Source organism: Arctopsyche grandis, chromosome 2 (genome assembly GCF_051622035.1).
Source record: "Arctopsyche grandis isolate Sample6627 chromosome 2, ASM5162203v2, whole genome shotgun sequence".
In the NCBI taxonomy this organism is placed as follows: domain Eukaryota; kingdom Metazoa; phylum Arthropoda; class Insecta; order Trichoptera; family Hydropsychidae; genus Arctopsyche; species Arctopsyche grandis.
The window spans coordinates 36,385,589-36,673,946 of record NC_135356.1 but is presented as its reverse complement, the minus strand read 5'-3'; the positions used below and the strand labels follow the sequence as shown (position 1 = coordinate 36,673,946).

At 33.6% G+C, this 288,358-nt stretch overlaps 8 protein-coding genes across 14 annotated transcripts; 5 read left to right on the top strand and 3 right to left on the bottom strand.

The window, feature by feature from the left end:
- The first annotated feature begins 80,119 nt into the window (after positions 1 to 80,119).
- Positions 80,120 to 96,053, top strand: gb (solute carrier family 7 member genderblind). Of its 2 annotated transcripts, none has more exons than XM_077446279.1 (11): positions 80,120 to 80,282; positions 84,272 to 84,483; positions 84,572 to 84,674; positions 84,751 to 84,866; positions 88,304 to 88,429; positions 89,629 to 89,728; positions 89,802 to 89,970; positions 90,043 to 90,243; positions 94,607 to 94,756; positions 94,824 to 94,995; positions 95,864 to 96,053. In XM_077446279.1, exons 2-11 carry the CDS (start codon positions 84,279 to 84,281, stop codon positions 95,914 to 95,916), a joined length of 1,395 nt encoding a protein of 464 aa, XP_077302405.1. In that variant the 5' UTR covers positions 80,120 to 80,282; positions 84,272 to 84,278; the 3' UTR covers positions 95,917 to 96,053. The 2 variants fall into 2 exon arrangements, with proteins under 2 accessions (XP_077302405.1, XP_077302406.1); XM_077446280.1 differs by having other exon boundaries at positions 80,149 to 80,334; positions 95,864 to 96,049.
- An 8,884-nt stretch (positions 96,054 to 104,937) lies between these two features.
- On the bottom strand, positions 104,938 to 138,340 carry LOC143922884 (uncharacterized). 4 transcript variants are annotated; one of them, XM_077446277.1, is made up of 24 exons: positions 138,234 to 138,340; positions 127,623 to 127,761; positions 126,132 to 126,211; positions 125,897 to 126,061; positions 125,746 to 125,821; positions 122,150 to 122,271; positions 121,863 to 122,018; positions 121,693 to 121,789; positions 121,562 to 121,618; positions 120,627 to 120,788; positions 119,034 to 119,148; positions 118,786 to 118,960; positions 118,608 to 118,706; positions 117,728 to 117,957; positions 117,561 to 117,651; positions 117,314 to 117,448; positions 116,605 to 116,756; positions 112,553 to 112,842; positions 112,438 to 112,477; positions 112,201 to 112,357; positions 110,413 to 110,557; positions 110,203 to 110,337; positions 109,334 to 109,391; positions 104,938 to 107,928 (listed from the first exon to the last, which is right to left on the bottom strand). In XM_077446277.1, exons 2-24 carry the CDS (start codon positions 127,729 to 127,731, stop codon positions 107,835 to 107,837), a joined length of 2,940 nt encoding a protein of 979 aa, XP_077302403.1. In that variant the 5' UTR covers positions 127,732 to 127,761; positions 138,234 to 138,340; the 3' UTR covers positions 104,938 to 107,834. The 4 variants fall into 4 exon arrangements, with proteins under 4 accessions (XP_077302403.1, XP_077302401.1, XP_077302402.1 ...); XM_077446275.1 differs by having other exon boundaries at positions 121,863 to 122,069; positions 138,234 to 138,333; XM_077446276.1 differs by having other exon boundaries at positions 121,863 to 122,069; positions 138,184 to 138,310.
- A 4,840-nt stretch (positions 138,341 to 143,180) lies between these two features.
- LOC143922543 (protein twisted gastrulation-like) lies at positions 143,181 to 148,126 on the top strand. 3 transcript variants are annotated; one of them, XM_077445811.1, is made up of 7 exons: positions 143,221 to 143,300; positions 143,381 to 143,443; positions 145,237 to 145,474; positions 145,776 to 145,940; positions 146,103 to 146,232; positions 146,305 to 146,373; positions 147,210 to 148,126. In XM_077445811.1, exons 3-7 carry the CDS (start codon positions 145,267 to 145,269, stop codon positions 147,304 to 147,306), a joined length of 669 nt encoding a protein of 222 aa, XP_077301937.1. In that variant the 5' UTR covers positions 143,221 to 143,300; positions 143,381 to 143,443; positions 145,237 to 145,266; the 3' UTR covers positions 147,307 to 148,126. The 3 variants fall into 3 exon arrangements, with proteins under 3 accessions (XP_077301936.1, XP_077301937.1, XP_077301938.1); XM_077445810.1 differs by lacking the exon at positions 143,381 to 143,443 and having other exon boundaries at positions 143,181 to 143,265; XM_077445812.1 differs by lacking the exon at positions 143,381 to 143,443.
- A 1,718-nt stretch (positions 148,127 to 149,844) lies between these two features.
- LOC143922542 (tetratricopeptide repeat protein 39B-like) lies at positions 149,845 to 190,683 on the bottom strand. Its single transcript, XM_077445809.1, has 14 exons — positions 190,631 to 190,683; positions 158,553 to 158,740; positions 157,995 to 158,023; positions 157,814 to 157,915; positions 157,535 to 157,718; positions 157,306 to 157,463; positions 155,838 to 156,003; positions 155,458 to 155,625; positions 154,008 to 154,171; positions 153,756 to 153,917; positions 153,367 to 153,556; positions 153,156 to 153,289; positions 152,870 to 152,989; positions 149,845 to 152,799 (listed from the first exon to the last, which is right to left on the bottom strand). The coding sequence occupies exons 2-14, from the start codon at positions 158,634 to 158,636 to the stop codon at positions 152,715 to 152,717; spliced, it is 1,746 nt and encodes a 581-aa protein (XP_077301935.1). The 5' UTR covers positions 158,637 to 158,740; positions 190,631 to 190,683; the 3' UTR covers positions 149,845 to 152,714.
- A 7,499-nt stretch (positions 190,684 to 198,182) lies between these two features.
- LOC143922620 (sodium/potassium/calcium exchanger 5-like) lies at positions 198,183 to 240,724 on the top strand. Its single transcript, XM_077445949.1, has 10 exons — positions 198,183 to 198,262; positions 202,953 to 203,137; positions 223,098 to 223,301; positions 227,116 to 227,252; positions 231,909 to 232,079; positions 233,763 to 234,000; positions 234,074 to 234,241; positions 236,044 to 236,256; positions 236,347 to 236,448; positions 239,098 to 240,724. Exons 2-10 carry the CDS (start codon positions 203,053 to 203,055, stop codon positions 239,430 to 239,432), a joined length of 1,653 nt encoding a protein of 550 aa, XP_077302075.1. The 5' UTR covers positions 198,183 to 198,262; positions 202,953 to 203,052; the 3' UTR covers positions 239,433 to 240,724.
- Positions 240,725 to 242,082: 1,358 nt separating this feature from the next.
- LOC143922410 (sodium channel protein Nach-like) lies at positions 242,083 to 256,143 on the bottom strand. The gene is made up of 12 exons (XM_077445636.1): positions 255,926 to 256,143; positions 253,698 to 253,794; positions 251,289 to 251,398; positions 250,961 to 251,132; positions 248,710 to 248,855; positions 248,494 to 248,617; positions 247,553 to 247,829; positions 246,187 to 246,240; positions 245,980 to 246,115; positions 245,224 to 245,330; positions 244,892 to 245,133; positions 242,083 to 242,094 (listed from the first exon to the last, which is right to left on the bottom strand). Exons 1-12 carry the CDS (start codon positions 256,141 to 256,143, stop codon positions 242,083 to 242,085), a joined length of 1,695 nt encoding a protein of 564 aa, XP_077301762.1.
- A 4,466-nt stretch (positions 256,144 to 260,609) lies between these two features.
- On the top strand, positions 260,610 to 270,251 carry LOC143922409 (uncharacterized). The gene is made up of 6 exons (XM_077445634.1): positions 260,610 to 260,745; positions 264,023 to 264,175; positions 264,259 to 264,389; positions 267,144 to 267,399; positions 268,521 to 268,889; positions 270,130 to 270,251. The coding sequence occupies exons 1-6, from the start codon at positions 260,610 to 260,612 to the stop codon at positions 270,249 to 270,251; spliced, it is 1,167 nt and encodes a 388-aa protein (XP_077301760.1).
- Positions 270,252 to 272,301: 2,050 nt separating this feature from the next.
- On the top strand, positions 272,302 to 276,342 carry LOC143922408 (uncharacterized). Its single transcript, XM_077445633.1, has 6 exons — positions 272,302 to 272,410; positions 273,740 to 273,892; positions 274,318 to 274,448; positions 274,523 to 274,778; positions 274,862 to 275,233; positions 276,221 to 276,342. The coding sequence occupies exons 1-6, from the start codon at positions 272,302 to 272,304 to the stop codon at positions 276,340 to 276,342; spliced, it is 1,143 nt and encodes a 380-aa protein (XP_077301759.1).
- Positions 276,343 to 288,358: the final 12,016 nt, after the last annotated feature.

Sequence of the window (288,358 nt, the reverse complement as noted above, 5' to 3'; positions counted from 1 at the left end):
ACCTAACGAAGACAGACCACCAAAAGCCTTTAAAGATTTTGTTGATGATCCAATGAGTGAAGCTTATTTTTGCTTCTTGCATTCACAGCTCAATACATTTGAATCTCAAATTAAAAAAATAGAAAAATCAAACATCACAGTCCTGGAAGTAAAGTCTTTATTAGAAGAGACAAAACGACATATGATCGAGAGAAAAAAATCCAATTTTATTGGAATGACGACAAAAAAAATTCGGGTGTGACCAACCCATGACTTTATCTATGTATTTGAGGAATATAAGAAGGTTACAAAACAAAATTCAATATTGAACTGATGACTATGATATTGAACTGATGACCATACAAATTGAGCGCAAATGTATGGAAACTTGCACAAAACAAAAGTTCTACTTGCGGTTGTCTGATTGTCTTCAAATTTTTTTTATTACTAAAAATCACTATCAGTATCATACTCATTAAATATCAAGAAAATAAAAATAATTTTAAAGGTCAAAATAAAATATTGAAATATTGTTTTAAAAAAAATACTACTTCCGGTTTACGAATTCTGACCAAAACCCTACCAGCTCTAAGTTAGTACATAAAGGATAGAAATATAAATTTTCAGCTTAATACGTTCAGGGGTGCGGACAGAGTAGTGGGCACAACATTTTTGACCTTTCTACGAGGAAAAAAATCCCACTTCCGGTTCATTAAATTAAGTATTTTTTTTTTTTTTTTTACTTAAAACCACTATTTTTAGTATACACAATAAATATCAAGAAGCTTAAAAAAATTTAAAAGGTCAAAATAAAATAATGAAAAAATAATGAAATATTGTTTTAAAAAAAAATACTACTTCCGGTTTACGAATTCTGACCAAAACCCTACCAGCTCTAAGTTAGTACATAAAGGATAGAAATATAAATTTTCAGCTTAATACGTTCAGGGGTGTGGACAGAGTAGTGGGCACAACATTTTTGACCTTTCTAAGAGGAAAAAAATCCCACTTCCGGTTTATAAAATTTAATATATTTTTTTTCTTTTCATTATATTGCTACAAGAATTATACTTGAATTTTTTCGTGACGAACACACATGTTTAAGGGGTCGAAAAAAATAGTGGAAGAAAAATCGAACAATAGTAAACTGCCACTTCCGGTTGACAGATGCCTACTAAATTTTATAAATAACTTGGTATTAAGCTTAAACTTTTAGATATGAAATTTCAGTTCAATAAACTAAAAATTTTTTGAGAAAAACATAAAAAACCTCGATTCTCTAGAGTAAAAGTACTACTTCCGGTTCAGATAGAAATATTTAAAAAATTTAAGGTTATAAAAATTATTATTTCTATCATATTTAAAAAAAAATTCATTCTGATTCAGTTAGTAGTTTGGGAGATAATTGAATTAAAAAACTTAAAAAAAAGAGGACACCTATAAGGGGAGGTACCGTTTCCGGTCAACTTAAAAATTTGAAAAAAATTTACGTCGTGTCGATAAGAATTTCAGTAACCGATACTAAGTTTCAGTTCGATAGGACTAACGGTGTTAAAAATATCCCCAAAATACACACCCACACAGACACACACACACATTTTTTCTAGATCATGAAAACGTGATCAGTGATCGATTCTGAGTTCGAATCAGTCAAAATCTCGAGTTCGAATTTTCGCATGATCACAAAACTTCATCTATTGTTACTACGTACATAGATAAAGTAAAAATCTTGAATCTCTGAAAGCTTGATTCTGGAAACAGTGCCAAAGTGGAAACTTTCGAAAAACAGACTGTCGATTTCTTTAACACTGCTGTGGAATACATTGATAAGTGGTCCCAATCATTCAAAAAATTTAATAGAGGGAAATAGAATGAACCGTTGAATATTTGCAAGTAAGGAACATCGATGTTGGAAACAATGAGCTTCTTTTCAACCAGTTCGTATATTTAAAAGATTATTTAAATAAAAATAATACCTACGAAAACTGGGAGACAACGCTGAAATTGAGTATGGAAGAGAAATGGCTGAAGTTTTTTAGAGATACCAAGCATATTGAACAGAAGTCATGTTTAACCTTTCCCTTACGGTGCCAAAAACATCCGCGCGCTCCGATGATATGTATTTTGTACACATAAATTGACGTAATTCGTAATTATATTACGGAGGAATACAAAAATTCTGAACCTCGTATCTATTACATTTCATATCGATATTCCCATTATTAGAGTCGAGTTGTAGTAAATACATATCACAGGGGAGGAAAGGTTAATAAAACTATGTGAATATTTGCCATTCCAGCCCACAATGCCAATGTGGAGAGAATAGTTTCCCTGATGTCAACACAATGGTCGGATGAAAGAAATTAGCTGGCAGTTGAGACAGTTGAGGCAATTTTGGTTTGCCAGTATAATTTTAAAATGACTTGCGCCCAATTTTTTAATCATGTAAAAAAGGAAAACGGTTTAATTAAAAAAGTTAAATCATCGTTAAAATACGATTGGGCTAAAAAAGACTAATTTTTTAAAATAAACTATTACCTACCTACTTTTCCATGTTTTATTTATGTAGCACTTAAATGTCCCGTATCAATGTTTGACAATTATGGCAACCCTAAATATAGTAGCACTAACAAATTATGCGTGAAGGATATTTTATGACCCCGATGGCTTCTTTGTGTTACATATGTAGATAATAAAACTCAATGTTTTTGAAAAAAAAATTGAATAATAATATATGTGTGTATGCATGTTCACATATAAATAAAATACTAAAAGAATTAATATTAAGTTGTCCCCCTTTTGTTTTGAAAAGTGACCCAATTTGCCAGGTATATAATTTACTAATTCCTCGAGGATTGGTTTCGTGAATTCGCTAATCCCAAATTTGTTGGGTACTAATTTGTAGAGATTTAAACCTTATATTGCTGATTCTATGCTTCGTAATGCTCCTCAGGTTTTCTATAGGGTTCAAATCAGGGCTGTTTTCAAGCCAAGTTCACGTAGAATTTCAGAGTTCTTGTAAATAAGTCTTCACATTTGAAAAATTACATAATTCAGATATTACATTATGTTGTTTTAAATATTCTAAATCGTTGTGAAATCGGATGCCGTCACACCGATAAAGGTATTATTCTATTGATGGTATGAGATTGTCTTTTAAATTACATTTATGAACCCTTTAATGAATGCCATATGTACAAATGTATGTATATAAATACAATTTCATTGTAAATAAAATTCGTCAGATTATTAGACTATGAGGATGCTTCGTATTTTTCGGGTGAAATTTTGTCTATAACCTTTTCAATATTTACGCCGTATATTTATACCGTATATACCCATCCGACCAAAAAATATTGAAATTGGATTTATCAGAAAAAATGATTCTCCGCTAATAATATTGTTTTCTGAGAAAACACATTACTCTTACAAAAAAAATGTTTTCAGGAACCCTTTTTATCTTGTGTAATTCGGATGTGACCGAACATCTGAATTTTTTAATATAAGTTCTCAGAAATACAGAATATCAAATTTTAGTCCCCCGTATTTCATATGTATTTCAACGGTCTCCATGACGAGCCAGAATGTTACATAAATTACAGAAAACGCAAATATCGGAAGGCAAAAATCGAAAGTCGAAAGATCTTACATAAGTCGAAATGTAAGATCTTTCTTGGCTCGTAATATGGCATTCATTGAAAATATGTATATTTCTTCAGGTGGAAACACATTCACCGTAACTTGAAATTTGACGGTACCCAGTATATATTCATTGTCCGAATATCTATTATCCACGTACAGATGTGTCGAAAAAAGTGGAAAAGGTATGTAGATGGTCTAATTAAAAAATAGACGTTTTAAATTTTTCACAAATTTATTGAGCCTCGAAAAATATTATACATTTATGTGCAAATATATCATTAAAATGAAGAATGTTTCTTCGAACATAAGGCTCCATATCTCCATGTCTACTGTGCAGCAGGAGGAGTTGTGGGGTGAAGTATAAAACGAGGCCTAGGTGGTGGAGGGCAAGGGAGATCTTCAGTAGTGGGTGGCGGCGGGTCCTTTGCAAGAGAAATAAGACTCTTAATTGACTCTTCGGATCCGAATCTGGTCTTCGTATATATCCCCATCTTTCAGGTAGAGAAGAACACTGCCAAATCTAAAGTAAATACAATAAAATATATTATTAAATGTATATACATATATGTATATAAGTATATTTATTACGAAAGGTATAAGAGAGCTACTCACTTTTTAATTTCCTCAGAGAAGATAGGACTGCTACTTTGGTAATGAATTGATATGACAAGTACTACGCAATTTATAGGGAAAAAATGTCGATTGTTGCAAATTTCACAATATTTTATTTTATTTTATTTTATTTTATTTTATTTTATTAATTGAAAAATCAACAGACAGGATGTACATAGATATGTATAAAACAACAAATAGTAAATAAATAATATATGTAACATCCGAGTCCAATAATAGATTTTTACAAAAATGAAAAAATATAAGGAAAACAAATTAAAAAGTAAAGAATAAAGGCATGACAAAATATGTAGAACATTGCATAATTAAACTATAGTATTAAAATATTGGGAAAAGGTTATAAAATAGAATATAAGAAGAAATTGAAATTTACAAATATAAAACAAATGAAAAAAGTAAATACAAAATAAACAAATGAAAAGGAAAAGAATAAAAGCTATAATATGATTAAATAGCACATTACATAACTGAACTAAAGTATAAAAATATTGGAAATATTGGAAAAATAGAATAGGAGAATAATAGAATATATGGCAAAATATCTACATATGCACTGTCGTATTGTTTTGATCTAAAAAAATGTACCAAAAATGCATTTTGTCAATATTTTGAATTTCAAAATATGAACTTTGTACAAACACAGTTGACGAATTCGGCTTACGAAATGTGAAAATGTGCACGCAAAATATACTTACGAAACGATAAGCCTTGATCTAGGGGGTGGAAAACTGGGCATATGAGCAGGGGTGGCGGAATTAAAGGGGCGACAAATATTGGCATAAAGAAGAAATCTTCAGAGTTCCCGTTTCGCATCCATATAGTCTTCTTCTTTTAGTGCCTTATCCGTTACCGGTCGTCGGCCATCATGTTTCCAATGATGACTTTGTTGGCTGCCACTTGGAACAGTGCAATGGTATGTTGGTTGAACCACAGCCTCAGGTTTTTCAACCAGGACGTCCTTCTTCATCCGGGGCCTCTCCTTTGGCACATCTTTCCTTGGATGAGGAGATGCAGGAGTTGATATGTTTCAGGGTGTCGCATTACGTGAATAAAGTATTCAAGTTTTCTACTCTTGATGCTCTCGGCGATTTCTTTTGTTTTCTTTATTCGAGACAAAACACACTCATTTGTAACCTTATATGTTCAGGTTATCCTTAGCATTCTTCTGTAGATCCACATTTCAACTGTTTCTATTTTTTCATAATACATAGTTTCAGTGAGGGTCCACGCTTCCATATCTACTAAATAATTCTGAGAACAACATTAAATAACCTCGATTCTCTAGAGCAACGTTTCCCTCCCAAGGGAGGCACAAACTAAAATTCTACTTTTTGGGAGGCTTAACGAATTCTAGGGGAGGCATAATCAGAAATAAAATATCGAAAGAAGAGCTTACATGTCCTATTTTTCATCAAACTGAAACTATGTTTTTTGCCAACAAATCCAACGACTTTTGCCTGTCCATAGGCCTGAAACAACAAGTCCATAGGCCTGAAAACCGCTGAAAGGCTTTGTATTTTGAGCATGTACAAAGTGAACAAGAATACTACCCGCTAAACATTTCCAGATATCATTGGAAAAAAATGCATTGAACATAGGTCGTGTAATCCATGTCAAATATTAGTTTAAACCGGGATTTCTGAATTTATAATCATAGTAGAATATCCCAATGGAAATCCCTAGCTGCTGAGTATTTTAGATTGTGGCTTGGCATTTAAATTGTGAACATTACAATGAAGATGAAACTGGTTTTGGAAAAATACATTCATTAGTAGACTTATTTTGTTTATTTTATATTGTTGCAAGATATAATAAAGAGTCTAAAAACATATTTACAAAACTCTAAATCCTCGGCGGTAGTTATCTAGGGTTTGTTTGGATTAGGTACAATTTTTATACCTGCGTTCTATTGGATTTCAAAATAATTCTAGTCGGAAATGTTGGCGAAATTTTCAGCGTGGCAACAGAAAAGACGTCAGCACTCAAAGGGTTAAACCAGCGTTTCCCAACCTTTTTTGACTCACGTACCACTTGGTAGTTCATAACGCTAAATTGTACAACCATATAAAAATGATGTATTTCATGAAATTTGTTTTTGCAAGTGTAATTATTTGTATGGTAAGAAATGTGAAGAAAGGATGCACGCAAAATTTTATGGAAAAAAAAAATTTGCGGAGTCACAATTATAATATGCTCAAAGTTTAATATATTTATCTACTATCTTGTCATACTTCTATTATTGATAGTAAATATATTATTGATTGTTTTAATAAAAACACAAAATTACAAAGTACATATAATATGTTTTCTTTTCATTAAATCTCCTTGCAAAACAAATTTAATGAGATCCTTGTACTTAGTTTTTTTAAATTTGGTTCAAATGATGCGAGATTTACCCTTAAGTCTTGGAGCTGGATTCAATCAATTTCTATATTTGTCTTATTAAAATATATGAAGAGAAAGCTCTCTTTACCAGTTCAGTGCTAGTAAACGGCGACAGAAATTTAGGCGCTATGTCATAGAGCTGTTCATATTCTTCACTAATACCTAGCCAAAAATTAATAACCTTATTTATTCGGAATTCAGTTTTTAAATGCTATAATTTGAAAGTTCAATCAAGTTCTTCTTTTCCTTGGTAGCTGTCCGAAAATGTTCATTATCAAAGGGGTTTGAAATCAAATTGTTTGCTTCTTAAAGTTTGGGGAAGCACTGCGTAAAAGACGATTTCAGTCCTATTAAATATTAAATTATTTTTTCACGTATATCCCGAGACATACGACTCTTGTTTTCAGATAATTATGTAAATTTTCAAATACTTCAGTTTGATCATTTTCGATATATAAATTCCAAAAATCTAATTTTCTAATCATATGTACTTTCAATTTTATCTGCAACATTAAAGATTACTATTGAACTGTTCTCAAGTGTCAAATTCAAGTTATTTATTTATTGGAGCGTGAACGCGGTATATTTAAAAATGCACTCCAAAATCCATGCCAGATCTGAGGAAAACGTATCGATTACCAGATTTTCGATCATCAACTGTACATATTGACGTCAACGATGACTAATTAAGATAATGTTTATTAATTACTAGTTGTTTTACCCGGCTTCGCTCAGTATTTGTAATATAAACAGCTTAAACATGGCGAATTTAATAGTAAATATTCATTTGTTTTTTTATTAAATTTATTTTAATTGAATTGTCGTCATGGAAATTTTATTTTGTTTTCGAAGTTCCCAAACAAAGATACAAACTTACAAAGTCTATTTCGAAATTATATATTAGATATAAAAAATATTTATATGTTGATGATTGTAAATCATTCATTCCTGCATGTCCGCCATTACTGATTTTTTTTCGCGTGCCACCAACCATCAATCGCGTACCACCAAGTGGTACGCGTACCACAGGTTGGGAAACGCTGAGTTAAGCAATTAAAAATAATCACACGCGTAAAACGCAATTTGATTAAAATAAAAAAAACGAGTTCATCATTTGTAGATACAACATTTGTGCCAATGAATATTCAAACACGTGGAGTTTTTTGTTTTGATTTTTAAATGCTTTTTATTATGTATTTCGAAATTATGTTCAGAATACAGCTTATATCTATTATAATAGCTACTGGTCTACTGATCATTTTCTGTTTTACAATTTAATTTAATTTGGTTAGCAATCATAGTATTATATTATTCTAATGTTAATGTACAGCATAATAGGAAAAAGAGCTCAAAAACCTATTTACAACCCTTATAAATGTTCATAATACATCTAATACATAATATTAATTAAAGGCTCTATAAAGTCGATGACCTAAAGCAGATTGTGTTTAGGTAATCTGTGTGTTATACCTGAAGGGTATAGACATTTTGTTGTAATCACCGAGACTCCTCACAAGTGTGTTAGTATGGTTATTAATGATTCTGTCATAGAATCTATTGGTTAGTTTGTTAGTAATGTCTGTAACAGGATTTTGTATTTTGTAAACAATCTACCGGAAAGAAACGAACTTCGTAAATATTGTGCCGATCATCAAATCAAGCTCACCGCGAATTCAAAATCTGATATTATTAGTAATGAACTTTGAGATGAATTTATTGGTTAATAAAAAGTCTATCTTTCAAATAAAATTAAAGGTAATATTAATCCACTCACTCACAAAAAACAAATTTCATAAAACAACATTTACGAGAATTATATCCGAACATTTGGGTTGCTATGCGAGTTTTGTTGACATTGGCTATAACTGCAACAAGTGGTGAACCTAGTTTTTCGATATTTAAATTAATTAAAACTTATCCCCGGTCTACAGTGTCACAAAGTAGACTCCAGTTTGAGAACTCAACCTATTGAAAGTGATTATGATGAAAAATTTCTCTGAAAATTGCTCTGAAAGTGAAAGTAACAATGGGAAACCATGTTATCCACGTTATTGCCGGTCCCAAGCCCGGAAAAAGGAGGATTTTAATCCACTTTTTAATATTTTTTTCTAGGGGCGTTTAGAAAAAATTGTCTGAGGGTGCCATAGGGCTTAAGGTCGGTACTGGTCCTCACAGAGATATTTTGTATTTTCAGTTGACTATCATTTATTGGAACTGGATGTAGGTGTAAGACATTCCCTTCTTTGTTTTTTATCATTGAAATTTTTACTATCCGCTACTATTTTAATGCTTTATTGTTTTTTTATGATTGTGTTAAATGTATTTTTCTCTAATTTCTATAGTTATTTTGTTTCTTTCCCAAGATTCCGGTTGGCAGCCAACAAAGTCATCATTGGAAACATGATGGCCGACGACCGATAACGGGTAAGGCACTAGAAAAAGAAGACTATATGGATGCGAAGCGGGAACTATTTTTGATTTTTTTTTATGCCAATTTTTGCCGCCCCTCAAATCCGCCCCCCCCCCCCCCGTGGGCAAATGCCCAGTTTCCCACCCCCAAGATAAAAGTTGGATGTAGCCGTGATTTATCCCTGCAAGCCCGTATGATTGAGATGATACTTATTCTCAGTTCTCTTATACGGAGTAGAAGCGTGGACCCCCACAATATTTTATGTAATTTAAATTTACTACAACTGCGGATATAGACGATAAAGACCTCTGAATAATCGCGAATCTATACTGCCAACAAAAAGCCTCTGTCAAATTGGACGAGAAAATGACATACAAAGGGAGTGAGACAAGGATGCATACGACTCGTCTCTCGACGCTCCGTGAGAACGGACGTACCGAAGACGTACTCTCTGTGCGAGCGCTCATAAAACAGCGATACGCCATACCGTCAAAAAAACCCACACCTTTTAACATACACAACAAACACCTCCCACAAAACGAACACCAAAAGAACACATGTTGGCACCATGCGAGGATCCAACCTGAAAAAGCGACTGAAGAAGACACTGATAACTACAACCGAAGCTCCTCAGCCAGGCTGCTCTCAGACCGCTCAGATGGAGACCGAGTGGCAGTTTCCAAAACATACGGCAAAGAACGTGAAAGATGTTGCTCCTGAATTTAAAATTCAGGAGAAAAACAAATTTGAAGGGCTCTCGGAAGTTTCCGATGTCCCCAGAAGCGGTGGAAGAATCCCGCCCATCATCATGACAGCTACTGGCACTCACGGCAGCATGATCGAGTCGATCAAGAAGTTTGTAAAAGACTTCACAATGACTTACATTGGTCAAAATAATGTCAAGATACAATGTAAAAGTCTTGAAGACTTTAAAAAACTTCGGGATGGATTGACACCGGACCGACAATTCCATACCTTTTCCAGGAAGGAGGAAAAGGAAATAAAAAGTGTTGTACGTGGCTTGCCGAAATTGCCGGAAGCTGATATTAAAGATGACATCATCAGACAGGGATTCCCAGTAACCAAAGTCATACAGATGAAGACGAAGTAGCCTAGGAGCAACGCCACCGAGCTATACTTGGTGTTCTTCAAGCCATCGGTATCGGCAAAGAAGATTAAAGATATCCGGTACATCTGTTACACAAAAGTCAGTGTCGTTATGTATACTAGTAAATCTCAAAATATTACTCAATGTTTCAGATGCCAAGAATATGGACACGCTGCGAAAAACTGCAATCGGCAGGCCAAGTGCGTCAAATGTGCCGGCGCTCACCTCACCGCACAATGCAATCAAGGAATAGTTACCCCTGCTGTCTGCTCAGGCTGTTCAGGATCTCACCCCGCTAACTTCAAAGACTGTCCAAAAAGACAGAGCTATCTGAAAATGCTGGAATCGAGGAAGAGTCGAGCATCAATTGTCAAAGCCAACCCTTGGAAACTCCCAGTGGTGCAGTCACAAAATATCCCGGTCGTTAACGATTATAACTTCCCAAAGCTACCGACCATTAAAACTAATTCACCAAATATCCCAAATATCCCTAAAAAACCCCACCACCAACCAATCGCAACATTCAACCAACAACAGACCTAACTTCCATGGCGTCTATGACGAAGATGTTGAAGATCCTCCAGGAGATTCGTGCCAAGGCCAGCGGTTGCACCGACAAACTAGAGCTGGCACTCATGCTTGTCGAATATCTCGATGTCTTTGATTAACGGGAGGCGCCTGAACATTCTAGCTTGGAATTCTCGTGGACTTAAGAATAAGATTGACGAACTAGAGTCGGCGATCGGTGAGTACTGGGTTGACATAGTTTTAATCTCCGAGACCTTCTTAAAACCTCATATCCGTATTAACCTACCTAACTTTAACTGCTATCACGAAGACCGAGAACAGCATGGAGGGGGAGTTGCCATTTTTATAAAATCCTCAATTAAACATTGTCGCGTAATAACTCTGCCACTAAAAAATTTAGAACTAACAGCCATCGAACTAACAATTAACAACACCCGTCACATAGTAGCATCCGCTTACAATCCTCCCCAAAAACGATTATTGGCATCCGATCTTAACAAAATATTTAACATTGTTAGTTCTGTACTGGTAGCTGGTGACTTTAATGCCAAACATCCGTTATGGAGTTGCGTAAACACTGACCAACAAGGCACAACTCTTTTTAAATACATTCAACTAACAGATACAATCTTACTTCATCCGGATACATACACACACTATCCCACAAATAACTCACAACCATCCACACTAGATCTTGTCCTCGTCAAGAACTGCCCAAAAATATCGACACCAAATGCCCTTCAAACCCTGTCGTCTGATCATCTCCCGATAATCTTCTCAATCGACGGGAAACCCGAGGAAATCATCAAGCATAGTTGGGATTACGGGAGAGCTAACTGGCGAGAGTTCAAGTCGTACATAAATGACCAAACTATTCTAACTTCTACCACACTCACAGACAAAACAGAAATCGACAGCTCCATAATACACCTGACGGAATCAATAACTCGATCCAAACACCTTCACATACCTAAGACACAATACATTGAACACAAACTAGAGATAACTGACTTTGTTGCAAATCTAATTAAAAGTAAAAATAAACTCCGTAAAATTTGGCAAATATCAAATAATCCAGCATTGAAAACATTAATAAATAAGCTCACATATCAAATTAAAATTAGAATCAAAGAAATCAAAAATGAAGCTTGGTCTAAAAAATTAGAAAAATTAAGCTCAGTTGATGGCTCTCTATGGAAATTAGCTAAAGCGATTCGCAGGACAAAAAACTCGATTCCTCCATTAGATGATGCAGGAATCTCAGTGATGCGTGATTGCGACAAAGCAGAACTATTATCAAAATGTTTCCAAAAACAACACACACTCACACAACATTACAATCACATACCATATCATATGGTCTCCCTATTACCAAACTCACATTGAGCACTTAGAAACAATCCAGAAGCGTTTTTTGCGCCATTTATCCTATAAGACTGGTCTTAAAAAACTGTTACCATCTTATAATGACAGACTTTCTTTTTTCCATATTGCAAGTTTGTCTCAGCGTAGAAGGGTTTCTGATTTGTTAATTTTATATAAGATTGCTAATGGTATTCTTGACACGTCTGTTTTAAGCGAGATTAATTTTAACGTTAATGCCCGATTCACCAGATGCACAAATCTTTTTTATCCACCTATTTGTCAAAGCAACACCTCTTTCAATAGTGCAATCGTTCGTATATGCCGTATTTACGATAGCTTAGATGATTGTCCTGACCTCTTTAGAGACTCTTTTAGTATTTTTAGGACAAAGGTGAAGAAAATAATATGTGGTTGATTTGCTTCTTCACCCTTATAGTCTTTCTTTTTCTTTTTTACTTTATCTGTATCTTTTTCTTTATCTGTTTCTTTTCTTTTTTTTAAAATCTTGATGTTTTTGTAATTTTACTTTTTTATATCACCATGTGGTGCTCACTGTAAATGGAATATTATATTTTTATTTATGTTTATTATTATTTTTTGTCTCATTATACAACTTTCTTTTTATATTTTATTCTGTATGTGTGCCTATTTAAATAAAATAAAAAAAAAATAAATACCAACGCATAATAAAGTCAACTGGTCCATTAAAATCATCACAAAAACTCCCACTAACAGTACTAAAAATATAAAATTGGTGCATCCGTGTGAAATCCAAAATATAATACGTAATTTAAAAAATAAAAAGGCACCTGGGCGAGATTCAATAGATAACATCATAATCAAACAACTTCCGTTTAAAGCTTTAGTCTCACTATCTAAAATATTCAACGCATGTTTACTCACCGGGTATTTCCCAGAATACTGGAAAACAGCCAACGTAATTCCCATACTTAAGCCCGATAAAAGCTCAAAAAACCCGGCCAATTATCGACCCATTAGCTTACTTTGAACCCTTTCAAAAATTCTGGAAAAATTAATCTACACTCGTTTACTTAAAGTCGTAAATAAGAAATTAATAAATGAACAATTTGGATTTCGCACTGGACATTCCACGACCCAACAACTAACAAGACTAACTGAACACGTGACGAAGAACTTTAATATGAAGAGAAGTACCGGAATGGTATGTCTCGACATAGAAAAGGCCTTCGACACGGTTTGGCACGATGGACTCATTCATAAGCTCCTTATTAACAAAATACCAAACTACCTAATTCTGATCATCAAATCGTACTTAACTCGTAAAAAGCTAGTGGTTAGCGTAAATAATGAATTATCGTCTCCAAAAATAATCGCAGCTGGCGTTCCGCAGGGGAGCTTGCTTGGCCCACTCTTGTTCTCCATATATATATAAATGACATACCTATTCCAAAAAACTGTCACATAGCCCTATATGCAGATGATACAGCTTGCTTCACAAGTAGCAAAAAACCAGACACTATTCTTAAAAATCTTGAATTTGCAATTAAAACAATGACTGAACACTTCACTAAGTGGATAATTCAAATTAATCAAACCAAAACAGACGCCATATTCTTTAGTGTTAGAAAGCATAAGCCAAGTTCAGATCTGAAAATCCCATCTGGAGAAAGTCTGAAATGGCAGTCAGTAATAAAATATTTAAGAGTAACGTTTGATAAAAGAATGAGATGGGCACCTCACATTGAGGCAGCGAAATGCAAGGCGATGCGGGGTATATCCTCAATATATCCAATATTTAATCGCCATAGTTCTTTATCAACGCTAAATAAAATAAAATTATATCGCGCGCTCATATTACCATTATTAACCTATGCTTCACCTGTATGGAATAACGCCTCCAATACTAACCTTTCCAAACTCCAAGTAATACAAAATAAATCCCTAAAAATAATTTACAATACACCCATATATACTAACCTGAAAAAACTGCATAACATATATAATATTCCGTTTGTTACAGACATTACTAACAAACTAACCAGTAGATTCTATGACAGAATCACTAATAATCATACTAACACACTTGTGAAGAGTCTCGGTGATTACAACAAAATATCTATACCCTTCAGGTATAAACACAGATTACCTAAACACAATCTGCTTTAGGTCATCGACTTTAGAGAGTCTTTAATTAATATTATGTATTAGATGTAAATAGGATAATAAGGATTGTAAATAGGTTTTTGAGTTCTTTTTCCTATTCTTCTTTAGATTAACATTAGAATAATATTATACTGTGATTACTAACCAAATTAAAATTGTAAAATAGAAAATGATCAGTAGATCAGTAGCTATTAAAATAGATATAAGATGTATTGTGAACATAATTTCGTAATAATAAAAAGCATTTAAAAATCAAAAAAAAGGATGCATACTATCACTAATGATCATCAATCTATACTATGAAAAAATATTTTAAGAAGAATAAGCAAGAGCCGAAGAGGGGATTAAAGTTAGCGGAGTCTCGTTAAATAATTAATCTGCATTATGCAGATGACACTGTACTTATGGCGGACAGTAGAGATGGATTGCAGATACTCATCAACAGAGTGACCAAATGGTGTAATAAATACGGCTTAAAATTAAATATCAAAAAACAAAATTCATTAATATCTGCAAATCTTATGGATTGATAAGCGATATCGAAGGAGTGCCTCTGGAGAGAGTCCACAAGACGGTATATCTGGGTTGTACTGTCGTAAGATGCCAAGTGGGATCATACGACTGAAATAAAATGCCGGATAGAAAAAGCCAGGGTGACTTTTATTCAGCTAAAAAAAGTTGAATGTAGCCGTGATTTATCCCTGACAACCCGTATGGGGATAGTGAGATGCTATGTATTCTCAGTTCTCTGATACGGAGTGGAAGCGTGGACCCTCACTGAAACTATTATGAAAAAATAGAAACAGTTGAAATGTAGATCTACAGAAGAATGCTAATGATAAGCTGAACATATAAGGTTACAAAATTAGTGTGTTTTGTCTGGTATAAAGAAAATAAAAGAAATCGCCAAGAACATCAAGAGTAGAAAACTTGAATTCTTTATTCACGTAATGCGACACCCTGAAACATATCAACTCCAACATTTCATTATCCATGGAAAGATGTGCGAAAGGAGAGGCCCCGGAAGAAGAAGGACATCCTGGCTGAAACATCTGAGGCAGTGGTTCAACCAAAATACCACTTCACTGTTCCAGGCGGCAGTCAACAAAGACATCATTGGAAACATGATTACCAACGTCCGGTGACACATAAGGCACTAGAAGAAGAAGACTACATTGTACATGGATGTGAAACAGGAACTGTGAAGTTTTTTCTTTATGCCAATTTTTGCTACCCCTAGGCATATGCCCAGTTTGCCACCCCCTAGATCAAGGCTTATGTGTCAGTGCATCGTTTCGTAAGTATATTTTGAGGGCACATTTTCACAGTTCGTAAGCCGAATTTGTCAACTGTGTTTGTACAAAGTTCATATTTTGAAATTCAAAATATTGACAAAATGCATTTTTGGTACATTTTTTAGGTCAAAACAATACGACAGTGCATATGTAGATATTTTGCCATATATTGTGAAATTTGGAACAATCGACATTTTTTCCCTATAAATTTCGTATTAATTGTCATGTCAATTCATTACCAAAGTAGCAGTCCTATCGTCTCTGAGGAAATTAAAAAGTGAGTAGCTCTCTTATACCTTTCGTAATAAATATTCTTATATACATATAAATACATTTAATAATATATTTTATTGTATTTACTTTAGATTTGGCAGTGTTCTTCTCTACCTGAAAGATGGGAATATATACGAAGACCAGATTCGGATCCGAAGAGTCAATTAAGAGTCTTATTTCTCTTGCAAAGGACCCGCCGCCACCCACTCACTACTGAAGATCTCCCTCGCCCTCCACCACCTAGGCCTCGTTTTAAAATTCACCCCACAACTTCTCCTGCTGCATAGTAGACATGGAGATATGGAGCCTTTTGTTCGAAGAAACATTCTTCATTTTAATGATATATTTGCATATAAATTTATAAGATTATTCAAGGCTCAATAAATTTGTGAAAAATTTAAATGATCTATTTTTTAATTAGACCATCTACACACCTTTTCCGTCGACATATCTGTACGTGCATGTGTGCATATGTACATACTCCCATATACGTAGATAAAAGATATTCGGACAATGAACATATACAGGGTGCCGTCAAATTCCTAGTTACGGTGTATCTGTTTCCACCAGTGGAAATATACGCATTTTCAATGGTAAAAATATATTTTTGAAGATCTACCTAGAATATTGACGAATCAATCATTGGAAGCAATAATTATATGTAGAAGATACAACTTTAACTTTAAGTCTAGAAGAACAATGCAAACGATTCATCCTTCAAAGCGTCATTCAAAAATATTATTTCAAGTGATTGATGACTTTCGATCATTACAAAGAAAATAAACGAACGAAAAATTAACAGATAATTTAAAAAAATTAAAAAAGCACAATTACAATACGTAAGACCGAAATTCTTCAGTATCTAGTAATTTTGGCTCTAAAAGGAAAACATCCAACATTGTCTATAGATTAGCAGTGTTTTTTTTTAATCTGAATTTTTTATATAATTTAATAAAAAATATCAAAATTTATAACGTATTTGTGAAATACCAATCAATTTCCTTTATTGGGGAATTCTCGAGAATTCTCGAAAATCCCGAGAAACACAATAGATAATCTCGAATTATTGAGATTCAAATGTTCCAAGAAAACGAGATTCTCAAATGTCTAGATTCAAATATCCCGAAAAAGTGAGAATCAAAAGTCGAGAAATCCCAAGCCTTACAGATATATGCAGTGCCGGTTTTAGGGGGGGGGCTGAGTCGGGCGCCAAATAAGTTAGGGCGCCGCTCGATTAACTAAAAGCACTCTAAAATTTAAAATTAGAGCGCCAAAGGCCCTACAATATTTGAGATTAGTGCGCCAAAGGCGCCGTTACTTTCTAAACTCAAACATTTGTACTCGGCAAATTCTATTCTATGAGTGAAAGCGCATTCCCTTCTGTATTATAATTAACGTTTCTCTGTGATTTAAATCTTGTGCTATACGACACTCCGAAATCTTCTGTAGCATTGCAAACTTCTTTCGATATTCTCCAAAGATCGTTTACACTATTTTCAGCTTCAATATATCACTTGAAGATTCTAACTGATTAAGTGCAATTATGATCCTAAAAAAATATCTTACATTCGAACAGTTAAACGAATATTCAAAGATGTGGGGTTTTTTGTATTTTGTAAACAATCTTCAAATTAATCTCAATGCGAATTCAAAATCTGATATTTTAGCAATGAACTTATCAATTTAAAAGCCTTTCTTTCAAATAAAGTTCAAGGTAAAATTAATCCATTCATTGTATTCAATTTTATTAAACAGCTAAATAGAATTATATCCATAACAGCTAAATAGAATTATAACATTTGGTTTGCTATGCTTTTACTGACACTGCCTGAAACTATAGCAAGGTTCGAAGCCCGGAAAAAGGGGATGGTAATAATTTTTTTCTAAGGGTATTTAGAAAAAATTGCCCGAAGGCGCCATTGGGTGTAAGGCTGGCACTGGACATAGATATGTATGAATGTACGTATGTATGTACATATGCACGTATGTAAACAGAGCCGGTTTTAGAGGGGGGCTGGGTCGGGCGACGCCCGAGGGTGCCAAATAAGTTAGGGCGCCACACAAAGCTCTAAAATTTAAAATTGGAGCGCCAAACGCCGTAAAAATTTTTAGATTAGAGCAGGTCTGGGCAAACGTTTTGGATGAAGGGCCACATTAGAAATTAAAAATGACCGGCGGGCCGCAAGTAAAATACTATATAGTATAAAATAATATACATTATTCATTATCGTAAGAGGAATTAAAACATTTTTTTTTTAAATTTCATACACAAGAATAATTTAATTTGATGAATGAAACTGTTTTACATCTTAAACAGTTTTTTTTTAATTTCGGGAGAAAATTTTGTAGTTGAAATTCTTAAAAATGCTTGTAAATTTTCATCTGTGATGCTTGATTGTAAAGAATTTTTATTAATATTCACTATTGAAAATGTTTGTTTACATATGTAGGTTGATCAAAAAACTAAGATTTTCGAATTCTCTAAGTTTGTCGAATTTTTCCGTATTAAGGGCGTTGTAAAATTTTTCAAATTTCTTCATGACGGTGTACTTCCATTAAATCAGCATCCCACTGTAAATATATAATCTTAATTTATATCTCCGTCGATACGCTATCAATATATATATTGCAATTGATTTCGTATAATTGCCAAGCCTATCTCAATTTTTCGGAAGTCGCCAAATGTTCATGGAAACTCACCACTTAAATCGTTGATAATTTCATCATATTCTTCAAATTTATTTTCTGGTATCTTCAGCAATTTCATGGTTGAAAAGTGGTCTACCCGTTTAATAAATAAATGGTGAAGAAACAGTCGTAGCTTTAATTTAAATCCATTCAAACTTTTCACCATATCATGAACATATAAATTTTCCCCTTGGAACACTTTGTTGAAAGTATTTAAATGTGTCACGATGTCCAAAGTAAATTCAAAATCACACAGCCAGTCATTATCAGTTAATGCGGAAAAGTCGATCATTTTATTCATTCTTAAAAATAGAACGATTTCTTCCTTTGTATCCCATACTCGCCGAAGTATTTTTCCTAGGCTAAGCCATCGAATATGATTATTTTATTTTATTTTTATTTTATTTTATTAATTGAAAAATCAACAGACAGGATGTACAGAGATAGGTATAAAAAAAACAAAAAGTAAATAAATAATATATGTAACATCCGAGTCCAATAATAGATTTTTACAAAAATGAAAAAGATAAATATAAGGAAAACAAATTAAAAAGTAAAGAATAAAGGCATGACAAAATATGTAGTACATTGCATAATTAAACTATAGTATTAAAATATTTGGAAAAGGTTATAAGATAGAATATAAGAAGAAATTGAAATTTACAAATATAAAAAACAAATGAAAAAGGTAAATACGATAAATATGATAAATAATATCTGTGAACTCGGATTCAGTGGCGTAGCCAGGATTTTGTCATGGGGGGGGGGGTTTGACAGGAAAAAAGGCAAGATAATTTATATTTAATTAATATATTTAAAATCACAATATATAAAAATAAAGTAAATACGTAATAAACATATGGTATGAACAAAATTCAAATAAAATAAAAATAATGAATACTTTAAAAAAGTACGAAATTCACAGACCCAATCTTCGCGTATTTATCTAATATTTTTTCTGCACTAAAATTTATATCCCTATGAATATCTAATAAAGCAAGTCCATTTAGTCGATTTTCCGACATCGTATTTATTAAATATGTTTTTAGTCATCGTAGTGTGGAGAAGCTCCGTTCACTTGTGGCTGTTGTCACCGGAAGTGTTGCTAGAATTTTTAGAAGTATGTAAATATTGAAGGATTGCAAATTGCAATTGCAGCTAGTGCGTTTTTTGGTCGATTTTCAATAGTACTTATATATTGCCACCACATTTCCAACTCTCCAGTTAGAATGCAAGGCCCACAAAATATATCTTGGTTGTAAATTTCCCCCGAAGTCTTTGTCTTATTTTTTAAAATACTTGATGGTTGAGAGCTTTTTCCATCAGGAAGCAAACATTGGAAATTTTCAAGTATTAGGTTGACGTCCTAAAAATCTGTCATGGATTTGGGATAGAAAACTATCCAAAAATGGTACAAATGATCAATTACGACAGGAGTGGGATATTTTGCCCCCGACTGCACTCCGCCAAGGGGGGGGGTCCAGACCCCCTGGACCCCCCCCCCTTCGCTACGCCACTGCTCGGATTCAATATCTTGAAGAAAAGCAATGAATTGTCTGTGTTTCAAGCCACTCGATCGTATTAAATTTACAAGTTTAATAATATAAGATGTCACATGTTCAACTTTTAACACATTTTTGTACAATACTTGTTGATGTATAATACAATGAATTATAATTAAAATGTAATCAAGACAATTTTCGCAAATTTTATCCTGGATAAAAATTGATCTTTAAGTGATTCCAATGACAAAAGCTCTTCAATAATTTCAAATTTAGAGTTACATCCGCGTATGAAAATTAATTACTGTGCGGTATCTTTTCGATCATTACTTTCGTCGAGAGCTATCGAGTACCTTGTGATCGATTCTAATATTGATGATAATTGCTCATTAAAGTTTGTTATCTAGTTTGGCCCAAATTCGAATCGTATCTTATGTCAGAAACGATAAAACATTTAAAAAAAATCAACAAAAAAAATTTTAGATCAGAAAATAGTAAACTTTTTTGAAATTTGCTCGCGGGCCACACCAAAATACTTGGCGGGCCGCAGTTTCCCCAGGCCTGGATTAGAGCGTTAAAGGCGAAATTTTTTTCTAAGGGTGTTTAGAAAAGATTGGCCGAGGGCGCCATTGGGTGTAAGGCCGGCATTGTATGTATGTAAATACTTACATGTACCATTCATCCTTTGCAATAGTTGATGATGTTGAAGGAGCCACCTCATAATTAGAGGTAGGATAGCCAAGGTGCCACTCATTGTTCCATTATTGTAAATCCTTTTTAAAAAAGGTTCGGCAAACCTTTAACAATGCATTTACAACATTTGAACAATACGCGGCACCCTCTGGGTCCGGGCTTTACTCATAATCATCAAATTTGGAATAGTTTTTCGTTTTCATTTGCTAAAATATATACTTACTTATTTACATATATACTTACTTAAATACATACTTACTTAGTTTCTTTCATTTTCTTTCTCAATCCTTAATCTGAAACAGCGTCCGCTCTTGCTGAACAATGTGTATCGATTATTCTTTTGAAATGTTTAAAACCATCCAGTCAATTATTAAAAAGAAGATTTATTATAACTTTCGGGGTATTTTGCCCCCCCCCTCCCCTCTCCCCACGGATCAGAAGCCCTAGGCGAGAGCCTGTGGAATAATCCGTTACAAATCTTGACAATTCGGATGGATTTGAAACTTTTCGAGGTGCGAAAAATTTATGTTTATGTTTAATAAGCATAGGTTAGGTTAGGTTAACGATCCAGTCAATTATTAAAAAGAAGATTTATTATAACTTTCGGGGTATTTTGCCCCCTCCCCCTCCCCTCCCACCACAGAACAGAAGCCCTAGGCGAGAGCCTGTGGAATAATCCGTTACAAATCTTGACAATTCAGGTGGATTTGAAATTTTCGAGGTGCTAAAAGTTTGTGTTTATGTTTAATAAGCATAGGTTAGGTTAGGTTAGGTTAACCATCCAGTCAATTATTAAAAAGAATATTTATTATTACTTTCGGGGTATTTTGCCCCCTCCCCTCCCCCCACAGACCAGAAGCCCTAGGCGAGAGCCTGTGGAATAATCCGTTACAAATCTTGACAATTCGGGTGGATTTGAAACTTTTCGAGGTGCGAAAAGTTTATGTTTATGTTTAATAAGCATAGGTTAGGTTAGGTTAACCATCCAGTCAATTATTAAAAAGAATATTTATTATAACTTTCGGGGTATTTCCCCCCCCCCTCCCCTCTCCCCACGGATCAGAAGCCCTAGGCGAGAGCCTGTGGAATAATCCGTTACAAATCTTGACAATTCGGGTCGATATGAAACTTTTCGAGGTGCTAAAAGTTTGTGTTTATGTTTAATAAGCATAGTTTAGGTTAGGTTAACCATCCAGTAAATTATTAAAAAGAAGATTTATTATAACTTTCGGGGTATTTCCCCCCCCCTCCCCTCTCCCCACGGATCAGAAGCCCTAGGCGAGAGCCTGTGGAATAATCCGTTACAAATCTTGACAATTCAGGTGGATTTGAAATTTTCGAGGTGCTAAAAGTTTGTGTTTATGTTTAATAAGCATAGGTTAGGTTAGGTTAGGTTAACCATCCAGTCAATTATTAAAAAGAATATTTATTATTACTTTCGGGGTATTTTGCCCCCTCCCCTCCCCCCACAGACCAGAAGCCCTAGGCGAGAGCCTGTGGAATAATCCGTTACAAATCTTGACAATTCGGGTGGATTTGAAACTTTTCGAGGTGCGAAAAGTTTATGTTTATGTTTAATAAGCATAGGTTAGGTTAGGTTAACCATCCAGTCAATTATTAAAAAGAATATTTATTATAACTTTCGGGGTATTTCCCCCCCCCCCTCCCCTCTCCCCACGGATCAGAAGCCCTAGGCGAGAGCCTGTGGAATAATCCGTTACAAATCTTGACAATTCGGGTCGATATGAAACTTTTCGAGGTGCTAAAAGTTTGTGTTTATGTTTAATAAGCATAGTTTAGGTTAGGTTAACCATCCAGTAAATTATTAAAAAGAAGATTTATTATAACTTTCGGGGTATTTCCCCCCCCCCTCCCCTCTCCCCACGGATCAGAAGCCCTAGGCGAGAGCCTGTGGAATAATCCGTTACAAATCTTGACAATTCGGGTCGATATGAAACTTTTCGAGGTGCTAAAAGTTTGTGTTTATGTTTAATAACCATAGTTTAGGTTAGGTTAGGTTAGGTTAACCATCCAGTAAATTATTAAAAAGAAGATTTATTATAACTTTCGGGGTATTTTGCCCCCTCCCCCCACGGATCAGAAGCCCTAGGCGAGAGCCTGTGGAATAATCCGTTACAAATCTTGACAATTCGGGTGGATATGAAACTTTTCGAGGTGCTAAAAGTTTGTGTTTATGTTTAATAAGCATAGGTTAGGTTTCTATATTATATAAAAAAAAAAACCAAATGCAGTATTACGAACATTTATTTAAATTTCAAAAAGTTACATACTTATGTCTAAAAAATAACAATAAATTAAATGTTCACATGTGGTGACAAGTGAATTATAAAATAATATGAATTATAAAATAATATGAATTATAAAATAATATGAATTATAAAATAACACGAATTATATAATAATATGAATTATAAAATAGCACGAATTATAAAATAATACGAATTATAACATAATTCTAACATTATTACCTATGTATAAGTAGATGTGTGTCTGGATACATAGACGCTTGACGTATCGGGTGAACATGAATGGGAATGACTGAATATTTCTTAATAGTAAACTCTGCAGATAAATTATCATTACCTCCTATAAATAATAGCTCTACGCTTTTTATATTATCTTACTTTTGTTTAAAGGTTGCATACAATACCTACATAAATACATACAATAATATACATAACAAATTTTATAAATCCTTATTAGCTATCAACAATGCATTACTGTTATGTAATATAACACGCACATATGTACGTAATAAATAAGAGTACATAAACATAAAATATTTCATATTAAATTATTATAAATATATGTATATTCTGGAATAAAAATTTTACTTTGGATATTTCTTGAATATTTGAATGAGAGCTACGCGTAATCGCAAATAATTGCTGGCTATTTGAATCTACGTCATTTTGCAAACAAAAAGGTTAAAAAGGTAATCAAATAATTATGTATATTAGCAACAAGCCCAGTAGCGTAACAAAAACAATGAGGGCCCGGGTGAAAATATTTAAACCAGGGCCCCGCTTAAATATTTTTATAAACTTAATAAATATTTAATACATAAAATGTGTTTTACAATGATTAGCGGATCGAGACTTTGATTTTGTAATTATTTATTGTTTATATGTAAGTTATATATTCATAATAGATGTTCGGTTTTTTAAGATAGTCACTGATCATTTTATAATCCACGACTTTTTGTTAGTATTTACATATAAAGTAATATCTTATATTATTTACAATCCTTCCTCATGCCATTCAACATTCACCCCAAATTAATCAAAAAATTCAAAACGGTTAAAAAAAAAGCTCCAATTTAATTTAACAAAAAAAATTATAATGCGCAAATTTTTCTCGTTATATTTGAACGTAGTAGAAGCCCAATTTTAAGTTCCAAAATCACTATTTCTGTTTGACTCGATTCACAAATTGCTATCACTTATTTTAATTCGATATTTAACTGGTAGTATTTTTAAATATTGTCAAATCATTATATTTAAAACATTATGTATTAAGAAGCGTTTTGTTTTACAAAAAAAAAAGTTTAATATGAGTGCACTTAAATTTGTCAGTTAAACAATGTTAATTAGAGCGGATTTTAATTTAAAAAATAATAAGTGGATCGTCTTAAAAAAAAAAAATCACACTTGAATGCACTTGAATTTGTCAATAAAAAAAATATCGATTACAGCGGATTTTAATTTTAAAATTTTCTTAAATTCTCAATATATATTTCAATAATTCTAGAACTGCAAAAATAAACACTGCGTGTGAATTGTGAATTTACAACACCATAATTTGAGTAATTTGATTATTTTCGACTTTTGATTTTTTTACCTAAAGGGCTGCCAGGGCTTCAATTGACACGCGACGGAGCACACGGAAAACTCGAAAACGCCCACTACCCGGATCAGAAGGATAAGTTGCCAACTGGAAAATCCAATTGCTGGTTTGTTTGCTTGCAGCAGAGACAGACAGAGAGAGAGAGAGGGGCAGCCAGAGGGTATTTTGCGTCAATTTTAAATGCCAATGTTAGTGTTGGTCCTGTCGATAGATGACACTTGTCGCCGATGCCAGGGCGTGTGAATTACATCAGGTGTGCACAGATATTGTGTATGTCTGTTTCGCCGCCCACCAGAGCTGGTCGATACGAGGTCCGCGGTCCTCATTGGTTGCAGCAGGAAACTTTCCCACGCCTTCATCCCTCCACATCCAAGTGTATCTATAAAATACTACTTTCTGCTCCACCCCCTCGTCAAACTCGTGAGGAATTCTTGCATGGGTCAGAGTCGCTTTTTATTCATCGACTAATGATAGGCTTGATGAACTATGTACAGTCGTGTGAAATTTTTATTCGAATGAACGAGCAACTTCGTAAAAACTTTGCTCGAAAAATGTCTTAAGGACAGAGCATAAATAATTCAATTTTAAATCAGCAGTTTGTCAGTGAAATGATATACGTACATATAATATAATAATAATAAAAAAAAAAAAAACTTAATTAACATAAGTCACCTAACCAGTTTCAATTGCATCCAAAATGTGGACAAAAAAAAAGTAAAAGAATATCAAACAATTTATAAACAACATTCATACATACGAACATCGATAGACAACAATGACTAGACTATTTCACATACCGTTATATCTACAATGTATGCCTTGTGATTATAAGTTACTACCCACTACATTTTATTAAATCTATTATTACTTTTAATACACGTCTCGATTAATATCAATGTATTAATCAAAAAAATTATAAAAGTTTTAAAACTTTTAAAAAAAATAGAATATAATTTGAAAATAAAACCATTCCGATCTTATCTCATTTCTCAGCAGGTATTTTCCAATACGGCCTAAAGCCAAACAAAAACTGACATATATCAAATCTGACTCACACCAATAGCTGATTGTAAAATTACATTTGATTAGAACGATCAACAGAAGGTATATGAGTCCGATTTGCTATACGTTTCCAAAATTACATATAATCATTTTCAATAAATCTCAATTTCTTATATCATACTAAGCTCCTCGTTTTATATATATACTATAATATATTTTATTATATTGTATATATGTAGGTATTATTTACAACACAGCCGTAGCCAGGAAATCGTTGGCGGGGGCAAAATATAGTCACCCCTGCCAAGCATTTTTATCAAAAAAAAAATTTGTTGTTATATTTCATGTGAAGTAAAGTATTATATTTATTTATGTTAATTCAAAGCGTTCAAAGAAATCATTCCGAATCGTGTGATAAATACTCCCCTGGATACGGCCGTGATATTCAACCATTGTGTTGGAAAAAGTTGAAATATCTTTGAATTTACATTCTACTAGATGAACTATAATATATTTTTTTTAATATTGGAAATAAATCGTACATTTTGATTCCGACAATTGATGATTATTTATTTGTACCTTGATATGACCCTTGATTGGCGTTGGACTTTTGAACAGAGCTTGGATTTTCAATGTGTGACAATGGTGAACTAGTTTTTGTTCGAAAAGTGACAATTTTGAACCATTTTTTGGTTCACTATTGTATGATTCACTCTGCAGTCCGCTTGTATAAATTATACCCTCAAATGAGAATTTTCTTTTAAAGAACACAAATGAAAAACCAATTAACCAACTAAGTTCAAAGAAATACAATAATTTATTAAATGAATAATATCAATGTTGCTTACTTTAATAACTTATCAGCTGATTAGCTTTGAAACATCAACTTATTTTCATATCAATCAAATGAATAAAATTGCGAATTTCGGAATTTGGAAGTAGCTTCAGATGGAAAAGACTTTCCAATGCTACCAACTAGTCTTTGAATAAATTAAAAACAATCGATGAAAATTGCTTTAAAACAGGCTTTACGCCGTTTCATACTATTGTATCTCAGATTTTAAGTTCGCAAAGATGAAATTGCCAAAAAACGTAAGTTACGCGCTAAGAAAAAATCAACTGAATTACATTTTTTTTTTATTCAAATTTGAAAAGCTTATATAAAACATCAATCGCTAAAACAGTGCCGGCCTTACACCCAATAGCGCCTTCGCATTTGGCGCTCCAATCTAAAATTTCGTATGGCTTTTGACGCTCTAATTTTAATTTTAAAGCGCCTTCGGCGCATCGAGCGGCGCCCTAACATGTTTGACACTCTCGGGCGCCGCCCGACCCAACAACTCCCTCCCCTCCCTAAACCGGCACTGCGCTAAAACTACAATACACTGATCCATTGTATATGGAATTGATTACAACACAAAGTAACATTCAGTTTACAACATTGAAAAATTCCACGTAAGTGTGGAATTGAGATAGTGTGACAATTATATAATGACATACATAGTACACATATAAGAATATAAAGTTTACCTCTTCCAAAAATAGACCACCAAACTGTAGACCGCATACTTCAAGAATACCAACCCAGCGACTGGTGAAAATTGTGTATGCACAAAATTGCACAATTGTTATGCCGTACTTGAATTTAAAATGAATTTTAAAGTGGTTGTTCAAGTGGAACAGTCGTTCCGTTTAGAAAGGCCTGCCCCCACTCCCCGGAAAAGATTATTCCGCTACTAAACGCTGCTTCTTCGCACCGTTTCCGAAGAGTGGGGGTGGGCCCTCGTAAACGAAATCCCTTTTTTTTTTGTGCATACACTATTTAGACCACGTCGAGGCCCTATACGCACTTGCCATTTTCTGTCGCGCGATCATTTAATCGCAAAGATATATAGAACATGGACACGTATGGAAAATCGCAAGTGCGTATAGGGCCTTAGAGCCGCCGAATTTACTCGGCGAATTTTATAAAAAGTAGATTAATCTCCGGGGAATCGCAGTCAATCTGATGTAGACTGCCCTCCTCTAGGGTCCTCAGGAGTCCAGAGGCGCGCGTACAAGGTACTCCCAGCTGGACGATCGCCTCTTCTGGACCATGACAAGGAGTGTGCATGTAGCGTTCCGACTACAACCGAAAAAAATCATTGCAGAAAATGATTCGGACATGTTGTATAATTATGTGTAACAGGGTCCCGCGTGCATGTGTTCCATTTATTATTTATTGCACACGTGTCCTAATTCAATGTAAAAGCTACGACACTATCAATCAAAGATTGCATGTCGAACGAGGCCGGGATAGGGTCATCAGAGATATGTGTGTGTGTGTGTGTGTGTGTGTGTGTGCATGCAACCTGAAATGTCCCAAGGGGTAAATTTGTTTAAAACCACCCCCCCCCCCCTACATAACCCAACAACTGTCACACTTCACTGAGCGGAAGTGCAACGTTCAATTAAAAACAAAATAAAAACTACATACATACACATATAGGCAATGGTGAATGTAGTGCTAAATAAAAAATAACCAGGTCGGTGATTAATTTGTACGACCCCACCCGCCCTGCTTTTTTCCTTACTAAAAAAAAGTTGTATCCTAATATTGGTAGTTCAATTAGGTTTGGTGCATCCGCTCTAAAATCGCACGATTAACAGAACGGCAGCTTTAAACGTAATTCTCGTTTTCTCGAATGATAGATTGCAAATCAGATGACGAGTAACCTTTCGATGTGCACAGATGCAATTATTAAAATTGAGTTGGATCTTTCTGGCGAGTTTAATAAGGCAAGACTCAGAACTTATTAAACTCGCCTGAAAGATTCAACTCAATTTTAATAATTACCATTTTAATCTCTGATGTGTCATCTGATGTGCAATCTATCATTCGAGAAGATGAGAATTGCATTTAAAGCAGCCGTCCTTTAATCTGTCGTTCAATTTGTCTGGCGATTTTAGAGCGCATCCAGTTCAAATATTTATAAAAAAAATCAAATAATAATTAACAAATATTCTTACTTGTTGAAATTATGATGTATTTTTTTTTTATATTTTATAAATACTTCCATAATGCATCCTCTTCAACATCTGATTGATTTTGCAATACCCGTGTTTGTGTGTCAACAGCAACATTTTCTTCTAACAATACTAAAACCATGTACTTACATATGTATACATATGTCAAAAATTAGCATTTGAATTTAGAGATGATTCTTCATTTAAGCTGAGTTCCCTCATTGTATCTATCCTCAAGTGCGTATGATCAATAGTTTAAAGAATGTTTTCTTTCGAAGTTTTGGGTGGTTTTATATAAAAAAGCCAAAAAATTTCATTAAACGTCTTTTAAGCTTTGAATGTTCTCAGATTACTATTCGATTGTGGTCATCGAGTGTTAGAACGAGAATCTGCTCACAATATTTTGAATACAACATTTTATATGAAATTTTAATCAAAATATTTTTTAATTGTATTCGAAAAACAATGTTTATATCAAACTGTATGTCATATAGGGTATTACTACATATATAGGCGTCCCGGTTAATCGGGATTGTCACCGGTTTTAAGCCTCGTGTCCCAGTGTCCAGAACGAACTTTTCGGGACGCGCAAAAGTCTTAAAGTTTTAAAGTGTTTCTATTATGCATACTTTTTAAGCAATTTCAAAGGGACAAATTGATGGATTTAATAAAGAAGTTGCAAAGTTTTATGAAAAATTTGACTGATTATTTGAAACAATGGACAATACCGTCAAAAACATATTCTGTGTTTTCCTGGATGAGCTTGAATAAAATACCAGAATGGCTAGATATTGAAAGAAAAGTTGAATATTTAAAAACGAAAACTATTATAACAAATGACACATGTTTGTTCAATCAATTTTAGAGAATTACAATCTTCAAATTGCAATGGGAAAATGCTGTAGAAAAATGGGTAGCTAAATTTTTGCAAATAAAAATGGAATTTCCCGAACAATATAAAGATTTATATCGCATGTGCGAGTACATACATTTTCTCCATACAATGGCATAATGGTGACGCGGAGAGAATTTTCTCGTCAATTGAGGTTCAATGGACTGACGACAGAAATAGACTTTTTATAGATGTAGTTGAAAGTATTCTACAGTGCGTTGAAAACTACGATTTCAATTGTTGCCAAATGTACATTTATGATTATGTACTCATAAAGATAAAGTAGTGTTGCAGAAGTCCCAATCTAATGACAAATATACAAATCGATGTTTAAAATTGTTTTTATTCCTATGTAAATATTTTCATTTATTTTTAGCTGTTCTTGTCTTAATTAATAAATAATTAAAGTTAAAATTTGTTGATTTTATTTTCTTAAGTAATATAAATAAAAATTTAAGTAGAAGCTACATGGCAGCCAAAGCGAGCCAAATTGTCGGGGAGAGAAACAAACTAAGTGGTCTAATATTGTTGATTTTTTCGGGTGGGTGGGAGGGGGGTGGGTCCCGGTTTGAATTGGATGAAATCTGGCAACCCTATCTTAATGCAAGCTATTTTATTGAATTTACTCAACAATTTCATGTAAGATTCGCATGATCACAATCAACTTAGAAACAGCTGACAGGTGTTGACAGATTAGTTGCATTTTTGGATTTTCTGGGGGTCCCGGAAGGGGGGGGGGTCCCGGTTTGACTTGGAAGAAACCTGCATACATATATATGTATTTATATGCATGTACAATTTAGAAAAAATATACTTTCAAATTCCTCTTAGAAGGGCTTCGTTTTTACATACCTTTTATACAGTTCACATGGTTTTCGTTTAAGAAGTCATTTTGTATATATCTTTTTTTTATATTCATTTTGCCAACCTTCAAAAACCATTACACCGCCGATCAATTCGACGAGCAGAGACACAATAAAAAACGAACCCCATCCCCCTCGTTTTAAAATAAAATAAGTCTTTACCGAGAAAAAAATGTGGTAAGCTTATCAAAGAAAATATTAATACCTAGCAACATTTTTTGTTGTTTTGATCTGCAATATTTCCCAGAAATTGTTGATCCGCTTGTTCCTTTCCACCTTTCACACACCTGAGTGACGCAGGCTTTCGTTTTGAGTGGAAAAAGTGTCTCCAACTGCTTAAAAATCACAGCAGTCTTAGAATACGTATGTGTACATACATATGTATATATGTATGTACCCGACTTAGCGGTTCTATGTATGTACGTATATTGAAAAATTTAAAATTACATAAGGAACTTCCCTAGCGTTGCTCGCACGATTTTTATAAGAGCTCTTCGATTCGGCACTCTAAGCTTTATGTTATACCATGAGATTAGGTACGAAATTCGGTGACTATACATTCATATATTAAAATTTGTAAAGTTGCACAGAGCATACTTGCTAGGCATTGCTCGGGCGGTTTTTATGAGAATCCTTCAATCCCGGACTCTGAGCCCTTCCAAAACACGTATACAGTCTATTAGAATACTGTGAGATAATATACCTACATACGTATATATGTATGTAACCGATTTGGCGGTTCTATATATACGTAGGTATATTGAAAATTGTTAAATTGCATAGAAGACTTCCCTGGCGTTGCTCGGGTGATTTTTATGAAAGCTCTTCGATTCGGCACTTAAAAGCTTTATGGTAGAGTACCATAAGATTATATACCAAATTCGGTGACTCTACATTCATATATTAAAAGTTGTAAAGTTGCATAGGGCATACTTGCTAGGCATTGCTCGGGCGGTTTTTATGAGAATGGTTCAATCCCGGAATCCGAGCCCTTCCAAAACACGTATACAGTCCATTAGAATACTGTGAGATAATATACCTACATGTGTATGTAGGTATATATGTACTGAATTTGGCTGTTCTATGAATATTGAAAATTGTTAAATTGTATAGAAGACTTCCCTGGCGTTGCTCGGGTGATTTTTATGAAAGCTCTTCGATTCGGCACTTAAAAGCTTTATGGTAGAGTACCATAAGATTATATACCAAATTCGGTGACTCTACATTCATATATTAAAAGTTGTAAAGTTGCATAGGGCATACTTGCTAGGCATTGCTCGGGCGGTTTTTATGAGAATGGTTCAATCCCGGAATCCGAGCCCTTCCAAAACACGTATACAGTCCATTAGAATACTGTGAGATAATATACCTACATGTGTATGTAGGTATATATGTACTGAATTTGGCTGTTCTATGAATATTGAAAATTGTTAAATTGCATAGAAGACTTCCTTGGCGTTGCTCGGGTGATTTTTATGAAAGCTTTTCGATTCGGCACTCCGAGTTCTCTGTTAGAATACCGTGTGATAATATACCAAATTCAGTGTGATTCTATAAAATTGAAAAGTTGCATAGCAGCTTGCCTGGCATTGCTCGAGCGGTTATGAGAACTTTCCCTTCCAAACACTTCTACAGTCTATTAGATTGGCATCAAATAATATACCGGATTTGAATACAAATGAAATATTAGAGCTCTTATCAGAATACCGTAAGATGATATATGTACTAAATTTGGCGGTTTTATGTATGTATGTACATATGAACATATATATTGAAAATTGTAAAATTGCACGGCAGACTTGCCTAGCATTGCTCGGGAATTTTTTATGAGAGTTCTTCAATCTCAAGCTCGAAGCCCTTCAAAAACATGTCTACAGTCTATTAAAGTAACGTGAGTTAATATGTATATTAAATGTGGAATATATTGAATATTTGTAAAATTGTATAGCAGACTTGCCGGGCATTGCTCCGGCGGTTTTTATGAGAACCTTTCAATCTCAAGCTCGAAGCCCTTCAAAAATATGTCTACAGTTTATTATAGTATTGTGAGATAATATGTATATTAAATGTAGAATATATTGAATATTTGTAAAATTGTATAGCAGACTTGCCGGGCATTGCTCGGGTGGTTTTTGTGAAAATCCTTCAATTCTGGGCTTAGACCCCTTGCAAAAGACGTCTCCAGTCTATTGGAGCACCGTGAGGTAACATACTAAATTCTACGTATGTATTATATACGTACATATATTGAAATTTGTGAAATTGCATAGCGGACTTGCTTAGCATTGCTCGGGTGATTTTTTATGACAGCTTTTCGATCCCGCACTCCGAGTTCCATATTAGAGTACCGCGAGATAATATATGTATACCAAATTCGGCGACTCCATATTGAAAATTGTAAAGTTGATTTTAGTGGATTTGCCTAGCATTGCTCTCGTGTTTTTAATGAGAGCTCTTCATTGATGTATAATATATGTACATCAATGGAGCTCTTCGATCCCGAGCTCTTCCAAAAAAACGTCTATAGTCTGTTACCGCGACATAATATACAAAATTTGGCAGTTCTATGTAGGCATATTGAAAATTATCGAATCGTATAATAAACAAACTCACTTAAATGCATTTTTTAATGAGAGCCTTACGATCCCAGACTAGGTTTGCCATACGTCCCAATTTACGGGGACATGTCTCCGGTTTTGAGGTTTGTGTCCCAGTGTCCCTTTCAGAAGGATATTTGACCCTGTTTTCCATAGATATTATTTAAAAATATATCTTTCCGATAGTATATAAGTAGGTTTTTCCCTTACCAGGTTACCTACTTATTAATTTCATAATATAGGTGAAATGGGATACCAAAGATGTACATGATAAATGGTTATGCTTTTTTAAAAACACTAAAGAAACCGAAAGAAAAAGTAACCTACTGAAATTGTGCCAATACCTGTACGCTATCCCAGCACATAATGCACACGTTGAGCGTGTATTTTCATTAATCAATACTCAGTGAACAGATGAACGAAATGAACTTTCAATTGACACAGTAGAAAGCATAATTCAGTGCGCTTTCAATTATTATAAAATGTCATGCATCGAATTTTATAATTATGTAAAAGTGAAAAAGGAACTCCTTCAAAAAGCAAAAAAGTCAGAAAAGTATGATTGGGCAATGAAGAGCAATTAAGATCAAATTCAAGTTGGGGAAGACTGAAGACAAGAGAGAATGAGTAAAATTAAATTAAATTAAATTAAACATGATTCAATTGCAATCTGTTAATATTATAATTAAACTATCAAAAAATATAATAAATTATTTTTATTGGGGGGGGGGGGTGTCCCCGTCTATGGTCCGGCAATTATGGCAACCCTACTTATTGGAACTTCCATTCAGAAATACCAAAGATTCCTTATAAATATTATGAATTAATATCCAGATAGTCAAGAGTACACTGTGTAGGTAGTACTTTTATGGTCCTAGTGAATATATTAATTTTCAATCGTTTAATTAATGGTTGCTCAAACATATACCGATAAATATATATCAAACCAATCATATACCGAGAATATATTTCATTAATTTTATGTCGTGCTGTACACTTTCTACACGTAAGCAATTATTTTTACCCGGTATGAATTTTTAATTTGAAATAAATTGTATAGCAAACTTTCACAAAGAATTTTAAATGAGTAAAAAATACTTTAGAATATTTCACAAACAAAGTGACGACCATTTCCGGGTTCAGAATATATAATTTGTTACAGTCGAAGTGTATTTTCGCTTTATGTGACAATTATGGCAACCGTATCCCAGGCCGAAAGATATTTCACCATGCGACGGAATATTGCGTAAAAATCATTTCAAACGAAGATCGAACCTTTGAATGATATCATTTCTTGATCCAATAGCGGTGGTGGGTAGGTGGGTGGGTAGGTGGGTGGGTGGGTGGGTGGGTGGGTGGGTGGTGGGGGTGGGGGGGGGAATCAAAGAAGCGTGAACGATATGTAATGCAGTTATAATGTAGTGAGTGCATCAGATAACGTGTCGGGGTCGAGTGCACGTGCAACGATTTAGAGGGGCCCTCGATTAGGGCTCTGCCCCTCCACCCCTGCCGCCACCCTATTTTGAGTGTATTTAGTGTGGCAAACAATGAACACTCGCCGAATTGAAATATGTATATTATTGAACAAACATTTACGGAGGGCATCCACGTGCGCCCCCACGGATGCACCCCGTGCGGCGCAATTGACCCTATTTATTTATTTTTGTGATTAAATCCAAATTCTTATATTTCATTGTTCGATTTGAAGAACATTTTAAAATTAAAAATTACTTGTTTAAAATAAAACTACGCGTTTTCAAACTTTCAAAAGGTTTCAAAAATTTTCAAAAGCAAACTCACTACGCGTCTGGTACATAAATCAATGCTGAATTTATAAGATAATAACGGAATCATATATGTGTGTATAATCTTCAATAATGTCAAATAAACATCACATGAGGTAAATACGCCCACTTCGTTGTAATTTAAGACATAAAGATGTTCAGGACGCCGTAAAAGGTTGTCAACATTATTATCTGTCTAGCCTGTTCATTGTCCATGTGACCTTTCTTTCTTTGATTATGATCAATATGTGTATGTGGGATTTGTTATGTACCCTAGAAAAAAATAAGTTATATAAGCTAAGAAACAGGCATATGAAATCGTGCTATGAAATCAAAATTCAATTTGACTACGAAGAAGCTGTACAATTTAAAAACATTTTTTCAGTTTTTTTATTATTGTACCAGTCTCCAGTCAATACTTTCGGTTGAAAATCAATCAGATATAAATGAAAATAATCTTCAAGAAGAATTACGTGATGTATCTCGAATGCTACCATATTCTATGAAACCTTTGGATGTTTTAAATTATTTGTGACAAAACAACTTATGTAATTACTTTGTATCGGAATACCGCTGTAGCTCTGAGAATATCATTAATGACGATCCCCAACCAGGTCAAGTCAGCACTAAGCCCGCTTTAAACATTATTTGAGTATGATTCGCTAATTTATATGTGAACATTTATACAAATTAAATTACATATTTGTAGTTCAAGGGCAACCCCATAACCCAAGGCGACCCTTTGGCCTTTTCCAACGTATAAAAAAAAAATATACAATGTGATCCGCAAAAAAATTATTTTACAAGGGTAAAAGATTCCGAGAAAAAGGGTAGAGAGATTTGTCTATCAACATGCGTATGTTGTAATATTTCCGACTACGAAGAAATACATCCGAGATATGTTTATGCGAAGTATTGTTTTGACTTAATTATATCATGTTTTAAAAAATCTATCGACCCGATTTTTAGCGCATATGAAACATACAATGGAACTACATATATACATATGTAGGTATATTAATGACCGACAATTGCAATTATACATACATATATCGACTTTTCCGACCACCCCTTTGACAAGTGCGTAAAATACACCCCTCGCGAGATATAATAGTTACATACATATATTTCACGTCAGCTGCTTGGAAAGCTTACTGTATCGCTTTGAATCGCTTCGCGTACGCGCTGTACAAAGATGACGCAATTATCATGACCGACGCTATGTATATACCCTAACTGTACTAATCGCGAATTTTCGCTGCTCATTTCATCCGTTGCAAATCACCGTATCGCCAGCTATGAAGTAGTATGAATGACATAATGAGTTTACAATGGAGTCCCGCTGGGAAGGGGAGGTTGATTGCGGTCGGCGAGGGCTGGGGGGAAATCACCCCCTCGCAGCATCCGAATTCCCTCAACGCCGCGGGTAAATTAAAATAAACACCACGACCATAGATTTATATTGCTACACAACACTAAATAATAATATCCAGAGCGTAAGCTCTAATACGTATGTATAATGTGAAGGGTAGGGGTCACAGAGGACAGGTGCATATGGGGTGTGGGGCAACTCAAAGCATCCCACTCTATTATCGACGCATTAATATCGTATTACTTTTTTCTATGTCGAAACCTTTTAGACGATAGCTCCACAAGATCTAATTGCTAAGATTTAAATAAATCAGAGAGATTAGGTATGAAAGTAATTGTCTATATACATATGTATATTAGGCCGAAGGGTTGAATTTGGAATTAAAATCCCATATTACTGTAAGCTTTGCTGTTCATAACATGACGTTGGCAATTACTTTTATCGTATAAAAAATATAAATTTCCATTAATATAAAATGTATACGTATTCCGTATATAAATTAATAATATCACCAACTTACGTATTTTATATTAAAATTTTATTTGTGTAGATAGCATGTACATTTTACGTTAGTCTTATGCTAGACCGATTCGACCATTGTCGAAAGCTTTTGTTATTTCACGTAGTGTATCATGTATCATTAATCGATTTATCTCGACACACATTTCGAAATAGTATAAGAATCTCTTTTTATAAGAATGTTTTAGATTTTTTTATTATTTAAACAAAATAAACGTTTGTTATTCACCTATTGAAGTGTATTTGGGTCGATTATGATAAGTTTTGACCGATTAACGAGAATTCAAAGTCGCAGTTTCGCTCGAAAGTCCCCATACAAAGCGCGTCACGCTCGCAATGGGTGTTTTTATGTGGAAATTGTTATTTTCAGAAAATCTACATTTTTTTTCATTTTCCGGATATTATTTTGAAAATAAAAGTAGTTGAGAGTATCCTTGGATATAAAATCTTTAATTTTAATACAAAGAAAACTCAACAAACTTCCGGATTTTATGAAATATCAGAGGCGAAAATGACGAATCAACATAGGTATTTTTATGCAATTTGTCACGTTTTACTTCAAAGCAGTTAATTTTAGCCTCCCCTCATTTCATGAAATTCTTATTTTTTTTTCAGAATTGTTTGTTTTCAGATTGAAAGTATAAATATACTCAAGAAACCTTTCAATGACTTTTATTTTCGAAATAATTACGGGAACGCTAAAATAACTCTTCCCCCATGCAAACACCCATTACGAACGCGGCGTGTTTTGAAAATATGTCATATAATATTATATATAACAGAATTGCCCGGCATTGCTCGAAAAAAACACAGGGTGGAAGTAAATTACGCGAAATCTCAAATACACAACAGATTAAAATCAGACTAGGCTTGTGAGGCTATTTTAAGAACAAGGAAGTGGAACGATGGAGAGGTCCCCCGTCGTGCCAATTTGATTCCGTGCAATATTTCAGCTTTGCTATTTTCGCTAAAAGTAATAAATGGAACAGTGGTTTCAGTTCAAAAAGTAATAAATGGAACACTTCCAGAAAAGTTTGCACGAAGGTCAAATCTGATATCCGACCCTACCGAAAATCATCTACGCTACAATGAGACCGTGTATCGAATTTGGCGCACCACAGTTCGAAAACTGTAGATCTACACAATGGGAAAAACACATATCGACATGCAAACATTAATCTGTATACACATATATACACTTAGACATATATAGGTGGGTATTTATAGATTGAGCTCTTACCTTTGACGATCACTTTCCTGGATTCTTCACGTTTCAATGCCCTCGGCAAACCCATAACCCCAGTTTCCTTAGAATTCTTGTCAGATCTCACCTGTCGAAGAAGACAATGAATGCCTTGTACACATAACGCCGGGCTTAACGCAATTTCAGCTACAATTCGCAGAGTATGCCATTAGCGGCTACACATTAGCAGAAATCTGATAGTATTATATTATACATGATAATAGATTGTATGTGTGATAAGTAGCCTTGGATATACATATTATATATCATCAGATTGACATATTTTTTTACTCTTCATATTGGGTTAAAGCGACATTATATGTACATATGTTTGATGTGAAACATTTGGCAAGATTAAAATTAAATGTAATATGTTTTTAAAGCAGCTAAGCTCGTTCGTTCCAGCAAATGGTTCTTCTAGCATACTGTTTTAACAGCCTAACAGTAGTAGTTAGCACTTTCGTGATGTAAAATTGCTAGTCGCCTAGCTCAATTAGATTAATTTACAGTGAAATGTTGAAAAATTTTGAAAAGTTCAGCCAGCATCGTGGCTCGGTGGTTGCGTTGATATTAAGCACCGAAAGGTCGCCGGGTTCGATCCCGTGAGCTGACCGCGATTGAAAAGAATTTATACTGAGTGTAATCTTAAATGCTGCTGGTCAGACTTGGATATTTGCGACTCCAAGTCGATCATTTCCTATCAGAGCTTACCAACTTATCTGATTTCATTGTTGAAGCGGTTCCACTACCCACGATGTCAGCACGATTTGAATATGATTTCAAAAAATGTATTATCTATAGCATAGATGTCTTGCTAATTTTCTTATATGTATGTATATAGTATTTGTATTATGCTTATATGTATGTCTGGTCACAGTGACGCGTTAGAGTATTCTCTGATATATGTATAATATACATATATTAAGTTCAAACTGCGACGACTCCTACTTTCGCTGCAAATAGTCCATGATCCAGAAAGTTCGTAATCAAGTAACACCAATTACACAATTTACAGAAATTAGTCATATTCGCACTGAATTAAGTTGTTTTTGGCGAAAAGTGACATACTTATCATTACACATATATCGCACAATCAAGCTTTCCAAGCGACATATTAAGGGGGAGGATAATGAATACGATGACATTTGATAGGAGGAATAAATAGCGACGTATTTTTTTGTAGTGTCCTTGATAATATGTAATGCGCAAAGAAATTCAACTTCGGACAAATATCCGATTAGGAAAGAGAAATTCTACGAAAAAAAGACAAAATATTTTTTTTTTAGGAGAATGTTCAGCTTACAATATAACATTTGATCGGCTTAGAGAATTCTAAAGATTCACATTCATTTGTAAGAAGTATTCGCGACAGATCTGAAAAAAAATCGGAACAACACCGTCTAGGCGCTGGAAAATTTTCGATATTTTCCAATACCCTTGTTACGACACGTGTACATATTTTTTCCACGAAAAATATGTCCCTATGAAGTGGCACGGGTATTATAATACCGAGGATCCTTCCAGATCAATACGACCAGTTTTAGAAAAAATATTAGAATTATTTTCTTCATGACAACTCGGCACCATCAAAGAAAACATCCGACAATTGTACTTTATACACAATATGTGCTCATTAAAAAAAAATTCAATGTACTTTATACACAATATGTGCTCATCAAAACTAGTTTTGCGATCGCGTGAGAATTATAAATCACCATTATTTGTAGATGATAAAAATTCTACAAAGCCCTATTATACTTTAAAATTTTTTAATTTAATTTCGATCGAACAAATATGAAGCTATCGACGAAACAAATCGTTCGGCTATTTATGGTCCACTCTGCATATAAAATGTCATCATATTGCATTATAGGACAAACATTTTCATATTGTATACTTTATCGATTAAACAATATAAAACAACAAACAAAACAAACAAGCAAGTATGGAGCTTTCAATCGCATAGCAAAAGTATCGGGGGAACAAAAAACAAATAAATATCCAGATCGCTTTATGTTCATACTGACCAGATCTCCCAGGAAGTTGATGTAGCCGATGGCCAGCTTTAGAGTGTCCACCTTGGAGAGACGCTTCTCGTACGGCAGAGTTGGTATATGAGCTCGTAGACCTTCGAATGCATCGTTGATGGATTGCATGCGACGTCGTTCACGAAGATTTGCAGCCTGGCGCTGCTGCACCTGCTGCTCGGGACACCTTCCGCGACGCCAGTTCCTGCGAAGGATCAAACTACATATATAAACTACGCAACGTTCAAACCGTCTTTAAACATGTGTTTTATTGAAATTATGATGTATCAGGTCAGTCCATAAGTTCGACATGCACGGGATTCGCGATGACTCATGAAGTCATTACCATAGAAATTGAATGCATAGAATGGTCATTGTTAACAAAAGTATCGTCTAAAAGCGAGCCATCGAAGAGAGAGACGGAAAGTCAGAAGACAGACAGAGAGAGAGAGAGAGAGAGAGAGAGAGAGAGAGAGAGAGAGAGAGAGAGAGAGAGAGAGAGAGAGAGAGAGAGAGAGAGAGAGAGAGAGAGAGAGAGAGAGAGAGAGAGAGAGAGAGAGAGAGAGAGAGAGAGAGAGAGAGAGAGAGAGAGAGAGAGAGAGACGAAGTTAGCAAACAATGAACAAACTCTGCCGCGCAGAGTTTTTGTAGCAACATTTTTGGAGGCTGAGAGCGATTCTATGCATTTTACTCATGCTCATTAAGCCATTACTAAACCAAAAAGATTTCGAACCCGTCAAAATTTGTCATCGCTTGACTAATGTATTAGTCAGTCTGTCACAAATTTTCGTAAACATCGGACGCATATTAGTACCCTTAAAAAATGAATATCGATAATCAATATCAACGTGCTGTTTTCTACTTTGTATTTTCGTGCGGCGAATCTGCCAGATCTGCAGCGACCAGAAATGGTTTAAAATTTTAAAGTTTAAAAAAGCAGCATTTATGTATGATGAACCCCATTCAGGACGTCCTGTTAATTTTGATAACGATGACTTAAAAATATTGTGGAGTCAGAGCCACAATTAACAGTGGATCAGGTCGCAGAACGGATGGATTCATCTCATTCTTCATTTAAACTTTTCTGTCCGTCATTTCACTATTTAAAAATTTCCTGAAAATGCGCACAAACTAATCAACTGACCTGATACATATGTACATATATTATATATATATGATATATGTATATCTAACAATAGAATTAAAAATTCACTTCTGAATGTGAAAAGAGCGAATGATTTGTAAATTAAGTCTCTTTGTCATGTTGTAATACAAAATGTATAAGAATTTGAAATTGACAGCTGTTAGAAGAAATCAGAGGCCTAAACTTGCGCAACATCATTCTTTGAAGTATTATATTTTTAGTGAATTTTTGCATAGCGGTCCAGATATCGAACAATGTACCAAGACTCGTCAACTTTTCGTCTGCTATAATACATTATAGTCTGTACATTGTATAAAAAGATATTCTTTTGTATACATGTATGTAATTAATATCTTTGATATACGAGACATATTGTGGTCGTTCATAGACAGTGGCGTAGCGAAGGGTGGGGTCCAGGGGGTCTGGACCCCCCCCCTTGGCGGAGTGCAGTCGGCGGCAAAATATCCCTCTCCTGACGCAATTAATCGTTTGTACCATTTTTGGATAGTTTTCTATCCCAAATCCATGACAGATTTTTAGGACGTAAACATAAACTTGAAAATTTCCAATGTTTGCTTCCTGATGGAAAAAGCTCTCAACCATCAAGTGTTTTAAAAAATAAGATAAAGACTTTGAGGGAAATTTACAACCAAGATATATTTTGTGGGCCTTGCATTCTAACTGGAGAGTTGGAAATGTGGTGGCAATATATAAGTACTATTGAAAATCGACCAAAAAACGCACTAGCTGCAATTGCAATTTGCAATCCTTCAATTTTTCCATACTTCTAAAAATTCTTTTTTTTTTATACATGACGGCGAATCGAAATATATTTTTTTCGATTGAAATAAATCTAATGAGTAAACAAAGGAATATTTACTATTAGATTCGCCATGTTTAAGCCGTTCGCCGTGTATAATTACGAATACCGAGCGAAGCCGGGCACAAACACTAGTCTAATACATATGTAATTTCGAAAGAGACTTTGTAAGTACGCAATGCTGGTTGGTAACATCGAAAACGAATCAAAGTTTCAGTTTTATACATGACGGCGAATCGAAATATATTTTTTTCGATTGAAATAAATCTAATGAGTAAACAAAGGAATATTTACTATTAGATTCGCCATGTTTAAGCCGTTCGCCGTGTATAATTACGAATACCGAGCAAAGCCGGGCACAAACACTAGTCTAATACATGTGTAATTTCGAAAGAGACTTTGTAAGTACGCAATGCTGGTTGGTTACATCGAAAACGAATCAAAGTTTCAGTTTTATACATGACGGCGAATCGAAATATATTTTTTTCGATTCAAATAAATCTAATGAGTAAACAAAGGAATATTTACTATTAGATTCGCCATGTTTAAGCCGTTCGCCGTGTTTATATTACAAATACCGAGCAAAGCCGGGCACAAACACTAGTCTAATACATGTGTAATTTCGAAAGAGACTTTGTAAGTACGCAATGCTGGTTGGTTACATCGAAAACGAATCAAAGTTTCAGTTTTATACATGACGGCGAATCGAAATATATTTTTTTCGATTGAAATAAATCTAATGAGTAAACAAAGGAATATTTACTATTAGATTCGCCATGTTTAAGCCGTTCGCCGTGTTTATATTACAAATACCGAGCGAAGCCGGGCACAAACACTAGTCTAATACATATGTAATTTCGAAAGAGACTTTGTAAATACGCAATGCTGGTTGGTAACATCGAAAACGAATCAAAGTTTCAGTTTTATACATGACGGCGAATCGAAATATATTTTTTTCGATTGAAATAAATCTAATGAGTAAACAAAGGAATATTTACTATTAGATTCGCCATGTTTAAGCCGTTCGCCGTGTATAATTACGAATACCGAGCGAAGCCGGGCACAAACACTAGTCTAATACATATGTAATTTCGAAAGAGACTTTGTAAGTACGCAATGCTGGTTGGTAACATCGAAAACGAATCAAAGTTTCAGTTTTATACATGACGGCGAATCGAAATATATTTTTTTCGATTGAAATAAATCTAATGAGTAAACAAAGGAATATTTACTATTAGATTCGCCATGTTTAAGCCGTTCGCCGTGTATAATTACGAATACCGAGCAAAGCCGGGCACAAACACTAGTCTAATACATGTGTAATTTCGAAAGAGACTTTGTAAGTACGCAATGCTGGTTGGTTACATCGAAAACGAATCAAAGTTTCAGTTTTATACATGACGGCGAATCGAAATATATTTTTTTCGATTGAAATAAATCTAATGAGTAAACAAAGGAATATTTACTATTAGATTCGCCATGTTTAAGCCGTTCGCCGTGTATAATTACGAATACCGAGCAAAGCCGGGCACAAACACTAGTCTAATACATGTGTAATTTCGAAAGAGACTTTGTAAGTACGCAATGCTGGTTGGTTACATCGAAAACGAATCAAAGTTTCAGTTTTATACATGACGGCGAATCGAAATATATTTTTTTCGATTCAAATAAATCTAATGAGTAAACAAAGGAATATTTACTATTAGATTCGCCATGTTTAAGCCGTTCGCCGTGTATAATTACGAATACCGAGCAAAGCCGGGCACAAACACTAGTCTAATACATGTGTAATTTCGAAAGAGACTTTGTAAGTACGCAATGCTGGTTGGTTACATCGAAAACGAATCAAAGTTTCAGTTTTATACATGACGGCGAATCGAAATATATTTTTTTCGATTCAAATAAATCTAATGAGTAAACAAAGGAATATTTACTATTAGATTCGCCATGTTTAAGCCGTTCGCCGTGTATAATTACGAATACCGAGCAAAGCCGGGCACAAACACTAGTCTAATACATGTGTAATTTCGAAAGAGACTTTGTAAGTACGCAATGCTGGTTGGTTACATCGAAAACGAATCAAAGTTTCAGTTTTATACATGACGGCGAATCGAAATATATTTTTTTCGATTCAAATAAATCTAATGAGTAAACAAAGGAATATTTACTATTAGATTCGCCATGTTTAAGCCGTTCGCCGTGTTTATATTACAAATACCGAGCGAAGCCGGGCACAAACACTAGTCTAATACATGTGTAATTTCGAAAGAGACTTTGTAAGTACGCAATGCTGGTTGGTTACATCGAAAACGAATCAAAGTTTCAGTTTTATACATGACGGCGAATCGAAATATATTTTTTTCGATTCAAATAAATCTAATGAGTAAACAAAGGAATATTTACTATTAGATTCGCCATGTTTAAGCCGTTCGCCGTGTATAATTACGAATACCGAGCAAAGCCGGGCACAAACACTAGTCTAATACATGTGTAATTTCGAAAGAGACTTTGTAAGTACGCAATGCTGGTTGGTTACATCGAAAACGAATCAAAGTTTCAGTTTTATACATGACGGCGAATCGAAATATATTTTTTTCGATTCAAATAAATCTAATGAGTAAACAAAGGAATATTTACTATTAGATTCGCCATGTTTAAGCCGTTCGCCGTGTTTATATTACAAATACCGAGCAAAGCCGGGCACAAACACTAGTCTAATACATGTGTAATTTCGAAAGAGACTTTGTAAGTACGCAATGCTGGTTGGTTACATCGAAAACGAATCAAAGTTTCAGTTTTATACATGACGGCGAATCGAAATATATTTTTTTCGATTGAAATAAATCTAATGAGTAAACAAAGGAATATTTACTATTAGATTCGCCATGTTTAAGCCGTTCGCCGTGTTTATATTACAAATACCGAGCGAAGCCGGGCACAAACACTAGTCTAATACATATGTAATTTCGAAAGAGACTTTGTAAATACGCAATGCTGGTTGGTAACATCGAAAACGAATCAAAGTTTCAGTTTTATACATGACGGCGAATCGAAATATATTTTTTTCGATTGAAATAAATCTAATGAGTAAACAAAGGAATATTTACTATTAGATTCGCCATGTTTAAGCCGTTCGCCGTGTATAATTACGAATACCGAGCGAAGCCGGGCACAAACACTAGTCTAATACATATGTAATTTCGAAAGAGACTTTGTAAGTACGCAATGCTGGTTGGTAACATCGAAAACGAATCAAAGTTTCAGTTTTATACATGACGGCGAATCGAAATATATTTTTTTCGATTCAAATAAATCTAATGAGTAAACAAAGGAATATTTACTATTAGATTCGCCATGTTTAAGCCGTTCGCCGTGTATAATTACGAATACCGAGCAAAGCCGGGCACAAACACTAGTCTAATACATATGTAATTTCGAAAGAGACTTTGTAAGTACGCAATGCTGGTTGGTTACATCGAAAACGAATCAAAGTTTCAGTTTTATACATGACGGCGAATCGAAATATATTTTTTTCGATTCAAATAAATCTAATGAGTAAACAAAGGAATATTTACTATTAGATTCGCCATGTTTAAGCCGTTCGCCGTGTTTATATTACAAATACCGAGCGAAGCCGGGCACAAACACTAGTCTAATACATGTGTAATTTCGAAAGAGACTTTGTAAGTACGCAATGCTGGTTGGTTACATCGAAAACGAATCAAAGTTTCAGTTTTATACATGACGGCGAATCGAAATATATTTTTTTCGATTGAAATAAATCTAATGAGTAAACAAAGGAATATTTACTATTAGATTCGCCATGTTTAAGCCGTTCGCCGTGTTTATATTACAAATACCGAGCGAAGCCGGGCACAAACACTAGTCTAATACATATGAAATTTCGAAACAGATTTTGTAAGTACGTAATGTTGGTCGGTAACATCGAAAACAAACACTGAGCGAAGCCGGGTGAAACAACTAGTATGATAATGAAAATAAATATGTATTGGATTATGAAAGGTCAAGAAAGCATTAAAATTCTGTCAATTTTCCTCACCACAATAAAGCTTCATCTGATTACAATCAGATGAAGCTTTGCTGTGACTTTGTTTGTGGAAAAATAATGAAAAATCTGTCTTTTTTTTATATGAAAATTAGAAAATGTATGAATAAATGTTTTGCAAAAAATGAGGCTTAAGGTGAGTTTTAAAGAAAGAATACTGAACTGTTTGGAAGCGGAGACGTGAATCTGGTTTTCTCTATCACTGCCGTAGAGACTTTCATCTGACGCCGAAGAATCATCGTATAAGAAGGCTTCAGCGCTGGGCGAGGGGCTGGCCGCTGGAAGGGAGGCCGAAGCGGCCCGGGCCCCCACGGCCTGCGCCCCCGGCTGAGGCCCCAAAGCCGCCTCCATCTGCAGGCTGTCCAGGCTAAACATAGCTGATGCCTTCCACGGTTTCCCCTTGGCAATGGAGCTCGCCACTGTACAACGTGTCGCGCGCGCGGAGGTTCTTTGCGAACTGATACCACTCGCGTCTAACCCCTACGACAATGAGTAAAGCTCCCAGACTCTCCCTCCCCACACCCTCGATACAGGTGTTCGCCTTCTCCCCTCCCCCACCCTGAGCACATTTTGTCTACAATTAAACATCGATTCTTATCTGAGTGGTGTTGACCCCTAACTTTGTATCGTCCGTTTATTAACGAGTTTGATTGAAGCGCCCCTTCCCCTCCCCCCCATTGCAAAAGCGAGTACATATTTAAATTAACGGCGTTTGAATTATTTTCAAAACACACACACACACATTAGATCAAAAGAAAGAAAAAATACTATTTCTATATATGTATGTATTAGGTTTTTGAGCTCTTTTTTTACTATTATGCTGTACATTAATATTAGAATAATATAATACTATGATTACTAACCAAATTAAATAAAATTGTAAAATAGAAAATGATCAGTAGATTAGTAGCTATTAAAATAGATATAAGAAGCTTATTTGAATAAATATTTAAAGCTGAAGGGGTCTGTTTGAAGCTGAAGGGGTCTGTTGGGCCTGACGGTGTGCCCCCTGACGTATTAAAGGCATGCTGTAATTCGCTCTTAAAGCCTCTTCAGTTTATTTTTAGCCTTATTCTGGGTTCTGGTAATTATCCTGAAAAATGGAAATTATCTAGAGTCATTCCCATTCATAAAAGTGGCTCTTAAAATGAGGTTTAAAATTACAGACCTATTGCTATCACCTCGGCTATTCCCAAAATTTTCGATAATATCCTTCGCCGTTTGATTCTTTTGCAGTTCAAAAGATTGTTGTGTGATGAGCAGCATGGTTTTTCACCATGTCGTTCCACTACCACTAATCTTGCCTGCTTTTCATATTATACCATGTCTAAAGTTGACCCTGGAAAGCAAGTTGATGTAGCCTACTTTGACTTTCGAAAAGAATTTGATCTTGTCAATAATGACGCTCTTATGATCAGATTAGCTGAAGTGGGCTTTTCTCCACGTTTTCTTAAACTCTTTGTTTCTTATCTTAGTGATAGGAAGCAATTTGTTCGATATTTATTTGTATTTGTCCTTGAGATATCATGTCAACCGTCTCGAAAAAAGTAGTTTCGAGAAAAACGCGTTTAAAGTTAACTTATGTACGTGCCGGTCAGATGCCACGTCACTAAAGCAGATATATCTCCGAAAATAATTTGAATTTTGAAAAATCCTCTTAAGGACATATTCTCAAAGGTTTAAGCTTTGAAAATATGAAAGAAAAAAATCGATTTCTTCAAATTTCTAGACTAGAATACCCCCTTTAATAATAAAAAGCATTTAAAAATCAAATATATGTATGTATGTACTATTCACCGGCCGTATTTAAATTAAACAATTGATTTATTGCAGTTGTGAATATACTAGTGTTGTACCCGATGAAATATTAAGTTATTAAATAAATAAATTAAATTAAAAGAAATGTATCAGTCCTGTGGTCGATCCACACGCGGTCTAATTTTTTCAAATACATTTATATTTAACTAGCTGAACCCGGCATGCGTTGCAATGCCACAATAACGCATGCAATTCCCGTTCCCGTTTCCAGTGATGGTCGGAGCTCAACTCGTGTCTCTTCAAAGCCGTGTCGTCGAAAACCAACTGGTGACGTGGTTACCAACGAACACATTCCCTCGACTATATGTACAATGACGCTTCAAACTTTCGCGTCGGTTAAATCGTATTTACGAATATTATTATTAAAGGGCGGATAGGAAGCGTGCTGTTCCTTTGTTCGCTGTGCTTTGTTCAATTTTATGAAGAACTTTTTTTTTGCACTCTAGCTTTGTAAATAGACCCAAAACGCCCTGATTCCTGGAAAAAGCGCACTTCCTACCCACCCTTTAATTATTATTAAGAGGTTTTTTCACATTAAGCTGCACGGACATGCATACAACAAATAATGAAAGTTCCATCGTAATCGGTGGAGTGGTTTAGGAATCCATACGAGCCAAACAGACGGACAGACACAAAGACATTCAATTTTATACATTGTATATGTATATACATAGATTGTTTAATATGAAAAAAAAATGGTAAAAACTACCTATCTATAAACACATAAACAATATAAAAATTAATTAAATAAATAAATTATCAATAGATAGCAGTAAATGTTCAGAGACTTGCCCAGAGTGAACATTGGTAGCAAACAGTATATGTATATGGAAGTTTTTTCTTTTGCTATTATATTCGTACATTTTATATGTCGAATCGAAACGACTATTAGGGCGAAAACACGTGGCACGTGGTACGTCGACAATTTCTCCAAATATGGGATACACCGTTATCGATCACTGTCAAGGAAGGATAAATACAAGGATACAATTTTACCGAGAACGCTCCAGGGGGTCATTTTGGGACGGTGCGTGCTGGACGTTCTATGAATATTTGCAAGGCACGGCCCATTTTTTTCGCACGTTTAAATTTATCTAAAGAAACCATGCGCCACGTTCATCGCTGTGTGTTTTCGCCCTTATAGTACGGCGAGCGTATCTTACACAGACACACACATACACAGAGAGTAGTGCTATTATATATGTATATGATACCACGTGTTTACTTTTGTAATAGTATTCAAATTAATAGATTAAAGAACTGAAAACAAGAGTTGACATATGTAGATTGAATAAAATCTCAAGTATTTCTATTAGTCTAGACGAAACATTGGTAGCAAACAGTATATTTAGAAGTTTTCTTTGGTTATTATATTCGTACGTTGTTAGTATTGTTTTAGCTGTGATGTACATACATATGTATGTCGAATCGAAACGATTATTATAGTATGGCTAGTTTTATCACAGACAGACACACAGAATAGCGATATTATATATGTACATATATGATGCGTGTACATAAAATATGAAGATTATTTTGTTTTGTAGAAGACATACTATGTATCTTATAATTAAATCTGAGGGATCATCTTCTGAAACTTCAAAAAGTCAAATCCAACAAGATAAACGACATTCGAATAGAGTGATTAAAGCCTGGAATGGTTCAAAAAATCAATTAGTTACTTGAATAACCCAAACCATTGTCTGAATAACATTTCTTTGGGGTTGAAAATTCTTGAAAAGGCTTCCATTTGAAAATGAAATGTGAAAAATACGATATAAAACATTTCAAGCAACTTGCATTTGCATTTCTTAGGGTTTGAAAACTCTTCAAAAGGCTTCCATTGTAAAATGAATTGTGAATTCCCCACCTAAACAAACAATCACAAAATGGCGCCGCTTTCCCGACGAAAAGTGAACACGAACGAGAAGAAGACTTAGAGACGTATAAAACTATTTTTTCTGATATATTGATTATGATTATGCATACTTATATGATCTTGTAAAGGGTCTTGTATTTCTTCTCAATACATCGAAAACAATATAGAAACTTGAAAAAATATTGATCATTTGCAGACTTCATATACGTACAAACGTTTGTATCTAGAAAAAAATTATAGATATTAATAAATAAACAAATTTTAATAACATTTGTATTCGGTGAATCAAAATTATTAAAAATTTAAACTAAAGTACAAAGGAAATTGAAAAATTGTTCTGTGCGAGCACAGCTTTGATAGTTTGAGTAATAAATGATACCAAATTGTGGGAAAGTTTTAATGTATTCAGCGGTTCAAAATTAGTGAGCGTTTTGGATTCACTTTTTCTTCTATACATGATTTTGAATCCTTTTAATGTCAATTATATGAATAAATGAAAGTGTATGGTTGAACAAACAAACTATTATTTATGTGCTTTTATTTATAAAATTTTTGAATTGCAGATTTACAGCTGAAATATTACAAATTTATATAATATTATACGCCTGTTTATCAATTCTATTCATATACACGTAGCAACAACATATTTCCTTTGCGGGGACGGATCAATACATCCATTTATTTTTAAAAATATCTGAGCATCGGAAACTAAAGAACAAATACAAATACATGAACATCTGTAATAAATTATTATAAAGAAAGCTTTGCTCGTCAAGTGCCATCTATTGGAATTTTCCGAATGTTCTTGGAACGAATTTTCTGAATCTAATCTAATCTTAATATATAATTGTATGTATGTATGTATTCTTGGTTCGTTCGTCGTCCGTAGATTGGTGACGTCATCGAACACGTGATTCGATTTATTTATTTTTTCGATTCATAGGCGCCGATTCGATTTTTTTCGATTCAATAGATTTAAAGTCCCCGCGGGGGCGCAAGGGGTGCAGCTCCATGGGGCCCCGCCAGAGGCGACACAGGGGGCGCAGCCTTCTAAGCCCGCTTTAAAGGTCACGGAATTTGACCCTTAAAGCCCTCAACATAAGGCCACCACCCCCTCAACGAATACAGTCCAAGAGACCCTTTCGTCGAAGAACGAGACGGTTGTTCATGAATATCGCACAAGAACAACCGCACATAACTGTTCTACTAAAAAAAACCACACTGTACATAACCAAGTACAAAATTAACAACAACGCACAAAAAGGGCGCATGCGTTAGGAAACAATACCTGAAATGTGCCGTGCGAATGCACGCACACCTTAAGTTAACATAATGTACGCATGATTATGCGTGCAAAAGCACGCACGCACACACACACACACACACACACACACACACACACACACACACACACACACACATATACACACACACACATATACACACACACATATACACACACAAACACACACATAAACCACAAATACATACACTCACCTAAACAGCAAACGCACACTCACACACACACACATTCACAGAATATAAAATATTAAAAAAAAAAAATCAACACAAATACTTTTGCAATTAAGTGGAGTAGTAGCATCCAGGGGAACACACATTCCCAAAGCATTCCGCGAACTTTTCGAAAGCTCTAAACGATGCTTTACTCATTATTAGATCCCCATGAGGTAGGGGGCCAATGAGAGAACCCCTGACGCTGTCCAGCAGAACCCTCCTCTCAGCCTCCATCCCAGGACAGGACCACAAAATATTATCTGCATCCGGCTCCGGAAAAGAACACGGACAAAAGGACTCAGATACCAAGCCCATAGATGCGAGCTTGCCGTTAAAGTGGCCATGACCAGTTAAAAATTGACTGGTCCAAAAACTAAGCGACAGCCAATCACGCTCAAGGCGCGAAGTGACCCTCGGAAAAAACAAATAGGTTTGTCTACCTTTAGAGGAACAATCCCATCTAAGTTGCCAAGCCGAAATAGCACAATTTAAAATAACAGACTTCAAACTTCGCCAGAATCGCAACCGCATGGGGCCCCGAAGGGGGCGCAGCCATATGGGGCTCAGCCGCATGGGGCCCCGAACGGGACGAAGGGTGGCCGGGGGGGGTGCGCAGCCTCATGGGGCGCAGCCGTCATCGAACAAATGTTTCGATTTTTTTTTTTTCGATTCATAGGCACCGATTTGATTTTTTTCGATTCAATGGATTCAAAGTCCCTGCGGGGGCGCAGCTATATGGGGCGCAGCCGCATGCAGCCCCGAAGGGGGCGCAGAGGGGCGAAGCCCTTAACGGCAATTGCTCATGCGGACGCAGGGGAGCGAAGCCCTAAAAGTCATTAGCTAAGAGGGCGCTTGAAGGCGAAGCCCTAAAAGGCAATTGCTCATGGGGGTGCAGAGGGGTGACGCCCTAAAAATAATTAGCTAAGGAGGGCGCAGGGGGGCGAAGCCCTAAACGGCAATTGCTCATGAGGGCGCAGAGAGGCGAAGCCCTAAACGGCAATAGCAAGAGCTAATGGGGCGCAGCCGTATGGGGCCCCGAAGGGGGCGCAGCCATCATCGAACAAATGATTCGATTTATTTTTTTTTCGATTCATAGGCGCTGATTCGATTTATTTTTTACAGGGCCAAGGCTCAGGGAGGCGCCGAGAACGAAGCCCTAGAAGGTAAAGGCTCAGGGGGTGCCGAAGGCGAAGCCCTAGAAGGCAAAGGCTCAGGGGGGCGCCGAGGGCGAAGCCTTAGAAGGCAAAGGCTCAGGGGGGCGCCGAGGGCGAAGCCCTAGGAGGCAGAGGCTCAAGGGGCACCGAGGGCGAAGCCCTAGAAGGCAAAAGGCTCAGGGGGCGCCGAGGGCGAAGCCCTAGAAGGAAAAAAAATTTAAAAGTTTTTTTTTAATAAAATGTTTACTATTAGATTAGTCATGTTTAAGCGGTTTATATTATAAATACTGAGCGAAGCCGGGTAATACAGCTAGTTTAATATAAATTGAAAATTAAATGGAGGCTACATGGCAGCGCGAGCGATCCAATATCTCGGAGGAAGGAAAAATTGAGTGTTCTTGAATTTTTTATTTTTCTCGGGGGGGGGGGGGGGTCCCGTTTTGACTTGCGAGAAATCTGGCAACTCTAACTATATAGTACAACAATGAAAGCTCGCCGAAACTCGTGTAAATGAAGGAAGCTTTTGGATATTCGTTACATTACAGCGATTTCCAAACATGTTCGACAATTCGTTAAGTTAATACCAGTGGCGTAGCTACCATTTCGCGGAGAGATGCAAAGCATCAGGGCCCATGCTCGACAAGGGCCCAAATTATTTAATACTCAATTTGAAAAATATATTATTTTATATCTAAATATATTGAATATTGTAACAGAAAATGACAAAATACTTTCTCACGTATTCCAATATAAGACAAGTAAATACGGATCATATATGATGCCATATATAAGCTAAGCTGCGTATGACACATTTAGTTACATATACACATCTTGGATAAATGCGAGAAAAATAAAATCCAAAACCTCCAACAAGGTAAGTGTGACGATGGATGAAAGCTTAGCTAATAGAAACCTGTATTTAGCTACGTACAATTTAAGAACGTTATCGAGTGAAGGAAGTGTGCTTGCATTAGAGAATGAATTAGAAAATATCAAATGGGATATAGTAGGACTTAGTGAAGTAAAACGGAAACAGCGAAACGAAATAATCCTAAAAAGTTGTAACTGTCTCTACTGGAGAGGGCTACCAAATGGTAGAATAGGAGGAGTTGGGTTTCTTATCAATAAGAAAATAGAAAAAAGTATATTAGAAATAAGCGACATATCGGAACGAATATGATATGTAGTATTAAGAATCTCGAGCAGGTACACTTGTCAAATATTCCAAGTGTACGCCCCCACATCTAGCCCCCACATCGAGGAAATAGAAGACTTCTACGAAAAACTTCAGGGCGCATACGATAAACTGCCGCCACTACTTTAAAATATTCATGGGCGACTTTAACGCAAAAATAGGACAAAAGACAAATACAGAAAGAGCAGTAGGCAATTTTGGTACCGGACAAAGAAACGAAAGAAGCGATCGCCTCATAGAATACGCAGAACTCAACAGGTTCTTTATCACTAATTCATTTTTCAGGAAAAAAACAAACAATAAGTGGACTTAGGAGAGTCCTAAAGGAGACAGAAACTAAATCGATTTCATCCTAACAAATGCCCTGCGCTCCGTTAAAGATGTCAGTGTTTTAAGTAAAGTAGATAAAGGTAGCGATCATAGATTAGTCCGTGCCAGGATGGCCATTAAAAAAAATTGCGAACGTAGGGAATTAATAAAAGGATGCAGTAACTCTTCAGATTTCGCTCAACTAAGGTCTAGGAAAAAGGAATTCGAACTCGAACTTGGAAATAGATACGAGAAATTAAACCCAGAAGCAGACATCGAGGAATTGAACACTGTAATTAGTTTGGTTCTAACCTCAACAGGTAAGAAATTAGGTGGATTCAGGAAACAGATTAAGCTAAGCAAAATTTCAGCGGAAACAAAAAACCTAATTTAGTATAAAAGGAATTTAGATAGGGATAATAATAAGCAAGAATACAATCTAGTAAATAAGGAAATTAAAAAGAGATAATAGTCAGGGATGTCAGGGATTTTAACATTTACCTAATAGAAAATACCATTAAGAATAACCATAGCCTGAAAAAGTGCAAACAGGATCTTTTCTTGGGCAAAAACCAAATGATCGCAATCAGATCAGAGAGCGGAGTAATAATTAGGAATAGAGAAGAGATCATAGACAGAGTTTACACGTTCTATGCAAAACTATACGAGAGCAATAACGATCGATTTCCCGCTCCGGAATCGACACACGGCCAAAGGGTTCCTGCAGTATTGCCTAGAGAAGTAGAGGCCGCGCTAAAAACTGCAAAGAACGGTAAAACCCCAGGGGAAGATAATATTCCCATTGATTACTAAAATGTGGCGGCTCCCCCCTAAATAATATCTTAGCTAGGCTTTTCAGCAAATGTATCCAGAAACAAGCTATACCAGAAGGATGGAATAACGCAACTATCATCTTAATACACAAAAAAGGTGATAAAAGCGATATCAAGAACTACCGACCCATTAATTTACTTTCAGCGGTCTACAAGCTCTTCATGAAGATTATTGCAGAAAGGCTGAAGAATATCCTCGACGAGAACCAACCTATAGAACAGGCAGGGTTTAGGGCAAATTTCAGCACAATGGACCACCTCCAAGTAGTTGGCGAACTAATCGAGCGCGCCAACGAATATCAACGGCCATTGTGCCTAGGTTTCGTCGATTATGAGAAAGCCTTCGATACAGTTAGCCATAATGCAGTACTTAACGCTCTACAAACACAGGGAGTACCGGAACCCTATGTGGGGCTGTTAGCTGCAATATATAAGAATGCCACAGCATCGGTTAAAAATTTTTCAGGTACAGATAGATTTTGGCATAAGAAAAGGAGTAAGACAAGGAGATACAATCTTGCCCAAGTTATTCAATGCGGTGCTTGAGGTAGTTTTCAGGAACTTGGAGTAGGACACAGCCGGAGTAAGCATCAACGGTCGTTTCTTGAGTCACCTTCGGTTCGCAGACGATATAGTTTTAATAGCTCGTGATTCAGCTGACCTAATTAACAGACTAACACAGCTGGACAGGGAAAGTAGAAAAGTAGGATTAAAAATTAACGTAGATAAGACCAAACTAATGTTCAATAGTTATTGCATGCCTGATAGCATCCCATTAGATGATAAACCAGTAGAAGAAGTAAATAATTATTTATATTTAGGTCAAATAATTGACATGTCTGCTAATAAAAATGAAGAGATAAAGAGACGTATGAAATTAGGATGGAGTGCATTTGGACGGATGAACGCTGTTTTTAAAACAAAAATGCCGCTCTGCCTGAAGAAAAAGATCTTTGATCAATGCGTTTTGCCAGTGATGACGTTGGATGTGAAACTTGAACACTGAACGCCAAGATGCTACATAAAATCCAATGCACTCAAAGAAGTATGGAACGCTGTATGCTTGGCATAACGAGGAAAGACAGAAAGCGGAACACGTGGGTGAGAAGTATGACAAGAGTAGTGGACATAGTGGATAGAGTGAAGAGATTGAAATGGCAATGGGCGGGTCACGTAGCTAGGAGGATGGACGAAAGGTGGACAAAAGAAGTGCTTGAATGGTACCCGAGAGAATGCAAAAGGGTAAAAGGAAGACCGCAAGGAAGATGGGTGAACGAAATTAGAAGAATGTGCGGGGTGAGATGGATGAGTGTTGCGCAAAACAGAGACGAGTGGAAGCGTGTTGGAGAGGCCTTCATCCAGTAGTGGATGGCGAATGGCTGTAAATGATGATGATGTATGGTCAATTACAAATGAGGCGTGTAGCCGCTCGAGTACGAAAATATTGCAGAGACGATATCTTAATTTTGACGAAGCCACTTTGGTGTCAAATCGTATATATGAGAATGTTAGTAAATTACGTATTATCAATATGAAGAAATAAAATCAGAAGCAGGAAGTGGGGCTCAAATGATGATTTTGAACACAAACGTCAAAATATCATTAAACGTCATTCTGATGAGTTAACATCCGATTACAGATTCAACAGTGAACTATTCAGACTAAATGTATTTTATAACATTATTAACAAGGTAAACGTTCAACTTAAAAGTCGCTTTCAAGAAATGCAGTCAGTGAAAAACTATTTCAGTTTTCTTGAAAAAAAACTAATTCATCATAATTAAAATATTTTAGAAAATTGTTTAAAATTAAGGAAAAAATATCTAGAAGTTTTCTCAGATCAATTTGATGACTAGTTAATTCAAGTAATTTAATTATTGAAAACGATTTCACTGAAAACATGACCATAAAACAATTTTCATAATAACATATAAAAAAATAACAGCTGTTTGGACAGTAAATTTTCGGAAGCTTATGTCGTATTTATATTATTTTTTACTTTACCAATAACAGTGGCAAGTATTGAAAGATCTTTCAGTAAATTAAAAATGATTAAAAACAACGAAAGAAACTCTATCGGACACTCAAGACAAAATAATCTTGCATTGTTAGGCATTGAACTTAAAATATGCGGCAAAATTATATGTTAAAATGAAATTAGTGATTATGAAAGCAAGAAAGAAAAATTAAAATTGGTGAGACTATTTCATAGAGAAAATATTTTATTATTTTCTCTACTATATTTTAAGGATTATTATTAATTTTAGGATTATTAGGATTATTATTAATATTTCATTTCGTATTTAAAAAAATTATCAATGCGCCCTTGCGTAATATTTGCATTGGGCCCAAAATTTCTAGCTACGCCACTTGTTAATACATTAACAGTATTATGCAGTACTATACATAATTACATAGTAAAAGGTAGTATAAAGCTTCGATGAAATTTTAGAACCATTAATGGAAGAAAAATAAATAAACAAATACATGGCACATAGTTATAAAAGTCAAATTGTAAATCTTGTAAAAAAAAATGCGACAAAATCAAACTATGGAGTATAAAAACAGTTTTCCATGTTTTTACATATGTATAATACATATGTGGCGGTAGCCGTTTATTCTTTTGTCAGTAATTTGCATGGAACTGTGCGTGCAAATTTTGTGTGTGAAATTTTCAATTATTTGTCTCAAATTTTTAATTCTTCAAAATGCTTCCAAGTTAAAATGCAATGTGAAAAATGCGATATAAAGCATTTCAAGCAACTTTTTTTTACACTTTTGATATGGCCATTGCAACGAGATCGATTCCCCACCTTAAGCAAACAATCACAAAATGGCGCCGCTTTTCCGACGAAAACTGAACACGAACGAGAAGTAGGCTTAGAGACGTATAAAAGTATTTTTTCTGATAGTGACTTGATTACGATTATGCATACTTATATGATCTTGTAGAGGGTCTTGTATTTCTTCTCAATATAAAAAAATTTGAAAAAATATTGATCATTTGCAGACTTTAAATACGTACATACGTTTGTATCTAGAAAAAAATATTTATAAATAAACAAATTTCAATGTAACATTTGTATTCGGTGAATCGAAATTATTAAAAATTTAAAATAAAGTACAAAGTAAATTGAAAAATTGTTCAGTGCGAGCACAACTTTGATAGTTTGAGTAATGAATGATTTAAAAATATCATAAATACCAAATTGTAGGAAAGCTTTCAGCGGTTCAAAATTAGTGAGTGTTTTGGATTCACTTTTTTTCTTCTATACATGATTTTGATTCCTTTTAATGTCAATTATATGAATAAATGAAAGTGTATGGTTGAACAATCAAACTATTGTTTATGTGTATTTATTTATAAAACTTTTGAATTGCAGATTTACAACTGAAATATTACAAATTTATATAATAATATACGCCTGTTTATCAATTCTATTCATATACACGTAGCAACCATTTTTTTTGCTTTGTATTTTCTTTGCGAGGACGGATCAATACGTACATTTATTTTTAAAAATACCTTAGCGTGGGTAACTAAAGGACAAATACAAATATATGTACATCTGTAATAAATTATTATAAAGAAAGCTTTGCTCGTCAAGTGCCATCTATTGAAATTTTTCCGAAAATTTTTCAAAAGTTCTTGGACCGAATTTTCTGAATAAATAAAATAAATTAATTTCACCACCCAGATTTAGTCGTAATTTTCCTCACATGTGACTTTTAATATTCTAACATATAAACATACATATATACATAGTATTTCACGGTTTAAATTGAAGATGACAAGTTTGCACCACAATTGGTTCGAGAATTGACTATGGGGAGGGATATATAAAATTGCACATTCAAATGTCCCGTTTTCATTGTTTTTAATTCAAAATTTTTTAGAAGCATTTTCTCCCATTCAATAACAACAATTCACCAGTGACTTCTACGGGTGGTAGCACTCGCGCAAAAATTCTATAAATAAAAGTTCGACAACGAGAATCCGAAGCGACAATAGAGAGGCCGTTTCTAAGAGAGACTTGTGTGACACAAGGAATGTTGAAATTGTTATGAAATTGACGACTCCCAGATGATAACAACTGATTCCCGAGCAGTGCGGTTGCGGTGGTTGGGTGTTTTTCAACTCGGAAAAATCGCCTGAGAGCTTTCCTAGACGCAACGGGAAAGCTCCCTCGCTGACATACTTTATTTACTAACACTTGGTGAGTTTTGTTTTGTTTTTGCTTCTTAAATAATTTTTTTTTATTAGTTTTATCGTAAAAATGCCAAAAAGGAAGAGCAAGTATAACGAAAACTATAGCGTGTCGTACCCGATCATAAAAAAGGTGGAACGGAATACGAAGCGTTTTGCAAACACTGCAATACATATTTAAGTATAAGTCACGGCGGAATTGCCGATATAAAGGAGCATATCAAGAAATCTAAGCATACTTCCAACGTAGCGTCTTCCAGCACGTCCAGAAGTGTCACAGATTATTTAGTACAACGAAATAGCCCCGAAGAAAAACGAATAATCGCAGCAGAATTGTCTTTTGCATACCACACGGTTAAATGGCAGTCAGTAATAAAATATTTAGGAGTAACGTTCGATAAAAGAATGAGATGGGCACCTCACATTGAGGGAGCGAAATGCAAGGCGATGCGGGGTATATCCTCAATATATCCAATATTAATCGCCATAGTTCTAAAACAACTCTAAATTAAATAAAATTATATCGCGCGCTCATATTACCATTATTAACCCATGCTTCACCTGTATGGAATAACGCCTCGAATACTAACCTCTCCAAGCTCCAAGTAATACAAAATAAATCCCTAAAAATAATTTATAATACACCCATATATACTAACTACATGCCATAAATAATATTCCGTTTGTTACAGACATTACTAACAAACTAACCAATAGATTCTATGACAGAATCATTAATAACCATACTAACACACTTGTGAAGAGTCTCGATGATTACAACAAAATGTCTATACCCTTCAGGTATAACACACAGATTACCTAAACACAATCTGCTTTAGGTCATCGACTCTCTAAAGAGTCTTTAATTAATGTTATGTATTAGATGTATTATGAACATTTATAAGAATTGTAAATTGGTTTTTGAGCTCTTTTTCCTATTATGCTGTACATTAACATTAGAATAATGTAATACTATGATTACTAACCAAATTAAATTAAATTGTAAAATAGAAAATGATCAGTAGACCAGTAGCTATTATAATAGATATAAGATGTATTGTGAACATAATTTCGTAATAATAAAAAGCATCTAAAAATCATAAAAAAATAACATACGGTTAAAAAACATCAAGCTTTTGCTTCTACAGACTGCCTTAACAAATTAATTCTTAGGAGTAGAAGGGAGAAAAAAGTCTGTCATCGAGGTTCTTGATGACATTTTTCGATTAAAAATATTTCGATCGAATAATTTTCATTACCTACACAGACGAAATTTATTTTAAATTAATATGAAAATGATGACATACTTTCAAAGGAGCAAGTTTTTTTAGATTTAAGAATGAAGTAGCAAAATTTTATGAAACTATGATCGAGTACCTAAAACAATGGACAATTCCATTGAAAAGCTTTGCTGTGTTTTCTTGGATGAATCTGGAAAAAATAGCAGAATGGTGCGAACTTGAAAACACAGTAGAATATTTAACCACCAAAAATATCATAATAGATGGTGCTGCGCCACAGGGGGCGCAGCCCATGGGGCTCCGAAGGGGGCGCAGCCGCATGGGGCCCCGAAGGGGGCGCAGGCTTATGGGGCTCAGCCGCATGGGGCCCCGAAGGGGGCGTAGGGGGCGCAGCCGTCATCGAACAAATGATTCGACTTATTTTTTTTTTTATTCATAGGCGCCGATTTGATTTTCCGATTTGCCGATTTGAAGTCCCCGCGGGGGCGCAAAGGGTGTAGTTTCATGGGGACCCGCCAGGGGCGCCACTGGGGGCGCAGCCCCATGGGGCCCCGAATGGGGCGTAGCCTTATGGGGCTCAGCCGCATGGGACCCCGAAGGGGGCGCAGGGGGACGCAGCCGTCATCGAACAAATTATTCGACTTATTTTTTTTTCGATTCATAGGCGCCGATTTGATTTTTTTCGATTCGATGGATTCAAAGTCCCCGCGAGGGCGATCACGAGGGCACAGAGGGGCAGAAGCCCTAAACGGCAATAGCAATAGCTAATGGGGCGCAGCCATCATCGAACAAATGATTCGATTTTTTTTTTCGATTCATAGGCGCCGATTCGATTTATTTTTTAAAGGGCAAAGGCTCAGGGGGCGCCGAGGGTGAACCCTAGACGGCAAAGGCTCAGGGGGGCGCCGAGGGCAAAGCCTTAGAAGGCTAAAGGTTCAGGGGGGCGCCGAGGGCGAAGCCCTAGAAGGCAAAAGCTCAGGGGGCGCGGAGGGCGAAGCCCTAGAAGGCAAAGACTCAGGGGGGCGCCTAGGGCGAAGCCCTAGAAGAAAATAATTTTTTTTTTAATAAAATGTATAGAATCTAAATCGCTCTGTAGCAGTAGAGCATCGGAAGAAGATTCAACGCACCTAAAAAGTTTTAGATCATCTGCATATAATAAGAAGTTGCAGTTGTGGAATATTTCCCTAATATCATTAACAAATAAAATGAATAGTAAGGGGCCGAAATTAGAACCCTGTGGAACACCAGAGCAGGTTGGGTTTTCAACAGAAGAATAAATTCCATATTTTACAAACTAACGTCGATCCTTGAGATAATTTGTGAATAACTGAGAGAGACCATATGAGAAACCATAACCAATTAGTTTATTGATAAGGATGGAGTGATTTACTTTGTCGAAAGCCTTTTCGAAATCTGTGTAAACAGTATCTGTTTGAATATTAGCATCCAAGGAACCTGTCACATAACCCGGAAATTAAAAACAAATTTGTGGTCGTTGAACGTTGTGGACGAAATCCATGTTGCTTATCAATAATCATACTCTGGCAATGATTGAAAATATACCTATGAAGTATAATTTCAAAAAGTTTTGCAGAAGCGGATATTATAGCAAACGTGCGATAGTTTCTAATGGAATACTTATATTTTTAATTTTACCAAAACCGTAGCGTAAATCAGATAAATGGAACTTGTCAACAGACAATAATGGAAACATGGAGGAATCTAAACTAGGGGAAGTCATAACAGTAGTCTAATCAAAAACCGAATGAAAATAGTTAGCAAAGGCATTTGCGATGCTGTCATGACCAATAAACTCCTCATCCATATCGTGCATTTTCGTAAGTTTTGAATCTATAATTCGTTTGCTGTTGATGAAGCTCCAAAAATTTTTCGGATTCTGAGCAATTGAATTTTCACAATTAGTAATGTATTCCTCGTAAGCGGAAGTCGAGATCCGCTTAAAAAGAGTACGCAAGTTGCAGAAATCAATAAAAAATGTAGGATCTCTATATTTTTTCCACATTTTATGTGCATTATTTTTCTTGTGCATTAATGAAATTATTCGGGAATTATACCACTTTGGGTAAACCCTTGCTTCATTAATTTGACGCTTTCTCATAAGACAAGCGCCGGATGGTATGGATCCTCAGGCAGCAAAGGAAATTGGCTTCTAGATACATTGCAAGAAATAAAATTTAAATTAGTGAAAATTAAATCTAATAAATTATTATTACAATTAGTTATTGAGTTCAATTGACTCATATTAAATAGTTCTGACATAAAAATTAATTCATTAGGAACATAATTCAAACTCCTAGGATTAAAATCACCCAAGATCATGACTTTCCTGCCAGCCAAAACATTAAAATTATTTTACAAATTTGAAAAAAATGAATTTATAATAAAAGGAGTTTCATTCGGAGGAAAATACAGTACACATATTAAAATAGAAAAATTCTTTAAGCGAAGTTCAACCCAAATATGTTCACCGATGGTATTGAGCTGAACAAAAAGGCGAACAGATTGAAAACTAGCAGCTCGTACAGCGAGAAGAACTCCCCCGCCTCTGCTCCCAACGATCCCTCCGAAAAACTAAATAGCGGTCATCGAAAAGTTCGCCATTTAAGACTTTAAGATTTAAGAATCGCAAATCCAAGTTTCAGAAAAAGCAATGAAGTCATGATCTTGAGCAAGAACAGCAGATAAATAAATGTCTGTCTTTGAATTAAGTCCCCTTACATTTTGGTAGTAAACATTTAAGGACTCACAAAGGCGCGCCCGTTCCTTTCAGGTCTTATTAAATTGCGGCCTTTGTCTTCCGAAAAAGCCACCGACGCAACCCGACTCCCCGCGGCCAAAAAGCAGGATCAAAAACCACAGAAAAGTCAGCTGTACAGACTCCTATTTTGAATGAAGCATAACTGCCCCTAGCTGATAGTGATTTAACTGTGAAGTTATGATCAATTCGTCCCAACTTCCTACATATATAATCCCTTATTTGAGTTTCTGTAGACTCGCGTTTCAGATAGAATAAATGAATAAAACGTTTATCGGAGACAGCTTTTAGATGCTCATCTTCAATACCCGAGCAACGGATGAAAGACTGCCTCTGACACCGTTGATACTGAATTGGAGACTTAGAAACTGCATCTATCAAAGAAGCCTTCCGTGGTGCAGGAGTTGGCGCAGGTGATGGATAAGGTATTGGAAGGCTGGCATGCGACGCTCCATTGTGAGTAGCCGAGCAACGGATGAAAGATGGCCTCTGAGACCGTTGAGACTGAATTAGAGACTTAGAAACTGCATCTATCAGAGAAGCCTTCCGTGGTGCAGGAGTTGGCGCAGGTGATGGATAAGGTATTGGAAGGCTGGCATGCGACGCTCCATTGTGAGTAGCCGAGCAACGGATGAAAGATGGCCTCTGAGACCGTTGAGACTGAATTAGAGACTTAGAAACTGCATCTATCAGAGAAGCCTTCCGTGGTGCAGGAGTTGGCGCAGGTGATGGATAAGGTATTGGAAGGCTGGCATGCGACGCTCCATTGTGAGTAGCCGAGCAACGGATGAAAGATGGCCTCTGAGACCGTTGAGACTGAATTAGAGACTTAGAAACTGCATCTATCAGAGAAGCCTTCCGTGGTGCAGGAGTTGGCGCAGGTGATGGATAAGGTATTGGAAGGCTGGCATGCGACGCTCCATTGTGAGTAGCCGAGCAACGGATGAAAGATGGCCTCTGAGACCGTTGAGACTGAATTGGAGACTTAGAAACTGCATCTATCAGAGAAGCAAATGAGGCGTGTAGCCGCTCGATTACGAAAATATTGCACAGACGATATCTTAATTTTGACGAAGCCACTTTGGTGTCAAATCGTATATATGAGAATGTTAGTAAATTACGTATTATCAATACGAAGAAATAAAATCAGAAGCAGGAAGTGGGGCTCAAATGATGATTTTGAAAACAAACGTCAAAATATCATTAAACGTCATTCTGGTGAGTTAGCATCCGATTACAGATTCAACAGTTGAATAACTATTCAGAATAAATGTATTTTATAACATTATTAACAAGGTAAACGTTCAACTTAAAAGTCGCTTCCAAGAAATGCAGTCAGTGAAAAACTATTTCAGTTTTCTTGAAAATAAACTAATTCAATAAAATATTTTAGAAAATTGTTTAAAATTAAGGAAAAAATATCTAGAAGTTTTCTCAGATCAATTTATCAGACTAGTTAATTCAAGTAATTTAATTATTGAAAAACGATTTCACTAAAAACATGACCATAAAACAATTTTCATAATTACTTATAACAAAATACAGTTGTTTGGACGGTAAATTTTCGGAAGCTTATGTCGTGTTTATATTATTTTTTACTTAACCAATAACAGTGGCAAGTATTGAAACATCTTTTAGTAAATTAAAAATGATTAAAAACAACGAAAGAAACTCTATCGGACACTCAAGACAAAATAATCTTGCATTGTTAGCCATTGAACTTAAAATATGCGGCAAAAAGTTTAAAATGAAATTAGTGATTATGAAAGCAAGAAAGAAAAATTAAAATTGGTGAGACTATTTCATAAGGAAAATATTGTATTATTTTCTCTACAATATTTTTAGGATTATTATTAATTGCATTTCTTAGGGTTTGAAAATTTTTCAAAACGCTTCCAAGTAAAAATAAAATGTGAAAAATACGATATAAAACATTTCAAGCAACTTTTTTTTACACTTTTGATATGGCCATTGCAACGAGATCGATTCGCCACCTAAGCAAACAATCACAAAATGGCGCCGCTTTTCCGACGAAAACTGAACACGAACAAGAAGTAAGCTTAGAGACGTATAAAACAATTTTTTCTGATAGTGACTTGATTATGAATATGCATACTTGTATGATCTTGTAAAGGGTCTTGTATTTCTTCTCAATACATCGAAATCAATATAGAAACTTGAAAAAACAATAATCATTTGCAGACTTCATATATGTACGTACAAACGTTTGTATCTAGAAAAAAATTATAGATATTTATAAATAAACAAATTTTAATGTAACATTTGTATTCGGTGAATCGAAATTATTAAAAATTTAAACTAAAGTACAAAGTAAATTGAAAAATTGTTCTGTGCGAGCACGACTTTGATAGTTTGAGTAATGAATGATTTAAAAATATCATAAATACCAAATTGTGGGAAAGTTTTAATGCATTCAGCGGTTCAAAATTAGTGAGCGTTTTGGATTCACTTTTTTTCTTCTATACATGATTTTGATTCCTTTTAATGTCAATTATATGAATAAATGAAAGTGTATGGTTGAACAATCAAACTATTGTTTATGTGTATTTATTTATAAAACTTTTGAATTGCAGATTTACAACTGAAATATTACAAATTTATATAATAATATACGCCTGTTTATCATTTCTTTTCATATACACGTAGCAACCATTTTTTATGCTTTGTATTTCCTTTGCGAGGACGGATCAATACGTCTATTTATTTGTAAAAATACCTGAGCGTGGGAAACTAGACGACAAATACAAATATATGTACATCTGTAATAAATTATTATAAAGAAAGCTTTGCTCGTCAAGTGCCATCTATTGAAATTTTTACGAAAATTTTTCAAAAGTTCTTGGAGCGAATTTTCTGAATAAATAAAATAAATTAATTTCACCACCCAGATTTAGTCGCAATTTTCCTCATATGTGACTTCTAACATATATACATACATATATACATAGTATTTCACTGTTTAAATTGAAAATGACAAGTTTGCAAGTTTGCATAATTGGCTCGAGAATTGACTATATAAATATAAATTGGACATACTTACATGCACATATAGATATAAAATTGGACAAAAATAGTACACATGTGCACCAAATATGCTATATATAAAGTATAGACTATAGGGTTGCCAGGCGTCCCCATTAACCGGGACTGTCACCGTTTTTAAGCCTTGTGTCCCAGTGTCCGGAACGAGCTTTTCGGGGCACTCAAATGTCGCGTTTTCATTGATTTTAATTCAAAATTTTTTAGAAGCATTTTCTCCCATTCAATAACAACAATTCACCAGTGACTTCTACGGGTGGTAGCACTTGCGCAAAAATTCTATAAATAAAAGTTCGACAACAAGAATGCGAAGCGACAATAGAGAGGCCGTTTCTAAGAGAGACTTGTGTGACACAAGGAATGTTGAAATTGTTATGAAATTAACGACTCCCAGATGATAACAACTGATTCCCGAGCAGTGCGGTTGCATACCACATGGTTAAATGGCAGTCAGTAATAACATATTTAGGAGTAACGTTCGATAAAAGAATGAGATGGGCACCTCACATTGAGGGAGCGAAATGCAAGGCGATGCGGGGTATATCCTCAATATATCCAATATTTAATCGCCATAGTTCTTTATCAACTCTAAATAAAATAAAATTATATCGCGCGCTCATATTACCATTATTAACCTATTACTTGGAGCTTTCCAAGCTCCAAGTAATACAAAATAAATCCCTAAAAATAATTTATAATACACCCATATATACTAACTTGAAAATACTGCATGCCATTTATAATATTCCGTTTGTTACAGACATTACTAACAAACTAACCAATAGATTCTATAACAGAATCATTAATAACCATACTAACACACTTGTGAGGAGTCTCGGTGATTACAACAAAATGTCTATACCCTTCAGGTATAACACACAGATTACCTAAACACAATCTGCTTTAGGTCATCGACTTTATAGAGTCTTTAATTAATATTATGTATTAGATGTATTATGAACATTTATAAGAATTGTTAATTGGTTTTTGAGCTCTTTTTCCTATTATGCTGTACATTAACATTAGAATAATGTAATACTATGATTGCTAACCAAATTAAATTAAATTGTAAAATAGAAAATGATCAGTAGACCAGTAGCTATTATAATAGATATAAGATGTATTGTGAACATAATTTCGTAATAATAAAAAGCATTTAATAATCAAAAAAAAATAACATACGGTTAAAAAACATCAAGCTTTTGCTTCTACAGACTGCCTTAACAAATTAATTCTTAAGAGTAGAAGGGAGAAAAAAGTCTGTCATCGAAGTTCTTGATGTCATTTTTTCGATTGAAAATATTCGGATCGAAAAATCGAGAGTTCAAATTTATTTTAAATAAATATGAAAATTATGACATTCTTTCAAAGGAGCAAGTTTTCTAGATTTAAAAATGAAGTAGCAAAATTTTATGAAACTATGATCGAGTACCTAAAACAATGGACAATTCCATTGAAAAGCTTTGCTGTATTTTCTTGGATGAATCTGGAAAAAATAGCAGAATGGTCCGAACTTGAAAACACAGTAGAATATTTAACCACCAAAAATATCATAATAGATGGTACTTTGTTATTTAATCAATTTGTTTCTTTGAAGGGCATATTAAAAAAAGAAATGCAATCTCCCGATTGGAACAAAAAAATAGTATCAGAAAAATGGGTCATTGTTTTTTCTCAGATAGAAAAAGAATTTCCAGAGCAATTTAAGAATTTATATTGTATGTGCGAGTATATTTTTTCCTTACCAGGTTATAATGGTAACGTGGAGAGAATATTCTCGCTAATGGAAATTCAATAAACGGATGAAAGAAATAGACTTTCAGTATAAACAGTTAGTAGTATCTTACAGTACATTGAGAATTATGATTTTAATTGAGTCGAAATATATGATTATCTCCTAAAAAATAAAGCAAAAGGCCAAAGACAAAAGTTTTCCAAAAGGCCAAATCAAATGATAAATATTTGTAATTTGTGTTAAAAATTCGGTGATGTTATTTTTATTATTAATATTGTTGTTATTCTTAGTAATGTGTATAATTAAATATATTGTAACGTAGAGATTAGGTGAGTGGCACTCTTGGACTGATGGTTCACGACCGCGGATCACCTGATCTCTCGTTCCCGCCAAAAAGGCCTCCACTAATGAATCAGCCGTATGCAACGGCCAAAGGGATCGCCTGACTCATCGACCAATGATTGTTGAGATATGTATGTATGTGTACTGTGTCCAGCGAGTATAAATATGGGGCGTTCTCGGCATGGAATTCATTCCAGCCCGGACAGCCGCCAAGAGAACACGAATAAACCGCTACTACCCATCTTCCTGCGTCTTTCTCCGATTCTGGAAGCCCCCCCTTCACGTCCACGCAACAATATGTTAAAAATTCATGGTTTCACTTTCTAATCTTCTAATATATAATTTGGAAAGAGACTTTGTATATATGTATGTATGCATGTTTCCTTGGTTCGTCGTTCGTAGATCGCTGACGTCATCGAACACGTGATTCGTAGGCGCCGATTTGATTTTTTTCGATTCAATGGATTCACCTCCGCAGGGGCGCAAGGGGTGTAGTCCTATGGGACCCCGCCAGGGGCGCCACAAGGGGCGCAGCCCCATGGGGCCCCGAAGGGGGCGCAGCTTCATGGGACGCAGCCTCATGCGGCGCAGCCGTCATCGCAGCCTTATGGGGCATTATGGGGCGCAGCCACATGGGGCCCTTAAGGGGGCCCAGATGATGGGGGAACAAATGATTCGATTTATTTTTTTTTCGATTCATAGGCGCCGATTTGATTTTTTTCGATTCAATGGATTCAAAGTCCCAGCGGGGGGGCAAGGGGTACAGTTTTATGGGGCCCCGCCAGGGGTGCCACAGGGGGCGCAGCCCCATGGGGCCCCGAAAGGAGCACAGCCTTATGGGGCGCAGCCAAATGGGGCCCCGAAGGGGGCGCAGAGGGGCGAAGCCCTTAACAGCAATCGCTCATGGAGGTGCAGAGGGGTGAAGCCCTAAACGGCAATTGCTCATGGGGTGCCAAGGGTGAAACCCTAGAAAGGCAAAGGCTCAGGGGGCGCTGATGGCGAAGCCCTAGAAGGCAAAGACTTAGGGGGGCACCGAGGGCGAAGCCTTAGAAGGCAAAGGCTCAGGGGGGCAATGAGGGCAAAGCCCTAGAAGGCAGAGGCCCAGGGGGGCACCGAGGGCGAAGCCCTAGAGGGCAAAAGGCTCAGGGGTGGCCAAGGGCGAAGCCCTAGGATTTATTTTTTTTATTAAAATGTTTACTATTAAATTAGTCATGTTTAAACGGTTTATATTATAAATATTGAGCGAAGCCGGGTAACACAGCTAGTCTTATATATGGAAAGAGACTTTGTATGTATGTATGTATAGCCTTATGGGGCGCAGAGGGGTGAAGCCCTTTACGGCAATTGCTCATAGGGGCGCAGAGGGGCGAAGCCTTAAAAGGCATTAGCTAAGGGGGGCGCAGGGGGGCAAAGCCCTAAACGGCAATAGCTCATGGTGACGCATAGGGGCGAAGCTCTAAACGACAACTGCTCATGGGCAGCAGAGGGGCGAAGCCCAAAACGGTAATTGCTCATGGGGGCGCAGAGGGGCGAAGCCCTAAACGACAAATGCTCATGGGAGCGCAGAGGGGCGAAGCCCTAAACGGCAATAGCTAAGGGGGGCGCAGAGGGGCGAAGCCCTAAATGGCAATAGCAATAGCTAATGGGGCGCAGCCATCATCGAACAAATGATTTTTTTATTCGATTCATAGGCGCCGATTCGATTTATTTTTTAAAGGGCAAAGGTGAATCCCTAGAAGGCAAAAGGCTCAGGGGGGCGCCGAGAGCGAAGCCTTAGAAGGCAAAGGCTCAGGGGGGCGCTGGGGCGAAGCCCTAGTAGGCAGAGGCTCTAGGGGGCACCGAGGGCGAAGCCCTAGAGAGCAAAAGGCTCAGGGGGGCGAGGGTGAAGCCCTAGAAGCAAAAAGAAAAAAAAAAAGATTTACAAATGAGGCGTGTAGCTGCTCGAGATCGAAATTATTGCAAAGAAGATATCTTAATTTAGACGAAGCCACTTTGGTGTCAAATCGTATATATGAGAATGTTAGTAAATTACGTATTATCAATACGAAGAAATAAAATCAGAAGCAGGGGCAAGTGGGGCTCAAATGATGATTTTGAAAACAAACGTCAAAATATCATTAAACGTCATGCTGGTGAGTTAGCATCCGATTACAGATTCAACAGTGAATAACTATTCAGACTAAATGTATTTTATAACATTATTAACAAGGTAAACGTTCAACTTAAAAGTCGCTTTCAAGAAATGCATTTCTTGAACCTCGCAATATTATAAATTCATCATAATTAAAATATTTAAGAAAATTGTTTAAAATTAATGAAAAAATATCCAGATTTTTTATCAGATTTATCAGATCAATTTGATGACTAGTTAATTCAAGTAATTTAATTATTGAAAAACGATTTCACTGAAAACATGAGCATAAAACAATTTTCATAATTACATATAACAAAATACAGTTGTTTGGACAGTAAATTTTCGGAAGCTTATGTCGTGTTTATATTATTTTTTACTTTACCAATAACAGTGGCAAGTATTGAAAGATCTTTCAGTAAATTAAAAAATGAATAAAAACAACGAAAGAAACTCTATCGGCAACTCAAGACAAAATAATGTTGCATTGTTAGCCATTGAACATAAATAAGCGGCAAAATTAGAAGTTAAAAAATGAAATTAGTGATTATGAAAGCGAGAAAGAAAAATTAAAATTGGTGAGACTATTTCATAGGGAAAATATTGTATTATTTTCTCTATTATATGAATATTTATTATGTAAAATATATAAAATGAGAGTCAAAAAAAAAAAAACCTATATTTGTGATGGTGTCACAAAGATTGGTTTAAAGCCTGGAATAGTTCAAAAAATCAATTAGTTACTTGAATAACCCAAACCATTGTCTGAATAACAGTCTAATTGCGTCTCTTAGGGTTTGAAAATTCTTCAAAATGCTTCCAAGTTAAAATGCAATGTGAAAAATACGATATAAAGCATTTCAAGCAACTTTTTTTTACACTTTTGATATGGCCATTGCAACGAGATCGATTCCCCACCTAAACAAACAATCACAAAATGGCGCCGCTTTTCCGACGAAAGCTGAACACGAACAGTATTGATCATTTGCAGACTTCAAATACGTACATACGTTTGTATCTAGAAAAAAATTATATATATTTATATATAAACAAATTTTAATGTAACATTTGTATTCGGTGAATCGAAATTATTAAAAATTTAAACTAAAGTACAAAGTAAATTGAAAAATTGTTCTGTACGAGCACAACTTTGATAGTTTCAAGTAATAAATGATTTAAAAATATCATAAATACCAAATTGTGGGAAAGTTTTAATGTATTCAGCGGTTCATAATTAGTGAGAGTTTTAGACTCACTTTTTTTTTCTATACATGATTTTGAATCGTTTTAATGTCAATTATATGAATAAATGAAAGTGTATGGTTGAACAATCAAACTATTATTTATGTGCATTTATTTATAAAACTTTTGAATTGCAGATTTACAACTGAAATATTACAAATTTATATAATAATATACGCCTGTTTATCAATACTATTCATATATACGTAGCAACACATATTTCCTTTGCGAGGACGGATCAATACGTCCATTTATTTTTAAAAATACCTGAGCGTGGGAAACTAGACGACAAATACAAATATATGTACATCTGTAATAAATTATTATAAAGAAAGCTTTGCTCGTCAAGTGCCATCTATTGAAATTTTTCCGAAAAATTTTCAAAAGTTCTTGGAGCGAATTTTCTGAATAAATAAAATAAATTAATTTCACAAACCAGATTTAGTCGCAATTTTCCTCACATGTGACTTTTAATCATCATCATCATCATCATTTACAGCCACTCGCCATCCACTGCTGGATGAAGGCCTCTCCAACACGCTTCCACCCGTCTCTGTTTTGCGCAACACTCATCCATCTCACCCCGCACATTTTCCTAATTTCGTTCACCCATCTTCCTTGCGGTCTTCCTTTTACCCTTTTGCATTCTCTCGGGTACCATTCAAGCAATTCTTTTGTCCACCTTTCGTCCATCCTCCTAGCTACGTGACCCGCCCATTGCCATTTCAATCTCTTTACTCTATCCACTATGTCCACTACTCTTGTCATACTTCTCACCCACGTGTTCCGCTTTCTGTCTTTTCTCGTTATGCCAAGCATACAGCGCTCCATACTTCTTTGAGTGCATTGGATTTTATGTAGCATCTTGGTGTTCAGTGTCCAAGTTTCACATCCATACGTCATCACTGGCAAAACGCATTGATCAAAGATCTTTTTCTTCAGGCAGAGTGGCATTTTTGATTTAAAAACAGCATTCATCCGTCCAAATGCACTCCATCCCAATTTCATACGTCTCTTTATCTCTTCATCTTTATTACCAGACATGTCAATTATTTGACCTAAATATAAATAATTATTTACTACTTCTACTGGTTTATCATCTAATGGGATGCTATCAGGCATGCAATACCTATTGAACATTAGTTTGGTCTTATCTACGTTAATTTTTAATCCTACTTTTCTACTTTCCCTGTCCAGCTGTGTAAGTCTGTTAAGTAGGTCAGCTGAATCACGAGCTATTAAAACTATATCGTCTGCGAACCGAAGGTGACTCAAGAAGCGACCGTTGATGCTTACTCCGGCTTTGTCCCATTCCAAGTTCCTGAAAACTCCCTCAAGCACCGCATTGAATAACTTGGGCGAGATTGTATCTCCTTGTCTTACTCCTTTTCCTATGCTAAATCTATCTGTACCTGAAAAAATTTTAACCGAAGCTGTGGCATTCTTATATATTGCAGCTAACAGCCCCACATAGGGTTCCGGTACTCCCTGTGTTTGTAGAGCGTTAAGTATTGCATTATGGCTCACTGTATCGAAGGCTTTCTCATAATCGACGAAACCTAGGCACAATGGCCGTTGATATTCGTTGGCGCGTTCGATTAGTTCGCCAACTACTTGAAGGTGGTCCATTGTACTGAAATTTGCCCTAAATCCTGCCTGTTCTATAGGTTGGTTCTCGTCGAGGATATTCTTCAGCCTTTCTGTAATAACCTTCGAGAAGAGCTTGTAGACCGCTGAAAGTAAACTAATGGGTCGGTAGTTCTTGATATCGCTTTTATCACCTTTTTTGTGTATTAAGATGATAGTTGCGTTATTCCATCCTTCTGGTATAGCTTGGTTCGGTGACTTTTAATATTCTAACATATATACATAGTATTTCACTGCTTTAATTTAAGATGACAAGTTTGCACCATAATTGGTTCGAAAATTGACTATATAAATATAAATTGGACATACTTACATGCACATATAGATTTAAATTGTGTTTGGACAAAAATAGTACACATGTGCACCAAATACGCTATAATTATAGTATAGCCCAGGCCTGGGCAAACTGCGGCCCGCCACGCAATTCCATGCGGCCCGCGTGATTATTTCCAAATTACTTATTTTCCTTCAATTTTTTTAAAATAGCGTTTATTCATTTTTTTTAATATATCCGTGAAGTGATTATAATACAATCCCATGTATTATTATGTATCCGTGAGTATAATTTATTATAATGCAATCACATTTATCGACTTGTGACTTGTCACGGGGTTGGGTTGTGTGCGGATAGTTTTTCTTAGCTGCAATTCGTGCGATTCGAATTAGCACGGGAGTCCAACGAAGTAGGCTTTTTTTTGAACCATCCATTCGCCAGGTATTAAATCATGAAAATAATCCCTAAGACTTTTTTGACCATTTTGTGAGTATCTTTCTACTGGCCAACACGGGTAGGTAGTGACGAGTAGTGAAACACAGACAATTTATCAGCTTTCTTGAAGATCTTGATGCAGATTACACAGATATTCCTTTTCACAGCCATATTCGATGGTTAAGTACTTCAAAGAGTGTGGAAATTAAAGGATGATATCATTTTATTTTTAGAAATGAAACATATACATAACTAATTTTCCTGAATTCACTAACAATGACTGGCTTTGTGATTTTGCTTTTACTTTGGACATCATAACACACCTGAACACTTTCAACTGCATTTTACAGGGTAAAAATGTATACGCTCACGATTCGATAAAAAGCTTGAATGCATTTAATTTAAAACTCCAACTGTTCAACGTCAAATATTAATTAAGGAACTGGATCACTTCCCAACACTGAAATCATTAAATATTGATGAAAGTAAAATTAAAAAATACGGAGACACCATCAAAGCTTTAAGTGACTTCCGAGTAATTGAAAACAGCCTAGCAATAATCCGTGATCCGTTTTTAGCAAATGTTGACAACATTCCGAGTGAACTACAACTGGAAATTTTAGATTTACAGTGCGATCTGAAAGATTTATACCGCCGTGAAGAAATCTGCAAATTTTATAATTCCCTGAATTCTGAAAGATTCGGAAAAATTAAATACTGCGAGAAAAATGTTGGTCATTTTCGGATATATATATATATATATATATATATATATATATATATATATATATATATATATATGCGGCCCGCCGACTCATATAAAATATCGAATTTGGCCCTTCAGTAAAAAAGCTTGCCCAGGCCTGGTATAGACTATAGGGTTGCCAGGCGTCCCCATTAACCGGGACTGTCACCGTCTTAAAGCCTTGTGTCCCAGTGTCCGGAACGAGCTTTTCGGGGCACTCAAATGTCGCGTTTTCATTGTTTTTAATTCAAAAATTTTTAGAAGCATTTTCTCCCATTCAATAACAGGAATTCACCAGTGACTTCTGCGGGTGGTAGCTCTCGCGCAAAAATTCTATAAATAAAATTTCGACAACAAGAATGCGAAGCGACAATAGAGAGGCCGTTTCTAAGAGAGACTTGTGTGACACAAGGAATGTTGAAATTGTTATGAAATTGACGACTCCCAGATGATAACAACTGATTCCCGAGCAGTGCGGTTGCGGCGGTTGGGTGTTTTTCAACTCGGAAAAATCGCCTGAGAGCTTTCCTAGACGCAACGGGAAAGCTCCCTCGCTGACATACCTTATTTACTAACACGTTGGTGAGTTTTGTTTTGTTATTGCTTCTTAAATATTTTTTTTTTTATTAGTTTTATCGTAAAAATGCCAAAAAGGAAGAGCAAGTATAACGAAAACTATAGCGTGTCGTATCCATTCATAAAAAAAGGTGGAACGGAATACGAAGCGTTTTGCAAACACTGCAATACATATTTAAGTATGTATAAGTCACGGCGGAATTGCCGATATAAAGGAGCATATCAAAAAATCTAAGCATACTTCCAACGTAGCGTCATCCAGCACGTCCAGAAATGTCACAGATTATTTAGTACAACGAAATAGTCCCGAAGAAGAACGAATAATCGCAGCAGAATTGTCTTTAGCATACCACACGGTTAAATGGCAGTCAGTAATAAAATATTTAGGAGTAGCGTTCGATAAAAGAATGAGATGGGCACCTCACATTGAGGGAGCGAAATGCAAGGCGATGCGGGGTATATCCTCAATATATCCAAAATTTAATCGCCATAGTTCTATATCAACTCTAAATAAAATAAAATTATATCGCGCGCTCATATTACCATTATTAACCTATGCTTCACCTGTATGGAATAACGCCTCGAATACTAACCTCTTCAAGCTCCAAGTAATACAAAATAAATCCCTAAAAATAATTTATAATACACCCAAATATACTAACTGCATGCCATATATAATATTCCGTTTGTTACAGACATTATTAACTAACCAATAGATTCTATGACAGAATCATTAATAACCATACTAACACACTTGTGAGGAGTCTCGGTGATTACAACAAAATGTCTATACCCTTCAGGTATAACACACAGATTACCTAAACACAATCTGCTTTAGGTCATCGACTTTATAGAGTCTTTAATTAATAATATGTATTAGATGTATTATGAACATTTATAAGAATTGTAAAATGGTTTTTGAGCTCTTTTTCCTATTATGCTGTACATTAACATTAGAATAATATAATACTATGATTGCTAACCAAATTAAATTAAATTGTAAAATAGAAAATGATCAGAAGACCAGTAGCTATTATAATAGATATAAGATGTATTGTGAACATAATTTCGTAATAATAAAAATCATAAAAAAATAACATACGGTTAAAAAACATCAAGCTTTTAAAGCTTTTAACGCTTTTAAATTCTTAAGAGTAGAAGGGAGAAAAAAGTCTGTCATCGAGGTTCTTGATGTCATTTTTTCGATTGAAAATAATTCGATCGAAAAATTTTCATTACCTACACAGACGAAATTTATTTTAAATAAATATGAAAATGATGACATACTTTCAAAGGAGCAAGTTTTTTAGATTTAAGAATGAAGTAGCAAAATTTTGTGAAACTATGATCGAGTACCTAAAACAATGGACAATTCCATTGAAAAGCTTTGCTGTGTTTTCTTGGATGAATCTGGAAAAAATAGCAGAATGGTGCGAACTTGAAAACACAGTAGAATATTTAACCACCAAAAATATCATAATAGATGGTGCTGCGCCACAGGGGGCGCAGCCCATGGGGCTCCGAAGGGGGCGCAGCCGCATGGGGCCCCGAAGGGGGCGTAGGGGGCGCAGCCGTCATCGAACAAATGATTCGACTTATTTTTTTTCGATTCATAGGCGCCGATTTGATTTTTTTCGATTCAATGGATTCAAAGTCCCCGCGGGGGCGCTAGGGGTGCAGATTCATGGGGCCCCGCCAGGGGCGCAGCCTTATGGGGCTCAGCCGCATGAGACCCTGAAGGGGCGCAGGGGGGCGCAGGGGGGCGCAGCCATCATCGAACAAATGATTCGACTTATTTTTTTTTTCGATTCATAGGCGCCGATTTGATTTTTTTCGATTCGATGGATTCAAAGTGAGAGTCAAAAAAAAAACCTATCTTTGTGATGGTGTCACAAAGATAGGTTTAAAGCCTAGAATAGTTCAAAAAATCAATTAGTTACTTGAATAACCCAAACCATTGTCTGAATAACAGTCTAATTGCATTTCTTAGGGTTTGAAAATTCTTCAAAACGCTTCCAAGTTTTTTCTTCCAAGAAAATTCTTCAAACGATATAAAACATTTCAAGCAACTTTTTTTAGCACTTTTGATATGGCCATTGCAACGAGATCGATTCGCCACCTAAGCAAACAATCACAAAATGGCGCCGCTTTTCCGACGAAAACTGAACACGAACGAGAAGTAGGCTTAGAGACGTATAAAACTGTTTTTTCTGATAGTGACTTGATTGACTTCAAATACGTACATACGTTTGTATCTAGAAAAAAATTATAGATATTTATATATAAACAAATTTTAATGTAACATTTGTATTCGGTGAATCGAAATTATTAAAAATTTAAACTAAAGTACAAAGTAAATTGAAAAATTGTTCTGTACGAGCACAACTTTGATAGTTTGAGTAATGAATGATTCAAAAATATCATAAATACCAAATTGTGGGAAAGTTTTAATGCATTCAGCGGTTCAAAATTAGTGAGCGTTTTGGATTCACTTTTTTTCTTCTATACATGATTTTGATTCCTTTTAATGTCAATTATATGAATAAATGAAAGTGTATGGTTGAACAATCAAACTATTATTTATGTGCATTTATTTATAAAACTTTTGAATTGCAGATTTACAACTGAAATATTACAAATTTATATAATAATATACGCCTGTTTATCAATTCTATTCATATACACGTAGCAACACATATTTCCATTGTGAGGACGGATCAATACATCCATTTATTTTTAAAAATATCTGAGCGTCGGAAACTAAAGGACAAATACAAATACATGAACATCTGTAATAAATTATTATAAAGAAAGCTTTGCTCGTCAAGTGCCATCTATTGAAATTTTTTAAAAGTTCTTGGACCGAATTTACTGAATAAATAAAATAAATTAATTTCACAAACCAGATTTAGTCGCAATTTTCTTCACATGTGATTTTTAATATTCTAACATGAAGATGACAAGTTTCCACCATAATTGGTTCGAGAATTGACTATATAAATATAAATTGGACATACTTACATGCACATATATGTAGATATAAAATTGTGTTTGGACAAAAATAGTACACATGTGCACCAAATGTGCTATAATTATAGTATAGTACATACAACAACCAAAGCTCGCCGAAACCCATGTAAATAAAGGGAGCTTTTGGATATTAGTTACATTACAGCGATTTCCAAACATGTTCGACAATTCGTTAAGTTTATATTTTAATACATTAACAGCATTATGTAGTACTGTACATAATTATATAGTATAAAGCGTTGATGACATTTTAAAGACATTAATGGTAGAAAAATAAATGGACAAATACATAGCACATAGTTTTAAAGTCAAATTGTAAATCTTGTATAAAATAATGCGACAAAATCAAACTATGGAGTATAAAAACAGTTTTCCATGTTTTTACATATGTATAATACATATGTGGCGGTAACCGTTTATTCTTTTGTCAATAATTTGCATGGAACTGTGCGTGCAAATTGTGTGTGTGAAATTTTCAGAATTTCTCAATTATTTGACTAAAATTTTTAAATTTTACTAATTAAAAATTGAACCTTTGTACAATTGCAAATTTTTTTTTGAAATACAATATGAGAGTCCTAATAAAAAAAACTTATCTTTGGATGGTTTCACAAAGATAGGTTATATTATATTTTTAAGAAAATATATAATACTGTAACAAAAATAATTATTTTATTTTATTTTATTTAAGGAAAACCAACAGTATTAATTTGAAAACAGAATAAATAATAAAGTACATAACAAAAGAGCAATTATAGGTTTCCGCTGGTAGTAATAAACTAAAACATACACGTAATCATACATGATATATCAATTATTTAAAGTATTATTAAATATATTTTAGATAGGAGTAACGGACAATCGATTAAGCCAGATAATATTTTCATAAGATATGTAATATCTGCTATTTCTCTTCTAAGCTGGAGTGAAAGAATACGATATGTTATTTTTTTTATAACATTAATGAACAATCTTTAATTGTTTTTGTTTGTTTTGTTTAGATTTGATTGTTATCACCAAGAGAAACCTGATACGTTACACTAATAACAGTGTTGATCATATTATGAGTAAATATACACAAATATACAATATATACATTCATTAAATTACTAGTGTTGTGCTCGATGAAATATCATCGCATGGGTGTTGGCATATTAAGTTATTAAATAAAAAAAAAGTAAAAGAATGTATCGGTCCTGTATTTGATTCGCACGCAGTCGATTTTTTTTCAAATACCTTTTAAATATACATATTTAATTGTTTAATATGAAAAAGATAACGGTAAAAACTACCTACCTATGTACCTACATATAAACAATATAAAACACCAATAGAAAAAAAATATTAATTAATTAATTAAATAAATGGCGCTAAATGCTCAGACACTAAGCTAACAGCGCCGTCTATTAGCTTTGAGGAAACAGTGGTAGCAAACAGTGTATATAGAAGTTTTTCTCTTTTGTTATTATATTGAACGATTTGTTGGCGTTATCTTACACACACACACACACACACACACACACACACACACACACACACAGATAGACAGAATAGCGATATCAGTACCTATTCTACTGAAATCAAACTGATGTTTTTTTTAGCATAAAGGCGTGGAATAAAAACACCATTTATTAGAAACGGCAAGTCGATGGGATTATTAATCACATAAGTATATAACAAGAAAATGATATATAATAAAATAAGATAGAAACAAGAATCAAAATAAAATAAATAAAAAAAAGAATCGAAATTAGAGGAAATAAAAGTAAATAAAAAGCGAAAAAAAAAACACACAATATGAATAAAACCAAATAATAATAATTACTACAACCCATTTTTATGTAGGAAATCACCAAGAATGTTCATTTGGTAGACTGTTTCAAATTTTCACCACCTTATTTTGAAAGTATGTAAGGATTCTCTGATTTTTTATTATGCAATAAATCACTAAATACTATGATAATTCTGCACACCGATTGCACTCCTTTCACTTTCTATGATTCTTTAATTTTTATTGAATGTATTAATTTTAACCGGAATAATTAGAAAAATTTATTTTTTTGGACAATGTATGTATATGCTTTCATATCGATTGTGTCTGCCAATTGAAGAATATGATGCTTGGCCAATGTTGTGTTGAATATTTGAGGGTCTTCGGTTTCGGGGCGCGTGCGCGCCAACTACGTGAGGTTAGGTGACACTCTTCAGCGTGCTTCAGCTTCTGCGTGATGCTGCAGCGTCACAACTCCTCGCGGAAAGATCACTTCTGACCCAAGTCGGACACCACTAGGTGAGTTATCGAGGACGTGAGACGACTTGGACAAAATTTCAGCTGAAGTGCGGTATGAAAACTCGAAGAAATTATTAAAACCACTTATTATACATGTGCATTATATATAATTAAATTTCCATAATATTCTCATTCATAGCAATTATGTTTAAAATATCCATGCTTTACGAAGACACGTCAAACGATGGCGAGTGTGCAATTACAGAATATTATATATTACATTAATAATGTACAAGCATATTGGACTGAATAATTGGTATAGTAACCGGAAAATTGTAGGTATGTAACTGTGTAATGACGTTGAGGGTAATTTTCTTCGGCAAAAATTCGAAATTATTAATATTCGTTCCAAGAATTGAACAAGAAACACGATACGTATGAATTTATATGATGTCAAATGCCAAGTATGCTAGTGTATGTATCTACACTACCGTCCATACGTTTAAGACCAAACCTATAAATCGATGTCCATTAAAATAATTTAGCGTAAAATAGTTCAAAGAAATGGGTATCATTTTTTTCCCTACACCCTTGGATTTAATTTGAGCAAAAAAAGCAGGGATTATCCCATTGGTTTGTTGTGTTTTTTATATAAGGGTTCAAAATGGGCTCAAAGACACCGCGTGACGAATCGACACATGTTGCAATTCGACAACTCTACTATACGCAGTTTATGTTACGAACTTTTTTTGTTATTTTATCCTGCTGATATGACATCGAAACAGTTCAAAATAATAAACCCTAAATGAATTTGGTTCAGTTTAATCTGATCAGTCAGACTTTGAAGTCGTATTAGCGAAAAATTTATAATACATAAAGAGGACAAAAATTTTTGAAGAAATATGGGAAAAAATAAAAGTCTCACCATGGAAACTCGAGGAGCCATTATTTCTCTTTACAAACAGCAAAAAACCCAACGATATATCGCCGAAAATCTGAATATTTCGAAGACTGCAGTACAACAGACGATAAAAGAATTCCAAAATTCTAACAACATTATGGATTTATCAAAATCAGGACGTCCCAGAATCACAACACAAGCATTGGATCAACAAATTATATTATTAACCAAGCGAAATAGAAGGATAACGGCACCAGAAATCGCCTCTGAGATAGAACGGTTAAACATCGGCTGATGGAAGCGAAGCTTGGAGGGCGCATAGCAGTAAGAAAACCATTATTAAGGAGAAATAATAAAGCGAAAAGACTAGCTTGGGCTCTTCAGCATCGTAATTGGTCAATTGAAGATTGGTTAAAAGTGATTTGGTCCGATGAATCGAAGTTTGAATTGCTCGGTTCGAAAGGACGAGTTTACGTCCGGCGCACTCCCCAAGAAAAAATGATGCCAGACTGTGTGCTGCCAAAAATCAAGCATGGTGGTGGATCCATAATGATATGGGGATGTTTCTCAAGAGCTGAAATTGGGAATTTAATCAAAATTTATGGAATTTTAAAAAAAGAAGGGTATTTGAAAATTTTAAAAGAACAAGTTTTGCCGTGCGGCCGGAACTTATGTGGGCATGATTTTATATTCCAACAAGATAATGACCCAAAACATAAATCTTCTTAAAATGGACTTCTTACGATAAGAAGAAGAAAAAAATAATTTAAAAATCATGAACTGGCCTCCTCAATCCCCCGATTTAAGCCCAATAGAACTAGACGAACCAGTATTTTTTGAACAATGCGTATTTTTTGAACATAACTGAGTTTATATTTTTTAAATTGGTCCAAAATTGTGTAAAATATGCTCCAAAAACACTTTGGTCCTAAACATATGGACGGTAGTGTACATACATACATTTAATGATCCTTATGTACGTAAATTACTTTATTTTTCCTTTGAAGGTCTCACCTTGAATTTTCCTCAATTATCTGGTCACCTTTTTATTTATCCGATATTAATTGTATTGAGAAAGTTCAACTTAAATTTATTATATCCTTACGCTACCTTTTTCCTACCTATACCCATTCTACTGTTTCCGATATTTTAAAAATCCTATCTTTTAACAATCTTTCTGTCAGGCGACGACATACTGATGCTATATTCTTCTTTAAGCTCATAAATGGTTTCCTTGATTGTTCTGATTTACTGAATGTTTAACGGAGAGCTGAATGAGGTCGATCTATTTGGTATTTCCCTACATCAATTCAGGTCTAACATCAAGAGATTCTTGACCGATTGATTCATTTCTTCTCCTATTCTATTTTATAACCTTTTTCCAATATTTCCAATATTTTTATACTTTAGTTTAGTTATGTAATGTGCTATTTAATCATGTTATAGCTTTTATTATTTTCCTTTTCATTTATTTTATATTTGTAAATTTCAATTTCTTCTTATATTCTATTTTATGTTTAACCTTTTTCCGGTAATTGGACTATTCGTCACATTGGTATGGTCACAAAGACAATTTTTGCCATGAAAATCGCGAATACACAATATTTGGCACTCAAGTTCTCGTTACTATGATAGTTATCGTTAGTATGATGGACTTTTCGGCTGCCAGATGTTCCGTTATAGAGATTTTAGTGACTTTGTGACGAGTAATTTGTGACCAGTAATCACCGAACCCCTTTTTCCAATATTTTAATATTATAGTTTAACTATGCAATGTTCTATTTTGTCATGTTATAGCCTTTATTCTTTTCTTTTTCATTTGTTTTCCTTATATTTATCTTTTTCATTTTTTTTATAATCTTTGTAAAAATCTGTTATTGGACTCGGATGTTACATATATTATATATTTACTATTTGTTTTTTATACATATCTACATCCTGTTGTCTGTTGATTTTTCAATAAATAAAATAAAAAATAAAAATACATACATGTTCATTTACATATTTACAGGTTATAGAAACCATTTTTGAAATATATGACACAATATGTACGGTTCTCCGGTCACCAATATGTACCACGTAATTTCGATATGTAAAAATGCAATATCTTTATAAAATTTTCATACTATGTCTTTATATAAGTATTCTGTTTATAATCCAACAAATATCTAAAATTTCTCCATAGATGTATGAATTTGAATAGGTTTTCTTTTGAACCATTTCATACATGTTGTTATAAAAAGTTTATTTGTTGAATTAGTTCTTAATTTTACTTTTCAAAATGAATGTGTAACGTATGCATTTCAATTTAAAAAAAAAATACCCACAATTGTTCAACACTGAGTTTTATAATTGTTTCAGCAAAATTTAATGATTTCTGTAATCAAACTTAATGGTTTTTACGGTAAACGCATTTTTGTGCAAATTGCTACAAAAATCGCGAATACGGAATATCTGGCACTAGAGTTCTCGTTAGGACGATATTTCGCGTGTTTTGATGGAGTTTTTGGGTGCCACATATGTATGTATGTACGTCACAGCTAAAACACTGCTAACAAAACGTACGAATATAATACATACATTATAACAGATCAACAAAAAACTTCTATATATAATATATACAGTTTGCTACCAATGTTTCCTCTAGGGCAATAAATCTCTGAGCATTTACCACCATCTATTGAAAATTTATTTAATTAATTCATTTGTCTTTTGGTTTTTTATGTATATTGTTTATATATAGGTACGTTTTACCATTTTTTTCATATGAAACAATTAAATATAGTATTTGAAAAAAATAACCTGTAATTATGAAATGACTATTATGAATAATTATTGCTTAATATGCCATAGCCCATGCGATGATATTTCATCAGCCACAACACTAGTATATAATAAATATATACAAATTATTATCTACAAATTATATTGTGAACAGTGTCAATTTATTATCAACTATATTCTCATAATAATATTTGTCTATAGAACCTTTATGAAAATCATTACTTCATATTAATATACATTTTACATTTTTGAATTATCTCATGTGTAAAATAAGATTCAAAATAATTATTATCACTTTTGAAAGAGAGTTTTTGACTTTCTTCAATGCACGAATTTAAAATTGTCTTTTAAATATTTTCTGCAGGCTGAAAATGTCGGAAGAAAGGATACGGATGAAGAAGCAGCTGGGGCTGCTCGAAGGTGTAGCTATAATTTTAGGAATAATATTCGGCTCTGGAATATTCATATCACCGAAAGGTGTCCTGCAACAAGTCGGATCAGTGTGGGGAGCCCTAGCAGTGTGGACGGCCTGCGGAGGATTAGCCACTCTCGGGGCACTCTGCTATGCAGAACTCGGTAATTGAACAACTCCTGAAATACATTACATCTAAGTCGACTGAAATAATCAATTCATATACACATACATGTGTTTCAAATTGTACAGGAACAACACTGGCACAAAGCGGAGGCGACTATCATTACATACATCAAGCGTTCGGGCCTTTGCCCGCATTCCTATACCTGTGGGATGCAAATATTGTTTTTGTGTGAGTATTGATTTCATCGGGAACTGCTTTATGTACATCTTGATGGTTTAATCTTGTCGAATATTGCTGCTTTCAGACCTACAACGAATGCCATTATGAGTTTGACGTTTGCAAATTATGTTCTGCAACCTTTATTTCCCACGTGCATGGTTCCTGATGGGGCACAACGGCTCATAGCAGCCCTAACAATATGTATGTATGTAAATATTTAGTTTGCACATTAGCGAACTGTATTGTTTTCTAAACATTGTTGCGAATTGGCGAGGCTATTGCGCTATGTATTTACCTTAAGATATAATGTTATGTTTTTAACATATGTACATATGTAAGGAAAATTCGTGAGGCGAACGATTTTTCTCATTTTAGCACTGTTTATCCTATAATTTCACAGTTATATTATTTATTTATTTATACAATTTAAAAAAATGACCATTTTACATAAAGAAATGAAAAAAGAAAAAAAATACAATAAAATAAAAATAAACTACAATATGTTTAACCCTTTGAATGCTGACCAAGTTCGATCGGCCTTCTGCCAACAAGTCCATGCCATTCCCCTGAAAATTTCATTTCATGTACTTCTTCATCACACCTAATAATGTATTAGTTCCAATTGTAATTTAGGGGATGAAAACCTTTAAGGGGGGTCAAAATCATAATGTCTGGCAATTTCGAGAAAAAAGCCAGACAATCAGACTAATTAACCCTTTGAATGCTGACCAACGCCGATTGGCGTTTTGCCAACAAGTGCATGGACTTGAAATACGCCGATGGGTGTTGTTTTTTTAGTATGTAAAAAATAAACAAGAATACTACCCGCTAAGCCTTTCAAGGTATTATTGAAAAAAAATGCATTGAACATGGGTCGTGTAATCCGTTTCAATGTTTATAAAGACTGGTTAACAACGGAATTTCTGAATTTATAAACATTGCAGAATTTCTCGATGGAAATCCCTACCTGCTCAGTATTTTATGTAGATTGTGTCTTGGCATTCAGATTGTGAGCATTACATTTTAACAACAATGAAGAAGATGTAACTAGTTTTGGAAAAATACTTATTTGGACTTATTTTGTTTATTTTATATTGTTGCAAGATATATTAGAGAGTCTAAACACACCTATACAAAACTCGAAATCCTCAGCGGTAGTTATCTAGGATTTGTTTGGATTAGCTACAATTTTTATACCTGCTTTCTATTGGATTTCTAAATAATTCTAGTTGGAAATGTTGGCGAAGCTTTCAACGTGGTGGGCTTTCATCGGAAAAGACGTCAGCACTCAAAGGGCTAAATAAGTCACACAAGCACAACTAATTACCCAGTCTGTGCAATCTTGACATAGCTGAGTTCAATCAATAATTGGTGGTAAACAGGGGGCATATCAAGAAGATGGTTACATCTAATTGATCTGCCCGGTACATGGAATCTCATTAAGCTCACCGATTCAGAGCAGTCGATGATGCCATTAAGAATACCATACAGACTTAAAATATCTTTAATTTTTCTTCTACATATCATACAATTTCAGTAAATAAATTTCTTTGTCAATTATAATGTTACTAAAAAATTTCAATTTAATGAATCTTATAAACTTCATTTGCACAGACTCTATTAAGTTAATATGCTTCACTGAATAAGTAGACCAAATGGTAGAATTGTATTCTAATTGGTTTCTAACTAAAGCAGTATATAACATTTTTGCATATCTCCTTTTTACTGTATTTACATTTTTAAAGTGAGTAGAGTTTCTTCTTAGGATTTGATGGCATTTTTTGTAATATAATTTGTATGAGAATTTAATTTTAATTTTTCATCAAAAACAACTCCCAGATCTTTGATTTGCGATGTTATCGGTAATATTTCGTTACTTATATTATAATTATATATAATTTTACAATTTGATCTACTGAACCTGACAACAGAACATTTTTTTATATTTAAAATCAGTTTATTAGAAGAGCACCGATCATTTAAAGAGTTCAAATTAAAGTGTCTTTGACATATTATCATCATATTTTCCTGTCTGAATGAAAGCCACACCAATACACTTCCATTCTTCGCTGTTTGGAGCAACACTCGCCACACATTTTCCTCAATTTGTCCACCCATTTTAATTTTGACCTTTGCGTCCTTTTACACGCTATCGGACCAATTTTCTTCCATTTCCATTCTTCTAGCGACATTAATAATTCATGCATATTATATATGTACATTTTATATTCTTTAGGCACAATTGTTAAAGCGGCAATTATTGATAGTAGACTGATATGAATCATCGTTGCTTGCTTTTCACATCGACTGCCGGTTTAAAGCTTTCATTCCTGCCAATCCTATATAAACTTCGTCATTTATATTCGATTCATATTGTATTAATTTAACTACTCATCTAAATTTCCACGTCATCCTCTACATTACTGAATGTAGCGACATTCAGTAAATACATATGAATTAATATAAATGGTCAAATTTGTAAATTTGCAACATTTTAAACAATTCAGCGACATTCGATATTGCTGAAAACTTGAGATTTTGCGAGAAAATGGGTAAGGTTGCCAATTTGCTGGAACCGTTTCAATGAAAATCGTGGATTTGTGACTCCAGGTCACAAATCCGGTGTGGATTTGTGACCAAAAAGGTGTGGATTTGTTACCTGGAGTCACAAATCCAAGGTCTGACCAGCAGAAACCAATGGGATTTGAACACGTATATGTACATATACAGCTTAAATAAAATTACTGTAAAAATCTTCCAATTGTGAATTTTCATAATAGAATCAATACAATTGTTGGCTAGTGTATAGCCATTTAAATTAAAACAACTTCAATCGACCAATAACAAACAAACTATGAATAATACTATCAGTTAGTAGTAAATAGAAGCATCATCGAGTAGACAAAACGTTTTCAGTACTGTTACGTACACTCGGATTAGGCGTAGTAGCATCCCAGAGACTGTGTGACCGTTATAATTGGTTTCGAGGATTATCTCCCCCGAATGCACTTAGCGGCGATAGCGTTACTCGGTCGCAATCTCGTGGAGTTCTTAGAACTAACAGCGGTAGCGTGGGACCGACTTCCATGGCACATCTAGTACGTGACCATAACAATAGGTAAACAAATCTGACGTCGAAGATGCCCTGAGAGACCTGCCCCTTATAAGGCGGAACTTAGGCGATATCAAGACATTCTGGACGGAGCACTGCCAGTGCGTGTATCTTCTTAATCACCAATAAATGCTGCGACACGACTTTGGCCTTTTACTTGGATCCTCCACCCACCCCTACGCAACACTGGTGTCAGAAGTGGGATCCAAGATGGGCCGTGGAACAAAGTCACCAGCGAAGGAAGAGAATCTACAGCGAAGCCATCCTCGGGAGCTGTATGAGAGAGTTCGAGCCATGGAGACACGAAACCAATTATAACGGTCACATAGTCTCTGGGATGCTACTCGGCCTAATCCGATTGCACTTGCTCGGCCTAATCCGAGTGTACGTAACAGTACTATTGCGATATTGTTATTACATGTTTTTATTATTTTTTACTTTGAAATGTAAATGGCCAATTAGCGAGATATTTCTCTTACCATATAAAACACATGTTTATATATATTTTTAATTTTCATAATTACAGGTATTTTGACCTTTATCAATGCTTATGATGTACGGTTCACAACAAAGATGCAGAATGTGTTCATGTTCACGAAAATATCTGCTCTCGCCCTCATAATAATTGCGGGTATCATTTGGATGGCCAAAGGTATTAAAAATTTCATATATCAGTGATTCCCAATCGGTAGTAAGCTTATACCCTGGGGTAGGTAAGGACGAAATTAAAAATGAAGACGAAAGTCGTGCATAATGCAGTTTTGGAAACCATTAACTTTTATTATTTTATTATTTTATTACATGCGCCATTGACTTTTATTATTGTCACAATAGAAGTAGAACATTATTTGCACTCCAAATGCAAGGCTTTCTTCTTCTTCGTGTACCTTGTCCTCCCAGAACTTCGGCAACTAGACTTCCCATCCGTACTCTGTAATAGTGCTCCGGTGCTGAAGCCGTACCACTGCCAAAGATTCTTTAACCAAGTGTTTTCCGCCTGCCAAGATTTTTCTCTGGATTATTAGGTGCAGGAGATCGTATTATTGGTTCCGCATCACATGTCCAAGGTACTCCAATTTGCGCCTTTTTACATTTTTGAGTACTTCAGCCTGATTTCCCATCAGGGCCAGCACCTCGGCATTGGCCGGGATGCTGAAATTCCTTCTATAAATAAGTGCAAATATAGAGCTTCTCGAAAATGTGATGCATTTAGTAAAATACAACTTAAAATAAAGGTTGTGGCTATTTGCAGGTACTATATCTGCGAATTATTGGTTATTTGCAGGTACTATATCTACGACAGGCGCAAAGCCTTCTGCGCATGCGCGTGAACTGTCACTGTCAGCGTGTTTACTGTTAAAATTTTGTTTTAAACCTTTTAAAAGGTTTAAAACAAACAGTTCACGCGCATGCGCAGAAGGCTTTGCACCTGTCGCAGATATAGTACCTGCAAATAGCCAATAATTCGCAGATATAGTACCTGCAAATGGCCAATAATTTGCAGATATAGTACCTGCAAATAGCCACAACCTAAAATAAATTCAACTTTCATGATATAGAAAAACTATACCAATAATAGTTCATCAAAAATGTTAGGGCTCCTATGGGGCCCCCGTCTAATCGGTGGCCCTGAGGTGAGCGCCTCTCCCGCCTTAGCTAGCTTTTAATACTTAATTCCTGCATATGGAAGTAAAGTGGTTTTGTCGTGGTAAAATGCTTACCCGGATACATTCACATAAGTTTTCCAACATTTTTAATATATGTACATACATTGGGTTGCTAAGAAAGATTGGGAATCACTACTATAGATGAGTTTTCGCACTAAAACAATAAAACATTTTAATTTAAAAGATGGCCTAGAAAATTTCGATAGTGGATGGGAAGGCACGACTACCGACATAAGCAAATGGTCGGTGGGATTCTATTCCGGAATATTCTCATACTCCGGCTGGTAAGCTCTACAGAATCAATCGTCTTACATGAAAACATTAACCATTTTACAAACATTTTCGACGATATTTCAGGAGTTACTTGAACTTCATGACGGAAGAACTTCAAGATCCATTCGTCAATTTGCCCCGAGCGATTTATATTTCACTGCCGCTGGTGACAACGATATACGTATTGGCAAATGTGGCCTACTTGGCAGTCCTGGGACCGCAAGGAGTGCTCGCTTCACCAGCCATAGCCGTTGTAAGCTTCACGTCTCCACTAAGATAATGTCAGAATCACATTCTGAAATTAATTTCGGGATTGATTTTACAGATGTTCGCTCAAAAATCTATGGGTTGGTTGTCGTGGTTCATGCCGGTGCTCGTCGCCATTGCAGCCCTCGGCGGACTCAGTGTTCACATTATGACATCTTCGAGAATGTGCTTCGCTGGTGCAAGAAACGGTCACATGCCAGCACTGCTAAGCCACTTGAACATTAAATGTTTGACTCCGCTGCCTTCATTAGTGTTTTTGGTAAGTTTCAATTGCTTTAATACAATTTAGTAAGCTTTCCTACGACAGTGAGAAGACAAAATCATACTAGTCTCATTTCCTTTGAATTGTTGAGTTTAATTTAAGGTGATCATTCATACTGATTTTACCAATACGAATCTTCTATGTACATAATAGAACTATTTCATTGAATGTATGGGTTGAAATACTAAAAGCCGTTGATGAAAATGATGTCTCCTAGAAAAATATTGGTAAATTCGTTAAATATTGTCTCCGTTTACTAGGATGCAAATGCACCTGCCAAACAACTTTTCTTTGATGAACAATAATCACTAAATTCAACCAGGAAGGTCGACTGTTCCGACATTAAATCATCCCTGTTATCGTCCCATCTTGCAAATATTTCATTAATGACAGCCAAAACTGCAATTTGCAGCCCCTCTTGCAAAAATGTTTAGATTATTGAGAACAGATTATTGATGCGAATTAACAATTGCGAAACACTAAAGATTTTATTCAATCTATGTATGTATGTATGTATTCAATGTCAACTTTTGTTTTCCAGTTTTTAATGTATTAATTTAAATATGAATTTAATAATACATTTAAATACTATTATAAAAGTAAACGTGGTATGAAATATAATACATAACCAGCAGAATAGACTATTGGTTAGCATATAATGCTTTGAACAGAGTGGTAACAGGTTCAAATCCCACGGGTTTTTGCTGGCCAGACCTTGGATTTGTGACTCCAGGTGGATCGTTTCCTATCAGAGTTTGCCAATTTATCTGATTTTTATTGAAACGGTTCCAACAAATTGGCAACCTTACCCATTTTCTCTCAAAATCTCGAGTTTCGCTGAATTGTATAAAATGCTGCAAATTTACAAATTTGACCATAGATATGTATTTATGTACTTTGTATAATACTGTTGCGTAGGGGTGGGTGGAGGATCCAAGTAAAAGGCCCAAGTCGTCTCACAGCATTTATTGATGATTAAGGAGATACACGCACTGGCAGTGCTCAGTCCAGAATGACCTGATATCGCCTAAGTACCGCCTTTTAAAGGGTAGATGTCTCAGGACATCTTTGACGTCTAATCTGTTTACCTATTGTTATAGTCACATATTCGGATATGTATTTCCACGACATTCGGTCCCACGGTATGGGTCACTTCTGAGAACTGCAATCATTGTTTAGCCGACAGCACTTAATCCTCGAAACCAATAATCACGGTCGCACGGCCTTGACGCCTTGACTTAATCCGATTGTCCTTAGCCGGCGGCTCTTTACTAACCTCTTATTTTAGTATACGAAACAATACTAATAATATTTGTATCAAATGTACAATGTTTCTGGCCAGGAAGTATGCAACGGCCAATGGGATCGCCCCACTCATCGACCAATAGTTTACATGTGTATGTATGTATGTGTGTTGTGCCCGGTGACCGGAGAGGTTGCTCGAAAGCGGTACCCACACGGGAAAATTTGGCTATTATCGCAACCCACTATGGACAACTCGCCACTGCGATACCCACTGACTCTCGTATGCGCAGGTAGCAAATTTGACTGAAATACTATTGTCCCAATCGCCCATCCCCACCTATCGCCGTATACACAGCATTGAAAGTTCAACTGAAATACTTTTCGCACTCGCCGAAATTTTTCCCTAAAGCATACATATATGAACACGTGAATTTTTGTTTGTTTTCTCGTCACTAGTTTGTGTGGTTTATAGTTAGCCGAGTATTTTTATGGTAGGATACTATAATACTAACATATGTACTTACTACTTTTTTATATTTTTTATTCGATTTTACATTCTAGTTGATTTTCAATTTTGTATTTTAAACAACAATTAGCGGTGAAATTAATATCAGCCAAATATCATCGTATCGTGTCCAGTGGCTCGGCATTTGGGGTGTCTGGAAGTAACCAGACTGATTAAAATATATTACATTGGAATTCGATTATTTTTGTTTTTTCTTGTTGATTTCTCAGTGGTGCATTTTTTTATACCTGCTATGACCGATAACTGTTCATCGTACGGCGGCCCATTTTTTTTTGTTTGCAAAAGCTTATCTCAAGACAGATCTTTAAGGATGCAAACACAAACTTTATTTTAATTGAAATATGAATGTGCTTTTTCACACTACCATAGTGTGAAATAACCAAAGTTGAAGTACATAGTATATTTAAGGGCTATTGGCAAATGATAATAAACTCGGGTGATGCTTTTAAAATTATAAACTTAGGACTTGAATGTATACATTTTATTATTTGAAAATTTTCGAAGCAAAATTTGGTTCAAAATCTATCAAAATGTCCAAAGTCTATCAAAAACCATAACAATGATTGTTCCAATGTTTCCATTATTTTTAGTATTTTCGTCCGCCGACGTTCAGGCTTACTTGTGTGATTAATTTATTTGTAATTTATTTTTATAATTGGCATTATAACTTTATAACGTATGCCGGGTAGGGATCCCAAATATTCGTCGACTTCAAATATTCGAATATTGAATAGTAAATCAAGAGCTATTCGAATATTCGAATATATTTGAAAATTAAAAAAAAGGTAATTACATATTTACTCATCATAAATTACATTATATTTATATATATTACAATTAATACATAATTTTAAGAAAATTAAAAAAAACATAAAACTAAAATGCACACATAAAAGATAACATAAAAATTTATAAATTCCTTCTGCTGTTATTAAATATGCACTATTCTTGTTTAATTCTTTGATTGTGGTTTCAACGGAAGTATGAACATCAATTAAAATTTTCAAAATATCAATTTCATTCTTAGAAACAGTATTGAAATTATATTATTTTAGTGCTATGTTTACACTTTCGTAAACTTGAATAAATCGTCTTATCATAGTTGCCATTGAATTCCACCTCGATTTTACATCCAATAATAATTTCAATTTTTTATTTTCTTTTTTCATTATGATTTTTTCTAAAAATGTATATTTCGCCGGTGACTTCTTAAATATTCGGTTTATTTTTCTGATGTTTTCTAAAATTTCGTAGAGATTATTATCGATCGAAAAAAGTGATTTTTTTTAAACATTTCTGTATTTATTAAATAAAAATCCATTTCTTCTCATGTAGACATTTCATCTTCCTCATTATCTTCATTTTCATCACAATTATCTCCATTACATATTTAATTTTCTTCATAATCGTCTTTTCATATTGATTTTGTGTATTTATTTTATAAAAAAATATACACACGAATCATATTCGAACAGTTGATGAAATATTCGAATAACGAATGGCTGAATAATCAGACGAATAATTCGAATACTCGAATATTCGAATATTCGATTGGGATCCCTAATGCCGGGTTCAGCTAATTCTTCATTCATTAAAAGCACATTCATATTTCAATTAAAATAAAGTTTGTGTTTGCATCCTTAAAGATGTCTTGAGATAAGCTTTTGCAAACAAAAAAAAATGGGCCGCCGTACGATGAACAATTATCGGTCATAGCAGGTATAAAAAAAATGCAACACTGAAAAATCAACAAGAAAAAACAAAAATAATCGAATTCCAATGTAATATATTTTAATCAGTCTGGTTACTTCCAGACACCCCAAATGCCGAGCCACTGGACACGATACGATGATATTTGGCTGATATTAATTTCACCGCTAATTGTTGTTTAAAATACAAAATTGAAAATCAACTAGAATGTAAAATCAAATAAAAAATATAAAAAAGTAGTAAGTACATATGTTAGTATTATAGTATCCTACCATAAAAATACTCGGCTAACTATAAACCACACAAACTAGTGACGAGAAAACAAACAAAAATTCACGTGTTCATATATGTATGCCTTAGGGAAAAATTTCGGCGAGTGCGAAAAGTATTTCAGTTGAACTTTCAATGCTGTGTATACGGCGATAGGTGGGGATGGGCGATTGGGACAATAGTATTTCAGTCAAATTTGCTACCTGCGCATACGAGAGTCAGTGGGTATCGCAGTGGCGAGTTGTCCATAGTGGGTTGCGACAATAGCCAAATTTTCCCGTGTGGGTACCGCTTTCGAGCAACCTTTCCGGGAACCGTTGTGCCCAACGGGTATAAATATGGGGCGCTCTCAGCCTGGAAACCATTCTGACCTGGAGCGACGACGAGAGCACACGAATAAACACCTTCTACAACCCTCCTGAGTATTTCTCTCCGATTCTGGAAGCCCCCCACTTCACGTCCACGCAACAATATAGAATATGTCAAGTCAATTCATTGTAAATGTCATTTATTTGAAAGCTAACGTTAAATTGAGGCTAAATATGTAGCTATTATACGTATTAGATACTTATCCAATTTATAGTTGAACAAGTGTTAATTTATTTTCAGATGCTCATGTCACTCCTGATGCTGATAAGCGGAGACGTCTACGCTCTGATCACATACTGTACCGTGGTCGAATCGTTTTTCACGACACTGAGCGCGGCTGCCGTTCTATGGCTGCGTTACAAAAGACCAGAATTAGAAAGACCTATCAAGGTATGCATATTTCACATAAAATTTCCAATTACATTTGAATCATTTCTCATGATGGATGTCGTCACAGGTGCCGCTGTGGATTCCGATAGTTTTTGTCGGAGTGTGCGTTCTGCTGCTAATCGTGCCTTGTATCCAGGCTCCGATGGAAGTCGGCGTTGGTGCACTGATCACTCTCGCCGGAACACCTATCTTCATGCTGTGTATTAAACATACACATCCAATATTAACTAAAATATCATGTAAGCAACAGCACGGAGAGTATGAGGGGACACTCGATAGTAGCCGGAATTTTAGTTTTACAATCATAACTTAAATCACCCTCAGAAGAGTCCATTAGACCAATTATTTTGATAATTAGAATATCTTTCTGTAACAGTCCTGCAATTTTTCAACTTTGTGCTATTTAATGCTGCTCTTCGGCATCTAAAAAACGTTTTACTTTTAGCTACCTTTTTATTCAAAGAAACTGAAAAAGTCAAATGGTTTCAGATCAAGCCGACAAGAAGTATGAAAAACAAGGGACATTCTGTTTTGTTTTTTATCAAAAAACGTTGTACTCTCAAATATAGTGTGCATTGCCATGGTGCAGAAATTGGCTGACTTTTTTGGACTTTTTCTTCGCACAGAAATGTGCAACTGCTTCAAAGCTTCGAAATTAAACTGTTGACTATTTATTCAGAAGGAGTGAACTTTGAAAGCAGCCTTTTTGACATTAAAAAAGAATGATCTTAACCAATATATTGGTCTTCACCTTATAAAACATAAAATCTACTATGTTTTGTTTTTTTGAGTCATGGAAAACTGAAGAGTTTCCAACCAATTTTATAGTGTTTGTCCTCATAATCTTTTTGGATCATTAGAACAGTTTTCTAACCTCTCAAAAAAAAAAACCCCCCGGCAGAAGCACTAAAGACATTGAAGTTAGTAGAATTTCAGAACTGTCTTGAAAACTAAATAAAATTTAAGGACAAGGATATTACATACATCTAATACTTTTGAGGGTGTGTTTTATTGAACAAACTATTTTAAAAATCAAAATTTCGGTTACCCTTTGTATACATATTTTTTTTAAATATTCTATTAACACATCTATATGTATTTTTTCAGGCTCGTTTACAAAGACTTGTCAAAAGATATTTCTATCAGCACAAGAAGACTGAAAAAATAAACGCAACAATAATATATAAGAATGTTTTAGCTTCATCACTATTGTAAATACTGTGCCAAAATATTTATATTGTGAACGTTCAATAAAATATGTAAGCTTTTTGCTTTTTGTAACATTTACCACATACTGAGTTCGTTTCTTTCTTTATCTCTAACTATACAGAGCTCGATGTTTGTTGTATGCAGCCTCGTAACTCAATTTAGATTGTCAAAATGAACAAAATTTTTAATTTTTAAAAGCCCAATTGATTCAGCAGTAATTTTGATACATCTTTGCTGGCCGAAACATCGACTGCCACTCATAAAAATAAATTACTTTTGGCAGATGACACTATTGAAGTGTTTTTTTTAATTAGAACGGCGTATTTCGAATTTATTTATTTTTTTTATTTTTTATTTAATTTACACCAAGAAGGCCTAACAGGTAAACCCAATGCGCCTTCCTGGCCAAAGACAATTATATAAACATGTATGTACACCATCCATATATATACAAATACACATACATACATACATAAATATAAAAATACACATATATACATATACATACATACACACCTATACATATATATATTCACATATACATACATATACATATACACATACATTACATACATCCATAAACATACAAACATTATACATGCATATACACATAAACACATTAATACACATAAATAAAGATACATTACTCATATATATAAAAATAAAAAATAGCATACATATATAAATAAAGATAAAACCAACATACATACACATTATGCTAAATAATAAAATTACAAAATGAAAACAACATGTGTAAATATGTATGTAGCTTGAAGTCATTTAAAATATGCTGCCTGACAGAACTGTATGATGCAGTAAAAACATCAAGGCTCCCAGAAAGCAGGTTAAATAGTCGAATGGCTCTTGAAAGGGGTGAGTCATCAAGCACATTAGTTCTGGCCTGAATAGGCAGGAATAGAGTTCTGGAGCGAGATTCTCTCAGTTTCTCAGATACCCTAAGCTTAAGATTACACAGAACTTCAGGAAGATGACATTCACCCCTTAGAATTTTTAGAAAAAGCTTACCAAGATGATTGTTTCTACGTGAAGCTAAGGAGTCAAAGCCCAAGGAGCCCATGACAAACATACTGGGAAATAAGTAGGGATAGCGCCCAAACTCTCTCATGTAGAGATAGCGAAGAAATTTTGTTTGCACCCTCTCTAACATTAGCGTGTACCTTATATGATTAGGACTCCATATGGCCGAGCCAGATTCAAGCAAACTGCGCACCAATGTAGTATACAGTAAACGCGTCACTCTGGTGCTATTAAAGAATGAATCCAATATAAGATTTTTACAATTATTAACCATTAAAACAGTTTCGATATTAACATACTTGTTTTGAATACATCTAAAACCTGCTCAATAAAATTTGTAAAATACATTTTTATACTCTTAAGCAGCGATTTCCAAATTTGCTTTGTACAAGTCCGTAGGAGGCTTTGACTAGTGTATACAAAGTAAATTTGGATGTGGGAGGTACGGACTAGTAATGTACATAGTTTGAAGTACACAATTGCAAAAGTGTTGAACTCAGAGAAGAGGTTGCTATTTTTTTTCTTGATGAAAATTATAATGAAGTGCAGGGTTGGATCATCAATATAGACAAAAAGTGCAATGCGAGAGGCGGCCATTAGAACAAGGATTAAAAGGCTGAACGAGAAAATTGTTTGGTTCTGTTATTTTTAAGTAATCTGTACACCTGAAACCTTAATTTTGTTGCCGTTCCTTTCTTCGATATATATATTGAGTGAATGTATATATTGAGTGAATGCGACAGTTGCGCTTCGAGCATATAAAACGTATTTTAAATCGACAAAATCGAGGTTTCGTATTTTCCTATTTTCTCCTCCGAAACTGGACCAATTTTTAAAAAAATTTCATCATCGGTATGAGAAAGATATTTTCTATGCAACTATGCGCGTATTTTTTTTTAAATCGACCGTTAAATAATCACGCTGGACTCTTTTCGTGGGTGTAAAAAAGAGCCTATGGGGATCTAGTCTTGTTGTGAAGGTCTTCTTCACCACCAGTCCGCCATGTATTATAGACAGGTTCGTCTGTGTTCGGTATTAAATACAGCTATGTTGAATATGGTATTTATTTGGTAGTAACACGTATACACAAGTATGATTAATTGTTGGCAAAAGTTTGTCGTTCAGCGGTCTCTGGATATGGTAGAGTGTCGCTGGCTCGGCATTCAGCTATGTTCGGCAAGTCGCTGGATATGGTAGAGTGTCGCTGGCTCGGCGTTCAGCTATGTTCGGCAAGTCGCTGGATACGGCAGTGTGTTGCTGGCTGGTTGTTCTTCCAAGTCCGCGTAGTGAAGTGGTGGCTGGTCAGGAGCTGGATGTTGACTGGTCTGCTGCTGTGTGTCGACGCTTGCTGCTCTGGGTCGACTGGTCTGGTGCTGTGTTGTACCTCCTTTTATATGGTTTCTGGAATCGCCTGACCGATGGTGGTGGTTTGTTGATGCGTAAGAAAGGAATGCACTTTTGTCGAGGCGTAGAATTTTCTGGAACGCTTGATGGAAGTGGTTATTGATGCGTACGAGCATTTAGTTGTTGATGCGTACAAGAGGAATTTGCTTTCGTCGAGGCGTAGTATTTTCTGGAATGCTTGATGAAAGTGGTCGTACGAGCTTTTAGTTGTTGATGCGTACAAGAGGAATTTGCTTTCGTCGAGGCGTAGTATTTTCTGGAATGCTTGATGCTGTTCCGCTCGATGTATTTTGTTGTTGCGGAATATTCTCGAAGGTTTCGATGACGATGACGACGACGAGATTCCTACAAGCCGATTTTATAGATGTTTCTCTAGTGCCATAATTGAAGAAGGGAGAAGTGTAATACGTTTGTATGGACAATGCGCTGGTGTCCAGCCCTCTTAATTCGTCTAATATTTCATATATTTTCATTTTCCATATAGTATTGTATTCGATATGTGTAGGATAGAATCCTATATCGAATATAGATATAGGAAAGCGTCTGGTGCAATGTTTGACAGAGACGAAAAAAATCAATAATATGTGCGCAAAGGTCATAATCACTGTGCATTATTAACATGTACATACATTATTAACAGGGATTCTTCAACAGTATTTCAACTGACTGATTGCAGTAAAAAAACACTGACTGAAGAATTGGAAAAAGCGGGATTTGACCGTTGTTAAGTGAATCGTCGATATAATTTCGTTGATCCGCACACGTCAGTTCACACCCAGACGCCGACAGAACGTGAAGATCAGCTAAATTTGGCGACTCCTAGCTCCTATAAAAAATAACTAATCTAAAAAATAAAACGATAGATGCATCCCAATGGTGGATACCCATAGCATATTACAAAATAATTTCTCTAGTGCCATAATTGAGGAAGGGAGAAGTCTAATACGTTTGTATGGACAAGGCGCTGGTGTACAGCCCTCTTAAGTACAGTCAGAGAGATTCCAATACTGGATTCTAGTTTTTTTTTGTTCTTCTTTATTTTTTGCCATATTTCGTACGAAAACTTATTGTATATATTTACAAGGAGAGGGGGTGGGGGTGCAAACAGCTCAGACTGGCCCTGATGAATAGCCGTTTTTGTTTAGGAACGATAACTTAACTTGCCTATTCAGTTGATAAACAAGAACATACATTAATAAAAAAAAAACTAATTTTAGTCAAGGCTTTTTATTGTTCTGTCAATTATGTGTATTTTTTGTATTAATATAATTTTATCATTTAAAAATGTGTTTGTATTGTTTTATGAAATAAAGGAGGGGTAGGAGAGGCACAGAGATCAGATTCTCAATAACTTTGGAAGCCACTGCTCTAAAGAATAACATCATTGGTTTGCCATAGGTACATATGTTCATATATAACAATGAATGTTAATGTGTATGTAACTTCATTATACAAATCCAGTTTTCGACTAAGGAACATCAAATTTAATAGTACATAATAACACTAGACTTTAGATGTTTTGGTAAGAGTCGAAGCTGTGCAGATCTTTAATCTACTATCAACTTTCAACGCTACAAACATGTGTTTGCGATACAAATCTACATATTTCAATATATGTAGAAGCATCAATGGTGTTTTAAAAAGGTTCAGAGCCCTTAAAGTTTTTTATCCACCGGAGCAACGCTCGGTTAGTTTAAAATGAATATCATTGTGTATATTTTTCGTTTATAGAAGCTTGTTAGCACTAATTAAATGTGAATCATAGATATTATGAGTAGTGGGTTTTTTTTATTGGGTGTAAAATAAAAATTGAAAATGGGAAAACAAACAAGTCAAAAACATAAATATTTTTTTAATTTAAAAATATTCAGTACATTGAATTATGATTTACCTTAAGTCAAAAAATTACGTCACGTTGGAAATAGTCGGGGAATTTCATCCATTGCACACAAAAAAATAAAAATTATATTGAATTGCAAGACTTGTTGTCAGTAATGAACTGCATCGCACGACTGCACCGTTCCAACGTAAACGGTAAATATCTTTACATAGATTTTTTTAGATATTTCATACATAAATAGAATATATTCAACAACATTTATGCGAAACCATTTGTTACATTGGCATTGTCGACGATACAAGCCCAAGCTCGTCGTCAGATGTAGGTTCGTTCGAAATACACAATAATAAGAACACATACATAATAAACATAAGCCAAAGTGTGCACGGTAACTAATAAGCTATATAAAAACAAATACAACAAAAAAATTGTTAAAAGCACTAAAAAAATTATAATTAATATACATATCTATATATATTGTATATATGTATGTGGGTACTTAATTTTTGCATAAATTTTTAGATCGAGGAATCACAATTAATTTCTGATAAAATATCCAAACCGAAATTTAACCCTTACACATTCTAATTAACCGTCCAATCGTTCCATAAACATATATATATATTAAAAACTAAAAAAAAGTTTTTTTTTTATATGCAAATATATAATATAAAATAAAAACTCATTTTGGACGGTTCTTAAAAATATGTGTAACTCGACGATGGAACGATCAATTTAAAATTTTCATTATATCATATAATTGGTCTTAATTTAAACAAAAAGGCATACATAATTTACATCTACTGAGAGAGTTTGTGATATCATCTCGGGATTTAATTAATATACTTACAATGTGTATATGTATTTATGCACGTGGTATACGCGGAATCGATGATTGCACAATGAAGAAATTATTAAATTATGCATTTTTTATGCTCAATATTATGCACTTGTTATGCTCAACTTTATGTTGGTAATGCTCATTTATGCGCTGATTTCTAATATGATTATAATTATATGTATCTAAATACATAAGATGTTTATAAATGGGATACAATGTTTTTCCTTTATATATAAATATATATTGAATATAGTCAAATAAAAACAAAAAAAATTTAAATCATTGGCATTAATGCAACGGAAAACCTAACCTAAAATTGATATATATATATATATATATAGTATTTTACTGCAGTACATCGAAAACAATATTGAACATCAATACAGATATATTTTAATTTACTGTAACACATAGACAGCAATATAATAGTAGAATTGTGATATTTTATACTTTAATCTATTACACCGATAATTTTTGGTATAACATTGAACAGCATTACAACGGAGACAGATGTTTTCAGAACAATATTGAACGGCGATTCGCCGATAGTAGTTTGTATTATTACATTAAACAGCAAGACGACACGAATTTAAGTTTAGTTTTTTTTTTTTGTTTTTTTAATTACTACAACACATAAACATCAATTTCCACTATTATATGTATTAATTACTGAATAATAATGATGCAAATTTTATGCAATTAATTTTAACACAGATAATAACTTTCAATAATACATTGAACAGCAATACGACAGAAAAATTTAAATACGTATCTTGTAATTTACTTTATATAAATATACGAGGGTCTTCTTGCTGTAAGAATCGTCGTCGTGAGCTGATAAATAGTTCCACACTAAGCTGCCATCTTCAGACATAACGTACACTTTTCGTCACGTGTTTTGCAACGTTTAATTTATACCTATTCGTTTTATTCAATCCGATTGATCATCTAGAAGAGTCGTCAGATTTAATACCACCAGTTTCTTGAACCAGTCGGTGACCAAAAATTCCGCTGATTTCAGAAAGAAATTAATTCTTTACGGATGGTAATGCCGTAACATGCACGAAGCGTGTAAAAATTTAGAACGCTGAAACTAGTGGGACCTCCTCCTTAAGACTAAACTGACAATCGACACGGTGTACGAAATGCTGTTGATTAATGTCTTTTGAATCAACCGACATGTTCCGGATTAGGTTGCATTTCAAAGTATCAACTTGACTTAGGCATTATATGCAAACGATTCTTAGTTAAAAATTGACCCCCCTCCCCCTCATATTATAATTAATATTAAACAGCAGCACAATGAAGATATTATAATTGTTTTTTCCATTCACTACAACACTGACAGAGATGTTATTAAATTAACTGCAACACATTGATAATAGTTTTCACTACAATGTTGAACAGTAGTACAGCAGAGACTGGGATATTATATATATATATTAGGTTGATAAGCATTTTAAGTACGATATCAAACAGCAACATATTTTGAGATTTACTCTATAATGTTCATATGAACTTTCAGTATTACGTACATATATTGAACAGCAATATTGTAATTCACTCTAACACATTCATACGAATCTTTAGCATTGAATATATTGAACAGAAATACAACAGACATAATAGTGATATATTGTAATTTATTCTAAAACATTCATATGAACTTTCAGTATTACGTACATATATTATACGGCAATACAACAGACATGTTGATATATTGTAATTCACTCTAAAACATTCATCCGAATCTTTAGCATTGAATATATTGAACAGAAATACAACAGACATAATAGTGATATATTGTAATTTATTCTAAAACATTCATATGAACTTTCAGTATTACGTACATATATTATACGGCAACACAACAGACATGTTGATATATTGTAATTCACTCTAAAACATTCATACGAATCTTTAGCATTGAATATATTGAACAGAAATACAACAGACATAATAGTGATATATTGTAATTTATTCTAAAACATTCATATGAACTTTCAGTATTACATACATATATTATACGGCAATACAACAGACATGTTGATATATTGTAATTCACTCTAAAACATTCATACGAATTTTCTGTATTGAGTATATTGAACAGCAATACGAGAGACATTGTGATATTTGTTGTTTATTCTAAAACATTCATATGAACTTTCAGTATTACGTACATATATTATACGGCAATACAACAGAGACATATTGATACATTTTAATTCACTCTAAAACATTTATACGAATTTTCAGTATTGAGTATATTGAACAGCAATACAACAGAGACATTGTGATATTTGTTGTTTATTCTAAAACATTCATATGAACTTTCAGTATTACGTACTTATATTATACGGCAATACAACAGAGACATATTGATATATTGTAATTCACTCTAAAACATTCATACGAACTTTTAGTAATGAATATATTGGATAACTATACAACAGAGACATAAGTGATATTTTGTAATTTAATCTAAAACATTCATATGAACTTTCAGTATTACGTACATATATATATATATTGAATAGCAATACAACAGAAACATATTGTGTAATTTACTCTAATACATTCATACGAATTTTCAGTATTATGTATACAACAGAGACATAGTGATATTTTGTTGTTTTCTTTAAAAATTTACCACACACAGATGGAAATTTTTAATACGATGTTGGTATGCAAATGAGATATTATAAATCTGTAATATATTTATAGTAATATTCCGTACGATATTAGACAGCAATACGACATAGGGAATTGGAATAGTTCGTAATTTACTGCAATACGTAGACGACAATTTTAGTACGATATTAAATATTAATGGAGATATTATGTAACTAATACATTGTTAATATTTTCAGCAGACAAACTAGCGTAGGGAAACATTATCAGTACAGCAATAAAAACAGAAATATTGGGATACATATGTATATATTATAATTTACCGTAAGACATCTTCAATACTACGTATATTGAATGAATGCAACAAAAATACTGTAATGTTTAAGCACTTTCTAATAAGCAAATGAGTTAAATCTATTTATGTATATCTGAAACACATCGGTGGCCCTTTGACGAATGAATTCGAATAATTAGTAATTTACTGCAATACATAGACAACAATATAAGTATAATATTGAATATGGGGAAATTATGATATTAAGTAATTTACTGTAACATATAGACAATATTAAACAGCAATATGATATTTACTTTCTCTACCTATACATTTGAATACGTAAATAGAAAAAACAAAAACGCTTCATCTCATCGTTAAATGCAACAAATATATAAATAAAATATAGCAAAAAAAATTGTATAATTTGAAAGTCCTCTATTTTCAGTACAATATTGAATATACAATGTTTTTCCTTTACCTATATATTGATATATTAAAAAAAAAGAAAAAAATATATTTGACATTTACAAAATTTTACAATATTTTAAATGCACTGTAAAATATATATAATTTACAAAACAATACACGGGAACGGAAAACCTTTTCCAACTTATGTGCCGCCCAAATTCCAATCAAGTATATGCTAAATCTGAGTTCATTCATAGACGACAAGCAGCCGATAAATCGGACTCAAAAACTCACTGCATTCAGACACGGATTCTTGGAACCGTCTTTCTCCGAACATTTCTTCCAGCTCTGATACTACAATTGCTACATATCATACATGTGAACTTTGCATTCTAAAATTTTCAACATGCCGCAGGTTCGCCGTCCCTAACATCATAATACTTTAAACAAATATACAATTTATTCTTTTATATATTTATACAAACACTGAATACATTGAAGAATTCGTTTTTTTTTTTTTTTTTTTTTTTTACAGAAGTATCTGCATTATCGTTGACACAATGGAAAAAAGGGAATTGTGACACACGTAGACAATAAATAATTTTCAATACAATATTGACCATGAATACAATGTTTTCCTTTATATACACAATGAATATGATGTGTGATCCAAAGGTCAATGTGGATTTCATTTAAATAAAACACATCCCATGAGTGAACATTGGAAACCTTTATTGCACGTCGTTTTTTTCAGGTGCTTTAAGTTTATTATTCATATGCACTTCACTTTTCACATGTCAAAAAAAAAATCATAAAAGAATGTCGTTTTTAGAAACGACCAAAGAGATAATTGAACTTCAAGCGCAATAAAGCGACGATTTGACGACTTGTATGAGATGTGGCGGCATATTGTTCAAACCGGAGCTGTTTTACGATTCGATTTCATCCAATTTAGGCCATAAAAACATCAGTAAAGTTCAACGATCACATTGAAGTACTGCCTTCCACTGTTATTTGTTATAAATCAGACTTTCAGATACAATTATAAGACTTCAGATGTTCACTCAAATAAGTATTATATATAGGAAAAACTTCCATGCCGACGTATTATAAAAAATCCTGTACAAAAAAAATAATTAACATTCCAACTGTACACCGTCTTAAATGCAACGAAAGTTAAAACAATAATGCAAAAGAAAAAGGATAATATTGTAGCGCGTAAACAGCAGTTTTCAATACAATATGGCCCCTTTTTTAAAAAAAAAAGATAATATATGTATATATATATTCAGTCTCTTGTGGGAGTTATGCATATTATATGACCACTTTATCCTTACACTTTAGCGACTTTGTCCCGACTCCGATATACTTACACGCACCATTATGTTCAAAGTCTGCTTACGTATTTATATAAAACCTATCTTATACAATTTAATTACAATGGCAAACGAAATTGTGCACAAGCAAATACGGCGATAGACCCTGAAATATGCATGGCATATACATTCTTTGATTGTCCTCAAAATCAAACTGATCAAAATCACACCATTTCAACGTCGAAACGTTCAAATACAACACCGCCACGGAAGACCACAAACTTTCGGCAACACAAATTATTGTCACAGTATACGAAACGTCTTCCGCATTCATTAACATTGAACCATTCCAAGACGGCCGTCCCTACGATTAGAAACACATCATCATACCGACAACAGAAGAATAAATCTAAGTCTCAAGACCGTTTTTTTTTTATTTATTTATTATGTATTTTTTTTATTATTTTCATAGTTTTATTTGCCCGTGATTATATGTATATATATATATATTTATATATGTAAATTACATTTAACGCCGTACCATCTTCTGTCCGTACACAACTACAGAAGATGCAGCAACAAAGCCCAATATTTATATTATTATGCACATATGATATTTATTAAGTCAAGGAGTATAAAAAACATTTCATGCTTGGCCGCATACATACGTAGATTAGAATTGTTTTGTCTATATGTAATTTCTATAGAATATCACAATTTTTCAAGTCAATAAAACAGAGCAGTCTTTACCGAATACTTTGTGAGTTTAAAAATATCATTGACAGTCCATATGTTTCCTATAAATTGATATAAATTGATTAAGTAGTAAACGAAAAATAACAAGCTCGTCGTAAACAAAACAGGAATGCATCGGTTGCAAAATGATAAAACAAGCTTTGATAATATATGTACATAAATAGATAGAATAAAATAAAATAAAAATCATATCCAAAAAAAAAGAATAGAAAAGTATAAAGTGAGGGGGAAGGAAACAATTTGACGATTAGTATCTTGAAAATTGAGTTGTAAATGGTTTAATTAAGTAAAATATTCACTTCCTAATTAAATCCTAACCATATAAGCATATTGTTTTGTCGGTTTATATACCAACAGATGGTTTTGGAAAAGATTTATAATTATAATTAAAAATAGTTGATGTAAGATGTAGGGGATATACGGAATCGATTTTTTTTCGGTCATCCATATGGTATAATTTTGTATAAATTGTATATGAAATATAAAAAATATCTGAATATAAATAAACATCTAGGCGATACATATGTACATAAAGTAATTAAACAAACAAAGTGTTTAATTTTTATATTTACTATAGCAGTATTATAAAATCATAATATAATATACTATTTAGTTTGGTTTATATTTAGCTACTGAATAATAAAAAATATTCAAGATATTAATCTTTGAAATGTTTCCGTCCGTTCGTATGTAAGCAATCCTTGCAAATAATAGCTAGATTATGCGTATATGACTATGTAGAAAAAAATAAAAATAAAAATTCACATATTTTGGCTGAGAATATATTTGATGGAGAAATCGTGAAATTTTCCCTGTGTCGAAGTTGTCGGTGGAGGCGCTGGTTTTGCACCACTGGTCGAGCAGCCCGGCACGGCGACTATTGGATCGGCGGCCGCCTTTTGGTCGTTAGACGACTTGTCACTTTTCCCGTCGGCCTTCTTACTACTACTACTACTACTACTACCAGTACTAGTACTAGTACTAGTACTAGTGCTTGTACTACTACTACTACTACTACTACCGTTATTGTTACAAGACAGGTCGTTGACGATCGAATCGTCCAATTCGATTTGCGTGAGTATGGATTCGGCGGCATGTTGAGCGCGCGTCGTGTCCGGCTTCGCCGACGACAGGTTCGAATGCTTGTCTCTATTGGAACTGTTATAGTGATGGAATGTCTGAGCAGTGGAGTAATTGATCGGTTGGTCGTCGTCCGGCGTCTGCGAGACCGTCGTCTCTTTCGATGAATGATCGGGGAGGGTTTTTGCTTTTGAATGGTGATGTTTTGTGGTTTGCTGGACAGTGGAAGTCGTCGGCAACGTTTGCAACCCTCCTCCACCCCCTGCCTTTGATGTTTTTCAGCTAGGCTTCGATTGGATGTCTCTCATCAGGACCTGTTGGTTTCTCTCCGCCATGATTTCGTTCTTTTGCGACGGAGCCGACATCGATTGCCTTCAAATTATTTCACAATCAATCAACACAATCAAAATTCACACATATCTTAAGATCAAGGACGGATCCAGGGGATAACGGCAAGCTCCCTCCCACTAATTACACTGAGCAACAACAAAAAGTTACCGGAGCGGAGACTAATCAATATTTACTAAATTTTACCAACTAAATTCGAATTTAACAATGATTTATATTGGTTTGCTCTCGTTTGTGAGACATGAGCGTTTTAAATTATTTTGAATAAAAACACCAATTTTTTTTTTTTACTACCGCCATCTATGTATAAAATTAATGACTACCAACTGCCACCGAGATTAAAAATGTTCGATATTGATGCGCTTCTTAAACGATATTTTATCTCTATCGTAATGGCGGAGGATCCATTTACTTATATTAATGACCAAAATGAGCAATATGGCAAAGTATGAAAACGATCGAATAAGAGGCAAACTTTTTCCTGAATTGTAATCGTAAGTGAAACGTAAAGGAGGTATGTAAAAATGTGCAGTTTTTACAGATTTTTGGCTTTTGCACTCTAAAATCTACTATTGCTGTTCCAAAGGTGAGTATTGGAATTAATAGTCAGATATTTTTCCTATTGATTCTGACTTTTTATTGCTTAAAAATACTTTAAAGCGAATTTTAAGTCAAAAATATACTTTTTTTTCTCGTGGATTTATTGGGCCAGTTCTATATTTCACTACGTTTACAAGGGTTGCTTTTCGATCTCAATATTTTTTATTTTATCTGACCGCACTAATTCGAGCAGTAAATGATTTTAAATTACAATATGAAATATTCTATTTAGATTTAAACAGATTTTTGGCTATTGCACTCTAAAATCTATATTGGTTTTCAATCTCAATTTTTTTTAATCTAAAAGTACTAATATAAATATAAAACTGGCCCAATAAATCCACGATAGCTTGACAAAAAAATTTTTGACGTCTAAAATTTGCTAGAATATTAGTAATAAGTATTTTAAAGCAATAAAAAATCACAATCAATAAACAAAACATGTGACTATTGATTCCAATACTCACTTTTGGCACAGCAATACTAAATTTTGAGTTAAAAACTGCAAATGCTAAAAACTGCGCATTTTTTAAACACTCATCTCATAAAGAAACCAAAAAAAAATATATCATTGTCACATTCGAATTTAGTGGGTCAAATTTAGTTAAAATTGATTAGTCTCTACTCCAGTAAGTAAAAAAAACGTGATATTTTGTCGCTCAGTGTCATCATAGCCTCTTAACAAGTTAACTAGTAATATATAATAAAAACCGGTTTCATTATATAACTAGCACGACGGAGACTTGGAAGATGTTTTCCAAAATACCCCTCTTGAAGAATTCCTTGATCCGCCCTTGCTTAGGTTGATATGAGACGACATAGCACTCACCTTGAAGGGCCCGCACTCTCTCTAGACATCTTGGTCGATTCCGACGATTGATTATGTGCTGCAACAATATGAACGAAACCAATATAACACACACGTCACACCTATTCACACAATACTCTCACAATTCACACAAAAGCAACATTTAACAAACGTACATTTTACAAAAGGTCGCACCGAGACGCATAATAGAACAGCAATACGAAACATATGTATATACATATATACAGTCACATATTTTTCAATTCGCAACACGATAATTAATTACAATCATAAAACAAACAAAAAAAAAAATAGAACGCAATACGCAATACTCGGCGGCAATATGCAAAGAAATTAAGACGCGCATTTTATAAAAGGAACACAATTGCATATTCAAATCTTACATTTGCCATTCATTCTGTCATTCAAAAAAGTATTGACATATACATATTGGTATTACATATAAATTCGTTCATCGTCGATTCACATCTATAACACAATATTAAACTTACATATATACATAAGAAATTAAATTCCATAATTCAGTTCTAAAAGGCTGCGGGCATATGATAAATTAGACTCATATATATAAGTATTGATAATGGATCCGTTGAGGTTTGGTGTTGACTCACATTTGTACAATAAGACAGGCTTACATAGAAACGGTATGAATTATCGCTATATGTGAGTGTGAAAGCCTCTTAAAACCAATCCAATATGCTTTGACTTTGACTCCATAGTCAAAGTCAAAGCATCCAACTGATCAAATCATTCGTCGAACCTTTTCCAGAGTGAACTGCGGAACTTTTAAGTCTTCATATTCATTTCAAAACATCCAACTGAACAGTTTCAAAACACTTAAAAAATAGTAATCATTGAATGGGCTAAACCTGAGCATAGCGGAATAGCTAAACGGGCGTTTACGGCCAACAAATGATCTCGCCGTTCGGTGAGCAGCTGCACGTGTTCTTCTAAATTTACATTCTCCGTTCGGAGCTGGTGCAAGCACGAGAGCAACGAAGCGACTGCAAAGCCAAAAATTAAGAAACGATGAAAAATGTATCGAAAGTTCAAAATTTTCAAAAATACAATACACTCACTGTCAAAATGCTGAGCTTGTTCCATGAGGAACTGAGATCCTTGCTCCCACTGCCTCTCCAAGAGTTGATCGAGACACTGAGCGCCGCCAGCAGCCAGTCCTATGGAACTGGCGTTCGTAGTCGACATGGTACGCACAATGTTACTCTAAAAAGTATAATTGTCTGATTAAATATGAACTATTACATCATTACTACAAACGAGTGTATTTTGAGAAGCGAATATGGTCAATTTAATTTAAACGACTGCGAATGACTACATATGTCGAATGTAAATGGCAAATCTTACATTTCAAGAAAAATAAAAACAACCGCATGTTTATCGATCTAATTCGGAAGGTTGACTTATAGCAGTTTCTCTTCAGATTTTTACTATACATTATAGTAAACACCAACAATTTAAACGTCCATTTTATAAAATAAATGTGCATTTAAAAAAAATTGTGTGCATTTCTAAATGATGGTTACAGATTGGCATTAGAAACTTTGCTTTGATCATTGAAAAAAATATTTATTACTTAAAAAGTGGATGAAATGTGTATTAAAATGACAAATGAACTGTATCGGCAACGTCGCAAATACCAAAATACGAACAGACAACGACCGACGCTTTTCTCTACTGGATTCTGTCTTTTTTCGTCTTCGGCTAGCTACCTTCGAAACTTACGACCTTGGCTTCGACTCTACGACCTGACAACATCATTCATATTCATACGTAAACGAAAGTAAACACCTTTGACAGTTGACAGTTGTCAATAGCGGAAGACTGTAACGTTGCCACTTTTTGTATTTATTATAATGCTAAAATCTATTTTTTCGAATGATCGTTTCATATTTTTTAATGGTCACTTTATAATGCCAAAATATTTTATTCGATGCACAATACGAGTGTTTAATTCACCAAAAATAATGCAAATTTTTAATGCATAAGTATTTTTTTGTCAATGTACAGTTAAATCGCACCCATACCAAAATAAGTAAATTACCAATATAATGAATAAACAATTTCGATATAAAAAGATTCGACTCTACGTACGTATGTTTAAGTCTATCCTGAATGAAGCAAAAGGACTTACCGACAACCAAAGAACTTGGCATTTTGAGGGAGAAGCTTACTGTTCCTAAGGAGAAGCGTATGAACGTCTTATTTCACTGATATTTTAACACAATTCAACTTACAAAATTTCGAATTTTGACATTTCCTGTATGTACATATGTATAATATGTCAGCGATTCTCAACCTGTGATAAAATAATTAAAAAATATTGCGATCATCATTTCTGACTTTCCCACACATCAATTATTGATTAACTAATTCAAACTATATTAAACGATTTTTTTTCTTTATCTATGCCTAGTATTTAGAATTAATGAGTAGTTAATTTACAAAAACTGACTAGATTTTTATATTAACCACATATGGAAAATATTTGAAGATAATATGTAAATATAGCAATTTGAGGGGTGGGGCGTTTGCGGGTTAAAATTTAATGTAAGGGGTGCAATTTTTGAAAATGGGCTGCCAGGGGTTACTCTAGTCAAAAAAAAAGATTTAAAACCGCTTGATGTTTACTGTTAATTTCATAACAAAAACATATATTTCAGATCAATTTTCAAAAGTATTGAAATTTAATTTCACATAAAAAAAATCAGTGCCAACAAATCGAAATTCCAACCAAAGTTTCTAAATTTCTATTCAGTCGGTGAAAGCGAACAATTTCATAACCATACAATATCAAATTAAAGAATTTGCTAGTTCCTCTTTCAAAATACACTCCGGCCAAATCTTACAGTTGCTCTGTTGATGAGTGGAGGGGCGACGAGCGGAGACGGAGCCCTGAAGACGGAATGGGCGGCAAGCTCAGCACTCAGATGTTCAGACAACCGAGCTGCCACAGCACTCTCCGGATTCAGCTCATTGCCGAGCATGTGTGGAGCACAATTGAGCCTGCGGAAACACAAACAAGAAAATTCATAATGACTTCATCAGTAATACTGGATAAGTTTACAGCGGTCGCGAGCACATACCGTTGAACATTGTACTTGGCAGACTTGGGTCGACCGGAACCTGCAAAAAGTCATACGGTAAAAGTAAAAATACATTCAGATAATAATAACAGCAGTTCTTTGTTGTAGTACGCACTCGGTGATCGTGGTGGCGAATCTTGATAAACAACGGATGTAGTGGGAGGCGGAGTGGCCTGAGTCAACCGCTTGCTGGAGCCCGGTTGCGGAGCGCTTAGGACGTTCACAGCGTTCATGGCGTTAGCCGAGTGTGAGGATCCGGCCATGCTGATCGGCATGGTGATCCTCTTCTTGTTGCGCGCCCCGTTGGTCGCAATCGAAGCCATCTTGTCAATGCTGTCTATGAGTATGGCGCCTGATTGTTGGTTCTTTATATTCGATTTGATGTTCATGTCGACGGCCTCCACTCTGAAATCATACAGCAAGTGTGAAAACACTAATAATATATATGTACATACACAGTCCACAATAACAAATAACCACAGTGTATGTAGAAGTAGTTGATAGTTATTTATAGTTATCTAGGTCAGATTGTGATTACAGCTGGATGCAAAGGAGGAAATGAGGCGAAAAATTAAACCAGAATGGCATGCTTTTCAGATGAATATTTTTTGAATGGTGAAAAAATGTATAAGGAGCTCGATAAATGTCTCAGACGAAATAATATATAATATAGGCCTTGTAATATATTAAGGTTTTCATAAGACGAAAATTCGTCTTATGAAATCGTTAATATATTACAAGGTGCTTTATACTGTAAAAAACCGGCGACACATGAGGGAAAAGTATTAAGGATTAATGTAAAGATTCTCCTGGGCTGCAAAAAGAATCGATAAGTCTATCCTAATTCTTATACATACATAATTATAAAAAAAATAAAATCACTTTCGATTCCACAATGGTTTCTAGAACAAAAAAAATCAATATATGTACTCTCGTTTATCCTGGCTAATGATTGAACTGAAAAATTCGAATAATTCGAACCATGTAAACAAATAACATGTTCAGATAGAAACTTCCCTTTAAATTATTATTTCGGTCAAAATTATTGATTAAATTATTCATTCAAATTTATTAAATCTTTAAAGTGCCTCGTATGGAAAAAGAATCCGTAAAATTATTACAAGAACATCCGAACACGATGGTTTCTTAAAACGGTCACAAATATTTCCTGGAATTGTGGAAAGTTGGCATTGTAAACCGGTCGTATAAAATTTGTGATGGCCGTTCGTTTCTTTCATTTTTGGTCCGAGAAATTGACATGGAGCAAACTGCGCAACGAGGAAGAGGAACACAACCACCGACTGGAATAATTACATGCAAGAAGTTTGCACAGAATCCTTGAACTGACAGCAGTCAAAACAGAAGATCGGCAGCGAAGGGTTAATCGTCTGAATCGACAAGAGCTTGTTCACCAAACAACAAGATCCACGCCAGCCAAGTGCTTCCTCCACGGTAGATCTTCGGTCAATTATGCCGGGACTTGCAGGAAATGCAGGATTTCATAATTTTAAAGTAAATCGTAAGAGTGTTATGGCCTCCGTCATGTCATTTATAATTCAATAAATACTTTACTTTTTAACGAATGAAAATAATAATTTTGACCAACATATGATAACAGGGAGGTACACGATTTTCTTATATTGGAAAAGTTCATTGATGAAATATCTCTTAGGTCCACAGTTTGAATCAACAGTGGTAGAATTAATTTGTTTTAAACATATTTATATTTCACATAAGGATAATAGAGAGTACAAAATATATAAAATTTCAATTAAATGGCTTCCAAACAAAAAGTTATAATTAAAAAGAATGTGACCTGCAGCCGATTTTGACTGGCCTGTAAAATAATCTTAACACTTAAGGTTAATCTTAACACGTGCGGCCGCCTGATGGGCGAATGCGATATCGAAGATAACTTTTGACAGAAAAAAAATTAAATCTGGCTGGGCAAGTCTTTCTGGTACTTAAAATGATCATATTTAGTCCTCCTCCTAAAAAGTTTGGAAATCCCAAATTCAACAACAATAAAAAAGATGAAAAATGGTAAAAAAGGATTTAAAAAAAAAAAGTGAGATCATATAAATATTTTAACATTGATAAATATACAATTTGTAAATGTATATAAACAAATACACGATACCTTTAAGTTGCGTTGTAGGCAAAATAAAACAAAAGATTTTCTAAAATTATACAAATTTCAATGTGGGATATTTTAATTATATAAAATTTTTATTTAGAAGTATGTACATACTTTGCAGATGAATTATGTATAAAAAAAAATAAACCTTTTTCTCCCAGCCTTATTCAAGATATCGTCCATAAGCATCGCAGCAAAATCTAGTGAACACAATGTGGAAACACTTATTGTGGCGAACAAATAGCTATCAAAATGTCTTTTTCAAGTTTTTCAGTTCTTCAGACACGTGAAAGTGGAGAAAGACTTGGAAAGGCTTGTAGTCTAGCAATAGAGAAGCAGATTTCAAAAAAGTTAAGTATGTCTTCTAGTGATAGCCAAATCGCGAGAAGATTCGAGACTAATTCGAGTCAGCAGCCTTTCTCGGGAATAAACAATACGATTGACCGATGAATCAGAACGACTGACCGTTACTGAAGCAGACATGCATACGCAAGATAAAATTACTGCAACGGATATACGGTTCGATAAAACAACTATAATTAGCATATGAGAATCAACTTGTAGAATGCGACCGTTTGTTTGTAAATGCTCAATGAAAAAAAATAAGATTAGTCATTTAGAAATGACAAGAGTGCCAAAGAATTTTCGAAGTGGCAAACCAAACATTGGTAAGAAAAAGCCCCGGCTGCTGTTATCAGACTCTACCAGCCGACTGGAGAGCACCGGCACTGGCACTAGATCAAGGAAACTGAGAAGATTCTTGGAGGTGACCTACCTCAGGTTTGTAACATTGGCAGATAACAATGGAAAGATTAAATACTAACTAAACATGGAAAATAACAATTCATTATCTTATAAAATATGGTCACGTATGATCTCAAAACGCTGCACCGGGACCAATGTAGCCTAATTATCACAAATTAAATTAAAAAACAAAATAAAATTCAAAGCAATCCAATCATTTTTTTTTTTTACTTTTGATATTATATGCGAGTAGCACATAATTTCAAGTCGACACTCGACTCATCGGCAAACATGAAACCAAACCCCAAATACATAAAAACATCTGATACAAAATTTCGATATCGCAAAACATCAATAAGCTGTGTCGATAAATAAGCTGGGAGAGATAATTCATCAACCGACGCTAAAAATTTTGAAATAATAAATAATCAAATTGCTCAGAACAGTGAAAGTAGGAAAATTGTGCATGGGCTTGATCCCCGACTACGACCTAAATACAAACTAAAATTTGTGTAGCAGGCAAACAAACAAACATTTTTATACATATAATATTTTTTCCAGACAGTGGCTTCCACTATCCAAAGTGGCTGCTTTAATTATGAAAACTTTATAAAAAATAAAGCTTGAAAAATGAACATAAAACAAGAATATACTGGCGTTTTCATCGACGCTGAAATACAATAACTATTTTACAAAACACGAAATGGTTCTTTGACGGTTCAATCGGGAAATGCTGAGCTAAGAAATCAATACAATGGTACTGAAAGAGAGATGAAAGCTGGATCCGCTTCTATCATTGCCGTTTCAAAGAGTAAGAATACCTGAATAGTATTAAAATTAAACTAAAAAAAAACATAAAAGAAACAGAATACAATGGATATAAAACAATTACAATTTTCCAAGAAAAAAAAAAAGCACTGAAAAAAATATCGGAAAGTTGCACAATTTAAATACGTGTGTAGAAATTCATTCCCACGACAATAATATTTTCAATAATTTTGTCCATCAAACATCAATCAACACCAAACAGATTATATTTACTAATAATGCATACTCGCTGAATGCAACTGCTTCTTCGACACAAACATTATTACTGTCTGCAGTGTAGCGAAACGTCTGAGATGTAGCACGTTTACAGAAGATGGCGAATGTGTCATCCACAGGACTGAATGAAAATTAGAAAAAATCAATAATTCGGCCCAATAATCCCAATATTGCACCACATTATCAACCAAATCTCCGCTTTCAGACAAAACTACTAACCGGTTCGGCTCGATCATAATTACCTTGGTCTTCTGGGTATCGGATATTGGGGTCCGGGATCCATGGACATTTTTAAATTTTTAATGGGATTGGCCTGCGGCTCGTACGCTATCTTCAACGGCCAGCTGCTGCTGCTGCTAGCCTGCGGCGACACAGATTGTATTATCGTATCGTTCTGAAAGTTGCAAACAAAACATGAACACGTGAACGATGCTATATCTACCGTCAGTAGGTACGTACCTAGTGCGCCATAGACAAGGGGCGCTGTGAGGCGCCCCCATTTTTCTTTTTTTGATTATCAAATTAAAAAATATAAAAATAAAATTTGAATTTCTTTGAATTTATAAAATATTGTATATTCAACTTATTTTTCTACTCGAACTAACAATATTGATAACCAATCATATTCGAAAGAAGAAATGTCACTCTATAAAATTCTTCATTACCGAATTTATTCATAGTTATCAGTAATTTATTATATTTTATTCACACAGGTTTTTCATTCCAAATTGACCCTTTCAATTCAAATTGATCAAATAAATACATATAATGTGCCTATTTTGAATAAAAATTTTGATTCATTTTTTGTTTTTGTCTTAATATTGTATATTTTTCTTCAACATAAAGTTTCAAGAACTTTTATGAAATTTATTGTTTAAAAATTTAAGAGGGGGTGCCATATGCCCTCGGGCCGGGCCTGTCTACCGTTCGATTAAGACTTCAGATAATAACCTGCTGAGAGGTGAGATTCAATCCTTGCGCCGACTGCGATAACGGAACCGATACCACTAAAGAAGACGGAATGTCAGTTTGGTGTACATCTACCGACAGCATTTGTGATTCTTTCAAGTATTTGGTAGATGTGGACTGAAAAGAAATGAGACACGTGTAAATAAGCAACGAATATAAAAAAAAAACACTGTTTGAGACCAGTATTTGTATATAAGGGTCTCCGATGATTACAATGTCTGATACGCACTTGGATGTGTAAGCTGGTGTTGGTAGTGTGGGCGACGATGCTGGTCGATGTCGTGTCGTGTGCCGCATTCTGAATCGACGCTCCGACGTGGCTGCAATTTGAAGGCATACTTATAAAGATCGATCACAAAGCGGAAGATGGATCATCTTCGGTGTGAATCGTCGTACCTGATAGTGCTCCTGTCGCTGATGAATGTCTGATTCTGTGATGATACGCTGGAGGCGGTGGTGATTGATATCGGTACTGCGTGACTGGTGGACGCGACAGGGTTGTTCAGATGCGGTGCGGCTGATAGATTAGGCTCCATTTGAATGTTCAATCCGCCAGAGTAGTTGGGCGTTTGATTTGTGATGACGACTTTGGGGCCGTCGTCCAACTGCGGTATCTCTATTTTCAGCTGTAGTATAAATAGGGAATGATTTAAACTTCCATTTCATATAAATAAATTTGAATTTAAAATTTTTTGTTTTTTGCATTGATCATTGAAAAAAATATTCGCTACTTAAAAAGCGGAAGAAAAGCGCATTAAAATGACAAATGAACTGTATTGGCAACGTCGCAAATACAAAATATACGAACCGACAATGACCGCAAATGACCTACACTTCTCTTTACTGGATTCCTTCTTTTTTAGTCTTCGGCTTCCGACCGTCGACGCCTACGACTCTACGACCTGACATCATCATTCATATCCATACGTAAGACGTAAACAAAAGTTAACACTTTTGACAGTTGACAGTCGTCAATAGCGGAAGACTGCAGTGTTGTCACTTTTTGTATCTATTCTAATGCTAAAATCTATTTTTTCGAAGGATCGTTTAATATTTTTTAATGGTCACTTTATGATGCCAAAATATTTCATTCGATGCACAATACGATATTGTTTAATGCACCGAAAATAATGCAAATTTTAAATGCACAAACATTTTTTTTAAGATGCAAAGTACTTTTTTCAATGTACAGTTAAATCGCACGCATATAAATAACCGTATTTTTTTAAAATAAAGCATATAAAATGTGATCAAAATTGATTCATTGCATATTAACCTTTTTAACTTTATCGTCGTTTGTAGAATCAGGAGTGCCGGTGCTAAATGGACGTTCCCTCGGAGTGTTGCTGCTGGACGAAATGTTGGATTCGTTGCTCTGTCAGAAGAAAATTGAAAAAATATTCAAGTAAGCATGATAATTTTCTCGATCCAATCGCAATTAACGCGAATATTACGTGTAAAGACAAGTCTTGAGGAATCGGTTGAGCGATCGCTTTCCTCTTTTTGGTCTGTTTGATCTCTGCCGCTCCTATGAACACCGCGTCGCCTTCTACAATCTTGTCCTTGACGTCCATACCCATCGGTGACTGGCTAGGTTGTTGCACTCCAGATGGAGTAGATATAACCGACCTTTTGAATACATATAAAATGCTTATTTTGCACAAAAAAAAGAGTACTGCGGTCGGCATTAAAAATCAATTACCCAGCGGAGACTGAAGGTGCGCTCGTGTTCGTTATCACGGCAGTGGATTTGGAAGTTGCAGCCGAACTGAATTTGTTATTCGAATTCTTAGGGAACCGTTTAGGACCTTTGTTTTCTGTTAAAAAGAAAATTAAACATTTTAAATTTTCCATTGTAGAAATGTGTTAAAAATTCCGTATTTTTAGCAAATTTTAATGATGTAAAAAATTAATCACAATAGATGTTAGGTTTAACCCTTATAATACATATTAAAAATATCCTGAGCCGATATATATTGGCTTTTCAAAGCGACCTACAGATTTTCATATCATAAACGTAATATGAGATTTAAAAACTTAAGTTTTATGCTAGGTTATAATGTGGCCTTGACAGCTATTACAATACAATTGTACTTTTTTAACATTATTATAAGATTTGCAACCAATTAATTAATTTGATAAAATATTTATCATGCATATATATTCTTATTTTAAATAAAAAAACAACGCTTGTTAACATCTATTTTTTCATATTAAATAAAATGCAATGTATGTTAATTCCCAAAATGTCAAAATATTTGTTTAAAATAGGATTATAAATTTTTTTCTCGGTTCATTTTTCGAAATTATTTTTAATTAATAAATTAAAATATAAAATATTTTACCAAAATGTTTTAACTATCAATTCTTAATCGTGAATTTACATTGTGTTATATATAAAGTATTGAAATTGATCTTTATTTTGAAAATTATGTCTAAAAGAAAGACACTATATAAAACCAGGGCTGTAAAGACGCTTAAAAACCTGGCAACTCTGACTTAATCTCATAATTCGATATTTCGACTGTCTTTATCTTATGATTTGACTCTGAATCCATTTTAGTAAGACTTTTCTTGTCAACGTATAAAATTGTTAGTAATAAAAATAAAAGCAATTTTCAAAATATAAAAAATTGCCAGTTTTATCCAGGGTTTTGAAGTTCCCTCAAAATGTACCGACCCTGACTGTGACTTTATCTTATGATTCAACTCCAACTTGAACGATTTTTACAAGATCAACTTTTCTTGTCAACGTATAAAATTGTTAGTAATAAAAATAAAAGCAATTTTCAAAATATAAAAAATTGAAGAGATTAAAAAAATTGACATGTAACGCAATTTATTGAATTATTGGTAATAAAATAGGTATAAATAAAAAGTATTTATATTAATAGTGTATGTGTATGAATTTCATACACAAAAAAAAATCCATTTAATTAAAAAATGAGGGAAAATATATCAAAATTGGTGCAATTCAACAATTTTATTTATAATGTAATTTAAATTTATGATTTTATATAAAGAAATCATTAAATTTCTATTTATTAGTGGATTTACTTCAATAAAATTGGAGACACATTGTTGAAAAATACTGTAATACTATTAACTAATGAAAATAATAAAAAGGAGTCGGAGTTGGTTGATTTTTTTTACGACTTTAACTATGACTCTGCTTGAAATGCTCCGACTTCGACTACACGGCCCTGTATAAAACTAAACATTCTATTTGCTAAAATGAAACGTGAAAAAATACACATATGCTAAAAATACGGATATATGCTTGATGTTTTTGTACCATTGGATTCCGACGAGGTCATGTCCATTGGACGTAATGTGGTCGTTAAATTGGAAATGTTCGATGTAGATGGCGCAGGCATATTCAAATTTATAACCTCGACTTGCAACTGTGGCGGGGAGCCTGTCCATTTTTTGATTCCTGCCTTATCGGGATTTTTATCTGAAAAACAAAAATTAATTTAAGAAACATTTTGATGGTGAATTATCATTTAATTCACATATACATACGTATTAGTAATACAAACAGATAACATTTGGTTTCGTAAACCAATTTTCTTAAAACAAAACGTTCACAATCGTTCCCCCTAATTTATAAAACGTAATAATTTAATTTAGGGACACCTAAAAATGTTTAGGATGTATCAAATTTAAATTTTTGAATTGTTATAATCATTACACTAAAGCTATACTTATAAAATACTAAATGTATAAAAACCTAATGATATTGCATGTTTATTTGGAATTTTATTTGAATTTATAATTGTAACGAGTTGATGAGTTTTATTTACTTCATTTTATTAGTAAAATGACTGCATTTTCTTTCAAAGAATGAAAAATACATACAAGATTTTACCATAATAATAAGTCTAACTTTTTCTTTTACATTTACAACCTGCCCAATAAAAATAATAAAATACATCATTATGATATAAAAACCACTTTATCTCACATTGACTTAAATAAATAGTTTATACCCAGCTATAAACTCGGTAGCAGAATAGACGTATATGATGGTTATAGTGTTAGTAGAAAGAGGAATGAAATTTAGTTACTTACATTTCTTATGAGTTATTGTAAATAATGATTTTATTTATATTTCATATTTTACGCTTATTTTTCTAATGTTTTTTTTTTTCTCCCTATAAAATGATTGTGTACTTAAAATAACATGTTTGGTATTTAAAATAACACTAGAAATAGCTTAAAAATCACCTTGTGCCGATTTAGTAGACGATGGCAAATTTGCAGCCGCCGATATTCCTCCAGGTGCTATAAATATACGACAATTTTGTTAAATAACACGTACTGTAATTCCGAGCGGCTACAATTCCACACATACTTACGGAGATTCGGAGGAGTCGGAGGGGTCGACTTAAGTGGAATACCTCTGACAAGGTTGCTCAAAGCGTGATGTTGAATGTTGCCCTTTCTGCCGACGTTCTGCAATAAGTGAACAGCGTCAGTCATATCCGTTGTTAGACAAATACAATAAAATACTAAATAAGATGCTGACTCCATTCTTATTCGAGGTGTTCTTCGAAGTGGATGTGGTCGGGTTGTTGAGGGTGAGTGGTGTCATCACAACCGACGCTGTTGGGGAGAGCGCCGATCCTCCGCTGGACGAGGCCTCGCCTTCCTTTTCGGGACTAGAGTCGCTAGAGTGGCTATCCTGAGAAATCGGTTTGTACGGTGGAATTGTTTTAACATTTCCTCCTTTTTTCTAAAATGTAAGCGTTATCACCTTAAATAGGATAATGTCATCTTAGAATTTGATCGATTTAAAGTACGGAAGATTCTCACCAATTTGCTATAGTGATGCTGGCAATAGCCACAATATTTCACGTTATCTAGGTAATTTCCAGCTTCCTCGCACAACAGACCCAGACCTTGAGCGCACGTTACGTGAAATTGTTGTTTACAACCTAATTTATAGGGAAAAAAAGGGATGAACCATTTTAAACGAATCACAGCAATGTTTCAACAGCAAACACCAACAACGATAATACATACATGTAGTTGATCGTAACACATATTGTATTAAGCGGGCAAAACATTCATATCTGTACTCGAAGAGGATAAAAGTCCTATGTTCAAATTTACCAGAAATGTATTACGTACGTATGCAAGTGCACTATTTTATTTGAAATATTAAGATCTATTAAAAGATTAGTACATAATGCTATGCCCTTTGGTTGCGGAGGTATTTTGTAGCACCCCAGCTTAGTCGTAAATAGCCCGAGTGAATGCACTGCACTACCTTTGCTATGTCAACATTAGATTCTATGTTAACTATCTGATTCGTTATATAAATTTAATTTTTTTTTATTCAAACAGATGCCAAAAATATTATAGGTTGCAAAAATTTATTTAAATATTTACAAAATTAATTGTTTAATTATTTTAATTTAATTAATTGTTAATTGTTTTAATTAAATTTGGTGATGAACAATTATCTACATAATTGTAAAAAAAATATGGCATATTTAAAAGTATGCAATAAAATAAACATTTTGATAATTGTTTTTGTGTTTCCTGTAAAATGAACATAGAAACGATAACCTTTCCGGTACAAAAGTACAGAATTAAACAAAGGACGACAAGGATTCCTAGTATCAATTCAGACCGATAGATGTCACTAAAATACTGTTTAAATACATAGTATTACTTTTTAAAGCGCATCAATATTATCGATATAAAAAAATGTATATTTATATATATTACAGTCAAAGTGTACATATTTTCAGTTGTAATATATTACAACTGGCGTTTTTAGTCATTCATATTCGAATACAATTCAATTAATAAATTATATCTCTACAAGCGCAAATACACTTTCAACAATGTTTTAATACAACAGTTGACAGCTCTCTGATGCTTTTACGAATGTTTTAGAATTGAATAATGCGTTAACATTTTTTAGATATTACGAATGAAGGTATTGAGTACCGAATTACGACAACTCTTAAGAATGTGTTCGAAACAAAAATGTGATTTTCCAACTCAATTTACTAGTCGAGTGAAGTTTTCACGAAAACCTAATCTCTCCATCTTACCTGGTACCAACATATAGATAAATTGTATTTTCGGTTGTAATATACATTGTTTGACCAGTTGGAATGTAAAGCGCCACATGAATCAACTTACGTGACTTAGACGGAATATACTCCTAGTAAAATATATTACAATTTAAAATACACTTCAACTATAATGGTAGTTAGATGGAATATATTACGATAGCTCTTAAAAATGTGTTCAAACCAAAAATATGATTTTCCAGATGGACCAGCTTATAGTTGAACGATTTTCAGTTTTAATATATTTTGACCAGTTGGAATGTAATTTGGCATATAAATCAACTTGCGTGAGTTAGACGGAATATATTCCAACTATAAAATACATTACAACTGGAAGATACACTTCAACCGTAACATATACACATTTCTACAATATTTATTAATTGTTTTTTTTTCCATTACTATTCTTTCACGTAGATTTTGCGATTTTATTCACATTTATGCTCTGCGATACTAATAGGAAGGAAGACAATGACTGATCAACTGGCGTGACATAACATGATAACAGTAAACAGAATAAAATAAAAACATAACGAAAAAACAGTGATAATCAGTATTAGGTTTAGTATTTCCCTAAGCCCTACCTTTTGCAGTGGATGTCATCGTGAATCATAATATATAAGTAAAAAAACCTTTTCAATATTAGTTGTACATTAAAATATTAAAATAAGCCACACACACACTGATTGAGCAATTGTTTCACAGTTGAAAGTTCGTTGTTCAAAGCCCAATTGAAATCAAAAATTTTATTCGACTATCTCAATGACTATGAATGTACATACGTATTTCTATCATTACTGACAAAATCTGAATCTCATCGGGATTTGCCAATTTTAACTGATAATAAATGTCGCGACGTTTCCATACAAATTTGGCAAATATTACCCACAAAAATCATAATCAACTACCATTTGCAATTATTTCTATTCTAAAAGAATGAGAAACAACTGTATGACATTGTGAAGCCAGCAAAGCTTGATTCCGAGTATGCATTAAAAAAAAAGTCTAACACTGGTCATAGCAATAAATTGATAGAAATATATTCTATAAAAAGAAACAAAGCAATCCCAGTTGAGAAGTAGTCAATGGAAATTGACAGAATACATGCATATATGTTTAAATAGAAATATGCAGATAAAAGTGGGACACGTTTCCAAACCAGACATGTAAATACCAGTCGGAAACCACTAAAACGATTCATCAATAATGGATAAATAAAATTCAATTCGTCATTGCAATATATCAAACTGAAACGCGCAGATCTATAAAATCGACTGAATGTTCAGTTTTAAAATTGAAATCGTATATTTACATTTCAACGTCCGGTCTTTGTTTACCATCGAAACTGCAGACTGCAATATATTACATTTACATATGTATGTGATATGACCTAGCAAATAAATGTAAATATAGAGGTCAAACTGGCTTCATAATGTAGCAGCTATGGAGAATTAAACACAACAAAAAAAAATAGATTTGTTTAAAAACTTTTCCCTGTAACGAGTTCTACGTCTGGATATAGGTACATGGCTCAATAAGACATTTTTAGCCATTCATCTCATAGGATAGTGAAATTTCTATAAATTCCCTTACAACGGTTTCAAAATAAAATCAATAGTTATATTTTATTTCGGTTGTCCTTGCCGGAGGCAAACAATAAATTTAAATTATTAATTGCCAAAAAGCTTTGTAACAGTTGCAAACCCCAAATTAAGAAATTCAGATCGGTCAGGGCATCTTAGCTGATTATTAGAATGAAATATACAAGTCCAGCCTCTCCCGTTTTTACTGACTTGACGATTATTAAAGATTTTTAGAATAAATTTTTGAATTTCAAATGAAAATACAATATTTTATCAAATATTTATACATATCTATTATTGAAAATCTCAATTAGCGAATAAATCAAAATTGTTCATGAATTAAAATTGTGTTATACAAAATTTTAAGTTTAAAATCCAAAAAAGAAATTTAGCTTGTTAATTCTGAGGCGCATATGTTTTAGCAATTCAAACATCAATTTACATATTTTCAAAATAAAGATCAATTTCAATACATTGCAGCACAATTTATGAAATACGTGCAATAAACGTAATCAATAAGAAATGGTAAAAATCGAATTTATTGCACATAACGCTAAAAATACCGATCTTCACTCATTATTGATTGAAATTTAATCAGTTATTTGAATCGCTTGATGACAAAATACGACTGTATTTTAATCATCGGATAGAAAGCTTCGACTATAGACCATACAGTTCGACAGATCCAGACTAAAATACAACGACTAATAGAAAAATTACAAAAGAAAAAGATAAATACCTGATTTGTTACATTGCATGCACGCTCCAACACTAGATCTGTGGATTTTCCCCAAATCATGACATATATAACAGGTCTGCAACACATACACATACAGTAATGAAACAATGAAACATTTAAGCAATAGGCATATCGGATATCTGATAGAAACCTTATTATATCTCTCGGGTGGTATAAGTTGCAATATAATCGGCTCCATAGATGTCACATTTCCAAACCTTACTTCTGGAATATAGAGAGCACAGACCACGTGCGCCCAGCCTCCACTGTCCGATCTCTTTAACGCACCAGATCGAGACGGACACAATTCACACCTCTGCGAAAATTCGAGACGTTAGATGAAAAGCAGAAAACGTGCGAAAATTCGAATCTATAATATCACTTACGACTTTGGTCTGCCGATCAGGACTTTCACATTTTCGACAAAACCAAGGACCGATGGGTACGGTAACGATGCCATAGCAAGCTGAAATCATACAATAAACACGTCACACAAAGTTCTCATACATTCATACCGTCAATCTATTCAAGATGATATTTTGCCGATATACTGTAAATTTATACTGTTCTCGGCACTTAAGAGGGCTGTACACCTGAAACTTTAATTTTGTTGCCATTCCTTTCTTCGATATACATATATTGAGTGAATGCGACAATATATGTCAATATATGTATATATTGAGTGAATGCGACAGTTGCGCTTCCGCAAAATCGAGGTTTCGTATTCTCCAATTATCTCCTCCGAAACTGGAGCAATTTTTAAAAAAATTTCATCATCGGTATAAGAAAGATATTTTCTATGCAACTGTGCGCGTATTTTTTTTTAAATCGACCGTTAAATAAGCACGCCGGACTCTTTTCATGGGTGTAAAAAAGAGGCGATTTTATAGATGTTTGGCGGCTCCTAGCTCCTATATAAAAAATAATTAATCAAAAAAAAATAAAAACACAGATGCATGCCAATGGTGGATATCCATAGCATATTAAAAAATAATTTCTCTAGTGCCATAATTGAAGAAGGGAGAAGTGTAATACGTTTGTATGGACAAGGCGCTGGTGTCCAGCCCTCTTAATTCGTCTAATATTTCATATATTTTCATTTTCCATATAGTATTGTATTCGATATATGTAGGATAGAATCCTATATCGAATATAGATATAGGAAAGCGTCTGGTGCAATGTTTGACAAAGAGACGAAAATAATCAATAATATGTGCGCAAAGGTCATAATCACTGTGCATTATTAACATGTACATACATTATTAACAGGGATTCTTCAACAGTATTTCAACTGACTGATTGCAGTAAAAAAACACTGACTGAAGAATTGGAAAAAGCGGGATTTGACCGTTGTTAAGTGAATCATCGATATAATTTCGTTGATCCGCACACGTCAGTTCACACCCAGACGCCGACAGAACGTGAAGATCAGTTAAATGGCCCAAAAAGCGGCACCGAGGAACAGCACGACATCATTTGGAGTCATACTTGCAGGTCTTTAACAACGACGACGCACTCTGCGAGCTGTTCTCAGCCGCTGAAGACCGATGCAGATATTTCCAAATAATCGACGAGGTGGTCGCCAACGTCCGGATGCGGACAGGGCATTAGAAGAAGTGATACTCATAGATAAGTATTATATCCTTTGTTTAGTTCAGCTCGACTCAAAAATTTCCTTAATTTCAAAAAAAAAAATAAAGACCAGAAGGTTCCAGTTCCAAACTGCAAGGATAGTCTGACACCTCCAATCGGTAGTATCAGAGTTAAGTGACACCTTGAGATGTTCCCGACCGGGGTGAACTTCTCACTTCAAACATGACCCTCGCTGCACAACATATAGAAGCATTGGTGATAGGATAAATTTTACTCAGCCTCACCTTGGTGAACAGCAACAGTGCAGCCATTTCCATCACAATAGACGAGCGGATTGTCCGGCCAACCGCGCTCGTCAGAGCAAACACAGCAACCACCTACCATCTCCTTCATAGTGTGATCAATTCCATTACATTCCAGTCCCTTGAAAATAAAATAAAAACATAAATAACGCATAAATGTAGTGTTTTCATCTCACAAAGGCATGTTTAAGAAATACTTTCAAATGAGATAAAATCTGCCTCGAGATAAAAACACTAGTATATAAAAACATTATTTAGTTTATAAATTTCATATGTATATGGAAACTATTGTAAATAATACATATATACTTTTGACATACCAGGTATAAAAAAAATGTTTTCATTCTTAGCGTCGCGTTGTTAAAAATGAATTGTACAATTGAAACTTCACTACGCTTACAAAGACCGATTTGTTGATCCCAAACGACCTTTTTCAACGACGTCGAATGTCAAATGCTAAGCATTGAATTGCAACGGTCTTATTCAGACTTCTCCGAACAAACAAACGCAAATATATATATATATATATATACATATATACAAATTATATACGCTGGTTTGTTATCGAAATCGACACAAATTGCTAATAATAAATAAATCAGGAGATCAGCTAACAGGTCACCGTTTGCAATCAGCAGATAAATATTCATATTTTCATAAGAAAAATTAAATAAGAAATTTTTCAACACTGGAAAGAAAATCATCCTTAGAAAAAAATTAAAATCGGAGACTTTTTGTATACCCAGTATATTCTTTAGATGTATGTATGTGGAAGATTTATAAACCGAACCACAGATTACTTCACAAATCTTGACATACATCATTAATAAAACATGCTGACACATAGTAAGACCTCGACTCTTGCCAATTAAATGCAATCGGCATTGAGGAATAGATACAGGAAACCTCGCATGCAACGTTTTGCAAAATAGACAAAGATAATCAATCAGAAATTATGATCTATACTCGACTTTCAACAAATGTTGGGTCATGAAAAAGCTCTTTGCCGACTAGTATAAGAGTCAATCCTGAAGAGGAGACTAGTCGAGTCGGTGAAACCCAAATAGATCAAATTTCACTCCCTGAAAACGTTTCAGTAGTTTCCGTTTAAACATTAAACATCCTGCAAATCAAAAGTTGAGATCTTACTGCATAACATTATCTAATTCTAGTTAATTTTTATTATAATGTATATAAAACGAAAGAGATGAAGTGGAAGCAATCAGAACCTTGGTATATTAAAATTATAGCCATTATTGTACCACAAAGTGTTTCAAAGATTGAGAACAATTGTGTGAGATGAGCATGTTGTTCAATAACGTGATTGAGCGACATTATCTTGAAAAGAACCACATTGTTGCTAAACATTATACCATGTAATTCAGTTATAGTCATATCAATTAAAACAACCATTAAGATACTAATTGTTTACGCCGTCACACCATGTTTCAATACACACTACATAAATCTATATGAATGATGCTTTTGCGCAATGACGAATGTTGCGAGATGAAATATGAAACGAATGAAATTATATGATTTGCTCGTCTATTGTTGTTCGCGTGTCACGTCACATTACTCAATTTTGACAAAAGCACAATGCATTCTGAAAGTCGTGTACTCTCACAAATAAACTTCAATTTGAAGGAAAACTCTCTAGTCTGGGATTAAATCTTCAAAGCGGGAAGCTGTAATCTTTGTTAGAACGGCTTCTTTGAAATATGCACGTAATTTCCTAAGGTCCCTGATCGGATTGGTCGGGATACTGATGAAACCCTAGACACTGCATTTACACGTCGCGCTTTCAGCAGGTTTTCAATATGTAAGGGGGTTACCATCTTATATATTGTGTCAATGAGTATGGTTAGATTTATTTTTTAGTATTTGTATTGCTTTTTGGTAGAGCCCGGATAGCTTGACTAGTCATCAGAGTCAAACTTGCGTTGAAAGATCTCAACTATTTTGAGAAAATAATCACAACCAATTTGGTTCAAACGGTCTCGAATGAGCTATCCGGGAACCAAAAAAAATTAAACTAATCTTTGGAAATAATAGTAGAGTTGCATAAGTTCATGAAAGTTATAAAAAAAACAGCTCCTTGTGGAATTGCAATTGGGAGTCTTTCAATTCAGGGCACGGACCCCTTTCAAAATTCAAGTTGCAGTACCGTTAGATAGTATACCAAAACTGATGGTCCGTAAGTCTGAAGCTGAGGCTTTGCATAGTAGACCCATGATTTAGTATGAGAATCCTTTAATCTAGGGCTCCGAGCCCTGCTAAAGTTTTAAAAAACATCAAGATAGTATCCCAAAATGGATGGTCCCAAGTCGCAAAATGAGGCTATGCTTCCAGGCAAACAGTCACCCAAGTTATTCTGTATGGGAGTCCTTCAATCTAGGACTGCAAGCCATTTTAAAACCAAAAAAGGTTTTCAATACTTCAAGACATTATCACTAGTCACCGGAGCCTGAGGGGGCCGTGTATTGTTCAAAGGTTGTAAATGCATTGTTAAAGGTTTTTCGAACAATGGATAGCACTGTGACTATCCTACCTCTAATTATCACAACCCAATAAATATATACATATAATGACACAAATACAAAAATCAATCGAGATACGAAAAGTCCAATTATAACCACAAAGCAGACTTTGGCGAAATGGAAATCGATCGTGAAAACGTGTGAACCGACACATTTCCTAAGCTTCGTCTCATTCCCTTGGTAACCGGCGGCGGCCATTCGCTACAGTCCAAAAATAGCTCCCAGGTACATCAAATATGGCAATTAATATAATGGGGGATGGGAAATTTAGAAGCGACACATTTTCACACAAAGAAACGAAAAGAAATCCTCATCATAACACATACGCAGTATAATATGAGTAAATCCATGGTATTGATTTTCCGATACGGTCGAGGTCCTCATTTCGTCCCCAAAATTATTTTAGATGGGCGTAATCTTGAAACCGACACCTGCCGACGGAGGATCTCTCTGACGACCGTGACATCGAATAACAAAGAAGAGCTATTTGTGTAAGGGCAAATATGCTGTCTAGACGGTTTTTCCCCTCCAGTGTAGAGGTTAAGAGGCAATTATTTATGCCCTTTTCAACTAGATTTGTTGTATGCATGTCTGGGAAGCTTACTGTGAAAAAAAACGAGAAAAAACCTTCTAATAATAATATTCGTGATAACGATTTTGCCGACGCGAAAGTTTGCATCGCCATTGTGTGGTCAAGGAAATTTTTTCGTTGTTAACCACGTTACCAGTTGGTTTATGACGACACGGCTTTGAAGAGACATGAGTTGAGCTATGACCATCACTTGAAACGGGAATTGCATGCCTTATTCTAGTTAGTTACTAAATAAAATCGTTCAAAAGGCAAACCTTCTAGCCAGAAACGTATTTACGCAAGTACTATCGAAAGTATTTCAGTTCACGCAAAAGGTCAAAATTACATGGAACCAGATAAAACACGTGGCTTGTTTATATTTAAAGTAATCATTGAATATGCATGGTGTCTAATGCAAATATGTAGATGGGAATTGCGCATGCAATAGACAGAAAATCTATCCAGGTCTACAAAGCCCAGGTCGAAGCATATTTATTACCTATATTGATTTATTGCCAGTCTATTCCAGGAAACTCCCCCACCCTGTCTAGGATACATATACAATATGTCATTTGTAGCGATATTTCCATTTCAACATACATATAATCCAGATATAGATTGTCACCCCTTACATTCTCCATATGATACATATGCGCCATCAAATACACTATATTATTTCCTTCTTTGTGTCTCTACCATATGGATGGGCGATGAACGAAACTTTGCGCTATTTGTTCAATTTTTCTATAACCATTTTTTCAGTTTGTGATAATTAGAGGTAGGACTGGAAGCGTGCTTTTTCCAGGAAACAGGGCAAACTTTTTCCAGAAACAGGTTCATCATAAAAATGAACAAAGCACAGCAAACAATGAACTGCGCAAAGTTGGTCCGCTCTTTAGTGATATGTACATATATATAAAAAAAGGAGGTGCCACTTTAGTATGCAGTCTACCTTCACATATCTACTTTAGTATGCGATCTACCTTCACGTTTTTACTTTAATATGCGGTCTCACTGTCTCAATTCTCGCGTGTAACCAAATAATACCGATCCTAACAACCTAATCTTAAAAGAATGGGGCCAACCCTAACTTAACCAAACCTTACCTGACCCTTAAATAAATAGATGCTGGCTGCTAAGGGGTGACCGTCACCACACCGAATGTTAAAAAGTCGTTTACCATTTGTTCGTTTACCATGCATACATATGAAAAACGGTTAGTATATATATATGTACGGTCTCCGTGACGAGACAGAATGTTAAATTACAGAAACGCAAATATCGAAAATCGAAAGATAAAGAATACTTGCAGAACATTAAAAAAAAAAACAAAATGAATTCGTTGAATCGTTGAATAGAAATATCCAAAAAAGCGGTCTCCATGACGAGACAGAATGTTAAATGACAGAAAACGCAAATATCGGAAGGCAAAGATCGAAAATCGAAAGATCTTAAGTCGAAAGATCAAAAAAAAATGGTGCATGGTAAACGGTACATACTCACTTAATTTGCGCGAGCAGGATACAACAGGAACAAGAGGAACAGGTTTCTCCTCCCGTATTAATGTGCGCGCGCAGAATATGGGAGGAAAAGCCTGTTCCTCTTGTTCCTGTTGTACCCTGCTCGCGCAAATGAAGTGAGTATGTACCGTTTACCATGCACCCTTTTTTTTTGATCTTTCGACTTAAGATCTTTCGATTTTCCATTTTTGCCTTCCGATATTTGTGTTTTCTGTAATTTAACATTCTGTCTCGTCACGTAGACCCATATATGTATATCAGTGGCGTGCGGTAAAACTCTCTCTCCCCCCGTCGTACATCCTCAGTTAATTTGCGCGAGCAGGATACAACAGGAACAAGAGGAACAGGCTTTTCCTCCCGTATCCTGCGCGCGCACATTAAACAAGGCTGTATGACAAAAAAAAGAGATAATTTCACCACATGCCACTCATATATTATAGTACCGTTTACCATGCACCCTTTTTTTTTTAATCTTTCGACTTACGATCTTTCGATTTTCGATATTTACTTTTTCGGGCTTTTCACTTTCGGTCCCGTGAGGTAGACCCGGCTGCTAAGATATGTTTTTTTTGTGAAAATATTGATGAAATAAAACTTAAAATAACTTAGCAGCCAACATCTGTTTATTGAAGGGTCAGGTTAGGTTAGGTTAAGTTGGGGTTGGCCCTATTCATTTAAGATTAGGTTGTTAGGGTCGATATTTTCTTCACTGCTGACGATATTTTGATAGAAATGCTTCGACAACATTATGGGGCAGCAGGAAAAAACAAAAATTATTATAAACAGGTCGGCTACGATACAAATAAAAGAAAATAGTCGACTGCGATTCATACTAAAGTAGCACCGAAAAAGATTTGCTTTTAAACATAATAAGGAAAGTGGCTCAGATACGCAATATGGGATACAATTATACATGTATTTTTATATTATTATCGATTTTCCTGAAAACTTGAATCACATCTGTGGAGTTTTTTTCTAGATTTTCAATACGAAATTTATCATTGCGCGCATTCATATTCATAATATTTCAAAATAAAAAATAAATCAATAAAAAAAATCTAATTTGATTAATTCCTCCAAATATTCATTATTTTTCAAAACAAAAAACACAAACAAAAAAACTTTATTGTTTCATTTTAATTAAAAAAACATTTTATAAATCATACAAAACAAGATGCACCATAATTTCGATATGATTTAAAAAAAAATCTTTTTGTTTTGTAATTATATAATTACAACTTTAATCTCCCAGACATGACAAATGCTGATGTTTTGTTATTGAATTATATGTACACTTAACCGTATAAAATTACAGAGGGCAACAAAATTTATTATCTTGTTTATGCAAAATTTGTCAATATGCTTAAACTTTGACATTGGAATTGCCCCCATCAGCACCGATAATTTACGCTACAATGAACGAATTAGAATATTCAAGACTAGTAGGAAGTAGGGAGTCCACGAGAAGATCTGGAATAAACTTATGTACGTACATACATTGTCGGACATTTCACTCCACGGACAATATTTCGCATATAAAGTTTTTTATAATGTTGCAAATTTCAATTGTAGTCCATCTTACGTGAGACTTACTAGAATCGAGCATGCTGTCGCATTCGTGCAATGTGTTGTAACATTGGAAGGACGTTAAATAGATACTTTATAATATTATTACAATATAATTCAATGCAAGGTCTTTATAAATATTACTGTAAGCTTTGCTGTCCATAACATAACGTTGACAATTACTTTTATAGTCTAAAAATATAAATTTCCATTTATATAAAACATACGTATTCCATAAATAAATTAATAATATCAACAACTTACGTATCTTATATCAAAATTCACAAAAAATAAAAGTCAAATTATACGCACGAACAATGTTGTATCTCCTCGCAAAAGTGCAATACGAAACTGAAACGAAATGTAACTGGCCATCGCGCGTCAAGTGGGGGGGGGGGGGGGTTGAAAGCGATAGCATAGATCGGTTCAACCATAAAATAAATTATTTTATATTATAAATTATAACAATCAAAAACGCCACATCTAAATCGAATAAATACATAATTTCATGTGTAAAAGATTACAGTAATATTTAGAATGAATTCAATAAACATAAATATCAGTAATTGGAAATATGCGAGATGTAAAGGCGGTTTAATCGCAGCTGATTTATTTTCTGATTTTTCCAATCGCTTAAAAGTGATCCAGCACAAAACAATTAAAGGTATTCAATCTTTACGTTCATTATAAATTCGTTTCGAATATTTTAAACTTAAACATATCAAATCATGTATTTGTTTGATTCAGATGTGGGGTGTTCAATTGTATGTACTTCATTTATAATCCTTTGTTTAAATATTTTTATTGTAATATTGATATCAGGAAGGCCTAACAGGTAGACCCCAATGCGCTTTCCCAGACAATTAACTACAAACATTGCAGCATTTTTTATTACATAAATTAATTAGTGTGCCTCAATGGTAGCGTCAAGTGATCAGTGGGTTCGAGTCGCTATACTGCTGGTTAGAATTGGAGGGTATTTGTGACTCCAAATCGATCGTTTCTTATCAGAGTTTGCCAATTTTATCTGATCATTGTTGAAACAGTTCCTCAAAACGGGCGAAAAATCATCTTTCATGTTTGTCTAAAATCTTCTGTATTTATTGTATGTACAATTTGTAAAAAATATGAACAAATCTAAAATCCATAGATGTCTCAATGGATTAATTCTTCAATTAATTAATTAATTATTTATTTCGTGTTCTTCAGCTTCTGGAAATACAGTGATTTATATAATAATAAAATGCTGCATTGTTTGTAATTAATTGACCATGAAGGCGCATTGGAGTCTTCCTGTCAAGCCTTCCTTGTATTTTATGTAAAAAAATAAAATAAATCGCTGTATTTCGAGAGGCTGAACGACACGAAATTAACAATCAATTAATTAATTAATTAATTAATCCATAGAAACAACTATATGGATTTAGACTTGTACATATTGTACATAAATTAAATTCAGATATTTGTGACATAGCAGGCATTGATGATTTATTTGATGGAGGAACCGTCTCAACAATGAAATCAGGTAAATTGGCAAACGCTAATGAGAAGCGATCGACTTGGAGCCGCAAATATCCAAGTCTGACCAGCAGTATTAAAGATTAGCATGGGATCGAACCCGGTAACCTCTCTGTGCCAGACATAAACGCAACCAGCGAGCCAGCAGTATACAGCTTTATAAAAAATATTATACATATATAAACAAAGGATTGCGCTAAAAAATATATATTATATACTTGTATATAATCTTGTAGTGTATACTAAAAAGAGCTATCGTTTAAGTGCAATCGGATTAGGCTGAGGCGCATCCCTGACACTGTGCGACCGTTATAATTGGTTTCGAGGATTATCTCTAGAGTAAGTGCAAGTAGGCTAAACAATGGCCACCGAATTGGTCCCTTCTCAGAAGTGACTGATACCGTGGGACTGAGTGTCGTGGGAATACATATGTAGAAGATGCCCTAAGCGGCCTATCCGTTATTTAATCTTTGGAAATAATAGTAGAGTTGCATAGTTCATGAAAGTTATAAAAAAAAACAGCTCCTTGTGGAATTGGACTTGGGAGTCCTTCAATTCAGGGCACGGACCCCTTTCAAAATTCAAGTTGCAGTACTGTTAGATAGTATATCAAAACTGATGGTCCCTAAGTCTGAAGTTGAGGCTTTACATAGTAGACCCATGATTTAGTATGAGAATCCTTTAATCTTAGGGCTCTGAGCCCTGCTAAAGTTTTAAAAAAACATCAAGATAGTATCCCAAAATGGATGGTCCCAAGTCGCAAAATGAGGCTTTGCTTCCAGGCAAACAGTCACCCAAGTTATTCTGTATGGGAGTCCTTCAATCTAGCACTGCAAGCCATTTTAAAACCAACAAAGGTTTTCAATGCTTCAAGACATCATTACAACCCAAGAAATGCATACATATAATGACACAAATACAAAAATCAATCGAGATATGAAAAGTCCAATTATAACCACAAAGCAGACTTTGGCGAAATGGAAATCGATCGAGATACGAAAAGTCCAATTATAACCACAAAGCAGACTTTGGCGAAATGGAAATCGATCGTGAAAACGTGTGAACCGACACATTTCCTAAGCTTCGTCTCATTCCCTTGGTAACCGGCGGCGGCCATTCGCTACAGTCCAAAAATAGCTCCCAGGTACATCAAATATGGCAATTAATATAATGGGGGATGGGAAATTTAGAAGCGACACATTTTCACACAAAGAAACGAAAAGAAATCCTCATCATAACACATACGCAGTATAATATGAGCAAATCCATGGTATTGATTTTCCGATACGGTCGAGGTCCTCATTTCATCCCCAACATTATTTTAGATGGGCGTAATCTTGAAACCCTTAGGGAAGTCAAATATCTGAGCGGCCTATCCGTTATAAGGCGGTACTTATAACGGATAGATATTCTGGACGGAGCACTGCCAGTGTGTGTATCTCCTTAATCACCGATAAATGCTGTGACACGACTTTGCCCTTTTAATTGGATGCCTACGCAACAATATCTTGAAGATATGAGACATATTGTGATCATTCATACACCTTTAAAGGCTTAGCAAGTAATATTTTTGTTTATTTTGTACGTGCTCAATATGTAACGCCTTGCAGACTCATTGATTTTAGTCAGCATTCAAAGGGTTAAAGTTGCCATATGCGACCATATGCTTCGTTTTTTTTTCTATAAATAGGTACAAAACCTACAATCATACTTAATACGATCATCATCATCGGCCATTCATCATCCACTGATGGATGAAATCCTCTCCAATACGCCTCAATTAGTTTATATTTTGCGCAACTCTCATTCATCTCACATTTTTATAATGTCTAGCAGCTGTTCCTTTACTTTCTTTTGTCCTTTCAATATGTTCATTCTTCAATATATAGACTACTAAATCTTGTCGTACTTCAATATGTTAGCTTTAAATTGGACATATTTATTACAAAAGGCATTGAAAAGTACGTCTTCAAAATGGACGCTAAAAATACGCATTTAAATTTTGAACTCGTTGATATTTCAATGTACAATTTCGTAACAAAGAAATGTATTTTTTGGTAAATCACGTCTGAAAGAAATACATTCACATATATATATATATATACATAGAAACATGGAATACAATTGAAAAAAATTTAATATGCAAAATCATACATCGACATATGGATAGAAAGTATATTGATTTTTTTTGTTTTCTGCTAAATATGCATTTTTTATTTGAATTTTGTTAATACAATTTTTCATTTTCGTCACAAAGAAATTTTCATTATTTTCTTTGTTTGAAAATCGTATCTAAAATAAAAGGTATTTTTATTAAAATGAAAATGTGATTTTATTAAATTGAAATTCATCCCCTGTTTTCGACATTCCAACGCCCCATTTTCGTCACAAAGGGCTTATGAAATACGAACAATATGGTAACGCAAGTACATACAATATATATATATATATACAAAAGCGGAAAATTTTACACAATTCAAATCGAATTTTCGCTGAAATTTTCCAGATGGAAAATTTTGTTTTTTTTTTCTTTTGTTTTTTAGGTTCAACAAAGATGGTAACCCTAAGATGTGCAATAATCGAGGTGTGTTCGCGAACACTCTTAAAAGTCAAAGGTGAAGGCGGGGCTCTGCAGGGGGGCCGGTGAGGGTGGGGGCGCCGGGGGGGGAGGCGAGGGGTGGGGCCGCAAACCCACGCACACTCTCGCACGCATTCTCGGATCTGAGATGAATGAATGAATGGATGTTGAGCCCTTGCGGGCGGGGGTTAGCGCCATAACCGATGATCGTGATGCGATGATGGGCGAGGATGGCGGGTGTTTCTTTTACCGAGCTGGGGGAGGGTGGGGGGCGCGTTGCGGGGCGTGGCGGGCTCTCACCTCTTCAGCGCCCGGTTGAAGCAAACGCGCAGGAAATGCGCAGCACAAACGAACACCGCGACACCGCAAGTCGCACTGACCGGCCGACCGACGCTACGCCAACGATTACCAACCTTAAAAGCCTTCATCGAATGCTCTCATAGCTGCCAGGAGCGAGATTGAAAAATTCTGCAAAAATAAATCATTTCGATCGGATTTATTTTGATGAAACAACGGCCGCAATTGATGATGTCGTTTGCATATGTGATGCGCCGTAACGTGAGTGGTTTCATATTTCAATGAACGGTGTTATGAAATTTGACGCGTCACTTTTGATCTTGACATTGCAACGATGGAATTGGTAATTGGATTCACTTTCATCGGTAATTGGATTCAATTGAGTTACATTTCGATCGCCCAAAAGCCAATTTTTGCCATGAAGATCACGAATATTTCACACTCGAGTTCTTGTTAGTATGGTGAACTTTTCGGCTGCCAAATGTTCCGTTATAGATATTTTAGTGACTTTTGGGCGAGCGCTTTGTGACCAATGATTCCGTGATTACTGGTCATAAAGTCACTAAAATCTCTATAACGGAACGTCTGGCAGCCGAAAAGTCCATCATACTAACGAAAACTTGAGTGCCAAATATTTTGTACCACCGCAATGTGAAGAATAGTCTAATTACCGTGACCAATAGTAACTTGCGTGAAATCGCTTTTTGCGGAATAATCCATTTACCCACCGCTCCCTTTCGTGACATTTAAAAACGTAGCACTCCCTTTCATGCAAAATCTAAAATTTTGTACCTTTCGTAACTTTTGAAAAAAATTTAAATTAAATAATCATTGCCAAAAATAATATGTCAATATTACAATATTGAATCACAATTGTTGACTGCAAGTAAAATGCTTTACATTTGAATTCCGCCAAAAGCATCCATCCAGTGGCGGATCAATTAAATGGGGGGGGGGGGCACAAATTTTTGAAAACAAAAAAAAATTTGAGGCCCCCACTTCAGTAAAAAAATATATAATTTTTTAACATGATTTATAGTATATGGTTTTTCATTAGGATTTATCTATTTTTTATTTATTTATTATATGCCACTAGGCGAAAGTTTAGTGATATCCATATTTTTAATAAATATTTGGAAGTTCAATTTGCCTTAAAAGTGTGGGTGGGTATTTTTTTAAGGCAAATTGCGTTTCAGTTATCTGACGATGAAAGTCGCGATCAAATTGCAAATGAGTAGTTTTGAAATTTGACGTGCCGCTTCGTGTCGTTTGCGGCGGCCTTGATCTTGATGTTGCAATAATAGAATGCACGCGTAAAGCGATTTCGGTTTATTTTAATTGTTCGTGACAATAGTAGCGTCAGCCTTCTAAAATTATAATAATCAGAAGTAGGCGCTGGCTGGATGCGTTACAGATAACAATAGACCGCTCCATTAGTGTTCAAAATAAGAGATCAAAAAAGCATAGATTTTCTAAGAAATTGACAATAGTAAATCATTTTTTTGTGCGAAAAGCATCTTCCGAACGTCGATCTTTAATAATAATTTAAACCAGTGGCAGCTCGTGCGAATTCAATGGCGGGACTGCAGAGATGAATTGGGCTATTATAGTAGCTCGTTGAACATACCGATGACTGAATGCAAACAAAACATAGAAAAGCCTTGTAAAAATAGCATGCACACAGGGCCGGCGCGTCATATTTTTCTTGTATGTCAGGTTCAATTTGTGGCGCCTTTTCTAAAAAAAATCCGTTTTATACAAAAAAAAAAAAACTTAAAAAATGATGACAATTTAACTTACCGAAATCATACATTTATTTAACTTTTGCTGAAATGTTTTCGTCCGGCTTTCATTGAAGGTCACAAATATTTTTTGATTAGTTTTAACTTTGAAAAGGTTGTCTTTCCTTGAGCAAATAAAACTGGCAAAGTCAAACGTATTCTCAGTCCTATTAGTATATTTGGAAAGTGTTTCTCTAGGTTGTTGTTATATATCCACTTAATAACCAACTCTGGTGTACTACCTTCTTCAATTTTTGAGACAATGATTTCAACTCCATTACAACTTCTGCTCCTATATCCTTCATTCCTTTGTCACTTAATGCTTTTTCTAATGATCGACATTTTTCTTTCAGTTGTTTGTCCTCCATTTTATCACACTCTTCAACGTTATATAAAAATTCAAATGGTTCTAGGATGCTACTAAATGATTCAAAACGATTTTTCATTGATTCAATGACTTGAACAAAATGTCGAAAAATTCGGTTTTGAATTTTATTTTTGTATCAGTGGGCTCATCGAATCCGATTATTTGAATTGGGACTGAAATAATTAGTTAAATCCGTATCTATAGCAGGGACTTTTGCCTGGGAAATATAATATATCTGTTGAAGGAATCTTCACAGTTACGAGAAACGAGAAATCCTTCTGAAATTATTTTTCAACGCAGTTGCTGTTGATTTCACATCCATGTTCCGTGATTGCAAAATTTCACTAGTACAATTAATTTCTGTTCACGTATTTCGTCCCAGATCACTAGTCCACAAATGAGTTCAAAGTTGTAATTTCAAAGTTGAAATGGTTCCTCGATTAAATTGGCTAAATACCTTCCTACCTACTATGTCACCACTATTTGAGTATGATAAATGTACAATAAAAAATTATGTACAAGTTAAAACTCATATGTCTCTTTAATCTCTAGTTTTCAGTGTCACGTAATTCAGCGACTTCGTAATAAAAATGCTGCATTGTTTGTAATTGGCCAGAAAGGCGCGTTGGGGCTTACCTGTCGGACCTTCCTGGTATATATGTATATAATGATGATGTGATTATTATGATGTTATGTTATTATTATGATTATTATGATCAAAGAGCGGACCAACTTTGCGCAGTTCATTGTTCATTGTTCGCCGTGCTTTGTTCATTTTTATGATGAACCTTTTTTTATGCTCTCTTGCTTTGTAGTTTGCCCTGTTTCCTGGAAAAACGCGCTTCCGGTCCTACCTCTAATTATGATGTTATGTTGTATTGTTATGATATTATATTACTATTATGTTGTTATGATTGAATTACTGGCCACAGTAACGCGTTGGAGCTCTCTGTAAAGTCACTGTGGCTAATATGTTAAAATAAAATAATATTATAATATATATATGTACATACGTATATATAAAATGTATTATGAACATTTATGAGAATAAATTGTAAATAGGTTTTTAAGTTTTTTCCCCATTATGTTGTATAAACTAACATTAAAATAAGATAATACTACTTATGTATTGTAAAGCCCACTTTAAAGGTCAAAGGATTTGACCCTCAAAGCCCTCAACATGAGGCCAACCCCATCCCCATCGAATACAGTGTAAGAGACCTTTCCATCATATACATACATATATACATAAATACTAATAGAAAATATTAATCTGTTAAATAGATAATGATAACCGGATCAATAGCTTTTATAATAATTCTAAGATGTACTGTGATATAAAAACATATGAACAACAAAAAACATTTTAAAATAAAAAAAAACTTCCCCTTGTATTCTCTTATAAGTAAAACTGTGCGATAATAAAAACAGAGATTTTCACGGCACACCACTATTTAGAATACATTATTTTCTATACTTAGATAAACAAATCTCCATACTTTCAGTATTTATTTTGTGTAATATTATGGAGGGTAGGAGTAAAACGATAGAGTGGTTTAATCTTACTGCCGGGAAGGAAGTGACGTGGAACTTATCGACCAGCAACATGCTTGAAGCTGTACCAACACGCAGGATAACAGCCCAGGCTCAAGCATGTTCCAAGATCCTCACAATTTTATTAAAATTATTTTAATTATAAATCAATATATAGATATGTTTATAAAGTTTTATGTTTATTAAATGTTTTTTTACCAAAATACATGACACCCTTCTCCACCTCTTCGAAATTTTTAGATTCGTCCCCAATTCCACTGGAGCAGAGACGACACATACATTCATATATACTATGTGTGTGGTAAAGGTATTCGATATGATAAAATAAAACTAATTTTCTCGCATTCGACATAAAAGGAAAAAATAATGAAATCAACCAATATTTTTTGAAGAACGATGATGAAATTGCGATGATGAACATGCCTTGCACATATTCATGGCACGACCATCACACAACGTCCCAAAATCACCCCCTGGAGTGATTTCGGTAAAATATTATCCTTGCTTGACAGTGATCGATAACGGTGTATCCCTTATTTGAAGAAATGTAGGAGAATCCCTACAGCAGGTAGCCAAGCATACAACGTGTCATTCTTCCCTGTGTGATTTGTTGACTATTGTAATTCATGGTTCGGTGATTACTAGTCAAATGTGAACCGGTCACAGGACAACCGGTCGCTCTAGATCGGTCATGATAAAACTTGTCACACCCTAAAACTGGTCACGAGAAAACTGGTCACACCCGAAAATTAGTCACGAAAAAACTGGTCAAACCCAAAATTTCGACCAATTTTTAATTGTGACGGGTGATCACCTGTGACCGATCTAGAGCGACCGGTTGTCCTGTGACTGGTTCACATATGGCTATAAGTCCGTTTACCGGACTGATTCATTTGACGACATTTTGCAATAGGAAGAAAAACGTGAATCAGGTAAAATATTTTTAATCAGCCGAGTATTTTGAATTTTATATTGAATAGTATTTTGTATTGGAAATTTAGGTAATTGGATTATTAGTGACATTGCGGTGGTCACAAAGAAAAATTTTGCCATTAAAATCGCGAATACGCAATATTTGGCACTCAAATTCTCGTTAGTATGGTAGTTATCGTTAGTATGATGGACTTTTCGGCTGCCAGATGTTCCGTTATAGAGGTTTTAGTGACTTTGTGACCAGTAATCACGGAACTGGAAATTTAATTTTTTGATCATGAATTATTTTCCTCCTGAACTGGGAGTTTTTTTAGCAATAGCGTGTAGAGTACTGGCAACACCGGGACGGAGGAACGGAGATCGTGGATTCTCAAGATCGTCTACTTGTCTTTGATCTCAGGTATCAGTTTTGTCGCCGCTTCCCCTTGAATTATCGTAATTATAAACAAATCACTAAAAAAATAAACAGATCAATCAATTTTTTTCATATCTGCAATATATGTATATGTTTACAGAAACTGGTTTGTTTACATTTCCGTTCTCGTACTGCGCAACGCCCCGCATTCCCTCTTGAGAACGTAATGATGCTATATTTTGATTTATTACGTGTATATTTTCAATCGTATATATGTATATGTACATTGCTCATTACTTTGTTGCATTTTTAAAGTTTGCATATTTGACATAACCTCATTCGCACCTAAAGGGGCGTGTCCTTATTAGACACCTGCGTACAGATTATGCTCCCATTGCAAACACACCTTTTCATACATTCAAGAATTAACAATCGAATAGAGTCGATCCAAATATTCTCCTTTTTATTACAAACCTCTTCTTACTTTTTAGGCAACAGTCTCAAAGATTTGTATATTACTAATCGAGAGTTGATCCAAATTTTCTACCTTTTAGGCGACCCACCTTTTCTCACTAAGTAACGAGAAGAGATGATCCAAATTGTCTTGCAGGCAACTCAAGTCCTTTATAGATTCATGTATTACCGATCGAGAAGAGTTGATCCAAATTGTCTTCCTTTTAGGCAACACATACAAAAAGTTGAAAAATCTTCTTCCTTTAATATTTGGATCGTCTACAGCTTCTTCATTTTACAGATTGAGAACAACAGTTTCTTCCAATACTTGTTCATGTTCCAACCGATCGAGAAGAATATCAAAATCGTCTCTTCTTCTAAGCAATGTCTAAATAATAGGAAAATTTTCTTCTTATTTTCACAAATTGAGATCATCCGTTTCTTCCAATCCTTGTTCTCTGTCCTATCAATTGAGAAAAATATAAAAATATTTCTTCTAAGCAACACATGTCTAAATAATGGGAAAGTATTCTTCCTTCTCTTCTTATCCATAATTGGATCACCCCCAATGTCTTTATTGCCTTTTTATTTTCACAGATTGAGATCATCCGTTTCTTTCAATACTTGTTCTTATTCCTACCAAACGGGAAAAGTATTAAAAATATTTCTTATTCGTAGCAAAATATATCTAAATAATGGGACCATTTTCTTCCTTCTCTTCTAATCCATAATTGGATCACTCCAATATCTTTTTACAGATTGAGATCATCCGTTTCTTCCAATACTTGTTCTTATTCCTACCAAATGAGAAAAGTATTAAAAATATTTCTTTTTCTTAGAAAAATATATCTAAATAATGGGAATATTTTCTTCCTTCTCTTCTAATCCACAATTGGATCACTTCAATGTCTTTATTAGCTTCTTCTTTTCACAGATTGAGATCATCCGTTTCTTGCAATGCTTATTCTTATTCCTACGAATCGAGAAGAATATCAAAATTGTTTCTTCCAAGCAACAGATTTCTAAGGAATACGAAAATTTTCTTTCTACTCCTATTCAAAATTGAATACAATTATTTGCTCATCCACGGTGAATCCGTCTTCTTTTGATTTTTGACCTTGCTCCCACTAGAAACTCAGCTTTTCAGAGAATGGCTCATCTATAACTTTTAACCCTTTATGGATCTCTTACCAATTTTTTATCTAGTAATACCTTTCTTTGAGCATTTTGGATGCAAATTTTTTTTATCTATGGGTTCACATTTGATTCTACTACTCTCAAGACATATCTCATATCTGCTATCTGAAGATGTTCTCTCCGTTAAGATCTTGAATTGATGTGTATAAATCAGTACCTGTCTGTTAAAATAAACATATTAACTATTTTTCTTCTGTATTTTATGTTTCAAACTACCAATAAAGTTGACTAAAAAATTTTCAACATGGTGCCGAATATAGTCAGAGCTTGTCTTTGTTTTTATTATCTCTCTTTATATACATGGAATGCTTGAATGGTCCAAACAAAATTTTTAATGATTAATTAATTCTTTCATTTTAATTTCAGGTTGCACGCTACAAAGCGTCAGCGGTCAAAATGTTTGGTCTGCTTCGTTTCGTTTTCTTATTCTTGAGCTTCTACGACTCGGCCTGCTCAGCCGCTTGCAACGAGGCCGTCTGCGCTAGCGTGGTATCCAAATGCATGCTGACGCAGTCGTGTAAATGCGACCTGACGCACTGCTCGTGCTGCAAAGATTGCTACAACTGTCTCAGTTATCTCTACAAAGAATGCTGTTCGTGCGTGGGTCAGTATGATTCGTACAGTACAATACAATGGATGTTTACATCCAACGGTGATATCATTAGATCAAGAATGTTTAGTCGAATGTAAGGGAATTTCAATTTCAAGGAATCATACTCCAATAGATGCTGAATGATTACACAATTTAGTGTGATCCTTCGCCTTTAGGTTTGCACAACGTTTGGATGGTGTTTTGCGTTTGTCAGATATTTCTTTAGTATTGTCCCGTTTAGTATCATCCTCGATCCGCTTTGAATTCCTTGTTCACCATTTCGAGATGTAATAAGATTCGTGTATATTTTTAGATATGTGTCCGGGTGTGGATGCTCTCAGTAATCAATCGAAGGAGTCTTACATGGAGCTGTTCCACGAAGGAGGTGTGCCCCAACTGTTCGCTTTGTTGACGTCGGAGCCAGATCCGAATAAGCGTTGGGTGTCGGTACCGCTAGCAGATAATGATCTTTCCCTACGTTGGTTTCATTTTTTCCCTTGTCTGTTTTATGTATGTCTTGCGTGTACTTATTGTTTGTTTCGAAGCGCGTTTATTTGATTTGTATGCGTTTGTAAATTGGCGATGCGTCACTTGATCCCGGATCGATTTGAGTGTTCATTCGACAGTTTTGGATTTTCAGAGAGCATCGACGGCGACATCAATAAACAGAATTCTCTGGCTGAGAATTGCACGCTAGCATACATGTCTCATTGTATGCCCCTGACCAAGTGCAAAAGCAGCTGCGAGTCCTTGGGCTCGGCCGGATTTAGGTAAGTTTAGATCTGAACCGCTTTCGGTGATATATTAATGGGTTGTTTATTTATTTATTTTTTTGATTTTAGATGGTTCCGTGACGGATGTTGTGAATGTATCGGAGAAACTTGCAAGAACTACGGTCTCGATGAAAAGAGGTTGATTTAAAAACTTTCTATTTGATATTTTTTCATTGTAATAACATTGAGCAACAAAAAATACTACCGGAGCGGAAATTTATCAATATTTTACTAAGCTTGACCTACTAAATTCGAATATGACAATGATTTTTGTTAGCTTTTTCTTGTTTAAGAAATAAGAGCGTTTAAAAAGAGGTTGTGGCTATTTGCAGGTACTTTATCTGCAAATTATTGACTATTTGCAGGTACTATATCTGCGAATTATTGGCTATTTGCAGGTACTATATCTGCGACAGGTGCAAAGCCTTCTGCGCATGCGCGTGGCTTTTGCAGTCTTTAATTCAAAATCTAGTATCGCTGTGCTAAAAGTGACTATTGCAATCAATAGTCAGATGTTTTTTCTATTGATTGTGATTTTTTATTGCTTTGAAATACTTACAATTAATTTACTAGCGAATTTTTAAAGTCAAAAATATGTTTTTTTTTTACATAATAAGCTAAACAAGCTAATTTTTCATTGTCAATATTTTTTGATTTATCGAAAGGTTCTAATTTGAGCAGTAAACTATGTTGAAAACAATGATTTTTGACTTGGAGCTTTCTGCCATTATACCGGCAATATGCTCAATTTTCGCACCAGTTTTGTTTAGACATAATTTTCAAAAAATGCAATTTCAATACTATATGAAGCGATTTGTGAAATACATACAATTTAAAGCTAATACAATGAATAGATGTCAAATGAAATAGTAATATTTGAAAAATTGTATATATTTTATATAAATGAGAAATTAACATCTATGATAAAAATACAGGTCTCTCATGATAATAAACGTCCAACATTTCTCTTTCAGATATTATTGTAAAGAAGAGGGTCACGCCGAAGAAGAGATTCCTGAAGATAATCTGAATTTCGGAGAAGATATGGATCCACAAGAAGAGTCTAACTAATTTTAGTAAATTAAAAATAAATAAATAATCAAGAATCGATACGTGAATGTATTTATGTACATATAAGAGGGCTAAATAACCATTTCCTTATATCTTAACCCTTCGCATGCGGCAACTTTCGTGGTACTTTTTTGAAAAATTTGTATATCAGGTTTTCGACCATAAATGTATATTGTAAGATTTATTCAAGTGACCAAATATGTCAATTGATACCTGAAGTATTATTTTAAATAGTGAATTACGCCTGAAGTTTTTTGTATACACATCTTTCTCGCTACTGAAATTTTACGCACGACTCCTATAGGAGTGATCCGCGGGCAAAGGGTTAATTTCTTCGGGGTGCAGGATTTTTTTATTTTAATATTTTTTTACATCCAACATTTACATAATTCATCATAAAACCTTTATTTTTCTAACGACAAATTTATTTTTATAAAAAGAAAATATTTACATATATTATACATACTATATAATGTAGTATGTACGTGTTCAAGTGTAACATATTATTTTAATAACAAAATATGTGGAAAAAAGGAGGTATGCAAAAATACATATTAGTATAAATAATATCCTGATAAATAATAAAAAAAATGCATTAAATCTGCATGCCATAATATGAATATAAAATAATTAAAACCAAAATAACTTAAAAGAAATAGAGTATACGTGACAAATATATAATGATCAAAATAAGCATAAGCAAAAATATTTTTGTAAAAGTAGAATTGCCATATTAAAGTAGAATTGATGCATGGTGACGGTAACGTTATGTACACAATATTTATACAAATGTATTTAATAATTATAATTACTATATATGAAAAACTTTGGTTGTTTAATTTTAAATTACAACATGCACAGTTGGGTAACTAATGATTTATTACACAAAAATCACCATTCTCAATCAATATAATATATAATAAATATAGTATATACGTGGTGATTTGAACACCACACTATTTTTTGTAAAATATAATAATCCTATATAATTTGAAATACATCATGCGGATCAACAAGCAGCGAAGCAGTTTTGTTTCCAATCTGAACTGACGGCCGAGTAAGTGGCCGCCATTTAATTTGGAATACCCAAAATCAAATTCACACAACTTTTATTCTTTTGATTAGGAATTCTCAACCTTTTTCGTTCAATGGACTGTTTGAACAATGCAAATGCAAGCCACTGTCCATAAGAATAAATCTTTTAAATGCATTAAGTAACATTACAAAGGAAACCAGTCATATTGATACAGAGTTAGTAAAATTAAATAGGATGTGGCTATTTGCAGGTACTATATCTGCGACAGACGCAAAGCCTTCTGCGCATGCGCGTGAACTGTCACTGTCAGCGTACTGTACTGTTAAAATTTGTTTTAAACCTTTTAAAATTTAGTTCGAACTCGTAAAGTGACGTAGAGTAAAAAATATAATCCAAATTAGTTAATATTATTAATTGTTAGAAAATGATTATCATGTACAACGTATAATACCTACATACAAGTACAAGCCGCGAACTGGCTAAATGATAACGTTAATAACGTGCGAAATTTATTTGCCTCATGTTTAATGAACGATTGATTAAACAAGTCTAGCATACATTAAATGTAAGAAATTATAATCGGATTATAAGTTCACACGCATGCGCAGAAGGCTTAGCGTCTGTCGCAGACATAGTACCTGCAAATAGCCACAACCAATTAAATATCACTTATCACATTCATATATGCATATTATAGTAATATTTTAAAGTCACGTCAACGTGAAGACTTGTCGTTTGCCCAGAATAAGACGATCGAACTATAGTTTGGTATCTGACAAAGCGACTCGCATTTCATATCCGACATTTAATCAAATTGGAGTTAGCGTTGTCATTGTTACGAGTGTTAAAATTCCCGATCCCCATTGATATGTTGTTGCGACCGGGATCAAGACTTCCACAGTTGAAGTTTTAATCCCGTTTGCAAAAACATCTATGCAAAACGGAAGTTTTAACACTTGCAATAATGTAAACAAAGGCTCGAAATAGATTAGACGTCAGACATAACATGTATGTTGCCTTGTCAAATACCGCACCACAGTTGGATGCTCCTATTCTAAATAAGCGACAACAGTATTCATATGACAAGTGTTTTATGTATATGTTACAGACGAAGTATATTTTCAGTTGTAATGTATTTCAACTGGCGTTTTAGGTCATTCATATTCGAATACAATTCAACTAGTAAATTATATCTCTACAAGGGCAAACACACTTTCAACAATGTGCGCCAGTTGTAATATAATTTGCAGCTCTGATGTTGTTACGAATGCTTTAGAATTCAATAATGCGTTAATATTTGCTAGACATATTACGAATAAAGGTAATGAGTACCGCATTACGATAATTCTAAGAATGTGTTCAAAACAAAAAGGTGACTTTTGAATTCAATTCACCAGTCCAGTGACGTTTTCTTGAAAACCTAATCTTTCCATCTAACATGGTACCAATTTATAGTTTAATTGTATTTCAGTTATTTTATTTATTTATTTTAATTTTTTTTTATACATATACGACCGCAAGGACCATTGAACAATAATATTATAAATAGAACAATAAAACAAAAACACATTATTAATATAAGAAAAGAAAATAAAAAATATGAGTTTTAAAACTAATTGAATAAATAAATGACTGAATTAAAACAATAAAATAAAATGCATTTAGCATTTGTATAAATCAGAAAAATGATGATGCAACAATTTTTATAAACTATGTTTACTAATATTAAAAAAATCAAATTGGCTAAATTCGTTTCCCAGTTTATGAAGTCGGGGTAACGTTGAATTTTTGTTATAACTAGTGGCATAATTTTTGATGTGGAATAAATAGTTGCATCTGGTAAATCTCCCCGGTGTATGAAAATTTATGAGGTCCACTAATTCACTACAGTCCATAACTCCGCTGAGAACACCAAACAGACATAATAAATCATTGATTATTCTCCTGTCACGAAGTTTGATCATATTAAATTTAATATATAATACTTGTTGGTGACAGGGTGAGATCTTGTAAAAAATTTATAATCAATCTAATAAATCTAGTCTGAATCCTCTCATTGGAATTATTATATACCTGTGAACTAGGGGACCATATTGGCGAATTATATTCAAGTCGATTCCTTACCAATAAGAAAAATAATAATTTAATTGTGTTAATATTGTTAAAATGAATTGAATTTCTTATAACAAAGCTTAGGATTTTTGAAGAACTTTTAGTGACATAATCAATATGAGGAATGAATGTAAGTTTTTCATCGAAAATCTGAAAATATGAATCAACTTACGTGGGTTAGACGGAATATATTCCAACTAGTCAAAATATATTACAACTGAAAATACACTTCAACTATAACAGTAGTTGGTACCAGGTTATATGGATTATATTCCAACTAGAAGATATGTATACTTCAACTGTAACATACATTTTATTTCAACGCGGCTTACATTTGACCAATGGAGTGTCTACAATCATTTTGTACTTAAAAGTCTTTCCGCAATTTTGGTGTATGGAATCTGAACACATTTGATCCATCGACTATGGTAGGAAATAAATGTCTCCGCTAACCGCTCGTTGTCCCGTCTTTATAATCACATTTAGTGCCTCTTTAGATACACTCTAGTTACAATGTAGATTATGCAATAGAAACTATCCCGACACGTCAATTACACACCTGACTAAACATACATAATATTTTAAACTCTAATATAATTGGTGAAAATTCAACGACAAGCAACGTTTTACGGACGCTAAAAGGCATACAAAATGTGAACAATCTGAAGATGTAAATTTGAACATTTCATATCGGTTTTCGCGTTAGCGTTACACTAAACATGTATAATATTTTAAACTCTAATATAATTGGTGAAAATTCAACGACAAGCAACGTTTAACGGACGCTAAAAGGCATACAAAATGTGAACAATCTGTAAATGTAAATTTGAACATTTCATATCGGTTTTCGCGTTAGCGTTACACACTACTTATTATTGTGAGTGCGAATGTGATCGTTTTAAGACACTGTTACAATTTAGAATATGTCATTTGTATACATACATTTACTAATGCAAATTATCGTGCGAATACATGTGTAATTAAACTAAGATTAACTATGTTAGAATTGCATCGATATTGGGATGCTTAAACATTGAATATACGATTCGTATGTTATCTGAGCCGGAGGTTTTCAAGCTTGAGTCTTTCGAAGATTTTGTTGTGAAATCTAACCATGCTTTTTCACACCGGAAGGTGGTATTTAAATGCAAATGTGGAATGCTTCTTTTGGGTGAAAAAGTTTAATGGATTAGATCAATAAAATGTTTGATTTTTAGAGGCTGTGACTTGAAGATTCGACCTTTTTATTGAGATGTTTTTTAATGCATACATACTTGATCTGAATAGCAAACTTCATTGCGTCAAACATTTGTTCTATTTACTATGTTGTGAAGTTGTCTTAAGAAAGGTTTTCATCTCCAGTGGTTTCTCATTTGCCTTCTGTAGCGAAAATAATGGAAAGCAAAATGGTTTCTGATTTAAATGGGTATATTTTATGAAAGTGTTCTACAATTATTGTCAGATAAAACCAGGGCTGTGGGATCGGAGTCCGATTCGTGGAGTCGTATCATTTAAAGCAGAGTCGGAGTCGTAAAAACTCAACCAACTCTGCCTCCTTTTTTTTATTGTCTTCTTTAATTAATAGCAGTATTTATTGAAGTAAATCCACAAATAGATTGAAATTTAATGATTTGAGTTGCATGTATGTATTTTGATGGGTTGTGGCCAAAATCGATTGTTTCCTGTCTCATACTTTTTTTAATTAATTAAATTGATTTATTTGTGTATGAATTTCATACACATACAATACGAATTTATTTACTATTTATTTACAACTATTTAAATACCAATAATTCAATAAATTCGGGTTAAATGTCAATTTTTAGTGTGTTTTCAATTCCTTTAATTTTTTTCCGTTTCGAAAACCGCTATTATTTTTATTTCTAACAATTTTATACGTTGACAATAAAAGTCGATCTTATAAAAATCTTATAAAAGTTGGTGTTGAATCATAAGATAAAAGTCACAGTGGGGGTCGGTACATTTTGAGGGAACTTCAAAACCCTGGATAAAACTGGCAAATTTTAGCAGAAGATTTTAGATTTTGGTATTATCCAAATCTTGCCAGCAACAAGGATAATAATATATGACTGACTTGGATCCCGAATTATTTATTGAAATCTTGTAAGAGTTTAAACAGAGCTGCGAAACCTCACATTTTGAAAACCTCCGGCCTACGATATAGAATCAAATGCATTTTTGAGATTCTACGCTAGAGATGAACCGCTGTATTGAATATCTCCGTTTCAAACCTTCGAACTTATTGGTCAGATTTTAGATTGGTGAGAGCCGTGTGGATGCGGAAGTGAAGCCGAGACTCGAGAGCGTATCCTGAATAATTTTTCCTGAAAAAGAAAAGCACATTGTACATGTAATGAATTATTCATTGATGAGATGCTGCATATGTTTACTAACTTAGCGTCTTCAAGAGCGGCTATGGCTTTTGTTTTATTGCCCATGGCGTTGAATAACAATCCTATCTCGACGATCGCGTACGGAATCAAGTGGAGGTCATCTTTGATTTGTTTTTTGATTCTGAAAATGTAATAGATTTGATTACTTTTAGCTTTATTGTTAAGGATTATTAGATTGACGCAGTTGATATTGATCTACTGTTATATTTAGAAAATCTCTGGCGCTATTTTTAACGGCTCCAAAGCCTTGCTTAGAAACGGCTTTTGGGGTTATAAACAATATTTACCCAATGACTGCTTCTAAGCATTCCAAAGCTTGAAAGTGAGCGCCCAAGTGCCTCAACACCGATCCTTTGATCAGAAGTAGCAATGCCTGTTCTTCCGTGCCGCATACAACGTCCGATTCTGCATTCTCCACTACCTGAAAACATAATATGACATATTTTTAAAACAAACCTACATACAAAACGGACGCCAATCAAGCTGAATTTAGCGTACCCTTAGGACTTTATCACCGACGGAAAAATTGCAGCTGAACACTCGGAACATATTCCAGAGATACATCATCTCGATGGCGGGCAATAATAGTCGGTTTCCCTGATCGGCGTAACGTTTGCAACGTCTGATCACAAACTTCTCCATCGGCAGACTCTTGCCGGCTATCCTCTGCTTATGCACAGGTGCGTCGCTGCAAATATTGAGGAAATTTTATATCAGACACATGTCGTATTAAAGTGGAACACAATTTGTCGTGTTCCACTTTATCGTAATCGTTTCAAGAAACGGTTTTAAGAAGGCAATTAGACTGTATGAGACTTGTACTCATTGGAAAAGCACAGTAAAGATTACTCTAATATCATATATGTATGTACAATGGGCATATTTACTTCATCAACGATGTGCAAGTGACTTTCTCCGTGGGGCTCAGTTGATCCCAAATCATACACATGATGGCTGCTTTTTGGTAGGAGTAGATGGTCCTCGACCATTTACTAGACTCTAAGAGATAGTCGCAGTATAATAGAGCTTCTCGCCATTCCAAAGACACGCTGAAAGTAGATTATGTATTGAAAACATATTATGTATCACTTGACTAATCTTTAAAGTATTATAATGTATACATATGTATATTGTCTCACCATTCTACCCAAAGCAATTCCCAAAATACGACATGGTGAAATTGGGGCCAGACGTCTTGACTCCTCCACGATTGTTTGTATGATATTACAGCCTTTTCTAAATTTCCCTTCATGAATTCTAATCTGCCTTTGAAGAATAGAAACCAGACGCCGCACGGATATAACTGAAAATTTATAAAAATATAAATATCTTTTAAAGACATACCTCTTGGGTATGGAAAGAGTAAATTATTATTATGAAAAAGAGAGAAGGGGACAGGCTAGATGCATTCAACATGTGTTGTTGGAGACGGATGCTGTGCATCCTATGGAATACAAGAAGCACAAACATCTCCATCCTCAAAGAGCTGACAGTTTCCGAGAGAGAGAGACTCTCCACAACTTGTAGGAAAAAGGTTATTTTCTACTTTAGCCATATTTCCAGGGAGAATGTGGAGAGGCTGGTAGTCACTGGAACACTAGAGGGAAAGTGAGCGAGAGGACGGTCTCTCAAGAAATGGTCAGATCACATCAAAGAACTGACGGGATCGTCCTTAAATGCTGCCTTCAACTCGGTACAGAACTGGGAGGAGTCGAGGTGGATCGTCCATCATATTCCAGACGACGTCAATGACCAGGACGCCCAGCATTGAGCAAACGAGGAAGAAGAGAAATGATTATAGTCAGTAAAATCATAATCCATTTGCAGCAAATGATAGGCTACTTCGGAAATAAAGCAATCTCGATTGAGAGGCAATAGGTGTTCAGGAATAAATGTATATATTTAGATACATTTCCAAGTCTGGCTGTAAATAGGTTGGGGCCTTTTTACAGAAACTGATCAACATAATAAATCCATTCATTGATAAAACGTCTCAATCTAGAATAAATAACCGATAAAATCGAGTGGGCTACTGTCCAAATGCATTCTCGACTGTAAAATTAAAATCGTATACACAATATTTCCATTACTGAAAGTTTATTCTTTGTTCACAATTGAGATTGCAAGTGGTCGATATATTAAATATACATATGTATATATCTAATGTCTAAGATCTATAAATATGTATTACAAACTGACATAATAATGTGTCTATTGTAAGGAAATGCACATGGACCGGTTTGTATCAAGCGTTTTTCTGCTTGTAGATAAAAACTTATCTCAGAACAGCTTTTATATAAGTCGAATAGTATAAATCTTTGACATGGTCAAGGTTTGCTGTAGAACAACCATTGGGGTTCGAAAGTGAAGCACATTGCCAAAAAAAAGATTACTCAAGGTAGCATACATATGTACGGTATGTAATTAAATGACGAAAGTTTGAAATATTACATGATTGGTAGACGAATATAGGAATTTAGCATTACCATACTATAGTAAGGATCAATATTCGGAATGAATGATTAAATATTTTAAATGTCTCCAAATAATAGGAAAGTACGGCAGTTTCAAATGAACACACTCCCATACCTGCAATTGTTCTTTTAAGATTTCATCGCACAGTTTCAAATCGCCCGGTTGATCGCTAACGACATAACATATGATAAGATGGTATCCCAAAAGAGTCATCACGCAGAGAACTTTGCGCAGACCGCCTTCACAGTTGCTTCCAGCTACGAGTTCGCTCAATCCGAGATCCTAAAAGTTGCACACAGAGATAGTACACAAACACAAAAACAATATCGTTTCGCAATTGAAAACACAATAAAGTAATCGCAAATGCAAATCGCACACTATGACAGAACAAAATCAGCGGAGATCGCTCGTAGCGCCAACGATGAGCATTACGCACGCGGTAAAAATATTGATATAGTGCATTGACAATGTGCATTTGTATGTATGTATATCACCTTGACGCCACTGAAACCGACAAATTCCAAAAGGCGAATTATCCTGCCGGGCAACAGGGATATCATTAAGTTGAATGAGCCGATGCCCATGCGGACGCCGCTCTCAAAATGACGTTTGCTGACGTCGTCGTTCCATTTTCTCTCTTTTAAAATGGTTGAACACTCTCTGAAAAATTGATATATTTAAAATATTTGTATGACTGTTTCAACTACATACAGTGTACCCTCGATTTTCCGAACTAATGATGGGAAAATCATTCATTTCAAAATGAAAAATATATAACTATTGCAGACAATGGACGTACAATAGGTATTATTTATTAAGAAAATGTTTTTAAGGATCTGCAGGAACATAATACAACTTGTACAATCCCGAATTGAGGTCAGTGATCTCATTCACGTCTCCATAAAACACATAATTGCATCATTTCGTTCCTGTACGAATAGCCTAACCTGAAATATCTTCACTCATACAAGGGCAAAGATACCCAATCGACTCTCTCCATATAAACGATCTTAACTGAGCTTCTATAGGCCGGGACAAGATCTAAACATAAATCTTCCCTTCCTACACATTTATTTTTTAATGATTTTTTTTTATAAATACTATTTTCCTAAGAATCGTGATTGGTCAATTTACTCAAATAAATTGCCAATAGAATTTAATGTAATATTCTGAAAGTAATGAAATTAATAATTTATAGCAACAATATATTCAGTCTTGTAAAGTGGTTATAAATTCAAATTTTTAAAATTTTCACTTACCTTTTTTATTATTTCAAATTCAATAAATCTTTTATTTAAATCTCTACCTTACAATTAGGGCTATAGACTTAAATTTGGATCAAGATTGATTTATTCGATAGTCAATGTCGTTATTTTCATTGACAAGGGTTTGAGAAGACTAGTATAATAATTTATTTGTTTATTTATTTATACTAAACAGACCATTGTGGCATTACAGGAATTCCTAATGCGCCAATAATGAATAAGATGTTTTAAAATCGTGAATTAATGGCAAATTTACATGACTTTGAAATTGTTGATAAAGGAAAAAAGTGGTTAGATTGAGTGATTTAAGTGATCCTCGGTTTTGATAAAATTTAAGATGTTATATAATAACATTATATAGTATTATTTTAATTATAGTATTATTATACATATTATATTAATTAGATAATATTACATATTTAGTGAAGAAGTTATAGTTGCATTAGTCACAAAAGGATATTGATATCTGTTGACAATTTATTGAAATAAATCAACCAATGGATTCAAATACATATACCAGTATAATAGCTCTTGGACAAAAAATTGTCAAAAAAAAAGATTTTCTTAATAAATAATAGCTATTTAATGTGCAAACTTAAGAAACCTTCTCCACCATTATCCTGAATAACTAGAGTATATGTATAAATATAATACAATATTTGATTTATAAATAGGCGACAGTTTTAAAATATCTTACTTATAACCACTGTAGCACTGTTTGATTTTTAAACTCCCTTTCACAAAAGACATCAATTCTTCGTCTTCCATGAACGTTAGTATGGCCCTCAACAGTAAAACTTCCGCATAGCACAATTCAGCATGCAACTCTATATCTGTGTACATCTCATAGTTTGGCTGTAAATAATTTGAAAATAAATGATTTGACATCGAACAATATTGTTATTCATTTCAAGATATTAGTTAACCTTTTTGACTAATGTGGTGATATTTTCGCTGAAAGTTTTTCTTTTGCGGTGAGTGTTACACAACATCATGCAATGCTTTAATTTGGCGCTCGCTTCAGTGACGATTTCCCTGTCGAATGTCAATGTGGCCGACAGAAAAGCAAAGACGGCCTCCCCGGCTGCATGATACATCGACGTTGAAACCCTGAAATCAGCCATCGAGAATCGAGTATTTCCTTTGCATGAGATAAAAACACTGTGGTGAGATTGATTTGAAACATTCAGAGAGTGTATTCATACCATGGTTGCATGATGGCTCGCGCTTCTGCAAACTTATTGTTGAAAAAGTAGTCAATGGCTAATTGGGCTTCGTTCATGGCTCTCGACAAATCCATGTTGGCTCTGAAATCATAAAAAAAATGATAATCGAGCAATAGGATTAATTGCTATTGCATTAATTACTTATTATCCAGACACTTACGGCGATTGAAAGTCGCAGGCATCTTCGAACTGCAATAAAAATAAATAATATTAAATATAATAAGGGTTAACATAATAACTGGCGAGTCAATAAACTTTGATAAAACATAAATAATAACAAGTTTATACGTGTAAGTGTAAATCTAAAGCTACACACTAAAAATTCGAATTATAATATGCTGCAGTAAAGATAACGTGGGTCAAATAAACATGAACGATTTATGACCCATATTAGACGGTCTTCGTTTATAATATGATTAATTCGAATTCTATATGAATATTTTCAAATAGATTTTTCCCTTTTGAAGGACAGAAGGTATACAAACACGTGTGTATGTACAAAATTATCTTCGAACTTAATTTTATTTAGTTTTCCAGTAAGTAAAAGTCTCTCGGTGAAAGTCTCACAATCTAATCGTTCTCTTTTGGAGATGTATAATAAAAAACTTGATTTTTCAAACCAAAAAAATAATATAAAATGACAATCATTAGGGTCTTTAATTATGAGACTTTCATCAGAAGATTAATATTCAAGATACTGTTGGGATTTTTGACTAACATCATCGGCCATGTCGTCAATGTCTGAAGATGAATCATAGTGGTCTCGCAACACGTCATTTTTGGCATTAAGTTGTTCCTCCATGATGTCAGTTTTCCAGATCAAATATTAAATATTAGTTTTTTCCTTTTCATCAAGCATATATACACTTATGTACGGCAATTTGCAAGTGCGATAATGATAAGTAACTGTTGAGAGAGAAAAAAATAGAAATTAATAAAATAAACATTATTATATGTATGTAGACAGTTCAAAAGTCAAATAGAAATAATGTATGTACATTTATGAGATGTTTACTCAATTTTATAATATATATGTATGTATATTTGTAATGCTAGTTCTTAAAATAAATAAAAAAATGCTTCGTTTGCTAAACTAGGTGTCAAAAACCGATGCGGTGCAAACGATCGACAAGCGACAACGACACGTGTACCTTATGCGTGCGCACTGCTCGCGCTTACACTAAGCGAAATACGTATACGTTTCGAAATACGTTTCGAAATACTTATACGAAATACGTAACTGTATACGTTCTGTGCTTCTGATACTTTAGTTCCGAATTTTGCCTTATTAAACTCGCCAGAAAGATCCAACTCAATTTTAATAATTGCATCTGTGCACATCGACAGGTTACTCCTCATCTGATGTGCAATCTATCATTCGTGAAGTCGAGAATTGCGTTTAAAGCAGCCATCCAGTTAATCTGTGGTTCAGTCTGTCTGGCGCTTGTCGATAGTTTGCACCAAACCCGTCATAAACACGTATTGACTAAAATTAATACAGAGTACATTTTGGCGAATTTATGCTGTTTTCAGATAAAAAATGCCATTTTGATTGAAGAAGTGAGTTCTTGATCGATGTGTTTTGGCAGTAATGACGCAGGAATGTGAAGCTTGTGTATTGCTTGCCAGGATGTTGAACAAAGTCCAATGCATTCAAAGTATAGAGCGTTGTATGTAACGGAACACATGAGTTAGGTGTATTATAAGTGAAGAAATTGAAATGGCAATGGGTGAGTTACAGCTAGAAGAATGGACGAAAGATATTCTCGAATGGTACAAGTGAGATGAGGAGACGAAGTAATAAAAATGTGTAAAGTTAGATGGATAAATGTTGCCTAGAAGAGAGACGAATGACTGTAAGGGCGGTTTCAGACTAGCGTATTTTTCTGCGCGTATATCGTCGTTTCGGCATACGCGCTACATTTTGCGCTTCAAAAAACCGGACTCGCGTACACGGGCTTATTCCAGCGTGTTTGCTCCAACCGGTAGTGGTGATTTAGTATCAACATGGATAATACGAGCTTATAAGCGCGTCTACGCTCGTACGAGTTGCGCGTATGGAAAACGACGCGCCTATACGCGCCTATATGCACTTCAAAAAACGAGATTATACGCGCGTATAAAACGCTAGTCTGAAACCGCCCTAAAGGCGAAAACACACTGAGTGGTATGGGACGTAATGTGTGCTTGGCGTCAGAATGAATATGTTTGGGAGGTCGCACGTATATGCATATCCATATGCAACCACTGTCAAACAAGTGATAAATCACTGTCAAACAAGGATAAAATATCATGGAAAACACCCAAGGGGGTGATTTTTGGGACTGTGTACCATGAGTATGGGCTAGGGGTGCTGGGTTTTTTTTCGCATGTTTGAAAGTATCTAAAATAAACATGTACCACGTCCCAATCAGTGTGTTTTCGCCCTAGATGAGGATATTTTTATAAGTAAGAGGGATTTCCTATTGTAAATTTCTATTGTCAATCTTTTTTTTACTCTCTAGCTTTGTAGGACAATAGAAATTGACAATAGGCAACCACTCTTTCCTGGGAAATAAGGATAGGCGCTCCGGTTCTATTTCCCAGGAAAGAGGGGTTGCCTATTGTCAACCATTTTTTTTGCTCTTTAGCTTTGTAGAACAATATAAATTGACGATAAGCAACCCCTCTTTCCTTAATTATAAGCAATCAGCAAACGAGGACACAATTGAAGGTACAAATGGTAATATAACTGAAAAATATTAAACATTTAAAAGAGTACCATGAGATGTAAGTAGTTTTTGTTGACTACATATTTTAATTTTCATACAATTACTATTTAAAAAGTTACAACCGATACTTCAGGTAATTTTGATGTATGTACATCCGGTATACGAAGCTAATCATCATTCAGATCATCAATTTTTACATCATAATTATAACAGTGACATTTTGACTTTCAGATATACATATAATTTCAAAACAAACATCAGTATATGTTTACAAAACAAAAAATATTCGATTATATTATTCCACCATCGTAAAAACACTCAAAACATCACAAAATTGTCCGATATGATTCATAGAAGCATGCTATCAAAATTTTATCAAAACTAAAAACAAATTTCTATGTCAAATGCATATTATAGATTACAAAAATGTAGTTCTTACTTTTTATGTGATAAGTATTGTCAAATTCGCATTAAATTGCATTCACAACAAATAGAATGTGAGCGACAGAAACCAACCTACGGTTGAGTTTGGACAATATGTGTGGGTGTGAAACCACACCTTATATGACAATGAAACAGTTTGGCATTTAAAATGTATGTAAAATCAATTCACAAAGGGCCCACACACTTATATTGCATACGATTTAAAAGGAATGACAATAAGAATATGTATAGCAGACTTCACCATGTCAAACAATTGTACTATTAAGAGGGCTGGACAGCAGCGCCTTGTCCATACAAACGTACTATACTTTTCCCTTCCTCAATTATGACACTAGAGAAACTATTTTTTAATGTGCTATGGATATCCACCATTGGGGTGCATCTATCGTTTTATTTTTTTGATTAATTATTTTTTATAGGAGCTAGGAGCCGCCAAACATCTATAAAATCGCCTCTTTTTTACACCCACGAAACGAGTTCAGCGTGCTTATTTAACGGTCGATTTTAAAAAAAATACGCCGATAGATGCACAGAAAGTATTTTTCTCATACCGATGATGAAATTATTTTAAAAATTGGTCCAGTTTTGGAGGAGAAAATAATAGAATACGAAACCTCGATTTTGTCAATTTAAAATACGTTTTATCTGGTCGAAGCGCAACTGTCGCATTCACTCAATATATATATTGATATATATTGTCGCATTCACTCAATATATACATACACTCAATATATATATATATATATCGAAGAAAGGAACGTTAACAAAATTAAGGTTTCGGGTGTACAGCCCTCTTAATTATGGAGTGAAGTTGTTTCGGGAAAGGTTTTTATCTCCGGTGGTTTCCTCGTCACCTTCTGGAGTGGGAACGGTAAATGATTTGAGTTAGATGATGTAGGGAACCGCTCCGACAAATACGTATGGCAAACTCTGACAGAAGACGTATCCAGATCTTGCCAGCAACTATAGAAAACGTGCGTAAAAAGTTATCAAATACAACACATGATCAGACCATAGTCAGTGTATTCAAAACAGTAAAGAGCCATAAAGTAATTTTAGAATTTTTTATGAGCAAACACACCATTCTGGTCAAAATCCTATTCCTGTAAATTTTATCTTCCACACATTTTTGGATAGCATTCGAGCATTTCCCTTATTCTTATGCTATCTATTCTTCAATCAACACTACCGTTTGGGTCATTCCACTCACTCAGCACCTTGGTCATGCTTATGACCCACATTCACTTACTAGGTACAATTGTTTATTGTTATTCTAAGCACATACTTTTGTTTGGAATAAAAATACACGCACTTTTTCATCAATACGATGGATTTTCAAAGAAACGGCATAACAATATGTACATATTGTAAAAAATCTTAATCTTCAAGAATGTATTTTTGAACTCAATCACAGCAGAGTACAATGACTAGAGGTCGGACCGGAAGCGTGCCGTTCTTTGTTTATTGTTCGTTGTGCATTATTCATTTTTATGATGAACCTTTGTTAAAGGTTCACCGAACCTTTTTTATTGCACTCTGGCTTTGTGAATAGACCCAAAATGCCGTGATTCCTGGAAAAAGAACGCTCTCTATCCGCCCTTTAACAATGACTATAGTAAGAGCCAGTGCGTAAAAAGAAAATTCTTATAATAGCATCCTACAATGTATGTACATATGTATACACCTTCATAATATTCTCCTATTCAAAGAATTGTACAATTCTCACAGGACTTCTTCCCAAAGATAGAAAAAAGTCCTGGATATCTTAAAAAATAAGAAACTGAATGACCATATATGTATACATTAAACAGTGGCATAACTAGAAAAATTGGGCCCGTTAAAAAAAGGAAATGTTAGAAAAATTTCCCCTTTAGTATTTTTGTTATTAAAATTAAATTGGTAATTAACTGACATAATTTAAATGTTTTTGTTCAAATTGACATTGAAAAGGAATCAATTTGAAATGAAAAAAAGGGTCAACTTGAAATGAAAAAGGGTCAATTTGGAATGAATAACCTGAATTATAGCATTAGTATGATTTGCATCTTAAATATTTATTTATTGCAACTGAAACAACTTGAGCTGTAGCCATTCATATAAATAGAGACCATAAATAAATTGAAACCAATCGAGAATCATCAGTAAAAATCAGGTTTCCAAAAATAATTCGAAATCTGTACTACAATCGTTTGGTATTAAATGTACATACAATATTATACGGTTTTTGAAATTGGAATATGTATTTAAAACCCATTGTTACGGAAATTGGATAACATCACTGCACATATGTACATCATTAATACGTTATCATATAAACTTTAAAAATGTGTGAAAAAATTCAAAGAACTCATCAGTGGCGTAACTAGAAAAATTGGGCCCACATGCAAATGTTAGACAAAGACCCCCTTTAGTATTTTTATTATTAAAATTAAATTGAAAAAACTCTTTGACAAATCACCGACTTCGGTTTTTTTGTCAACGCGATGTCGATCATCGACGGCAGGATACATACATAGCACGACTTTTAAGAAATAATAACAAGATTATTTTTCGCTCGTAAGCAGAGAAATTATAATATTTCTCTGGTTGTAAATGCGTATCGTCGTAATTTAAAACATCAACGATGATCTAATTTTAGCTCAATCTCGCTCTTTAGCTTAATTTTGATATTTTAATTTCAATTTTTAAATTTAATTTTTATTTCGATGCTTTGTATCCTGCTGGTTAAAAAAGTTGGCCCAAAATCGTCGTTGGTTTAGTCCGTACGCAGCATTTGGTAGATTTTGATCAAAAAGGGTCGACTTAAATTTTTTTAAGAGGAAAAAATCTCACTTCCAGTTTATTAAATTTAGTGATTTTTATTTTATTTTCATCATATTGATACAAGAATTATACTTGAATTTTTTCGTGAAGAGCACACATGTTTAAGGGGTCGAAAAAAATAGTGGAAGAATAATCGAATAAGAGTAAACTGCCACTTCCGGTTGACGGATGCTTACCAAATTTTACAGATAACTTGGTATTAAGCTTAAACTTCTAGATATAAAATTTCAGTTTAATAAACCGAAAGGTTTTTGAGAAAAATATAAAAAAACCTCGATTCTCTAGAGAAAAAGTATATTAAGGTAAACATATTGAGTTATAAAATTTATAATTTCTATTACATGTAAAAAAAATCAGTCTGATTGGGTTAGCGGTTTGGGAGATAATTGAATTCAAAAACTTAAAAAAAAGAGAACACCTATAAGGGGAGGTACCATTTCCGGTCAACTTAAAGATTTGTAATAATATACGTCGTATCAATAAGAATTTCAGTAACCGATACTAAGTTTCAGTTCGATAGGACTAACGGTGTTCAAAAACCCATTACCGGTTATACATAAACATATGTACATACATACATAGGACCAAATCAATGTTGAAAGTGGGTGTTTGGGCATGATTTGTAGATTGGCAAGTCAAAGGATTAAACTTAAGCTCATCGTTAACTTGTCACATTTGACACACGCAAAAATAAACTAGCAGAGGATGGAAGAAAAATGAAGAGCACAATATGTAAGTGTTTGAGCAAAGGTAAAAAGCACACACAAGTGTATTTGAGGAACAGCTGGATTGGAATGACGACGCTATTACATAGTACATAAATGGTTGCCCAATATATGTATATAAATACACGAATCAATTACAAGCATATTTAACATTGTATTAAAAAAAAGGTCTGGCAGTTTAAGACCAGTCGAAAAGTACCTTGAAAAATAATAATACGGTTGATATTACAGTTGTAGATAATATATGCTGGTTTTTTTTACAAATATATATATAAAGTATAATGCGTAGTGAGCAACTTGATTGGTCTACAAATTGAATTAAATGTGAAGTGTCATCATTGTGAAATGGCAAGCCATTTCTTTCTCATACTTTCTTGGTCAAAAATGCATATACATTTTGTATATAGTATATGACTAGCATTCAATTTATTCAACAAATAAGTGGATCTTTAAACCAAGCTCTTCTTTTCAGGTGAGTTTATTTTGACTAACTTGAAAGGATTACTGCTACATTGAATTTGTGGCTTTTAATATGTAGTATATTCAGTTCTAAGACACGTTCCAAGGTTATATTGTAAAGTTTACGTTAGAATATTTCATAATTATCTTTATTTTTATTATGTACGTATGTGCGTACATAATAAAAACGTACCCGTACGTACGAACGGGTGAAGGGCAAAGACAAAAATAATTGGTCTGATATACGAGTATAGTAGGTTAATAACAGTTGGATATTTTTAATGTAAAAATAATTCTATTGAAACCTTACATGGACGCAATGGTGCTATCGTTGAATACTCATCAACATAATTGTACGGATTTGTTTTTGAATTTTAATTATTATTGACTAGATAGAGGTCTCTCCCCATAACTTAGTGTGTTTCTATAGCTCAGAAATAGTAAATATTTTAGCGTTATAGTCGAACCGATGTATGAAGTGTGAGACGAACGTAAAATGTACATAAATGCTATCGAATTCAACCCCCACTCGACCCGCGATGGCCAATTACATTTCGTTTCAGTTTCGCATTGCATTTTGGTCAAGGAATTTGGTCATTGTTCGTGCGTGCTGTAGCGGTCGGTAGATTTTGACTTTTATTTTTTGTTAGTTTTGAGTTCTTTTTTTTGTATTCTGAAATATTTAAATTAATAAAATTTTAATATAAAACACGTAAGTGTTTGATATTATTAATTTATTTATGGAATACGTATATCTAATATATAATTTGGAAAGAGACTTTGTATGAATGTAACCTTCGTTCGTTGGGTCTTAAATCCGTGACGTCATCGAACAAATAATTCGATTTTTTTCGATTCAAAGGATTAGAAGTCCCCCGGGGCAAAGGCGCCGAGGGTGAAGCCGCCTTCGTGCCGAGGGCGAAGCCGCCTTTACACTGGGGGCGAAGCCCTAGAGGGCGCAGGCGCCGGATTCTAGTATACATATAATTTTGAAAGAGAATTACTATATATGTATGTTTGTTCGTTGACAGCCAATTTAATAAAAAAAAACAAATGAGTATTAAAATAAATTTAATAAAATGTTTACTATTAGATTAGTCATGTTTAAGCGGTTTATATTACAAATACCGAGCGAAGCCCGGTAATACAGCTAGTATTTTATATTAATGGAAATTTTTATTTTTTAGACTATAAAAGTGATTTGTCAACGTCACGTTATGGACAGCAAAGCTTACAGTAATATTATTAATGACCTTGCATTGAATTGTATTGTAAAAAATATCATGTATATAAATAAGAAATAATTAAAAAATATTAAGAAGTTATTTTACGTCCTTACAATGTTACACATTGCACAAATGCGACAGCATTCTCGATTCTCGTAAGTCTCACGCTACATTGGCTCGACTTAAGTATTATATAATAGGTAAACTTGATTGACTTAACTTTTCTATTATATTTGCATCGTGCACAAATGTCAACATACAGACGTACATACGTACATATATAAAAGAAGCAAGCAAGTCAAGGTAATCATAACTTAACTAGGCAGATTGAGGTTTACCCTGACACTGGACTAGTGAAATTGGAAGCAAACCTAACCTAACACGCGATGTTAAGAAAGTCGAAAAATAAGAAGTCATATTACCAATCACAATATGAAGTGATGGCCTCAAATAACCATATGTCCGTGTTTGGTAATCTGGTAATAAGAGCTATCACGACGGCCTCGCGTGCTGTACTAAAAATATATATTATATTTTTAATAAATTGATCAACAAATGCTTTATCTAATTTGTGAAATTGTTCATTGATAACTATAATATAATAAATATAAAAACGGACCCGATGTATGTATGTATGTTTCTGAGGATGTGCGAGTGCATCGACAAGTATGGATGTTTCAAAAAAACAAATTACCAATTTCAAATACCAGGAGTATATGTTGTGCATAGGGATGTGGCGTGACGACCAATTGTGTCGAGCAGAAGGGGTTAAGCGGATAAGTGGGAGGGTGTAGAGCGTTTAACATGTGCTCCTGATATTGACAAGCTCCCGAAGACAACAGCGTGTGTCTTCGTGGATGTGTGTACGCTCCCGCACAGCGCGTCTAACGCTTACGTCACCCATCGCTTGGCCTGACGTCACTCGACACTCAATATCAGGAGCACATGTCAAACGGTCCACAACGCCCCACTTCCCCGCGTCACGATTGGTCAACGCGTCCACCACATATCCACAAACATACATACATCGCGTTCGTTTATATACATATATATTACATATACGCGCACGCGCCTATAAATTATGGAAATTTGATTATTAGTCACATCATGATTGCCCAAAAGACATTTTTTGCCATGAAAATCGCGAATACGGAATATTTGGCACTCAAGTCTCGTTAGTATGATGGACTTTTCGGCTGCCAGATGATTCGTTATAGAGATTTGAGCGCTTTATGACCAATAATCACCGAACCATAAATTATGCACCTTACACTATCTAATATATAATTTGGAAAGAGACTTTGTATATACATATATGTACATATGTAGCCTTCGTTCGTTGATTCATAGGCGCAGATTCGATTTTTTTCGATTCAAAGGGTTCGAAGTCCCTGGGGGCGAAGGCTAAACCCTAGGGGACGAAGCCTCTGGGGGCGAAGGCTCCGGGGGCGTAGGCGCCGGATTCTGTTATACATATAATTTCGAAAGAGACAGTATATATGTATGCTTGTTTGTTCGTGACAGTCAATTTAATAAAAAAACCAAATGAGTATTGAAATAAATTTATATAAAATAAAACTATTCAAATAATTTTAATAAAATGTTTACTATTAGATTAGTAATGTTTAAGCGGTTTATATTACAAATACCGAGCGAAGCCGGGTAAAACCACTAGTATTTATACATAAAATATAACTATATTTTAATTCAATTCCTTACAATCAATTCCTTTCCGAAGCTACCCGTTGAAATCAACTGTAGTCAATCTTATTTACGAAAAATTTTGAAGAGCAGTAAATTACGGAGTAATTCTTATTAGTTTATTACACAATATGAATGGGTATAAATGAAGTGAGCGTTATATTTAACAGCAGGTATAATTAGTTTGCAAATCAGCAATTCATAGACCCATAATTGCGGTTTACGTAAACATAGATGGGTGTATAATTGGAGTTACAAGAACAGTCAAGGTTGGCGAATACGACATGGAGACATGTTTTGCGCTAATGAACTAACCATTTTCTGAACGAGAGATGCTGCCAGAGACTTGGAAAAAAGTTCCATGACAATTCCAAGTATTAAATTTACATACATATATCTCATATACATAAAATGCAATATTCATTTTCAATTAGAGAAAAAAACCGGTTCAGATACAGTATCTAAATGGCCGAGATAAGATGTCAGTTGACTGATGAATGCTATGTTTACATTTAGCCTATTTTTTTTTTATTATATGGGACCTCAAAGTCTATACATATGAAAGTAAGTCCTCAAGTCGACAGTGAAAGTTTTCAAATTGAGAATCGAAGGTTGAATCTTTGGACGAGCTTGCGGTTTGTGTGTAAGTAGATGGCGCGCAGACTCGTCAGCTTGACATCGCCGTATCACTCTAACTTTACTAAGTGAACAGTGTAATTTTAGTGGATCAAATCAAAACCAAGAAGGTAAAAATGGAAAATATATATTGTGAACAAATATCGGCATTGGGACGATGCTTTTGGCACAAAAAATCGCTCACTATTGTCAACCATGCTATTTTGCTCTCTTGCTTTGTTTACTGATGGAGTGATCTATTGTTATTTGACGAGCACCCAGCCAACGCCGAAGATTAATTATTAAGGACCGGCGGACAAGTTGCTCGACGGCTAAAAAAATGGTTCACTATTGTCAATTTCTATTGTCAACCAATTTTTTTTACTCTCCCACTTTCTCAGACAATGGAGAGGTGTATTGTTATTTTATGGCGGCAACTCGACCGCCTATCTCTACTAATTATGAGCAGAGATCGGCGGAGCAGAGATACTATTATCCTACAAAGCAAGAGAGCAAAGAAAGGTTGACAATAGTGAACCATTTTTTGTGCATAAAAGAATCCTGGCCGCCGATCTTTGATTATGAGCGCGGAAGTAGAAGGGCTCAGACACACAGAGTGGTACGCGTTTTTTAGATAGTTTTTAAAATGTTAAAAAAAAATGCTAGCTTGATCTATGCCAGGTCAAAACTCACACCCTGGAGCGTTTAAGAGAAACTTGTCGAAATAATAAGATCACACGAATTAACGATGACTTAAGACAAGCCTATTCACAGCAGGAGTCTACTTAGGCATGTCGTGCCTTACAATTCTGTGTATTTGCGCCTTAAGTTATGCCAACCCTTCCCCCTACTACGAACAGGACCTCGAATAAAAGTCACAGAAGCCATACGAAATGTTTTTGTATGACTTTAATTTTGTACGTAACTTAATTTTAAATTTGGACATAAACCACAAGAATGTAGTCTGACTTTCATTAGCAATCTACATACATACATAAGTGTATTTATTATGAAATTGTATTTACCCCAAAAGAACTGGGTAGAATCGTAGTATTCTCGTGTATTATCCTTTATGTATTAAACGAGCAAATTTTATTTATGTAATCGTATATACATATATAAAATTGTACATATGTACATATATAAAATTTAATGTCTGTCTGTCTCGTATAGGCTCCTAAACCACTCAACCGATTACGATGGAACTTTCATGATTTGTTGTATGCATGTCCGGGAAGATTACTGTGAAAAAATGGCCCAAAAACGGGAACGGAAACGGGAAAAACGGGAATGAGTGTCATTGCAACGCAATAATTTCAAATGTTTTCGCGTCTCGACCTGCGTTGTTAGGGTAAAATAAACAAACAATTGAATTATTTCAAATGTATTCGCTGCCTGTGTTTATCCAACAAATGGGAACGGGAATTGCATGCGTTATGGCATTGCAACGCATGCCGGGTTCAGCTAGTCTAATACATAATTTCGAAAGAGACTTTGTATGGAAGGTTTGTTGGGAACATCGAAAATAAATCAAAGTTTCAATGGCAAATATATCGACTTCGTCGAATATTATTTTTTTTTCGATTCAAATAAATTTAATAATAAAAAAAAAAAATTAATGTTTACTATGTATAAGATTGTTTTGTCATGTTTAAGTTGTTTATATTAGAAAATCCGAGCGAAGCCGAGTAAAACCTCTAGTATTTAATAAAGTGATATAAGCTGATATTGATAGTTACTCTGTCAGGGCTTGTAAGTAGATATACATAGATTGTAATTAATTATACATACATATATTCATAAATCAATGACTTCCACATCAATCATTGTATTATTGAAAAATCACAATAGGAATTAATTAACCGTCCATTGAATGAGAAGATAATAGTACGACACGATTAGATTGCATTATTAAACTATTACTGGAAATACAGACTAGCTATTACATGAATGTTTAGAATATAATTTTTAAAATATACTAATATACATATATACATATGTATGTGGGTTTTAGTTTTCTACCGTAGAATAATGAATGTATGAATGATTAAGTTGACATGCATGAGTTGAAAAATTTTCGAGTTGTCATCTTGTTACGCCATGCACGTCCAGCCGGGAAAGGTGTTTCTTCAGGTTATTGTCAATTCGCACGATCGTATTATTTTGACAAGTTTCTCCTACATTTATTCAAACGTGGCAATAACCATTTTCAATCACTGTCAAACCATGCAAGGAAAATATATCAATTTATGGCCATTCTCAGGATAAGAGCGGCCTCTCTACGCGTCTTCTCATTTCCGCTCATCACCTTATGTTCAGTGGATGGAGCTACTTCACCGACCGCCATGAATTGACTTTCAATTGATTAAATAATAATTATTTAATATTATTAATGCATGTTCATATTTTATTATTATCTTATTTCATATTTTATTAGTATCTCCCAGTTGGAATATAATCCATATAACCTGGTAGGCTGGTACCAACTATCGTTATAGTTGAAGTGTATTCTAAGTTGTAATATATTTATGACTAGTAAGAATATGTATATTCCGTCTAACCGATGTAAGTTGATTCATATGGCGAATTACATACCAACTGGTCAAAATATATTACATACAACTGAAAATACACTTCAACTATAAGTTGGTACAAGGTTAGATGGAGAGGTTAGGTTTTAGTGAAAACGTCATTCGACTAGTGAATTGAATTCAAAAATGACATTTTTGTTTTGAACACAACCTTAGAGCTGTCGTAATACCGGTAATCATTAACTTTATTCATAATACCTAGAAAATATTAACGCATTATTGAAATCTAAAGCATTCGTAAAGACATCAGAGCTGTCAAAACTCAACTGTTATATTATAATTGACGCACATCGTTGAAAGCGTATTTACGCATGTAGAGATATAGTTTACTAGTTGAATTGTATTCAAGTATGAATGACCTAAACCGCCATTTGGAATATATTACAACTGAAAATACACTTCGACTGTATAAATAAGCATATACGTATATATCTATATATATATAACATCATAACGAATGATCCAAAAGGTGACGCGGATGTTGATTGTTATTTTTTATTTTTGGAAATTTTGGTCATTTATGTACATACATATGTATGTATATACCTAGGGGTTCCAAAAAACCGCCCGAAATAAAAAACCGGTTTTCGGTTTTTTTACAAATAAAAAGCCGGTTGGCCGGCTTTCACCGGTTTTAGAAAAATACGATTTTTTTTTAAGTTTTTAAGATTTTTTAAAAAAAAAAATGTAAATATGTATATATGTATTTGCATAATATATATCTATATTATGCAAAAAAAAAATTTTTTATAAATTAAGTTATAAACATTATGAACTTTCATAAGATCATTACTTTATATTATTATTACAAATATTGCAAATAATACAATTTGTATTATATGTACATATATCACAGTCGTAAAATGGCAGATCCTAAATACGCACATATAATTAAATGATTTAAATAAGCTACTATCAAGAATATATTATTTAAAAAATAATGTGTAACCTCGCAGAAAAACTATAATTGTGGAATCGTGAACTTAATATTAAGAACTGCTGAGATTCAAAGATATATTATAGATAAAGAGATTTCAAAGTTGTTTTTACGCATCTGTTTTAGCTTAAAAAGTCCAAAAGCAACCGTTGCAAATTTCGGAAACAAATTCATTTGAAACGGCAAATTCATTTGATCACATTTTAAATCCATAATAAAAGTAGGTATGTGGCCTCAATATTTAAAGGGCAGTTCCTTCGAAGAAAAATCAATTATATTTCGGAAACTCCTATGCATTTTTCCATAAATTATTTGACTACTTTTTTTGATGTTTTCAAGTAAAAGGATTTTCGATACCGTGGGATTTGCGATAGATAAGGATGCTTTCTATACCTGAAGTTGGGTAGGTCAATGAAACTACATACTTTCAAAAATATTGTATTGGTTTATGAACTGATCCATTACTAAATCTCAAAGAAACCACTCAAGAAAGAGAGTAATGTAGCTTTTTTTGGTTCGAAGAAATATACGCCTATTACCTAAGAGCGTTTATACACATTTATTTTGATCTTTCATAGTAATTTAAAATTCATAATCGTTAATTTTGAGGAAAAAAACATTAATTAAAGAAAACTTTAAAAAGCCGGTTGATCGAGCCAAAAAGCCGGTTTTCGGTTTTTTGAAAAATGGTCAAAAAGCCGGCTTTTCGGTTTCGGTTTAAGCTGGCTTGGAAGCCCTAGTATATACCTATATATACTAACATCATTAGCTTACTAAGAAAGTGGCCTTTTTGTAAAAGGTGAAGTTTGTGTTTTTTTCGACCATTCGAAGAAATTGGAGTAATGGAAAGTTGTATGTAGAGAATATTAAAAACTTTGTAGAGATTATATATTATGTAATGTGATAATTTTATGAAAAAATTCCTCGGTTCGGGCCTGAGGAAATGTTTTAGGTACATTCTTCGGGTCGGATGATCCTGCCACAATCTAATCATCAGTTTGACAGTTAAAATGTGCAAGAATGATAGTCAAATTGTACAACGGAGTTAGATTACAAACTCAAAAGCATGACTCAGAAGAGTGCAGCTGAGTCATCCATCAGTTTATGACGACGACGATGATTCGATGGCTGTGAGATGCATGTCAGTACGTAAACGCCGGCTTTCGATTTTGAGAACTGAAATTTGTAATTTTTCAGAAAGAAGTGAAAGCGTAATATAATATCCACCGTGTTGTATTTAGAAGACCCACAAGAGCCGAGACGAATTGAAAGTTCGACTGAATGGAAAACGTTTCACGCCAAAGTGGATCAATTCCAACCATAAACACGTATTTTGGCACATTGGCACGTTTCTAAATTTAATATCACTATTTAGAAATAGACGGTGAGGTCAATAATTTCATATCGCTAGTGGATTTAATTCACTTATTGCAATGAGCTAAGTGCGTGGGCTCTCGCATGTTTGTTTTTAAAGTGGCCTATTCATTATGGATACATATCGAAATCATCAACTATTATGTATATGCTACAGTGAAAGCATATTTCAAGTGAAAATATATTTTCACCAATTCAAGCAGTGAAAATGTATCAAACAATGAATTTACAACGTTTAACTCTATAAATTTAACCCTAACAACCCAATCTTAAATGAATAGGGCCAACCCTTACTTAACCTAACCTATCCTAACAATCTAATCTTAAATGAATAAAACCAACCCTGAAAATGTAACTGGTTATGATTATTTAAAGTGAAAATTTATTTTCACTTGAAATATAATTTCACTGTGACATACATACATATACATATGATTCGCATTATATATACATAGTTCCTTTATGCAAAAAGCAGAGTTATTTCGGTTGGAGTGCTGCAGTACCGCAGTTTCTATGGATGAGCCGCTCCTGTGTTGGAGGCGATTCAATTTGACTAAATACCGGATCTAAATATTTGAGATAAGATCTCAGTTGATGTATCAAATTGATAGTTGGTCTTAAGTAGATGGCGTGCAAACTCGTTGGATTGATTGGGTCTACCTGTCTTGACAGAACTCATGGGTGGAGTCAACGAATTCCCCGTCATACCCCCCCCCAGTTCGAAAATTAATTAATTAATTCGAAAAATATTTTCCATTCTCCTAGGAGTACACGTACAGGAAGGAGATGGATACGATACGATAAAAATACTACGTGTAGTATTTAAACCATATGTTGTAGTATTTAAACATGCGTAATATTGTCGAAATTGTAAAAGATGTTTGTAGTGCGCAGGTCAGGTTTAGGTGCATCTCTCGCTCTATCGCACACATGTACTCGGATATACTTTTCGCACGCATGAGGCTAGTTCTCTTACCATTCTGCTATCCGGATATTTAAACATGCGTAATATTGTTGAAATTGTAAAAGATGGTTGTAGTGCGCAGGTCAGGTTTAGGTGCATCTCTCGCTCTATCGCACACATATACTCGGATATACTCTTCGCACGCATGAGGCTAGTTCTCTTACCATTCTGCTATCCGGATATTTAAACATGCGTAATATTGTTGAAATTGTAAAAGATGGTTGTAGTGCGCAGGTCAGGTTTAGGTGCATCTCTCGCTCTATCGCACACATGTACTCGGATATACTCTTCGCACGCATGAGGCTAGTTCTCTTACCATTCTGCTATCCGGATATTTAAACATGCGTAATATTGTTGAAATTGTAAAAGATGGTTATAGTGCGCAGGTCAGGTTTAAGTGCATCTCTCGCTCTATCGCACAAATGTACTCGGATATACTCTTCGCACGCATGAGGCTAGTTCTCTTACCATTCTGCTATCCGGATATTTAAACATGCGTAATATTGTTGAAATTGTAAAAGATGGTTGTAGTGCGCAGGTCAGGTTTAGGTGCATCTCTCGCTCTATCGCACACATATACTCGGATATACTCTTCGCACGCATGAGGCTAGTTCTCTTACCATTCTGCTATCCGGATATTTAAACATGCGTAATATTGTTGAAATTGTAAAAGATGGTTGTAGTGCGCAGGTCAGGTTTAGGTGCATCTCTCGCTCTATCGCACACATGTACTCGGATATACTCTTCGCACGCATGAGGCTAGTTCTCTTACCATTCTGCTATCCGGATATTTAAACATGCGTAATATTGTTGAAATTGTAAAAGATGGTTGTAGTGCGCAGGTCAGGTTTAGGTGCATCTCTCGCTCTATCGCACACATGTACTCGGATATACTCTTCGCACGCATGAGGCTGGTTCTCTTACCATTCTGCTATCCGGATATTTAAACATGCGTAATATTGTTGAAATTGTAAAAGATGGTTATAGTGCGCAGGTCAGGTTTAGGTGCATCTCTCGCTCTATCGCACAAATGTACTCGGATATACTCTTCGCACGCATGAGGCTAGTTCTCTTACCTTTCTGCTATCCGGATATTTAAACATGCGTAATATTGTTGAAATTGTAAAAGATGGTTGTAGTGCGCAGGTCAGGTTTAGGTGCATCTCTCGCTCTATCGCACACATATACTCGGATATACTCTTCGCACGCATGAGGCTAGTTCTCTTACCATTCTGCTATCCGGATATTTAAACATGCGTAATATTGTTGAAATTGTAAAAGATGGTTGTAGTGCGCAGGTCAGGTTTAGGTGCATCTCTCGCTCTATCGCACACATATACTCGGATATACTCTTCGCACGCATGAGGCTAGTTCTCTTACCATTCTGCTATCCGGATATTTAAACATGCGTAATATTGTTGAAATTGTAAAAGATGGTTGTAGTGCGCAGGTCAGGTTTAGGTGCATCTCTCGCTCTATCGCACACATGTACTCGGATATACTCTTCGCACGCATGAGGCTAGTTCTCTTACCATTCTGCTATCCGGATATTTAAACATGCGTAATATTGTTGAAATTGTAAAAGATGGTTGTAGTGCGCAGGTCAGGTTTAGGTGCATCTCTCGCTCTATCGCACACATGTACTCGGATATACTCTTCGCACGCATGAGGCTGGTTCTCTTACCATTCTGCTATCCGGATATTTAAACATGCGTAATATTGTTGAAATTGTAAAAGATGGTTATAGTGCGCAGGTCAGGTTTAGGTGCATCTCTCGCTCTATCGCACAAATGTACTCGGATATACTCTTCGCACGCATGAGGCTAGTTCTCTTACCTTTCTGCTATCCGGATATTTAAACATGCGTAATATTGTTGAAATTGTAAAAGATGGTTGTAGTGCGCAGGTCAGGTTTAGGTGCATCTCTCGCTCTATCGCACACATATACTCGGATATACTCTTCGCACGCATGAGGCTAGTTCTCTTACCATTCTGCTATCCGGATATTTAAACATGCGTAATATTGTTGAAATTGTAAAAGATGGTTGTAGTGCGCAGGTCAGGTTTAGGTGCATCTCTCGCTCTATCGCACACATGTACTCGGATATACTCTTCGCACGCATGAGGCTAGTTCTCTTACCATTCTGCTATCCGGATATTTAAACATGCGTAATATTGTTGAAATTGTAAAAGATGGTTATAGTGCGCAGGTCAGGTTTAAGTGCATCTCTCGCTCTATCGCACAAATGTACTCGGATATACTCTTCGCACGCATGAGGCTAGTTCTCTTACCATTCTGCTATCCGGATATTTAAACATGCGTAATATTGTTGAAATTGTAAAAGATGGTTATAGTGCCCAGGTCAGGTTTAGGTGCATCTCTCGCTCTATCGCACAAATGTACTCGGATATACTCTTCGCACGCATGAGGCTAGTTCTCTTACCTTTCTGCTATCCGGATATTTAAACATGCGTAATATTGTTGAAATTGTAAAAGATGGTTGTAGTGCGTAGGTCAGGTTTAGGTGCATCTCTCGCTCTATCGCACACATGTACTCGGATATACTCTTCGCACGCATGAGGCTAGTTCTCTTACCATTCTGCTATCCGGATATTTAAACATGCGTAATATTGTTGAAATTGTAAAAGATGGTTGTAGTGCGCAGGTCAGGTTTAGGTGCATCTCTCGCTCTATCGCACACATGTACTCGGATATACTCTTCGCACGCATGAGGCTAGTTCTCTTACCTTTCTGCTATCCGGATATTTAAACATGCGTAATATTGTTGAAATTGTAAAAGATGGTTGTAGTGCGTAGGTCAGGTTTTGGTGCATCTCTCGCTCTATCGCACACATGTACTCGGATATACTCTTCGCACGCATGAGGCTAGTTCTCTTACCATTCTGCTATCCGGATATTTAAACATGCGTAATATTGTTGAAATTGTAAAAGATGGTTATAGTGCGCAGGTCAGGTTTAGGTGCATCTCTCGCTCTATCGCACACATGTACTCGGATATACTCTTCGCACGCATGAGGCTAGTTCTCTTACCATTCTGCTATCCGGATATTTAAACATGCGTAATATTGTTGAAATTGTAAAAGATGGTTATAGTGCGCAGGTCAGGTTTAGGTGCATCTCTCGCTCTATCGCACAAATGTACTCGGATATACTCTTCGCACGCATGAGGCTAGTTCTCTTACCATTCTGCTATCCGGATATTTAAACATGCGTAATATTGTTGAAATTGTAAAAGATGGTTGTAGTGCGTAGGTCAGGTTTAGGTGCATCTCTCGCTCTATCGCACACATGTACTCGGTATACTCTTCGCACGCATGAGGCTAGCTCTCTTACCATTCTGCTATCCGGATATTTAAACATGCGTAATATTGTCGAAATTGTAAAAAAAGGTTGTAGTGCGCAGGTCAGGTTTAGGTGCATCTCTCGCTCTATCGCCCACATGTACTCGGATATACTCTTCGCACGCATGTGGCTAGCTCTCTTACCATTCTGCTATCCGGATACGGGTCTACCAGTCTTGACAGAGTTTATTTTTATAGAATGTTAAATTACAGAAAAAGGCGTGGTCAGGGGTGGAGTCATGGGTGGAGTCAACGAATCCCCCGTCATACCCCCCCCCCCAGTTCGAAAATTAATTAATTAATTCGAAAAATATTTTCCATTCTCCTAGGAGTACACGTACAGGAAGGAGATGGATACGATGAGATAAAAATACTACGTGTAGTATTTAAACCATATGTTGTAGTATTTAAACATGCGTAATATTGTCGAAATTGTAAAAGATGGTTGTAGTGCGCAGGTCAGGCTTAGGTGCATCTCTCGCTCTATCGCACACATGTACTCGGTATACTCTTCGCACGCATGAGGCTAGCTCTCTTACCATTCTGCTATCCGGATATTTAAACATGCGTAATATTGTTGAAATTGTAAAAGATGGTTGTAGTGCGTAGGTCAGGTTTAGGTGCATCTCTCGCTCTATCGCACACATGTACTCGGATATACTCTTCGCACGCATGAGGCTAGTTCTCTTACCATTCTGCTATCCGGATATTTAAACATGCGTAATATTGTTGAAATTGTAAAAGATGGTTGTAGTGCGCAGGTCAGGTTTAGGTGCATCTCTCGCTCTATCGCACACATGTACTCGGTATACTCTTCGCACGCATGAGGCTAGCTCTCTTACCATTCTGCTATCCGGATATTTAAACATGCGTAATATTGTTGAAATTGTAAAAGATGGTTGTAGTGCGCAGGTCAGGTTTAGGTGCATCTCTCGCTCTATCGCACACATGTACTCGGTATACTCTTCGCACGCATGAGGCTAGCTCTCTTACCATTCTGCTATCCGGATATTTAAACATGCGTAATATTGTTGAAATTGTAAAAGATGGTTGTAAAGCGCAGGTCAGGTTTAGGTGCATCTCTCGCTCTATCGCACACATGTACTCGGTATACTCTTCGCACGCATGAGGCTAGCTCTCTTACCATTCTGCTATCCGGATATTTAAACATGCGTAATATTGTCGAAATTGTAAAAGATGGTTGTAGTGCGCAGGTCAGGTTTAGGTGCATCTCTCGCTCTATCGCACACATGTACTCGGATATACTCTTCGCACGCATGAGGCTAGTTCTCTTACCATTCTGCTATCCGGATATTTAAACATGCGTAATATTGTCGAAATTCGTTGTGTATGTATCCGGATAGCAGAATGGTAAGAGAGCTAGCCTCATGCGTGCGAAGAGTATACCGAGTACATGTGTGCGATAGAGCGAGAGATGCACCTAAGCCTGACCTGCGCACTACAACCATCTTTTACAATTTCGACAATATTACGCATGTTTAAATACTACAATATATGGTTTAAATACTACACGTAGTATTTTTATCTCATCGTATCCATCTCCTTCCTGTACGTGTACTCCTAGGAGAATGGAAATATTTTTCGAATTAATTAATTAATTTTCGAACTGGGGGGGTATGGGGGGTATAACATTATTTAAAATGTTATACTCGAAATTTGATACGTGAAACATTGCGTGTCAAATTTTTACCCATCTGTACTGATTCCCACGACATTCAATAGTTTTTCGTTATGGTAAAGTAATAATAATTGTCTACAATTATCTATATAACGATGTTAAAATAAAATGTCTTTGAAATATGTAATTGCATAATTGGCGACTTTGAAAGCGAGGAAAAAGAACATTTAAATTATGTGAGTTACTTACTAATTTAATTTTAATAACAAAAATACTAAAGGGGGCCATTGTCTAACATTTGCATGTGGGCCCAATTTTTCTAGCTACTGATAATAGCTGAATTATGTTTGTTTGTGGTAACGCTATTATAGTCGATCCGATGTATCGGGAGATTTATGAGAAACGAGCATGCTGTCGCCTTCGGTGCAATGTGTTGTGCAACATTGTAAGGACGTAAACTAGATTCTTTATTTTTTTTTTAATTATTTCTTATTTAACTATATAATATTATTACAATATAATTCAATACAATGTCTTTAATAATATAACTGTAAGTTTTGAAGTCTATAACACGACGTTGACAATTACTTTTAACGTCTAAAAAATATAAATTTCTAGTAATATAAAATATATGTTTCCATAAATCAATTAATAATATCAACAACTTACGTATTTTATATTGAAATTTTATTAATGTAAATATTTCAAAATACGAAGTACGAATTTTTCTGGGGCATATATTCATCATTTGGAGATCCCTGTCATTAATTAATTTTAAAAAATCTGCAAAATCAAATTGTGAAATGATATTGAGCAAGAAGTTTTATGCAGAACTACACAATGTTTAAAAAATATTAGCCTGCAGGAAATACTTTTGTAAATACAGTTTGTTTGTACAGTCGAGAGGTAGTATTTTGTTTATAAAATAGGGGGGGGGGGGGATTGTTACCGGAAAGCATTCATCAATATGATTTTTACATTTTTATACTAGCCTTACAGGTAAACCCCAATGCGCCTTCTTGGTCAATTACAAACAATACAGCATTTTTAGTATACAAGTCGCCGAAATACGAGACACTGAAAACTCCCAATTTAACGATCTACGACATCTATGAATTGTACATTAATCATACTCAAATAGTAGCGACATAATAGGTAGGAAGGATTTTATCCAATTTTTAATCGGGAACCGTTTTAACAATGAAATCAGAGAAAATTGGCAAACTATGATAGGAAACGATCGACCTGGAGTCACAAATATCCAGGTCTGACCAGCAGCACTACAGATATACTCAGAAAAATTCTTTTCAATCGAGGTCAGCTCATGGGATCGAACCCGGCGCCTCTCGGTGTTAGGCAGGTAAGCTTAACGACCGAGCTATGCTGATGGGTTAGTATTGGGAAAAAGCTGCCTTCAAAAGTACTCTGATTTAAATACCGGCCATTAGTTGATCACCCGAATTAGAAATATTTACATAGATATTCCGATACATAGTTCCGATTTTCGGGCACTTGGTCTTAAAAAGGTTCGTCGCCGCTGAATTATGTTATAAATACATATGTACATATACTGTATCTGTTTTCGATTTGGACAAGTCGCCTCTGCGTAAAATAGCACAATGGTTTAATAGAGTGAGCGATAATGGTGGATCCACTTTCTCCGGCCAAATATGACCCACAGACAGACGAACTGACATGCTGCACGAACGAAAGAAAGTGTCTGAGATGAGAAAGAAGTGAAGGTGTGTGAATCATGACCCGTTTGGCAGCGAAAATAAATGCAAGAAAAATTGATGCGATCGGTACTATATAGTCGAAAAGCACTCGTGCAACGGGTGTCATGTTAGATTATACTGAATTTAGAAGTGAGTAGTTTTGCAAAATGATTCAATAAACATTTATGATTAGTCACCGGACCCAGAAGGTGCCGCGTATTGTTCAAAGGTTGTAAATGCATTGCTTAAGGTTTGCCGAACCTTTTTTACAAAGGATTTACAACAATGGAACAATGGATAGCACTGTGACTATCCTACCTCTATTTATGATTATACAGTCGGGCTTGTTCAATACTAATATACATACATATATATATACATATATACGTACCAGTGGCGTGCGGTGACTTTTCAACCAGAGGATGCTGTCCAAAATACGACCAGTTAATTTTTTTCATTTTTATTTTATTCTTCTAAACATTGTCATATTTATATTTATTAAAATGTCTTTAATATGTTTTCGTTTTTGAATGAATATTCAATATTAGTGTGGGTTTTTGGACTCTTAACAATAATCTCTTTTTCATTATATGGTAGAGAAGCATTTTTAATTAAACAATTTTCAATTATTATTAACAACGGTGATAAATCCACTTGCATTGTTACATTGGCTATTTATATTTAGGGCCATAATAAATAATAATTTAGGACGTAATAAATTACAATAAAATAATAAAAGTAAATAACTTTGGACGTAAGGTACGAAATATCAATCAACGAATCAAGCGAAAGTCCATACATAAAAAGCGAATCAAGTCCATACATACGCAAAAGGAGATTTTGCTTCCAGAGCAAGTGTCGCGCGAGCGAGACGACTGTAGAGTCGTCTCACTCTTGCGCATACGTAATAGTGACAGCTCACTTGTGCGCATGCGCAAAAGATTTGTAGAGAACTTCAGCATCCAAGGCGATACGAGCTTGATGGGAAACAAGCACCGGTCGCGCAGACGGATACGGCCTTTTAATGGGGATGCTCGTTTATGTCAATTTTGGATCAGACAAAAGATCGTACGTATCATAATCACGTAATCAAAAATAAATGAAAGAGAAATAAAACTAAGAAATTCAGAAAACAAACGATATGAAAATATTTTTGACGTAAATTTTAAGGAATGGGCAGCATCCACAGCATCCATGGACGGTACGCTACTGATACATACATACATATTAAATCGTTAGTTCGTCACACTGGTTGTTCGTAGAGACGTTACGCCGACCGTGATCCGGCTTCATGTTTATTTTTTTATTTAATAACTGGTGGTGCTACCCGGCTTCACTCGGTAGATGGAAATGAAATAAAAACCATGAAAAAATATTTAAGTATATTAAATACATTTATTTAATGCGCAAGCTATTTTATTCTAATGAGCAAATGGTTCGTTTTAAAAAGCAAAGCTATTTTCTAAATACACCATTTAATCGTAACCGTATCGAACTACTAATTAAGAGTGACACACCAATACCCAATGTATGCAGATCTGATACACAGTGTTTGTATCTTTGCCTTTTTCTCAAAATTGGGTTAGGTCTGATATTTGACAAATCTGTTATGCCAAATGCGTAAAATTTATTATTTTTTTTATATGTATCCATGAATAAAAAATAATGAAAAGTTCAATCAAATATAATGATTAACATGAGCTGTATTTGTACTCTTGAGATATCCAAAAAATAATATAATGTAAAAAAATGATTTTTAAAATCGGAATTTATGTCGTATTTTTTATTGACTCATTTATAATGAATAATTTTAACAAACCAATGCCTAAAATATACTGGCGTTTTTATCTTTGACTGCATTTAAATATATGATAGTTGCTAATTAACGAAAACATTGTTTATTAAACATGTACATGTGTATAATTAAGATTTAGATATGTTCAATTTCTGTAAGTCCACCTAGAGAAGGAGAGGGGAAGGGGGGTATTACTATATTACAAAAAAAATCGAAGGATATAATTTTTCAAAATGAGCAGCAAGGGCGCAGACACACAAAGAGGCACGCCGCATTTTTTTTGATAGTTTTAAACGAAAAAAAAAACGCTAGCACGCATAATCTATGCTATGACACCCAGGCCTAAAATTCTTGTATTGAAATAGGTTTGACAGTGATTGACAACGGTAATATTTGAAGAAATGAAGGAGAAATTTGTCGAAAAAAAGCGCCCTGCGGGTTTTTCACCACATGAGGCTGAGAACGCGCCCGAGCCGTTCGACATACTTATATATTACATGCTTATGCATGTATGTATGTATATATCAGAGGAAAGTTCGTTATACACAGTATCGTTCACTCGCGTTATCATTTTAAATTTCACTACGCACGTACATATATTACCATTCACTTTTATATCGGGTCAAGCGCTCTACCGATTCGGAGAGAACGAAAAAAAAAAAAAAATAAAAAAAAAAATGGATGACAAATCATTATTTAAGTATCATTTTTTATTTCCGATGATCCACTTCTGGCAAGCTTTCCAAGTTCGAGGGCTCTTAACGGATCTGAGAGAATTCAGGAGTTGCCAGATTACGGAACGTGGATAAGTGATAGATGATGATGTTACCCAACGAGATACATATACATACAGCATGAAGTATAATCGAACCGGTTATTACGAGGTTCAAGGGTCCAATAATATTTCCTCGTAATTTCAGTGACGGGTTGATTCGCTGCACTTTTTTCAATCAGTTAATATGCTTGTACGCGTAAATAGACGGATTAAGGTCTGTTCATACCAATCAGGCACGAACCGACAGCAGCAGATATCCTGATTTTTCTAAGTGGAATTTTATTTAATTCTCATATAAAGACAATTTAATATATTATCCCTATTAATTCAATTCAGATTCGTGTAAATACGAGTAAATAATAGTACGAGATTTTAGCTCGCTCGCAATTTTACCGATTTAAAATTCAGCACACTTCCAATTAATCCTTTTAAACGAAAACAAAAAATAGTGTGGCCAGAACACTATCCCAATAAACATGTTTCAATAGAAAATACTCAATATAAAATAGTATTGGCAGTGGGAAAAAATCCCAAGTGAAACTACGTACTTTTGACTTTTGATTAGAACTGGACGACTACTTAGAGATTTGAAAGCTGAAAAGTACTACAAATGAAAGATAAAATACCCGACTAAAGATTCCAATATTCATTTTGAACCGAAAATTGACAGATTTTGTGACATCGACCGAACAACACCAAGATATTGAAAAATCGCGCGATTTAAAAAACACATATCTCCGAATCTCGAGCCAATCAACACTTTTTATTACATACCTCCTTTGCATTTCACATGGCTTTCGTGTTAGTGGTCATTTTTTATATCTCTTATCTCTTATTTACCAGATTCGTGTTCACTGGGCATAGATCTATAAGAAAAGTCATATCTCGTCTCTGAACCAAAAAAAGTCGTCATTTGTCGAACATGTTATTAATAACATTGCGATCGTCCAAAAGACAATTTTTGCCATGATAATTACGAATACGGAATATTTGGCACTCGAGTTCTTGTTAGTATGATAGTTATCGTTAGTATGATGACTTTTTGGCTGTCAGATGTTCCGTTATAGAGATTTTAGTGACTTTTGGGCGAGTGAACTTTGTGACCAATAATCACCGAACCGAAGTATCATATAATCATCTCCGTTTTTTATGAAGATTTTTAATAAAAAGCGAAAAAAAAACAGAAAGCCAATGCGACAGGTTATGAATTCAAAAATGTACAGGTGAATACAAAACCAAATCGCTGATAATGCACAAGTAGCCAATTAACGACTTATTATAATAACCATTTATAAATGTATATATTTTGGGATGCAATAAAAAATATATAACTTAGTATTTATTTAAATAATGCCCGGAAATTATGAATATTTTCGTATTAACTATACGTAGAAATCGCCAAAATTTGTCTCGGAAAAAATTCAATACATGATAATCGAAGCCAAATACATTCATAAGTAGCATTACAAATAAGGAAAATGCATGCAATGGCATTATCGGAGGCCTTTGCAACCACTTGAATTTGCACGATCCTCTTTGTGCACGGTTTTGAAAAAACACGGTTGAAAAAATGCAAACCGATCACAATGAATTTAATATATTTCTTATTTTAAGTTTTTATTATTACATTGCCAGCTTTATAATCTTTAATACTGCTGGTCACATTTGGATATTTGTGACTGAAGTTGATCGTATCATATCAGAATTTGCCAATTTATCTGATTTCATTGTTGAAACGGTTCCTCCAGCAAATTGGCTAAAATCCATTCTACCCACTATGTCACCACTATTTGAATATGATATATGTACATACAATAAAAATTATGTAGACATTTAAATCCATAGATGTCAAAATTCAGCGACTTATGTAGGTCATAAAAAATGCTGCAATGTTTGTAATTGGAAAAGAAGGCGCATTGGGGTTTACTTGTTAGGCCTTCATGGTATACACAGGGTTGTAGAATAGCCGGTACGCGTCGGTACGGCGCCCTGCCACCTTTTATCGGCACCGGTACGCGACCCGGCATAAAAATTTCAAAAATCAAAATAGTATAAAACTTTAATTATTTCGAAAAGTTTTACCACTTTTGCAATATTTTTCACCCAAGCTCGATGACAAGGAGCACTGTCATGCATAAAAATTCTGTCAGGATCAAGGATACTACCAGGCTTTATGTGAGGCACCAGATGTATCTTTAGCACATTTAAATATTGGTCCCCATTAGTGGACCCATTAAAGAAATAAATGGGTTCTGGATCTTTTTTCGCTTATGACGGCTCAAACCATTGTCTAGGGTGGATGTTTAGGTGAGGGTAGGTAGCGTTCTCGGAGGCTGCGACGAACAAACAAACGGCTTGAGTCATGAACTGAAGGATACATTCATCGTTCGAAGATTCCTTTGAGGATACACTCGATGCGTTTTTTGCATAATGCAAAAAATGTGCAAAATCGAGCGTACCGGCACCTCAAAATTTAGCACTTCACCACTGGATATACATACATATATGTATGTAAATAAAACTAAAATTAATAAAAATGCGTACGTATGTATGTACTATCGAAAAACAGAAGTTAACTAATCGAAATGATTTCATCGTCGGCAGTCTACATTATATTCACAAATATTTTGAAATCAACATTACTTAGGGCGAAAACACACTGCGATGAACGTGGCACATGGTTTTTTTCCATAGTTTTAAACGAAAAAAATGTGACGTGCCTTGCACAGATTCATGGCACGCATCGTCCCAAAATTAGTGTTTTCGGTAAAATTGTATCCTTATATTTATCCTTGCTTGACAGTGATCGATAACGGTGTATCCCATATTTGAATAAATGTAGGAGAACCCCCACAGCGGGAAGCCAAGCACACGACGTGCCGTTCTTCCCTGTGTGATTTCGCCCTTAACGCCTATATGTAAGTATAACTTGGTCGACAAATTGTGGTTACAGGCCATGCGACGAAAGAAACATCTAGCGGCAATCATTTTAAACGATGTATTCCATATTTGAAGAAATATAGGAGTACTTGCCGTCGTTTCACGTGCCACGTTCCTTGCTGTGTGTTTTTGCCCCTTACTCATACTGTGCGTAATTGTTAAAGTGAAACAAGGTTTTTGAGCTCTTTTTCCTATTATGCTGTACATTAACATTAGAATAATATAATACTATGATTACTAACAAAATCAAATAAAAATTGTAAAATAGAAAATGATCGGTAGATCAGTAGCTATTAAAATAGTTTATCATAGAACCGAATTAATTGCATTTTGAAAAACTAGCAGATGAGCTTCATAAGAAGAGGTTAGCCAAGGTGCCGCTCATTGTTCCATTGTTGTAAATCCTTTGTAAAAAAGGTTCGGCAAACCTTTAACAATGCATTTACAGCATTTGAACAATACGCGGCACCCTCTGAGTCCGGGCTTTATTCATAAGTACATATAGGGGGGAGGGGGTTATTAAACTAAAAATATATTTTTACTACGAGATACGAGAATCAAACAAGATTGAATCAAGAATTGGTCAAATTCTTTTTTTTGCTCTCTTGCTTTGTAGGGCAATAGTGAACCATTTTTTGTGCATTAAAGAATCCTGGCCGCCGACCTCTTGTCATGATATAAATATATTTTCATTCGTCATTTTAATTAGAAGAATGTGGTTAAATTAGCAGCTCATAAAAAAAAAAATGTAAATTTAAGATAGCCTTCAATATTGTCAATATCACTAAAAATATTCGGTAAACGCAATTAAATATTATAAATGGAATTCTTTGAACAACGATAAGTAATTCCATAGACAATATATATATATATATATATATATATATATATATATATATATATATATATATATATATATATATATATATATGTATATATAATTAAAAAATATGAAACGTATTAATGTTGATATCTATTTAATTTTTATAAAAAACATTGCGATACAGATAAAGAAAGCAATAAATAATTCAAGAGGGTGATCGATTTTAAAATAAGAGTAATTATAAATTAATAATATATGTATATAAATACATACATTAATGTACGATTAATAGCGTAAAGTTACAATTTGAAATGTGATGTACATATACTATATATATAATATATTAATAATTCAATAGGCCTTGATTGGAAATAAAATAAGATATTAGATGACAAATGTTGTGCAAAATCATTGAACGACTAATAATTACAATATATTTATGTAAATGCATATGTATTTGTATCTATTATTACGAACACAAAGCATTGTAAGTACGTACATTGTTGTAATATCATTATTTTATTATTTTTGAATAGCCGACATCAAGATAAGGTAATAATATCTCTCATCAAAAGACACCAACGAGAGGGAAAACATCAACGATAAAATTGTTTATAAATCGGCACAATTGGAATATTGTGTCATGAAGTTGTATGATTTGTTTTAAATGCAGAAAAAATTGCCGGACACACTATTTTTTTTTCAGATTAATAATTAGAATGATCAAAGTCCGCTGATTTTACATCTGAATATTGCACGGTTCATATCTTTACGATAAAAAAATAAATAAACACAAAAATGACTGATTCAGGAATTGAAAAAGCTATATGTATTTACATACATACATATGTATGTAGATTTTAATATGAATTCATTTGATTAACAGTTCGATTATTAACATACATACACATAATGCAATTATGTTATTCTATTAATAATACAAGTTTTAATATACAACACAATCAAAATGAGAATGTGAAGTAAAATTTTAATTTAATTTATTTTTTAATTAATTTGTATGATTGTATGTAAATATATGTACATAAGTAAGTTCAATTTTATAAATTTAGATTTATTACAATATTCAAATACTTCCGATACAGAAAATGATCTCAATATAAATGTGAAATTTAATTAATAAGATAATAGAGAATTTTAACGGATAAGGAAATAAAAGTTTATAAAATTTTCAACATATATGTACATTTTTCTCCATTTCATGAAAAAAATTAATCAAAACAAGTAATAATAATGATAAGTTAACATAAATAAATAATCTACTACATACAAATGTACATATATAATATAATATGTACAGGGCCACCAAGAGAAATCTCGGGCTCTTGGAAAATTTAATTTTTCAGGGCTTATAAGGCAAACTTATATAAAAAGATCTTCTAGATATGTTTTTAATATGCAAAAAATCCATCAGAAATATTAGAAAAATACCTATATGTTGTTTGTTATTTTTTTTGATTATTGAATAAGAAAGTTTGATATGAAACAGGTACGATTTCACATGGACACAAAGAATGCGTGGATCAACAATTAATAAATATGTATTATTAATGTAGATTAATATAATAAAATATCAATATCAGTCAGTCGGGTGTTCCGATATGGGGCCCCTCAAGTAGACCGGGCCCTGGAACTTCTCCCCCTCCTCTCATCGGGCCTGAATATGTACATAGCCAGCAGTATGGCTCGGTGGTTGCGTTTATGTTTAGCACCAAGAGCTTGCCGGGTTCGATTCCATACTAATCTTTAATGCTGCTGGTCAGAGTTGGATATTTATGACTCCAAGTCGATCGTTTCCTATCACAGTGTGCTAATTTATCAGATTTCATTGTTGAAACGGTTCCTCTATCAAATTGGCAAAAACCATCCTACCCACTATGTCACAAATATCTGAATTTGATTTAAATACAATATGTAAAAATTTATGTACATGTTTAAATCTATAGATGTCTCTATGGATTAATTAATTCATTGTTGTTTAGTCTCTAGAAATACAGCGATTTATGTAATATAAAAAATGCTGCAATGTTTGTAATTAATTGTCTAAGAAGGCGCATTGGGGTTTAACTGTTGGGCCTTCCTGGTATATATATCTTTATAAAATAAAATAAAATAAATAAAAAAATTCTATAGCAGCCTATTTTTTTTTGTTACCTTATTTTTATTGATTTTCTAATAAACTTTTTTTTTTTGTAGTCTACAACACATTCTTGTGAGTGTGCTTTTTACACAATTTACATATAATATTTAAAATTAAAATATAGAAACCGGCAGAATTGAGCCAAACTTTGGATTTTAATCTGGAAACAAATAAAAAAAACACCACCCCTCAAATAGTAAGAACTATATATATGTAAGTTTCTACAGGAAAAGTATATTTGGGTAAATTTATTTTATTTTAATAATAATAATATTGTGCTATGATATTTTTTTAAATCGTATTTACGGTTAGCTGTATGAGTATTGAGTTCTTTGGATTTTTAATGGATAAAGTCTTAGTGATGTATGTGTGTCGGAGATGTTATCCAATTTCCGTAACAATGGGCTTCCAAATACATAGTCTAGTTTCAAAAATCGTGTAATATTGTATGTGCATTTAATAAAAAATGATTCTTGTACAGATTTCGAATTATTTTCGAAAAAAAATTTATGGAAACCCGATTTTCTCGATTGGTTTCAATTCATCTATGGTCATTAGGGCTGTATATGAATGGCTACAGCTCAAGTTTCAGTTGCAATAAATGAAAAACATAATATTGAAGATGTTATAATACATACTAACATTTAATTTGCACCGATCTTTTCTCAAAAATCCATTCCATTACCAATTCAAAACGCATTGCTTGTAAGAGAGAGTTAATTTTTTTAACAACTTTTCAGGAAACATTACATTTTGAACAAAGGATTTCGGAAAACCCTTAAGAGCTCATTCAATGACAGGATTCTATATATAAGCAGACAAGTAGAGAGATGGCAAAACGGTATATTATATGTACGAATACGTACATGTGATGGATTAATTAGATACATGACACAAATATAAAGGTAAATATAGCAAAATCAAAATGTCACCGTTGTATGAAAGAGTTCGTAATTCATGTTTCAATGTATACAAATGTAAATATCAATAAAATCAATCGTGTCAAACGTCAACTCACACGCACAGACGTCCTCGCGGCTCGACGACCGCGACTTGACTGAAGTTGCAACTGACGCGTTACAATATTTACACAATTTTGCGCAGTGTGGCAACACTGGTGGCCAAATGTCAGAATTAAATCATATCGTGCAATTTTGCCAATGCCGAAGCGTTTTCGCGACATATTTTCAGGCTTGTAAAGCAGATCATTAATAGAATTGTCTCTCGGAGTGCAATTATTGATCGTCTCAGTATGCCAAAGTTGAACATCGCTAGTAATTTGACGTTTGTTTGACAGGTCTGATTTTAGTATCGGGGTCGTTGTGAACGTAGCGCTTTCGTGTACGGCCATGTACGATATATCAAGAGATGTATTCTAAAATTAATTAAATCAATAGAGGAAATGTTACATTTGCTGAATATACAATAACTATTGGTCATGAATAGTTATTTATGATACGTTAGCATTAGCATGATGGTTAATACATTGCGATCGCCCAAAAAACAATTTAAGTTAGTAGTGAATAAAAGGACTATCAAAAAGACAAGTAGATATTTATTAATTCGGTGATTATTGGTAACTAAGCGCTCGCCCTAAGGTCACTAAAATCTCAATAACAGAACATCTGGCCGCTTAAAAGTCCATCATACTAACAAGAATTCGAGTGCCAAATATTCCGTATTAGCGATTTTCATGGCAAAAATTGTCTTTTGGGCGATCGCAATGTGACTAATAATCCAATTACCATATTCATTGATGCTAAACGATTATTACTATTTAACTTTGAGATCTATAAATAAATTAGTATTTTTCGATAGTTTAATTTAATTTGACGAGTTCTAGTGGTGCAAAAAGAAATTTTATATGTACATATGTATAATGTAATAATTTATGGCAAAAATAAGGAGGAAAAAGTTTTTTTCGGCACGTTTCAATTTAGAACGTACGTCCCGTTTTGAAGAGGAATAAATACGAAACGCACGGCAAAAATTATGTGCGGAAATTTTTTTCGGAATAGTCTATGTATGTATACATATGTACGGAAAGATCGCTTATGCGAAAATCCTTCCGCAAAGTTTGTGTCTATTTTTCAGTAGTTATTTGGTGTATTTTCTTCTTTCGAAAAAAGTATTTTATAAAATTATTGAGCACACATGCAGTTTAAATTTAAATTTGTTTCTAGTTCATTTCAAGTCTGTCTTATATGATTTGTAAAATACGCCATCGTGAAATAAAATCACTCTATTAAGTAATCAAAATATATATATTTTTTGGATGCAAACTCACTTCCCATATACGTACAATTTATATTGTAGTATAATTTTTTTCCGTAGAAAAAATCCGTAAAAAAAAATATATTTTTGACGTTTAAAATTCGCTAGACAATTAATTATAAGTATTTCAAAGCAATGAAATATAAAAATTAATAGGAAAAATATCTGACTACTGATTCCAATACTCACTTTGAGCGTAACAATCCTAAATTTTGAGTTAAAGACCGCAAAAGTCAAAAAACTGTAAAAATCGCGGATTTTTTTAAACGCTCATATCTCGTAAACGATCACTCACCAACAAAAATCAATATCATATTCGAATTCAGTGGGTCAAACTTAGTAAATATTGGTTAGTCTCCGCTCTGGTAACTCTAAAACGTGATTTTTTGTTGCTCAGTGTTATTATATCTTACACGTGGCGCACCGACATCTCAGCGCAAACCAACTTAGCGCCGACCTTTCGGCGCAGATAACTCAGCGCAACGACAACTCAGCGGATGACAATTCAGCGCATGAACTATTGAGCACAAAATCAATTTTTTCAATAAGTTTCAAATGCGTTTTCAAAAATAATTACTGTATTGAAATTGTCGGTCATATCTACATGATAATTTCATAAATGCGAATAAATTTATTTGATACTCTTTGTGCCTTGAAATATTACGCAAGCAGGGTTTCTCAACTAATGCCGCAAAAATTTATTTTCAAGCAGGGCTTCTAAACCGGGCACAAAGGCACAAAGAGTATCATCAAATAAATTTATTCGCATTTATGAAATTATCATGTAGATGTGACCGACAATTTCAATACAGTAATTATTTTTGAAAACACATTTGAAACTTATTGAAAAAATTGATTTTGCGCTGAATAGTCCATGCGCTGAATTGTCATCCGCTGAGTTGTCGTTGCGCTGAGGTGTCTACGCCGTAAGGTCGGCGTTAAGTTGATTTGCGCTGATTTGTCGTGCCACCCTTACACGTGTGTACATAATAAACTTTAAAATTAATAATTCGTTATCATGCAAACATGTAGTAGTGACGTCTATGATTTTTAAATATATTAAACTACTATATTTTCAGGCGAAATAATACTATATATGACAATTAAATCAGTTTTTAGTCGTGACATCTATGATTTTTTTTTAAAAGTTTTTATTTAGTTTGTTTTGTATATTATTAAAAAGTTTTTAAATAATAACCATAGATACCAGTTATTTTATTTTATTTTATGACAATGATTTTCTTTACAATAAGAATTTTAATTATATTATATACATACATAGGTAACCTAAAGACATGCAAATTTTTAGTATGAGTATTTTTTAATAATTTATTACAGTAATAAGCAATCATAATTACACCAAATTACTAAATTCTCTATTAATTATATTTATCTAAAGCATATTGAAAATATATTCAAAATGCTTATGCATATCGTATATAATATAGCATATAACAGTCTGTTATATGCTATATTATACATGATTGTAAAACAAGACAAATTTTTACTGAATGAAAGAAAATTTAAAATATGTATACACATTTTGAATAAACCTATTTTTGCGTTTTCTGATAATCTAAAAATTGCGCTTCATATGATTTATTTTTACTAAATTAAGAAGTTTTCCACGCATTGTTTGTTTTCCTAACTCATATTGGTTATCAGTGTATGGTTTTATTGACTGTTATATTACGGTTTCTTGTAATGAACGTGACATTTATCTTTTTATTAAAACTAGTACGTATAATTTAAATTAAAGCAAATTTGTTCATTCATAGTGCAGGTCGTCACATTAGTATTATTAAGTTGAAATAAAAATCACATGGTTTATTGCTATTAGGCCTCCCCCTTTGAAAAATATAATCTCGGTGCTTACCCCCCCCCCCTGTTAATCTCAAAATATTCCTATCATCTTTATGATATAAAAAATTGAAAATTTTTAAATATAATACATTTTTGAATTGGGGTAACCAACCAGTTTTATATAACAAAATTTTTGAAGTGAGAAAAAGAATCTAAAAATATTCCCATCGTCTTTAAGTTCTAAATTATTGCATGCTTAAAATACTATTTTTTGTCTTTGAATGTCTCAAAAGAATGGCATTATTTATATTGAGGAGGGGGGGGGGGATCAAATTGCATCTAGACTCCCCAATCGATTTGATCCACCCTTGTATACACTGACTAATTCATGAAATTACATATATATTACATGAGAGTAAATGAGGGTGAAAAAAGTATCTGTTACAAATAAATATTTGGCTGTTTAACCGGTGAGTTGTGAAGGAGTGGTCAAAAGACGTGCTTGGATAGCTAGCTGTCATCGCTTCAAATTGACACAAGATTCCGATGTAATTTTTATTGAGTTGGCTAATCATTAAATTCCTCCAGCTACATGTCGGAGACATTAATATGGATTTGGTAAAGTTAGTATCTTGTTATTGTACCCCGTATGTTGGTACCTTGGAATGTTGCATTCTCGATCGATTGTTTGACAAATCATTCAGAAGATTAAGTGTTGAAGATAAATAAGATTTTACTGAGAATATTACTATCAAGATTTTATTTAGGCTACTTATGATTAGAGATCGGCGGTTGGTTTCTTTTTGGACAAAAAATTTGGTTCACCATTGTCAGTTGCTATTGTCCTACAAAGCTAGAGAGCAAAAAAAAAGGTTAACAATACAAATTGACAGTGGTGAACCCATTTTTTTGTCCAAATAGAAACCGACCGCTGATCTCTACTTATGATTATAGATCGGCGGTGCGTTTCAATTTCCCAGGAAAGAGGGTTGACTATTGTCTATTATTATTGTTCTACAAAGCTAGAGAGCAAAAAAAACAGGTTGACAATAGAAATTCATGGTGGTGAACCCATTTTTTTGTCCAAATAGAATCCGAGCGCCGTCTCGTACTTATGATTGGTCTTCGGTGGTGGAGCTTGCTTTTGGAACAAAAAATAGGAGTTTTGGGGCTATTTTCCAGGAAAGAGGGCAAACTACAAAGCTAGAGAGCAAAATAAAGAGGTTCAACATAAAAATGAACAATGGTGCGCAGGATCGCGCCGAAGTTTACTTATGATCACTGTCGTCACCGGACCCTGAGGGGGCCGTGTATTGTTCAAATATTGTAAATGCATTGTTAAAGGTTTGCCGAACCTTTTTTACAAAGGATTTACAACAATGGAACAATGAGCGGCCCCTTGGCTATCCTACCTCTAACAATGACCATTCTATGCATTCTACTTCTATGCTCATAATGGGTCTACGTGACGAGCCAGAATGTTAAATTACGGAAAACACAAATATCGGAAGGCAAAGATCGAAAATCGAAAGATCTTAAGTCGAAAGATAAAAAAAGGTGCATGGTAAACGGTACATACTCACTTAATTTGCGCGAGCAGGATACAACAGGAACAAGAGGAACAGGCTTTTCCTCCCGTGTTAATGTGCACGCGCAGAATACGGGAGGAAAAGCCTGTTCCTCTTGTTCCTGTTGTACCCTGCTCGCGCAAATTAAGTGAGTATGTACCGTTTACCATGCACCCTTTGTTTTTGATCTTTCGACTTAAGATCTTTCGATTTTCGATCTTTGCCTTCCGATATTTGCGTTTTCTGTAATTTAACATTCTGGCTCGTCACGGAGACCGGCTCATAATACATCTAATACATAATATTAATTAAAGATTCTCTAAAGTAGATGATATAAAGCAGATTGTGTTTAGGTAATCTGTGTTTATACCTGAAGGGTATAGACATTTTGTTGTAATCACCGAGACTTTTCACAACTGTGTTAGTATGGTTATTACTAGAGTACGGACCCAAAGCGTGCCGCTCATTTTTCAATTATTGTAAATGCTTTCGGTAAAAAAGGTTCGGCAAACCTTTAAGAATGCATTTACAACATTTGAACAATGAACGGCACGTTGGTTATCCGGGCTGTAAAGGCCGGATCCACAGCGCGCCGTTTATTGTTCAATTGTTGTAAAAGGTTCGCCCAACCTTTTTATTTTGTACTCTAGCTTTGTAAATATAGCCAAATCTCCCCAATTCCTGAAAAAAGCACTGTCTCTATCCGCAGTCAAGTTATTAGTGATTCTGTTATAGAATCTACTGGTTAGTTTGTTTTACTAATGTCTGTAACTAACGGAATGTTATTTGTGGCATGCAGTTTTTTCAAGTTAGTATATATGGCTGTGCTATAAATTATTTTGTATTATTTGGTAAAGCTAGTATTGGAGGCTTTATTCCATACAGGTGAAGCATATATGTAAGTTAATAATCGTAATATGAGCGGGCGATATAATTTTATTTTATTTTGATTTGATAAGGAACAATGGCGATTAAACATTGGGTATATTGAGGATATACCACGCATCGCCTTGCATTTCGCTGTCTCAATGTGAAGTGCCCATCTCATTATTTTATCGAACGTTACTCCTAAATATTTTATTACTGATTGCTAGAGACACGTATTTTGGGCATCTATTTTTGTCAATTTTAGCATTTTCATTTTGCATTTTAGCGTTTTAGGCCATTAAAAATATTCAATTTTAGCATCCATTTTTATGAAGAGTTTAATTTTAAATAATAAAAAAATTCGATGAATTTTAATAAAATTTATATACATACATACATATATACAATTTAACAATTAAAAAGTAATAGAAAAATTAAAAAATGTTTTGGAATTAAAATTTCAATGAAAAAAACATGAATATAAAATTATAATACCAATTAAAATTGATTAAAACTCAGCATGGAGCATATTTCTACAGATTGTTTTTTGAGATTTGTGCGGCGATCGGTAAAAATTATATTGTACATATTTACTAAAATACCTTTCAGCATCCACACTTTTGTCTATGTACTATTTTTATTTTTATTTTATTTTTTATTTAATTTACACCAAGAAGGCCTAACAGGTAAACCCAATGCGCCTTCCTGGCCAAAGACAATTATATAAACATATATGAACACCATCCATATATACACAAATACTTGCACGTATACACAAATACACATACATACATACATAAATATAAAAATACACATATATCCATATACATACATACATACACACCTACATATATATATATATATATATATATATATATATATATATATACATATATATATATATATATATATATATATATATATATATATATATATATATATATATATATATATATATATATATATATATTAACATATATTAACATATACATACATATACATATATATATATATATATATATATATATATATATATATATATATATATATATATATATATATATATATATATATATATATATACATATACACATACAATACATATGTACATCCATATACATACAAACATTATACATGCATAAACACATAAACACATAAATACACATAAATAAAGATAAATTACTCATATATATAAAAATAAAAAATAGTATACATATATAAATAACAATAAAACCAACATACATACACATTATGCTAAATAATAAAATTAAAAAATGAAAACAACATGTGGAAATATGTATGTAGCTAGAAGTCATTTAAAATGTTTTCCTTATATTTATCTTTTTCATTTTTGTAAAAATCTATTATTGGACTCGGATGTTACATATATTATTTATTTAATATTTGTTTTTTTATACATATCTATGTACATCCTGTCTGTTGATTTTTCAATTAATAAAATAAAAATAAATAAAATAAAATATGCTGCCTGACGGAACTGTATGATGCAGTAAAAACATCAAGGCTCCCAGAAAGCAGGTTAAATAATCGAATGGCTCTTGAAAGGGGTGAGTCATCAAGCACTTTATTCACAGTAGTAGACAAAAGCAGTTGCTTGGTTTCGACAGGAAAAACACCATCTATGGTAAACTGCAAGCTCTGTTTTATCCCCTCAATTTCTTCACATAATAAATGGACAAAGGGATATGAAGATCTTTCTAAATTGTCTATTAATTTTATGTAAATTTCACTCGAGTTTGTTATTTTAGCATCTATTCGCATTTATTCCGAATTTTAGCATCAATTAAGCATTAATAGCAAAATGCCCAAAATACTTGTCTCCACTGATTGCCATTTCCAAAAGCAATGTAACATATGTAATTTTTTAAACATAGGTTATTATAATTTTCGATGAATAGTGATAATATGTATGTATGTACACTCTCTCTCTTTATCGTCATTAGAATCGGTATAAGTAAAAAAGAGCGGGAGATTAAAATTGGCTGAGTCACATTTTCTTATCATTTCGTTTAAAACAGCCGAACGATATAACGAAACATCAGTTATTAGGAGGCGATCTGAGTTACGTGAACGCGGTCGATTGTATTCGGATTTATTATTACACGGTCGATTGACAGGTGAGTCGTACCCCTCGAATTGATCGCACTATACACTGGTATAGGGCGATCGAAAAATTGCGTTTCGGCCCCCTTCCTCCTACTCCTCCTCGTCGCGACGCGTCAAACTTTAATGTCAATTTAAGAAAATTTCAATTTCGTCACACGTGTCATCATTATCGGTGTGACGGTTTTATATTCGATTATAATCCACGCTTTTATTTTATTCGTAATAATATTATCTATCGAAATTGTTTATGTGATTTACGCGTTTACGCATTTTACGCGTGTGGTTTTCACATTATTGTGTTTCAGTGTATCTTCAGTGTACACGTTCACAGGTCTTGGCTTATTTATTTACATATATCGTTGTTTTTTTTAATGTTTAATTTATTTATTTTTGTTTTATAAAAAATACGAGGAGAGGTGAGAGGTGTTTTTATCACGTGACGGTGTTTTTTTTTTACTCTTTACGCTAGTGTTTCCTTTTCGTAGACATTCTGTAATCCAATATATGTATGAGCCGTTATATTTCACGGGATTATTTGACTATTTTACGGTTGAAACTCTTATATATGTATGTATATATATATATATATATATATATATATATATATATATATATATATATATATATATATTTTTTTTTTTTTAAATAGTAAGCATTTTTTTATGATATGATTTAACGAAAAATGAATTAGCAAATTGACGTTAAGAGGGCTGTACACCCGAAACCGAAAAGAGTGTATGTATATATTGAGTGAATGCGACAATATATATCAATATATATATTGAGTGAATGCGACAGTTGCGCTTCGACCAGATAAATCGTATTTTAAATTGACAAAATCGAGGTTTCGTATTCTACTATTTTCTCCTCCAAAACTGGACCAATTTTTAAAAAAAATTCATCATCGGTATGAGAAAGATACTTTCTGTGCATCTATCGGCGTATTTTTTAAAAATCGACCGTTCAATAAGCACGCTGGACTCGTTTCGTGGGTGTAAAAAAGAGGCGATTTTATAGATGTTTGGCGGCTCCTAGCTCATATAAAAAATAATTAATCGAAAAAATAAAACGATAGATGCACCCCAATGGTGGATATCCATAGCATATTAAAAAATAATTTGTCTAGTGCCATAATTGAGGAAGGTAGAAGTATAGTACGTTTGTATGGACAAGGCGCTGCTGTCCAGCCCTCTTAACGGAGATTGAAACCATATGTTTAGTTACACTGTTCGACAAATGACGACTTTTTTTTTGGTTCAGAGACGAGATATGAATTTCCTTATAGAATTGTGCCCATTGAACAAGAATCTGGTAGTAAAAATGTTGATTGGCTCAAGATTCGGAGATATATGTGTTTTATAAATCGCGCGATTTTTTTATATCTTGGTGTTGTTCGGTCGATGTCTTAAAATCTGTCAATTTCCTGTTCAAAATGAATATTGGAATCTATAGTCGGGTATTTTATCTTCTATTTGTAGTACTTTTCAGCTTTCAAATCTCTCTAAGTAGTCGTCCAGTTCTAATCAAAAGTCAAAAGTACGTATTTTCACTTGTGATTTTTTCCCACCGATAATACTATTTTATATTGAGTTTTTTTCTATTGAAACATGTTAATTGAGATAGTGTTCTGACCACAATATTTTTTGTTTTCATTTAAAAAGGTCAATCGGAAGTGTGCTGAAATTTAAATCGGTAAAATTGCGAGCAAAAAGCTCGTACTAGTGTTTACTCGTATTTACCCGAATCTGAATTGAATTAATAGGGATAATATATTAAATTATCTTTAAATGAGAATTAAATAAAATTCCACTTATCTTAAAATTCAAAATCATATTTCGACTATTCTTTTGGATTAATAACAAAAATTCTATTGATAACTGGCTTACCTCGATAAAATAAACGAATAGATAGGTAGCTCCTATAAAAAAAATTAAAAGATAGAAACATGCCTATGTTGGATATCCATAGCATATAATGAAACAAGTTCTCTAGTGCCCTAATTGAGGAAGGGAGAAGTGTAATACGTTTGTATGGACAAGGCGCTGGTGTCCAGCCCTCTTAATGAATATCCCATATAAATAAGTACATATACATATATGTATATATGAACCGTTATATGTATTTGAAAGTGGCGGAAGTCCAATTTTCAGTTTCAAAAACACTATTTCCGTTTGAATTAATTTACAAATTGTTATCACTTCTTTTGATTCGTTACTAGTGGCTTAACCCGGCTTCGCTTGGTATTTGTAATATAAACCGCTTAAACATGACGAATCTAATAGTTAACATTTTATTTCATTTATTTGAATAGTTTTATTTTATTTAAATTTATTTGAATACTTATTTCTTTATTTATTATATTTAATGTCACGGATTCTTCCACCCAAACCTTACATACAAAGTCTCTTTCGAAATTATATATTAGATAATATTTCTCGAAATAAAGAAATCGTGGACTTACACTGTTTTCAAATATAACGGCTCATGTTTATAAAATTTGTTTTTGTTTCTTATCCATACATATACATATGTATGCTTGAGTCGATATATTTGAAAGTGGCGTATGTCCACTCTTCTTCATTTCGAGAAGTATCTCGCAAAGCATTAAATATAATGTTTTGAGTTTTACAATATTTAAAAATACTGGTGGCCTGTTATAATTTTATTCTGCTTTTACAAAATTTTGGACATATCGAATTAAAATAAGTGATTTTCAAGAAAAGTGGACTTCCGTCACTTTAAAATATAGCGTTTCAAATGTAAAATCAATACGTCTACGTAAGATAAAAGCACTCGTCATTTTCATGAGATAAAAACATTGGAAATTAAAAATGAGCGGCGGGCCACAATTAAAATACTATTTTTAGATATACATTATTCATTATCGTGAATGGAATTAAAACATTTTTTTTTAAATTTCATACAAAAAAATAATTTAATTTGACGAATGAAACTGTTTTACATCTTTAACAGTTTTTTAATTTCAGGAGAAAATTTTGTAGCTGAAATTCTTAAAAATGCTTGTAAATTTTCATCTGTGATGCTTGATTGTAAAGAATTTTTATTGATATTCATGATTAAAAATGTTTGATTATATATGTAGGTTGATCAAGAAACTACCAGCATTTTTTAAGTAAAATCATTTCACCATATCATGGACATGTAAATTTTCCCCTTGGAACACCGTGTTGAAAGTATTTAAATGTCTCACAAAGTAAATACAAAATCACACAGCCAGTCATTATCAGTTAATTCGGGGAAGTCGATAATATTTTTCATTTTTAAAAATAGAACGATCTTTTGTATCCCATACTCGCCGAAGTATTTTTCCTAGACTAAGCCATCGAATATGATTATGATAAATAATATCTGTGAACTCAGATTCAATATCTTGAAGAAAAGCAATGAATTGTCTATGTTTCAAGCCACTCGATCGTATTACATTTACAAGTTTAATAATATAAGATGTCATATGTTCAACTTTTAACATAAAAATCGAATCGTCCTTAAAACAAATCATGAAAATCGAATTTTCGTCAATTGAAGAATTAACAAAACAATTATGTACTTGCAATGTTCACCTTACAATTACATATATAATATGAACAGAAAAAAGCAATATATGAGAAATGGATAATATTTTTTAAAGATCATTCCGCATTTGCATACAATTGTGGCTCACATACTCCCAATTTTACATTACAATGCAATTTTCGAAAGAATATTTAGTCTAATGAGTGCAGCCTGGAGAAAGGAGAGAAACAGATTATTACCAAAAACAGTAGAATGAAGAATGATCAAATAAAAACAGTAGAACAAGTGAATGGTCAAATAAAATGTTTATAACAATTGTAATGAGTAGACAATTTTTATCGAGCAAAGATGGCGAACGTATTTTGAAACAAGCCAAAATGTTCGGAAAAATACTTTTAATAAAGCTGTTATGATTGTATGAAACATTTAAATCAAAATGGAATTCATTTATCTAATCAATAAATTTGATTATCTGTGATTCATGCGGATTATCATTTGACCATTTTTTTCATATGTTCTCTTTCTGTATACATTACATATGTACTTTTTGACATATATTATAATTTTGTTGAAAGTATGTATTTTTTCTTAATGTCTTTCTTAATTCTTTAACTTCTTTTTTTTCCGATCATGAATGTCCCGATTTGAGATTTTGGAAATCTGGCAAACCTGCCGTGGAGTCAGAATCGTAGATTCGTTAGAAATTCTACCGACTCCAACTCGGATAATAATGTGTGTCTATGAATATTAAATTACTAATTAAGAGTGTCTCAATGTATGCAAATGGGAGTCACCCTGTTTATATCTTTGGCTTTTTCCTCATATTTAGATGAAGTTGAGGATAGGCCTGATATTTAAAAAATCCGTCGCGCCAAATGCGTATATTTTTTAAGTTTCATCATGAAGCTAAAATGTATTTATGAATACATGAAACGTTCATGTATTCATAAATAAAAAATGTATTGTTTTATTATTATGTATTGATTCAAAGATACTGAGCTCAAATTGCAATCGAAAAAAAGATAATAGGATGTTAGATTCCAAATCTTTCACCTCATTACTAAGTTTCTTGTACCTTGTCCAAACTGAAGAATATACATAAAATCGATTGAATTGTAACGTTGTATGTTTTGTATGTTAATAAATATGTGTTCGATTTTGTTGCAGATGGACAAAAGTTTACTCGAAAAAGAGATCTTTAGCGTCTCTTGACATCTCCGAGTTAAATTTTAAATCTACGTCAAACCGGTAGCTAAAAATAAAGAAAATGGTGGTCAAAATATCATGGATGACTTTATTGGTGTTGACGATCTGCCTGGTAGTGGTTCGAACGCTCAACTTCAGTGATTTTGGTGAGTTGATTTTGTTGTTCTATTCAGAAACTTTTACATAGGAGCCCTTTTGAATTGAAATTATGTAAATAAGGTGAAGTCGTTAGCTCGGGTTTGTCGCTTAAAATTGGGATACAGTATTATTATTGAAAATTGATTGCTAACTGGGAAGTAAAATAAAGAACATTTTCCAAAAGTATTTAATTTTATTCAAAAAAGTCTCGAAATTGAGAGCCTATGTATGTAGTTCAAAATTTAACACAAGATTTTTTATAACAGCGGCCGCCAAACTTTCGTACTTCACCGACCACTAAATTCATAATTTTAAATCCCGCGGATCATTTACATATTTGAATTTTTGAAAAAAAGATACATTTGTACCAAAAACTACCATTTTATTTATATGAAATGCACCCAGTGGCGTATCATCAGCAGTGTAGGCCCTGATGCTTGAAATTTGAAAAATTAAAAGCAAGTTTTGATTTTGATTTTTAAATGCTTTTTATTATTACTAAATTATGTTCACAATACATCTTATATCTATTTTAATAGCTACTGATTTACTGATCATTTTCTATTTTACAATTTTAATTTAATTTTGTTAGTATTATATTGTTCTAAAGTAAATGTACAGCATAATAGGAAAATTAGCTCAAAAACCTGTTTACAATTCTAATAAATGCTCATAATACATGTAATACATAATATATACATGTAATATTAAAGTATCTCTAAAGTCGACGATCTAAAGCAGATTGTGTTTAGGTAATCTGTATGTTATACCTGAAGGGTATAGACATTTTGTTGTAATCACCGAAACTCTTCACAAGTGTGTTAGTATGGTTATTAGTGATTCTGTCATAGAATCTACTGGTTAGTTTGTTAGTAATGTCTGTAACTAACGGAATGTTATTTATGGCATGCAGTTTTTTCAAGTAATATACATATATGGGTGTGTTGTAAATTATTTTTAGGGATTTATTTTGTATTATTTGGAGCTTGGAAAGGTTAGTATTGGGGGCGTTATTCCATACAGGTGAAACATAGGTTAATAATGGTAATATGAGCGCGCGATATAATTTTATTTTATTTTGAGTTGATAAGGAACTATGGCGATTAAATATTGGGTATATTGAGAATATACCCCGCATCGTCTGGCATTTCGATGCCTCAATGTGAGATTCATTCTTTTATCGAACGTTACTCCTAAATATTTTATTACTGATTGCCATTTCCAAAAGCAATGAAACATATCAGACTTTCTTCAGAGGGGATTTTCAGATCTGTAATTGGCTTATGTTTTCTAACACTAAAGAATATCGCGTCTGTTTTGGTTCGATTAATTTGAATTGGACCGGTTGCGATTGTTAGATATGTTGTGTGAGTGTGTGATATATTTTTTAAAGATTTTGAGAATAGTTCTACTTTGTCGCAATCACGCGTCACTGTGACTCCTAAATCATTTAATGAAGGAATCGAGTTTTTTGTCCTGCGAATCGCTTTAGCTAATTTCCATAGAGAGCCATCAGCTGAGCTTAATTTTTCTAATTTTTTAGACCAAGCTTATTAATTAATGTTTTCAATGCTGGATTTTTTATATTTACCAAATTTTACGGAGTTTATTTTTACTTTTTATTAAAAGCAAGTTTTGGAAATTATCGAGCGCTCCCATTCGTGAAAATTTATATTTTATTTTATATACGTTTTATATATTTTTTTCACCACTCACCAATTTTCACGGTGTTACACCGAATCCATGAAATTGTCTATTACAAGCATTTGGCAAGAGAATTGCCGAATGCGTGAAAAATGCAAGCACGTTGCCCAGTTCACGGATTCCGTAAATTCTTTGCCGAATGCGTGAACTGGACAGCGTGTTATATTATAACCAAGTGTCAAAGTGACAGCTGAATAACGATGTTTAATTTACATATTATTATGTATAATATGACTGCATACATATGTTTCACTGTTAAAATATTGATCAAAATGTATAAAATATTGATCAAAATTAATTCATGTATAAGTCATATGAGATGATCGAAACATATGTATGTAGTCATATTATACATGTGTAAATTAAACATCCTCATTCAGCTGTCACTTTGACATTTGTCCACGCTGTCCAGTTCTAAAAAATAACACTGGAGCGCTGCTGTCTATTTGCTGACTCCATGCTTTGAGCAGACAAATTCTTGCCGAATACACGCATTCGCCAAAGAATTTGCCAAATCCGTGAACTGGGCAACGTGCTTGCATTTTTCACACATTCGGCAATTCTCTTGCCGAATGCGTGTAATAGACAATTTCACGGATTCGGTGTAACATATATATATATATATATATATATATATATATATTTTTTTTTTTTAAATAGTATGCATTTTTAAAAATATAATTTAACGAAAAATTAATTAGCGAATTCACGTTAACGGAGATTGAAACCATATGTTAATTATATAAAAAAATTTAAGCAGTTTTAATCTGAACACCTTTAATGAATATCCCATATAAATAAGTACATATAAATATATGTATGTATATATGTATGTATGAACCGTTATATTTGAAAGGTGCGAAAGTCCAATTTTCAGTTTCAAAAACACTATCGGTTTGATTTAATTCACAAATTGTTATCACTACTTTTAATTCAATATATCCAGAATCTAGGGAAAGCAGAGTAAAACTATTACAGACCACCATTATTTTTTAATATTAAAAAAACTCAATACATTATATTTAATGTTTTGCGAGATATTTCTCGAAATGAAGAAAGGTGGACTTACATTAATTTCAAAAATATCGGCTCATACGTACATATGTACATATGTAGGTACATACAATATTTAATAACACTAACTCCTCACATAATTTCCTCACACAGAAAAAAATTAAATAAAGCTTCTAGCAATGAAAATCACATAGTTTAATTCAATTATTTTAGTGATATACAATTCCTACGTACTAACATATGTATGTATGAAATATTTTAAAATTATTTAGTAACCTCAAATATCTAAATATATTTATTTATTTTCATTGAAATGTAATACTTGAATTCGTTGAGTTGAGAAAAAAATGCTATCTTCTCATAAATCCATGTAATATTATATATTTTGAACATGTATGTATTATTAAACAGATTACTACAATCTTAATTAAGTGAAATTTTGTCCATCGATATTTTATCAACAAATATCATTTGATTAGCACAATCCAACGGATTAGCATTATGTTCGAATGTACATATTATATATAGCCGTGGACAAATATGTACATACATACATATATTAGACCACTTTTAAAAACTACCTTTGACTGAAAATACTCGGGTATTTGAAACAGCCACTAACTTCCATTGCATCTTAATAAAAATTACTCTATCGTTCAACCCTACTTTCTCTTGCAAGTGTATCTTTTTTATAAAAGGGCTTAGACTATTTAAATACATTTTGTCAAATGTCAAATACAAGTGTCAGGATATATAAAAATTTCGTATAAAAAAAAGATGTAGCGTGAGACTTGCGAGAAACGAGCATGCTGTCGCATTCGTGCAAGTGTTGCAACATTGAAAGGAAAATAATTTCTTTATTTTTTTTTAATTATTTCTTATTTAACTATACAATATTATTACTATATAATTCAATGCAAGGTCTTTAATAATACTACTGTAAGCTTTGTTACTGTAAGTTTCAATAATTTAAAAAATATATAATATTTAAAAAATATTTTTTATTTCTTTTAATCATTTCTTATTTAAATATACATATAATATTATTACTATATAATTCAATGTAAGGTCTTTAATAATATTACTGTAAGTTTTTCTCTCCATAATATGACGTTGAAAATTACTTTTACCGTCTAAAAAATATAAATTAAATAATTTTATTTTATAAAATATAATTAAATATCAATAATTTAAAATACAAACGTATTCCATAAATAAATTAATAACATCAACAACTTACGTATTTTATATTAAAATTTTATTAATGTAAATATTTAAAAATACGAACTTAAAGATAACAATAAATAAATAAAATTGTCGTTGACAATTAATTACTTTTACCGTCTAAAAAATATAAATTTCCATTAATATAAAATATAGACGTATTCCGTAAATAAATTAATAATATCGACAACTTACATACGTGTTTTATATTAATATTTATTAATGTAAATATTTCAGAATACAAAACAAGAACTCAAAACTAACAAAAAATAAAAGTCAAATTCTACCGACCGCTATACGCACGAACAATGTTGTATTTCTTGACCAAAATGCAACGCGAAACTGAAACGAAATGTAATTGGCCATCGGGGGTCGAGTGGGGGATGCTAGATCTGAAATAATGTAAACACGGGAACATTTAATTAAAAAACGGGAACACTACTATTTACGTTAGTCCGGAGCGAAATATAAAATTTTCACGGTAATGTTTATTGATTAAAGTATTTTAATCGTTGTGACGTTTCCAATAAAATTGCCCACCCATCTCCCCCCGTCTCTCTCGCATATTTGGCTAGACCGAATTTGTTGATTGTTGCAAGCATTACATATGTATGCGGTTTTTTAGTTGATATCTGAATTTGCACATTGTATTAAGAGGGCTGGACATCAGCGCCTTGTCCATACAAACGTACTATACTTCTCCCTTCCTCAATAATGGCACCAGAGAAATTATTTTTTAATATGCTATGGATATTCACCATTGTGGTGCATCTATCGTTTTATTTTTTTGATTAATTATTTTTTATAGGAGCTAGGAGCCGCCAAACATCTATAAAATCGCCTCTTTTTTACACCCACGAAAAGAGTCCAGCGTGCTTATTTAACGGTTGATTTAAAAAAAAATACGCCGATAGATGCACAGAAAATATCTTTCTCATACCGATGATCAAATTTTTTTAAAAATTGGTCTAGATTTGGAGGAGAAAATAGGAGAATTTGATTTTGTCGATTTAAAATACGTATTATCTGGTGGAAGCGCAACTGTCGCATTCACTCAATATATATATTGATATATATTGTCGCATTCACTCAATATATACATTCATTCAATATATATATCGAAGAAAGGAACGGCAACAAAATTAAGATTTCAGGTGTACAGCCCTCTTAAGTGTTAGGATATGTGCACAGTTGGCCGTAGTGTCGTTTTAGTGCTATATTTAGTCATGGGAAAAAAACTTCTGATAGTTCCAGGACATGTTTTTGAAGAGGCAAACATTTTATTTTTCGCTCCGGCCTACTTTACGCGGCTAATTACAATACACGTATGATATTTAGTGTGTTTCACGATAAGCCATTCACTCGTTCCCATTCTTGGACGTTTCTTTGCAATTTGCATACGAGATTTTTTTACTATAGTTTGCCCTTGTGTGACACACCAAGGTTACGAATAACACAATTCAGCTGAAACTGCTTCGATTAGTAATACGTATGTATGTATGTAAGTGTGTGTGTGTGTGTTTTCATATTTATGGTGTTTCGTCGTTCAGATTAATGTAAGTGGGTTTAAAAGTGTCGGTCATACCAAGCTACGCGTTCTCTGAGAAAAGTCGCTTTTCCGACAAGCAACGATACGAGGAAAATTCAAACAGTTTTCTCATTTGCATCGTCGACGTGCGGATTAGACAACAGTTTTTATACAACAGTACTCGGTTTGAATTTTGTTTTTTTTTTTATTTAGTTTGATTTACATATAACTAGCTTTATTATCCGACTTCGCTCGGTATTTGTAATATAAACCGCTTAAACATGGCTAATCTTATAGTAAACATTTTATTAAATTTATTTGAACAGTTTTATTTTATATAAATTTATTTGAATACTCTTTTGTTTTTTTTATTAAATTGACTGTCACGAACAAACAAACATATATAGTAAGTCTCTTATAAAAAATTATATGTACAACCCCGGGGTTTGCGTCCCCTAGGGGGCGAAGTTCTAGGGCTTCGCCCTCGGCGCCTACGCCCCCGGGAACTTCGAATCCTTTGAATCGGAAAAAAGCGAATTTTTTGTTAGATGACGTCAAAACAATAGACTGTTGAAACGAAAAATACGAAAGACGAAAAATACGTAGGTACAAGATACATAAATACGGGTCTACGTGACGAGACAGAATGTTAAACGACAGAAAACGCAAATATCGGAAGGCAAAGATCAAAAATCGAAAGATCTTAAGTCGAAAGATCAAAAAAAAAAAGATGCATGGTAAACGATACATACTCACTTAATTTGCGCGAGCAGGATACAACAGGAAAAAGAGGAACATGCTTTTCCTCCCGTATTTTGCGCGCGCACATTAATACGGGAGGAAAAGCCTGTTCCTCTTGTTCCTGTTGTATCCTGCTCGCGCAAATTAAGTGAGAATGTACCGTTTACCGTGCACCATTTTTTTTTTTTTGATCTTTCGACTTAAGATCTTTCGATTTTCGATCTTTGCCTTCCGATATTTGCGTTTTCTGTCGTTTAACATTCTGTCTCGTCACGGAGACTGCTATCCGATGTACATATGTAGGATGACACTTAGCTTAAACGAACATGCTGTCCTATTCACCCCATTTGGACCAATAGCATTTCGCGCGTACAATGTTCTATTATCTGTGCGAAATGCTATTGGTCGAGAAGCTGTCAAAGAGAAAGTCTTTTCCTACAGCGTATATTATTAGAATAAATTGGGTATATAATTAGAATAAAATGAACAAACAACTTCTTAAAAATTTGATTGAAAGGTGTAATGTGGTTAATAATATATCAATTATTTGATAAATATGAGAAAAATTCAGCTAACTGACTTGAGTCTCGCTAAGTTGTTCAATCAAATTACCATTATGTAATATTTATATTTACAGACTACATTAGACTATTGGAATGCATTTTTAAAATTTATATACATATGTACATATAAACAAATTTTTAAAATTTTGATCGGAAAATGTTTAATTATATGTACATATATACAAATGTACGAAAAAGGCATATTGTATGTCCATTTTTGAATTTGTATCGAATTTTATTTTTGTATTGAATTTTAAGTTTGTAGATGCTGGAATAATTTAGGTTTTGTTAGGGTTGGTATTATTTAAGGGTTGGGATAGGTTAGGCTAAGTAAGGGTTGGCCCTATTCATTTAAGATTGGGTTGTTAGGGTTAAATTTATAGAGTTAAACCTTGTAAATTCATTGTTTGATACATTTTCACTGCTTGAATTGGCGAAAATATATTTTCACTTGAAATATGCTTTCACTATAGCATATACATACATACATACATATAATAACGAAATATGCATATGAAAATACATTTATTTGGTGATTTTTCAATTCATTTAGTTGTTGATATTTTGGACGAAAAATAGTTTGAATGTGTGTTTGAGATGAATTTGAACAATAATATGGGGAAATTTTCATATATTTTTAACTAAATCGTAAGGATATAGTCTAAAAAGTCGTTTGGTTAAAGAAATGTATTTATTTTACATATACTTCTGTATCTTTTTATGCCATTGTTATTTTTTTCGCGTACTCCAGATTGAGAATCACTGTTTTTATTCATTGGTATCTTATATAAGATATTATAACATTTGAGAATTTGTCGGTGAGTTTCGAGAAGATTCTTTCCACACATGTATGTACATATGTATAGGTACATACATATGTTGTGCTACTAAATTTCGTTTATGATGGCACCATGGAGCTTAATACCATTACTTAATATTCCAATAATGACTTTTTTTAATTGATGTTGATAAGATAAAAAAATGGTACGTGGTTTCCCATTTTCTAAGCTTAGATTCGTAGCAACATATGTCTTATAGGACTAAATTTTATATCAGTTATTCACAATCGAATTCGAATCACAGTAATGTGACGCAAATCCGAAAGTGACGCAGAGAATTGAGATTTTAGAAAAGTTATATATATATATATATATATATATATATATATATATATATATATATATATATATATATATATATATATATATATATATATATATATATATATATATATGTGTATATATATATATATATGTATATATTACATATAATAGCGCAATCTATATTAAAGATAACAGTCACAATCTGAAAAATAAAATCTATTTGTTATTGGCGATTTCCCTTTGTCTATATGTGGTGTTTTTTTATATTCGAATCGGCTTTATTTTATATTTAGTCAATGCTTTAGTACTATCACCACTATAAATAAATAATTTTATCGCGATTAATAGACACATTTTGAAGTTTAAACGCAACTAAACTGCATGGAATATTTTTGAGAAAAGCTCTTAATTCGGTCTCAATGCAATACATATGTATCTTGGAATACCTAAAATAGAATGTTCAATTATACTTTTTATATACCGGAGTGGAAACTAATCAATCTTTATTCAGTTTAACCCATTAATGACAATGGTTTTTGTTTGTTTATTGCCATTTATGAGATACTAGTGAATAGCCCGATGAAATATCATCGCATGGGTATAAAATTATTATATACTCGTATGAAACTAAAAAAAAAAAAATCCGGAACCGGAACCGTTATTTTCGTAGACTCTTGGATAGTTTTCAATTCTTTATTTGTAATAATTTTCAATTCTTAAAGTTAACGTTAACAAAATTTAATATTTTCCGATTATACACAAACGGTCATTGACCTCGTAACGTTGAATATTATTATTACACATAAAAAATTACGTGCATATACATATGATGTGTATTTACAACACGTATTCTGGGCGAGGATATGGTGTGCGGCGCGGGCTCGTGAGAACATCGCGTTTGGATCGGAGGGTCCGAGGCTCGAGAGAAAAATAAATATATAAAAAAAATGGTTCAAAACCTCGCTAAATGAAATTATTAAAATTAGGTATTTTTATATGGCGAGAAGGAATATTTCAATTAATGTTAAAAAAAAAGGCGAAATGAAGAATTGGATTTGGCGTGATGTTCCTGACAATTAGCTCAATTTAGACCTATATTCAGACTATTTGGGGTGATCGGTTCGAGTCGCGACAAAGTCGTCTCGTCGAAAAATGAATTTATCGATTTTTATCGATTAATTCATTATGTTCGGCGAGAGTTAGGACACACACACACACACACACACCCACACACACACACACACACACACACACACACACACACACACACACACAGATTACCGTCTTTATATACATATATGATGAGCTTTTAAGAAAATGCGCAAAATCTAGTATTGCTGTGCCAAAAGTGTGTGTTTAATATACATAGTTCAATGTTTTTTGTGTCGATTGTAATTTTTTTTATTGCTTTAAAATACTCATAATTTAAAAAAAGTCAAATATATACGTATATATTATATTATGTACATATGTATATATTTTTTTACACATTTTTTTCGGGAGCTATCATGGATTTATTGGTCCATTATATAATTTCGAAATGGACTTTGTATGTATGTATGTTTGTTTGTTTGGTTCGTAGAATCCCTTAACGTTCAATTTAAAAATGAATATTCAAATAAATTTAAATAAAATAAAATTCCAATACTCATTTTTGGCACAGCAATATTAAATTTTGAGTTAAAACTGCAAAAGCCGAAAATCTGTAAAAATTTGGTATATTTTAAACGCTCACATTTCACAAACAAGATCAAACCAATATTCAAATTCAATGGGTCCAATTTAGTAACGGTTGATTGGTCTCCGCTCTGGTAATTTTATAAACCACTAAATAAATAAATTTAATAAACAATCAATTTAATAAATAAACAAATTAAATAAAAGACTAGATTCGTGTTCTATAAATTGCACGCGATGACAATTATTTGGATAATGCTCGATGGGTTTCTCATCGGGTATAATTTGTCATAAATCTACAATGTATGACTATTAGAGCTACATATATACATACATATGTTTATATGTATGTATGTATATGAAAATGACTATACATATGTACATAACATAACGTAAGATGCATTTAATCATAGTGTCAAGACTCGATTTATCTTTTTTCAAATTGATTTCAGTATCAATAATTTTTTAAAACACGTTGATAGCAAGCGGAAGTTGATTTGTGAAGACAGTAACGATAAGTTTAAAAAAAAAACTAATTTTCACTGGATGATAGCACTATATTGTATATACATATATGTATGTATGTATTTTGATATTAATTGGATTGGAGTAATATTGTATATAATGTAAGATTGTTTTATTGAAAACCAATTGCTACATAATTACAGGTATGATGTAATAATGACGATCTGTTTGTTGTTATTTTTGCTAATCTCGTTTGATCAACAATTGCATTGTAATGTAACAAATGACGCAAATGTGTATGTAGCATTCTATAATACATTATAAACACACATGATATTATATATGTATATATAAATCGTGCGTGTTTCTGAAAATTTTTATCGTGTAATTGTATTTCGTGTCGAAAACTGAAAATGATTATACCCAAATGCATATTACATATATGTATGTATATGATAATGTACAGATTGAATTGTGGCACAAGTATGCATGTATTTTTCGATAATTGTCGATAAGAATTTCAGTAAATATGTAATAATAAGTTTCAGTTTAATAGGACTAGATCATGAAAATAGACATTTTCTAAATAGACAATAAAATAAAATAAAATAGACAGTTTCTAGATCATGAAAAGGTGATCAGTGATCGATTCTGAGTTCGAATCAGTCAAAATCTAGAGTTCGAATTTTCGCATGATTCGCAAAACTTCATCTATTGTTACTACGTACATACATACATATGTAGTAGATCGAGTAAAAATTAATGGGGGCTGAATTTTCAAGCTTTTCACACTGTTAATGATACGCCACTGAGTGCATTTCATATGAGCCGTTATATTTGATAGTATAAGTCCATAACTTATGGACCATAAGTCCACTTTTTTATTTCGATATATATTTCGCAAAACATTAAATATCATTTTTTATGTTTAGCAATATTTAAAAATACTGATGGCCTGTTATAAGTTTATTCTGCTTTTCCGAGATTCTGGACATATCGAATTAAAATAAGTGAATTTCAAATTTGTGAAGTCAAACAGGAATAGTGTTTTTGGAACTGAAAATTGAACTTCCGCCACTTTAAAATATATATATATATATATATATATATATATATATATATATATATATACATATATATATATATATATATATATATATATATATATATATATATATATATATATATATATATATATATATATAACAGCCCATTTATCTAATATATATAATTTGGAAAGAGACTTTGTATAAATGTATATATGTATTGTTGGTTTACGAAAATCCATGACGTCATCGAACAAATCATTCCGAATCAACCGAACGAAGCCGGGTAATACAGCTAGTTATATATATATATATATATTTTTTTTTGATCATTATTTAACAAAAGTACATATATATTTACAAAAATTCATTAAATTGGTCAAAGGGATTTTAAAACTGAATTTGGTCCGTGTGGTCCGAAATATTGGCGACTGCTGTTCTAAACGATCATATGTTAAATTTTGAACTAGTTCTTAATTTGAGGCTTTATTTTGATTTTTTAATAAAATTTAGCGTTTAAAAAAAATGCCCTCTTTTTATCACTTCCCAATTAGCAACCATAAAAATTGAACGGCTCTAATTGCTAAATTTTATTTAATATGGCAAGTGATAATTCGACAAATAAAAATTTCACCGAAAAATTATCAAAAAAATAAAAATGACATGTCGAAGATATGCCCAAATCCGATAATCTTTCCCTAATTAAAATCACAATTGTTATTTATCACGACATCAACGGTGTCCATTGTTAAACATCAAGGTTTTCTAACTGTTAAATGTTTATATTTTAAATTCCAATTGTTAACGTATGTTTGTATGTACGTATTAAAAAAATAAATAAAAATAGAGAAATTTCCGCATCGATACTGAAGGTTACTGAAAACAATGCAATATTCTCGGATTCTATCATTCTGATAATATTATCAAGAAATATCTAACATTAAGATTGTGCCAAATTATACACATTTTCTCGACTGTAAATGCGCATGTGTACATACATTCATATGTATGTATGAGTTCTATGATTATTTCCCACAAGAGGATTGCCAGGATCTCACACCTCTACCACACTGCTGCACCTTTCACTCCGATCTCGTAAACCCCTCTACGCGTCCACGCTACATTACGATTAATGCTTTTCTTATAAAATGATGAGCGAATCCTATAGTTAAACCTACATATATAGCATTACACTTACGTTAAATGTACATACATACTATCGCATTCACCACACACTCAACCCGCGATGGCCAATTACATTTCGTTTCAGCTTTGCATTGTATTTTGGTTAAAAAATACAACATTGTTCGTGCGTATGACGGTCGGTATAATTTGACATTTATTTTTTATACGAACATACATACATACATATGTATATGTTTCTTTTTATAATCCCTAATGGGGATGATTATTTTTTCTTCTCGATACCAAAAAAATCAACTACAAACCACTAATTATGATTGAGACATATATACATACATACATACAAAAAAATTGTTTGGCATCGAAATTTGCCAATTTCCCGTTTGGATCGTTATCCGGAAAAGGTTCCCGACTACCGATATAGATAAATACGCAGTTTGTTTTCCTTTTGAGTATTAGCATTTTCCAGTAATCATATATTGTACACGCTGGCATTATTTTAACGATTTTCCGCAATTCATATTCGCCATTCAGTAATCAACGGTTCAATTTATGCGTAAGAGCGCTACAATGGAGTGTCTCGTCGTGTTCGTTCTCTTTTGCGGAATTCTTTTGAGTGACAAACAAACAGAAAATTGCGGGAAAAATTTAACAACTAACAAACAATGGAATCTGTAGAAAAATTAGAATAAACGTTCGGCAATTTGTCACTTGACGCTATATATATAAATATATATATATATATATATATATATATATATATATATATATATATATATATATATATATATATATATATATATATATATATATATATATATATATATATATATATATATGTGTGTGTATATTGTGACATGTGCATTATTGTGTCAATGATGATAATACCTATAGTTGTGTGGCGTTAGTCATTGTTCAATATTACTAAATACGGGCAATTAAAAATTGCACTAATGCATTAGATTAATGCAACGAGATAAGCCCGAGAGAACAGTGCATTATAAATTTATACGATTGTGCAAATAAATGGCCATCAAACTCTGCGTGCTATCTAAAAAGATAGAAATACTCGTAGCTGTGAAATGTTTTCTATGAACATCAACTGGTATGCACAGACAGGAAAAAAAATTAGACTGTGTATTGTATGGTGAACATATATTAAGTCTCATTTGTTTATATTCGCATGTGTCACGTGTCACAAACCTCAGGTCCTTAAGAGGGTTGGATACCCGAAGCCTTAACTTTTTTGCCGTTCCTTTCTTCGATATATATATATATATGTGTGTATATTGAGTGAATGCGACAATATATATCAATATATACACCCAGCGCAAAGCGAAGCTTATCGGTCACAAATTTTACCGGAATGGCCCATTTTTCGCCCTATTCAGTCTCACTTTCTAGCAATTTTGTTTTTATACTTTTACAGTTGTTTTCAGCATACCTCAACGTATTGTTGCCAAAAAGCTTTAAAGCCAGTTTCTCCCAGACTTTCAAGTAGTGCGTGTCTTTCTTTAGTGTGAGCGTTGAGCGTAAAATATGATTTTTTGTCGATCGCCGAGAAATCAAAAATTGACACTTTCTGGGGGGAAAATTATTCTTTTGCGAAAATTTATCGTCGAACGGGAACATATTCTACCTGCAATAACTATATTTTTTAAGAAGAATAAAAAAACAATGGACATAACACCTGTCGAAAGAGGAAAAATGGCAAAAAAACCGACTTCTCGAGACGAACGGATTTTAAAGAGAATTTTACTTCAAAACAGTTTCAAAACTGCGTCAGAAAATTAGCTCTGAGTTTATTGAAGTTGGAAAAACAGTAAATCTTAGAACAGTTTAATATAAACTAAATGAACTTGGTCTATTTTAACGGCGCCGTGCAAAAAAAACCCTCATCACGAAGAAAATGAAGGATACTCGTCTTTGGTGAGCCAAAGAGAGGAAAAATTGGACAGTTCATGATTGGGAGACGATTACTTTTTCAGATGAATCCAAATTCAACCTGATTGGATCAGATGGGATGGCGCTGGTACGACGAAAATCAGGCGAACGCTATAAAGAATCGTGCTAAGCGCTGACTGTTTAACATTCGCCATGGTATGGTATTGGGGTGTATCACACGGTATGGTGTTGGGTCAATCATTAAACTAGATGGGATAGTCAACTCACAGGAGTATAAAAAAATCATCTACAAACGCGTTATTCCTACATTAGAAGGCTTACCGGAAATGGTTAAGGATCTTGTCTTTCACAATGATTCAGCACCGGCGCATCGTTCAAAATTTTATTATTATTCAAATTGTTTTCACTATTAATTTTAATTATTTTTAATGCATTGGTATATCACCATTTGGTTTTTCTTTAAATATCGATCAAGATAAAGATAGTTTAGGTATAAAAGCAAAATAGGAAAAAAAATTAGAGATAAGAACCCAAAAACCATAAAATAATTAAAATACATTATTTATGATGTATGCTACAATGAAATTAGTGATGAATTATTAAAAAAATAATATGAATCACTACTTATACGAATAAAACTATTTATTAAAAACGTATGTAAAAACAAAGGGGGTCCCATTAAATATTAAATTAAAAAACATTTTTATTTGTATTCCCTACTATTATTTGAAGTCCCCTTGATATGTTGAAAAGCTTGAAGAAGAAAAAAAATCCGTTTTTATCGATTTTTTGATTTATGAAATCTACTCAAGGTATAAAAAAAATGTTCATTTTTACTCCAAATTTACAATGATTCCCCTCATAATGTTATCTATTGACAAAATCGCTTTTTTTTTGCTGCATATTGCTGAAGAGGAGTAGAAAGTAATACGAAAACTGTTATTTTAAATTCCTTTCCTAGTCTTTTAAAATATATCGTTATTTGCATGTGATGCAACTGATAAGCTTCGCTTTGCGCTGGGTGTACATATATATTGAGTGAATGCGAGAGTTGCGCCTCGACCAGATAATACCTATTTTAAATCGACAAAATCGAGGTTTCGTATTCTCCAGTTTTCTCCTCCGAAACTGGACTAATTTAAAAAAAAAAATCATCATCAGTGTACGAAAGATATTTTATATGTTTGTGTGGTCGTATTTTTTTAAAAATCAACCGTTAAATAAGCTCGCTGGACTCTTTTCGTGGGTGTAGAAAAGAGGCGATTTTATAGATGTTTGGCGGCTCCTAGCTCCAATAAAATAACTAATCAAAAAAATAAAACCATATAAACATGCCAATGGTGGATATCCATAGCATATTAAAAAATAATAATTGAGGAAGGGAGAAGTGTAATACGTTTGTATGGACAAGGCGCTGGTGTCCAGCCCTCTTGATGAATTTAAGTTTTATACTGCCAGTATGTTCAGGGATCTGAGAAATCGTGATTTGTTTCCTCCTCCTGTGGCTCGCACAAATATGTTGGCAACATCTCCAATATTTAGAGCAGTGTTTCTTAACCCTTTGAGTGAGCCGCACCCCTTTGGATTTGAAAAAATGTTCGCACACCCCCTTGAAAAATGAGTTTTGGAATCCTTAATTTAGAAAAATACATTATTGCAAGCATTTTTATCTTAGCGCACATATATGCCACTTGATAGAACAATTTTAACAAGGGCTTTTAATTAATTTTGTGATTGTACCACTGGCATCAAATCGAGCCTTCTTTGACTTGACTGAAGATGTTCAGACTATGACCGGCTCCTTCACTACCATCCACATTGTTGAAATGTTCTAACAACTTGAATGGTTTAAGATTGGAGTTTGAAAACATCTTGGAACATAAGATGCATTGAGGTCGTTGTGTATCTATCTATCTATCTACAGTTTTTTGCTATCTGCCACTGTCACAAAAACAATTGTAAACAGTATACCAGTTGAGACAATTGTAAACAGTATACCAGTGTGCAAATTCTGAGAAAACTGTCGTTATTATTTGCGAGAAATGAGGAGAGAGCTTGATGCGATATCCTGCCATAAATTATATTATTTTGGTTATTGATTTTTGATACCAATTATAAATATCAAGCACGGATGTTTTACATATTTACATATATACCTTTATTTTTGTTATGATTGGTGTGACTGGCTACAGTGACGTGTCAGAGTACTCACTGTGGCTAATATGCTAAAAAATAAAATAAAATATACCCATTCTGAATATTTTAGATTTTCATAGCAGACAAACATAATAACAGCCCTCCGTGTGGCCAAATCTAGAAATAAGAAACAGCTGATCATATATAAAGCTTCTCCATGATCACGATCCTCAGGAGTGAAGCATACGACTCATGAGCAGACAAACACTCAAACCTACGTTGATTTACATACAGACATGTTAAGATGTAGATATATGAACTCATATTACAATTAGCAATTGCGCAAACCTTGCTTTGTTTAAGTATCGGTGAAAAATTATTGTCATTACGGTTATAAATTAAACTGAAGCATAAGTATCTGATTTCAAGTGTGGAATATCTACCTATCATATGTATGTATGTAGTACATATGTAAGAAGCCTTGTCCTCGCAATGCCGAGTACTTTGATAATGAATGTCGCATTAAGTGTGAAAAATATGATAAAATTGGTATATTGATATACATTGTATGTAAATAGTTTAGCAAATAATGATATGCATATTAAAGCCTGAATTGGGTATTAAATTGTTGGAAATGTCAGTGTCAATATAATTTGTCGGCTATGTCTAGAGTGGTATTAGGGTTTTTTGCAATAGATAAACGCATTCGCGTTTGTCATATTAATTGCACTCTAATTGTGTATGCATGTATGTACATAAATACATACATATGTACAATATGTGTGCGAATTATAACTACTCGGAATGTTTGTTTTATTGCCGTCGGGACATTAAACCTGCCATTCAAATGTAATCACGGCATGATTGATTCACATTTTATCAGATATTATCAGGCAATTTCAAATTGATTGTTCAAATTGAAGTTTCGTTGTACGGTTAAAAAATATCGACGTTTGACGTTTGACGTCAAATCACAATAATAATAATTACAATACAAATGAATGATAAAATAAATAAATGTAATAATATTTGATGAAATATACATAATTGATCCGAGCATGCTGTAGCGTCGGTGCAATGTGTTGTAACATTGTAAGGGCGTAAAATAATTTCTTTATTTTTACTTTATATATGTACGTAGTAACAATAGATGAAGTTTGTGATCATGCGAAAATTCGAACCCGAGATTTTGACTGATTCGAACTCAAAATCGATCACTGATCACGCTTTCTAGAAAAATCTAGAAAAAATATGTGTGTGCGTGTGTGTGTGTTGTTTTTGGGAATTTTTTGAACACCGTTAGTCCTATCGAACTGAAACTTAGTATTGGTTACTGAAATTCTTATCGACACGACGTAAATTTTTTTCAAATTTTTAGGTTGACCGGAAATCGGAAGTTTTTGAATTTAATTATCTCCCATAACGTTAACTGAATCGGACTGAATTTTTTTGACATGTAATAAAAATTATAATCTATATAACCTAATATTTTTACCTGAACCGGAAGTAGTACGTTTACTCTAGAGAATCGAGGTTTTTTTTATGTTTTTCTCAAAAATATTTTGGTTTATTGAACTGAAATTTCAAATCTTGAAGTTTAAACTTAATACCAAGCTATGTATAAAATTTGTTAAGCATCCGTCAACCGGAAGTGGCAGTTTACTCTAGTTAGATTTTTATTCCACTATTTTTTTCGATCCATTAAACATGTGTGTGTGGTCTTCACGAAAAAATTCAAGTATAATTCTTGTATTAATGTGATGAAAATAAAATCACTAAATTTAATGAACCGAAAGTGGGAGTTTTTCCTCTTAAAAAGGTCAAAAATGTTGTGCCCACTATTCTGTCCACACCCGTGAACGTATCAAGCTGAAAATTTATATTTGTATTCTTTATGTACTGATAAGGTTTTGGTCAGAATTTGTAAACCGAAAGTAGTATTTTTTTTAAAACAATATTTCATTAATTTATTTTGACCTTTTAAACTATTTTTATTTTCTTGATATTCGATGTGTATAATACTGACAGTGATTTTAAGTAACAAAAAAAAAATTGAACAATATCCGACAACTGGCAGACAAAGTAGAACTTTTGTCTTGTGCAAGTTTCCATACATTTGCGCTTAATTTGTATCAAAAATGCTGTCATAGTTTTTAGTATTTCATAATGCTGTCGGTATTTGTGAATGTGTCTGTACGGTTCAATGTCGAATTTTGTTTTGTGACCTTCTTATATTCCTCAAATACATAGATAAAGTCATTGGTTGGTCACATCCGAATTTTTTTTAAATTATTTCTTATTTAATTATATAATATTATTACAATATAATTCAATGCAAGGTTTTGAATCATATCACTGTAATTTTTTTTGTCCATGGCGTTGACAATTACTTTTATCGTCCAAAAAATATAAATTTCCATTAATTTATATAAAATATGTACATTTTCCATAAATAAATTAATAATATCAACAACTTTATTTATGTAAATATTTCAAAAGTCAAATTCTACCGACCGTCATACGCACGAACAATGTTGGTGCGTATGACACGCACGAACAATGTTGCATTTCTTGACCAAAATACAATGCGAAAATGAAACGAAATGTAATTGGTCATCCTGGGTTGAGTGGGGTGGGGGGGGGGGGGTTTATTTATAATATATCGATGTATGTACATACATATATAGGATCGAGAAAGGACACGTGGTACAAGCCAATGAGACTCGTTTAACAATTTAACCCATGTTTATTTCACTACGCGCCGAAGCGAACTGTCATTTAATCGTGACGTCAACCCAAACATACTCTTTTTTACAAGCCTTCTTCTGAAACTAAAAACTAAAACCATATTTCCGTTGAACATGACTCCCAGTTAGTAAGACCCAATGTACAGGTTCTTGCGTTACTTCTGCAAATTGTAATAAATATTATATGAATATGTATATGAAATTGCCTGCAGCTGCAGCAAATGAACCTTTAATTAATAATACATTCTCTTTATAAATTATGTATAATTTATTCTCTAAACATATGTACATATTGTATTAAATATTGTATTTTTACTAACTTCTTATACGTTTCACATGGTTTTCGTGTAAGCGGTCATTTTTTATGTCCCTTATCTCTTATCCGATCGTTTTAATATTGCTCATTTTGGTCATCAATATACATAATATTATTCTCTATTAAGTTCTCTATGTATAATAAAATTAATATTAAAAAAACACATTCAATTGTTTGATTTGATTTGCAACATGACGAATTTGATTTGTAAAACGTCGAATTTGATTTGTAAAACGAAGAATTTGATTTGTAAAACGACAAATTTGATTTGTGGAATGACGAATTTGATTTGTAAAACAAAGAATTTGATTTGTAAAACGACAATTTGATTTGTAAAATGACGAATTTGATTTGTAAAATGACGAATTTGAAGTTTAAAAACTGTATCGGATTCTTCTTGTACGTTAGACCTTTTTTTTAATATTTGTATTACTTTTTTTGTATATATTTACCTGCTTATATTTGTTTATATATGAGTTGCGCGATTTTGTCGCCGCACTATTTTTTGGTTTGTGCGATTTTGTCCCGCGAGGTTTTGTCGGGACACCTCGCACTATGTATACGTGAAGTTTACAACTTGCATATTTCTAAAGAATTTCGAGTATTTCATCCTTTGGATATAATTATGTAATCGATTTGCTTTTTTTTTGTTACAGATTCTGAGATAAGGCCGCAGGCTAGGTATTCACATAAAGCTCTGAATTATAGTCACAGGCTTTTGGAGGTTCTAATCGAAGAAGAGGACCTCTGGCATTCCCTTCCTTGGCACCACGTTAGGACCGAGCTGGTGGGAAGGACCCTAGACGTACAAGAGTGCGTCAACAAGACGGAGGAAAGCTTCCCCCCCGACCTATTCACAGGCAATCTATTGTTTTATTGAAATTTTGCACCGTACACTATTTATTTACAATTTGGCGCGAAAATTGTGCCAATTTTTCACCATTGCCCACTAGCCTATGCAATGTGTCAATTGAATTATTTGTACGTAAGCACTCGAAGCTATTGATAACAGTATCTTTTTAAATATATGCACATAATATAATTAAAATTTATGTAATGCATCGTTTTGGAATTTTGGGGTTGTCACCAGATCATCAACTTATGAGGGATAACCTGTCTTTCAATGTGTAACTGTGTCAAATTTGGTCTTGTGACGGAAGATAAAAGATGATCTTATGAATGAATATGCATATGTAGGGCGCGATCACACAGCGAGGGAGCGGTATGCTATACGCGGGATATTTTTTTTAGATAGTTTTAAACACACACAAATTGTAGGTCATACCCGGTACGATACGCCGGATCTTACGGGATCGTGCGGGATCGGGGCGGTCTCGTTGAAATTCTATAGAATTGTTTATACTAACTTGACGGTGATATATAGTAATTCGTCGACCCTCGGACGACGCTTGACAGTGATCGATAACGGTGTATCCCATATTTTTTTTGACATCTCCTCCCAAGCTTCATTGCGAATGTTTTGGTCCTTATATTTTACGGATCTGACGTCATAGACACATTCGTACTGTCGCACAACTTCTATTAATTTTTCTGACATTATGAACTGCGATGTACCGATATTATGAACTGCGATGACCGAGCTCAAAAGACGAACTGTTTGCAGTCACCACTTTCTTGAGTATAAAAAGTATAAATAAAAAATACTTTGTTCTTGATATAAAATAAAGTAAAAATGGGCTCTCTTTAAACGAACATGTTATTGTATCGACATGTACATACATTCATACGGAAATGCATTCAGTATCAATTAGTTACAGTCCATATTGAGTGCACTATAGCCCTTTACGTAAAAAACATCTTTGTTCGTTTATCTGTTGATGGTATTAGGGATTTAAGTACGTATTTAGTTTTTGTACCAAAAAACTTGAGTCCATTGTCTAGTCATTTCTGTTTATTTAGTAACAATTGGTTCCGGTAAACAATTAGTGTACTACATAAAACCCTTTATGCTGAATACATCTTTGTCCGTGATCGCAGAGTTTGTTTATGAAAGTATCGAATGAGTATTTAATTCTTAAACCTACCCGGAAACATTAGTCAATTGTTGTTATAAACCGGACACTTGTTTGTCTATTTTTGTTAATTGTTTACTAATTAAGTTTAAAACTGAATTATTAAACAATAAAAGCTTGAAATCCTTAATGTAATTTGTATTTTCTATAATCTTATTATTCCGACAAGTTCTGCTATATTTTTTTGCAAATATGGGATACACCGTTATCGATCACTGTCAAGCGTCGTCCGAGGGTCGACGAATTACTATATATCACCGTCAAGTTAGTATAAACAATTCTATAGAATTTCAACGAGACCGCCCCGATCCCGCACGATCCCGTAAGATCCGGCGTATCGTACCGGGTATGACCTACAATTTGTGTGTGTTTAAAACTATCTAAAAAAAATATCCCGCGTATAGCATACCGCTCCCTCGCTGTGTGATCGCGCCCGTATGCATGTATGTTACAGTGAAATTAAAATTTCGCTAGTAAAATCATTATTAACTTGGGTAGTAGAGTATTTACTATTCAACGTTAGAGAAGCCATTGAATAATTCGCTTCTAATATGTGTTTTTAAATACAAAAAAGTACACGAAACATTAAAGGTTTATTTTCACGGATAAAAAAAACTCTCTTGCCAATCTCAAGCTATTCAGCGTCTTGAGGTTCGCCAATTTCTAACATAAAATGCTGCCAAAATGTCTCCACAGATGTCACTCTATATGATGTTTGTATGAATGCGCATTGTATAAAAATGCTTGTATGAATTGTGTTATTGTAGTGTATCTGTATTAATTCACGCCATGTACAAATTACGGAACATATGAATGTGCCAAATAATACTTTTCGTACTTCTGTTTACGTGCAGTTGCTGGCTTGAGCTGTACCGGTATAAATAAACCTTCAATGTGTAGTTAAAGAAAAATGTTTTATATATTTGTTGGTCCAAATACCAACTAAAATTCATTCAATTTTAGATTATTGATTAATTTCAAATTGATATTCAAGGTACAAGATTCAAGGTAAAAAAGCATATGTTTCAAGTTTCTATGTACGATGTATATATAGTATCATAATTACAACATCTGCGTAAAATATCATTAATATAGATAAATGATATTTTGCGTCATTGCTGAAGATTTATCTGATGTCAAAATTACGTCAATAGGAACAATTTTAAACGCATGTATGTAATCAATTACTCTCGTATAATCAAGAATGAATGTTGTTTTTAAATAAATAAATAAAAATGCCACTGTGCCTGAAGAAAAGATCTTCGATCAATGTGTTTAACAGTGATGATGTATGGATGTGAAACTTGGACATTGAACGTCAAGATGTTACACAAAGTCTAATGCACTCAATCGAAGTATGGAACGTTTTATTCTTGGCATAACGAGGAAAGACAGGAAATGGAATGCGTGGGTAAGAAGTATGACAAGGGTTGTGGATATAGTGGATAGAGTGAAGAGATTTAAATGGCAATGGGTAGAATGGACTACAATGGGACTACGTGGCTAGAAGAATAGATGAAAGGTGGACAAAAGAAGTGCAAGAATGGTACCCGAGAGAATTCAAAAGGGTAAAAGTATGACCGCATGGAAGATGGGTAGACGAAATTAGAAAAATATGTGGGGTGAGATAGATAAGAGTCGATCAAAACAGAGTCGAGTGGAAGCGAGAAGAGGCCCAACAGTAGATGGTGAATGGCTATAGATGTTGATGATGATGAAACAATAATTTAAATTGTAAATAAAAATTACATCATATGTCTTGGGAACAATCCCGAGCTCCTTCCCGTGTCTTGGGAATTTAACAAGTCCCGAAAATCAGAAACCCTCTTATGTAAGTGCATACATTCATACATATATCGATTGATCAGTATTTTATATTTCACGTACTCTAATTAAATGATCAGTTCCCAAATGGTATAATGAAATGCTATTAATTAAACGATTTTTGGAAATATTTAACTGAATAAATTTCACTGTTCATAATATTTGGTCATCTTATTGGTTAATAATCAAATGCATTTTATGATCTTTTGTATCTACATACCTATGTTTCTATATATATGTAGCTATTTATGTATATATGTACATATGTATATCGTGTGAAAAAGATTTTCAGATATCAAAAAAATACTCATGTGTGTTGGTTTCATTGTGCTTTCTATATTACTATAAACAAAACAAAACTATATGTGTATATTTACATAATATTTATTTGTACGAGTGGATTTGGTATTGGTATTTTATTTGATTTGCTTTAAATCTAAGATATTTTGGCTGAATTACAGTCTATTGTTCTTACTTTATCTATAGGTGCATATATCGTATATGTATTTATGTATACTATGCGATGTACCAAAAGATTCGAGAATTTCAAGAAATATGAAACAGATATTTTGACTGAATTGTACATATTTAATAATTGATAAATATATAATTGATAAATTTGTACACGTGTGTGTGTGTGTGTGTGCGCGCGTTTTGTGTATTTATTTTATTCTATTTACATACATATTATGAATTCATTTGTATGGCGCGATTTTTTTTAATAATTCGTTTGTAATGGATATTACAATTTTAAGCAATATGCGACGGGAATCAATATATAATGATGATTAATATATTTATTTTTATATTTTTTTAGACGAGGAATTGCGGCAAGGTGCCATCGTTCTGCACTTCATCGCGGTTATATATTGTTTCACACTTTTGGCTATCGTTTGCGATGAATACTTCATACCTTCCGTGGAATTCATCTGCGAAGACTTAAAAATCAGCAAGGTGATCGTCAACATCATCATTGTCAAAACATACATACATAAATATCATTTAATATATACCATAGCAGTGAAGTCATTCCATGTACGTAAAAAAATTTCGCTTGGTGCACAGACAGATGTCCATTTTTGAATTGGTATCGAATTTTTAGTTTGTAGATGCTGGAATAATTCAGGTTTTTCTCTTCAAGGTAATTTATGTGGTATGCATATATTACCTTGAAAGGAAAAATCTGAATTATTCCAGAATCTACAAACTTTAAATTCGACACAAATTCAAAAATTAACATACAATATTTGCGCACCAGGCCATCGATATATGTATACTGTAACTCATGAAATAGTTTAAATTTTAAGTTGGAAATTCATTGGATGACATCACTGCGATGTATAATACATATATATATATATATATATATATATATATATATATATATATATATATATATATATATATATATATATATATTATATATACATATATATATATTCAATGAACTTGCGCGATGCTTAGGTTTTATGTGCGTTCAAATATTATATACATATTTTATTTTATTATTACAATCAATATACACTCGTCATTACAGATCGCTCCAATGCGACGGGTGTACGATAGCGAAATACAGAATACATAAACAATCAGAAATCAGAAATACAATAATACATACACAATCAGAATATATAGCATATAACAATTAATTATATGCATAACAATTAATCAGAAACAATAATTATAGAGACATCTATGGATTATTTTTTAGTTTTTTTTGTGTACAATTTTTATACAAATAATAAATACGATATGTAATTATAATATATTAGTAAGAAAGTGTATGTAATCGTGCACTTGTTAAAAATATCAGTGTGATGTTAATCAATAGACTGCCCATGCGCATTGTCGATATAACGTCTGTACGAATAATCAGTGTGACGAAATAACCAGTTTTTTTTTATATTGATGTACATATCAAAGTATGTGTTTGAAGTGGTTTTTTTACAGGCAGAGATATCGATTACGGAAAATTTAACGATAACGGTTTAATGATATGCATGAATTGAGGTATTTTCGCTTGAAACATTTTTTTGATAAGACAACAAATAGTCAAAAAGTCTGCATTTTTCTGACCGAATTTATGTGTGCCATTTTTTGTATGGGACATTTTGTATTGTCGGTTGAAACTGACAGATTCTGACATACATATGTAAGTCGATCATCCAGATCTTGCTAGCAATGATAGACGTACAACTTATACTTGTAATCATCGAAGATTGTTGGGATTTGAACCTACGACCTCTCAACTATTTAGTAACAAAGTAGACTTACTGACTAATTAAACGTTTTGAATACACGTGGCTTAACCGTAAGTGCATACAAGTACTATCAACAATAATCCGATTATATATAGGTACATACTTCAGATTGGCAATAGACTTATTGTGGAGATTTTTCCGATTGTGTTAAAAAGCAGGAAATTGATTGAACGGGTTAAATGGACGATAAAATACGCATGATTGATTTTTTGATGAAGAAATTTTAATCATTCATTGTTTTGCTATCAACCTTTGTCCTTGAGGAACGATTAGAGTTCACGATTTTCTTATTGATAAATATTAACGAAACGGTATAATAACATGCAATGAAAAAGTTTTTCATTTGGGTTGGTTTTGTCAAATAGATAGATAGACGAGGCTTAAATATATAATCGTACGTTGATTCGAATTATCTCTCATAGGATTTATACAGTTTTATATATGACTATAAATCATAAGAATTTCAGGTTTTTATTTGACGTCGTAAAATTTATCATTTATATGGTTTTTTTTCTGATTTTTTTTTATATGACTGTTAGTAAATTTCATTTTTCTTTTTATTTAAATAGAAAAAAATATTTCCGTAGTAATTTTACGTACATATGTGTACTTAAAACTATCAACACGTTTAATGAGAATTGATTAATTGTTTTTGATCAACGGTGAAACATTCTAGGACAGCGATTCCCAACCGTGAGTACATATATGAAAAAACATTAATACATAATGGGAAAAAAAATCATTTCTGCGATCAACATTTCTGAACTTTTGGCTCACCGATTACACTGAGCAACAAAAATCACGTTTTTTTCACTAACCGGAGCGGTAATTAATCAATCTTTAATAAATTTAACCCCATTAAATTTGAATATGACCATGATTTTTGTTGGTTTATTCTCGTTTGTGAGATATAAGCGTTCAAAAGAATGCACGATTTGTTAACACAAAATCTATCATTGCTGTGACAAAAGTTTTTATTGCGAAAAAATACTCAGTTATCTAGCGATTTTTAAAGTCAAAAACATTTTTGTCAGTTCTAATTTTAATGTATATTTTTCATCAGATTTGATCTATCTATACATAGCAGTGAATAGTGATATTGATAGATGAAAATAATGGTATTGCTAATACTATGTATGTATGTATGTATCATAAATATTATCTTTCGGCGTTATATTCGTATCTGGAAGAATAGTTTTCGTTTTCTAGCTATGGTCTGTGCACGAATTGTTGTACCTTAAAAATTCTCAAGTACATATTACTATAGATTTAAGTAGTTAATCAGTTTTTTTGTTTGTTTCATAAAATCAAAAACGGCTTATCAAATTTTGCACGCTATCTACCTAAAATATGACGCTACTACGTATGTGAATGACATAATGTTTTTTTTTACTGCAAGAATTTCGACGATTAGTGTTTAATTATCTACCTACATATAAATATGAACTCAAATTCATAGTAATTGACAATAGTGAACCATTTTGTGTGCATAAAAGCATCCTGGCCGAACAATATCCACACCCCCTCACTTCACCGCTTCCTCACTTCCCTGTTTCCTTGACACGATCGGTCGTCACGCCGTTCATACTTGTCGATGCACTCGCCCATATGTACATACATCGCGTCCGTTTTTATATATATATATATATATATATATATATATATATATATATATATATATATATACATATATATATATATATATATATATATATATATATATATATATATATATATATATATATATATATATATATATATATATATATATATATATATATATATATATATATATATATATATATATATATATATATATATATATATATATATATATATATATATATATATGTACGGGTCTACGTGACGAGACAGAATGTTAAATTACAGAAAACACAAATACTCGCACATATGTACATTCTGCGCGCGCACATTAATACGGGAGAAAAAGCCTGTTCCTCTTGTTCCTGTTGTATCCTGCTCGCGCAAATTAAGTGAGTATGTACCGTTTACCATGCACCATTTTTTTTGATCTTTCGACTTAAGATCTTTCGATTTTCGATCTTTGCCTTCCGATATTTGTGTTTTCTGTAATTTAACATTCTGTCTCGTCACGGAGACCAATATATATACATATATGTATATACTAGCTGAACCCGGCATGCGTTGCAATGCCAGAATAAGGCATGCATTTCCCGTTTCAAGTGATGGTTGGAGCTCAACTAACGTCTCTTCAACGCCGTGTCGTCATAAACCAACTGGTAACGTGGTTACCAACGAACACATTTCCTTTACTACACAATGGCGCTTCAAACTTTCGCGTCAGTAAAATCGTTATTACGAATATTATTATTAAGAGGTTTTTTCCCGTTTTTTTTTCACAGTAAGCTTCCCGGACATGCATACAACAAATCCTGAAAGTTCCATCGTAATCGGTTGAGTGGTTTAGTAGCCTATACGAGACATACAGACAGACAAAGAGACAAATAGACATTCAATTTTATATATATATACATAGATATATAATTGCATTTCTTTTTGTATTTTATTGTGTATTCGAATATTTTTCGTAGGCCTTACACATAGGCGCAAAAATTCATGAGCCGGCTCTGGTTATAGGTAATTATCATGGTAAACGAAACTGTATAAAACTTTATCTCACTCTCCTTGTGAAGTTATGATATTATCGAGTTTCATACGTATTATGTACTTTCATCAATAAAGAATTTCGACTGACAGTTTCCATGCTTTTCAAAAATATTATGGCGATAAATAATTTTGATTTCCGTTTCAGATTAACGTCATATATATGTGTTTAGCATTTCTTTGTTTTTACCAGATTTGTAATATTTGCTGGAGTAAAAAAAAAAAACAATCTTATCATTTTAATTTAGCAAATGCGTTGCGCTCGCTTTAATTTCCTCGTATTCGTCACAATTATTGTTATTTGTGCTTTTATTAATAATGAAACTTGATAAATTGCTATACGGCTTATATATGTACATATGTACATATGAAGCTATCATGCGAATCGTTATAAAATTATAACCGTGAATCGCAATTGATTAAATCAAATGTTTACTTCATTACCATCATAGTTGACGTTTCATACTTTGTTGCTGAATCATCTTCAATTACTGTCAACTATGCGCAATCTGTATATATGTATGTATGTACCTCATATAATATGTTTCCAACACTCTCTTCTGCATTATTTTGGATACCATTTGAAGCTTCCCATTTCCTTTCCTAGATTCCACTCCTTTCCAGGTATTCAAATGCTTACCTGCGGACTTTTATGCATTTTGCAAATTGATTGCAATCAAGATAAATTAATATTTTTATATAGGATGTGGCGGCTGCTACCTTTATGGCTACGGCTACTTCATGTCCAGAACTCTTCGTCAATGTTATGGGCACATTCGTCACGAAGTCAGATCTTGGAATTGGCACCATCGTCGGCTCTGCTTTGTTCAACACCCTTGGAGTTGCTGCTGTTGGCTCATTTTCTGCCCCATACGTAAGATCAAAGTTTTTTTTTATGAAACTTATCTTCTGACAAATATCTCTGTGAACCAGGCCTACCGATTCTGGAATCTAATCTAACCTAAGCTGTTTGAATTTGAAATAATGTTCACTTTATGAACGGTGTAAGCCTGTTATGAATTGGTCAGTGTATAGTATTCTTATTTTATTTTATTTCAACCGAACATGTACAGATCGTTCCAAAGCGAGACGAGTGTGCTAATAAAGATTCAATACAATAATATATTATCATAATACAAGCATTTTTATACAATGCGAATTCATACAAACATCATCCACAGTGACATCTATGGGGAAATTTTTGCAGCATTTTATTATTATAAAAATTGGCGAACCTCAAGACGATGAATAACTTGAGATTTGCAAAAGAGATTGGAAAGGAAATGCCAATGAACAGAAAATATATTACGAATGATTGAAAAAATTTTAAACAGATTTTTCTTCCTATTATGCTTCAAATATAAACAATAAGGGAAACATTATACATATGTATTTAAATACTTATAACAACAAAAATATATCAAATACGTATATCATAATCAGTAGCAATTGAAAAGTAGATTCTTGAGCTTTTTATTCAATTAAGCTTTATGCATTAACATTAAAATAAGATAATAATGTAAATACTTAAAAGATAAATAACTATTACTATAAATTTTAAGCTGAATAACTTGAGATTTGCAAGATATATTGGATAGGAGATGCCAATTCACAGGAACAGTTTCAATGAAAATCAGAAAAATTGGCAAAATGTGAAAGGAGCCGATCGACCTGGAGTCTAAAACCAATATCTGGCCAACAGCTACTAGTGGGAATCGAACCGCGACCACTCCGCTCGGAAGCATAATATGCTAACCACTAGTCCACGCTGCTGCTTATGAAAACCATTGATTGGCAAATTAAGCTTAAGATTTTATTTAACGGTTTATTAAATAAAATAGTGCGATGACTAAATCGACCCTAACTGGTTAACTGTATACATCCAAACACATTGTACAATGTATTAGATATAAACTACAAACCGCAAGCAGAGATTGGTGGTTAGCATATAATGCTTTCGAACAAAATGGTCACGGGTTCAAGCGCACCGGTTGGTTGCTGCTGGCCATACCTTGGATGTATGACTCCAGGTCGATCGTTTCCTACCAGAGTTTGCCAATTTATCTGATTTTCATTGGAATGGTTCCAACAAATTGGAACCATTCCAATCTTAATCCATTTTCTCGCAAAGTTTCGAGAATTTCGCTGATTTGTATATGTAAATGCTGCAGATTTGTCCATTGATGTCTCTGTGGATCGATGTTTAATGTTTAATCGATTTTTTTATGTATTCGCCATGTATAATACTCAGTGTTATACACTATATATGTATGTAAATATATTAGTGTAAACGTATATACATATACATATATAATAATCTGTATACCATACTCGTCGCTTTTGAGCAATCTGCTAAGATGAGTGTGCACGATTGATTGAAATATTAATTGATTGAAATGAATAAAAAAATTGGACTATCCAAATTTGCGATAGAGGAATGAGATGCCGATTTCATTAGATCTGTCAGAAAGATATGAAATGAGAAATTTCATGAATTGGGAGTAGCATATGTACATATGTAAGTGGACTGGAATATAATTGTGTTATATTTTTGTAGCCGTTGAAAATTTTACGATGGCCTGTCTCCAGGGATTGCATCATATACATATTCAATGTAATCGTGCTCATCATAATCGTATGGGACGACAGGATCATGTGGTGGGAGACTTGCATCTTGATGGTCCTTTACGTCTCTTATTTCATCATCATATTCAACAGTCCCAGGTTGGAAAGGTTCCTGCGAAGGAATTGCTGCTCGAAAGATACCCAAGAAGATACCCATATAATTCAAGGAGGTACGATTTTCAAATTTGTATTTTTAATCTATGTATAGTGTCGTATCTGTACTTTAAACCGGTGAACTTTTAGATAGTGAAACCGGCACTTCTAACGAAAGTAATGGATTTGAGATGTCGGAGCATGCGAGACAGACAAATGGAAAACCTGAAATTGCTACGCTGGAAAAAGTAGAGAAAATCGACAAAATGGCTGAAATTCAAAACGAGAAAGCGTTAGAAGTTGATGAAGAACAGAAAGGTAATTATAGATACATGTAACTTTCCATTTCCGACTTTCACAGATTGGGCTCGTCACTTCCTCAAAACTTATTTTTGCTAGTACTAAAAAGCGTTTTGGAACCCTTCAACTTAATGTTCTTTCTTGTATTTTAACTGTATACCCTATATCAAAGGGTTTGAATGCTAAACATCGATATATCGTTGTTTGTAACGAGAATCGCTAACATAAAATAGTAATAAAAACGATAGAAAACCGTTTTATATTATAGAGGTCACGAGCCGTCGTTTTACGATACTAAAATCTCACCTCTAATGAAAGATAAAAAGAGAGCTACCAAACACTCGTTTCAAGTATATTGTTTCAAATATAAGGCACAATAATTTTCAGCCAATGAAATATGTCAATAAATATAACTTTTTTTCTTTAAAAAAATTATAAATGTTGGCATTCATCGCTAGGATTTTGAAAAACATCGTAGCAGCCAAAGGGATAAAAAGTTTTCCTTTCGATTTTTATTTTATTCGAGGACAATGAAGAAAGCGACATTGTACCAGATCAGCTCAAACACGAAGTATGGAAGAGAGTCGTCATGCAGTTCTTTGGCAAAAAAAAAACACATGTAGGATTTAGTCGTTAGAAGACATGGACGTTGGTGTGAAATGAGACTCGCTAGGCAGTTTATAGCATTGTTTAATTGACGGAGAGCCACAACGAACTGATCACTCGCGCTTCCCATGACAAGATGACAACGCAACCATTCTTCAACTCATGCATGCCAACCTTATCATTGTTAGGCTATAAACTAAATCCCATACATATAAAAAAACTTATATGTAAGTCTACTCGATATGGTGTGTGCAAGAACCAATCATCTTTTGATTTCAAGAACCAAGGGTTCAAAGGAGAATTTCAAAGATTCCTTCTGAACTCAAATCACTTTCTTATAATGAAAGATTGAAAATAATGAATCTCACTACATTGGAGACGAGAAGAACTAGAGGTGACTTAATCGAAGTCTATAAAATTCTTAATAATCACTATAATTGTCATATGTCTAATGTTATTTCATTCAACACAAACACTCACCTCAGAGGTCACTCGCTTAGACTCCAAAAAGATAAATCTAATAAATTGATCAGAGATACATTCTTTTCTAACAGAGTGGTTTCAGTTTGGAATAGTCTTCTCAACGATTTAGTAACCTCTATTAATATTAATATTTTTAAGAATAAACTTGATACTTTTTTTAAAACCAAAGGATTTTTGTGATTCTTCTTTCCCATAATCATATTTCTGTATTTTTATCTTTTTTGTTTATATATTTTTTTTCTTCTCTTATTTTATTTTATTTTAACATTGTTTTTTTTAATGTATTTTAATTTTTCTCATTTTTTTTATTGCATATATGTATAGTTTGTAAAATATGTTTATTCAAACCCCTTGGGCCTATCGGCTTTGCCGCCTCCCCCAAGTATATTAAATAAATAAAATAACAATTCATTACTTTTTCACAAAGAAGGAGAAGGAACGCATTCCAAGTGCATGACTCTTTTGATATTCAAAAAAACAAGTACGCATGGTGTTAACATTGAACTTCTATTGCTGTGCTTTTTTGGGTCATGGAAAACTGGAGAATTTTCACCCGCTTGTGTTTTCTTTTGTATAATTATAAGACTTCGAACCAAAAGTTTCCCAAATCTGTCTGTCTGTATAAGGTCAAATCCCTTCAACGTTTATCCCAATACGAAAGATAATGATTATTTTTAAGCGAAATCTCTTTTTCTATATGTACATATATTGATGGTCTGATCTCTCCGCAGTAGACTTACCCGTGAACCTATTCAAGTTTCCATGTGACGAGTCGTTGGCCAATAAGATATGGTATGTGTACACGTGGCCTATAAACGTAATACTCACATGTACTATACCCTCACCGAAGAGATGGCGTTTCATCTATCCCTTGAGTTTTTTCATGTGCATCATCATAATCGGCATCAACTCTTATTTCGTCTCATGGATGATTTCGACCATAGGTATGTACATAGATATTCCTCCCATATATAAATACATACATATGTAACTAAGTATTGATTTTCAAAAAAACTGTTTTCTTTATCTTATAGGTGACGTCTTGACCATTCCTGATTCTATCATGGGAATGACTTTCTTGGCTTTTGGTGGTTGTCTTCCAGAAGCGTTTTCCATTTATATCGTCGCTAGAAAAGGTACGCTATTATAAACATAATTGTTTTTTAATTTTAGGAATGTTACGTACATATATAATACTAGTGGTTTAACCCGGCTTCGCTCGGTGTTTGTAATATAAATCGCTTAAACATGACTAATATAATAGTAAACATTTTATTAAATTTATTTGAATAGTATTATTTTATTTAAATTTATTGGAATATTCATTTGTTCGATGACGTCACGGATTTACGAACCAACAGTACATACATACAAAGTCTCTTTCGAAATTACATACGAGTATTTGTACATTGTTTTACCTGGCTTCGCTCAGTATTATAATATACTAGTTGTTTTACCTGGCTTCACTCAGTATTTGTAATATAAACAGCTTAAACATGGCGAATCTAATAGTAAATATTCATTTGTTTTTTTATTAAATTTATTTGAATCGAAAAAAAAAATATTGAACCATATCGAATCGTCGTCATAGAAACATTGATTTGTTTTTCGATTACCAACAAACCTTACATATGTACATACATACAAAGTCTCTTTCGAAATTATGTATTAGATACATGCATATGTACATATATGTATTTCATAACACAGCTCGTTTCATGTTTCTTCCACAATAAAACGTATTTCATTTAACCTTAATCCGGATAAGGTGTAAGACATCTTAAACTTTCAATAACTCAGTTATAGAAAAAAAAGTTAATATCTTTCGAATATTATCTTAATTGACCATATAGTCGAATCGATCTAGCATGAGAATTACGTAAAATGTTCATGCTATCGCATTCCACCCCCAATCGACCTGCGATGGCCAATTATATTTCGTTTCAGTTTCGCGTTGCATTTTGGTCTAGAAATACAACATTGTTCCTGCGTATAGCGAGCGTTAGAATTTGACTTTTATTTTTTGTTAGTTTTGAGTTCATGTTTCGTATTTTGAAATATTTTCGTTAGTATTATATATAACACGTAAGTTGTTGATATTATTCATTTATTTATAGAATACGTGTATATTTTACATAAATGGATATTTATATTTTTTATACGATAAAATTAATTGTCAACGTCATGTTATGGACAGAAAAACATACAGTAATATTATTAAATACATTGCATTGAATTATATTGCTATAAAATATAGTATATACATATACTTAAATCTAATATATAATTTCGAAAGAGACTTTGTATGTATGTACATATGCCAGGTTTGTTGGTAACGTGCAACGACACTCAAATTTGGTTTGGGGAACACCCACTGTCCCAGCAAAGAGCCAAGGACGTGACGTTCCGTACCACTCAGTGTGTTTCCCCCTAAAAATAATTGTCAACATCATGTTATGAACAGAAAAACTTACCATAATACTATTAATGACTTTGCATTGAATTATATTGTTGCGTGGACGTGAAGAGGGGGCTTCCAGATTCGGAGAGAAAGACGTCGGACGAGAGCACACGTGTTTATTCGTGTGCTCTCGTCGGCGCCCCAGGTCGGAATGCTTTCCAGAGCGCCCCATATTTATACCCGTTGGGCACAACACGCACACATACATACACATGTAAACTATTGGTCGATGAGTGGGGCGATCCCATTGGCCGTTGCATACGGCTCAATCATTCGGCGAGGATATTTTGGCGCGAACGAGAGATCAGGTGATTAGCGCTCGTAAGCCATCGGTCCACGAGCGCCACCTACCTAATCTCTACGTTACAATATTATATATAGTTAAATAAGAACTAATTTAAAAAATATATTTCACGTCCTTACAATGTTACAACACATTGCACGAATAATATAATATATATACATACGTATTTCATTAATAAATTTGAATTTGAATAAATGCCACTCTGCATAAAACAAAATATCAATATGTTTTGCCAGTGTATGGAACGCTGTATGCTGTCATAGCGAGGAAAGACAAAAGCAAAATACGTGGGTGAGAAGTATAACAAGGGTAGTGGATATAGTGGATGAAATGAAGTGACGAAATAACCACTTTACATATTCTAGCATTCTAGAATTTTCTTCCATTATATGGAGTCCTACCCATATGCCCCATTCATTGAAGATTGAGAGAATCCAAAAACGGTTTCTCAGATATCTTTATATGAAACTGTATGGTTATTATCCTTGGCTATATCCTAGTGCATTCCTATTAGGGACGTTGGGTTTCAACTCATTGGAGTCTCGCAGGGCTATGTTTCCTAGGAAGGCATTTTTTTAAGCTGTTCAATGGGATAATACACAACACACAGATTTTATGCACCTAGTAAATTCAGGGACCTGAGGAATCGTGATTTGTTTGTTCCTCCTGTGGCTTGCACAAATATATTGGAAACGGCTCCTATATCTAGAGCAATATATCTGCTCAACCGGATTACTGGTGAAATTGACCTCTTCAATATAAACTATGCTAATCTGGTTGAGTGGTTGTTGAGGAATGCCAATAGTTGTTTGTAACAATTGTAGATGTGATGATATGTTGTTGTTATTATTTTGTTATTGTTATTATTATGATGTAGTATTGTTATTGTGATAATGTTATGTTGTGTTGTATTGTATTGTTGTAATTAATTAACTGGTCACTGTGGTTAATATGTTAGTAAAAATTAAAATAAAATAAAAATATATTGATGTATTGTTTATAAACGATGTATTGTTTCAGGGAAAGGTGACATGGGCATTTCCAACGCTATTGGAGCAAACTCTCTAGCCATCTTATTCTCTTTGTCGGTGCCTTGGTTCATCAAGAGCATCATTCAGAAGAGTCACGGTGAAGATCCTTTTATTGAAATAGAATCCGGCGGAATGAACTACATCATCATATCCATCGTGTTCGCCGTCATCGCGATGTACATAGTGTTAACAGTGAGTAAATTCCAGTTAAGGGTGGCTACTGGTATTGCCACTGGACTCATATATCTGATCTTCGTCACTTTCGCAATTCTGATGGAGGCTGGTGTGTTCTTCCAAGTTGTGCTACCGCCTTGTCCTAAATGACTTTTCGTTGCCTAGTATGGGTGTGTAAATAACTTCAAAACTAAATCTTTTGAAGTTATTTATTTTTGTTCAACATCATATTGTGATTCTATGTAATAACCCCGGTCTAAAAAGGGTTAAGAAAAATTTGAATATATATAATTTTTCGAGCTTATTCCGTTTTTGTGTGAATTTTATTATACGCATCTGTATTTATGTAGATTTTTATAAAGCGTATTTCGTGGGCGTACTTTTGAATAAATTGTGTTCGCATATGTATGTATTTTGAAATTATTCGATTAGAATTTTAATAGAAGAATATTTTTAATTATAATCGCTATACAATATTGCACTTGATATTAATTACCTTCCTTTATAAGTATAACAGGCATTGCTTTTAAAGTCATATAGTGATATTTAAGAAAAAATAAACCCACCTGTAAGATTTAATTGCATGCTTTAACTGTCTTAGTATAATATATGTATTTAAAAAAATGAATCAGATAGATATGCATATGTACTCGTATGTATGTATATACATTAGGCCGGAGAGGAATGTGCGAATTTTCGATTTTTATCGATTGACCTAGTAGAAAGCTTTCGTCCTATCAAGGGAACGTTAAGAGGGCTGGACAGCAGCGCCTTGTCCATACAAACGTACTATACTTCTCCCTTCCTCAATCATGGCACTAGAGAAATTATTTTTTAATATGCCATGGATATCCACCATTGGGGTGTATCTATCGTTTTATTTTTTTGATTAATTATATTTTATAGGAGCTAGGAGCCGTCAAACATCTATAAAATCGCCTCTTTTTTACACCCACGAAACGAGTCCAGCGTGCTTATTTAACGGTCGATTTAAAAAAAATACGCCGATAGATGCACAGAAAGTATCTTTCTCATACCGATGATGAAATTTTTTTAAAAATTGGACCAGTTTTGGAGGAGAAAATAGGAGAATACGAAACCTCGATTTTGTCAATTTAAAATACGTTTTATCTGGTCGAAGCGCAACTGTCGCATTCACTCAATATATATATTGATGTATATTGTCGCATTCACTCAATATATAGATACACTCAATATATATATCGAAGAAAGGAACGGTAACAAAATTAAGGTTTCGGGTGTACAGCCCTCTTAAATAAAAAAAATTTCAATTTTCATTAAACCATATCCTGTGCCTCAAATCAATCCATTTATCTCGACTAAAATTTAAAAAAGTGGTGTTTTTAAATATATCTCATTTTTGAAAATATGTAGCTTTAACTTTTTCATTGTTAAAAAAAAATAAACAATTATTCACATTCAAAATTAAAAAATATTCAATTATTAATTTGGGTCGATTACGATAAGTTAGATAATCTTCCCTTGATACGACAAAAATTTTCCACTAGATCCATCAATGAAAATCCAAAATTCACGCTTTTCACTCCAGCTTACACATATTCATATATTATATACATATGTGTACTTTTTTTGTATGTACATATGTTGTACATACAGCAACAGTTCCTTAGATCACATCACATCTTTGCACAATGGTGATATGTTCACAAAACCCATTAAATTGACTGAATATAAGGGTTGAAACCCACTGGCGTGACTCGTCGCGTAGTGTCGCGAGCGATTGAAGTTTATGTATATTCAAATGACGCATAAGGGCGAAATCACACAGCGTGGGATGTGGGACGTGGGGTTTTTTTTAGATAGTTTTAAGCATATAGAAAAAATATGGCGTTCATGGTATTGTTACGTAGGGGTTGATGGAGGATCCAAGTAAAAGGCCAAAGTCGTGTCACAGCATTTATTGTACCGCCTTATAACGGATCGGTCGCTCTGGGCATCTTCGACGTCCGGTTACTTCTCTATTGTTTAGGCATGTATCCGGATATGTATTCCCACGGCACTCAGTCCCACGGTATCGGTCACTTCTGAGAAGGGACCAATAGCGGCCAATTTGGTGGCCATTGTTTAGCCTACTTGCACTTAGTCTAGAGATAATCCTTAAAACCAATTATAACGGTAACACAGTCTCTGGGATGCTACTCGGCCTAATCCGATTGCACTTACTCGGCGGTGTACGTAACAGTATCATGCCTGGTACCGTCTTTTCAAACCGAAACATTTGAGCTGTTTCTTTGAAATTCTATAGTAGTGTTTATCCTTGCTTGACAGTGATCGATAACGGTGTATCGCATATTTGAAGAACTTGTCGATACACCGTTATCGATCACTATCAAGCAAGGATAAAATTTTGCCGAAAATGGTCCAAAGAGTCGTGTTGGTATACATATGTATATCACTGTCAAGCAAGGATAAACACTACTATAGAATTTCAATGAAACAGCTCAAACGTTTCGGTTTGAAAAGACGGTACCAGGTATGATACCATGAACGCTATATTATTTCTATGTGTTTAAAACTATCTAAAATAAACCCACGTACCACATCCCACGCTGTGTGATTTCATCCTAACCCATTTACGCATTTATTTTGTATACGACCAGAAGCGGCAAGTTTACCGCGTGCGACTATTTATATGAGACATAAACCACTCATACGACCAGTCGCATATGTATAGTTTTCAGCACATATACTATTACGAAAGTTGGTATCTGGTCCTTTTATTTGTCCCGAAATAATTAAAAAAAAAACATCAAATGATTCAATCGTCATCCTGAATTTTAAAACATATACAAATAGACGTTCTACAAATATGCGATGAGCTCAGTATTTTGGTTTCACTTTTTTTGCAAAGAAAAAAATAATAAAATAATACAGCTGCTACATATTTCTTCGACTTCCGTTTTGATAATACATAAGGACGCTTTAGCCGCGTATAAAAAGTCGCGCTTATTAAAACCCATTAGCGCGACTCATCGCGGGCGACGAACGCGCTAGTGAGTTTCGACCCTTAAAATGATAACGCCTCAAAATTTTACTTACTTCTAGTATTTTACTTGTTGACATTTCAAAAAATGTTTTTTTTTAAAGGAATTTGATATTATAATTGAAATTTACATGTTACAATTTTTTGTAAAGCTATAATATTAATGTGTTTTGGTATAATTTGAAATAATATGTCACTTAAAGCAAATCGTGGACTTCAGTAAATCGAATGGTGTGATTCTAGCACATACATAGATATTATAAGAATAATGCAATTTCTTTTTGCTTGAAATCGCCATCTACATATTTACAATATTGCACCAAAATGTATTATCATGTGAATCTCAACCGTTCCTAAAGAATTGCATACTACGTTGAATTAACATGTTCATAGATTCGTTGTTATTAAATAAAATTAATTAAGAATTGTATTATTATTATAATTTTTGTTTATTATCTATGTAAAAAAAAACGTAATGAAATAGTATATAGCGCATAATAGGCACAAAGTTTTAGTTTGAATATCGGGTGTAAAAAAAGTTATTGTTTTTGATTATTAAAATTTTGATTATTAACATTATTAAAATAAATTTTATTTGGAGTCACAGTCAATTTAAATATTTTTTACACTCATATTAATATAATATAACTACATAATTTATTATTGTACTTAATATATTTTTTAGTTTGATTAAAAATGTGATACAATCAAGTGCTTTTAGCAATGTTGTTTTATTTTATTGATATAAAATTACGATAAAACATTTTATTTATTCATGAATTTTTCTAGAAAGTTTATAAGTTATTAACTCTTACCGGTCAAATATACATAATATTATGTAAAAGTAAAAGTAGATTGATGTCGCTTTTTTTGCAATTCTTATCATCAGCTGTAATAGTTTTGCAGTTTGATAATTATAATATGATAATAATTTTACATACATGTACATACATATGGATACAACACACATACAAGTCACTAAAATTTCGAACCCAATGGAACATATGATATTCTGCCATCCAGCCAGCAGCATAGCTCGGACGTTAAGCTTCTGCTTACCGTCAAGAAGGTGCCGGGTTCTATCCCTGAATGAAAATGAATTTTTCAGAGTATGCTGTTGGTCAGACCTGGATTTGTGACTCCAGGTTGATCGTTTCCTATCAGAGTTAGCCAATTTTCTCTGATTTCATTGTTGAAACGGTTCCCGGAAAAAAAAATTGGCTAAAAATCCTTCCTACCTACTATGTCACCACTATTTGAAATTTGATGGATGTACAATAAAAATTTATGTACAATTCATAGATGTCTCGTTAATTTGCGAGTTTTTTCAGTGTCTCGCAATTCAACGACTTATAATAAAAAAATGCTGCATTTGTATTTGTAATTGGCCAGGAAGGCGCATTGGGATTTACCTGTAAGGCCTTCCTGGTATATATGTAAAATAAAAAAATATAATCAAATTTTTAATTTTAGTAATCATAACACTAACCCGTTTTTGAACATTAAAAATAATATATTTGCATATCTAGGTATGTCAATTGGTAAATAAAATTTGCGATGAAATGTCGAATTTCTTATCATGACATTTTTTGTACAAATGGATATATGTTACTCGTAAGTATACATAGATAAGATTACTTAAAAGATAGTTTAATTCGTTGATGCAATAAAACATGTAAATTATGATACGATACTTTTTTCAGAAGTACATATTTGTATTCCATGCAATTTAGAACTACAAATCAAAAAATAAATCAGAGAATCGTTACGGGGTCGTTTTCAAATTTGGTTCAGTTAAAATTGAATCGATGTACACATTAACTGCACTGGTAGGTATAACAGGCGATTCGTGAATAATACTAAATATACATAAATACATATATTTAGGTATTGTCAAATAATTTTTTCGAATAATTTTGGCTTGCAAGAGAGGGTTGGGCGTATTTGGTGTATCGGTTAGTTGTTAAAGATTACATGAAATTTATCAATAATCTTTACAAACAGTTCAAAATTCATATATGTTTGATTGCCTTTGAAGTTTCCAATTTATATTATAAAATACAATATTTTTAATCTGAATTCTGAACCTACAGTTTAGAAAATCTATAATTAGTATGACTCAAGCCTGCAGTTGGTGGTATATGTATGTATTTATACATATGTACATATCGGTGACCGGAAAAATGCATTCGTGATAGTTGCACTCTCAAGACATCCAAACTTCCAAAGATGCTCAAGGAGAACTAACGCAATAGAATTTCACAAAAAAGCGTCAAGAGGTATTTGTATAGGTATGTTGTCCGAGGGTGCTTACCTTTTTTTGTTGAATTCTATTGCGTAAGTTCTTTTTGAGAGCCTTTGAAAATTACTGTTACTATTCAGTGCAATTTAGTGCATCTCTCCGGGAACAGTAGATATCTGATATATTTTCATCGCAGAAAAGGTACTTTCAATCTTTCACAATGACATTTGGGTTCGGAATTACAAATAAATTGTTCAGCATTAAAATAAATGTATAATATACTGTATTTTTTTAAAGTTAAAATCTCAGTTTATTATTTTCTTTTGGATTATTCTGATTCGCCTGTCTGGATGGTGGCTTCCTAGCATTTGAAGAATTGAGAGAGAGTATGTTGTGCTTCTGTACCCACTTATTAAACAGCTGACTGTTGGATAAATCTTTACCAGATTGATTTGAAGAATCTTTCACAGGCTGATTTTTGTGCAGCATATCAAAGAAAAATCTTACAGTGAAAAAATATACCAGTTCAAAACCGGAAACGAGACTGAATCCTACGAAAAGACCCAAAAGACCACCGAAAGATGCTGAAAACACAACACAGACTTAATATACATAAATAAACATAGACTTAATATACATACATATATTCTTCAATTAAATATGAAAACACTTACCTAATAGATTATACCAAGTCATAAATATATCCATGCGGAAACGAGTACCCATCAAGTCACTAAAGTATATATTGACCAAAGTTTGATTCACCAAAGATTTTTCTGCTCTGCAAAATGTATGTACATATAAATTACATTCATAGACTGATATTATATAGGTATTATAACTGAGCCTTAAAGGAGGAGATAAATTTCTGCCCAAAGATCGGCAGAGATTACGACCAACGATCGGCGTTCGATGCATGCTTTTCGCACAAAAAAAGGTTTACTATTTTCAATTTATCTCTTGCTTTGAACACTAATGCAGCGATCTATTATTATTTGCAAAGGATCCATCCAACGCCAATCTTAAGTAACGACAAATCTCACGAGAGACAAATCTTTCGAGTGTTCAAATGTGTGCACCAGGCTTCTGGGACGGACACTTGTTAGGGCAATCCCAAATAACAATACGCGTTCCAACAGTGTTGTAAGCAAGGGAACGATAAGATTTTCTAATAAGTTAATAATAGCTGTAAAAAACATATTAAAGTAATATTTTGAGTCCTTGAGAGAGCAAGATTGTGTGAAATGATTATGATAAGGATTACAAAAATCAAATCTAAAAACTAGATTGGCAAACTTAAATTCACCGATTCATTCAAGCGGTATTCGAAGTCTATGTATTTATTTAAGGGAACATTTCAACTTAACCATTTCAAGCGTCTTCAGTTACCACATGATTGGATCGATGATTTCAAATTTGATTATATTTACGGGGATTCTTCAGAATTGCGAAGAGCAATTTTGCGGAAAGATCCTATGGAGATTTCCATGGGATATGAGTATCGATCGCAAGTTGGCAAACATTTGCAGGATACGTTTGTTTCTGGGTACGAGCTGCTGTAGAGAACTGCAAAGTTGCATTTAAATATTGATCAATGACAATACGATTGATTTTAATTGGTTTAAATATATACTTACGACGTATTTTGTAGACACATTGGATGTCGAGAAAGTTGCAGGTTCTACTCTTGGCTGAAAAAGTAAGATTGTTTGCATGTACTAAGGTTCACTTATCGTGAAAGTCCAGATGTCAAATCAAAAAGTCAAATTTTCAAGTGTCGTATGGAATGTTGCTTGTCACTCATTAAAGCCTACTTGCATTATTGATAGCAAGTGAAGCCGATGGGTCTGATAACGGTCTACTTAGTACAAGCTGAAGTGACACCACTTACATTCAAATTTTGACTCAACATCTCAGAACGAGGCCTCTCAAGCCGGCTAAAACCGAAGCCGAAATCCGGCTTTTTGACCATTATTCAAAAAATTGAAAACCGGCTTTTTTTGGATCGATCAACCGGCTTTTGAAGGTAATTTTTTTTTTCTCAAAGTTTACAATTATGAATGTGAAATTTCTATGAAAAACCGATAAAAATGATCATATCCAGACTTTTTTTAGGGAATAGGAGTATATTTACTTGAACAACAAAAAAAAGGAACTTAGTAACGGGCGAAGGCCAGGTCACAATCCAATAGAATATTATTGAAAGTAGTTTCAATAACTTAAACAAAGGACGCAAAGACTCAAGGGGCGATTCAAACCAGAAGTAAAACTTTCTTACGACGAAAGATACAACATATATCAGGGGTCTCAAACATACGACCTCCAAATTCATTTAAGCCGACGTCGGATTAACTGTGGCCCTTTTTTACAAGCCTTTTATTTTCTAAACTTCACCCTGATAATTAAAATAACTGCTTAGAATCTAAGCCTTAGATAGAAATTAAAAAAAATATGTACATATGTACATATATTATTAATGGAATTCATAAAAAATATTATTTCCGATTGTATTATTATAATCGGTAAGTAGTTTACTAATTTTATTATTTTATCGGGTTTTCGTGAATGTATTTCTATTTCTGGTTATTTCACAAAAAAATATCATTAAAAATTTAATAACATAAATTTATAAGCAATTATTTTTTTGCATAACGGACTATTTTTACAATTTTTTTGCAATATAAAAATTTATAACTTATAAAAAATCTTAATGTTTACTTTTTTTTTCTCTTATTTTTATTTTTATTATAATATAGTCATTTTGGACGTATTTTAATTTTTTCTCATTTAATTTACAAATATGTATAAATCAAACCCCTTGGGTCTATCGGCTTTGCCGCCTCTCCCAAGTATGTTAAATAAATAAATAATTTTCTGTAGTCGGTGAAAACCGGTTAGCCGGCTTTTGATTAGTAAAAAAACAAAAACCTGTTTTGTCAGCTGGCTTTTTGGAACCCCTATGCCTGAACTACATAAATCATCATTAAACAAGTTTCAAAATACCTAAAGTCGGTAAGAATATCGGAACACATCCACATCTGTCCATTACGATTTTGCTGCGACATTCTGCCAAGCAATTGGTGTAGGTATATTTAGTGAACGATTGGGTTGACAGTTCCTTTGAAATCACACACTTTCGCTTCTCTATTGGCATAGATTTGATGGCGTCAGTGGCGTATGTCATCTCCGGAGATAATTCGATGAAGGCTTCAGAGCTAGGAGCGATCAATTTTCCAGCAGCGTTGTCGTCCGGAAAATCATAAGAGTCGTGAATGTAAATCTAAAATAACACAACTAGTTTATAAAATCGAATATTAGCATTGACGATTTCTCGAAATCGTGAGTGGTGAGTATTACAAATGGTGAGTATTGAATTATTTTGTGCTTGATGTCACGGGTTCGATTCCCACTAAGAATCTCGTTGTTGGCCAAACCTTGGTTTGTCGAGGTCGATCGTTTCTTATCAGAATTTGTTAATTTTTCTGATTTTCATTGAAACGGTTCCTATAAAATTGGCTTTTCCTTCCCAATTTTCTGTTGAAAACCTTGAGTTATTGTTATTTCTCAGGTTTCGCCAGATTTCTCACCATAGATGTCTCTGTGGTTGTTTATCGAATGTAAAAAAATTCGAATTGTTACATGAAAAATGTTATTAATCGTATTTATACGATGATTGTAATATCTGACCATAGATTTCAGGTATTGCTTCGATTTATATGTGTATATATGTATGTAATAATTATGTATTTAGATGTCTCGTTAATTATAAGTTTTCAATGTCTTGTAATAAATTAGCCATAGTGACGACCTGGAGCTAATCTGTAATGTACATAACTATGGCGAAACTGTATCTCGTAATTTGATGAACATATTCAATAAGTTGAAATGCCAATAAGTTGATCAACATGTTAATATATCCAAATGTAGAATATAATAATATTCACCCTTGTTCCATACGTTCCAAAAGTGGATGAATAGTAATTTTTAGTGTCGATTTTGATCACCAAAGCTAGAGCAGTATCTGCACCGCAGGACGCAACTCTTCTGGGATTTTTAGATTGGTTAACACTATATCGTCTAGATGGAATTGAAGAAATAATTATACTATACATTTGAACAAAGAAGCTTATTCTATACCTATATTATAGTCAAATACGTACAAGTTTTGCTTGACAAATGCACCATAGTAGTTAAAAGCACAACAAACTCCTTCACTTGATATAACGTCCTGGAAAATTGTTTCACAACGATAAATTGTACTCTTCCAGGAGCATTTCTGCATCAAGTCCTTGCAAGATGGTGTAACCTAGAAAGCATATCCTGAAATATGTTTATCTCATTCTGGTTGGATTATTTGATTATTTGATAAAGGACAATTTTTTTATAATGTATATATGTACTAGTATTGTGCCCGTTAATATTTCAACGGGTGGTTTTGGGAAGGAATTGATACATCAATAAAACCAGAAGAATAGACTAGTGGTGAGCATATAATGCGTTGAACAAAGTGGTCACGGGTTCAAATCCCACTGGTATCTGCTGACCAGACATTGGATTTGTGACTCCAGGTAGATCGTTTCCTATCAGAGTTTGCCAATCTATCTGATTTTCATTGAAACGGTTCCAAAAAATTGGCAACCTTAATATTTTTAGTACTACTTTTAGTATTTTAGTACAGCCAAGTAGTACTATAACATTTTTCAAAGATACAAAAGATTTTTTAAAGTCCATAGAATACGATAGAGATATCTATAGACAATCAACAAATTTTTTGGTAAACAGCAAATTTGCGAGAAATACACAATGTTTCAACAAATTCAGATGCTAATTACTTGAATTGGCGAGAAACTGAAGAAGAGGATAACAATTTATTGGATCCGTCACAAAAATTAAACTAGAAAAATTGGAAAATTCCAACAGGAGATATGTGTTTTTTAATAACCAAGATCTCGCTAGCAGCGTATTTGGGACTTGAACCCATGACCATTTTTGTGACTCCAGCTCGATCGTTTCCTATCAGAGTTTGCCAATTTTCTCTGATTTCATTGTAGAAATGGTTCCCGGTAAAATTGGCTAAATATCCTTCTTCCTACATACTATGTCACCACTATTTGAGATTGATTAATGTAAAATAAAATGTATGTACAATTCATAGATGTCTCGTTAATTTGCAAGTTTTTTAGTGTCTCGTAATTCAGCGACTTGTATAATAAAAAAAAGCTGCAATGTTTGTAATTAGCCAGGAAGGCGAATTCCTGTTTTATATGTAAAAAATAAAAATAAAATAAATAAATAAAAATATATTTCAAGTGAAAATATATTTTCACTGACGTTTCAGTGAAATCAAAACCAGTTACATTGTCAGGGTACTCTGGAGAAAGTCTGAAATGGCAGTCAGTAATAAAATATTTAGGAGTAACGTTTGATAAAAGAATGAGATGGGCACCTCACATTGAGGCAGCGAAATGCAAGGCGATGCGGGGTATATCCTTAATATATCCAATATTTAATCGCCATAGTTCTTTATCAACGCTAAATGAAATAAAATTATATCGCGCGCTCATATTACCATTATTAACCTATGCATCACCTGTATGGAATAACGCCTCGAATACTAACCTTTCCAAGCTCCAAGTAATACAAAGTAAATCCCTAAAAATAATTTATAATACACCCATATTTTACTAACCTGAAAAAACTGCATGCCATATATAATATTCCGTTTGTTACAGACATTACTAACAAACTAACCAGTAGATTCTATGACAGAATCACTAATAACCATACTAACACACTTGTGAAGTGTTTCGGTGATTACAACAAAATGTCTATACCCTTCAGGTATAAACACAGATTGCCTAAACACAATCTACTTTAGGTCATCGACTTTAGAGAGTCTTTAATTTATATTATGTATTAGATGTATTATGAACATTTATAAGGATTGTAAATAGGTTTTTGAGCTCTTTTTCCTATTATGCTTTAGATTAACATTAGAATAATATAATACTGTGATTACTAACCAAATTAAATTAAATTGTAAAATAGAAAATGATCAGTAGATCAGTAGCTATTAAAATAGATATAAGATTTAAAGCATTTAAAAATCAAATCAAAACATTGTCAGGGTTGGTTTTTTTCATTTAAGATTAGATTGTTAGTTTTGGTATTATTTAAGGGTAAGGATAGGTTAGGTTAAGTAAGGGTTGGTCCTATTCATTTAAGATTGGGTTGTTAGGGTTAAATTTATAGAGTTAAACGTTATAAATTCATTGTTTGGTACACTTCCACTGCTTGAATTGGGTGAAAATATATTTTTACTTGAAATATGCTTTCACTGTAACATATACCTATACTATATTTGTACACTAAATAATACTCTGCTCATTGTTTGAATTTTTGAATCTGTACCTTTTTCAATAGTTTGGAAATGGTGATATTGTTGTGGTCTAGAATGGCTTGCAGTACGACCATATGTTCTTGCTGCTCTTTGGTCACAGGAGTATTACCCAAAATGGCCGTCACATATTTCATTTGATCGAAAATGTCCTCAGGCGATATGGTATATGGAGGTGGTACTATCCTGAAAATTCATTTTACGTTTCTTTATATGTACATAATGCTGTACACATGTGCACATTACCGACTGCAGCACAGCGAGCTCGCGCGAAAATGCACAATATTCAAATGAAATTCGCAATATTTTTAATTCACTTGCAAATTCTTACTTATGACTTACAATTTTTGGGACAATTCTTGAGCGCTGGCTCTCGACACTTTGTTGAGACTGCATATGGTGACTGCGGGATATGGATAGTTCCAAGTTTGGTAATGGGTGCTTTCAATTACCTGCAAACCATAGATATAGAGATATCCAGAGATTTATTAAACCGATAGGTGATGCGATTTGCCTGTCGTAGAAATTACCGTATTTGATATACAGTAGTCAGATCACCCGATTTTGGCTGGGCAATCATTATGATAAAGTTACATACAGTGTAAATATCGTTATTTATAAATATTTTCGATTGGCAAAAGACTTTCATATGTACTTAGAATGAATAAAGTATAATACATATGAATTAAATTATTAATTACACTGTTCGACACGAAAAATGGTTAAGAGACGAGATATGACTTTTCTTATAGATCCATGCCCAGTGAACACCAATCTGGTAATAAAAAATGTTGATTGGCTCGAGATTCGGAGATATACATGTGTCTTTTAAATCGCGCGATTTTTCTATATCTTGGTATTGTTCAGTCGATGTCTCAAAATCTGTCAATTTCCTGTTCAAAATGAATATTGAAATCTATAGTTGGGTATTTTATCTTTCATTTGTAGTACTTTTCAGCTTTCAAATCTCTCCAAGTAGTCGTCCAGTTCAAATCAAAAGTCAAAAGTACGTATTTTCACTTGGAAATTTTTCCCACTGTTAATACTATTTTATATTGAGTATTTTCTATTAAAACATGTTTATTGAGATAGTATTCAGGCCACACTATTTGTTTTCGTTTAAAAGGGTTAAGGTTTAAAAGGGATCTATAAGAAAAGTCATATCTCGTCTCTGAACCAAAAAAAAAGTCGTCGTTTGTCGAACAGTGTTACCAATCGATTGTAATGGAAGCTTTTTGCACAAAAAATGGATCACTATTGTTATTTTATTAAAAACCATCCTTTTTTCCTGTCTTAGTTTGAACGCCAATGGAGCAGTCTAATGTTATTTGAAAATAATGCAACCAACGCCGAAGACTAGTAATAAAACATTAGAAAGTATGTAGTAGGACTTATTACAATCGATTAGTGCAATTTGTGGAATTAAATTGTGCAATAGTGGTGATTTGATAAAACCACACAAGAAAAGACAGGCACGATTAAAGAAAACAAAATGGAGAATATTTGGCTTTTGTAGAAGGTTCAAACCCATCAGGACGTTGATGTGAAAAAACTTTCACAAATAAAATGTTCACACCAAAGAGTCTTCGTAAAAAAAAACGAAACAAAACGTTTTGTCCATGAACGTTTCTTCGCGGAACTGAAATGACCAGCAAACTAAACAGAAGATTCTATGCAAGAATCACTAACAATCGTCTAATAAACTTGTGAATAGTCGCCAAGATTATAAAAAGACTAAAGATAAACACAAATAACCAAAACAGTTCAGATCATCGAGTTTTGAGTGTATTTAGCTAAAAATAATATATATGTTTGTATGTAAAATAAAAATAAAGTGCCAATTAATTGAACTTTAATTTGATGATATTCATTTTCATAAAAATAATGTACACTCATTACTAATACATATATCGCACGAAAAACGAATTATACAAGTTTAATTAAATATTATATATTCAACATTAAATAAATTATTCCAACATTAAACAAATATTTTGCACACGAAAAAAATTCTTATGACTGGAAATTATTTATTTGCACTTTTTATTGTTAAATCACACGGTTTTACTAGCAAAGTTATATTTTCAATAAAGTACGACTGTGTCCATAATACGATAACCATAAAATAAAATAATATCATAAATACTAACAATGAAAATAATGTTTAAAATATATAATGGTCACTTGATCGGTAAATTAAGATATAAGGATAAGTAAACATTAAGAACAGCAAAAATCTCATAAAAAACATAAATCATATGCAATTACAGGTCTTTCATTTAACGAAGTCTCATCGTGTAAAAATTATCTGCTACCAGTACATATTGCTAACAAATGCGTGTACAATAGTCTATACCGGCGGAAACATAAGTTTTAAATGGTTTGGTAATTATTACGATACTTAAAATAAACTTTGCTGATCATTTAAGTACCGAAGAGGATTCGGAGAATATCCTGAGTGATATGGAGATTTGTTAAGATTTGATTAAAATTTATATTGTCTTTTTTATTTCTGAATTTTATTATTGTTTTTATATTAAAGATTAAAATAATTTATTAATGAATTATGTTTTTTTTATTCCAACATTCGTACCATTAATTAAAACTGAAGAATATTTACTGCCGGTATACCTATACAAATTACACGCATTTGTTTCCAATACATACACAAGTTATTAATAGATAAGACTTCGTGAACTAAAATATATATTCACCGACATATCCAATTTGAGTATTGGAACGAATACTAACCGTCAATGTGGGATTTTCGGAATTCCAACCCCAAGCGATCCAGACGAGGCATATTGCAGTCACAAGGCAAATGCCAACAGCTATAGCCCAAAAAAATCTGAAATATTTAATATATTTACATACGTAGATACCTACAGGGTGCATATGAAAACGAAGCGTCTGTGAAACTTCCGATATGTGAATGTACCTACATAATATGGTATCCGGACTGGGATGCGGTGCATGCGCTCTAAAATCGTCAGACAAATTGAACGACAGATTAACGGACGGCTGCTTTAAATGCAATTCTCGTCTTCTCGAATGATAGATTGCACATCAGATGACGGGTAACCTTTCGATGTGCACAGATGCAATTATTAAAATGGTAATTTTAATAATTGCATCTGTGCACATCGAAAGGTTACTCGTCATCTGATGTGCAATCTATCATTCGAGAAAAAGAGAAATACGTTTAAAGCTGCCGTTCTGTTAATCTGTCGTTCGTTTATCTGGCGATTTTAAAGCGGATTCAGCAAACCCCCGGACATGTACCCCCTGGACACATAACCCTGGCCAAATACCCCCTGGACATTAGCCCCCTATGCAAATAGCCCCACCATGTACAAAAATTGTTTAAAAATAGTAATAAATAATTAATAATTAACAATAAAGTAAAGTAATAAATAAGAATAAATTAAGTGTGGTAGAGCATATAGAATTTCAATTTATTGTTGTAAATAGAATAAATATCAATTTAAAAGATTTTTAGTCACCAGTTAGCGTTTGCGGTCTGTGGTATTGAAAGTAAATTGTAAGTATATATTATTGTTATATTATTATTATATTTAAATGTTTTTAGACTATCCATGATGGAATTTGTAAAATCGAGAAAAGGAAAAGAAAAAAAGAGATTAAAATACAATTGATTTTGGAGTTTTGTATATTATAAATTATTATTATTGATTACTGTATTTTTATTATTGATTATTGATTATTTATAAATAACTAGCCGAACCTGGCATGCGTTGCAATGCCACCATAACGCATGCAATTCCCGTTCCGGTTCCCGTTGCGTTCCCGTTACCGTTCCCGTTTCAAGTGATGGTTGGAGATCAAATAACGTCTCTTCAAAGACGTGTCGTCATAAACCAACTGGTATCGTGGTTACCAAGGAACTAATTTCCTTGACTATACATACAATGGCGTTTCAAACTTTCGTGTCGGTAAAATCGTTATTAGGAATATTATTATTAAGAAGTTTTTTTTTCACAGTAATCTTCCCGGACATGCGTACAACAAATGCTGAAAGTTCAATCGTAATCGGTTGAATGGTTTAGGAGCCTATACGAGACAGACAGACAAATAGACAAACATTGATTTTTATATATGTATAATCAGCAGCGTGGTCTAGTGGTGAATGTTGAATTATTTCGTACTTGATGCTACGAGTTCGATTCCCCGCTAAGTCTCGCTATTGGCCAGACCTTGATTTGTCTAGGTCGATCGTTTCTTATCAGAATTTGGAAATTTTTCTAATTTTCATTGAAACGATTCCTGTAAAATTGGCGTTTCCTTCCCAATTTTCTGTTGCGAACCTTTAGTTATTGTTATATCTTAGGTTTCGCCATATTGCTCACCATAGATGTCTCTGTGGTTGTTTATCGAATATAAAATTCGTATTGTTACATGAAAGTTATTCATCGTTATTTATCGTATTAATACGATGTTTAAAATATATGTATACTGACCATAGATGTCAGATATTTAGATTTACATGTATCTATGTAATAATTATGTGGACCAGGAAGGCGCATTTGGGGTTTACCTGTTAAGCCTTCCTGGTATATTTGTAAAATAAAAATAAAAAAAGATATATGTATATATGTATGTAGATCTGATATATGTATTATTAATATCTGTATTTCTGAATCTGTATTTTTCTGGCTGAATTAAATTAGCATTGATACTGACTTTTTATTAAAGATACTGTCCAGGGGGTAAGGGTCCTAGAACCACATAATATATGAAGATATTCTTAATAAACAATAATCACACATGTATTATGTACCGACATACATACATATGTATATGCAAGACGATTGGAATTTCGCAATTTGTGTGCTTCTCAAATTCAAACCAACCTATAATTATAATCAAAATGGTTTTATTTTTAGACTAGCTGGAACAAAATTACACTACTTTGACGAGCGATGTTCCAATTTAAAATATTGGAATATTGAACAGACTACCTTTCAATAAATGGTGTGTTTTCAGTCACAATGTACTTGTATCCATGAAGACCGGTGGTTCTGAAGAATTCGATCAGATGTCTCAACCAAAAGGATTTGGTGGTGGTGGTGGTGGTTTTCGCGTTGTTTTTGGACCTATTCGTCGACTCGCCTTTCTTCGGGGTCGTAGTTCGCCTCGAAAATTTGAGCACCACCGGCTCTTCATTAGAGTAGTTCATTTGACTTAGATTTGAGTGGGTCGTGTGGCGTGTCAAAGCCAACTGCGATCGATTTGAACAAGTACCATTATTTCCATGACGTCCTGTTTCCGTTCGTACAAATCCTTCAATGTTCACTGCGTGATGTGTATAATAGATTAACTGTAGACAGTAGATCTCAACTTTTAATTTATTGTAGGATTTTATTTCGCGTAACTGTATAGTTTTGTTATTTTTGTATTTAAGGCCATTTTGATAGAATGGAATGCAGAACTCATAATGCTGAATCTGATAAGGCAAATTAATTGAAATCAACAATATCATATATCTATACACAAATCAAAAGTCTAATCATTTTTTTCTGATCTTGTGTATGGACTGGCTTAAGGAGGTATTACACTATCAACACGGATCGTGATTCTAGTATCTCTAGTATCTAGAACAGCCCATGTTCATATTATGGTGCTTACGGACTAAACCAACGACGATTTTGGGCCAACTTTTTTAATCTGCAGGATAAAACCAGTAGCGTACAAAATATTGAAATAAAAATTAAATTAAAAAATTGAAATTAAATATCAAAATTAAGCTAAAGAGCGAGATTGAGCTAAAATTAGATCATCGTTGATGTTTTGAATTACAACAATGTTTTGAATTACGACGATACGCATTTAAAACCAGAGAAATATTATAATTTGATTTGAAACCAGAAAAAAAATCTTGATATAATTTTTTAAAGTCGTCACGATATGTTACTGTATTTCGACGTCGATGATCGATAAAAAAAAAACAATTCATAAAATAACGCGGTGTCGGTTGTCGGTGATTTGTCAAAGGGTTTTTTTTTCTTTCGTCGAAATAAAATTAATAATCACACATTATCCGATAAATTTTACCTATGAAATGATTTATTTCGACGAAAGAAACAATTGAAGAATAAAAAAATGTGACCGACAACACCCTGGGTTAGCAAAAATCGTTGGATCACCCATACTAATACATGATATATTCTCAGTAGCTGTGCTTTACGGGGAAGTAAAAATAATAATTCTTTGATTTTTTTCGATCTTAGTGCGTATTTTCGTAAGTCAAAACATCTTAAGTCGAGGATTACCTGTATGTGATTGTTAATGATCTAATTTAAGGTCAATCTCGAAAATTTATTTAAATTGTGCATGTTCTGTTTTAACTTTCAATATTTAATTTTAATTTTAATATAATGATTATAATTTTATTTTGATACTTGAATTTAATTTAAATATAATAATAATAGTTTTAATTTTGATATTAAATTTCAATTTTTAAATTTAATTTTTATTTCGATATTTTGTACGCTACTGGTTTTAAAAGTTGGCTGTGGGCCATTCGTTGGCTTGGTGCGTACGCACCATTACACTAACAATACGTGTAATATGGATCGTGTTATAATATTGATAGTGTAATATAGCCGAAAAAGTATATCACAAGTAACAGTGTTCATGTTTGAAATTTATATTCATTGCTTGTACCATTGACAATGAAACTAATATAAAATCTGTAAAAAAAATAAGTACATATATGAATTGAATTTTTACAAGTTATTCAATAGATTTAAATTGATTTTTATTTTGATATTTTATAAATTATATTCACAACACACCCTAGTCCTGTGCATTCCAAAATTTTCAGTTTGGCATATCAGTAAAAAGTTTCTCCAAACACAAGGGATCGGTAAGTAAAACATCGCGTTTTTTACTTACCAGGGCGGAGACTGATAAATCTTTAGTAAGTTTGACCCATTGAATTCGAATATGAGAATAATTTTTATTGGCTTATTCTCGTTTAAGAGATATGAGAGTTTAAAAAATGTGCAATTTTTACAGGCTTGTGCAGTCTTTAAAAATAATAACTAATTTTTTTTATTTCTTAAATGTTATTTTTTTTGTTATGCTTTTTATTTATTATAATTTTTATATCAAAATATAAAGTAATTGATTGCTGAATTATGGTTTTTATTATGTTATGCCTACATGTGTACCACGAAATAAAACTGAACTATATTTACTGCTGGCTAAACGATGTTTCTGCCTGTATATAGGTACAATTTATAAGCATTTGTTTGCATACACAAGTTATTAATAGATAAAACTTCGTCAAATGAAAGACCTATGTATATTAGTTATAATAAATTACATAAGCTTGTATTTTTAAATATTTTTACCTCAACCGGAAGTAGTACTTTTATTCTAGAGAATCGATGCTTTTAAGTTTTTCTCCGAAATCTTTCAGCGTATTGAACTGTAATTTCATATTTAAAAGTTTTGGCCTAATACCAAGTAATAATAAATAAAATTTGGTGAAGTTCCGTTAAGCGGAAGTGGCAGTTTATCTTTGTTTGATTGTTTTTGTTATTATTTTATTTTAACGTAATACTGCATAATTACATGTTCAAAGATTTAAATGAAAGTTATGTAGGCTAATTTAATAGTATATTATCATGTTTTATAACAATTTGAATTATGGTCACTCTAAAACTAAAAATCTGTTTTACTCTATAATACTGTTTAGTTGAGAACTATTATTACCATATATAAAATTAACTTAAGCGAAGTAAATGTGTTTAAACGAAAAATGTTGGATACCACGAAAATCTCGTAACCACGATAAAAATATATGAAAATGTCGACAAGTTGTTGATTTACATTTGAATAAATAAAACCTATTGATTTTTCGTCGGAAGCATGACAGCCTCATTCACTGGGTGAAAAGCATTATTAAATTGCGTTGAAATAATAAATCTAAAAATTGTTCTGAAATTTAATTCAAAATGAACATTTGATAGATTGGATCATTCTAGCTTTCGACAAATATCATTAAAAATTAAAAAAAAAAACCAGAGAGAGAATGAGACTTTGTCCACTTTTATCGAATAACGAGCACGTTGTGTTGACGTAAAGCCTGTAACACGACAAGCGTTAAAAATTGGATAAACATTAGGAGACCAAATGTTAACTGTAAACGTAATATAGTATACCATTAAAAGGAGCAAAGTTACTTAATTTTTTCCGAATAATATTATGTTAATACAATTTTTTGTGACCCGATTTTTCTGTCATAGAAATCACGCCCTACAGTGAACTCATTTCAAATTTATTAAAAAAATCTATTAATTATTTTGTCAAATACAATTTTGAGATCAAGTTTTGATTTTTTTTTTAATAATAAGATCTACTCACTACCTGGTATTATTTGTTGTATTATTACAATCAATTGATGCAATTTCTAATAAAATTAATTGCCCAACTGATCCGATAGATCTTTATTTTTATCATAAACATTATTTCATGCCTGGAATGCAGCAGAATACAAATCTAAGTGAGCGGAAGTCTGAAAAAATCATAGAAAGATTGCACTTCCATAAAATTATTCACCTCTTGTCTAACCATACAAATTATAGCATTTTAATAAATCATGACTAGCATTTTTTTCTTATTTCACTCGAACATATACCTACACTCTTCTTTATTTATTTTTATTTATTTATTTATTTTTATTTTACATACATATATACAAATATACCAGGAAGGCTTAAAAGGTAAACCCCAAATGCGCCTTCCTGGTCCACATAATTATTACATAGATACATGTAAATCTAAATATCTGACATCTATGGTCAGTATACATATATTTTAAACATCGTATTAATACGATAAATAACGATGAATAACTTTCATGTAACAATACGAATTTTATATTCGATAAACAACCACAGAGACATCTATGGTGAGCAATATGGCGAAACCTAAGATATAACAATAACTAAAGGTTCGCAACAGAAAATTACGAAGGAAACGCCAATTTTACAGGAATCGTTTCAGTGAAAATCAGAAAAATTGGCAAATTCTGATACGAAACGATCGACATGGAGTCATAAACCAAGGTCTGGCCAGCAGCGGAACTCTAATGGGACTCGAACCAGTGACTATTCTTCTCGGAACATAATATGCAAATGAATTTTAAGAAGTCAGATGAAAGTCGTTCCTCTACAGTGCGTTCTCCTTCCTGTTAAATAATCAAAATTGGACTATTGATGTTCATCTAAAAGGCTCATCTCAAATTCTCAATAATCTTATCGTACCTATGTAGCTCTGGGCTATTAGTTAGTTAAATTTGAAATGCAAAATGTTTTCATCTAATGTGAAGTTACTTGACTTTAAGGTAGTCTGGCCTAGAATGCCCCTGTTGTAAAGATCAACGTTTTACTATAACAGCACATCGATCACGATTATCGACGAGCTAACCTCCACAAATTCGATCGATTCAGCAGGTCAATTATGACAATTTCCAATACCAGTCCTATCCACGGCGATAATTTCATGAAAGTTCACTTAACACTGTGCATTCCTAGTATTATATTTTTCATCTTACCGTTACCAATTACCGTGGTGTTTGGACTGGTGGCCCAGAACTCGACCTGGGGCCATCAGACCTTCGTCAGACCCTCAGCCATGCGGGCCTTCCAGATCATCGTCTCTCTTTTGCTTTTGGCGATAATTCAAGTCGAATGTTTCAACTTGAGACCAACCAACGCCACTTCGGTGGCTGAAAGAAATCAAACCCACCTGTCAGAACGCTACGGAAGATGTGAGATATACTTTATAAATATCCTTTGATTGCATATAATTGAATTGTAGTATGTATATTTTCAATTTTATATAAAGAGTTCTTCTTCCGTATTCCGTATCCGAATGTATGTATATTGAGGTAGTCCCAATCTCAGTACGAGCTTAGGTCATGTAATTTTCCCTGTATTTTTCTCGGTCAATACATAAATTTAGTAAACCTTTTTATTTAGACATTCGGAATACGTACATACCTTACCTTAATTTTTTTCGAAAAAAAGATGACTTCATATATACCTAGATACATAGTTCACTACGTTAGTATTTGATCCCAATCTCCATCAATTGTTATATGCAAACATAAGGTGTCTCAAATAATTATGCAATGTTTTCAATTAGATCTAAAGCTTCATTTCATCTTTGTTTTATTCTGTATTAATCAATTTGAATATATCTAGTTGTGTTTTTTTATTATAATTTCTATACTAAGTTCATTTTACCCTTTTTTAACATTACTAAAAAAGGTTATTATATTCTGTGATATCTATATTTAAATATCTGAAACTTTTTGTAAGGATCCGAAAGTTATTGTCATATTTTTATTCATAGCAAAACAGGTGTAAAGAATTTATCCCTGCCGTTATTCGATATAGCACATCTGATATGCATACATTTTATCAGATTATACTTGAAATTTATATTTTTATACTTATACTAGAAATACTAAATTAGTACTAAATAGAAAAATTCGAACATTTATAAGTAATTATAATAATTAATTTCATATCAAGTACGTCGAAGATGAATGATATTAAATATTTAAAATAAATCTACGCCTATCTTGATACCAAATCCACCTAGAATAAAAGCCGTGTAAAATTAAGACATCAAATTTTTTTGTCGTTGAAAAATATATTCGTGGGTGAGACGTACATGTGTATGAATTTATATGCAAATGTTACATTCTTTTTTTAAGATAAAAATCTTGAAATACGATATTCAACCATAAACATAATAATATTAAACCATAACCATAAACATAATAATATTAAACCATAAACATAGTAATAGCAGGTAATCTGTGTATATACCTGAAAGGTATAGAGATTTTGTTGTAAATCAACTTTATATATCCCGTAGCTTTGTACATAAAATAATTATATAAAATAATTATTTAAAATATACATGATCGAAATTGCAGTTATGTAAATATATTGAAAATTATTGCCTCTACGACTTTTTTTTTATAACAAATAAATGCAGAACATTCAAATTTAATTCATCGATTCATTTATCAGAATTTACACTAAATTGAAAAAAAAACGATGGATCGCCGTAAAATTAGCTCCTCAAAAAATATAAACGATTGAGAATCACATCTTAAATTCACACTATAACTGTAAAAATATGACGAATGCTTTATTTGATTAGCAGCTGAACGAGTCTTACCGTTTTTCTATAATATATAGCCTACATAGCGAACGCTGGACGACTTTTCCGTCGATTACGTAAACACGATTTTTTAACTATTGATTTGGGCCGTTACGCAATGCAATGACCGAGGTTTATCCATATATTTAATCATCATAGTTACATAGCGCCAACCACTCATGAAAACTTATGCTAAAATAGTATGGAATTTGGTCTTCAGTATTAAGCATTCGAATTTCCAAATAAGTCCAAAATAAATCACTAAAAATCAACACATATCTATATCTGTATGTATATATTGACTAAAAACTACAATTTCAAAATGACATTCGGTTAATTGTACTTGTAACTAACAAATAACCTAGGATATTCTATGATAAAAGTACCAATGACTACTTTTATAACATATTAGTATCAGTAAACAAGATATAAACATAGTTTTCCAGACTACAGTTTACTATATGAATATTTGATAAAATTTTTAAACAGATTTTTCCTCCTATTATGCCTTAAATATTAACATTTAAATAAAGGAAACATTATACATATGTATCTTAATTTATACTAATAACAACATAATCAGTAACATATCATAATCAGTATGAATTGAAAAATAGATTCTTGAGTTTTTTATTCAATTAAGCTGTATGCATTAAGATTAAAATAAGATAATATTGTACATATGTACAATATTATCTTATTTTAATCTATATACTTAAATAAATAATAAGCTATAACGTAAGATTTGCAAGATAGTTTGGATAGGAGATTTACATGAGCCGTTGCAATGAAAATCAGAAAAATTGGCAAACTCCGAAAGGAAACGATTGAACTGGAGTTTAAAACCAAGATCTGGCCAACAGCTACTAGTGGGAATCGAACCGAGACTACTCCCCTCGAAAGCATAATATGCTGACCCCTAGTCCAAGCTGCTGGTTGGACTATCCATCGAAAATATAATACAGAAGATTTTTTGGAGGAAATACCCATTTAAAATGTATCGAAATGGATTATTTTCAGTTCAACAAATTAAATGCTCAGTTTTTTTCAATGAATGGTTGGTAACTTTTACGAAAATTTAATGAAAATATGTAATATAGACAACGAACGAGATCACGAGCTATTAGAATAGACCAAAGATGTAATGTAAACATAATATACATACATACACATAAATAATAAACTGCATTTAAAAATAAAAATAAATATTAAAAGGTGGCCCATTAGAGATAATCTCCAAAAAAGTCTCTCGAATTTTTTTCCATGAATATTTTGTCGAATTGGAATTTAAGGACCACACTGACAAAACCTTCTAGAGATAATTATAAAACTTTATACTTTATGTACGTAGTAACAATAAATTAAGTTTTGTGATAATGCGAAAATTCGTACTTGAGATTTTGACTGATTCGAACTCAGAATCGATCACTGATCACGTTTCAATGATCTAGAAAAATATGTGTGTGTCTGGAACCGGATAGTAGAACTTTTGTCTTGAACAACTGTAAGTTTCCTTACAGTTGCGCTCAATTTGTATCGAAAATGGTACATGTGAACGTGTATGTATGCTTAATTATCGAATATTGTTTTGTGACCTTCTTATATTCCTCAAATAAAAAGATAAAGTTATGGGTTGGTCACATTTTTTGATAAATAAATTACTAAAGTTCAACATTACAGCTACAGTAGATAAATTTCTAGAGATTTTCCCGCACATTAATTTCTACGAGAATACCTAACCATACTGAGTAAATATGTACATACCATATGAACAAAAAATACTTACACCTATGTACGATGTACCTATGTATGTACATATGCATTGAGATATTAGATGGTGTCATTATAAATTATCAATTTTCCTTCAGTTTTTCCGCTTTTCACGATAATCCGGTTCCCTAATACGGAATGTGTTGGAACCGGAACCACAACTGGAGTCTGCTTCACGAAAAGGGAATGTAACGACCTCAAAGGGACCGTTACTGGAAGTTGTGCTTCAAAACGAGGCGTATGCTGCATCAGTGAGTACCGTTTCAGATCGTTCAAATTTAAGTAAATATTGTAATATAAATTTGAACCGTAAAAATATGTTTGTTTATCGTAGTTCAGAGAACTTGTGGTGGTACTACCAATGTCAATGGAACCTACTTTTCAAACAGCGGATTTCCGAATTCGTTCAATGCTGGAGGACGTTGTGCTTTGACTGTCACCAGATGTAATTCAGACATATGCCAGGTATGTGATCTAAATTCAAAAGCAATTGTTATTTCAAAATGCTCAATACATAATCGATACAGAATGTAAAACTGTTAAAAAGAATAGCAGAAAATGATCTCTAAAATAATCAAATTCGACTTTTTTTTGAAAGGATTCTGATTTGAACGAAAATAGCTCCAAATAGATATTTTTTCAAAATTATCTAAAGCGGGCTCTTCACTCGCACCGTGCACGGCCACTAGCACCGTGTGTGTGAGTCGAAATGTGAGTGTGTGCGTTTCGCGCGTTCGAGTTCGCGCCTCGCAGCGTCCCCCATGTTTTGTTCCGCGATGAAGGGACGCGTCACGACGACGAAGCGAAACGCACACACTCACCTTTCGACTCTCACACACGGTGAAAACGTGATTCCTTCGTTGCCGAGCTGTCGAATACCAGTTTGCGACGATCCCCGTTTTTGGCGGAGAACTTCGTGCGAAGTCCAGTGGCGTAGCTACCATTTCGCAGAACGATGCAAAGCATCACGGCCCACGCTCGATTTGTAACAATTTCACCGTACGCCACTGTTATACACTTGCGTATAAGCTGAGTAGGCGTGTCAATAACAAATCAGGCGTGGAGCCGCTCGAGTAAGAAAACATTGCAGAAACGAAATCTTACTTTAATGTTTAGACGAAACCACTTTGGTGTTGAATTGTATATATGAGAATGTTAGTAAATTACGAAATTCATACGAAGAAATAAAATTAGGAGGGAACAAAGTGGCCAGGAATTGGGGAGAAATTTTTGCATCAGGGCCCAAAATTTCTAGCTACGCCACTGGCGCTAAGGGGTTAGTAAAAAGTAGTAAAAAAAATATGTCACTTTGAGTGCTGACGTCTTTTCTGTTGAAAGCCCGCCACGCTGAAAATTTTTCCAACATTTCTAACTATGTAGAATGATTTAGAAATCTAATAGAAAGCGGTTATAAAAATTGTTGCTAATCTAAACAAACCTTAGATCACTACCCTAGATAACTACCGCTGAGGATTTCGAGTTTTATAAAGGTGTGTTTAGACTCTCTAATATATGTATCTTGCAACAATATAAAATAAACAAAATAAGTCTATTAATGAATGTATTTTTCCCAAACTACTTCCGTGTTCTTCAATGTTGTTTAAATGTAATGCTCACAATCTAAATGCCAAGCCACAATCTAAAATACTCAGCAGTCAGGGATTTCCAACGAGAAATTCTGCTATGGTTATAAATTCAGAAATTCCAATGTAAACTAGTCTTAATAAACATTGAAATGGATTACACGACCCATGTTTAATGCATTTTTTTTCAATGCTACCTGGAAAGGCGTAGCGGGTATTATTCTTGTTTATTTTTTACATACTCAAAAAATAACGCCTGTTGGCATATTTCGTTCTTATGGGATTATTGGCAAAACACCGATCGGCGTTGGTCAGCATTATGGCTTCCAATCCCGGGATCCCAGTATTTTCTGGTACCGTGAATCCCGGTGCTGAAACTAATCTGAATACCGGGATTACGGTGCTGGCAGAAATTTCTTTAAAAATATTATTTTTACAAAAATAAATGGAAAAAAAATACAAAACAACATTATATAATGAAAAATGGTGGGATGAGCAATGACAGTCATAGTCCATTTGTTTGCCACCCGTTTCGACGCCAGCTTGCCGTTTCCTCGAAATGGTATGAACGGCCTGTATTGTGTCGCAGATATTGTGCTCAACCGCAATGATATTTTATGCATATTTTGACTGATTCGAACTGAGAATCGATTACTGATTACGTTTTCATGGTCTAGAAAAATGTGTATTGTGTGTCAGTGTTTTTTGGGAATTTTTGATACATTTGATTTCCCGGTGCTAGCACCGGGATCCCGGGATCGGAAATTCCCAGCACCGCAATCCCGGTGCTGAAGAAACCTTCCGGGATTGGAAGCACTAGTCAGCATTCAAAAGTTAAAACAAAAAATAATAATACCGTAATAAAACCAAAGCGTCCTATTCTTTATTATATATATACAAACATATGTACATATAATGGCCCAATTTCATCAGTTTGTTTTTTGTAGTTATATAAGATATATAATATGATAGGAAATAAAAAATCAGGGAACTCTGGCTTAAGCGCTAGAGACAAAACCACTCCAGCATAAAATTTAAATATCAATTTCGACTTTCGAATTCGAATTCCGCCCCTAATGTATGTACATACATATGTTTGTACAAGGCGGCCCGCGTTGCTTAACGTTGAAAGCGGGAAATGCCACATATGTAGTGAATATTGCTTCAGTTTATTATAATATTTCCTTTATTTTTATACCCAAATGCTTAAATACAACAAATAGTCAAAATTGATATTTTAATTTTGTCATATTCCAGTCACCGAGCTCTTTTTACTGGGATGATTTGGTCTGCGCGTGGCTTTTTCACTGCGCGGTTTTGTCTCTCGCAGTTTTGTCTTCCGCGGTTTTTTCGCCTTGCCACTATGTCGGGGTGGTTACGTCTGCGCGCTTTTATACCAAGCGCTATTGACTGAACACCAAAATCCAGAAATTTTTCGCTTTGAGTGGGTCTCGAAATCGTGAACCTTCTAATGATAACTCGAATGAGTTACTATTGAGCTTATCATGGATTTGGAACGAATGGTTATGAGAAATCAGTCAGCAATTTTTATATAAAATAAATTTTTCCGAGTTAACTACATACAAATTAATAAAATATACTAACTAATATTTATTTGTTTTAATTTTTTTATCAGTTACGTCTAGAGTTTTTGGAATTATCATTGGCTCAACCTGACGGTACTGGGGCGTGTCTGAATGACTTCATGACAGTTACCGGTGGTTCATCTCAAGTGCCAAGAATCTGCGGAGAAAATAGCGGTCAGCACGTGTACATCAACTTCAATGGAGACAGTCCAATTACAATATCGATATCAACAAATACCGGAGTCGATTTCAACCGACGTTGGAATATCAAACTGGTGCAGTTGGGTTGCAGTTGTCCAACACTAGGTACAATTTCATACATACGTATTGATTTTGAGTTTTAAATGCTTTTCATTATTACTAAATTATGTTCACAATACATCTTATATCTATTGTAACAGCTACTGATCTACTGATCATTTTCTATTTTACAATTTTAGTTTAATTTTGTTCATAATAATCATTATTCTAATGTTAATGTACGGCATAATAGGAAAAACGAGCTCAAAAACCTATTTACAATTCTTATAAATGCTCATAACACACCTAATACATAATATTAATTAAATACTCTCTAAAGTCGACTGTCTAAAGCAGATTGTGTTTAGGTAATCTGTGTGTTATACCTGAAGGGTATAGACATTTTGTTGTAAACACCGAGACTCTTCACAGGTGTGTTAGTATGGTTATTAGTAGAGGTAGGATAGTCACAGTGCTATCCATTGTTGTAAATCCATTGTAAAAAAGTTTCGGCAAACCTTAAACAATGCATTTACAACCTTTGAACAATACGCGGCACCTTCTGGGTCCGGTGACTAGTTATTAGTGAATCTACTGGTTATTTTGTTAGTAATGTCTGTAACTAACGGAATATTATTTATGGCATGCAGTATTTTCAAGTTAGTATATATGGGTGTGTTATAAAATATTTTTAGGGATATACAAACGTACATATACATACATGTATATGTAAGTTACACCCAGCTTGTGAAATTGGCAAATTAAGACATTGCTAAAAAAATGCTCAATTCATGAACGATGAAAGCCTGTTGATACTTACTTTTATCGTCTAAAAAATATAAATTTCGATTAATATAAAATATATACGTATTCCATAAATAAATTAATAATATTACCAATGTACGTACTCTATATCAAAGTTTTATTAATGTAAATATTTCAAAATACGAAACACGAACTCAAAACTAACAAAAAATTTAAATTAAATTCCACCGACCGCTATATGCACGAAAAATTTTGTATTTCTAGACTAAAATGCAATGCGAAACTGAAACGAAATGTAATTGGCTATCGTGGGTTGAGTGGGGGGGGGGGGGGTAAATGCGATAGCATGTACATTTTACCTAAGTCTCATGCTAGATCACATAAAAAAATGACATTTTTAAAATGCCATTATTATCTTTCAGCACCTTCCGGTTGCCTTATGTACTACACCGGCACTTCCGGCACAGTGAGAAGTTTCAACTATGGAACTATGCAAAATGCAGTGGTCACCGCGTTCGGGATGCAGATCATCGGCACGCGAGAGTTGGCCAATTTGAACTATGGGATCTGCATCAGGATGGAGGCTGGATTCTGCAGCATCCAGTGGGCTCAGACTGCGGATATTTTCTCGTTCACGGTGACCGGAGATGTCGTGGGATTGGGAAATTTGGTTGGGACTCCCGTTGCTGAGGTAGTGGGAGCTGCTTGCACGACAGACTTTGTCGTTATAGCGAATCCCGTGGGTTTCAACGCCGACAGATTCTGTGGAGCTGGATTTTCCACAAAAACCAGTTAGTAGAAAAATGTCTGCTTGCAAATTAGTCCATTTCTGATCATATATTTGAATATATGTTATGCGAACATAGCGCTGAAACTTTCCCTCTGAAGTTTCATTGAAGATAAGCAAAGTCTCAAATGGTCAATTCATTCATATACAGGACTTGTTTGATTTGATAGGATCATTAGACAATAAGCATTTTTTTTAAGACAAGCCAAAAGCAATATACAGGACGTTGGATATACATAATCAACATTTCATCTAACTTTAAAATAGACAAACTCAAATAACATAATCTTTTCATTTGCAATGTTTAACCATGTGCGTTTTATTGAGTACTAGCTGAACCCGGCGTGCGTTTCAATGCCACAATAACGAATGCAATTCCTGTTCCCGTTGTGTTCCCGTTCCCATTTGGCGGAAAAATGCAGGCAGCGAACACATTTTAAATTATTCAATTGTTTGTTTATTTTACCCTAACAACGCAGGTCGTGATGCGAAAACATTTGAAATTATTGCGTTGCAATGCGACTCATTCCCGTTTTTCCCGTTTTTGGCCGATTTTTTTTACAGTAAGCTTCCCGGACATGCATACAACGAATCCCGAACGTTCCATTGTAATCGGTTGAGTGATTTAGGAGCCTATACAAGACAGACAGAAAAACAGACATTTATTTTAATATATATATAAATCGGTCTCCGTGACGAGACAGAATGTTAAATGACAGAAAACGCAAATATCGGAAGGCAAAGATCTAAAATCGAAAGATCTTAAGTCGGAAGATCAAAAAAAAAATGGTGCATGGTAAACGGTACATACTCACTTAATTTGCGCGAGCAGGATACAACAGGAACAAGAGGAACAGGCTTTTCTTCCCGTATTAATGTGCGCGAGCAGAATACGGGAGGAAAAGCATGTTCCTCTTGTTCCTGTTGTATCCTGCTCGCGCAAATTAAGTGAGTATGTACCGTTTACCATGCACCTTTTTTTTTTTGATCTTTCGACTTAAGATCTTTCGATTTTCGATATTTGCCTTCCGATATTTGCGTTTTCTGTCATTTAACATTCTGTCTCGTCACGTAGACCCGTATAAAGATTTTTTCTGCATTGCGATTTATTGATAATGGCGAAAATTATCGAAATTCTTTTGATAAAAACAGCGAGTTTATTTGCAAAATGATTGTTAATTTCCACAAAAATTTTAATTAAATATTATATCTCTGGTTAATTGATGTTTGTATTGTTTTTGCAGCTTTTTCGAAGCCGTTCGTCTTGACAGTGGTAACCAATGCCAACGAAGGTCCAGCTCCTCCAGATGTAGCCAACAGAGGGTTCATGTTAACTTTCGCTCAACAAGCTTGTGCACAAGTGTAACATGGTTGAAAGATTAAGATTTATTAATATAAGATTTTAGAGATATGCGAATGCGATTGATTTCAATTAAAACAATTGATAAAAGATTAAATTATTTAAAATTCAATGTATATACGTACGTTCATATTGTTTTCACTGATACAAATATGTACATACATTGCCATTGTTTTTTATGGTATTTGGACTATTAGTCACATCACGATCGCCTAAAAGACAATTTTTGCCTGAAAATCGCGAATACGGAATATTTGGCACTCGAGTTCTCGTTAGTATAATATGATAGTTATCGTTAGTATGATGGACTTTTCGACTGCCAGATGTTCCGTTATAGAGATTTTAGTGACTTTTAGGCGAGCACTTTGTGACCAATTATCACCGAATCATCTTAACGAATCAGTGACAACGATTCGTTAAGATGATTCGCACAATCCACATTCAAGTGGATTTCAAAATCCATAGGACATTCCAGTGGGAATGTTTGCATTGATTTGCACATCGATTAAATGAGATAGTAGGAGAATAAACTGTAAACTAATCACCGTTATATATCGAACTTCCGTTGTGCTAGTTGATACATCAAAGATGGTTTTGAAAAGGAATTGATCATTGAGGAGTCTCTAATACAAATTTGATAAGATATAGAGTAAAAAAAAAAACTTATTGATGCATACAATCTGACAAAAAAAGGGGGGGGGGTGGAAAGTCAAACGGACAAGGCCACGGGCTCTAAGCAAATAGCTAGCTGTCACCGACTCCAAATCTTTAAACATGCTAATTACGATTATATATCAATATCGACGTAGCGGACACAATTTAAATCTCTATCGGAGGTCAAACCTCTCAAAATGGCAAAGTTTCAAAGAGTTTTAGGGAGAGAACACTTGCACAAGCCAAACTAAGAAAAACAATATAAAAAAGGCAACTAACTTGCGTATGACCAATGAGTGAATATCTGGCACTCAAGTCATCGTTAGTGTGTTAGGTCACGTGGGTAAATCTTGATGGATGGAATTTTCGAGTGCCAGATGTTCCACGATCAAGATTTTAATGACGTGTGCGAGATCGCTTTACCGTTTGATAACGGTGAAGAAATTTAGAAGAAACTTGTGAGATGTTTTTCACCACAAGAGGCCAAAAACGCACCCGTGCCGTTCAATTCATGTTTGTGTCTTTAAATACACTTTCCTGTGTTAACCCGTTCACCAGTGATGGCCACGGGGGCTTTGTTCTGGCGTAGTTTATATTTTGAAAAAAATAATAGGCCAATAGGATAATACTATAAAAATTAAATACGCCCAAAATAAGCCCGCGTGGCCACCTCTGCCGTACACCGACGATCAAAATCTTACTGCTACTATACTTCCAATCTTACTGTACTTCCAATATCAGATTTAATTTTAATTTTATATAACATACAGTGCTGACGAGAGGGGGGGGGAGGGGGAATTTCCGGGTCCTGGGTATATAAAGGGCCATATTCTGGAGAAACTGATTTAAAAATAAACAAAATCCGATCGCAAATACACCCTTCAATCTACACCCGCTCGATATTTCACATTGAAATCTACATACATATGTATATAATTTAAAGAAACTTTTAATTAAAACAATATTTAATTATTACAAAAATTTAGCATGCTTAAAACTATTTAAACATTTAAATAGCATCTAAATTTATTTTGAATTCTATTAAGGTCACATATATCGTATTCTTAAATGTAATATAACCTTGTCGAAATTATATTTCAGAATACGCCAATCAACTTTGCATGTCTCTATTATAATAATATACTATGTAATATTGATCCATTATTTGTATCGAATATTGAATAAATAATTCACATAACTGAACCGATAATGACTTTGATTCGCCCCATGATTCATGAATAATAAACAAAGAACATTTTGTCCGACCATTTTCGACCTTGTCACCTACATACACCCATGCGATATTTACTCGTAACCGATTCGCGTAACCGGTCCGTTATTTCGCACCTTTCGTTAACGATCCGAACAATTAGATCGACTTATTCGTCAGTGTCACTGCGCCATGGTGATTCTGAGAGTCCTGTACGTGTCGTCTCTGTTGCTCCTAGCCGAAGGGACAAATCATGAAATCGTCCTTGGAAATGGAACTGAACCGGTCAGAAATGCAAAGTGTAAGTGATTGGACTTTCAAATGATTTTTTTATATTTTTACTGTTATTATTAGTCTGAATTTTACAAAAGTGTTTTGCAATTTTGTCTTTTGTATTAAATATTCAACATATTAATATTTCATCGCGAAACGCCAGTTTGGGAAAGTCTGAATTAAAGTACGGTTACAGTCATACTTTAGTTAGCATGAGAATTGCTTTTGATGTTAAGGGCTAAAACACACTGAGGTGGACGTGGTACGTGATTTTTTTAGATACTTTTAAACATGCGAAAATAACGCAACATCCTTGGCCCATATATATGTACACGGTACACAGTCCCAAAAATAACCCCTTGGAGTGTTTTCGGTGATATTTTATCCTTGTATTTATCCTTGACAGTGATCGATTACGGTGAACCCCATATATTTATTTTATTTATTTATTATTAAATAGCAAATTACTAATGAATTATTTCATAATTAACAATTTTAAACTTAAACTAACATACACAGTTAACAAAATTAACAAAATTATAATTAGTAACCCTAAAATAATATGATATAATTCCAAACATAGTATTTTATTAAACTTACATATATAATTACGTCATCTTCCACAGAGGTATCCATTAGCACCCCTCAAGTAAGCACCAATGTTACTAGCACCTCTAATGCTCTCAAGAAGGGCATTGTATATTTGAACACCTCTGTGGAAAACACCTCCTGCAGTTTTTGCTTTTTTAACTTTACCTACAATTAATTTATTCCTATTTCTAGATTTATAATTATGTACATCTCTATTGCTAACTATATGATTATTAAAATATTTGGGTGATAGATTCTTATCTAGCTTATATACAAATTTTAAAGTGCTTAATTTAAGACTATGTCTAATATCCAACCATTTCAATTCTTCTAACATTCTTACGTTATGAAGAAACGTAAGAGAAACATGTGCACTCTGCGCGTGCAAAGACACCCGAATTTGGTTTGGGGAATACCTACTGACACAGCAGGGAGCCAAGGATGTCACGTTCCGAACCACTCAGTGTGTTGTCCCCCTAAAAGTGATGTATGTTATGCACAGCAAAGCGTTCAGTAATATTATTATAAAGATCTTGCATTGAATTATATTGAAATAATATTATATAGTTAAATAATAAATAATTTAAAAAAATAAAGACATTATTTTACGTGCTTTCAATGTTACAACCCATTTAATGAATTCATTGAGTACAAGTCATTTAATGAATAGACAGCATAAAACATTTCCTACGAAACCTTCACAAAATAGTAAAAATGAACGAAATATAGAAAAAGTTTGCGATTTTTATAATACATTTTTTTTCAGTTTTTCCATTTTTTTCGATCATCCGATTTCCTAACAGCGAATGCAGTGGTGTAGGCAGCTTTTTTGGAACATGCTTTACCCGTCGCGAATGCAACGACCTGGTGGGAACTTCCATCGGAACTTGCGCTTCCATGAGAGGCGTATGTTGTGTCGGTATGGAACATTTCTACCATCAACTTCCATTACCAGCAGCAAAGCTCGGTGATTGTATTAATGCTAATCACCGAGAGGTCCTGGGTTCGAGCCCCGACTTGACCTCGATTGAAAAGAATTTATTCCGAGTATTTCTGCAGTGCTGCTGGTCAGACTTGGAAATTTGTAACTCCAAGTCGATCGTTTCCTATCAGAGTTTGCTAATTTATTTGAATTCATTGTTGAAACGGTTCCTCACCAAATTGGCAACCAATCTACCTACTATTTAAATATAATTTCAAATTTATATTCATGTAAAAGTTAAAAACCATAGATGTTGCTTTAAGGCAACCCGTAATGGCACTATGGTAAAAATATGGATTTAATTTTAAAATATATATAATCATCCCCTTTACAGTCATGGGTTGAATTATATTTGATTTCAGTTCAGAGAACCTGTGGAGGTTCGACAAACGTCAACAGTACTTACTTCACCAACATCGGATATCCAAATTCGTACAATGCCCCTGGTAGATGCACCATCACCGTGACAAGATGCAATGCAGATATATGTCAAGTAAAAATATTATATAACTAAACATTAGTAAAAAGCCTGGAATTATTGAACTCCATTGTAATTCATTTCGATAGTTGCGTTTGGATCTGTTGGACCTTTCTTTATACCAACCAGATGGGACTGGAAATTGTAACAACGACGCTTTGACAGTTACTGGAGGAGGTTCTTTAGTACCGAGAATTTGTGGCGAAAATTCTGGTCAGCATTTGTATGTGGACTTCAACGGAGACAATCCTATAACTATTTCGATAGCGACTAATATTGGTATCAGCTTCAACAGGAGATGGAATATAAGATTGTCGCAGATTGCTTGTAACTGCCCCACTGTAGGTATGTAATTAGTTAGAGAATAATCAAAATTTTGATATGTATAGGCAATTGAATTTTACTAAATCAATTAAAATCATCCATAGCTCCAAGTGGATGTCTCATGTACTATACAGGTATAACTGGGACTGTGACCAGTTTCAACTACGGCACAATGCCCAATGGGGATGTGGAGGCTTTTGGAACTAACATCACTGGAACCAGGGAAATAGCTAACTTGAATTATGGCGTTTGCATAAGAATGGAGGCAGGATATTGCAGCATCCGATGGACGCAAACCAACGATAGATATTCTTTTACAGTGACAGGGGATGTGATAGGATCTGGCGATCTGGTAGGAACTCCTGATGCCTCGGTTACAGGAGCCGCTTGCACTACAGATTTTGTCGTGATACCTAATCCTGTAGAATTTCCTGGAGTGGATAGGTTTTGTGGAACAGGATTTCCACCAACGACGAGTGAGTTTTTACTTTATTTTTTATATGGTAATCAATTTCACTTTTGTTTTCATCACGACCATAGCCAGGAGAGGTATAGGGGCGCCAGCCAACCTTAAATTACAAAAAAATAAAAAATAATAATAATATATATATATATATATATATATATATATATATATATATATATATATATATATACATATATATATATATATATATATATATATATATATATATATATATATATATATATATATATATATATATATATATACATATATATATATATATATATATATATATATATATATATATATATAAATATTTGTGAGAGTTAGCGTATGAAAGTTTCATTGACTTTCAAATACATATATGTATATGTAGATAATTCCAGCTGGTACTTTTCGAACTAAAATGAATCATGCAAAATATAAAGAACGTTATATTTTATTATTTTCGTTTTTTTCAACCCCAAAGAAACCTCAGTTTTCTTTTCGCTTTCTAAATTTTATAAAAAGTACATGTTAAAGAACATATTAATTAACCAACAAAAATTAAATTAAAAATATTTATTTACAAATTCCGAACAAAAAATACTTATAAAAACGCTTGGGGGGGGGGGAGGTGTCTGAGTTTCAGCCCCTCCCCTAAAAAAATCTTGGCTACGGTCGTGGTTTTGTGGTTTCCACCCCTTCCTTCCATCCTTTTAGTGATGTCAACCTATTTCCTAAACAACAACGGGTTTTTAACTAAAAATACTTATAAGTTATAACATATACATTTTTTCAACTGTGCACTACATTTTTTTAACTAAAATATAATATTTTAACAATACTAGTAACCTGGTGCACTTGTTAAAAAAATAAAATAATTATTTTATTTAAGTACATATGATTCAATCCAAAATTCAAATTTATTTATATGTACATATGTATTCTTCTTTTTGAATTTTGCTTCAGTTGTCATTTGAAACTTTTTTAATGGTTTCTGTTTATGATTTGACAGCATTTTCTAAGCCGTTCGTGTTGACGGTGGTAACTAATGGAGACGAAGGTCCTCCTCCACCAGATATTGCCAATAGAGGATTCATATTGAATTATGTCCAGCAGCCTTGTGCACCAGTTTGAACGGTCCAACCATTGGAGCACATCGAAGGATTGTACAAATTCATAGATTAAAGGTGGTGCACTGTCGATTTTAACAATTGCTGTCGATATTGTATTGTTTTTAAATGAGATTATTTAATTTTTTTTATTTTATTTACTTTAATATTAAGAATTGTGTAAATATTTTCCACTACTTGCTCATTATAATTTAATATTTTTGCGAAGATAATTTTAGAAGTAGAAAAATGCGCCTAAAGGAACCTACAGATAGAGCGATTTATTGTGAAATGTTACCAGAAATCCAGAAAAGTAGCATCCCCTCTCGCGTAAAACCAATATTTCCGTATCCTTTTGTAAATTTAAAATTTTTCAATCTTTGAATTTAGCGAATTTAGCTTTAAAATTTTTCAAAATTTGAATCTAGCGAACGTATCAAATAAATCAGTAATGATTAATTTGAGAAAGCCTGTCTCGTCATACATAAAGTTGTCAATCTATTATGAATACATATAATATAGAAACATATGTACTTATGAAGACTTTTGAAGATACTCTTCTTCGAACAGTGACCCATTGAGTTCATACTCTTCCCCCAGGCTTTTTCAAACATTTGAAAATAATTTTTGACTGTGGCGCGTGCTATTTATTCATTGAACATATGATATATTATTTATGATTAAATGAATAATGATAATATATTATTTATGATTAAAAAATACTTATTAAAAATAAAAAAAATAATTACATTTTTTCCAAATCGCAAATTTTTCCTTTCACCTTAGGTGACAAAATGTTTAGTAACATATAATGTATACATACTATAGGCAGGCGCGGCTCGTGCATAGGAACTGCGGCGCTTGCAGCACCCCCAGAAAAATTATAAAAAAATCGCATTTACAACTTGTATTTAGATATATTTGACATACTCATTAATAATGATTATGTCAAATATCTAATCATTCTTATTTAAATTATATTCACAAGTTGTAAATATATACAAATGTGATTTTTTTGTATTTTTTCTGGGGGTGCTGCAGCGCCGCAGTTCCTATGCACGAGCCGCGCCTGCATATACATATGTAGGTACATTAAAAAAATGTTTTCAGAATTATAAAGCGCTCCTATTTATGAAAATTTCCATTTCAAGCCTTGGTTTAATTATGTTATTTGCTTCGTAATTGATAATTTTACCACACAAAATAAAAAGATAAATGATCCAACTTTGAGTAGTACTTTTTATTTTATAAATTCAAAAAATAAAATTGACTAAAAAAAATTTTACATATACATAAAAGGTCTTAACCAAAGTAAAACTAAAATTCCTAGCCTATTATTCTGTAATATTTTGTGTCTTTGCAACTTTAATTTTGGAAATAAATTGCAAGACTAATTTCGAAGACAAATCGCTCTATCTATGAGTCCCATAGGATAAAATTATGATAAATATGTGTTTTCGGTCTCCGTGACTTGACAGAATGTTAAATGACAGAAAACGCAAATATCGGAAGGCAAAGATCTAAAATCGAAAGATCTTAAGTCGGAAGATCAAAAAAAAAATGGTGCATGGTAAACGGTACATACTCACGTACATACTCACTTAATTTGCGTGAGCAGGATACAACAGGAACAAGAGGAACAGGCTTTTCCTCCCGTATTAATGTGCGCGCGCAGAATACGGGAGGAAAAGCATGTTCCTCTTGTTCCTGTTGTATCCTGCTCGTGCAAATTAAGTGAGTATGTACGTGAGTATGTACCGTTTACCATGCACCATTTTTTTATCTTTCCACTTAAGATCTTTCGACTTTCGATCTTTGCCTTCCGATATTTGCGTTTTCTGTCATTTAACATTCTGTCAAGTCACGTAGACCCGTGTGTTTTATATACAATGTACAAATAATTGCCAAGACAAATTGCTCTTATGTATTGTATTTTAGGTAAAATATTAAATAAAAAGAAATGCGATTTGCTAGCGAATTACAATAAAAAAAAAAATTAAACTTTGTATTAAAATCGCCAAATGATGCGCCGATGCTGAAAGTTTTATTCAAAAAAAATTATTTCTTTGAAATATAACATATTCTTTAAACAAATTCACAATACATGCAAATTACAATACACAATAAAAAACAAAACTAAAGCAATCTGACGAACTGACCGACAAATCAACATTGTCTACGAACCACGCTTTGAAAAGCCATGCATAAGCACACTTTTACTGCAACGTATCCGATCAAAGTTATATTTTGACATCGAATATACATATGTATGTCAAAGTGATCAATATCAATGACATATGTATGTGCATATTACAGGTGGTGACGTCATACCACACGTGATTTTGCCAAATATAATACACAGCGTGACGTCACGGACACTGAAATAGGTCTAGTTCAATGATACGATCAATGTTACGATGCCTCAGTTCAACATCAATGTTTATATTTATATTTATACCGAGCGGATTTTAATTCTAATGAATTTTTTCACGTGATTAAAAACTTGGCGTTTAACTTTAAATATTTATAACAATTTTTATAAAATCTGTCTGTTATCGGTGAAAAAATGGTCTGTGAAAGAGATGGCTGCATACGTAATGGCAGAGTAAACGAGATCATGGTGAACAGACGGGGTGAGAAAGAGATGGCCGTATACGTAATGCCTGGAGCGCATCATCGGTTTACGGAAAATCTGTGAACGAGTTGTCAGGTAACCGTCAAATACATGACATGTCATAATAAGTCGGAACAAGTACTTCAATGTGGCATTTATGGTTCAGATAATGTCAAATTTATATATACATATGAACATATATACGGAAATCTATATCAATGATATCGGCTTCTGTATATCTAGTATTTTCACTGTAATTTACTCATTTTTTCATTACTGACATTGCTATACATTACAAAATTGCTATGTATGTGTAAACTTTTAATTATTATAGTTTTGGAGTGGAAGAATAAAGATATGAGATATTTTTGAAGTTTTCCTACCTCTTTCTACATGTCATATTTAGATAAAGGATTTTGCTTCGGAATTTTCCAATTCAAAAATGATATTGCATAATAACATGAATATTTTATGTATGGCCTAGAATGCACTTTTAAATTTTCCGATCAAAGAAATTGAGTTTTTTGACTAGCATAAATTTTTTTGCTTCTTTGTTCCAAATTGAATGCTGTATATACATATGTTTTTACAACTTTTATTCAATAAGAATATATGTAGATGCATGCAAGAAAGATACGTAGGGGTGGGTGGAGGATCCAAGTAAAAGGCCATAGTCGTGTCTCAGCATTTATTGATGATTAAGGAGATACACACACTGGCAGTGCTCAGTCCAGAATGTCTTGATATCGCCTAAGTATCGCCTTATAAGGGATAGGTCTCTCAGGACATCTTCGAATTCCGATTTGTTTACCTATTGTTATGGTCACGTACTCGGATATGTATTCCCACGACACTCAGATCCACGGTATGGGTCACTTCTGAGAACTCCATGGGAATGCGACCGAGTACCGCTATCGCCGCATTCGTTGTTTAGCCGACTTGCACTTAAGCCTGTAGATAATCCTTGAAACCAATTATAACGGTCGCATAGTGTCAGGGATGCGCCTCGGCCTAATCCGATTGCCGGTGGCTCTTTTTAGTATACGTTACAGTATGTACATATATGAGCAGCATAAAAGCTTGATAGTTTAGAAAGGTTAAATCAGTGACCCAATACAATACTAAATTGCATCGTTGAATGTGAGAGGCACTTCTACTAAAACTACAAACTTTATTACCATTAATAATATTAAATCGTGTATATTATAAATAATATACATGTATATACACAATTACAATACAGAAATTCTATTAGGTATCAAATCAACAGACGGGAGTTGGAAGTGAATGGGATCGCAAAGGCAACCGCAAATGGCATTAAACAATACTAAATATGCATAAAAATATGTACATACGAGTATATACATACCATCATCATCGACGGAACACATATGAAAGAGATCAATACAAACTGACGTATAAAATGTTGAAATGACGAACGAGCTAAGTCATTTTGAGTATTGTGTTCCGAAAAAAAGTATATTTTATGTACTAGGCGCTGTTTCCTGTATGTCACTGAATGTTTTATTATTTCTGAAACTTTTTTTTATTTAATACTGAAATCATTATTGAAAATTGTAGCCACTGCTTATTTCAATGGCAGGGGAATTGATTAATAAATCAATTTAGCGGGATGCTACACTTGCTAAGGACCTAAAACATCCCTCGTTTGCTCTTCCACTGCACATATATGCGTAGGAATATGCGTAGGTACTTAGCTTAAGTACTGTTTTGTTTTTCCAATTGTGTTTTTGTTATAATTTGATGGATATTATGAAAACTCGCTAGATCATCATTAAACTAACTATTTTCTCAAAAAAATAAATTTAAAGTCAATAAAGTCAAATAATTAAAAAATAACATTTTAAAGCTTAATATATTATAGGCTCGTATTTTTCGGGTCAGAATTTTAATCCGTTTTTGGTCAGAATTTATATTACATTGGTAAGAATTTATATTACATTGGTCAGAATTTATATTAAACGGTCCGAATATTAAAACTAGAATAAATATTAAATGGTCAGAATTTATACTAATTGGTCAGAATTTATATTGAATGGTCAGAATTTATATTGAATGGTCAGAATTTGTATTAAATGGTCAGAATTATGTTGACAGATGGTCAGGTTCATTTTTGTCAGTTGGCACTAGAATCATTACTAGTGCATGCAACGTTGAAGATTGGTACAAGTGGTCAAGAGGACGACAGTCAAACGTCAAACGAGTATTCTAGTTATTCGACAGTCAAACGTCAAGCGTAGTTATTCGCATGCGCAAGATTATTATTATCGATTAGAAAAAAAGTGTATAATATAATGATCAATAAATAAAAAATTATAATACTCTATGTTTTTTTTTTGTTTTCCTTTTTTTGGGTAATATCTGATGACTACAGGTGTTACTATTGTACCTATATAACAAAATAATTTATGTGCGATAAATTTGAAGGTTTACTGATAATTAAAGCATATTATTTTTTTAATAGAAGAACTACTTAAACATTAATTGCAATATTGTCTACAAAGTTTTATTTTATGCTGACTGACTACTTGCTATTTTTAAATATTCTGACCATTTACCATTTTTCGACATTCTGACCATTTATTAATTTTCACATTCTGACCATTTATCATTTTTCGACATTCTGACCAATTATTACTTTTAATAACTTAACTTTTAACTTTTAACTTAACTTTTTAACTTTTTCCTGCCAATCCATTTTTTTCCTTCTATTTTCCCCATGGTTATCAAACGGAGAAATTCGTATTTTGGACCCCGTATCATGTGTCCGAGGTACTCCATCTTTCTCCGCTTGATGACAGAAACAAGTTCCCTGCCTCTCCCCATCATGCCGAGGACAGCTTCGTTTGATATCTTTTTGGTCCACGGAATCTTCAGCATACGCCTATAGACCCACATCTCAAAAGCTTCAATGCGGCTGATCATCTTGGTTTTCAGAGTCCACGTCTCACATCATTGGGAACAATAAATTCTTATTTCATTAATAAATTTTAAACAAACTTTGTTGTTTTCATATACCATAAATTATGGTATATAAATACAATAACTATTAATTATTACAGATCGAAATAACTAAAGACGAATTTTCCGTGAATTTGGCGTTAGCAAAGTCTGTTATTATATTATCAAAATTTATATAACTTGCTAATTCACTTTATATTGATACTATACTTGGATTTGATAATCGCTCTTGACTAAAACCTTAAATCGACGTTTACTAAAACTCCTTTCTGTCGAAGCCACTGTCGCTTCTATAAGATTCGGGTAAATCCCATCTACCCAGTATGTTTAAAATATCAATGTGATACATTCTCCTGGGATCTTAAAAAAGTTCTTAATTGTTAAAAAATAAATTAAACCAGTTTAAAATGAAAATTATTTTGCCACTTGTTGAATACATTGAAATCTTTCTTGTAATTGCATTATAGTAATTTTATCAGTGATATTTTAACATGAATTTTTTATTTAATTTAAAGTTTGTGATTCGTCTTCGGCCAATTCATCTGATATCTTTTTATTTTAGATTTCATTTTATTTTGATACGAAAGAAAAATTAAAAAAAAGAGCTTGTAAGGTTCCGAAGATTTAGTTTTCAATCGTTCGGTCAATTTCTCAGAACTCAAAAGTATTAAAAGTAAAACATGCATAACGCTGCCTCGAATAAAATACATAATATGGATGTACGTATTTATATACAAATTGATATTTCAAAAACACATCGAATTCATCTTAAATGTTTTATTACAAAAAATAAAAATAAAATAGGCAAAGGGCGACTTCGGCGCTCCTCGCTTCGAGCGCCCTTGGCATTCGCCCGTTTGCCATAGCCTCACTACGGCACTGCCCCCAAGTATGTTAAATAAATAAATATCAATACAATATGTAATGATAATTTTAAATGTGGAAATTTCAACGTGGCTGTGGTGGAAATTGTACTTCTTCTTCTTTATGTGCCATGTCCTCCTAGAACGTTGGCAACTATATGTCCCATTCGTACTTTATCAATGGCTGCTGAGGGTGCTGAGGCCGTACCACTGCCGAAGATTCTTCAGCCATGATGTTTTCCGCCTGCCCCGACTGCGTTGGCCAACGATTTTCCCCTGGATTATAAGGCGCAGGAGATCGTATTTTTCATTTCGCATCACATGTCCGAAGTACTCCAATTTACGCCTTTTCACACTTTTGAGCACTTCGACATGTTTTTCCATCAGGACAAGCACCTCGGCATTGGTACGACGCGCCATCCATGAGATTCTCATCATCCTTCTGTATGTCCACATCTCAAATGCCTCTAGTTTCTTACATGTGGCATCCGTCAGGGTCCATGCTTCTGTTCCATACAGAAGGATGCTGAAAACGTAGCATCGTAGAAGTCTCAGTCGGAGTGCTATACTGGGATCAGTGGCGGACTGGCCATACAAGCGAACATGCCCGATGGCATGTGGGCCCCACTATCTGTTAGAAAATATGGGCCCTCAGTAAAATTAAATAACTTTTTAACTATTTCACGCGTGTAAAAATTTATAGGATATTGCACTTTGGGACCTAAAGTTTGGGTATTTCAACAAAACAAATTTCTTACGATATACACAAACAACTAATACCTGCTTTAACAGCCCAAGGATCGGTTAACTTTTTTTATTAGGCTCGAAATGTAAGTTTCAACATTTGCGTGGGCCCTTTTGCTGGGCCCATTTCTAACCTCAATATTATGTATATACCAATACCTATGTAACAACTACCTACTGAAATAAAAATGGAAATAAACAAATTTCCGTGAATAATATAAACTGAATTACTTAAAACAATTTTGATAGGACGATTCATCATCAACCAGCGATTTAAATTTACTTCATACTTTCAAAATAACATTTGATTATACTTCGACGATATAGTAAGATTTAAATACACAATTTTAAACAGTTTCCGAATATAAAATCTATTCGTAATTTAGACACATCCATGTATATAGAAATATAGGATAGGGGCCCCCTCCCCAAAATCCCGATTTTCGCATGATCACAAAACTTTATCTATTGTTATTACGTACATATGTATGTATGTATGTACATAGATAAAGTGAAAAGACAGTCAGTGGAAATTAAGTTAACCCAAAGGGTTAAGGGCTAAGGGTTGATAGTGTTTTAGTGACTCAGTTTGATGGTCGATTTTTGTTGACCATGTGAAGATTTTTAGAAAAAAATTTTCACCTGCGGCGCTTTTTTCACTTTTTACATAATATTTTTTTATATGTAATTATTCTATCAAAAATAAGCTTATTTTTTTCATATTTTATAACTCAATAAGGTGTATGCAAAGAATATTTTCCATTTTTATTCCGATATAAAAAAGATTTTTTGAAAAAAAATTCAATTTGACCAATCTTTGCCTGCGCCCCCCAAGAAAAAGCTGAAATGACGTCCCTGATTGTTTTCTACCGAAAGTAAAAGCCGCATTCTTTTATGATGCATTCTATTTACCTAGGACAAGGCTTAAAAATAAATATACAATGTAATTTATGGATCTATTTTGCTTTTGCCATTTTTCTTGTACTTAAATTTGTTTATTCCCATTTTTGAAAATTTTTTTTTTACCCTTGATTTTTAGCGTGGTGGAAAGAAGAAAATTTTGTTATATGGGGGGGGGGGGGACAAATTTTTTTAACCCTGGGTGGGCCCCCTTTGACTCCTGGCATGCACTAATTTCAGTCCCAGTCCGCCACTGACTGGGATCACGTGTGGTTAGGACTTTTTTCAATTTCAAGAATGTAGCTCTTGCTTGCTCCACTCTAACGCGAATTTCCTTTCCACTTTCACACGTTTCACCCAGATAGCACCCTAGATATCTAAAACTATCCACTCTCTCCACCACGCTGTTATTGATCTGTAAATGAGAGCTGACCGTATTGTGCGTTGACTTGCTGAATATCATCCATTTGGTCTTTTTTGTATTCAGCTTCAACCCCGCCCTAGAGCTATGCACAACAACTGCGTCCAGTGTTGCCTGTAAGTCGTTGAAGTTCGTGGTCAGTAGTACTGTATCATCCGCGTACCGAATGTTATTAATTACTGTGCCATTTATTGTAATTCCGGAATCTATCTCTTCCAAGGCTTCAGCAATAATATTTTCTGAATATAAATTAAACAGTAGCGGTGATAGCACACATCCTTGCCGAACTCCCTTCATTATTCTTACGCTCTCAGTTGTATCACGTTCGACGCGTACTACGGCCGTCTGATTCCAGTAGAGATTACCAATTAGCCGAATATCTCTTTTGTCTAACCCTATCTGCGATAGTATTTCAATTAGTTTATTATGTCGCACATTATCAAATGCCTTTTCGTAGTCTATGAAACAGGCATATACATCGACGTTCATATCCAGACATCGCTGCGTTAACACCTGTATACTAAATAATGCTTCTCTTGTACCGAAACCGTTTTTAAAACCAAATTGAGTGATACCCATTATTTCCACGCATTTAGTGTAGATCCTTGCATGTATAATTTTCAGAAATATCTTGAGAATATGGCTCATCAAACTGATTATTATTCTGTGATCACCGCATGATTTAGCCTTTGGTTTTTTCGGTATCGTCACGAAAACAGATTTTAACGAGTCTGATGGTACATATGATACCTGTTCTATAGACAATACAATATTTTGACAATATTGCAAGCGTATCGAATCTCAAATCAACCCAAAATAATAGTTTTACTTTAAAAACTTTATTTTTAAACACGAATGCAAATTTACATAGTAATAGTAGGAAAGTAAAAGTCCCAAGTTCTAAACGAAGCGATCGAACTGAAAACGATACAACGGTCGAACGTTTAAGTGAATGGCCTAGTTGGAGGAAACTTTTGGCACGTTAACACCTTCAGCACCGCGTTTATATTTATGTAAGAGGCGAAACAGATGGTAACAGGTACAAAGAAGCACCTTCCCCTCCACTTTAGTCGCCTTTTATCCAAGACCAAACACCACTTCAAAACCTATTTTCGTCGCGACCCCACACCTAGCGGACTTCAACCACGGAATCAAGTGAGTCAAATTCGAAAAAATATTCAAACTGCCTATTTCGAAAAGGTTATTCGTACTGTGCGACGCCCCTGGTTTCCGAATTGATTGATTTAAAGCCTAATTTAGTAATCGCACACGATCCAAGTGTTTGATAATACATATGTACATATAATCTGTGGAATATTCAGTGTTAAATCAATGTGTCGCATACTCAATCAACATTTGACGGTATATTTAATGTAATGATTTGCAATAGTACAATAGTATTGAAAAAAGTCACAATCTCATATTTAATATATAATATTTCAAGTATTGATCTTTCCTAATTATACATTCTAAATCTATCGAAATGAATTCGTAAAGTGAACCTTCGTGCGATTAATACAACAATAAACTTGACATAAATGGTATGTAGTACCTACTAGAATACAACCGAAACGGTGAACTGTCATTGGTAACCTGTCATGTCAAGTTTTAAGTTGATAGCTCATTTCTGTTTTAAAACTTATTTTATCGTTATTTAAATTCAATTTAAAGTTTTGTTGAAAGTGTTTTTCACCGAGTGACAAATTGTCATTTCCTTTTAAAATATGTACATACTCGAACACGGTTTTGATCTCAAGTGGTATAACACTTTTATTAAGTCACTTAAGACAACGTACAGATATGTACGTTGAAGCTCATTCTCAATGTGGTTATTTGTACAAGATTAGTAGCAACTTTGTAGCGATTAGTAACTTGTCTGCTAACAAGTCAACTATTTTATGTAACTATCTTACAGATAGTTACATAAAATCATCAAGTTTATGTTATTAAACAATATGTAGACCAAGCTTTCCCCAACTGTGTTCTGCGGAACACTATTGATTGTTCCGCGAAAAGTGTGCAAGTGTTTCGCGATGAAATATCCATATGTTACAGTATTTAATAGAAAAGACATAAGGATCCTTTAAAAAAACCCTACATATATTTTTTAAATTTAAATATGTATATATTTATATATATATATATATATACATACTTAAGAATATTCAAAAATATTTTTCGCCTGCAGAACAGAGATGACATGTAGTCCGACCGCTGTACTCTGTGAGGTGGATTACATGCCGTCTCGCTTGCACCCAACACATTTCGCGTTACAACCGTATACACAACGAAAGCATTTAAATTGCAATTACCGCTCGAGTTAGTACGTTTAGATAAAAAATATTGGAATAGAAAACCAATCCTTATAAACGTGGTGAAATAAAAAATTTTCCAAATAAATGAAAAATAGCACGTAAAAAAAATCCATAAAAAAAATATATTTTTGACTTAAAATTCGCTAGAAATAACACAATCAATAGGAAAAACATCTGACTATTGATTCGTAAACGATCACCAACCAACAAAAATCATTATCATATTCGAATTCAGTGGGTCAAAGTTAGTAAAGATTGGTTAGTCTCCGCTCTGGTAATTCAAAAACGTGATTTTTTGTTGCTCAGTGTAATTGATTTAAATCATGGTAGAGTCGAGCGAATTAAAAAAACCTTAAAAATTAAAAATTTCACGAATTAAAAAACCTTCGTGAAATTTTTAATTTTTACAAATAATATCAAACTCAAGGGTGGATATTCTAATCGAAATTCTCTACATGAGTATTTATATTTTTGGGAACATTTTAATTAAACATATTAAAGCATACCTTTTTGAAAATTATAAAATCAAAAATGTATCAATAAAGCTTTCAATCAGACCACAATTAACCTCCAATCTGAAAGTCAAAACGAACCCAGTATAAATCTATTTCGTTGCATATCACGAGTTTGATCAAGTGTGGTGGACTTTTAACACGAGTAAATAAAATTTGATCAATAGTACATAGAAGTGCAGATATTCAAAAATATAAAACAATGGTATTCTAATAGATTTTCACATAGGATATGTCGTAACCTCTCTACATAGCTACATATAATAAATGTTAAAAAGAAGATTTGTTTACAAACAAACAAATATTTGAATATTCGATTATATTTTTACACAATCGTAGGGTGAAACTCGGAACAACTCGAGGTGAAATCTTCCAACTTTTGTCAACAGCTAGTGCATGCAAGTGTGTACGTTGCGATGCAGCAAAATTGTGCAACGCACGTCACTGCGTCTGTGTGGGGGGCGCTCCGATTGCGGATTAAATGGCGAATCGATAATGGCATGTCGGCGAATCCTACACGTAAACGTTCCGTTTTATTGCGTTTTTATTCAATTAAAATGTTGCTAATAAAAGTCGCGTGACAACCTGACATTATGTTATTGTCGTTTTAGCCCCCTTCCCCAAATAAACCCCATCCCACTGCATCCCCTTCCACCGATTAAGAAAACCAGTGATGCAGTCGAGGAACCG

Bases quoted from the DNA above. Each gene is read 5' to 3' on its own strand.
- LOC143922620 (XM_077445949.1), top strand. From the start codon at position 203,053: ATGGTGGTCAAAATATCATGGATGACTTTATTGGTGTTGACGATCTGC. The intron at 232,080-233,762 runs GTAAGATCAAAG...ATATTTTTGTAG, and splicing joins GCTCATTTTCTGCCCCATAC to CCGTTGAAAATTTTACGATG. The intron at 236,257-236,346 runs GTATGTACATAG...TTTATCTTATAG, and splicing joins ATGGATGATTTCGACCATAG to GTGACGTCTTGACCATTCCT.
- LOC143922409 (XM_077445634.1), top strand. From the start codon at position 260,610: ATGCGGGCCTTCCAGATCATCGTCTCTCTTTTGCTTTTGGCGATAATT. The intron at 260,746-264,022 runs GTGAGATATACT...ATTTTCCTTCAG, and splicing joins GTCAGAACGCTACGGAAGAT to TTTTTCCGCTTTTCACGATA. The intron at 267,400-268,520 runs GTACAATTTCAT...ATTATCTTTCAG, and splicing joins TTGCAGTTGTCCAACACTAG to CACCTTCCGGTTGCCTTATG.
- LOC143922408 (XM_077445633.1), top strand. From the start codon at position 272,302: ATGGTGATTCTGAGAGTCCTGTACGTGTCGTCTCTGTTGCTCCTAGCC. The intron at 274,449-274,522 runs GTAAAAATATTA...TCATTTCGATAG, and splicing joins GCAATGCAGATATATGTCAA to TTGCGTTTGGATCTGTTGGA. The intron at 275,234-276,220 runs GTGAGTTTTTAC...ATGATTTGACAG, and splicing joins AGGATTTCCACCAACGACGA to CATTTTCTAAGCCGTTCGTG.
- LOC143922542 (XM_077445809.1), bottom strand. From the start codon at position 158,636: ATGGAGGAACAACTTAATGCCAAAAATGACGTGTTGCGAGACCACTAT. The intron at 158,024-158,552 runs GTTAGTCAAAAA...TTTTTATTGCAG, and splicing joins TTGACGACATGGCCGATGAT to TTCGAAGATGCCTGCGACTT. The intron at 154,172-155,457 runs GTATGGGAGTGT...ATAAATTTTCAG, and splicing joins TCTTAAAAGAACAATTGCAG to TTATATCCGTGCGGCGTCTG.
- LOC143922410 (XM_077445636.1), bottom strand. From the start codon at position 256,143: ATGAACTACTCTAATGAAGAGCCGGTGGTGCTCAAATTTTCGAGGCGA. The intron at 245,331-245,979 runs GTAAATATAATC...TACATTTTGCAG, and splicing joins CGCAATTCTGAAGAATCCCC to AGCAGAAAAATCTTTGGTGA. The intron at 245,134-245,223 runs GTAAGTGTTTTC...TTGTGTTTTCAG, and splicing joins GACTTGGTATAATCTATTAG to CATCTTTCGGTGGTCTTTTG.
- LOC143922884 (XM_077446275.1), bottom strand. From the start codon at position 127,731: ATGAAGGAGATGGTAGGTGGTTGCTGTGTTTGCTCTGACGAGCGCGGT. The intron at 122,272-125,745 runs GTATTTATCTTT...CCTATAAATTAG, and splicing joins CATGCAATGTAACAAATCAG to GTTGTAAACAACAATTTCAC. The intron at 122,070-122,149 runs GTGAGAATCTTC...CTTACATTTTAG, and splicing joins AGCATCACTATAGCAAATTG to AAAAAAGGAGGAAATGTTAA.
- gb (XM_077446279.1), top strand. From the start codon at position 84,279: ATGTCGGAAGAAAGGATACGGATGAAGAAGCAGCTGGGGCTGCTCGAA. The intron at 84,867-88,303 runs GTATGTATGTAA...TCATAATTACAG, and splicing joins CATAGCAGCCCTAACAATAT to GTATTTTGACCTTTATCAAT. The intron at 94,996-95,863 runs GTAAGCAACAGC...GTATTTTTTCAG, and splicing joins AATATTAACTAAAATATCAT to GCTCGTTTACAAAGACTTGT.
- LOC143922543 (XM_077445810.1), top strand. From the start codon at position 145,267: ATGTTTGGTCTGCTTCGTTTCGTTTTCTTATTCTTGAGCTTCTACGAC. The intron at 145,475-145,775 runs GTCAGTATGATT...GTATATTTTTAG, and splicing joins AGAATGCTGTTCGTGCGTGG to ATATGTGTCCGGGTGTGGAT. The intron at 146,233-146,304 runs GTAAGTTTAGAT...TTTTGATTTTAG, and splicing joins TTGGGCTCGGCCGGATTTAG to ATGGTTCCGTGACGGATGTT.